At 49.0% G+C, this 226020-nt stretch overlaps 4 protein-coding genes, 1 non-coding gene and 1 pseudogene across 14 annotated transcripts; 4 read left to right on the top strand and 2 right to left on the bottom strand.

The window, feature by feature from the left end:
* Window positions 1–4118: 4118 nt before the first annotated feature.
* SETD1B (SET domain containing 1B, histone lysine methyltransferase) lies at window positions 4119–33630 on the top strand. 2 transcript variants are annotated; one of them, XM_033220332.1, is made up of 17 exons: window positions 4119–4248; window positions 5225–5412; window positions 5620–5718; window positions 6351–6621; window positions 8661–8773; window positions 10064–11296; window positions 14935–15759; window positions 17822–18083; window positions 18159–18493; window positions 18588–18693; window positions 19857–20351; window positions 22916–24175; window positions 25569–25735; window positions 28182–28313; window positions 28397–28516; window positions 28595–28732; window positions 31033–33617. In XM_033220332.1, the coding sequence occupies exons 2-17, from the start codon at window positions 5239–5241 to the stop codon at window positions 31204–31206; spliced, it is 5904 nt and encodes a 1967-aa protein (XP_033076223.1). In that variant the 5' UTR covers window positions 4119–4248; window positions 5225–5238; the 3' UTR covers window positions 31207–33617. The 2 variants fall into 2 exon arrangements, with proteins under 2 accessions (XP_033076223.1, XP_033076222.1); XM_033220331.1 differs by lacking the exon at window positions 4119–4248 and adding an exon at window positions 4488–4744 and having other exon boundaries at window positions 31033–33630.
* Window positions 33631–41762: 8132 nt separating this feature from the next.
* HPD (4-hydroxyphenylpyruvate dioxygenase) lies at window positions 41763–63664 on the bottom strand. Of its 2 annotated transcripts, XM_033220329.1 has the most exons (15): window positions 63487–63664; window positions 63353–63379; window positions 62434–62496; window positions 62032–62136; window positions 61276–61318; window positions 61024–61106; window positions 59500–59589; window positions 53915–54018; window positions 53229–53306; window positions 50960–51122; window positions 50770–50841; window positions 47040–47162; window positions 42442–42558; window positions 42245–42351; window positions 41763–41996 (listed from the first exon to the last, which is right to left on the bottom strand). In XM_033220329.1, exons 1-15 carry the CDS (start codon window positions 63487–63489, stop codon window positions 41990–41992), a joined length of 1185 nt encoding a protein of 394 aa, XP_033076220.1. In that variant the 5' UTR covers window positions 63490–63664; the 3' UTR covers window positions 41763–41989. The 2 variants fall into 2 exon arrangements, with proteins under 2 accessions (XP_033076220.1, XP_033076221.1); XM_033220330.1 differs by lacking the exon at window positions 41763–41996 and having other exon boundaries at window positions 42027–42351.
* A 33034-nt stretch (window positions 63665–96698) lies between these two features.
* On the top strand, window positions 96699–126322 carry PSMD9 (proteasome 26S subunit, non-ATPase 9). The gene is made up of 6 exons (XM_033220328.1): window positions 96699–96964; window positions 103333–103435; window positions 107945–108156; window positions 110845–110946; window positions 125529–125617; window positions 125957–126322. Exons 1-6 carry the CDS (start codon window positions 96827–96829, stop codon window positions 125982–125984), a joined length of 672 nt encoding a protein of 223 aa, XP_033076219.1. The 5' UTR covers window positions 96699–96826; the 3' UTR covers window positions 125985–126322.
* On the top strand, window positions 116795–116855 carry LOC117091210. Its single transcript, XR_004440318.1, has one exon. It is a non-coding gene; the product is annotated as a U7 small nuclear RNA (small nuclear RNA).
* Window positions 126323–127861: 1539 nt separating the features above from the next.
* On the top strand, window positions 127862–218606 carry CFAP251 (cilia and flagella associated protein 251). Of its 7 annotated transcripts, none has more exons than XM_033220322.1 (22): window positions 127869–128361; window positions 130937–131352; window positions 132991–133359; window positions 142846–142986; window positions 145309–145418; window positions 154246–154357; window positions 154602–154682; window positions 161273–161350; window positions 164406–164456; window positions 167351–167565; window positions 170375–170569; window positions 171609–171859; window positions 172209–172360; window positions 173835–174008; window positions 175514–175698; window positions 179788–179902; window positions 181469–181632; window positions 188187–188277; window positions 188489–188632; window positions 210329–210557; window positions 212080–212181; window positions 217033–217591. In XM_033220322.1, the coding sequence occupies exons 2-22, from the start codon at window positions 130957–130959 to the stop codon at window positions 217170–217172; spliced, it is 3495 nt and encodes a 1164-aa protein (XP_033076213.1). In that variant the 5' UTR covers window positions 127869–128361; window positions 130937–130956; the 3' UTR covers window positions 217173–217591. The 7 variants fall into 7 exon arrangements, with proteins under 7 accessions (XP_033076217.1, XP_033076218.1, XP_033076213.1 ...); XM_033220321.1 differs by having other exon boundaries at window positions 127869–128374; XM_033220325.1 differs by lacking the exon at window positions 217033–217591 and adding an exon at window positions 218197–218606 and having other exon boundaries at window positions 127870–128374.
* LOC117089262 lies at window positions 139797–140645 on the bottom strand (annotated as a pseudogene). Its single transcript, XR_004439529.1, has one exon. The product of XR_004439529.1 is annotated as a 40S ribosomal protein S3a-like (transcript).
* Window positions 218607–226020: the final 7414 nt, after the last annotated feature.

Here is a 226020-nt window from a genome sequence, read left to right as displayed (position 1 = left end):
GGGAGGCCACAGCACAGTCGGGCTTTCTGGCAGTGACCTGTGTCTTTTAGAAGTGGGAGGCACCCAGGGCCCTCCCCCCGCCGAAAAACACACAACTGGGAAATACTTGCAAGTGGAGCCTCTCGGATGCTGCTAAATTCGGCAAAGAATTGCACGCCCCAAATGCCTGACAACAGAAGCTGACAGGCGGGGATGGATGGCCCTGGCGGCCCAGCAGGCGGCCCTAAGCGCTCGCAGCTGCGGGGGCGGGGCTGCAGAACCAGCCCGGCGGGTTTGGGGTTCCGCCCTCCCTGGGCTGCAGGCCAGAGTCCCCCAAATCTCCCTCACGGTCTGGGCAAGGACTCACACCTACCTTAATGGGAGGACTGTCAGGGTCAAACTAGGCCTGCCCCTGCCGTCGACAGAAGGAAAAATTATCCATTCGGGGGTTGCCCGGCTGTCGCCCCTTCTCTGGCCCAGAACCTGGAGGGGAGGAAGGTGGAGGGCGGATCAGGGCGTAGGGGGAGAGAGATGTGACTGGCCGAAGGCACAGTGGACGGGGGCTCTGGGGCTGAAAGGGAGCCCCCAAGACGTCGCCCCACCCCCAGCGGCCCGGGCGGCCGGGGGCGGCTGACTCAGAAGGTTCAGCCCGGGCGGCGGCTCATCTGCATTTCCAAAGGCCCGCCCCGCCCGCACTCTCCCCGGGAAGGGCCGGAGATCTGAGGCTAAGCCCGGAGCCCCGCGCCTCGGGGGATCCGGTGGGTCCCCCTCCGTTTTCCCAGGCTTCCCCCACCTCCTGCCTGGAGACCTGGGCAGGAGGGCTGCGCCCTGGGCGACCCAACGGGGCGTCTCTGGCCACCCCGAGGGCCTCACGACCTGAGTGGGGACAAAGGGGGCGACCCCTCGCCCCACGCCGGTTCGGATCTCAAAGGGCGACTGGGAGGTCGGACCCGGGCGCCCAGAGTCGGGTGGGCAGCGGGGGGCGGCCTGGGGTCAGGGCCAGGTCGGGCCGCGGCTTCCGGAGGAGCCGGTGGGACCCGGGGCGGCCTCGAGGCCCCGCCAACCCTGTGGCCCTCGGCCGCGGCCGCCCGCGCGGGACAAAGACGAAAGGAGGAAGCGGCCCGGGGCGAGGCCTCCTGGTGCCCGCGTGGGCCTCCGGGTCGCCCAGCCCCCCTCCCCCGGCCGCTTCTCCCGCCTGGCGCGCGGCGGCCGCCACCGCCCCAGCCACGGGCAGCGCGCGAAATGGCGCCCGTCAGGCCGCCGCGCCCGGCTGAGGCGAGCGCGGGAGACGCGGCGCGCGACGCCCCCGAGGCCCACGGCCCCCGAAACGGCTCCCGAGACCGGGTCGCCACCGCTGCGCTCCGCGGGCTCTCGGGGCCCGACCTGGCCGCGGGCCCGCCTCCTGCTCCGGGCTCCCCACGACCGGGGGGACGGAGGGAAGGAGGAAGGAGGGAGAGCCGCCGCCATTAGCACCGCAGCCCTGCCCGGCCGGGCCCGCCCGCCAGTCCAGCCCAGCCCAGCCCAGCCGCGACGGGCTCGAAGCCTGTAAAGAAAACTGGTGTTTGGGAGGAGGAGCGAGCGCGGCCAGGAAGACAGGAGCGCCGGGCTGCGGGCGGAGATGCTGCGTCATGGTGCCAACATGGACGCCGGCCTTTTGTCCTCCTTCGCGTTGCCAGCGCAGGCGCACCCCCGAGCCCCGAGAAGCCGGCTTCGGGGTGCGGAATCCTCACGATCGAAAGAGAAAGAGGGCCAAAGGCTGGGCGATGAGGCTCCCTCGTCTTTTAAGCCCCCCGTCTCCAAAGCACTTCAATTTCTTCTCCCCATCCAGGCTCAGACCTGGGAAGAGCGAGGAGGGGGGAAGGCAGGCGGCTCCATGAACCCCCGAGGGTCGCTGCGGAGCCCCTCTTCTCGCCCTTGGGGCAGAAGAGGCACAGGGGCCCGAAGAGCCCTCTGTGTCCCAACCCCCCCGCCCACTGCCCGCTCCGGCTGCCAAATACAATGCTCCAGAATCCTTCTCCCCTCAGTTCCCAAACACTCGCAACCCTTGGTTGGCCTGCAAAAGGGTTTCCTCGAAGGGGCAAAAGGCACTTTTATTTCTCTTACTTACCCGCTCAGCCCGGTGCCATGGAGTCTAGAAGATCAAGCTGGGCGGTGGTTTTGGAGACGTTATTGTAAAAACATATATATTTTTTGATTTAGTTGGGAAATTTGGGAGTTATGGTGGTGTCTTTGTTCTTGTTACCTTTTTGTAAGTTACACCCTCACGTTCTGCTCCTTCCACTTCTGCAAACTTTCCAGGGTTGGGTAGGCAAAAAGGCGGCTTCGCTGAGGACTGTTTACTGCTCTGGATATAGCAATGGTGTGATCGTCATTAAGAGACAAAAGGCGAAAATACACAGTCAAATCAAACAAAAGGCAAAAGACACACCAGCCGCCCAACCACCATAGAAAATACCCCCCACTTAACGTTGGTGTTTGCTGGAACCAGCTAGGACTTGTTTTCCAGTTTTAATCTAGTTTCCTGTGACGGCTTTAGTCTCTCGACACAAAGAGAAGGTCTTCCTTTCCCTCACCCACCAGCTCCCCCCAACCCCCAACCCCAAAGACAGAAAAACAGGGCTGTTTTTCTTCAAATAGATCGATTTTCAAAGAAAGTGTACAAGCTACGGGGAAGAAAGCTGACTAGCATTTAGTGCTGTAAGCATTTTCAAAAGCATAAAGCTAGAACCTTAGCTTTATAAAAGCAAGATCGTCTCAAAGCATCTTAACTGGCTTATATTAGACAAGAGAGACAAAGACATACATGCAGATGAAGGTTCGGAAAATTAAGGACATCTCAGCAACATTAACATAAAAACTGTACTGCGTCAGGACAGAATGGATTGGGTACTTACAATGTAAAAGGTTTTTTAAAAACTAAGAGTAACAACTGCTCACAATTTTTTGTTGCTGCCATTTCGCTACTCCTAAAGCTATATACATTTAAAACATTACCTTGTTAAAAAGAGAGAAGGAGTTAATAAGATGGCCAGGTTTAAGTGTTTAATAGAGGAAACTAGATATATTTAAAAATTTATTGTTCAGTCAAGAGAATACAGATTAAGACAGCTCCAAACTCCCCCCACCCACCCAAAGAACAAAAAGAGGAAAAAAAATATGTCATTTACTTAGGTTTTTTTGGAATTCAAAACTGTTAACTGCTGACATGAATGGTGTGCTATGACCTAGTTATACAAGACAAAGATGGATTCCAAGTCATAAGGAAAAATCCAGATCTTTTTAAAAAGTCTTCTCCAGTCTTCCAACTGTGAGTCCTTGGGCCTGTTGACAAATGTTAAACACACTGAGACGTCCTGAACTGGATGGTAGAGTCAAAGGAAAAACATTCCCCATTTGCAACAAAGGAAAAACCCACTTGGCCATTTAATTCCATTGCAGAAAAATGGCTTCCCTCATCTGTTGGCCTCTCCTTCGTGTCTGATGAAGGATGTTTTGAGATCAGCGTCTAATAACTCAAGCCCTATAGAAGCCGCGCGCTGATTGGCTGCCGCGCCCTGCCGCCCTGCTCCAGCCAATTATCTACCCACGGCCAAATTACAAACCCCGAAAAGAGCCCCAATATGAGCTACACCAGCTCCGAGCCCCGGCGAGCCGGCTCCTGCGCCTCGGCCGCCAGAGAGGAGCGGCAGAGGGGGCTGCAAACGCGTCCTCGCGAAGCCCGGGAGCCTCGGAGTTGAACTCACAAAATGGAAGCCGCGCGCTGATTGGCCGCCGCCACTCCCGGACCTTTAATAAAGAAAGGGGAAGGAAAAGATAAATGCAAAAAAGGGGGACTCTCTCCTCCGCGGGTGGCTGGAGGAAGGGGGGGAAGCATGTGTTCAGGACAATTACAGGGCGATCCCCTCCAAAAATAAAAACAGAAGAAGGCTTCTATCGCCCAGGTCCAGGCGAGGGTTACATCCTCCCAGGAATGCCAATGCTAACGTGGTGAACCCTGGTCTCCCCTCCCCAGCTCAGCTCCGGGGAGGGGGTCGCGGGCCGGAGGAGGAAGCTGGAGCGCAGATACCTCGATTGCAACTCCTCTGAGTCGACGCCGGCCTCCCCGCGCGGTTCCCAGCGTCCACACACACCCTCGGCCCCCTAGACCCCAGCCCTCTCCCCGGGTCCCCGCGCGCTCGCCTCCTGCCCAGGCAGTTTGGAAACAGTTTTGCAGGCCCGGGACGCACGCCGCGGCGGCCGCGGCTCGGAGGGTAGTCCCGGCCGCGGGAGGTAGAGCCCGGGGAGACCCCCTCCCCCGCCAGCCAAGACCCCCACCCCAGTCCCAGAAGAATAAATAAATTAAAAGGCCTTCCCCCGGGGAGGGGGAGGCAGTGTGGGAGCGCGCGAGTGAGGGGTGGGGGGCCGCTGGGGCCCGGGGCTTTGGCGGCGCAGCTGCCGCCGCCGGGAGAGTGCCTGGGGAAGCGGCGAGGAAGGAGAGGGGAGGAGGAAGAGGAGGAGGAGGAGGAAGAGGAGGAGGGTGAGCGCTCGGGTCGGGCTCCTTAGCGGTGTATTGTGGGATGTGCGGCTACTGGGAGCCGAGCCTCCGCCGCCAGCCGCCTCCCGGGCAGCAGCAGCAGCAGCGGCGGCGGCAGCAGCTCCGGGCCCGGCAGCCGCGGCGGCGCCGCCCCCCCTTCCCGGCCCCCGGTCTGGCCGCCCCGGCCTCGGCTCCCGCGGGGGACACCATGTACTGGCTGGCGGCGCAGGGAGGCCGGCGCCCGGCGGGGATGTAAGCGCGGCTCGGGGAGGGAGAGGCCGCGGCCGGCAGCCGGGCGGCCCGAGCCCCCGGCCCCGGCCCTGGCCCAGGCGGGCGGCGGCGGCGGCGCCGCCGCCAGGCCCTGCCGCGAGCCCCGCGCCACAGCCGGGCCGAGCGAGCGGGCGAGCGCCACGCCGGGCGGCCGGGCGGGCACCATGGGCCGGAGCCCGCGTCCTCCGGGCGCTCCGGGCCCCGCCAGCCCGCCCCGGGGACCCCCGGGAGACCCTCGCTGCCGCCCCGAGACGGTGGCCGAGCGGGCGGGCGCGTAATTCTCCCGGAAGGGTTATTCTCTCGCTCCATTCTTGTTTTGGGGGGAGCTAGCGAGACAGCTCCTTTCGGGGCGCGCTGGCAAGGTGGGAGGGGGTGGGGGCCGGCCGATTGGATTCTTTCGCGTGTGTGTAGAAGCGGCCGCCGCCGCCGCGGCGGAGACGACAACAACTTGCTGGTTTTCAGGTTGGGTTAACGGCATGGAGAACAGTCACCCCCCCCACCACCACCACCAGCAGCCCCCGCCGCAGCCCGGCCCTTCGGGCGAGAGGAGGAACCACCATTGGAGAAGTTACAAGTTGATGATTGACCCGGCTCTGAAAAAGGGGCATCATAAACTGTACCGCTACGATGGGCAGCATTTCAGCCTGGCGGTGAGTAGCCGGCGTGCCCCCCCAGCCGTGCCCCCCGCCGCGTCCGGGGGAGACGCGCCTAGCGGCCGGGGACCCCCCGCCCGAACCCCTGGCCAACTGTCAGACGGGGCCCCAGCCCTGGAGTTTGACAAGTGCCTGGAGAAAGGGGTCTGCCCCTGGGGAGGGCGACCAGCCCTCCCATCCCGGCCCCCCAATTTCTCCCCACAGATGTCCAGCAACCGCCCGGTGGAAATTGTCGAAGATCCCCGGGTCGTCGGGATCTGGACCAAAAACAAGGAGCTGGAGCTGTCGGTGCCCAAATTCAAAGTAGGACCCCTCCCCACTGCCCCGCCGTCCCTCCCCCACCTCCCCGAGTTCGAAAATAACGCCAGTCCTGACCGAGCCCAGCCGGATTCCCAGTTCCCGCCGTCCGGGGCCAGGGAAGTTTTGGCGGGGAGGGGTAGAGCGCTGGCGAGAGGGTGTCCCCTCTCAGCTACTGTAAACAAAATAACACTGGGTGAAACTGTAATCACGGCGTAGATACAGTGTCCTGCACGCCCCGCGGGGGGCTCCAGTCCGCCCGGGGGCTTGGCCCCGAGACTCTCCCCTCTCGCCAGCACCCTAAAAGACAACTTCCTAAGCCCGAGGGGTCGCCCCGACCCGGCAGCAGGAAGAGGAGGCCAGAATGGGGGGTGGGGAAAGAGAAACTGTTTCTTTTTCCCCTTTCCTTCCGAACCCAGAGGACTTCCACGTTCCAAACGATTTAATCCTCCGCTTCCCGGGCCCGCCCGCGTGCAAAATTTTTTTTCCCCCCAAAAAATTTTTTTTTTTTTTAGTTTTTTTTTTTACCCTTTATTGTTTTCAACGGGCGGGCGAGTTGCGGGGTGCGGGGGGGAATGTTATGTTTTCTCTTAGGTTTAAACGTTCTCCAAACTCTCTTCCCCCTCGGTCCCTGCCAGATCGATGAGTTCTACGTGGGCCCGGTGCCTCCGAAGCAGGTGACATTTGCCAAGCTGAATGATAACATCCGCGAAAACTTCCTGAGGGACATGTGCAAGAAGTATGGGGAGGTGGAGGAGGTGGAGATTTTGTACAACCCCAAGACCAAGAAGCACCTGGGCATCGCCAAGGTGGTCTTTGCCACGGTCCGGGGAGCCAAGGATGCCGTTCAGCACTTGCATAGCACTTCCGTCATGGGCAACATTATCCACGTGGAGCTGGACACCAAAGGTGAGCCCGGCAGGGGAGGAGCGCGGGGAGACCTGTCAGCCCGACCCTTTCCCTCCCCGCCCCTCCTGCAGCGTGGGGAGGACCACCCCCACTCTTCCTTGGAATTCCCCCCCCACGCCCCACAACCTTATTTATTTTCTTAGCCCCCTCCTGAGGGTAGAGCGCGTGGAGCTAAATGTGTTGTCTGTTGCTAGGAGACAGTCTGTAATTTACCAACTGTGCCGGTCCTTGGCCACCGCACCCCTAGGGACCACCCAGAGGCTTCCCCACCGCTGACACCCCCGCAGGCCCCTCTCTGAGCCCTGGCGGCCTGGGTTTAGACAGTCCCCAGCGTTGCCTGTTAGGGGAAGAGGCAGAGTTTGTTTACTTGTGGGGGACTGAGAGAGTGCCACTAGGATGCCTTTAAATACATCAAAAGAAGGTCTGGAAACTAAAAAGAGAGTCCTCTAAGGATCCAGGGTGTCCCCCGCTCCCTTGCCGCCCCTTCCCCCCTGGAAGTGGCAGCCAATCTGGGGCCGGGAGTGTTGTTTCATTGATAAGGTTCCCGATAGAGCCGCCAGGGAAGAGCAGAGCCGGGAAGAGCCGGGTGGGCGGCTCTGGGTGCTCAAGGGTTGACACTGTGTCTTCCCTCCTCTCTCTTAAAGAGACCGCAGCACCTCCCCTGCTCTGGAATCAGCTGGGTGCTCTCTGGAGCTGGCTAGGGAGGCCATACCTTCCACCCTGTGGGTCTTTGGAGGCCCCTGCAGGACCAAGGGGCTTGTAGGACTGGAGGACATTCCCCGAAGTGTGCCTGAGGCCTCTTTAGGGCAGCTCCCATCAATAAAAGAAGGTGCTGAGTGCTTTGAGGGCCAACCAGCTAAGTGGGGAGATGCCATTTGGTCCCTAACCCACCCGGGTCCCCTGGGAAACCCTGCCTGGGAGGACAAAAGTGCAGCTTCCAGGAATTTTGTGAGCATGGGGTTCAGGGGCAACTGGGACACACCAAACCCAAGGCAGGAAAATCAGAACTTTTCTTTTTTTGCGTTTAATGATTAAAATGTATTGACCGAGCTGTGAGCCGGTGCCGGGGGTGGTGGTGATTATCCCACGCACACTTGCCCAGCCTGGGCCTGGTTCTGTTTCTCCTCTTTTTCTGTCCAGTCCACAGTCCCTCCCGCCTCTTTCCCTAGCTTCTCAGTCTCTGGGGGTTGGGGGGCAGTGAGGACCTTGGGTGGTTGCAGCATGGTTTCTTCCTGATAAATTGAATGTGGCACCCCCTTCCCTATCACGTGCCCACATTTTAAGGAGCAGCCAGGTCTCAACAAAATTTCATTTCTGCAAAAAAAACAAACAAAAACACAAAAGCCCTCAGAGACTGCCAACTAAGTTTGTATTTCAAGAAAGAGACCAGTAAAGTGTAGCTCCAGGAACCTGTCTTTTTTGCATATGTAAGCAGCTGCTTCTGAGGCTCTATAAATATCGATAACCCCTGGGCCCTGGTCTGTAAAAGCCTCCTTCTGCTGAGGGGTGGAGGGTTCAAGCCCAAGGTAGTCCCCAGGCCACCCTGGGGCCCTCAGCCTGGTCAGGGCCTGTGTAGTTCACAGTAATGTGCTACTAGAGTGTGTTACAAACTCTGCTGCCCACCTGGCCCCAGATATTTAACAAACTGGGCTTCCCCTCCTCTCACTGCAAACCCCTGGGTATTGAGCAGAAAGGGGAAGATGTGGCTCTTTGGGCACCATGGCCCAGGGAATGCAGGGGTTGGGGGGACTTGGTGTCGCGAGTGGCAGTTCTGGGTTTGGGTTTGGGGGAGTCTCAGCCCCAGGAGACATTAGCTTCTGGATCTCAGGATCAGAAAAATGGTGCAGCTCAGCAGCTTTCTTAAAGAAGTGGGAACCCTGAGTGAGGTGCAGAGGGGTGGGAATTCGGCCACACAGCCTCCCTAGGACTGGGGTCTGGGGCACAAGGGACCCACCGGGGTGCCACACAGGTTGGAATCCCTGTGGGGGCTGCTCTATCCTGGAACCTCACTGAGTCCCCCCTTTCCTGCTCATCCACAGGGGAAACCCGAATGCGGTTCTATGAACTGTTGGTCACTGGCCGATACACCCCCCAGACTCTCCCAGTGGGCGAGCTGGACGCTGTCTCTCCAATCGTGAATGAGACCCTGCAGGTGGGTTTATGGCCGTCAGTCTGCCCCATCGCCAGCTCTTCGATGTGCCCCCCTCCTCTGGAAAGCCTCACCGACTCTCTGATAGGACCCCTAGCCTACCCCCACCTCACTGTCTCCAGCTTTGGAGACCAAGGCCTAGGAGGGTGTGAAACCCGGCCACGCCCCCCACAATTGGGAGCAGGGCCTAGAGCCCCATTTTCCCAAGCTCTCCTGCAGTGGGGCTCTGAGGGATTGGTTCTGTTTCCTGTGGCTTCTCCCCTCCCCAGCACAGGCTGCGATTCCCACAGACCCAGAGCCTGCCCGGGCCCGCTTTTCCACGTTGATGCCAAACATTGCTGTTTCTTAGTGGGTCCTTAGTGTATGGTGTCCTGGGCATGTCACTACCCCTAAACCCAGAAACCAGAGTTCATGCCCTGCCTTCCAGAGCAAGACCGACTCCTTCCAGACCACTGCCTCCCAGGACACAGGGACGATTCTCGCATGGGGCGAGTCTCATGCCGGCTCCTCTCTGGCATCAGTCTGACTAGCTGCCACTGGCCTGTTTATGACTTTATTTTTATTTTATTTACTTTTTCGAGATGGAGTCTCGCTCTGTCCCCAGGCTGGAGTGCAGTGGCGCGATCTTGGCTCACTGCAACCTTCGCCCCCTGGGTTCAAGTGATTCTCTTGCCTCAGCCTCTTGAGTAGCTGGGATTACAGGCGCCCACCACCACACCTGTCTAATTTTTGTATTTTTGGTTAATAGAGATGGGGTTTCACCATGTTGACCCAGGCTGGTCTTGAACTCCTGACCTCAAGTGATCCACCCGCCTCAGCCTCCCAAAGTGCTGGGATTACAGGCATGAGCCACCGTGCCTGGCCTCTGTTTATCACTTTAAATCCTAAAACACTGGGTGGCTAGGAGGACAAAGCCCTTGGCCATCCTCTCGTGCACAGGATTGTAGTTCTTGGTCATAATCCTGCCTGGAAAGTCTTTGATTTCTGACAGCCTGAGGCAAAAAGAAAATCCCAGCCTAAACCAAGATGTTATGGTCTTCTCTTTTCTCTATCTCCTCTGGGATTAGGAAAAACCCTCAAGGTTCCCTGAACATATTTGGCTACCCCTAAGATTAGAGAAAAAGTTAGTACCATCATGACACTCCTTCTCAATCTCCCCTTCTTCCATTCCTTATGCTGCAGTTCTAGAGCAGTTTGGCTCTGAGCTCCCCAGCAGCCAGAGTGAGAAGGGAAAACAGCCCTGTTCCATTGCACGTTTTCCCCCAGTAGTCTCACATCTCTGTCTCTCCTTAGCTGTCAGATGCCCTGAAGCGCCTCAAGGATGGAGGCCTGTCTGCAGGCTGTGGCTCCGGCTCCTCCTCTGTCACCCCCAATAGCGGTGGGACACCCTTCTCCCAGGACACAGCTTACTCCAGCTGCCGCCTGGACACACCCAACTCCTATGGACAGGGCACCCCGCTCACACCACGCCTGGGCACCCCTTTCTCGCAGGACTCTAGCTACTCCAGCCGCCAGCCCACACCCTCATACCTCTTCAGCCAGGACCCCGCAGTGACCTTCAAGGCCCGGCGCCATGAGAGCAAGTTCACCGACGCCTACAACCGCCGCCATGAACATCATTATGTCCACAATTCTCCCGCGGTCACTGCGGTGGCTGGGGCCACAGCCGCCTTCCGGGGTTCCTCAGAACTCCCATTCGGAGCAGTCAGCGGCACTGGGGGCAGCAGTGGCCCCCCCTTCAAGGCCCAACCACAGGATTCGGCCACATTTGCCCACACTCCACCACCCGCCCAGGCAACCTCTGCTCCTGGATTCAAGTCTGCTTTCTCTCCATATCAGACCCCAGTGGCCCACTTCCCTCCACCCCCAGAAGAGCCCACAGCCACAGCCACCTTTGGGGCCCGCGACAGCGGGGAGTTCCGGAGGGCACCGGCGCCCCCACCCCTGCCACCTGCTGAGCCTCTGGCCAAGGAGAAGCCAGGCACGCCGCCCGGCCCTCCGCCCCCCGACACCAACAGCATGGAGCTGGGGGGCCGGCCCACCTTCGGCTGGAGTCCTGAGCCCTGTGACAGCCCTGGCACGCCCACGCTGGAGTCGTCCCCTGCAGGGCCAGAGAAGCCCCACGACAGCCTGGACTCGCGCATCGAGATGCTGCTGAAGGAGCAGCGCACCAAGCTGCTCTTCCTGCGGGAGCCAGACTCGGACAACGAGCTGCAGATGGAGGGCAGCCCCATCTCCTCCTCCTCCTCCCAGCTCTCCCCACTGGCCCCCTTTGGCACCAACTCCCAGCCAGGCTTCCGAGGCCCCACGCCCCCCTCCTCACGCCCCTCCAGCACCGGCCTGGAGGACATCAGCCCAACACCCCTGCCAGACTCCGATGAGGATGAGGAGCTCGACTTGGGCCTTGGGCCTCGGCCTCCACCCGAGCCAGGCCCCCCGGACCCTGCTGGGCTTCTGGGCCAGACAGCTGAGGTGGCCTTGGACCTGGTTGGAGACAGAACCCCGACCTCAGAGAAGATGGATGAGGTACCACCGTGTCTGTCCATCTGTCTGGGACTGGTTTTGTCTATCTTGTATGTCCCTTTCCCCCCTCAAGCATTTAGCATGACTAGCAATGCAGAAGCAATGGGGCTAGGAAAGCCAATATAACAGGTGGAACTTAGAGAATAAAAAGGGGATGCAAAAAGCACCAAGGGCTGTGATTGAGCAATTGGTTTGGCAGTGAGCTCCCTAGCAGCCATGGAGAGAAGGAAACCATGGCCTAGTTCTGATGCTCTCCTTGTTAGGTAAGAAGTCAGCTTCTCCTAGGGATACATTCTGGCCTGAGCCTCTTTGGTAGGAGTTTGCTGAGGTTTCAGAGAGTATGCGCTGTGGGGATGGCTCTTGGCCCCTTGTCTGTTGCATGACTTGGGAACAATCAGGGAGAGTCTTGGCAGGCAGAGGGGAGGAGAGAAATTGGCCAGAGTACTGTGCTGACCTAAGTGGGGTGAAGCCCCGCAGCACTGTCTCCTAGAGTCTGGTGCCCTCTGAGGAGGGAGAAACCATGGCAGACAGGGAGGGTGCTGAAGTTTCCCTCCTTCTCCCACTGGCTCCAGGGATGAAGGAGTTAAGAGCTAACTTGGGGTGGGGGTGGGGCGCCATTTTGCGAGAAACAGGCGAAGTTGACCATCCCCCACCCTCTCCTCAGGTCTTGGGGTCTCATTGCCTAAACCGCCAGCCTCAGGTAGTCCCGTCCAGGGATTGGGTTGGGGTGAGGGTGCCACGTGCCAGGTTCCCTTGGGAGGGTGCTGGGTCATCCTCCTTACTCCACTTCTCCTTCTCGGTCCAGTCACCTGCTTTGGAGCCGCAGCCCCGGTGGGCATGGGCAGCCAGGGGCTTAGACAGAGCTCTGTGTCCCTGTGGGCGGAGGGGAGGAGGACTGCCCCCTTCTTGGGCCCTTTGATTAGGCAGGTCTGGCTGCCTCAGGGAGGAACGAGAGGAACTTGACTTGCCTGGGAGGGTGCCGCAGGTGGCTGGGGCTCCAGGGGGCCTCCAGGCAGTTCTGGGGAAGTGGTTTCTGGCATCAAGGGGTCCAGGCAGCGGGCCTTGGCAGGGGGCGTTGACAGGTGTGCAGCTGTAGGGGGGCCGCCGGCCCTGGCACCCTCCTCCTCCGCTCCGTCCAGGCTGCCTGGGGTGAAGAGTGTTTACTATGCTGACCATGGTTCAGGGCTGAGAGGCCCGGAGTGGCTGGAGCGAAAGGCAGGCAGAGGCCCCGGGAGCGGGGGTCTGGGACTGCCCGGCGGCCAGCGCAGGGAGCCGCCGAGTCCTGGGAAGCTTCGGGCCGGCCCGCGGGCGCCCCCTGCTGGCACCGGGGACTAGTGCCTGGGCTTCCTGCGGCTGAGCGCAGTGCAGGGAGCTGGACCCTGTCCCAGCCTAGGCTGAGGTTGAGGTGGGGGAGCGGCGCAGGAGGGGCCAGCCGGGGGTGCAGGGGGAGCTTTTCTACTAAACAGTGGCTGGTCGTTAAAAGTTCAGGCTCAAGTCCTTGAGTCCCGCTAAGCCACCTACTGGTTATGTGACCCTGGGGTAGGCACTTTGCCTTTCTGAGTCTCAGTTTCGTCATCTGCCAAATGGGCCTCTGAGAATCCCTGCAGCACAGGGCCTCAGCTTAAGTGAGGTGCCGCACAGGATGCTCCAGGGATCGCCAGGCCTGCTGGGCTCCCGGTGCTCAGCAAATTCCTGCCGCTTCTCACCCCAGGACTGCTGGGCGGAGGGAGGGGCAGGGCCGGCCAGGGCTGGAGCACAGGATCCGCCTCCCTGTGATTGGCTGGCGGCGGCGGCGGCGGCGGCCTTGGTTAACCCTCTGCGTGCCGCGGCGCGCTGTGCTCGGCGCTGTCCAGGACTGATCTGAGGAGTGCTCTTTGAGGATCCACCCGAGCCCGCCTGTCTCTTCTTGATGTGCATGGGGATCCTGAGAAGCAGAATGTGCCCGTGCATATGTGTGTGTGTGTGTGTGTGTGTGTGTGCACACAGAGGGGACCTAGTAAAGTCTAGAGCTTCCTTCTGCTGCCTTAGTTTTGGTAGTCCCCCCCTCCTACTCCTGCACCTGCAGTTTCCCACTGAGGCCTTCCTCACCTGTAGTCTGACCTCTGATCCTGCAACTTGTACAGATTTCACCTCCACCCCCACTCCCCCTCAGCCTTCAAAGGTCCCCCCACCCCAATTCCAGGCCTGTCCACTCAGCTCCCTAGAGCCCCACACCCATCCTTGACACCTCCCACATTCACCCTGAGTCACCACCTCCCTGGATCCCAGCTGCAGCCCCGCACTGGGCAGGTCCTGGGCTCCAGCCCTTCTTCTGACTGGCTGTGCCGTGGGGCCACGGCTGAGGCTCTGAGTGTGTTTATTAACTGTCAAAAGGGGTCGGAGCAGAGCCCCCCATCCCCCTGCCCTGTGAGGTTATCTTTGGGGTAAGAAATGAAACAGCCATCTGCAGCGCTTAGCCCCACGCGGGCCCATACTGAGTGTGCAGTCACGAGACTAGGTGAAAGGAGTAATCAAGGAAAATAAATAACAACATACTTCCTGTTTATGGGCCTTAGTGCTGCTAAATCCCCTGCTCCAATGTCACCTTTTCTGCCTGGCCGTCTGCTGTAGAGTGAGGACAGCAGGCTCACCGAGAGCACAGGCCGCGGAACCACACTTCCTGGTTCAAATCCCGGCTCCATCTCTTCTTGGCTGTGTGGCCTTGGGCAGGTTACTTAAATTCTCTGTGCCCCAGTTTCCTCGTGGGGCAAAAATAGAGTTGAAAATAGGGCTGTTCGGCCGGGCGCGGTGGCTCAAGCCTGTAATCCCAGCACTTTGGGAGGCCGAGACGGGCGGATCACGAGGTCAGGAGATCGAGACCATCCTGGCTAACACGGTGAAACCCCCGTCTCTACTAAAAAATACAAAAAACTAGCTGGGCGAGGTGGCGGGCGCCTGTAGTCCCAGCTACTCAGGAGGCTGAAGCAGGAGAATGGCGTAAACCCGGGAGGCGGAGCTTGCAGTGAGCTGAGATCCGGCCACTGCACTCCAGCCTGGGCGACAGAGCGAGACTCCCTCTCAAAAAAAAAAAAAAAAAAGAAAAAGAAAAAAAGAAAATAGGGCTGTTCTGAGGTTTAGCTGAGTTAATAAGTGTGGAGTGTTTAGAAAGGCCCTGGCACATAAGAGATGCTGTGGAAGTGGCAAATATTTCTGCATACAAGTTGCAACAGAATCTCCGAAATTGCAACAGTCTCATCCTCTGTGCCCCACCCCTCTCCCTGCCTTCTTTCTCTCCCTCATGTTTCCCATCTTCACCCTCATCATCCTTTGCCTCTTCCTGCTGGCTCTGCTCAGTGAGAGTAAGATGTTTGTCTGCCTCTTCACTTCTGTGTCCCCAGCACCTAGACCAGTGCGTGGCACACAGGTACTGAGCAAATGTTTGTTGAATTGGAATGAATGAATGAATTCTAGTGGTAACTCCACGCGGCAGGGACTGTGATGCCCATTTTGCAAATGAAGAAGCTGAGGCTTGGAGAGACTGAATGGCTTGCACTGAGTCACACAGCTGGGAGTGCCGCTGATTGCTAGTCTTGAAGAGGGGACTCCGAGAGCCACTTGGCCTTCCAGACTCACCTTACTGTCTCTCTCTGCTCTCTCTGCAGGGCCAGCAGTCCTCAGGCGAGGACATGGAGATCTCGGATGACGAGATGCCCTCGGCCCCCATCACCAGCGCCGATTGCCCCAAGCCCATGGTGGTGACCCCAGGAGCGGCAGCTGTGGCAGCCCCTTCCGTGCTGGCCCCAACCCTGCCACTGCCCCCGCCACCCGGCTTCCCCCCGCTCCCCCCACCCCCACCCCCACCCCCACCGCAGCCTGGCTTCCCCATGCCCCCACCGCTGCCCCCACCCCCACCCCCACCCCCTCCAGCCCACCCTGCTGTGACAGTGCCCCCACCACCCCTGCCAGCGCCACCTGGAGTCCCGCCCCCTCCCATCCTGCCACCACTGCCCCCCTTTCCGCCGGGCCTGTTCCCTGTGATGCAGGTGGACATGAGCCACGTGCTGGGTGGCCAGTGGGGTGGCATGCCCATGTCCTTCCAGATGCAAACGCAGGTGCTCAGTCGGCTGATGACGGGCCAGGGTGCCTGCCCCTACCCGCCCTTCATGGCCGCTGCAGCCGCTGCTGCCTCAGCTGGGCTCCAGTTCGTCAACCTGCCGCCCTACCGGGGCCCCTTCTCCCTGAGCAACTCCGGCCCAGGCCGCGGGCAGCACTGGCCACCACTGCCCAAGTTTGACCCATCAGTGCCTCCACCAGGCTACGTGCCGCGCCAGGAGGACCCGCACAAAGCCACGGTGGACGGCGTCCTGCTGGTGGTCCTCAAAGAGCTCAAGGCCATCATGAAGCGTGACCTGAATCGCAAGATGGTGGAAGTGGTGGCTTTTCGGGCCTTCGACGAGTGGTGGGACAAGAAGGAGCGGATGGCCAAGGTGGGTGGGTGGGTGCGGATGGGGGCAGAACCCCAGCCAGGCACCTCCTGTTTCCCTGAGGCTGTTAACTGGAAACACTGCCATGGATCCCAGTATGGGAGCTGCAGCTCATGTGGCTGCTTTCAGAGTTCCGCAAACTGCTCCACTTTAGCAGCCGCTAGATGCATGTGGCTCTTTGAATTTAAATTAATGGCCAGGTATGGTGGCTTACACCTTTAATCCCAGCACTTTGGGAGGCTGAGGTGGGAGGATTGCTTGAGCCTAGGAGTTCAAGACCAGCCTAGGCAGTATAGCAAGAGCCCATCTCTAAAAATAAATGTGTAAATTAATTTAAATTAATTAATTAAAATAGAGTAAAATTAAAAACTCCTCTTTTGTCCCTGCCACATTTCAAGTGCTCAGGAGCCACAGGTGCCTAGTGGCCGCACACAGGACACCTGTGCAGGCTGTCCCCACCGTCGCAGACAGCTCACAGCTGCGACGCCCTTTGAACTTGACTTCCCTCACCTCCCCTCATGCCGCCTTTTACACGGGCCCCTGCCTTGGCTTGGATGACTTTTTTCCTTTTTTTTTTTTTTTTTGAGACGGTCTCGCTGTATCATCCAGGCCGGAGTGTAGTGGTACAATCATAGCTCACTGCACCCTCAACGTCCCTGTGCTCAAGGGATCCTCCCACCTCAGCCTCAAGTAGCTGGGACTACAGGCATGTGCACCCAGCTAATTTTTGTGTTTTTCTGTAGAGACAGACTTTCACCATGTTGCCCAGGCTGGTTTTGAACTCCTAGGCTCAAGTGATCCTCTGCCTTTTGGGCTGGGATTATATGTGTCAGCCACTGCTCTTGGCCTACTTACTATTTTCTTTTTCTTTTTGGAGACGGAGTCTCACTGTGTCACCCTGGCTGGAGTGCAATGGCGTGATCTCAGCCCTCTGCAGCCTCCACCTCCTGGGTTCGAGCGATTCTCCTGCCTCAGTGTCCTGAGTAACTGGGACTATAGGCACCCACCACCATGTCTGGCTAATTTTTGTATTTTTAGTAAAGACGGGCTTTCACCATGTTGGCCAGGCTGGTCTCGAACTCCTGACCTCAAGTTATCCACGTGCTTCAGCCTACCAAAGTGCTGGGATTACAGGTGTGAGCCACCACACCTGGCCTCTTTTTCTTTTTAACATATTATTTGCCTATTTGTAATCTTACAAATAATCTAAAATGACTTCCATTCTCCATAAGAGAGAACTTTTTCTTGAGTACTTTAAACTCCCCTTAATCACTACCCTCCACACCATTCCCCCCTGCTCACCCAAGGGGTGACCATGGTTATGAGTTTGAGTGCCCCTGGAGCCTGCTTTGGGAGATGCTTGCTCTTTGCCACATAGGTAAGCGACCCCATGTCAGAGCCTGTTTGTCATCGTATAACTGGGTAGTAAAATTAGAATGAACCATCCGAAATCACGAATACACAGCTCTTTATGGTTCAACTAATTTATACTGACCCTACAGTAACAGCTAATAGCTATTCCATTCACAATTTGAATAAAAAGAGCCACCAGACCTCATGTGCCCTGCACCTTGCAAAGCTCTTCATGTGGCTCGTTTTGTTAATTCTCACAGCATCCCTTTGAAGGCAGAGCATTTCAGCACCGCAGGGGCAACCCCGTAGGGAGCAGTGACATAAAGCCAGCAGGTCCTGTTTTGAATGCATGGGAAGAGAAGACAGAGTGGGATAGTGTGAATCTTACTTTGGGAAGGTGGTGGTGCAGCTGTGGCACAGATGTGTCCCTATGGTGTCGTTTTTGGATTGGCTGCAAAGTACAAAGGCCACTGTCGTAAGGAAGGCAGCTGCAGTAGTCCTATTTTACAGGGGAGGACATTGAGGATCTGTGAGGTAGAGCGGTGCTCTGGAGCCTCCTGGGTAACGGCATAGTATGGCCAGGCGTGTAGGGAATGAGGACGCAGTTACCTGTGGTGGCTGTTACTGCCAAGCGGAAGGTCGCCCTGGGAGGGCTCCCTGTAAGGCTTGGCGGTGCCAGAAGCAGTAACGGGCCCTCCTATCCCCACCCCAGGCCTCGCTGACCCCGGTGAAGTCGGGCGAGCACAAGGACGAGGACAGGCCGAAGCCTAAGGACCGCATCGCCTCATGCCTGTTGGAGTCATGGGGCAAGGGTGAGGGCCTGGGCTACGAGGGCCTGGGCCTGGGCATTGGGCTGCGTGGGGCCATTCGCCTGCCCTCCTTCAAGGTCAAGAGGAAGGAGCCACCAGACACCACCTCAACTGGTGACCAGAAGCGGCTGCGGCCCTCGACCTCTGTGGATGAGGAAGATGAAGGTTGGTGCTCTGGGTGTTGGGGTCCCCTTCTTCTGCATCCCCCCAGCCCAGCTCTGACTCCCTCCCTCCCTGCAGAGTCCGAGCGAGAGCGAGACCGGGACATGGCAGACACCCCCTGTGAGCTCGCCAAGCGGGACCCCAAGGGCGTGGGTGTGCGGCGGCGGCCGGCGCGGCCTCTGGAGCTGGACAGTGGCGGGGAGGAGGACGAGAAGGAGTCCTTGTCGGCGTCCTCCTCCTCATCGGCGTCATCGTCCTCGGGGTCCTCAACCACCTCACCCTCGTCCTCGGCCTCCGACAAGGAGGAGGAACAGGAGAGCACGGAGGAGGAGGAGGAGGTAGAGGAGGAGGAGGAGGAGGAAGGCCCCAGGAGCCAGCTCTCCTCCTCCTCAACCTCATCCACATCAGATAAGGTACCTAACAGGCCAGGAAGCCTCAGGGGGCTTGGCCAGGTGACGAGGGCCAGGCCGTTCGGCTCACCTGTCCCCACCCTTCCCTCTCCCCTAGGATGACGACGATGACGACAGTGATGACCGGGACGAGTCTGAGAACGATGACGAAGACACAGCCCTGTCAGAGGCGAGTGAGAAGGACGAAGGGGACTCGGATGAAGGTGAGCAGGGAGGCCGCAGCTGTCTGGCCCTCGTGGGGTCCCTCTTTCCCCAGGGCAGAGCCTGAGCAATTGTCAGAAATACTTTTGAGCCAAAATGTTGTGCTTTTGAGACATTACCTTGTTAAAACACACACGTGGGGTGGCGTACGGGTCCATCTTCAGGGAGTGTCCTGAACAGAATGGCATGTCCATAGAGACAGAAAGCAGGTCTGTGGTCCTTAGTGCTAGAGAGCCTGGCGTTCGGGGGACTTGCTCAGCCTGCGTGACTCCCTTTTCAGCTGATGAAAATACTTAGGAGCCAGATGTACTAAATGCTGCTGGAATTATCACTTTAAAACGAGCAGTTGGCCGGGTGCAGTGGCTTACACCTGTAATCCCAGCACTTTGGGAGGCCTAGGCTGGTGGATCACCTGAGGTCAGGAGTTCAAGACCAGCCTGGCCAACATGGTGAAACCCCCGTCTCTACTAAAAATACAAAAATTAGCCGGGCGTGGTGGAAGGCACCTGTAGTCCCAGCTACTGGGGAGGCTGAGGCAGGAGAATGGCGTGAACCTGGGAGGCGGAGCTTGCAGTGAGCCAAGATTGCCCCACTGCACTCCAGCCTGGGCAACAGAGCGAGACTTCGTCTCAAAAAAAACAAAAAACAACAACAACAAAAAAACGAGCAGTTTTCTGTTATGTTAATTTTACCTCAATTTTTAAAAGTGACTACTGGTGGCTGGGTGTGGTGGCTCACTCCTGTAATCCCAGCACTTTGGGAGCTGAGGCAAATGGATCATCTGTGGTCAGGAGTTTGAGACCAGCCTGGCCAACATGGTGAAACCCCATCTCTACTAAAAGTACAAAATTAGCCGGGCGTGGTGGCACATGCCTGTAATCCCAGCTACTTGGGAGGCTGAGGCAGGAGAATCGCTTGAACACAGGAAGTGGAGGTTGCAGTGAGCTGAGATCGTGCCACTGCACTCTAGCCTGGGCAACAAGAGTAAAACTCCGTCTCAAAAAGAAACAAAAACAAAAAACTACTAGTAAACACACTCCCCACACACATATCTGAGGGTCATGTTCAACCTGGGTGCCGCCAGTTTGAGGCCATTGGTGAGGGGTCTGGGTGGGGCAGGGGCACAGTGGGTCTCAGCAGCCCCTCCTCTGTGTCCCCCATCCAGAGGAGACAGTGAGCATTGTAACCTCCAAGGCTGAAGCCACGTCATCCAGTGAGAGTTCCGAGTCTTCTGAGTTTGAGTCAAGCTCCGAATCCTCACCCTCATCCTCAGAGGATGAAGAGGAGGTAGCGACCAGGGAAGAGGAAGAAGAAGAAGAGGAGGAGGAGGCGATGGTGGCAGAGGAAAGCATGGTTTCTGCAGGCCCCGAGGACTTTGAGCAGGATGGGGCGGAAGCTTCTCTGGCCCCGGGGGCACCAGCAGTGGACTCGTTGGGCATGGAAGAGGAGGTGGACATCAAGACTGAGGCTGCGGGCCCTGAGGAACGGCCCCCCACGCTGGAGGAGCCCCCCTTGCCTGTGGGTGTTGAAGAGCCAGTGGACTCCAGGGAGGCCCCCGAGGAGCCAGGCCTGAGCCATGAAGGGGCCATGTTGCTGTCTCCAGAGCCCCCTGCCAGGGAGGCGGAGGCCCGACCCCCATTGTCCCCTGAGCGAGCTCCAGGTAACACCTGCAACCCTTTGGGAGGGTGGTGGGAGGGAGGCAGGAAGTCCTCACAGTCAGAATTAGCCCAGGCTTCCTTGGGTAGATCGCTGACCGTCCCCAGCCTCAGTTTCCCCTGTAAAATGAGGTCGGTTGTGCCTCCCTTGAGCGAGATGAGGTGTTGGGTGCCAGCACGGAGCCTGGCACTGAGTAGATCAACCCAAAGGGGAACCACTGCTATTTTTCAGTCCTCACTGCCAGCGTTTCCCTGGTGGCTTGATCCTTGGACCATCATTCCCATGAGATGCTCCCCAAAAGGAGGATGGGTGTCCATGGTTACGTTAGTGACAGGTGGGTGGGGGAGGCCCTGGGGTGTTGGGCCAGGTGAGGGCTGCGGGCGTTGCCCCCTCCAGCATTGTGATGAAGCTGCACAGAGCATAGGTAAGGCTCTAACTGCATGGCCAGTAGAACTTTACACAGTGACGGCGGCATTCTCCAGCTGTGCTGTCCAGCACTGTAGCCTTCAGACACAATGTTGCTACCACACTCTTGAAACATGGCCAGTGGCACAGTGGAACTAAATTTGTAACAGTGTTCAATTTATTTTGGCTTACATAGCTGCATGTGGTTACCAACTACCTTTTTTTTTTGAGATGGAGTCTTGCTCTGTTGCCCAGGCTGGAATGCAGTGGCGCGATCTCAGCTCACTGCAAGCTCCGCTTCCCAGGTTCATGCCATTCTCCTGCCTCAGCCTCCCGAGTAGCTGGGACTAAAGGCGCCCGCCACCACGCCCGGCTAATTTTTTGTATTTTTAGTAGAGACGGGGTTTCACAGTGTTGGCCAGGATGATCTCGATCTCCTGACCTTGTGATCTGCCCGCCTCAGCCTCCCAAAATGCTGGGATTGCAGGCTTGAGCCACCGCACCTGGCCTAGCACCTACCTTTAATAAGCCCCTCAGGAAAGGATTACAGCTGCCCCTGTTGTACATTGAACACATGGCTAGGGCCCAGTGACATGCAGTTTTCAACCAAACATGGACAGGAAAGACCGGTGGGATGCTAAACCCACCTATATGGAGGGCGACCGCCTGCGTATACATGGGTTCTGCAAGACGGACTACAAGCTTTGAGTATGTGCAGATTTTGGTATACCAGGGAGTGCTGGAACCAATTCCCTGTGTGTATTGAGGGACGACTGTGTTTTGTTTTGTTTATTCTACCATTAACCACAGTCTTTGAGCATTGACTCAATATTAAGCCTCTATTGTGTCCCTGCTATTATTTTGAGTGGTAGCAATACAACAGGGGACCAAACAGACAAAAGTATCTGCTCCCACGGAGCAGGGGAACAGATGACAACAGATCAGTTAGAAAATGAAAAACAGGTGGCAGGCTCTTGTAAGCCCAGCTACTTGGGAGGCTAAGGAAGAATTGCTTGAACCTGGGTGGCAGAGGTTGCAGTGACCCGAGATCGTGCCACACTGCACTCCAGCCTGGGCTATAGAGTGAGATTCTGTCCCAAAAAAAAGAAAGAAAAAAGAAAAAGAGATGGGCCTGGCACGGTGTCTCACACCTGTAATCCCAGCACTGTGGGAAGCCAAGGTGGGCAGATCAGCTGAGGTCAGGATTTTGAGACCAGCCTGGCCAACATGACGAAACCCTGTCTGTACTAAAAATACAAAAAATTAGCAGGGCGTTGTGGCACTGCCTGTAACCCTAGTGGCTCAGGAGGCTGAGGAAGGAGAATAGCTTGAACCTGGGAGGCAGAGGTAGCTTGCAGTGAGCTGAGATTACCCTCCAGCCTGTGCAACAGAGTGAGACTCTGTCTCAAAAAAAATAAAAATAAAATAAAATGATATAAAAATATAAAATGAAAAAAATGTATTCTGTGGTCAGGTATGGTGACTCATATCTGTAATTCCAGCACTTTGGGAGGCCAAGGCTGGTGGATCACTTGAGACCAGGGGTTCAAGACCAGCCTAGGCAGCACAGTGAGAACCCATCCCCACAAAACATTTAAAAATTAGCTGGGCGTGGTGGCACATGCCTGTAGTCCCAGCTACTCAGGAGCCTTAGGCGGGAGGAGCCCTTGAGCCCTGGCAGTTTAGGCTGCAGTGGCTAAACCATCATGCCACTGCATTTCACCCGTCTCAAAAATAAAAAAAAGTAAATTAGTTAAAAAATTAAGAAATGTATCCCGTGACAGTGGAGGTAAGTGCTAGGAGAAAAATCCTTGAAGGCTCTGACAAGTCCTGCAGAAAAGAGACTTGTTTAATTTTATTCAGTCATAGAGCAGATTTTCTTGGGCCACAGGGACTTCAGACTTTGTTCTGAAGACATAGTGTGAAAGGCTGGGATACATGTCTCCTGCATCTGTGATTTAGTGTACCATCATAGATAAAGGACATACTGTGTGCCTGACACTGGGTTGGGCGCTGAGCAGTCCTTGAGAGGTTTAACTGGAGATGGACAGGTCCTGTGCTCAAACTCAGCTGTGAGACAGCCAGGTATGGAGCACAGAATAAGGCACTGAGAGACGTTTGGATTGAATGGTAACTGTCTCGTGTTTGCTCACCTCTCTGCAGAGCATGACCTGGAAGTGGAGCCAGAGCCCCCTGTGATGCTCCCCTTGCCCCTGCAACCACCATTGCCGCCCCCACGACCACCCCGGCCACCCAGCCCACCGCCGGAGCCCGAGACCACAGATGCCTCACATCCATCTGTCCCTCCGGAGCACCCTGCTGAAGACCACCCCCCACATACTCCAGGCCTCTGTGGCAGCCTGGCCAAGTCACAGAGCACAGAGACGGTGCCAGCCACACCAGGCGGGGAGCCCCCACTATCAGGGGGCAGCAGTGGCCTGTCCTTGGGCTCTCCGCAAGTGCCCGGCAGCCCCTTCTCCTACCCAGCCCCGTCCCCTGGCTTGAACAGTGGGGGCCTCCCTCGGACACCCGGCCGGGACTTCAGCTTCACACCCACCTTCTCCGAGCCTGGTGGGCCATTGCTTCTGCCCGTCTGCCCGCTCCCCACTGGCCGACGTGATGAACGCTCTGGGCCCCTGGCCTCCCCGGTGCTCCTGGAGACGGGCCTGCCCCTCCCTCTGCCCCTGCCCCTGCCCTTGCCCTTGGCATTACCCGCTGTCTTGCGGGCCCAGGCTCGTACCCCCAGCCCGCTGCCGCCCTTGCTGCCCGCCCCCCTGGCCTCTTGCCCACCCCCAATGAAGAGAAAGCCGGGCCGGCCCCGGCGATCCCCACCATCTATGCTCTCCTTGGATGGGCCCTTGGTCCGGCCACCAGCAGGGGCTGCCCTTGGAAGGGAACTCCTGCTCCTGCCGGGCCAGCCGCAGACCCCCGTCTTCCCTAGCACTCATGACCCCCGGACGGTGACCCTGGACTTCCGGAACGCGGGGATCCCAGCCCCTCCACCACCCCTTCCCCCCCAGCCACCCCCACCCCCACCTCCCCCACCTGTAGAGCCCACCAAGCTGCCCTTTAAGGAGCTAGACAACCAGTGGCCCTCCGAGGCCATCCCTCTGGGCCCCCGTGGGCGTGATGAGGTCACTGAGGAGTACATGGAGTTGGCCAAGGGTCGGGGGCCGTGGCGCCGGCCACCTAAGAAGCGTCATGAGGACCTGGTGCCACCTGCGGGCTCGCCCGAACTCTCGCCACCCCAGCCCCTCTTCCGGCCCCGCTCGGAGTTTGAGGAGATGACCATCCTGTATGACATCTGGAACGGTGGCATCGACGAGGAGGACATCCGCTTCCTATGTGTCACTTACGAGCGACTGCTGCAGCAGGACAATGGCATGGACTGGCTTAACGACACGCTCTGGGTCTACCATCCCTATATCCTGCCAGCGTGTGGGGCTCTGCACCTTCTGGGATGCAGGAAGTCCCCGCTCACCTCTCTGGGCCCCACCTCCCAGTCTATAGCAGCCCACGGTGCCCGTGAAGGTGACGGCACGCACCACCGTCACTTCCCAAGCGGGGTTTGTGTGCCAGCACCATGCCAGGCTCCGGAGTGAATCATCATTGGCACGTTTTAAGGACTCCTCTGCCAGGCCCATCTCACCCCCAGAGTTAGCAGGTCTCGGGGCCACATGTAACAGCAGTGCTGTGCAGCTTAACAGCACGCAAGGGCTGAGGGCTTCCTTGTCGCCTTCATAACCTCAGGTAATCCTCCCAGGAGCCTGGTGAGATAGGGGTATGATTCCCATTTTACTAAGGCTCAGAGAGGTTCAGTGACCTATTCAAAGTCACACAGTTACAAGTGGCAGAGTTGAGATTTGAACCCAGGCAAACCTGGCTCTAGAGTCCAAGCTTTTCACCACTAGGCTTTCATGAGGCTTGGTTGTTCCCATAGGCCTGTGAGGCTAGACCCCTCATTATCCCTGTTGTATTAGACTGATTTGTGAGCACTCAGTTTGTGTCAAGAGCTCTGCTCAGTGCCGGGCACCATGGCTCACGGCTGTAATCCCAGCACTATGGGAGGCTGAGGTGGGTGCATTACTTGAGGCCGGAAGTTTGAGACCAGCCTGGCCAACATGGCGAAACCCCATCTCTACATACAAAAATTAGCTGGGCATGGTAGTACATGCCTATAATTCCAGCTACTCTGGAGGCTGAGGCAGGAGAATTGCTTGAACCCGGGAGGCATAGGTTGCAGTGAGCCAAGATCGCACCATTGCACTCCAGCCTGGGCGACAGAGCGAGACTGTCTCAAAAAACACAAAACTGCTAAGGACCATAAGCATATTTCATCACTTACAGAGGCATCACTGTCACCCCAATTTACAGATGAGAAACAGCAGAAAATGGTTCACACACCCAGCACTTTGGGAGGCCAAGGTGGACAGATCACTTGCTCTCTGGAGGTCGAGGCCAGCCTGGGAAACGTAGCAAAACCCCATCACTACAAAAAAATCCAGAAATGAGCTGGGTGTGGTGGTGCTTGCCTGTAGTTGCAGCTGCTCAGGAGGCTGAGGCTGCAGGAAGCTGAGATTGCACCACTGCACTCGAGCCTGGGCAGCAGGAGACCATGTCTCAAAAAAAAAAAAGACACCCAGAGCCATGCAACTGGGTATTGACCGTCAGCGGGGTTGGCCAGCGGGCAGCGCGTGGAGGTGGCATGGGACCGGGCAGTAGAACTGGACATCGCTGTCTCTGGAGGGTGGTCTGAGGATGGGCGGGACCAGGAGGGACTCTCAGAATGTCCATGTGGCCCTTGACCCACACCCACCCACCAGCCTCTCTTCAGCTAAGAAAAAGAAACGGGACGATGGCATTCGCGAGCACGTGACAGGCTGTGCCCGCAGTGAGGGCTTCTACACCATCGACAAGAAAGACAAGCTCAGATACCTCAACAGCAGCCGTGCCAGCACCGATGAGCCCCCCGCAGACACCCAGGTATTGCCAGGGTTCCTGGACACATCAGAGCCGGTTGGGCCATGGGGATCCAGGGCACTCGTGGAGGGGTGCCAGGCAGAGGGAGGAGTTGTGAGGCCAGAGGAGCTGGCATACAGAGTGTGCAAGTGGAAGGGGAGAGGCGGGTGGGCAGGGCCTAGAAGGAAGGAGTCTGCCTTAGTCCCATGGGCCCTGGAGCACCTCCCAAGGGTTTAATCAGGGATGTGACAGAGCTCTGTTTCCACAAGTTCATTCGTTTTTTGTTTGTTTTTTGCTTGGCTCTTTTTGAGACAAAGCCTTGCTCTGTCACCCAGGCTAGAGTGCAGTGGCACGATCTCAGCTCACTGAAACCTCTGCCTCCTGGGTTCAAATGATTCTCCTGCCTCAGCCTCCCGAGTAACTGGGATTGCAGGTGCCCGTCACCATGCCTGGCTAAATTTTTTGTATTTTTAGTAGAGATGGAATTTCGCCATGTTGGGCAGGTTAGTCTTGAACTCCTGACCTCAAGTAATCTGCCTGCCTTGGTCTCCCAAACTGCTGGGATTATAAGCACGAGCCACATCGCCTGGCCTCATTCATTCTTTTTTAATCCAGCAAATATCTATTGAGTACATGCTGTGTACCGGGCACTGTTCTGGGTCTATAGCAGTGAACAAAACCAAATCCTTTTCCTCATGGAATTTAATCATTTATTTTTATTTTTAAATTAAAAAAAATTGGGCCGGGCGCTGTGACTCAAGCCTGTAATCCCAGCACTTTGGGAGGCCGAGACGGGCGGATCACGAGGTCAGGAGATCAAGACCATCCTGGCTAACACGGTGAAACCCCGTCTCTACTAAAAACTACAAAAAACTAGCCAGGCGAAGTGGCGGTGCCTATAGTCCCAGCTACCCGGGAGGCTGAGGCAGGAGAATGGCGTGAACCCGGGAGGCGGAGCTTGCAGTGAGCTGAGATCCGGCCACAGCACTCCAGCCTGGGTGACAGAGCGAGACTCCGTCCCAAAAATAAATAAATAAATAAATTTTAAAAAATTGAGACAGGGTCTCACTATGTAGCCCAGGCTGATCTGGAACTCCTGGGTTCAAGTGATCCTCCTGCCTCAGCCTCCCAAAGTTCTGGGATTACAGGCGTGAGCCACGGTGCCCGGCTGGAGTTTATATTTTAGTGGGGACTTGTGGGAAATAAGTGAAAAAAGAAGCACGTAATTCCAGGCAGGGAAAACGTGATGGAGAAAACAGGAGAGGGGTTGGGGATTTCCAAGTCAAAGGGGAGTCAGAGGGTCAGACCCAAGCAAAATGCGGGAAGGCGCCATGCGGATGCCAAAGAGACTACAGAAGTGAAAAAGTGACTTCCATAAGAAGTTAAAACCAGAGAGGGGCTCACTGACCCCAGCAGGCCTTCCTAGGACAGCAGCGGTGCAAAGGCCCTGAGGCAGTGGGGAGCTCCTTGGTGTGAGGAAGGGAAAGGAGAGGCCACTTGTGGTGCGAAAGACGGCTCAGGCCACTAGGGTGGGGGGGACTGTGGTGGTGAGTGACCTGTCTTCTGGGGTGACAGGCAGCAGAGGGAGGTTCTGAGAGGAGCTGGGGTGGTATTGAGCTGGTGCAGGGGTCCCGAGGGCAGACTGTGTTCGGGTGGCTGCAGTTTCCAGACTGGACGTGTGGACGTGCTGGACGTGGGGAGAGGTGGATGCCTGTGGAAGAATATGAGGAAGTGGGATGGACAGGACTGGGGCTGGCCTGGGTACAGGAGACAGGGATGGGCGGGGGGTGACAGCCCAGGGTGTGGCTGGGGTGGGGAGCGCTGGGAAGCTGGACACCGGACCTGAGATGGGGAGGCTGATATGCTGTCACCATGAGGCAACTTGAGTTCTGCGGATTCTGAAAACGCCCAGGCAGAGAGGTCTTGGTGGGCATATGGGTATGGCGGAACTTAGGATGGGGATCTCCAGCCTAGCGACCTAAGTGTGGGCATCGCCAGGAGAGAAGTGACTGAAGGTCACAACAGGGTGACCTCACCTGGGAGGGCACATGGGGCAGAGGCCTGGGATGCTCCAAAGGTTAATGGGTGGGGCAGGGGCCCAGGGAGGTCAAAAGCAGGACGTGACACGAGGGTTTCGGAAGGATCCCCAATTTCGAATGCTTGGGGTCAGAGGGGTCTGGGTGAGAGCCAAGCGGGGGGGTCACGGTAGACAAAACTTTGGGCTGAAATGGGGAAAAGACAGCGCCAGGCAAGGGTGAGTCTTGTTGTTGTGAAGATAGGAGCTTGAGCACACTCAGATACTGATGGGATGGAGGAGGCAGGGAAGCAGTGACAATTAGGGACAGGCAGGTATGGAGAAGCCCAGAGAAAGGAGCCCAGGATGCTGGGGATGACAGAGATCCAGAGCTTAGGGTGGGACAGCCGAGGACACGACCAGCCCCACTAAGCCCCTGCACACCATCCTCTGCAGGGCATGAGCATCCCAGCACAGCCCCACGCCTCCACCCGGGCAGGCTCGGAGCGGCGTTCGGAGCAGCGCCGCCTGCTGTCCTCCTTCACTGGCAGCTGTGACAGTGACCTGCTCAAGTTCAACCAGCTCAAGGTGAGGCCGGGCTTCACCCAGATCCCGGGGTGGCGGCAGGGCCTGAGACCGGGGCTCACCTCTCCCCGTCTTCCCTCCTGCAGTTCCGGAAGAAAAAGCTCAAGTTCTGCAAGAGCCACATTCACGACTGGGGCTTGTTCGCCATGGAGCCCATCGCGGCTGACGAGATGGTCATCGAGTACGTGGGCCAGAATATCCGTCAGGTAGGCACTGGCCGGCAGGGTGGGCATGGGGCCGGGCATGGGGCTGGCCCAGCCAGACTGACACCCTTCTGTGGTCAGGTGATCGCAGACATGCGGGAGAAGCGCTATGAGGACGAGGGCATCGGGAGCAGCTACATGTTCCGGGTGGACCACGACACCATCATCGACGCCACCAAATGCGGCAACTTCGCGCGCTTCATCAACCACAGCTGCAACGTGAGTGCCCAGCCGGGGGTGGCCCTGCCCCTGGCCCTGCTTCTGTGCCAGGAGGGCCTGGAAGCCCCGGCACGGCAATGCAATCAGCTTGGCCTCCTTTCCAAGCTCAGGTTGGTCAAAGGTTATAGGGAGAGGAGGACATGTGAGGTCTACCAGGAGCTCTACTCCTCTGGGCTTCAGTTTCTCATCTGTGAAATGAGCATAGTGAGGCTTCTGTGGCATGTAGAGGACACAAATAAGTGGTTGGTTCAGTTCATCGGTAATTACGAAGTTGTGTCTCCAACGTTAGCCTTTTCTCCCTGCCTTCATTGGTCGGGCTCAGCCCTGCTCGGGCCGAGCTGTCCACCAGAACTTTCTGCAGGGGGGAGGGGGAGGTGCACTACATGCATCTGTGCTGTGGGTTAGACACATGTGTGGTGTTGAGCACTGGAAATGTGCCCAGTGCATTTGGGGACCTAAGTTTTAAATTTTATTTCATTGTGATGAATTTAAACATAATTAGCTTGTGACGACCGTATCGGGTGGTGCAGGCCTAGAGGGGAGGGACACTGATAACAGGGATTTGAGTGCTGAAGGATGAGCGCAGGAAGCTCCCAGCAGGAGGCAGGCATGTTCCGGGCTGGATGCCCCTGACTTTGGGCTCGAGTCTTGGCATCGCAGCTTAGTGAGTTGCTTAATGTCTCTGTGCCTTCGTTTCCTTGTCTGTAAAACAAGGACAATAACAGTCGCTCCTTGTAGGTTGTTGGGAGGGCCACATAGATGGGTCACTGCCTGTGGGCCCTTTGCGTGCTGGCCAAGTCGGTCCTCAGCGCCTGCTGGCTCTCTCTGTTGTGACTTGATCCTTGCCTGGGTGGTAGGGACTTTCCTGTGAATATCCAAGGAGATCTGAGGGGTGAGAGGGAATTGCCCAGGGGGAAGCGGTGCTGGGGCAAGGGGAACTGTGTGTTCAAAGGCCCTGGGGCAGTGGGAAGAATACCTGTTTGAGAGACAGCAAGGGAGGCAGTGGGCATGGGGTAGGGTAAGAGGACAGGGTGGGCAGGGCTGTGGGTGGCCAAGCTGAGGAACTGTTTCTCTGAGAGCCAAGGTCGCTGGAAGGTTGGCGCCATCGGGTGACAGGTTCTGCTGTCCCTTTGGAAGCATCTCTGGCTGCTGGGGCAGGAGTGGGTTTTTTCAGGGGTGAGAGTGGCCGAGGGGGCTGTAGCAGGTGGGCGAGCAGTAATAAGGGTCTGAGTGTGGCTGGTGAGCCCAGAAGTGGAGAGCAGTAGACACAAGCAAGAGGCCCTTCTGGGACTGAACTCACCAGCCCTGGTGGGGGCCAGATCTGGACTGAAGAAGGCAGGGAGGCAGATGCTCTGGGGCCGGGGTGCGTGGTGCAGCAGCTCCCCAGAGCAGGAGCAGATCGTGCTTTAGGTGTGAGCTCTCTAAGTCAAAGATGGTCCCGGGACTGCCACCAGCAGACAGCAGGTAGTTGCATTTATGGGCTTGGAGCCCTTTACCTTTTCTGTGAAGGGCCAAATAATAAATATTTTTGGCTTGATGGCTCAGATGCTCTCTATGGCAACTACTGAACTTGGCAATTTTTTTTTTTTTTTGAGACGGAGTCTCACTGTGTGGCCCAGGCTGGAGTGCAGTGGCCGGATCTCAGCTCACTACAAGCTCCGCCTCCCGGGTTCACGCCATTCTCCTGCCTCAGCCTCCGGAGTAGCTGGGACTACAGGCGCCCACCACCTTGCCCGGCTAGTGTTTTGTATTTTTTAGTAGAGACGGGGTTTCACCGCGTTAGCCAGGATGGTCTCGATCTCCTGACCTCATGATCCGCCCGTCTGGGCCTCCCAAAGTGCTGGGATTACAGGCTTGAGCCACTGCGCCCGGCCTGAACTTGGCTATTTTAACAAAAGCAGCCACAGATTATATGCAAATGAATGGGAGAATGGATATGGCTATGTGCCAGTAAAACTTTATTTACAAAAACAGGCAGCTAGGGGCAATAGTTTGCTGACCCTTTGTCTAGAGTTCAGAAGTGAGACATGAGCTAAACGTGGACATACATTTGGGAGCACTTGCACTATGAATGGAAATGAAAGGCCTGGGAAATAATTTTTATCGTCATGATTTAATATCAGAGGCAAGGGGTCATCCCTGGGGGTCGGGGGGAGCCAAGGTCCAGAGTAGAGCAGTGGGTTGGGGAATCACATGGCAATGTCAGACCTTAAGCACAGGCCTGGTTGGGTTTGAGGGGTCTGCAGTGGTGGGGGACCCTAGGGGGCCTGGGGCTCACTCTCCCCCAACCTTGCCTGCAGCCCAACTGCTATGCCAAGGTGATCACAGTGGAGTCGCAGAAGAAGATCGTCATCTACTCGAAGCAGCACATCAACGTCAACGAGGAGATCACCTACGACTACAAGTTCCCCATCGAGGACGTCAAGATCCCCTGCCTCTGCGGCTCTGAGAACTGCCGGGGCACCCTCAACTAGGCTCCCGCGCCAGACTCGAAGGATGTCGCCGCAACCCTGGGACTCCCGAGCGTGGAGCCCCCTGGCCCCGGGGCCCGGCCCCCCTGCCCGCCCCCATTTCAGGTGCTGTCCTCTACCCAGCGGCCATTCAGGGCCTGGCGCCCCACACTACCCCCTGGAGCCCCTGGCTCCGGCCCCTCCGCGGGAAAGGGCTTCTCTGTCGTTCAACCCACGTCTCTCTCATTTTTACAAACGCCCCTTTCAGGATTTCTGTTTAACTCCAGCATCAGCTTCTCTCTCTCCGTCTCTCCTCCCCTCTCTCTGTTCTCTGTCTCTTCTCCCTCCCACCGTCACCCTCGGCCTCTTCCTGTGAATGCTGCTATGTTGTTTTGTCTTCTCTATTTTTTTTCCTCCTCGTGAGAAAAGACATTTTAACCGTTGAAATGTGAAGGTGGAATCAGAGGGGCCCCGTGGGGGGTCTGCAGAGGCCTCAGTGTGACTGTGCGTGGCCCGTGTGTGTCCTGGAAGCCACCTGGGCCTGGACACAGGGCCAGGTGCTGTGGGAAGGACAGAGGCCCCCACGGCCTTGACCTCAGAACACTAAGCCCTGAAAGTCCCCCTCACTGCCCGTGGGCACCGTGAGGAGACCCCAACACCTTTCCCAACCCGAGCCCCAGCCTGTTCCTTCCCCAGAGGCCTGGGGCACCGCTCACCCGGCGGACCCTGGTGGAGCTAAGCTCGTCCCCGGCAGGGGTCTCCACCTGGCTCTCCCTGCCACCTCACACCCCAGCACCCCCTAAACCTTGGGTTCAATGTTTACTTTCTCATTCGGATGCCAGCAACGAGGGAGCCTCTCGGAGGCCCCAGTGCAGGTGAGGGGCGCTGAGAAGGCGGGCGGCCACTCTCTTCTGCCCTTGCCTTCACCCTGGGTGGGAGGGGGCTCCCAAGGGCGGGCGGGTCCCCCAGTCCCGCCATTACGGGTTGTCAGACAGTCTGCGTGTGGCATTTTTTTGGCTTATAAGCTTCACCCAGTCACCCCCAACCCACACCTCACGTTCCCCTGCCGGCAGCCCCTCCCCCCAAGAAGGCCAGAGGATATTTATTTTCGGAGGGAGCAGATTCCTTCTCCTAGAGAAAGGAAAAATCTTGGAAAAGATTTTAAAACTCAGATCTAAGTCTTTGACATTTTTTTTTTCCCTTTTGACCCCCTTCCTATCCTCTTCAGTTTATTCCTATGCATTTTTTTTTCTTGTGCGTGTATAAAATCAAAACGAAGGGGAAGAAGGTTTTTGAAGTTCAGAACCAACTTCTGTATATAGAGGCTGCCACAAAGGACTTTCTCTTGGGAACATTGTTTCTTGTAGAAACATGCGGGAAGACATTTTTTGCTCATTTCTTTGTACTTCCAAAAAAAAAAAAAAAGACAAAAGCAAGTCCCCCCGTACCCCAGAAAGCAGAGAAGGCGTGTAAATAATTTCTGGAAAGTGACTATTGTGACCCGGAGTCCTCATCAAGACGAGCGCGCTCCATGTGGGAGCTGCTCCCACCCTGCAGACGCGGGCGGCTGGAGCCTCTGGTATCTCAGCTTGTGTCAAGCTTGTTATCATGTAAATTCTGTACAAAGAATTGTTATTTTTCTCTTTTTTGTCGTTGGTGGTTTTGTTGTGTGTGTTTTTTTTTTTTTTAATTCCTTTCCCCCAGGCCCTCTCTATTTGAGACTGTGCCCGCCGGTTTCAAGATCAAGGAAATTGGTGGCATTAAGACACAGATGGGGTACCTGGGCACAGCGGCGAACTTCTCTTCCGTTTGCGGTTTTCTGCCTAATTGTGCAACTGAGGAAATAATTTATTTTTCACATGAGGAGATGCGTAGCTTGTAGAGATGGCTGATTCAAGTTACATGTACAGCCCCCGAGGGGCTGTCTCCATTCTGTCCCCTTCTCATAAAAGAAGTGGGGCGATGCGAGAAGACCAGGGAAGGGACCCTTGCCTCGCCCCTCCCCCTGGCCTCACCTTGCCCCCAGCCATCGTGCCCAGTGTAAACCTTGGCTGGCCTTCACTAAGGGGACTAGACCTCCCTCTCCCAGGAACCCCCGCCCCAGCCCCAGAGTGGTTTGCAATAATCAAGGTATGTGTGGAGTCATTCTTCTTTCAACTCCCTCATTTTTCATTGAACAAATCTCTGCTTTTCAAGAGTTGGGGGTTTCTGCTATTTTTTGTTCTCTCTCCCTCACCCTGCAAAGAAGAGAACCAATAAGTTTTAGGGATGTTTCTGTGTATAGACTCCATCATCCATATGTAACTTGTTTTGAAGAGAAGTGTTTCCGTTGTGAGTGTGTCTTGCTGTAAATATTTGTTCATATTTTTGTGAATTCAATACTATGTACCATTGTATTATAGTAACTTTTATAAAGCAAACCATAAATATACTGACTTTTCTTACAGATACGCCATCTCTCTTGCTCTCCTCTCTCCCTCTCTTTATTCTTTCTTTCTGTTGGGAGCACATCCTGCTTCCGTGGAGGGTGGAGTGGTCCACTCAGACACTCAAATCGGCAGGGTTTTTTTGTTTGTTTGTTTTTGAGACAGGGTCTCGCTCTGTCACCCCAAGCTGGAGTGCAGTGGTGCAATAATGGCTCACTGCAGCCTTGACTTCCTGGGCTCAGGTGATCCTCCCATCTCAACCTCCTGAGTAGCTGGCACTACAGGCGCACACCATCACGCCCAGCTAATTTTTAAGAAATTTTTTGTAGAGACGGGGTCTCCCTATGTTGCCCAGACCGGTCTCAAACTCCTGGGCTCAATCTATCCTCCCACCTCAGCCTCCCAAAGTAGTGGGATTACAGATGTGAGCCACCGTGCCCAGCCTGAACTTGTAGGTGGGTTTTGTGAACTGGGCCAAATTATAGTCACCACCAGACCTTCCACAGCTTTTAAGTTTGATTTCTAGATGTTTTCTTAAAACCTCAGGTTTTTGCCGGGCGCGGTGGCTCAAGCCTGTAATCCCAGCACTTTGGGAGGCCGAGACGGGCGGATCACGAGGTCAGGAGATCGAGACCATCCTGGCTAACATGGTGAAACCCCGTCTCTACTAAAAATACAAAAAACTAGCTGGGCGATGTGGCGGGCGCCTGTAGTCCCAGCTACTCGGGAGGCTGAGGCAGGAGAATGGCATAAACCGGGAGGCGGAGCTTGCAGTGAGCTGAGATCCGGCCACTGCACTCCAGCCTGGGCGGCAGAGCGAGACTCCGTCTCAAAAAAAAAAAAAAAAACCTCAGGTTTTTGACTCATGAGGTCTGCAATGAAGGAAATAAGATCAGGTATCCTTTTACTATCACTAGAAGAACATAGGTGGTTCCTCAGAAATGTTTAACACTTAAGGAGAGCCCCCCCCCGCCCTCAGTCTGCATTTGAGGGAGGAAAAAGGGCTGATAAAATGTTACAAGTTGAGAAGAATTAAATCTATCCTGTGCTCACGGCATTTCAGAGATGCTGTGCCCCAGTCTCAGCTCTGCCTGACCCCGTAGAGGGGCGACAAAGGGCTTGTAGTTGGCATCCATAGTAAATGTCTCCAAGAAGGAAAGATGTAAAACCTTAGCAAAAAGCAATATGCCTGAAAAGACGCTGTACCTCACTTTTTACTGGAGAAATGTGAATTATCCCATGATACCATTTCCCCCTGTCAGTTTGGCAAATATTAGAAGGTGGAGGAAACCCAGTTTGGGGGAGCAGTAGGCAGGGGAACTCTCATGCATCGTTAGTGGAAGCCAAAAATCGCTGCAACTTTCCGGAGGGAAAGTACCTATTAGCAATCATTGTTTAAAATGCACAGGACCAGCATGGTGGCTCACACCTGTGATCACAACACTTTGGGAGGCCTAGGCGGCAGATCACCTGAGGTCAGGAGTTCGAGCCAGCCTAACCAGCATGATAAAACCCCATCTCCACTAAAAATACAAAAATTAGCCAGGTGTGGTGGTGCACGCCTGTAATCCCAGCTATTTGGGAGGCTGAGGTGGGAGGATCGCTTGAACCCAGGAGGCGGAGTTTGCAGTGAGCCGAGATCATGCCACTGCACTCCAGCTTGGGTGACAGAGTGAGACCCCATCTCAAAATGATCAAGTGCACCCAAAGTCTTGGCTTCAGTGTTCCACTGTGAGGAACTGAGCCTGACAGATACAGTGGGCAACAACATGAACAAGAGTGTTCTTTGCAGCCTCATTTGTGGTATCAACGAAAGGAAGGGAGGGTAAATTGTCCATTCATGGTGGGCTGCTTTTAGGAATTGTGCATCCAGACAGGTGGACACTCCCGTAAGTTGATTCATGGGAATAGAGGGCTGAGGTCTGGGCTGAGCCAGCAAAGATAAGGAAGCGTCTGGCCATTAATTCAATCAACCAATATTTATTGAGTACCTTGTATGTGCCAGGCACTCCTCTAGGCTTGGGGATAGGAATGAAGGAAACACTGTTCTTGAGGGCAAGCCAGACAAATGTGAAAAGTAAATGCTATAGTAAGGAGAAAAAAGCTAAGAGAAGGGGTGGGATGTAGTTGGAGGAATATACAATTTTATTATTTATTTTAGAGACAAGGTCTAGTTCTGTCACCCAGTCTGGAGTGCGGTGGCATGATCATAGTTTACTGCAGCCTCGATCTGCTGAGTTCAAGTGATCCCCCCACTTCAACCTCCTAAGTATCAGGGAAGATAGGCACATTTTACCATGCCAGCTAATTTTAAAAATTTCTTGGCCGGGCGCAGTGGCTCAAGCCTGTAATCCCAGCACTTTGGGAGCCGAGATGGGCAGATCACGAGGTCAGGAGATCCAGACCATCCTGACTAACACGGTGAAACCCTGTCTCTACTAAAAAATACAAAAAAAAACAAAAAACAAAAAACTAGCTGGGCGAGGTGGCAGGCGCCTGTAGTCCCAGCTACTCAGGAGGCTGAGACAGGAGAATGGCGTAAACCCGGGAGGCGGAGCTTGCAGTGAGCTGAGATCCGGCCACTGCACTCCAGCCTGGGCAACAGAGTAAGACTCCATCACAAAAAAAAAAAAAAAATTATTTTCTTTTCTTTTTTTTCTTGATACAGAGTTTTGCTCTTGTTGCCCAGGCTGGAGTGCAATGGCACGATCTTGGCTCACTGCAACCTCCGCCTACCGGGTTCAAGCGATTCTCCTGCCTCAGCCTCCCGAGTAGGGATTACTGGGATTACAGGCATGTGCCACCACGCCAGGCTAATTTTGTATTTTTAGTAGAGATGGGATTTCTCCATGTTGATCATGCTGGTCTTGAACTCCTGACCTCAGGGGATCTGCCCGCCTCTGCTTCCCAAAGTGCTGGGATTACAGGCATGAGCCACTGCGCCTGGTCTTTTTCTTTTTTCTTTCTTTTTTTTTTTTTGAGACAGTCTTGCTGTGTCGCCCAGGCTGGAGTGCAGTGGTGCAATCTTGGCTCACTGCAACCTCTGCCTCCTGGGTTCAAGCCATTCTCCCACCTCAGCCTCCCAGGTAGCTGGGACTATAGACATGCACCACCACGCCCGGCTAATTTTTTTTGTATTTTTAGTAGAGATGGGGTTTCACCATGCTGGCCAGGCTGGTCTCCAACTCCTGACCTCAAGTGATCTGCCCGCCTCGGCCTCCCAAAGTGCTGGGATTCTAGACATGAGCCACCACGCCTGGCCTTTTTAAATTTTTTTTGAGACAGAGTCTCTCTCTGTTGCCCAGGCTGGAATGCAATGGCATGGTTTCGGCTCACTGCAACCTCTGCTTCCCAGGTTCAAGGGATTCTCATGCCTCAGCCTTGTGAGTAGCTGGGACTACAGCTGTGTGCCACCACACCCGGCTAGTTTTTTATTATTAGAAGAGATGAAACCCTATCTTTTATTTTATTTATTTTATTTTAATTATTTTATTTTATGAGACAGAGTCTCGCTCTGTCGCCCAGGCTGGAGTGCAGTGGTGGGTTCTCGGTTACAGCAACCTCTGCCTCCTGGGTTCAAGCTATTCTCTTGCCTCAGCCTCCTGAGTAGCTGGGATTACAGGCAAATGCCACCACACCCGGCTAATGTTTGTATTTTTAGTAGAGATGGGGTTTCACCATGTCAGCCAGGCTGGTCTCAAACTCCTAACCTCAAGTGATCTGCCCGCCTCGGCCTTTCAAAGTGCTGGGATTACAGGCGTGAGCCACCTGTATCCGGCCAATTTTTAAATTTTTATAGAAATGGGGTCTCACTATGTTTCCCAAGCTGGTCTTGAACTCCTGGGCTCAAGCAATCCTCTGGCCGTGGCCTCCCAAAGTGCCAGGATTATAGGTGTGAGCCACTGCACCTGTCTTCATCTTCTCTCTTGAACTTGCTCTCCTGTCATATTTTCTTTTTTTTTTTTTTTGAGACGGAGTTTCACTCTCGCCCAGGCTGGAGTGCAGTGGCCGGATCTCAGCTCACTGCAAGCTCCGCCTCCCGGGTTTACGCCATTCTCCTGCCTCAGCCTCCTGAGTAGCTGGGACTACAGGCGCCCGCCACCTCGCTTGGCTAATTTTTTGTATTTTTTTTTAGTAGAGACGAGGTTTCACCGTGTTAGCCGGGATGGTCTCGATCTCCTGACCTTGTGATCCGCCCGTCTCGGCCTCCCAAAGTGCTGGGATTACAGGCTTGAGCCACCGCGCCCGGCCTCCTGTCATATTTTCTACCTTGGTCAACGACACTTCTGTTCTCTGCCTCCACCCACCGCTGCCTGCCACTGATCACCTAAGCTCAAAGGCCAGGGATCCTGGATTTAAACCTTTCCTTTCCCTCCCTTACCTACCAAATCTGATGCTTCTTCCCTATTCCTCAAATCCATCCACCTCTTCCTCTGCTCCTCAATACCAAGAGATAAGTCCTTTCTTCATTGGCTCTATTGTTGGGGCCAAAATGGGAGCCCCTCTCCAGCTTCTCAGGAGGCTGAGGCAGGAGAAAGGATCACTTGTGGCCAGGAGTTTGAGGCCAGCCTGGGAAACATGGAGAAACCCTGTCTCTACTAAAAATACAAAAATTAGCCAGGCATGGTGGCATATGCCTATGGTCCCAGCTATTAGGGAGGCTGAGGTAGGAGGATCGCTGAAGCTGGCGAGGTCAAGGCTGCAGTGAGCTGTGATCATGCCACTGCTCTCCAGCCTCAGTGACAGAGACCTCAGACAGAGCGAGGTCCCAGACAGACTTGGGTTCCCTTGTGGGCAAGAACCACTCCCCCCAAAAATATGAATATTCACATAGCATTGACTTTGTGCCAGCCTCTGTTTTAAACATCTTTGAGGCCGGGCACGGTGGCTCAAGCCTGTAATCCCAGCACTTTGGGAGGCCGAGACGGGCGGATCACGAGGTCAGGAGATCGAGACCATCCTGGCTAACACGGTGAAACCCCGTCTCTACTAAAAAAATACAAAAAATTAGCCGGGCGAGATGGCGGGCGCCTGTAGTCCCAGCGACTCGGGAGGCTGAGGCGAGAGAATGGCGTAAACCTGGGAGGCGGAGCTTGCAGTGAGCTGAGATCCGGCCACTGCACTCCAGCCTGGGCGACAGAGCGAGACTCCGTCTCAAAAAAAAAAAAAAAAAAAAAAAAAATCTTTGATACTAAACTCACAACCGGGCTGGAAGGAGGGTATTATTATAATTCCCACTTAACATAGGAAACTGAAGCACTGAGAGGTCAAGTAGCTTGCCATAGGTCACACAGCTATCAAGTGGCTATCTGAGAGGTTAACTCAGGCAGTCGGGCTCTCTAGTATGTGCTCAGCTAATGGGTGTCTGCTCTGCATGCTTTATTTATTTATTTATTTATGAGATAGAGTTTTGCTGTTTTTGCCCAGACTGGAGTGCAGTGGTGCGATCTCACTGCAACCTCTGCCTCCTGGGTTCAAGTGATTCTCTTGCCTCAGCCCCCCGAGTTGCTGGGATTACAGGTGCACACCAACAGGTCCAGCTAATTTTGTATTTTTACAAATTACAAAAGAGACAGTGTTTCACCATGTTGACCAGGCTGGTCTCGAACTCCCAACCTCAGGTGATCCGCCCACCTCGACCTCCCAATATTTTTTTTTTTTGAGATGGAGTCTCACTCTGCCACCCAGGCTAGAGTGCAGAGGCGTGATCTCGGCTCACTGCTAGCTCCACCTCCCAGGTTCAAGGGATTCTCCTGCCTCAGCCTCCTGAGTAGCTGGGATTACAGGCAACTGCCTCCATGGCCGGATAATTTTTGTATTTTTAGTAGAGGCGAGGTTTCACCCTGTTGGGCAGGCGGGTCTCTAACTCCTGACCTCAAGTGATCCACCTGCCTTAGCCTCCCAAAGTGCTGGGATTACAGGCGTGAGCCACCGCACCTGGCCACATGTGCCCAACTTTCTAAAATGTTGACTCAAATTTGTTTGAAACCATGCAGGCAAAATGAAGTAGGTCTATGAGCCACATTTGGTCTGTAAGCCACTAGTTTGCATCCTTCTGGGTTATACAATTTCCCTTCTTCACATAAGTCACGGGAGAATAGAGGGGGAGTATTTTTTTGCACAGAATCCTTTGGATTCTCTCTGATCTCTTTATTTCTGAAGTTCATGATCCCAGAAGTCCTGATTTCTTCTATAATCTGAAAAAAATTCCCAACTCCCACCATTATACCAACTCAGAGTATTTTTTTTCTTCTTTTGAGCTCTGCTGCCTCCTAGTTCTGAGTTGACTTATCCTCACGGAGGGTTCTCAAGCTTTAGAATCAGAAAGAGGCCAGGCACAGTGGCTCACGCCTATAATCCCAGCACTTTGGGAGACTGAGATGGGCGGATCACCTGAGATCAGGAGTTCAAGACCAGCCTGGCCAACATAGTGAGATCCCATCTCCTGAAAAATAGAAACAAAATTAGCTGGGCATGGTGGTGCATTCCTGTAGTCCCAGCTACTTGGGAAGCTGAGGTAGGAGGATCACCTGAGCCCAGGAGGTGGAGGTTGCAGTGAGCCGAGATCACACCACTGCACTCCAGCCTGAGCACCGGAGTGAGACTCTGTCTCAAAAAAAAAAAAAAAGAAAAAGAAAAAGAAAAAAAGGTCCAAATTTGCCCCCTACCAACTCTTTCCTGGTTTTGAAGAAAGAATTTCCTTCCTAGGGTTTTAGGACCCACCTACCTCATTCTTTTGCAAGGATCACTCACACTTGTGTGAGTATGAACAAGCCCCTTTTAAAAAAAAAGTCCTCACTGTGGGCAAGGCTGGGGCAGTGCAGCTGCATGGGTGGGCCATGGGCACTGCCCTGCTGAGGGGAGGGACTGGGATCCCAGACCCCTTCTACCTGCTTTATCTCTGAGACCAGGAACCAAGGGACCATGTCCTACAGTTGCTGAGCAGGGATGCTGCCCCTAGAGTCCCTTGTCCAACACTCTCCCCTTTCCTGTGTTCAGAGGTTTGGGCTCTGGGTAGCAAAACTGAAGACAGCTCATCTTTAGAGATATCGGCCCGGCGCGGTGGCTCACGCCTGTAATCCCAGCACTTTGAGAGGCCGAGACAGGCAGATCACGAGGTCAGGAGATGGAGACCATTCTGGCTAACGAGGTGAAACCCCATCTCTACTAAAAATACAAAAAATTAGCTGGGTGTGGTGGCGGGCGCCTGTAGCTCCAGCTACTCAGGAGGCTGAGGCAGGAGAATGGCGTGAATGCTGGAGGCGGAGCTTGCAGTGAGCTGAGATCGGGCCACTGCACTCCAGCCTGGGGGACAGAGCAAGACTCTCCGTCTCAAAAAAAAAAAAAAAAAAGTTGAAAAACTCTGACCCCACCTCAGGGCCTTTCCCCGTTTACTCTTCCTGGAATTCTCTTCCCCAGCATGGTCCCATGGCTGGCTCCCAAATGTCACCTTCTAGGAGAGGTCTTCCCTTGATCAAAATTACCTCCCCTGCGATCTTCACCTCCATATAATCTCATCAACTGCCTTTTTTTTGAGACAGGGTCTCACTCTTGTCCAGGCTGGAGTGCAGTGTCACGATCAGGGCTCACTGCAGCCTCGACCTCTGTCCATCAATCGATCCTCCCACCTCAGCCTCCTGAGTAGCTGGGACCACAGATGCGCGCCACCACGTCCAGCTAATTTTTATTTTTTATTCGTGTACACGGCGGGGGGGGGAGGGGCGGGGTCTTGCTATGTTACCGGGCTGGGCTCGAACTCCTGGCCTCAAGCGATCCTCCCACTATGGCCTCCCAAAGCGCTGAAATTGGCCGGGCGCGGTGGCTCAAGCCTGTAATCCCAGCACTTTGGGAGGCCGAGACGGGCGGATCACGAGGTCAGGAGATCGAGACCATCCTGGCTAACACGGTGAAACCCCGTCTCTACTAAAAATACAAAAACTAGCTGGGCGAGGTGGCGGGCGCCTGTAGTCCCAGCTACTCGGGAGGCTGAGGCAGGAGAATGGCGTAAACCCGGGGGGCGGAGCTTGCAGTGAGCTGAGATCTGGCCACTGCACTCCAGTCCGGGCGACAGAGCGAGACTCTGCCTCAAAAAAAAAAAAAAAAAAAAAAAAAAAAAAAAAAAAAAAAAAACCAAAGCGCTGAAATTATAGGTGTGAGCCACCACGCCCCGCTCATCGCTTACTTTATTTTATGAATTGCATTTACCTCTCTACAAAAGCAATGTCATCCGTCTTTCCCTCCAGGGTGCAAGTCCCCTTCCTTCCCTGGTTCCGGAATTCCCCTCTCAGTGCGATACCTCTTGGCAAAGCGCTGGCACCCGCGGCTCCTCGGTCCCGCTGCGCTGGCGGCCGCCCTGGCCTTCCCTGGGCTGCCATGAGGCACTACTGCCTTACGCGCAACATAAACACAGACACCGCATTGGACCGGGGCATGCTTTAATCTGGAGGGCTGGAGTAGAGGACTGCCCGCCGAGGGGTGTGGTCATGGTGGGCGGAGCCTTGGGGGCCAGTCTACTGGTGGGCGGGACCCAAGGGGAGCAGCCAGTAGGGAAGTTGGGCGAGTTCCAGAATCAGAGGGCGTGGCCGTGTCTGCGGGTGGGCGGGGACTCCGTGGGGAGGGCGGTGGGCGGGGCTTACATGCCGGGCACCACCCCATTGGTCTCCAAGTCGGTGAGGTTACCCCGCAGGTTCTGCTCCTCTTCGAAAGCCTTGAAAAGTGAGTTGAAGTTGCCGGCTCCAAAACCCTGGGGCGGGAAAGAGAAATGAGCCCGGGACCCAGAAAACCGAGTGTGCTAGCTGCCTGTCCCCTCGGGCCTGCCGGAGACAAGCGGTACCTGGTGGTTGTGGCGCTGGATGACTTCCAGGAAGAGCGTGGGCCGGTCCTGCACCGGTTTGGTGAAGATCTGCAGGAGGTAGCCTTTCTCGTCGTAGTCCACCAGGATTTTCAGCTCCTAGGCGGGAGACAGAGGTCTCTGCTAGGGGAGGCAGGTCTCTGTCCTGGCACGGTGAGATCCTTGGAAAGTCCTCAGGGGCTCCTGTACCCCAAAAGTCTGGAAATGACCTCTTTTTTTTTTTTTTTTTTTTATTGCGACGGAGTCTCGCTCTGTCACCCAGGCTGGAGTGCAGTGGCCGGATCTCAGCTCACTGCAAGCTCCGCCTCCCGGGTTTACGCCATTCTCCTGCCTCAGCCTCCCGAGTAGCTGGGACTACAGGCGCCCGCCACCTCGCCCGGCTAGGTTTTTTTGTATTTTTTTTTTTTTTTTTTTGAGGCGGAGTCTCGCTCTGTCGCCCGGACTGGAGTGCAGTGGCCGGATCTCAGCTCACTGCAAGCTCCGCCTCCCGGGTTTTTACGCCATTCTCCTGCCTCAGCCTCCCGAGTAGCTGGGACTACAGACGCCCGCCACCTCGCCCGGCTAGTTTTTGTATTTTTTAGTAGAGACGGGGTTTCACCATATTAGCCAGGATGGTCTCGATCTCCTGACCTCGTGATCCGCCCGTCTCGGCCTCCCAAAGTGCTGGGATTACAGGCTTGAGCCACCGCGCCCGGCCGAAATGACCTCTTTTTCTGGCAGTTCCAGCCACCTCCAAATATATCCCCAAACTGTCCTATTACCATTCCCTTACTACAGTTCCTGTCTAAGGCACCATTCAAGACTGCTGCCTGCTTCTAATCTTGTATCCTTACAATCCATCCTCCCCGCAGACATTATCGGGACCCCCCCCTTTTTTTTTCATACGGAGCCTTGCTCTGTTACCCAGGCTGGAGTGCAGTGGCGCCATCTCAGCTCACTGAAACCTCCACCTCCCTGGTTCAAGCGATTCGCCTGTCTCAGCCTCAGCTGGGACTACAGGCGCAGGCTACCATGGCCGGCTAATTTTTGTATTTTTTGTAAGACGGGGTTTCACCATATTGGTCAGGTTGGTCTCAAACTCCTGACCTCAGGTGATCCACCCACCTTGGCCTCCCAAAGTGTTGGGACTACAAGCGTGAGCCACCATGACCGGCTGAGGGGTCTTTTAAAAATCGGATCATGTCATTCCCCTGTTTAAAATCCTCCAGTGGAAATCGGAACCCTCATGTACTGCGGTGGGACTGTAAAATGGTGCAACCACTTTGGAAAACAGTCTGGTAACTTCTCAGAAAGTTAAAAATACAGTGTTGCTTCCTTAAAATACAGATTAAAAAAAAAAAAAGGGTGGCCGGGCATGGTGGCTCATGCCTGTAATCACAGCACTTTGGGAGGCTGAGGCAGGTGGATCACCTGAGCTCAGTTTGAGACCAGTCTGGCCAACATGGGGAAACCCAGTCTCTACAAAAAAAAAAAAAAAAAAAAAAATACAAAAATTAGCCTGGGCAAGGTGGCTCACGCCTGTAATCTCAGCACTATGGGAGGCTGAGGTGAGTGAATCACCCGAGGTCAGGAGTTCGAGACCAGCCTGGTTAACATGATGAAACCCTGTCTCTACTAAAAATACAAAAAAAAATTAGCTGGGCATGGTGGCACATGTCTGTGATCTCAGTTACTTAGGAGGTTGAGGCAGGAGAATCGCTTGAACCCGGGAGGTGGAGGTTACAGTGAGCCAAGATCAGCCACTGCACTCCAGCCTGGGAAACAGAGCAAGATTCTCTCAAAAAAAAAAAAAAAAATTAGCTGGGCATGGTGGCGGGCGCCTATAATCCCAGCTACTAGGGAGGCTGAGGCAGGAGAATTGCTTGAACCCAGGAGGCTGGAGATTACAGTGAGCCAAGATTGCGCCACTGCACCCCAGCCTGGGAAACAAAGCAAGACTCTGTCTCTAAACAAACAAAAGGGAACAAGGAATTACCATGTGACCTAGCTACTTCTAGGTATATACCAAAGTGCATTGAAAACATGTCCATACAGAGCCTTGTTCACAGATGTTCACAGTAGCATTATGTATAACACCCCAAAAGTGGAAACAACCCAAATATCTATCGACGAGGAATACATAAACAATGTGTGGTCTATCTATACAATGGGATATTTTTCAGCCACAAAAAGGAACGAAGCACCGACACACAGCCCAATGCAGATGAACCTTGAACACATGCTATGGGAAAGAAGCTGTTCACAACAGGCCTATTTTGTGATTCCTTTTTTTATTTTTTTATTTTTATTTTTTGATACGGAGTCTCGCTCTGCCACCCAGGCTGGAGTGCAGTGGCCGGATCTCAGCTCACTGCAAGCTCCGCCTCCCGGGTTTTACGCTATTCTCCTGCCTTAGCCTCCCGAGTAGCTGGGACTACAGGCGCCCGCCACCTCGCCCGGCTAGTTTTTTTGTATTTTTTAGTAGAGACGGGGTTTCACCATGTTAGCCAGGATGGTCTCGATCTCCTGACCTCGTGATCCGCCCGTCTCGGCCTCCCAAAGTGCTGGGATTACAGGCTTGAGCCACTGCGCCCGGCCTTTTTTTTTTTTTTTTGAGACGGAATTTCGCTCTGTCGCCCAGGCTGCAGTGCAATGGCGTGATCTTGGCTCACTGCAACCTCTCCCTCCCTGGGTTCAAGCAATTCTCCTGCCTCAGGCTCCCCAGTAGCTGGGATTACAGGTGCCTGCTACCACTCCCGGCTCATTTTCGTATTTTTAGTAGAGACAGAGTTTCACCGTGTTGGCCAGGCTGGTCTTGAACTCCTGACCTCATGATCTGCCCGCCTCGGCCTCCCAAAGTGCTGGGATTACAGGTGTGAGCCATCACACCCAACCTTTGTGATTTCTTTTAATGAAATGTCCAGAATAGGCAAATCTATAGAGACTGAAGGTAGATTAATGATGCCTAGGGCTAGGGTGGGAGAGGGGAAGGGAACAGAAGGGTTGGGAGGTGCTGGCTGAGAGGCTCAAGGTTTCTTCTGGGGTGACAAAAATGTTCTAAAATTGATTTTTTGCCCAGGCTGGAAAGCAGTAGCCTGATCATGGCTCACTGCAGCTTTGACCTCCTGGCCTCAAGTGATTCTTTCACCCCAGCCTCCTGAGTAGCTGGGACTACAGGCACGAACCACCATGCCTAGCTAATTTTTTAAAACTGTTTTTTTGTAGAGACAGGGTCTCCCTATGTTGCTCAGGCTGGTCTTAAACTCCTAGCCTCAAGCAATCCTCTCACCTCAACCTCTGAAAATGCTGGGATTATAGATGTGAGCCACTGTGTCTGGCCTGTTTTTGTTTTTCTTTTAGACAGGGTATCGCCCAGGCTGGAGTGCAATGGCCTGATCATGGCTCACTGTAGCCTTTACCTCCTGGGTTGAAGTGATTCTCCCACTTCAGCCTCCCCTGTAGCTGGGACCACAGACACAGATCACCACGCCCAGCTAATTTTTTTTTCTTTTTGTAGACACCTGGGTTTCGCCATATTGACCAGGCTGGTCTCAAACTCCTGACCTCAAGTGATCCACCTGCCTTGGCCTCCCAAAGTGCTGGGATTACAGGCATGAATGACCACACCCAGTCCTATAATGGATATTTTTTTCTTTTTTTTCTTTGCGATGGAGTCTCGCTCTGTCACCCAGACTGGAGTGCAGTGGCATGATCTCAGCTCACTGCAACCTCCACCTCCCGGGTTCAAGCAACTCTCCTGCCTCAGCCTCCTGAGAAGCTGGGATTACAGGTGCGTGCCACCATGCCTGGCTAATTTTTGCATTTTTAATAGAGACAGGGTTTCACCATGTTGGTCAGGCTGGTCTTGAACTCCTGACCTCGTGATCCGCCCGCCTCGGCCTCCCAAAGTACTGGGATTACAAGCATGAACCGCCACACCCAGTCCTAAAATGGATTTTGATGATAGTTGCACAACATAGCAAATAGCTAAAATTCATAGAATTGTACACCTTAAAAATATGACATGTAACGTGACATATGTCAATAACACTACTAAAACCAAACCAAAAAACCCTCCAGTGGTTTCTGGCCTCAAAAGAACAAAATCCAGACTCCTGAATAACAGCTCACATGAGGAACTTGCTCTTGCTTACCTGTCTGACCTAAGTCACCACTCAAAACAACCTCATCCACTCTAGCCTGTTCTTTCTGTTCCTCAGACGCTCGGGGCTTGCTCCTACCTCGGCCCTTGCTGATGCCTCAGCCAGGAATGAATGTCCTTCTTCCCGCTGTTTACATGGTCAGCTCCCGCTCGTGATCTAGACTTCACTCAAATGTCACCTTCTCAGAGAGGCCCTCCCTGACTACTCTCTGTAAAGTAGCCCCAGGCCGTCTGTTTGAACTTCCTGCACTGGCTATCTCTGACAGTGCTTTTATTGTTTGTTTGTCATCTGTCTCCTTCCACATAGGCCCCAGAATAAATGTCCCTTGCCCGCAGGGACTTGGTCTGGGTTCCCCTCTGGGCTGAGACGATATTTCTGAAAAGATGGAGCGCAGGGGTCGTACTCCCCATAAGGCTGCGGATCCTGCCTGGGCCTCACCTCCAGGACATCAATGTTCTCCTTCACCTTGATCTTGGCCGTCTTCAGCTTCTCCCGCAGTTGTTTGTAGTACGTGGAGGGAACAGATAAGAACTCCATGCCTCTCTCTCTCAAGTGGCGAATCTGTTTCGGAGCAAAGTTGAGGTCAGCCTTTGGCCTCCAAGTTCAACTCCCTTAGCCAGGTGGAGGTGCTGGGTCATCAGAAGGCGGGTCCCTATCCTTATCTCCCCTCAACTGCCAGGATGCCGTGTGGCCTCTTCCCCTTTCTTCTGTCATGGGCCCCATTAGAACAACTGCTAGATTTATAGAACACTCACCATGTGCCTGCCTCAAGCACTTTTTTTTTTTTTTGAGATGGAGTCTCTGTTGCCCAGGCTGGAGTGCAGTGGCATGATCTTAGTGCACTGCAACCTCTGCCTCCCGAGTTCCAGCGATTCTCCTGCCCTTGCCTCCCGAGTAGCTGGGATTACAGGTGCCTGCCATCACTCTCAGCTATGTGTTTTTAGTAGAGATGGGGTTTCACCATGTTGGCCAGGTGTGTCTCGAACTCCTGACCTCACGTGATCCACCCACCTCGGCCTCCCAAAGTGGTGGGATTATAGGTGTGAGCCACTGCGCCCAGCCTGAGCACTTTCTACATATTCCCTCATTATGTCCATGCAGCAATCTTTTGAGGCAGCTGGAGTACTATTCTCTCATTTCATAGCTGGGGAAACTGAGGCATCAAAAGATTAAGGATCTATTAGGCCAGGTGTGGTGGCTCATGCCTGTAAGCCCAGCATTTTCGGAAGCCGAGGTGGGCAGTTTACTTGAGGTCAGGAGTTGGAGACCACCCTGACCAACATAGTAAAACCCTGTCTCTACTAAAAATACAAAAAAGAAGGCCAGACGTGCTGGCTCACGCCTGTAAACCCAGCACTTTGGGAGGCCAAGATGGGCAATTCATGAGGTTAGGAGATCGAGACCATCGGGCTAACACAGTGAAACCCCATCTCTACTAAAAATACAAAAAAAAAAAAAAAAAAAATTAGTCCGGCGTGGTGGCGGGCACCTGTAGTCCCAGCTACTCAGGAGGCTGAGGCAGGAGAATGGCGTGAACACAGGAGGCAGAGCTTGCGGTGAGCCGAGATCGCGCCACTGCACTCCAGCCTGGGCAACAGAGTGAGACTCTGTCTCAAAAAATAAATCAATAAATAGAATAAAAAATACAAATACAAATACAAAAAAAAGTTATCCAGGCGTGGTGTCATGCACCTGTAGTCCCAGCTACTCAGGAGGCTGAGGGAGGAGAATTGCTTGAACCCAGAAGGCGGAGCTTGCAGTGAGCCAAAATCACGCCACTGCACTCCAGCCTGGAAGATAGAGCAAGATTCCATCTCAAAAAAAAAAAAAAAAGATATATATATATATGTGTATGTGTGTGTGTATATATATATATATGTATATGTATATATACTTGAGAGACAGGATCTTGTTCTGTCACCCAGGCTGGAGGGCAGTGGCATGATCATAGCTCACTGCAACCTCAACCTCCCCAGGCTCAGGTGATCCTCTTACTTCAGCCTTCTGAGTAACTAGAACCACAGGTGTGCACCACCACACCTGGCTAATTTTTTGTTTTTTTGTAAAGATGAGGTCTTACTGTGTTGCCCAGGTTGGTCTCGAACTTCTGAGCTCAAGCAGTCCTCCCACCTTGGCCTCCCAAAGTGCCTGACCCCCCCAATTTAAATGTGCTATGCCCTTCACCCTTGCTGCCCAATTCCCTGCTTTACTTTCTTCCTGGGTGCTCTCTACCATCTAGCATTTATATTTTACTTATTTTGTTTATTGCTCCACAAAGGCAGAAACTGTTATTCGCGGATGTATCCTAAGTACCTAAGACAGTGCCTGGCATATAGTAGATGCTCAATAAACATCTGTTGAGTGAATGAACGAATGAAGTTGCTAAGGTCATGCAGTGAACTCAGCTGGCACAGTCCAGGCTCTTGTCCACTCTGCCATAGTGTCACTTAAGGAAGGGGTAGGACCCAGCCTCCCCATGCTCCATCTGTCTGGATCTACAGATGCGGAACATTTAATCTGGCTGAAAGGACAAAATCAATCTTGTAGCCTAATTTCCTCCTTTTTTTTTTTTTTTTTTTTTTTTTTGAGGAGTCTCTCTGAGTTGCCTAGCTGGAGTGCAATGGTACGACCTTGGCTCACTGCAACCTCCACCTCCTGGGTTCAAGTGATTTTCCCACCTCAGCCTCCCGAGTAGCTGGGATTACAGGCATGCACCACCACAACCAGCTAATTCTTGTATTTTTAGTAGAGATGGGGTTTCACGCCGGGCGCGGTGGCTCAAGCCTGTAATCCCAGCACTTTGGGAGGCCGAGACGGGCAGATCACGAGGTCAGGAGATCGAGACCATCCTGGCTAACACGGTGAAACCCCGTCTCTACTAAAAATACAAAAAAACTAGCCGGGCGAGGTGGCGGGCGCCTGTAGTCCCAGCTACTTGGAGGCTGAGGCAGGAGAATGGCGTAAACCGGGAGGCGGAGCTTGCAGTGAGCTGAGATCCGGCCACTGCACTCCAGTCCAGGCGACAGAGCGAGACTCTGCCTAAAAAAAAAAAAAAAAAAAAAAGAGATGGGGTTTCACCCCGTTGGCCAGGCTGGTCTTGAACTCCTGACCTCAAGTGATCTGCCTGCCTTGGCTTCCCAAAGTGCTGGGATTACAGGCATGAGCCACCATGCCCAACCCCCTAATTTCCTCTTTAAAAAAAAAAAATTCTTTTTTTGGGGTTGGGGGAAGATAGGGCCTCACTCTGTCACCTAGGCTGCAGTAAAGTGACTCGATCATAGCTCTCTGCAGCCTTGAAATCCTTGGCTAAATGGATCCTCCTGCTTCAGCCTCCCAAGTAGCTAGGACTACAGGCATGAGCCACAAGCCTGGTTAATTTTGTTTACTTTTTGCGGAGACAGGGTCCCATTATTTTGCCAGGCTGATCTCTAACTTCTGGGCTCAAACAATCCTTCTGCTTTGGCCTCCTGTGTAGTTGGGACTACAGGCATGAGCCACTGTGCCCGGTCCTAATTTCCTGTATTTATTATTATTTTTCTTTCTGAAGTGGAGTTTCACTCTTGTCATCCAGGCTGGGGTGCAGTGGTGCGACCTTGGCTCACTGCAACCTCTACTTCCTAAGTTCAAGCAATTCTCCTGCCTCAGCCTCCCGAGAAGCTGAGATTACAGGCGCCCGCCACCACGCCCACATAATTTATATATTTTTAGTAGAGACGGGGTTTCACCATGTTGGCCAGGCTGGTCTCAAACTCCTGACCTCAGGTGATCCCCCTGCCTTGGCCTCCCAAAGTGCTGGGATTACAGGCATGAGCCACTGTACCCAGCCCTGATTTCCTCATTTTTAAGGTAAGGCAACTAAAGTCCATAGACAGCACTGAATCTCCCAGAGACACAGAGCAAGCCACTGGCAGAACTGGGACCATCACCCAGGCTTCCTGATACCCTGGCACCTGCCACCTCCAAAGCCCAGGGGTTCTGTGGAGACTGAACTCTCTGGGGTGGGTGGGGCTGTGCCTGCCGATGAGTTGCAGGAAGCAGTGAGGGGATCTGTCAGTCTCCCAGCCAGGAGAAGTGGGCCCAGGACTGCCGCCACTCCTCTCTCGATTTTGCAGAGACCGTCCCTGGCTCTGAATAAGAGAGGAATTCGGACGGGGAAGGGGGTTCTAACCGCTGTGATGATGTCTTGGGTGTTGAGGGCGATGTGCTGGACCCCAGCACCCCCGTTGTAGTCCACATATTCCTGGGGGAGGGAAACAAGGAGACCACTGTCATTTGCCCCGTCACCTACATCCCTGACCCTGCAAGAGCCCCCAGACCTCTTCCCTGCTCCCCTTTCCCCCAGCCAGGGGCAGCCTCACCTGGATCTGGGACTTCTTCTTGCCAGGCGCTGGCTCATTGATGGGCATCTTGATGGACTCTTCATAGTTGGCCACCACAATGGATCGCAGAGAGCTATATTCTGTGTGCACCTGCGTGTCATCCACAGACCAGAAGCGGTGGAACTGCAGGTTTTTCAGGTACCTGTAGGGTGGGCGGTGGGACACATCTGCTCTGAGTGCCTCCAGGGACGGCCTCCATCACCCCATTTCCACCTTCCAGAATCTGTCCCTGAGCAGGCTCCAGAAAGGAGATGCCATTGCCACCATACCCATCAGAGATTTAGATCTTTCTGTTGTTGTTGCTTGAGACAAAGTCTTACTCTGTTGCCCAGGCTGGAGTGCAGTGGTGAAATCACGGCTCACTACAGCCTCAACCTCCAGGCTCAATCGCTCCTCCCACCTCAGCTTCCCAAGTAGCTGGGACTACAGGCATGTGCCACCACACCTGGATAATTTTTGGGTATTTTTATTTTTTGTTTTTTTTTTTTTTTTTTTTTTTTTTTTTTTTTTGAGACGGAGTCTCGCTCTGTCGCCCAGGCTGGAGTGCCGTGGCCGGATCTCAGCTCACTGCAAGCTCCGCCTCCCGGTTTACGCCATTCTCTCGCCTCAGCCTCCCGAGTAGCTGGGACTACAGGCGCCCGCCATCTCGCCCGGCTAATTTTTTGTATATTTTAGTAGAGACGGGGTTTCACCGTGTTAGCCAGGATGGTCTCGATCTCCTGACCTCGTGATCCGCCCGTCTCGGCCTCCCAAAGTGCTGGGATTACAGGCTTGAGCCACCGCGCCCGGCCTATTTTTTGTTTTTTAAGACAGAGTTTCGCTCTTGTCACCCAGGCTGGAATGCAGTGACGCAATCTTGGCTCGCTACAACTGCCACCTCTTGGTTCCAAGCGATTCTCCTGCCTCAGCCTCCCAAGTAGCTGAGATTACAGGCATGCACCACCATGCCCAACTAATTCTTTGTATTTAGTAGAGACAGGGTTTCACTGTGTTGGTCAGGCTGCTCTCGAACTCCTAACCTCAGGTGATCCACCTGCCTCAGCCTCGCAAAGTGCTGGGATTACAGGTATGAGCCACTGTGCCCAGCTGTATTTTTTGTAGAGATGGGGTCTCACTATGTTGCCCAGGCTAGTCTTGAACTCCTGGGTTCAAGCCATCGCCTGCCTGGGCCTCCAAAATGCTATGATTCCAAATATGGGCCACCACACCCAGCCTAGATTTGTGCCTTTATGATGACATTTTTCTTTCAAGTGGAAGTGTCTTGGAACGAAATACATACAGGATGACGAGGCTCCCACAGATGGAAGCAAAGTGTTTTGAGAAAAAGGCCCTTGCTTTTTCCTCTGGGTTGTGGCAGTCTTCCTCCAAGCCTCCATGGACTGTGATGCCCCCAGGGTTCCTCAAAGGGAGGGCCTGTGGGTTGCTTTGGGCCTCAAGTCCACTGGTCTCCGTGTTGACAGTTTTATAGTGAATAAATGCATCAGTGGCCTCAGGCTAACTCCCATCATTTTGTGCTGTATTTTCCACTTTCATTTTATTTTACTTTATTTTATTATTAGTATTATTATTTATGTTTAGATAAAGTCTCGCTCTCTCACCCAGGCTGGAGTGCAGTGGTGTAATCTCAGCTCACTGCAACCTCCACCTCCCTGGTTCAAGCAATTCTCCTGTCTCAGCTTCCCAAGTAGCTGGGACTACAGGCACATACCGCCACATCCAGCTAATTTTTGTATTTTTAGTAGAGATGGGGTTTCGCCATGTTGGTCAGGCTGGTCTTGAACTCCTGACCTCAGGTGATCCACCTGCCTCTGCCTCCCAAAGTGCTGGGATTACAGGCATGAGCCACTGTGCCCGGTCTATTTTATTTTATTCATTTATTTTTTGGAGACAGAGTCTTTCTCTGTTGCCCAGGGTGGAGTTTCGCTTTGTTGCCCAACCTCCACCTCCAGGGTTCAAGTGATTCTCCTGCCTCAGCCTCTTGAGTAACTGGAATTACAGGCGCCCACCACCTAGCCCACCGAGTTTTTGTATTTTTAGTAGAGACGGGGTTTCTCCATATTGGTCAGGCTGGTGTTGAACTCCTGACCTCAAGTGCTCCTCCCACCTCGGCTTCCTAGAATACTGGGATTACAGTTGTGAGCCACTGCGTCCAGTTGTATTTTCCACTTTACTGCAAGGACCAGGGAGTGGGCCAGTCCACCATGGGGACCCGTCATCTTCACGCAGAGGGAGAGGGCCAGGGTCTCACCATTCGGAGGCGGACACCATCTCTTGATCAGGCTGGTTTCCCACAATGTGGTCAATAATCTCGAGACTGCATTTGGGCCTGGGAAGGGAAGAAAATGGGGGTGAGAAGGTGGCTACCCCCCAGATTGCTCCCTTCTCCATGACCCCTCAATAATAATAATAGCTCACACTTCTGTTTTCGGAGTTTTATTTTTTGGTAGAGATGGAGTCTCTACACAAAGACAGACACTTTTGTTGCCCAGGTTGGTCTAAAACTCTGGAGCTCAAGTGAACCTCCCGCTTCAAACTCCCAAAGTGCTGGGATTATACGTGTGAGCCACCGCGCCTGGTCTCACACTTATGTAGCATTTACTATGGGCTGGACATTTTATTTTGTCAACTCATATACTATTACGGTCCCCATTTTACAGATGAAGAAACTGAGGTCTAGAGAGATGAAGCGACTTGCCCAGGGTGAAATGGCTATGAAGTAACAGAGCTGGGATTTGAACCCGGGAAAGTTTGGTTGCAGAGGCCATGGTCTCAGCCTCTATGCCACCTCTTCAAGCACCCCCAAGGACTTCCAGGAATTTCCTAGCCGGCTCCCTTCTGCCCCAACACACATGCACAGTGGACATGGAGGAAGGGGCATTACTTTTCACAGTACCTCAGGGCTTTCCACCCACCTCTGCCCCGAGAGACACTCACAGTTTAGGAAGTAGGGGGTCCATGAACGCTGGGGCCTCATATCCAGGCAAGAATTGGCCGGTGTAGTTCATCTTCTCCACCAGGGTGTGTGTGGTGTCCCCATACTACGAGTGGAAAACAGCCTGGCTCGGCCCCTGGGAACCCATCCCCGCCGAGGACAGAGCACATTTCTTTTTTTTTTTTTTTTTTTGAGATGGAGTCTCGCTCTGTCGCCCAGGCTGGAGTGCAGTGGCCAGATCTCAGCTCACTGCAAGCTCTGCCTCCCAGGTTTACGCCATTCTCCTGCCTCAGCCTCCCGAGTAGCTGGGACTACAGGCGCCCACCACCTCGCCCGGCTAGTTTTTTGTTTTTTGTTTTTTTTTTTAAGTAGAGACAGGGTTTCACCGTGTTAGCCAGGATGGTCTCGATCTCCTGACCTTGTGATCCGCCTGTCTCGGCCTCCCAAAGTGCTGGGATTACAGGCTTGAGCCACCGCGCCCGGCCGACAGAGCACATTTCATAGCGCTAACGTAGCCCTGGGTTCCAACCCGTATCTGACCCTAACCAGATGCGTGATCTTGGGCAAGTCACTTCTCCTTTCTGAAATAAACTGCAATCTGTCACTTGTTTGAGCGTTTCTTTGAGGGCAGGGACACTATTTTGCTCATCGTGGTGTACCCAGCACCAAGTTCAGTGCCTGGCACAGGGGAGGTGCTCAATGAAGCACCTACTTAATTTATTTCAGTAGGTCAACTACATGAAGAACGCAGGAGGGCACTGGATTAAATTATACTGAAGAGTGGCCGGGCATGGTGGCTCGCGCCTGTAATCCCAGCACTTTGGGAGGTGGAGGCCGGCGGATCACGATGTCAGGAGATTGAGATCATCCTGGTAAACATGATGAAACCCCATCTCTACTAAAAATACAAAAAATTAGCCGGACGTGGTGGCAGGTGCCTGTAGTCCCAGTTACTCAGGAGGCTGAGATAGGAGAATGGTGTGAACCTGGGAGGCAGAGCTTGCAGTGAGCCGAGATCGTGCCACTGCACTCCAGCCTGGGCGACAGAGTGAGACTCTGTCTCGAAAAACAAAAAAAAACAAAAATATTATACTGAAGAGCTCTGTCAGCCACTTTAGCCATCTTTTTTTTTTTTTTTTTTAAGGCAGAGTCTCGCTCTGTCACTCAGGCTGGAGTGCCTTGGCATGATCTCGGCTCACTGCAACCTCCATCTCCCAGGTTCAAGCGATACTCCTGCCTCAGCCTCCTGAGTAGCTGGGATTATAGGCGTGCACCACCATGCCGGGCCCACCTCAACCTCCCAAAGTGCTGGGATTACAGGCGTGAGCCACTGCACCTAGCCTTTTTTTTGAGACAGAGTCTTGCTTGTTGCCCAGGCTGGAGTGCAGTGGCATGATCTTGGCTCACTGCAGCCTCCTCCTCCTGGGTTCAAGAGATTCTCCTGCCTCAGCCTTCCAAATAGCTGGGACTACAAGCATGCGCCACCACACCTGGCTAATTTTTTTTTTTTTTTAGACTGAGTTCTGCTCTTGTTGCCCAGGCTAGAGTGCAATGGCGCGATCTTGGCTTACCGCAACCTCCACCTCCTGGGTTCAAGCAATTATCCTGCCTCAGCCTCCTGAGTAGCTGGGATTACAGGCATGCGCCACCACGTCCAGCTAACTTTGTATTTTTAGTAGAGATGAGGTTTCTCCATGTTGGTCAGGCTGGTCTCGAACTCCCAACCTCAGGTGATCTGCCCACGTCGGCCTCCCAAAGTGCTGGGATTACAGGCGTGAGCCACTGCACCCAGCCCCACACCTGGCTACTTTTAGTGTTGTTTTACTAAAGACGGGGTTTTATCATGTTGGCCAGGCTGTTCTTGAACTCCTGACCTCAAGTGATCCACTCACCTTGGCCTCCCAAAGTGCTGGGATTACAGGCACACTCTAACCATTTTTATGTTTAATTTTTTAACTTCTTTGTTTTTATTTACTTATTTATTTGAGACGGAGTCTTGCTCTGTCACCTAGGCAGGAGTACAGTGGCACAACCTTGGCTCACTGCAACCTCTGTCTCCTGGCTTCAAGTGATTCTTCTGCCTCAGCCTCCCAAGTAGCTGGGATTACAGGCACCTGCCATGCCCAGCTAAGTAGAAACAGGGTTTTGACACATTGGCCAGGATGGTCTCGAACTCCTGACCTCAGGTGATCCACCTGCCTCAGCCTCACAAAGTGCTGGGATTACAGGTATACTTTAACCATTTTTATGTTTAATTTAATTTTTAACTTTTTAAAAAATTTTTATTTATTTTGAGACAGAGTCTCACTGTCAACCAGGCTGGAGTGCAGTGGTGTGATCATGGCTCACTGCAGCCTGCATCTCCTGGACTCAAGCAATCCTCCCACCTCAGCCTCCCATGTAGCTGGGACCACAGGCATGCTCCATCATGCCTGGCCAATTTTTAATTTTTTCGTAGAGATGGGGTCTCACTTTGTTGTCCAGGCTGGTCTCAAATTCCTGGGCTCAAGCAGTCCTCCTGCCTTGGCCTCCCAAATTGCTGAGATTACAGGTGTGAGCCACTGCACCTGGCCTATTTATTTTTTATTTGTATTTTTAATTTTTGTAGAGATAGGTCTCCCTATCTTGCCCAGGCTGGTCTCGAACTCCTGGCCTCAAGTGATCCTCCTGCCTCAGCCTCCCAAACTGCTGGGATTATAGGTGTGAGCCACTGTGCCCAGCCCTTTATGTTGAATTTAATCTGGAGGAGGTAAGAGCTATGATTGTCTCTGTATTACAGTAACACAGGTGCTGGCCAGGCGTGGTGGCTCACGCCTGTAATCCCAGCACTTTGGGAGGCCGAGGCAGGCAGATCACGAGGTCAGGAGATCGAGACCATCCTGGCCAACACGGTGAAACCCCGTCTCTACTACAAATACAAAAATTATCCGGGCATGGTGGCGGCGCCTGTAGTCTCAGCTGCTTGGGAGGCTGAGGCAGGAGAATGGCATGCACCCGGGAGGTGGAGCTTGCAGTAAGCCGAGATGGCACCACTGCACTCTAGCCTGGGCAACAGAGCGAGAGTCCGTCTCAAAAAAAAAAAAAAAAAGGAAACACAGGTGCTAAACAGAATTGGTCGTCTTTGCTGAGTGTCTAATGTGCTAGGCACTATTCTAAGTGCTATACACAAATGACCTCATTGGATCCTTTTTTTTTTTTTTTAAGACAGGGTGTTATTCTGTTACCCAGGCTGGAGTGCAGCAGTGCAATCTCGGCTCACTGCAACCTCTGCCTCCTGGGTTCAAGCGATTCTCCCACCTCAGCCTCGCAAGTGACTGGGACTACAGGTGCACACCACCACGGCTGGCTAATTTTTGTATTTTTTTTTTAGTAGAGGTGGAGTTTCACCATGTTGGCCAGGCTAACTCCTGACCTCAAGAGATTCGCCCGCCTCAGCCTCCTACAGTGCTGGGATTATGGGCATGAGCCACTGCGCACAAAAAAAAAAAAAAAAAAAAAATTGACGAAAACAGCCTGGCATGGTGGCTCCTTGGATCCTTACGATGACCCTATAAGGAGTCATAGCTGAAGATACTGAGGTTTGCAGCCATGAAAAGGAACGAGATCATGTCCTTTGCAGGGACATGGATGGAGCTGGAAACCGTTATCCTCAGCAAACTAACACAGGAACAGAAAACCAAACACTGCATGTTCTCACTTAGAAGTGGGAGCTAAGCAATGAGAAAACATGGACACATCATGGCAACAACAGACACTAGGGCCTGTCAGAGGCAGGAGGTCGGGGAGGGAGCACACCAAGAAGAGTAGCTAATGGATACTGGGCTTAATACCTAGGTGATGGGATGATCTGTGTAGCAAACCACCATGCACACATTTACCTATGTAACAAACCTGAACATCCAGCACATGTACCCCAGAACCTATAATAAAAGTTGAAGAGGCCGGGCGCGGTGGCTTACACCTATAATCCCAGCACTTTGGGAGGCCAAGGCGGGCGGATCACGAGGTCAGGAGATGGAGACCATCCTGGCTAACACACTGAAACCTCTACTAAAAATACAAAAGATTAGCCGGGCATGGTGGTGGGCACCTGGAGTCCCAGCTACTCAGGAGGCAGATGCAGGAGAATGGCGTGAACCCTGAAGGCAGTGGGTGCTTGCAGTGAGCCAAGATCGTGACACTGCACTCCCGACAGAGTGAGACTCTGTCTCAAAAAAAAAAAAAAAAAAGGCCGGGCGCGGTGGCTCAAGCCTGTAATCCCAGCACTTTGGGAGGCCAAGATGGGCGGATCACGAGGTCAGGAGATCGAGACCATCCTGGCGAACACGGTGAAACTCCGTCTCTACTAAAAGATACAAAAAACTAGCCGGGCGAGGTGGCGGGCGCCTGTAGTCCCAGCTACTCGGGAGGCTGAGGTAGGAGAATGGCGTGAACCTGGGAGGCGGAGCTTGCAGTGAGCTGAGATCCGGCCACTGCACTCCAGCCTGGGCGACAGAGTGAGACTCCGTCTCAAAAAAAAAAAAAAATTGAAGAAAACAGCCTGGCATGGTGGCTCATGCCTGTAATCCCAGCACTTTGGGAGGCTGAGGCAGGAGGATCACTTGAAGTCAAGAGTTTGAGACCAGTCTGGACAACATGGCGAAACCCTGTGTTTACTAAAATCACAAAAATTAGCCTGGTGTGGTGGCAGACACCTGTAATCCCCAGGAGGCTGAGACAGGAGAATCACTTGAGCCCAAGAGGCAGAGGGTACAGTGAGCTGAGATCATGCGACTGCACTCCAGCCTAGGCAACAGAGTGAGACTCCGTCTGAAAAAAGAGAGAGAGAGAGAAAAAAAAAAAGGCCGGGCGCAGTGGTTCATGCCTGTAATCCCAGCACTTTGGGAGGCTGAGGTGGGCGGATCACCAGGTCAGGAGATTGAGACCATCCTGGCTAACACGGTGAAACCCCGTCTCTACTAAAAATACAAAAAAGAAAAAATTAACTGGGCACCGTGGCATGCACCTGTGGTCCCAGCTACTTGGGAGGCTGAGGCAGGAGAATGGCTTGAACCTGGGAGACAGAGGTTGCAGTGAGCCGAGATCACGCCACTGCACTCCAGCCTGGGTGACAGAGCGAGGCTCCATCTTTAAAAAAAAAAAAAAAAATTTTTTTTGAGGAAAACAAAAAAAGATCCTGCGGAGGCACGGGAAAGTTGAGTGCATGTCCCAGATCACATAGGTGTTCCACTTCCAGTCCTTGCTCATTTAAAGAGTCATAGAGAGGTACAGTAATATGCCCAACGTCACACAGCTCATGTGGGAACGCATGTCCTCAGACCCCATCCTTTTCCCTTCTTTAGAGCCCCTGCCTTCACCCTCTTGCTGTCATCCTCCCGCCCTGGGAGGAAGGGAAGCCTGGGAGGAGTGGCTGGTGGCTCCTGCAGTCCCTGTACACTGGGCCAGGCATTATGCGGGACACACTTGAGGGACAATGTCTGTGCTCCAAGGCCCATGGGTGGGATGGTTTGATGGAGTCAGCTGTGGGGCTCCTGGCATCTCAGTGGTGCCAACAGCAGGAGAGGCGGGGGCACCAAAGGGAACGCACCGTCTGCAGCACAGCAAACTTCACCTTCCCAAACTTGTCTTGCTCTACCCAGGGCTCCCGCACGATTTTGGCGCCCCGTTCCCGTGCTTTCTGCAGAGAAGATGGGATTGGGGAAGTGGTGAGGGTAGGAGACTTCCAGAACCCTCGCCTGCTGCCCCTGCCAGGAGGCCTCTGTGTGGTCCTGCAGGCCCCTCCAGTTTCTCCAGCCCCAGGTAGGAACCCCAGCCAGCTTCACTCATTACCCCCAATACTCATGCTCATTTGGCAAGTAGGGAAACTGAGGCCCAGGCCCAGAGTTGGGGCTATGGGAGACAAACTAGGTAGGGATGGGTGTCTGTCCTGCCTCTGCTAACTCCCCCTGTGATCATTCCCCCTCTCTAGTCCTCAGTTTCACCATCTGTAAAAGAATGGTTGGATGAGAATAAGAAGATGATTCATACATTTACTTAGCAAAACTGTACTGCCTGACAGTGCTTATATCATGCACCAGGCTCTGTTCTAGATTCTAACCTTGTTCATCCTCACAGCAACGTTATGCAAAAGTAGTATTATCATCTCCATTCTTTAGGTGAGGACGTTGAAGCACAGAGACATTAAGTCACTTGCCTGAAGTCACACAGCTAAGATTCAGACCTGGACAGCCTGGCTCTGGAATGCACACTCTGAATCTCTAGGCTGCCTCTTGGCTACAGTGTTTGGTTTAGAGTTGTGCTCGAGAAATGGTAATTCTGAGGCCAGGCAAAATGGCTCAAGCCTGTAATCCTAGCACTTTAGGAGGCCAAGGTGGGCAGATCACTTGAGGTCAGGAGTTCAAAACCAGCCTGGCCAATATGGCGAAACTCCATCTGTACTAAAAATACAAAAATTAGCTGGGCGTGGAGGCACACGCCTGTAATCCCAGCTACTGGGGAGGCTGAGGCAGGAAAATCATTTGAATCCAGGAGGTGGAGGTTGCAGTGAGCCAAGATCGCACCACTGCTCTCCAGCCTGGGTGACAGAGCAAGACTCTGATGCAAAAAAAGAAAAAGAAAAAAAAAAGGAAATGACCAGCCTGACCAACATGGAGAAATCCTGTCTCTACTAAAAACACAAAATTAGCTGGGTGTGGTGGCGCATGCCTGTAATCCCAGCTACTCAGGAGGCTGAGGCAGGAGAATTGCCTGAATCCGGGAGGTGGAGGTTGCGATGAACCGAGATCACGCCATTGCACTCCAGCCTGGGCAACAAGAGCAAAACTCCATCTCATAAAAAAAAAAAAAAAAAAAAGGAAATGGTAATTCTGATAGAATTTCCTCCTTTGACAACCCAGCTGTGGTTAGCCCCATCTGGCAGCTGTGGAAACTGAGGCTCAGAGAGAGAGAGGACACACAGGAGAGGACAGGGCACCCTCCGAGCCCAGGTGTGTGTCACACCAGTGTCTAGGCTTGTCACTGTGATGCAGCAGTGTCCTTCCAGCCCTGACCGAGGGGGTCCCCGTGGCAGACGGAGGCCTTCGTCTCCCAGTGTGTCCAGGTGCGTGCTCACCTGCACGATGTAGTCACAATCTTCCACCTCAAACGTGAGGTCCTTCACTCCATCACCATGCTTCACCAGGTGATCGCCCATCTCTATGGCCGGCAGGGAGGGGACGGCACTGGAGTCTAGGTCCCTTCACCTGGCTTTCAGTCTCCATCCAGGCCCGGAACCCAGAGCCCACCCATGGAGCCATGCGTCTACCCTCCCCGAACCCGGACCCCACCCACAGAGCCACGCGTCCACCCTCCCCGGGCACCTCACCTTTGTTCCAGGGGTTGAGCGCTGAGGAGAGGACAAACACAATCTAAGACACAAGGAGAAGGGGGTGTGGCTAGTGGTTCAGGGGGGCATGGGGAGGTGCATCCATCAGCCCCTCCCTGCCGACCCAAGACACCCCGATGGAGCAAAAGGACTCCTGGACCTGGGTTCTAGCTCCTTCTCTGCCTTAGTTTCCCACGCCGGTCCTGAGGGATGGGGCTTACAGCCATGCCAGACCCCCTCTGGATCCTCAGAGGAGCTGCTAGCTCAGGTCTCTCTTGGGGAGAGAACTCCAGGGACCCCATCGGTCAGGGCACTACTTAAAATTCCTCCTCTGATATCCCAGGTTTTCTGAGCACCTGTGGGGTCAGTCTCGGGCCAGGCTGAGGAGGAAATGAAACTAGGAAGGACCCTGTTGCATGGCTGTACAAAGGTGCCAGCAGAGGGGTCGGTGGGAGCTGAATTATATGTTTTTTGCTGTTGTTGTTGGGGTTTTTTGTTTGTTTGTTTTTGGTATTGGTTTTGTTTTTGAGATGGAGTCTCGCTCTGTCGCCCAGGCTGGAGTGCAGTGGCATGATGTTGGCTCACTGCAGCTCTGCCTCCCGGGTTCAAGCGATTTGCCTGCCTCAGCCTCCCGAGTAGCTGGGATTACAGGCGGCCACCATCATGCCCAGCTAATTTTTGTATTTTTAGTAGAGATGGAGTTTCACCATGTTGGCCAGGCAGGGGTTGGGGGCTGTCCTGGGGGTGGCAACTCACCTTCCCTTGTTTGATTACATGGCTGACCACCTCCCGGGAACCGGTCTCCAGGCCCCTGTAGGCTAGAGGTTCAAAGCCCATCTTGCTGCAGTAGAATGACGCGGCCTGAATCACAGGGTTGCAGCAGGGTTCATGAGGGTCAAGGGGCCAGCCTGGGGGACTTCCGGAAGAGAGTCCCTGGCTCAGGTGCAGAGACTCTCCTGGGAAGAAAGACTGCTGCCTGCACATTTTGCTGACAGATAACTTTCAAGCCGGTGTAATTAGGATTCAGAGCATCTGGCCCACCCTTGGCCTGATCCTCCCTCCCAAGGGCCAATCACAGACCCTGCTGGAGGCCTGCCCTTGTCAGGTGGCCCTCTGCCCTCCTCTCTGCTCACTCCAGTACCTTGCCCCGGCTTCTACCTGCTTGGCGTTGCCAACCCAGAAGGTCACAGAGTGGAAGTGGAGGAATCGGCCTCTCTCTGGCTGCAGAAGGAGAGAAGAGGTGAGGTTGAGTCCCTGAAAGTGAGTCTAGAAAATTGACGGTGGAGTAATGTTCCCTAGCCACCCTCCTTATCCCAGCCTCAACCACAGAACTCAGGAGCAGCGGAACCTCATGCAGCCTTGCCAAGCCTCAAAAGAGGTTTCTCATGTGGAAGTTGAGCTCCTGGGGGTCTTGGATGGGGAAGCCCCCTCAGGAGGCCTGCCATGGTTTCACACAGGGAAATAGCCTTATGTTGCAGCAATATGGATTTAAGTTAGACCTTAGAAAGAACTTCCAGATGGGATTAAGAGATTGGCAGGCATTTAAGAAGGGGTACAAGTTTTGTTTTTGTTTTTGAGATGAAGTTTTGCTCTGTTGCCCAGGCTGGACTGGAGTGCCATGGTGCAATCTCGGCTCACTGCAACCTCCGCTTCCTGGGTTCAAGCGATCCTCAGGTTCAAGTGATCCCCCCACCTCAGTCTCCCGAGTAGCTGGGATTACAGGGTTGCGCTACCACGCCCGGCTATATTATTGTATTTTTAGTAGAGACGGGGTTTCCTCATGTTGACCAGGCTGGTCTCAAACTCCTGACCTCAAATATTCGCCTGCCTTGGCTTCCCAAAGCACTGGGATGATAGGCGTGAGCCACCGTGCCTGGCCAGGACACAAGTTTGTTAGGAGGGTGAGGTTGAGTCCAGCTTAGTCTGGGGGAGCCCCGGGGTAAAGCTGAGTGTGCAGTCATGCATGTCACATATCCACTCCAGTCCTTCCTCTTCTGTTGATAAAACCCCAGTCTCTCTGCACTCCAACCCCCTTCTAGACCCAGGCCCCTACATTTCCCACATTTCCCCTGCTTACCTTTGCCCCTTTGTCACTGTAAGTCGTCTAAGGAGAAAGAGAAGGACAGTGAGACTTGTAGGCTCCAACACAAGGTGCTTCTGGAGATGTTACTGAAGATGTCCCACACAAGGGGAGACAGTCATGGCACTTACCATGATTGATCTTAGTCAAACCTCCTGCTGCGAAGACTGGGACTAGTGGCCTGGGAAGTGCTGGACTGGAGTATTTAACCCCAAGCAGGTCCCGCCCAGGCCTCCTAGTGTACCTGGGGGATGGGGTAGGGAGCTGAGCCTAGCCCTGGAAGGTTCCAGGCCTGGGGGACTCTGATCCAGCCGCAGCCTCATTGAACAGGATGGTGTTGCCAGGCCCAGAAAGGGGGAGTGACGTCCACTAGTCAGTGGGAGGCAGAGTCAGGGCCAGAAGCCAAGGTCAAGCTTTTCCAGGACGCTGGGACCGTGACCATTACCGCCCAGAATCCAAAGCTCAGAAGCCAAGGCCAGCTGGAGTGCAGTGGTGGCTCCAGAACTCTTGCCTAGAGGAAATTTGAGGGGGAATTTGGAGACTGGCTCTGAAGTCCTGTTTGCAAAGCAAGTATGTGGTTTCTATTCAGGATGAAAGCGCTGTATTCCATAGCTGTTAGAGGCACGGTAGGTGAAGGTTTGCATCCTCGCTCTGCTACATATGGTGTGACTTGGGAAAATCACCATATCCCTCCGAGCCTCATTTGTAAAACAGGAGCAAGAATAGTGTGGTGGGGATTAAAGGAGATAAGCTTGCTCTTTGGAATAGGACCTGGCACACAGGACACTCTCCCTCAGTGTTGGTTATAATTCATCCTGACAGCTGAGAACATTCCTGGGCCATGTGGTTAGCAAACGGCAGGGAAGAACTGGACCGTGAACCAAGCTATGCTAACTCCAGCACCCACATTTTAAATTGCTAGATTGCCCTCTATACAAATGGGAGATATTGATATCTCCATCAGATGGAGAAACTGAGGCCTGGAGAGGTGAACACATGTCTCCTAGGTCATGGAACTGGTAAGAGCAGAGCCCCAAACTCTGGCCTATTTGATTCTGAAGTTGGATCTCATTGCACCAGTGCAGAGCACTTCTCCCTCCTTTTCTCTATTTTCTGGGCCATTCAGAAGGCAGGCGAGGTGTTCCCATCTCCTTATTCTGCCTGTCCTGGGCCTGCCCAGTGTGCCCCAGTGTCCACCTCAGCTCCTTGAGTCTAAATTTCCAATTGGGGCCAGGCGCGGTGGCTCACACCTGTAATCCCAGTACTTTGGGAGGCTAAGGTGGGAGGATCACTTGAGGCCAGGAGTTTGAGATCAGCCTGGCAACATGGTAAAACCTCATCTCTACTAAAAATACAAAAATTAGCTGGACGTGGTGGTGCACATCTGTAGTCCCAGCTACTCAGGGGGCTGAGGCAGGAGGATCACTTGAACCCAGGAGGCAGAGATTGCAGTGAGCGGGCATCACCCCACTGCCCTCCAGCCTGGGTGACAGAGTGAGACTCCATCTCAAATAGTAGTAATGATAAATAAATTTCCAACTGGAAAAACTTGAGTAGAGGTGGCCCAGGGTGGAGCTCACAGGCCCAGAAGGTTCCCATGGAGGAGAAGAGCTCTGTGTAGCCCGCCTACCCTCTCCAGGCCAGCAGGAACATCTTGTCCCTTTGATTGCTGTGGCCAACTCAAACCCCCACTCCTGGACCCTGCCCTGGCTTATATCCTAAGCACAAAGGCCAATGTTTACTGACTCAAGGAAGTGTGCCATCAACAGCAGTGGGGTGCAAAGGCTGGCAGGCATCTGGCTCAGCTGGGCAGAGGTAGGAACTCTGTCCCCAACACTGTGGGTCTCAGTCCCATGCTGGGTGCACCCCTAGATGCCATTCCCATGTGTGGACAGAGAGCAAGGAGGGGAGCCTGCAGAGCCCCGTATCTGGAGTCCCCTCCCCGATGCTCCCTGTTCAGGCTGGGCTCCACCAGATAACAGATCAGCAGTGACAGGGTGTGACTGTCTTTGTTCTTTATGCCCAGCCATGCAGAGGTGGATTCCAGAGGCCTTGCTCAAGAAGCTCACTGATCAGATGGGTTCATAGGACCCGTCCCTGACAATATCCTAGTGTGCAGAAAAGCATTCACCGAGCTGGGCCTGGTGGTGAGCACCTGTAGCCCCCAGCCACTCAGGAGGCTGAGGTGGGAGGATCACTTGAGTCCAGGAGTTCAAGGCTGCAGTGAGCTATGATCATGCCACTGCACTTCAGCCTGGGGAAGAGGGTGAGAACTTGTATCAAAAATAAGTAAGGCAGGGCCCAGTGGCTCACACCTGTAATCCCAGTACTTTGGGAGGCCAAGGCGGGAGGATCACTTGAGATTAAGTGTTCAAGACCAGCCTGGCCAATATGGTGAAACCCCGTCTCTACTAAAAATACAAAAATTAGGCTGGGTGCCGTGGTTCACGCCTGTAATCCTAGCACTTTAGGAGGCTGAGGCGGGCAGATCACCCGAGGTCAGGAGTTCGAGACCAGCCTGACCATTATGGTGAAACACCATCTCTACTAAAAATACAAAAATGAGCTGGGCATGGTGGCAGGCACCTGTAGTCCCAGCTACTTGGGAGGCTGAGACAGGAGAATTGCTTGAACTCGGGAGGTGGAGGTTGCAGTGCGAGATTGTGCTACTGCACTCCAGCCTGGGCGACAGAGTGAGACCCTGTCTCTAAATAAATAAACAAGTAAAATGGAACAAGTCTCAGTAACTGATGGTTCTTACTATAGTGTTTGCTAATATTAGAGCTTCTGGAAAAAAAAACATGAAAAAGAGGCAATCTCTAAATGGAGACACACTTTCAGGGTTTTAAAAAGCAGTTTTTAGTTGCTAATGAGCACTTGTGAAACCACACAGCTGACCCTTAGAGTCATGATTTTCTAGCTGATGGGGATCTTTTTACAGGAATCCACCTGGGCTCTGAAACTGACAGACTTAAAGGGCTTAAGAAAGCCTCGCGGCTCATGCCTGTAATCCCAGCACTTTGGGAGGCCGAGACAGGCGGATCACAAGGTCAGGAGATCGAGACCATGGTGAAACCCCGTCTCTACTAAAAATACAAAAAATTAGCCGGGCGCGGTGGCGGGCGCCTGTAGTCCCAGCTACTCAGGAGGCTGAGGCAGGAGAATGGCGTGAACCCGGGAGGCAGAGCTTGCAGTGAGCCGAGATCACGCCACTGCACTCCAGCCTGGGCGACAGAGCAAGACTCCGTCTCAAAAAAAAAAAAAAGAAAGAAAGCCTCGCTTCGCTCTTAGCCTCGAGACACACAGCCTCTTGGCTTCTTAGCTACCGCAGAAGAAAATCCTGAAATCACAAATTCTAGTTGCCCAAACCTGACCCCAAACTGAAAGCTCTGCAATGGGACAGTTGCTTGAGTCCAAGAGGTCGAGGCTGCAGTGAGTTATGATGGCATACTGCACTCCAGCTTGGGTGACAGAGCGAGACTGTCTTAAAAAAAGGAAAAAAAAAAAAAAAAAAGGCTGAAACCTGATGCTGTCTGCTGTGAGCTGTTTTAGTCTCAGCATGAACTCAGCCAAACTAAAAAACTGGGTAAAATTGCTCCACTCAGCAGACAGGACTTTAACTCTAGGACCCTGGCAGGTTAGAGACATCCCTCCCTGGGGCCATACATTCGCTGTGCAAACATCGTGGATGCTGCTGGACAGTCTGGATCACTTGCAGATGTCCATGATGAGAGAGTTCCTCTCTGATGGGACCATTTACATTGGACTGCTCTTCAGCTCTGCATTTCTTTTTCTTTTTCTTTTTTTTGAGACGGAGTCTTGTTCTTGTTGCCCAGGCTGGAGTGCAATGGCGCGATTTTGGCTCACTGCAAACTCCACCTCCCAGGTTCAATCGATTCTCCTATCTCAGCCTCCCAAGTAGCAGGGATTACAGGCATGCGCCACCACACCTGGCTAATTTTGTATTTTTAGTAGAGATGGGGTTTCACCATGTTGGTCAGGCTAGTCTCGAACTCCTGACCTCAGGTGATCCTCCCGCTTCGGCCTCACAAAGTGCTGGGATTATAGGTGTGAGCCACCAGACCTGGCTTTTTTTGTTTTTTTTTTTTTAGACAGTCTTGCAATGTTGCCCAGGCCACTGCAACCTCTGCCTCCCAGGTTCAAGTGATTCTCCCACCTCAGATTCCCAAGTAGTTAAGACTACAGGCGTGTGCCACCACACCAAGCTAATTTTTATATTTTTTAGTGGAGACAGGGATTTGCCATGTTGGCGAGGCTGGTCTCGAACTCTTGGCCTCAGGTGATCCTCCCACCTTGGCCTCCCAAAGTGTTGGGATTACAGGCGTGAGCTACTGAGCCCGGCTAGTTCTGCATTTCTGGTGCTGATTCTTTCCTAACTTGTGATTCCTGCCCAAAGCAACAAGCCGAGAGAGGATACATAAGAGGGACTGTGATCCTTCCACCCACTCCTGCAGATTGGACTCTCAAAATCACCCACCAAATGTTTCACTGCAGTTGATCAGTGTCTGACTTTCTCGATTTGTTGCAATTTGCAACAACAGACTAATAGCCTGATTGTCCTTCCTGCATCTTTGTCCTGATGTACTCGCCTTAGTAAGGCTGTCTATTAAATGCAACTGTCCCTCAAAAGGCATTATTTCTTCTACGCAGCTCACTAGAGAAATGATCAGAATGAAAAGGGTTGGTGGCAAACCAAGAGCAATGGCAGACACCTGTAATCCCAGCACTTTAAGAGGCCAAGATGGGAGGGTCCCTTGAGCCCAGGAGTTCAAGGTTACAGTGAGCTATAATTGCACCACTGCACTTCAGCCTGAGCAACAGAGTGAGACCCTGTCTCTAAAAGAAAAAGAAAAGAAAAGGGTGGAGAGTTATATAAGCCCATTTTGGAAATTTGTGAAAATCCAGGGTTTTGCCCCTTCCACTTCCTGAACCTGAAATGAAGCTTTCTGGTTAAGTTGTATAAAAATGTTTTTCTGCTAAAAGGTTTTTGTCCCTTGGCTGGGCGTGGTGGCTCATGCCTATAATCCCAGCACTTTGGGAGAGCAAGGCAGATCATTTGAGGTCAGGAGTTCGAGACCAGCCTGGCCAACATAGTGAAATCCTGTTTCTACTAAAAATACAAGAAAAAAAAAAGATAGAGAAAGAAAGAAAGAAAGGAAGGAAGGAAGGAAGGAAGGAAGGAAGGAAGGAAGGAAGGAAGGAAGGAAGGAAGGAAGAAGGAAGGAAGGAAGAAGGAAAGAAAGAAAGAAAGAAAAGAAAGAAAGAAAGAAAATCTTATTAAAGCCAGATACATTGGCTCATACCTGTAATCCCAGCACTTTAGGGAGGCAGAGGCAGGAGGATCACTTGAGGCCAGGGGTTCGAGACCAACCTGGGCAACCTAGTGAGACCCTGTCTCTACAAAAAATTTAAAAAGTAGCCGGCTATAGTGGTGCATGCCTGTAGTCCCAGGTACTCAGGAGGCTAAGTCGGGAAGATCTCTTGAGCCCAGGAGCTTGAGACTGAAGTGAGCTATGATTGCACCATTGTACTCTAGCCTGGGCAACAGAGGGAGGCCCTGATTATTAAAAAAAAAAAAAAACTCCTGTTGTAGATAAAATCCACATGAATTCCCATCCTCAATTATAAGGCTATTATCACTTCCACTGGTTCATCTACCATGGCTTAGGGTAGAAAATACTATAAACGTCCAGGCATATTGGCTCACGCCTGTAATCCCAGCACTTTGGGAGGCTGAGGCGGGTGGATCACTTGAGGTCAGGAGTTCGAGACCGGCCTGGTCAACGTGATGAAACCCTGTCTCTACTAAAAATACAAAAATTAGGCCGGGCACGGTGGCTCAAGCCTGTAATCCCAGCACTTTGGGAGGCTGAGACGGGCGGATCACGAGGTCAGGAGATTGAGACCATCCTGGCTAACACGGTGAAACCCCATCTCTACTAAAAAAAAATGCAAAAAAACTAGCCAGGTGAGGTGGCGGGCGCCTGTAGTCCCAGCTACTCAGGAGGCTGAGGCAGGAGAATGGCGTAAACCCGGGAGGCAGAGCTTGCAGTGAGCCGAGATCCGGCCACTGCACTCCAGCCTGGGCAACAGAGCAAGACTCCGTCTCTAAAAAAAAAAATATAAATACAAAAATTAGCTGGGCATGATGGCGGGCACCCATAGTTTCAGCTACTCGGGAGGCTGAGGCACAAGAATCGCTTGAACATGGGAGGCGGAGGCTGCAGTGAGCCGAGATCATGCCAGTGCACTCTAACCTGGGCGACACAGTGACACTCTTTCTTTCTTTCTTTCAGCCGGAGTTTCACTTTTGTCGCCCAGGCTGGAGTGCAATGGCGCAATCTCGGCTCACTGTGCAACCTCCGCCGCCTGGGTTCAACTGATTCTCCTGCCTCAGCCTCCCAAGTAACTGGGATTACAGGCGCCCGCCACCACACCCGGCTATTTGTATTTTTAGTAGAGACGGGGTTTCGTTATGTTGTTATGTTCTCACACCCTGACCTCATGTGATCTGTCTGCCTTGGCCTCCCAAACTGCTGGGATTACAAGCGTGAGCCACCGTGCCCAGCCATGACAATCTTTTTCAAAAAAAAAAAAAAAAGAAGAAATAAATAAATAAATTACTATAAACAAACTAAGTATCCATCAACAGGAGATTGGCTTAATACAATAAAACATTAACTATCAAAAAGAATAAAGAGGCTGGGTGTGATGGCTCATGTCTGTAATCCTAGCACTTTGGGTGGCCAAAGCGGGAGGATCACCTGAGGTCAGGAGTTCAAGGCCAGCCTGGGCAACATGGTGAAACCCTGTCTCTACTAAAAAAATAAATAGCCGGGCGTGGTGATGGGCACGGTGTCAGGTGCTTGTATTCCCAGCTACTCAAGAGGCTGAGGCACGAATTGCTTGAACCCCAGAAGTGGAGGTTGCAGTGAGCCTAGATCGAGCCACTGCATTCCAGCCTGGGCAACAGAGCGAGACTCTGTTTAAAAAAAAGGCCAGGGGGCCGGGCGTGGTGGCTCAAGCCTGTAATCCCAGCACTTTGGGAGGCCGAGACGGGCGGATCACGAGGTCAGGAGATCGAGACCATCCTGGCTAATACGGTGAAACCCTGTCTCTACTTAAAAATACAAAAAACTAGCCGGGCGACGAGGCGGGCGCCTGTAGTCCCAGCTACTCGGGAGGCTGAGGCAGGAGAATGGTATAAACCCGGGAGGCGGAGCTTGCAGTGAGCTGAGATCCGGCCACTGCACTCCAGCCTGGGTGGCAGAGCAAGACTCCGTCTCAAAAAAAAAAAAAAAAAAAGGCCAGGTACGGTGGCTCACACCTCTAATCCTAGCACTTTGAGAGGCTGAGGCGGGCAGATCACGAGGTCAGGAGATCAAGACCATCCTGGTCAACATGGTGAACCCCTGCCTTTATTAAAAATACAAAACCAAAATTAGTCATGCATGCTGCTACCACCATGGTGGCAGGTGTCTGTAGTCCCAGCTACTCAGGAGGCTGAGGCAGGAGAATCACTTGAACCTGGGAGGCGGAGGTTGCAGTGAGCCGAGATCGCACCACTGCACTCCAGCCTAGGTAACAGAGCAAGACTGTCTCAAAAAAATAAAAAATAAAAATAAATAAACTTTCTAGATGTTCTAGATGGTGATGGGAAAAAGCTCCAAGATACGTTACATTAAAAAAAAAAAAAAAAAAGGTACGGAGCAGTGTATATAAGTTACCATTTGTGTAAAACAAAAACAAACAAACAAAAAACTCCACAGTTTACAGATGGTTTTAATTTTGTTCTTACAGTTTATTTGAATTTTCCACAGTACAAAACATGCCAACAGTTCTCAGCCATTTGACGGAGTTTAAATAAAGAGAACCAATGCAACCTTGCCATTTGGAATCTTCTGATTTTGGGAGCACCCCAAGTTTAGTGACTTCAGGGTTTATTTCATGCTTCTCTGCACATCTAGTTGGCCTTTCTGGTTCTGCAGCAAAGTCTATTTACATGTTTTACATCATAATTTAAACGATTTAAAATTTTGTAAATATGGCTTCTATTTGTCGAGCTATAACTTACACAGAGTGAAATTCATAGAACTCTACACTGAAAAGAGTATTTTAGTGTACAGTTCTATGAATTTTGAAAACATACAGTTGCATAACTATGACCTCAATCAAGACAGAGGACAATTCCATTACCCCAAAATGTAACCATCACGATTTCACCCTCATTGTGCACCTTTGTCCTCAATTCCCCTGCATCCCAACCCCTGGCAACCACTGATCTATTTTCTTTCCCTAGAGCTTTGCCTTTTCTAGAACGTCATATAAATGAATCAAGCAGGCTGGGTGCGGTGGTTTCCACCTGTAATCCCAGCACTTTGGGAGGCTGAGGCGAGCAGATCACGAGGTCAGGAGATGGAGACCATCCTGGCTAACACAGTGAAACCTCATCTCTACTAAAAATACAAAAAAAAAAAAAAAAAAAAAAAAAAAAAAAAAAAAAAAAAAAAAGGCCGGGCGCAGTGGCTCAAGCCTGTAATCCCAGCACTTTGGGAGGCCGAGACGGGCGGATCACGAGGTCAGGAGATCGAGACCATCCTGGCTAACACGGTGAAACCCCATCTCTACTAAAAATACAAAAAAAAAAAAAAAACTAGCCAGGCGAGGTGGCGGGCGCCTGTAGTCCCAGCTACTCGGGAGGCTGAGGCAGGAGAATGGCGTGAACCCAGGAGGCGGAGCTTGCAGTGGGCTGAGATCCGGCCACTGCACTCCAGCCTGGGCGACAAAGCGAGACTCCGTCTCAAAAAAAAACAAAATAAACAAAAAAAACAAAAATTAGCCGGGCGTGGTGGTGTGGTCCCAGTAACTCGGGAGGCTGACGCATGAGAATCGCTGAAACCCGGGATGCGGAGGCTACAGTGAGCCAAGATTGTGTCACTGCACTCCAGCCTGGGAGACAGAGCGAGACCCTGTCTCAAAAAAAAAAAAAAAAAAAAAGATTTGAGATTCATCCACGTTGGCGCTTGCATCCAGACTTTATTTCTTGTTTTTCTTTTCTTCTATTTTTAGACAAGGTCTCACTCATTCTGTCACCTAGGCTGGAGTGCAGTGGGACTATAGGCACACACCAACATGACTGGCTAAATTTTGTTTTTTTCAGACGGAGTCTCACTCTGTCACCCAGGCTAGAGTGCAGTGGCACAATCTCGGCTCACTGCAACCTCCGCCTCCCATGTTCAAGTGATTCTCCTGCCTCAGCTTCCCAAGTAACTGGGATTACAGGTGCCCACACCATGCCTGGCTAATTTTTGTATTTTTAGTAGAGACAGGGTTTTGCTGTGTTGGCTGGGCTGGTCTTGAGCTCCTGACCTCAAGTGGTTCTCCTGCCTCAGCCTCCCAAAGAGAGGGACCCCTGGGATTACAGGTGTCAGCCGCCGCGCTCGACCCCAGTGGCTACATTTTTGTTTTTTTGTTTGTTTGTAGAGTCAAGGTTTTGCTATGTTGGTCAGGCTGCTCTTGAACTCCTGGCCTCAAGAAATTCTCCCACTTTGGCCTCCCAATATGTTGGCATTATGGGTGTGAGCCACAGTGTCCCGCTCAAACTTTGTTTCTCTCTACTGCTGAGCAGTGTCTCACTGTATGCTTGTGCCAGAGTTTAATACTGCTCATTGGCCAGGCACGGTGGCTCATGCCTGTAATTCCAGCACTTTGAGAGGCTGAGGCAGGAGGATTACTTGAGCTCAGGAGATTAAGGCTACAATGATCACTTCACTGCACTCCAGCCTGGATGACACAGCGAGACCCTGTTCCCAAAAAAATGAAAACCCAAACAAACAACACTGCTTATTTGCTTTCTGTAATCAGTCTATTAATAAATCAAGGGAGAATGAGTCTTGGTTACAAGACGGATACAAATGTGAAGGGTTAGAAAACAGAAGCTGGGCAATACACTTCCTCATCTTTCTTTGGTTTTGTTTTTTGAGATGGAGTCTTGCACTGTTGCCCAGGTTGGAGTGTAGTGGCACGATCTCGGCTCACTGACCTCAAGTGATCCTCCCATCCCAGCCTCCCAAAGCGCTGGGGTTACAGGTGTGAGTCAACACACCCAGCCCTTTGCCTGTCTATTTCTTTTTCTTTTCTTTTCTTTTCTTTCTTTCTTTTTTTTTTTTTTTTTGAGATGGAGTCTTGCTTTGTCCCCCAAGCTGGAGTACAGTGGCACAATCTTGGCTCACTGCAGCCTCTGCCTCCCAGGTTCAAGCGATTCTCCTGCCTCAACCTCCTGAGTAGGCTGGGATTACAGGCGTGTACCCCCATGCCCAGCTAATTTTTATATTTTTATTAGACATAGAGTTTCACCATGTTAGCCAGACTGGTCTCAAACTCCTGGCCTCAAGTGATCCACCCGCCTCAGCCTCCTGAAGTCTGGGATGACAGGCGTGAGTCACTATGCCCAGCCCTTTTGCCTATTTCTTAATAGAATTACAGTCTTTTTATTCTTGGGCTACGAGAGTTCTGTTTGTTTGTTTTCTTCCTTTTGAGGCAGGCTCTCGCCCTATCATGCCGGCTGGGGTGCGAGTGCAGTGGCATGATCATATTTCACTGCAACCTCAACCTCCCCGGCTCCAGCAATCCTCCCAGCTCAGCCTCCCGAGTAGTTGGGACTCCAAGCATGTGCCACTATGCCCAGTCAATTAAGAACATTTTTTTGGTGGGTGTGGTGGCTCAGGCCTGTAATCCTAGCACTTTGGGAGGCCGAGGCGGGTGGATCACTTAGGATCAGGAGTTCGAGACCAGCCTGGCCAACATGGCGAAACCCTGCCTCTACTAAAAATACAAAAATTAGCCGGACATGGTGGCAGACACCTATAATTCCAGTTGCTCAGGAGACTGAGGCAGGAGAATCAGTTGAACCTGGGAGGCAGAGGTTGCAGTGAGCCGAGATCGCGCCACTGCACTCCAGCCTGGGTGACAAGAGGGAAACTCCATCTCAAAAATTATTGGTAGACATGGGATCTCACTGTTACTCAGGCTTGTCTTGAACTCCTGGGCTCAGGGGATCCTCCCGCCAAAGTGCTGGGATTACAGTCATGAGCCACTGGCGTGGAAAGAGTTCTTAATATATTGTAGATATAAATCCCTTATGAAATACATATTTGGAAGTTTTTTTTTCCATTTTGTAGGTTTTCACTTTTTTTTTTTTTTTTTTTAGTACAGTGGCTCTAGGCTCACTACAACCTCCACCTCCTGGGTTCAAGCGATTCTCCTGCCTCAGCCTCCTGAGTAGCTGGGATTACAGGCACCTGCCAACACGCCCAGCTAATTTGTGTGTTTTTAGTAGAGACAGGGTTTCACCATGTTGCCCAGGCTGGTCTCGAACTCCTGACCTCAAGTGATCCACCCACCTACGCCTCCCAAAGTGCTGGGACTGCCGGCGTGAGCCACCATGCCTGGCCTTCACTTTCTTAATTGTATTATTTGTAGTGCGATAGCTTTTAATTTTGATGAAGTCCAACGTATCTACCTGTTCTTTAGTCACTTTTGCTTTAGTGTCTTAAGAAGTGGACTGATTTTTGTTGTTGTTGTTGCTTTTTTGTAGAGATGGGGTCTACAAAAAACCGGGATGTGGAGGTTGCGGTGAGCCAAGATCGTGCCACCGCACTCCAGCCTGAGTGACACAGTGAGACTCTGTCTCAAAAAAAAAAAAAGAAGGCAAGGGTGGGTGGCCTCATTGTCAGGGGGTTTAGATTTTATCTTTGAGACAATAGGGAGCAATTGAAGGTTTTTTTTTTTTTTTTTTTTTTAGACAGAGTTTCGCTCTTGTTGCCCAGGCTGGAGTGCAGTGGTGCAATCTCAGCTCACCACAACCTCCGCCTCCCAGGTTCAAGCGATTCTCCTGCCTCAGCCTCCCGAGCAGCTGGGATTACAGGCATGTGCCACCACACCCAGCTAATTTTGTATTTTTAGTAGAGATGGGGTTTCTCCATATATTGGTTAGGCTGGTCGTGAACTCCTGACCTCAGGTGATTCACCCGCCTCAGTCTCCCAAAGTGCTGGGATTACAGGTGCGAGCCACCACGCCCGGCCTATTGAAGGTTTTATAGCAGAGATGCAACATGATCAGAATATGAAAGCCTGCTCTGCTCTAGGTGAGCATAGGGAAGAGAGCTGGGCTGGAAACCCAGCTGCCCAGAGCTGCTGTGCCATTGCCCAGTGGCCTATTTGTGATTCCCCATGAGGTTTGGGGAAGAGAAATAAACCAAGAAGCTTTACATTTAAAAATTGGATCTACACTGTAATCCCCTCACTTTGGGACGCTAAGGCAGGCAGATCGCTTGAGCCTAGGAATTCGACATGACCCTGGGCAACATGGCAAAACCCCATTTCTACAAAAAAACCCCAAAAATCAGCCAGGTGTGGTGGTACACACCGGTAGTCCCAGCTGCTCAGGAGGCTGAGGCCGGTGAATCGATTGAACCCAGGAGGTTGAGGCTACAGTGAGCTGTGATTATGCCACTGTACTCCAGCCTGGGTGACAGAGTGAGACCCTGTCTCAATTAAAAAAAAAAAAAGCATCTAAAAGCAGTAAAATAGCCTTGTGCTCTGCTTCCTGGAATCTACAACTGGAGACTCCCATACAGGCAGAACCAGTGAGGATTCAGAGGCAGAAGTCCATGGACAGACCCTCACCCCTCCCCTGCCAGGCTCCACAGCTCTCCTAAGCACGGGCAGCTGGGACCACAGCAGGTGAAGGCTGGCCCGGGTGCCCAGCTGATCTTGTTATCAGGGCTGGTGCTCCTGGGCAGGGCCACTTAGGTGGGGCTGGTCTTTATCTCTTGAGGTACAGAGCCCATGTGTCTGAGCTTTGAGGTGACAGAAAGCTGTATCACCAGGCACCAGTGATGGCTGGGAGGGACCAGAGAGTTGGTGGCACGGGACATAGGACCCCTGGGCTCTGAAGACCGTGTAATCTTGGACCACTCCTGGCATCCTCTGAGTCTTAGTGTCCTAACTGTGCAAGCCAGGGAGCACTGGGTCTGGTGTGGACTGTAGGATGTCCTCTGTGCCTGGCACTGGGGGCACTGAGGAGTGTCCTGGAGATTTCTTTTCTTTTCTCTCTTTTTTGGTTTTCGAGATGGAGTCTCGCTCTGTCGCCCAGGCTGGAGTGCAATGGTGCAATCTCAGGCCACTGCAATCTCCGCCTCCCAGGTTCAAGTGATTCTCCTGCCTCAGCCTCCTGAGTAGCCGGGACTAACAGGAGCCCGCCCCCACGCCCAGCTGGTTTCTTTTGTATTTTTAGTAGAGACAGGGTTTCACCATGTTGGCCAGTCTTGTCTTGAACTACTGACCTCAAGTGATCCAACTGCCTCAGCCTCCCAAAGCATTGGGATTACAGGCGTGAGCCACCAAGCCTGGCCTAAAATTTATTGTCTCTCCAGCATCCACCCCTGCACTCCTAACAGCATCTCCCTTCTCCATCCTTTCCCTGCTCTGTCCATGTGGTTTGGGTGGGGAATGTGAGCCAGGACTGGGCAGTGAGAATCCCTGTGATTGGTTCAGGGCTGGGCACCTGGCCAGAACCGGCCATGTGGATTTGCTCCGGGACTTCTGCTTGAGAAAAGAGGCTCGCTCTGAGCTCTGCGTTTGCTGCACTGATCCAGTGATGCTGCAGGGGCCAGCCCTGAGTCAACTGAAGGAAAACATGCTGAAGGAAATATAAAGCCAGGACAGAGAAACCACAGCTGAGAGAAGATAGGCTGATTCCTGACGTCTGAGCAACTTGTTCCAGGCAGGAACAAGCTCCTGGATGAGCCAAACCTTTTCCCTTTTGCTTAAGCTAGTTCGAGTAGGGTTTCTGGCATTTACAGCCACTGGTGCTGACAAACACAAACAGAAAAACAGTAACACCACCACCATCTATGAGCATGTATTCACTGTCAGGCACCGAGGCAGGGACCACGCGGGTTGCCTGTTCCACAGGGATGGAGTACTTGATCATTTTGTTTAGATTTGCTGGCACACATAAAATAAAGTTGACAGATTTTAGCAGTTTTTATTATTATTTTAAAGCTCCCTGCAGACATGGCATCCCTGTGGTAGATTCTACTGTACATAACCCTTCAAGGAAGGACTCACTGCCCAGCTGTAGGGAGACTGGCCAGCTATCACCTCCTATCAGATCTGCCTCAGCTGTGGAGACTCAGCCACAGCCTTCCCAGAGCAGCCCACATTTTGTGATTGAGCACAGGAGTAGAGAGGCCTTTCAGCCCAATGGGGGTGACTCTGACCAGTGAGTCTGTCTCCAGGGCCCCAGTAGGGCTAGCCAAGGCCTTGTGGAGTCTCCACTACTAAGTTATCCTTCTCCCCAGTCCAGCCTCCCCTGCTTCCTTTCACTGATGTGGATCCTTAAAATCATTTTTTTTTTTTTTTTTGAGACGGAGTCTCGCTCTGTCGCCCAGGCTGGAGTGCAGCGGCCGGATCTCAGCTCACTGCAAGCTCCGCCTCCTGGGTTTATGCCATTCTCCTGCCTCAGCCTCCCGAGTAGCTGGGACTACAGGTGCCCGCCACCTCGCCCAGCTAGTTTTTTGTATTTTTTAGTAGAGGCGGGATTTCACAGTGTTAGCCAGGATGGTCTCGATCTCCTGACCTCGTGATCCGCCTGTCTCGGCCTCCCAAAGTGCTGGGATTATAGGCTTGAGCCACCGCGCCCGGCCTCCTTAAAATCATTTTATGGCCAGGCATGGCGGTTCACTCCTGTAATCCCAGTGCTTTGGGAGGCCAAGGCAGAGGATTGCTTCTGTCCAGGAGTTCAAGGCTGCAGTGAGCTATGATTTTGCCACTGCACTCCAGCCTAGGTGACAGAGCAAGACCCTGTCTCAAACAAAACAACAGCAACAAAAAAAAATCTTGCACCCTAAGTTCTGTCTCAGCCTCTGCTCCTAGAAAACCCAATGTTGCTGGGCGCGGTGGCTCAAGCCTGTAATCCCAGCACTTTGGGAGGCCAAGACGGGCGGATCACGAGGTCAGGAGATCGAGACCATCCTGGCTAACATGGTGAAACCCCGTCTCTACTAAAAATTACAAAAAACTAGCTGGGCGAGGTGGCGGGCGCCTGTAGTCCCAGCTACTCGGGAGGCTGAGGCAGGAGAATGGCGTAAACCCGGGAGGCGGAGCTTGCAGTGAGCTGAGATCCGGCCACTGCACTCCAGCCTGGGTGACAGAGCGAGACTCTGTCTCCAAAAAAAAAAAAAAGAAAACCCAATGCATGACAGCTCCCTTATGACTTGTACCTGATGGGGTGGGAAAGAGGTGATGGAGGCAGCACACCCCCTGGTATGCCATGGCTAAGCACTGTGCCCATTCTATCATCTCAGCTTTCTATTTTTCTCCTCTAATTTTGCAGATTAGGAACTTGAGATTCAAGAAGAGGAAGAATTGCCCAAATAACTTGTTCTTTGTGGCTAGAAAATGCTTAAATGGAACTCAGGTCCAGGCCACATTCATATTACTATGTTTGTGATCATCCAAACATAAAACCAGTTCCTAGGCCGGGCTCGGTGGCTCACACCTGTAATCTCAGCATTTTGGGAGGCCGAGGCGGTGGATCACTTGAGATCAGGAGTTTGAGACCAGCCTGGCCAACATGGTGAAACCCCCATCTCTACTAAAAATATAAAAATTATGGCCGGGCGCGGTGGCTCAAGCCTGTAATCCCAGCACTTTGGGAGGCCGAGACGGGCGGATCACAAGGTCAGGAGATCGAGACCATCCTGGCTAACACGGTGAAACCCCGTCTCTACTAAAAATATATAAAAAAAAAAACTAGCCAGGCGAGGTGGAGGGTGCCTGTAGTCCCAGCTACTCGGGAGGCTGAGGCAGGAGAATGGCATAAACCCGGGAGGCGGAGCTTGCAGTGAGCTGAGATCCGGCCACTGCACTCCAGTCCGGGCGACAGAGCCAGACTCCGCCTCAAAAAAAAAAAAAAAAAAAAATTAGCTGGGCATGGTGGTGGGTATCTGTAATCCCAGATACTTGGGAGGCTGAGGCAGGAGAACCACTTAAATCTGGGAGGCAGAGGTTGGAGTGAGCAGAGGTCACGCCATTGCACTCCAGCCTGGGCAATAAGAGCAAAACTCAGTCTCAAAACAAACAAACAAGCAAACAAACAAACAAAACCAAAAACAGTTCCTGCTTCCGAGATTTTAAGGCACTTAACATCCATTTGGGAGATGTATGTGTGTGAAACATCCATTTGGGAGACGCCTGAAACATCTGAACTTTCTTTGTCATTTTCTTTTTTTTTTTGAGATGGAGTTTCACTCTTGTTACCCAGGCTGGAGTGCAATGGCACAATCTCTGCTCACCACAACCTCTGCCTCCCGGGTTCAAGGGATTCTCTTGCCTTAGCCTCCCGAGTAGCTGGGATTACAGGCATGTGCCACCACGCCCTACTAGTTTTGTATTTTTAGTACAGACAGGGTTTCTCCATGCTGGTCAGACTGGTCTCGAACTCCCGACCTCACATGATCCGTCTGCCTTGGCCTCCCAAAGTGCTGGGATTATAGGCATGAGCCACCACGCCCGGACTTCTTTGTCACTTTCTTGAGTCTAAAACAAGGCCTGGCAAACATTTTCCATAAAAAGCCATATAGTAAATATTTATGGCTTTGTGGGCTCTGAGGACTCTGCTGAAACTACTGTAGCCTGCAAACAGCCACAGACAACAGGTGAACAAATTGTTGTGACTATGTGCCAATAAAAACTTATTTACAAAAACAGTCAATGAGGGAAAAAACAGACAGTGATCCAGATTTAGACCATGAGTCATGGTTTACCCACCCCTGCCTAGGCAATCAACAAAACAATAAGTCGAACCTTGGTTTGTAGCATTTCCTGAATTCTGTGGTATAGATACTCTGTGTGGTCAATTTCTTTTCTTTTTTTCTCCCATTTTCTTTCTTTCTTTTTTGTTTTGTTTTTTTTTTTTGAGACATGGTCTCACTGTGTCACCTAGACTGAAGTGCAGTGGCTCAGTCTCGGCTCACTGCAACCTTCACCTGCCAGGCTCAAGCAATCCTCCTACCTCAGCTTCCCAAATAGCTGGAACTATAGGTATGTGCCACCAAGCCCAGCTATTTTTTGAATTTTTTATATAGACAGAGTTTCACCATGTTGCCCAGGCTGGTGGCAAACTCTTGGGCTCAAGCGAACTGCCCACTTTGGTGTCCCAAAGTGTTGGGATTACAGGCATGAGCCACTGCACCTGGCCAGTATGGTCAATTTCGAGTATCAACATGAAGTCAATGAACTCGGGGTTGAGCTAAGTATAGTACCTACCAAACAGATACAAACAGAAGTAAATAACCCCAAAAGCACAGGTGAGGCTGGGTGCATTGGCTCACATCTATAATCCCAGCATTTTGCGAGGCTGAGGCTGGAGGATCATTTGAGTCCTGGAGTTCAAGACCAGCCTGGGCAACAAAGCAAAACCCCGTCCCAAAAAGAACAGAACAGAGAAGAAGAAGAGAAGAGAAGAGGACAGCATTGGTGATACTAAAACTTGGTAAAAATGATTTGGAAGTCGAGGCCAGGCATGGTGGCTCACTCCTGTAATCCAGCACTTGGGAAGGCCGAGGTGGGAGGATCACCTGAGGTCAGGAGTTTGAGACCAGCTTGGTCAAAATGGCGAAACCCCACCTCTACTAATATACAAAAATTAGCCGGGCATGGTGGTGGGTGCCTGTAATCCCAGCTACTTGGGAGGCTGAGGCAGGAGAATTGCTGGAACCCAGGAAGTGGAAGCTGCAGAAGCCGAGATTGCACCACTGCACTCCAGCCTGGGCAACAACGAGACTCTGTCTCAAAAAATAAAATAAAATAAAATAAAATAAAATAAAACAAAATAAAATAAAATAAAATAAAAACTGGCCCACAAACTTCCTGGAGAATTGACCGTGGGCTCTCCTGAGTGAATAGGAGTTGCTTCCCTGCTTTGGTTGCCTGAGCTTTAGACGTGGGAGTCCCCCATGATCAGGGAAAATAGCCGCCAGGGAGGCTGAACAGCTGATACAGGATCAAGGCCTGGTGTACATCAAAGGACTCTTCTTTCCTCTCAGGCTAAACTACCATCACGTCAGTAGCTCCATCTCTTGCATAAGCGGAGGGTGAGGTTACTCAAGACCAGTCATCGATCCCTTTCGGGCTGAACCTGTGTCCTCATCATCTGAAGTCCCCATGCTTTCGAACATCTCCCACCCTTCAGTTTGGAGCACTGACTTTCATTGTTGGCAAGAGCAATGGGGAGTTCGCTTTGGCCTCTAATTTGCTGAATTGGCTTCAATGCATGGCTTAATCTCTCTGAACTCCCTTTCCCCATTTCTGAGTATTAGGAAGAACTGTGGCCGGGGGCAGTGGCTCACGCCTGTAATCCCAGATCTTTGGAAGGCCGAAGTGGGCGGATCACTTGAGGTCAGGAGTTGGAGACCAGCCCCTGGCCAACATGGTGAAACCCCGTCCCTACTAAAAATACAAAAATTGGTCGGGCGCGGTGGCTCACGCCTGTAATCCCAGCACTTTGGGAGGTCAAGGCGGGCGGATCACCAGGTCAGGAGATCAAGAACATCCTGGCTAACACGGTGAAACCCCGTCTCTACTAAAAAATACAAAAAAATAGCCGGGCGTGGTGGTGGGCGCCTGTATTCCCAGCTACTCGGGAGGCTGAGGCAGGAGAATGGCGTGAACCCGAGAGGCGGAGGTTGCAGTGAGCCGGGTTTGTGCCACTGCACTCCAGCCTGGGTGACAGAGCAAGACTCCGTCTCAAAAAAAAAAAAGGCCGGGCGCGGTGGCTCAAGCCTGTAATCCCAGCACTTTGGGAGGCCGAGACGGGCGGATCACAAGGTCAGGAGATCGAGACCATCCTGGCTAACACAGTGAAACCCCGTCTCTACTAAAAAATACAAAAATCTAGCCGGGCGAGGTGGCGGGCGCCTGTAGTCCCAGCTACTCGGGAGGCTGAGGCAGGAGAATGGCGTAAACCCGGGAGGTGGAGCTTGCAGTGAGCTGAGATCGGGCCACTGCACTCCAGCCTGGGCGACAGAGCAAGACTCTGTCTCAAAAAAAAAAAAAAAAAAAAAAATTAGCTGAGCATGGTGGTGCATGCCTGTAATCCCAGCTACTAGGAGGCTGAGGCAGAATTGCTTGAACCTGGGAGACGGAGGTTGCAGTGAGCCAAGATTGCGCCACTGCACTCTAGCCTGGGTGACAGAGCAAGACTCCATCTTCAAAAAAAAAGAAAAAAAAAAACAGGGTTATGAGTCTCTGTTACCTACAGGGATAGAAGTGAGTGACTACGTGTCCAGCGCTTTGCAAGCAACACAACCACCCTGTGAGAAAGGTATTATTCTACCCATTGTACAGTTGAAGAAACTGAGACTCAGAGAAGCTAACTGGGTCATACTAGTAGGTAGAGTTGGGATTCATCTCTTCTTACCCCAAATCCTAGTTTTTCATCTTTTCTAGTGTGCCTTACTGCCTTTAGAGCCCCTCCATATTTTTACAAATGAGAGGGGTGTGAGAGGCTGCTGGCCAGGGCCTTGAAACCTAAATGTGCCAGGAGCCAGGAGAGTGACAGAGAAGAGGTGGGTGAGGCTGGGCGCGATGGTTCATGCCTGTAATCCCAGTACTTTGGGAGGCAGAGGCGGGTGGATCACTTGAGACTAGGAGTTCGAGACAGCCTGGCCAACATGGTAAGACTCCCGTCTCTACTAAAAATACAAAAATGAGCCGGGAGTGGTGGCACATGCCTGTAATCCCAGCTACTCGGGTGGCTGAGGCGCCAGAATTGCTTGAACTCGGGAGGTGGAGGTTGCAGTGAGCTGAGATCGTGCCACTGCACTCCAGCCTGGGTGATGGATTGAAACTGTGTTCTCAAAATAATAATAATAATAATAAAAAGAAGAGCTGTGTGGGATTGTGGGAAGCTGCATTCCGCCCCCACACTCGGCCAATGAGGGCAGTAACTTAGCTTCAGACAGTTGTTGCCTGTGGGGACATGGACCTGATGTGGCCAGATTTTGTTCAAAAGAAGTTTGCAATGTGAATTTTTATGTGAAATCCTTTGATTTGAAGATTGTCTTGTTTTGAATTCTATTTGTATGAAATATCCAGAATAGGTAAATCCATAGACACACAGTGCAGACTGGTGGCTGCCGGGCTCTGCGGGGAGGGAGGAAGGGAGAGTTACTGCTTAAGGAGAATGGGTATCCTTTTGGGATGATGGAAAGAAGTGTTCTGGAACCAGATAGAGATGGTGGTTGCACAACATTGTGAATTACTAAATGATGCTGAATTTTTTCACTGTTTTGAGACTCTCATCTCAATAAATTGAATTGGTTTTAAATTTTTATTTATGATTTTGTGCATTTTTAGATATTAGGAAATAGCATTTTTATTGAAGATGAATATACATAGAGAAGTGCATAAGTGTATAGCTCTGAATTGTCACAAACAGAACATACCTGTTCAACCAGCTCAGCTCTGTGGTTTTTTTTTTTATTGAGATAGAGTCTCACTCTGTCGCTCAGGCTGAGGTGAAGTGGTATGATCTTGGCTCACTGCAACCTCTGCCTCCTGGGTTCAAGCAATTCTCCTGCCTCAGCCTCCCAAGTAGCTGGGATTACAGGCATGTCCCACCATGCCTGGCTAATTTTTTTTTTTTTTTTTTTTTTTTAAGTAGAGATGGGGTTTCACTGTGTTAGCCAGGATGGTCTCTATCACCTGGCCTCATGATCTGCCCGCCTCGGCCTCCCAAAGTGCTGGGATTACAGGCATGAGCCACCACGCCCGGCCTGTAAACACTTTTGTCATAGCAATAAATACACATGTTCACCTATGTGTGTATATGTGTGTGTTTCATTGAAAGGCTATCTGGGTGGGGCCAGGTGCAGTGGCTCATGTCTATAATCCTAGCACTTTGGAAGGCAGAGGTGGGTGGATTATTTGAGCCCAGGAATTTGAGACCAGCTTGAACAATATGGCAAGAACAGATCTCCACAAAAATTTAAAAATTAGCTGGGTGTGGTAGTGTGCATCTATGGTCCCAGCTATTGGGAAGGCTGAGGTGGGGGGATTGCTTGAGCCTGGGAGGTTAAGGCTGCAGTGAGCCATGACTGCACCACTACACTCAAGCCTGGGTGACAGACCGAGACCCTGTAACAAAATGAAAAAAAGAAAAAAAAAAAGTCTGTACCATGATTTCTTTTCCTTTTTTTTCTTTCTTTTTTTTTTTTTTCAGACGGAGTCTTGCTCTGTCGCCCAGACTGGGGTACAGTGGCATGATCTCGGCTCATTGTAACCTCCGCCTCCCAGGTTCAAGAGATTTTCCTGCCTCAGCTTCCCTGGGATTACATGCGCCCGCTACCACACCCGGCTAATTTTTGTATATTTAGTAGAGATGGAGGTTCACCATCTTGGCCAGGCTGGTCTTGAACTCCTGACCTGCTGATCCACCTGCCTTGGCCTTCCAAAGTGCTGGGATTATAGGCGTGAGCCACCGTGCCCAGCCTGTACCCTGATGTCTTTAACCAGCTCCTAGAATCAAGCACTACCAAGGTCTTCCCATTAGAAACAGCATGGATGGTGATCTAGCTCATTTGAATGCAGAGTTTCATGCTCTTTAACAATTGCTTTATTAAATGACTCTGAATTGATATTAATAAGTATCTTATTACTATTTTATGTTTTGTAGAGACAGAGTCTTGTCATGTTGCTCAGGCTGGTCTCAAACTTCTGGCCTCAAGCGATTCTCCTGCATTGGCCTCCCAATGAGCTAGGATTACAGACCATGGCAACAATTATTATTATTATTTTTGAGACAGGGTGTCAATCTGTCACCCAGGCTGGAGTGCAGTGGTGTGATCTCAACTCACTGCAACCACTGCCTCCCTGGCTCAAGCAATCCCCCCACCTCAGCCTCCCAAGTTGCTAGGACTAAAAGTGTGTGCCACCATGCCTGGCTAATTTTTTGTATTTTTAGTTGAGACAGGATTTCACCGTGTTGGCCAGGCTGGTCTTGAACTCCTGACCTCAGGCGATCCGCCCACCTTGGCCTCCCAGTGTTGAGATTACAGGTGTGAGCCACCGCGCACAACCCAGTATCTTATTTTTAAAAACTACTTTCTGCTCTGCCCCACGCTGTGCCCAGGTACTAAATATTAACCGCCTCAGAGGTATAACTGCTTCCCTTTTTCCTTTCTATGGGGGAGTTGACTTTATTGAATAAAAATAGGATGATTAGGCCGGGCGCGGTGGCTCAAGCCTGTAATCCCAGCACTTTGGGAGGCCGAGACGGGTGGATCACGAGGTCAGGAGATCGAGACCATCCTGGCTAACACGGTGAAACCCCGTCTCTACTTAAAAATACAAAAAACTAGCCGGCGAGGTGGCGGGCGCCTGTAGTCCCAGCTACTCCGGGGGCTGAGGCAGGAGAATGGCGTAAACCCGGAGGCGGAGCTTGCAGTGAGATGAGATCTGGCCACTGCACTCCAGCCTGGGCGACAGAGCCAGACACCGTCTCAAAAAAAAAAAAAAAAAAATAGGATGATTTACTATGTGGATCTCTGCATCTTACTTTTCCAAATGCTTAATTACTGGCAACTGTGGTGGACATTCCTTTAGCCCCTCCAAATCTGTTCCCTCCCTGCCTTTCTCGGTGCCCCAAGCCTTATCACCTTCAGCCAACCTGAGACTCTGGCAGGAGAGGAGAGGAGAGACAAGTGGGGGTTTCTTGGCTTCCTCCCCGCCAGACGTTGTTTTAGCAGCTGTTTTAGCAGCAGCTGTGTCCCTGTACTGAAGGCCACAGTCCTGTTGGGTGGCTACAACGCTCTCTAGGTTTCCAAACCCTCCCTTCTCTTGCTGCTTTAGGCTTAAGGGGTGGGGTAAGAGACCCCACGCTCGCCAGTCCCAGGTGGCTTCATCATCCTTATCTGCTCCCACGACTTTGTAAGTAGCCCCTTTAGTAAACGCCCCTCAAACATCCTTCTGAGTGGACCAGCTGTTCTGTGATGGGCCCCTGGACAACTGATTCAGCAACTAACTTAAAATTCTTTTTTTTCTTCTTTTTTTTTGAGACAGAGTCTTGCCCTGTTGCCCAGGCTGGAGTGCAGTGGTCTGATCTTGGCTCACTGTAACCTCTGCCTCCCAGGTTCAAGCAATTCTCATACCTCAGCCTCCCAAGTAGCTGGGATTATAGCCACGCCACCACCATACCCAGCTTATTGGTTTATTTGTTTGTTTGTTTATTTATTTTTTGAGACGGAGTCTTGCTCTGTCGCCAGTCTGGAGTGCAGTGGTGCGATCTTGGCTCACTGCAAACTCTGCCTCCCAGGTTCAAGCGATTCTCCTGCCTCAGCCTTCCGAGTAGCTGGGATTACAGGCACGTGCCACCACACTCAGCTAATTTTTTGTATTTTTAATAGAGACAGGGTTTCACCATGTTGGCCAGGATGGTCTTGATCTCCTGACCTCGTGATCCGCCTGCCTTGGCCTCCCAAAGTATTGGGATTACAGGCGTGAGCCCCCACACCCAGCCTAATTTTGGTATTTTCATTAGAGATGGGGTTTCACCATGTTGGCCAGGCTGGTCTTGAACTCCTGACCTCAGGTGATCCTCCCGCCTAGGCCTCTCAAAGTGCTGGGATTACAGGCGTGAGTCACTGTGCTGATTCAGCAACTAATTTACAATTCTTAAAAACTTTTAGGGGGCCAACTCATGTGTGAGCCTGCCACCTTTATGGCTGTCAGAGTCCAGACCCTTGTTTTACAGATGCAGGAAATGAGGGGAGGATTTGTTGCTTTTGGGATTCCTGGGCCAGAGTGAGGTGAAATATTGAAAGTGTGGTGGTCCTCAAGTCAGGCAGTGTGAATTCTGACCAACCAGGTCTTGCCAGGGAGCTCTAGTTCCCTGGCTCTGTTTCCCATGTGTTTGTGTTTTGGCCTACCCCTCGTTCTGAAATGAAGATGAGCAAGATGTGAAAGTTTGAGAGAGGCAACTGAAGTTCTCCTAGATCTTGGCAGCTTTCTAAAATAAAGGTTTTGCTGGGCTCTCTGTGGCCACTGCAAGGAAGATGAAACAGAACAACTGGAAAGGCGAAAGGCTGTTCTCTCAGCCTGTTTCCTTGCGATCCTCAAACAGTCCAACATTTGAAGATAAACAAGCCTCAGTCCACATTCTCTAAGAGTCCCCAGCGCATGGGACAGACAGGTAAATATGCACTTACAATACCAAGTGAAAAGTGCAGAAAACAGCCCAGCTGTGGGGTGGGAACAGATAATGATTTCCAGGGAGGTAATACTTCTTTTCCTTTTTTTTTTTTTTTTGAGAGGGAGTCTCCCTCTGTCACCCAGGCTGGAGTGCAGTGGCGTGATCTCAGATCACTGCAAGCTCCGCCTCCCGGGTTTCCGCCATTCTCCTGCCTCAGCCTCCCGAGCAGCTGGAACTACAGGCGCCCGCCACCTCACCCGGCTAGTTTTTTGTATTTTTTAGTAGAGACGGGATTTCACCGTGTTAGCCAGGATGGTCTCAATCTCCTGACCTCGTGATCCGCCCGTCTCGGCCTCCCAAAGTGCTGGGATTACAGGCTTGAGCCACCGTGCCCGGCCGTTCTTTTTGTTTTTGAGAGGGATCTTTTTCTTTTTGTTTTTGAGAGGGAGTCTTGCTCTGTTGCCCAGGCTGGAGTGCAGTGGTGTAATCTCAGCTCACTGCAATCTCTGCCTCCTGGGTTCTTCTGCCTCAGCCTCCTGAGTAGCTGGGATTACAGGCACCAGCCACCAAGCCCAACTAATCTATTTTAGTAGAGATGGGGTTTCACCATGTTGGCCAGGCTGGTCTTGAACTCATGACTTCAAGTGATCCACCCGCCTTGGCCTCCCAAAGTTCTGGGATTACGGGTGTGAGCCACCGCGCCCAGCCTTCAGCTGGATCTTGAAGGAGAGGTTCAAGTCTGCCTGGCCTGAGATGGTGTTCCAGGACGGGAAGAGCAGGTGCTAAGACCCAGTGCTAAGAGAGACTGAGCAAAACACGTGCCAGAAACTGCTAGAAGCTCAGCATGGCTGGAGCATAAGGGGTGTGTGTGTGTGTGTGGTGGGGTACAGGGATGGGAGGTGGTCTAAAGGCAAGCAGAGATCAGAAGAGTCTTAAAGGCCAAGAGAAGGGCACTGAAGCCATTAAGCAGTAGAGTGCCAATGTCACCCTTTGGAAGGTTATTCTGGCTGCTTCGGAGACTGAGTTAAAGTGGACAACCTGAGACAGTTCAAAGACTGCCACAATCAGGAGAAAGAGGTGGCAGGGCAGGAGTAGAGGTGGAGGTGATGGGTGGATTTGGGAGCTATGAAGGCAGTCAAAAGATAGAGGTTTATTATAATGACAGCAATATTGACAAGCTTATAATATAGTAATCTAACAGCAGCTCTCTTTTCAGGCCACATGGGTAAGAATCTTCTCACTCTTTTTATTTGGAAAAATTTCAGACCTCAGCAGAACTGCAAGATAGTTCCCCCACACCACCAACTTTTCCTTTTCTTTCTTTTTTTTTTTTTTGATAGAGACTGGGTCTTGCCATGTTGCTCAGGCTGGTCTCAAATTCCTAAGATCAGGGGATCCTCCCACTTCTGCCTCCCAAAGTCCTGGATTATAGGAATGAGCTGCCTACAAAACAGTTTCCTTGAACATGCATATACTCTTCATGTGGATTTGCTAATTGTTACATTTTGCCTCTTTCTCCCCTTGTATCATTTTCTTTGAACCACTTGCAAGTTAGTAGCTGAAATCATGACACTACACATCTAAATATCTGAGCATTTATCTCCTTCCAATAAAAAGATATTCTCTCATATAATTGCAACATCATTATCTGACTGAGGAAATTTAACACTGATATACTATAATTTAATATAAAGTTCACGTTTAGATTTCACCAATTGGCCCAATAAGTCTTTTAAAGCTGCTGTTTCTCATTAAATAATTCAAGTAAGGATCATGTATTGCATGTAGTCATTGTTTCTCTCTCCTCTCTGTTTTTTTTTTTTTTTTTTTTTTTTTTTTTTGAGACGGAGTTTCCCTCTGTGGCCCAGGCTGGAGTGCAGTGGCATGATCGTGGTTCACTGCAATCTCTGCCTCCTGGGTTCAAGCAATTCTCCAGCCTCAGACTCCCAAGTAGCTGGGATTACAGGTGTGTGCCGCTGTGCCCGGCTAATTTTTGTAGTTTTACTAGAGATGGGGTTTTACCATGTTGGCCAGGCTGGTCTCAAACTCCTGATCTCAAGTGATCCACCCACTTCAGCCTCCCAAAATGCTGGGATTACAGGCGTGAACCATCACGCCTGGTCCTCTGCTAATTAATTTTTATTTCATTTTATTTTTATTTATTTATTTTTCATAGAGACGTAAGTCTTGCTATATTGCCCAGGCTGGTCTTAAACTCCTGGACTCAAGGGATCCTCCTGCCTTGATCTCCCAGAGATATGGGACTGCAGGCATAAGCCACTGCACCTGTATACCTGTATCTCTCTCTCTCTCTCTCTTTTGACAATGTTAGATGTTAGTTTATTTTGGCAGGGCGCAGTGGCTCGCTCCTGTAATTCCAGCACTTTGGGAGGCTGAGGGGGGTGGATCACCTGAGGTCAGGAGTTGGAGACTAGCCTGGCTAACATGTAAAACCCCGTCTCTACTAAAAATACAAAAATTAGTTGGGCGTGGTGGCGGGCTCCTGTAATCCCAGCTACTCGGGAGGCTGAGGCACGAGAATTGCTTGAACCTAGGAATAGGAGGTTGCAGTGAGCCAAGATCACGCCATTGCATTCCAGCCCCAGGCAACAAGAGCGAAACCCCGTCTCAAAAAAAAAAAAAAAAAAAGAGATAATATCAAACAGATTATATGAAGCCTAATGTAATCAGTTCTACTTTTTCTCTTTTCTTCTTCTTTCTGTTTAAAGATTGCGTTAAAATTTTATTTTGAAGTGATTTTAAACTCACAGAAAAGTTCCAAAAATATTATAAAGAACATTTATATATGTTTACCAATTATTTACATTTTGTACATGTAAATAATTTACATTTACAAATAATTTACAGTCACCCATTATTTACATTTTGCCATATTTACTTTATCTATCTCTTGTCTACAAATATATATCTATCTCTTTCTTTTTTTTGAGACAGAGTCTCACTATATGGTCCAGGCTGGAGTGCAGTGGCACGATCTTGGTTCACTACAACCTCCACCTCCCAGGTTCAAGTGATTCTCTCCTGCCTCAGCCTCCCGAGTAGCTGGGATTACAGGTGCCCGCCATCACGCCCAGCTGATTTTTGTATTTTTAGTAGAGATGGGGTTTCACCATGTTCGCCAGGCTAATCTCCAACTCCTGACCTCAAGTGATCCACTCCGCTCGGCCTCCCAAAGTGCTGAGATTACAGGTGTGAGCCATCATGCCCGGCCTTACATACATTTTTTTTTTTTTTTTAGACAAAGTCTTGCTCTGTCACCAGGCTGTAGTGCAGTGGCACCATCTCGGCTCATTGTAACATCTGCCTCCTAGATTCAACTGATTCTCCTGACTCAGCCTCCTGAGTAGCTGTGACTACAGGCACGAGCCACCACGTCCAGCTAATTTTTGAATGTTTAGGGGAGACAGGGTTTCACCATGTTGGCCAGGCTAGTCTCCATCTGTTGACCTTGTGATCCACCCACCTCAGTGTCCCAAAGTGCTGGGATTACAGGTGTGAGCCACCGTGCCCGGCCTATACTTATATTTTTTTCCTGAACCATTTGAAAGTAAGTTGCCTCTCTTGACCCTAAATAATACAGGGTACTTTTTCTAAGGGCATTGTCTTACAAAACCACAGTGAAAGTATCAAAATCAGGAAATTTTCATGAAGGGTGGGAGGATATTATAATTTTTTAAAAAGTTAGGAAATTTGGCCGGGTGCGGTGGCTCATGCCTGTAATCCCAGCACTTTGGGAGGCTAAGGTGGGTGGATTGCCTGAGGTCAGGAGTTCGAGACCAGTCTGGCCAACATGGTAAAATCCTGACTCTATTAAAAATACAAAAAAAAACCCCGTCTCTACTAAAAAAAATACAAAAACTAGCCGGGCGAGGTGGCGGGCGCCTGTAGTCCCAGCTACTCGGGAGGCTGAGGCAGGAGAATGGCGTAAACCCGGGAGGCGGAGCTTGCAGTGAGCTGAGATCCGGCCACTGCACTCCAGCCTGGGCGACAGAGCGAGACTCCGCCTCAAAAAAAAAAAAAAAAAAAAAAACAAAAAAATTAGCCAGGCATGGTGGCATATGCCTGTAATCTCAGCTATTCAGGAGGCAGGGGAATTGCTTGAACCAGGGATGTGGAGGTTGCAGTGAGCCGAGATCTCGCCACTACACTCCAGCCTGGGCAACAGAACCACCATGCCCAGCTAATTTTTGTATTTTTAGTATAGACGAGGTTTCAGCATGTTGGCCAGGCTAGTCTCAAACTCCTGACCTCAGGTGATCCAGCCGCCTTGGTCTCCCAAAATGCTGAGATTACAGGCGTGAGCCACTGCATCTGGCCACAGATTGTATTTAGTTTTTTTTTTTTTTTTTTTTTTGTGGGGGGGGAGGGATGGAGTCTCGCTCTCTTGCCCAGGCTGGAGTACAGTGGCGCGATCTCTGCTCACTGCAAGCTCTGCTTCCCAGGTTCACGCCATTCTGCTGCCTCAGCTTCCCAAGTAGCTGGGACTACAGGCACGAGCCACCACGCCTGGCTAATTTTTTGTATTTTTAGTAGAGATATGTTTTCACCGTGTTAGCCAGGATGGTCTCGATCTCCTGACCTCGTGATCTGCCCGCCTCGGTCTCCCAAAGTGCCGGGATTGCGCTAGTTTTTTTTTTTTTTTTTTTGAGACGGAGTCTTGCTCTGTCACCCAGGCAGTGACCCACCTGCCTTGACCTCCCAAAATGCTAGGATTATGGCCATGAGCAGCCTACAAAACAGTTTCCTTGAATATGCATATACTCTCATGTGGATTTGTTAATTGTTACCTTTTGCCTCTTTCTCCCCTTGTATCACTTTCTTTGGGCCACCTGCAAGTTAGTAGCAGAAATCATGACACTACACATCTAAATATTTGAGCATTTATCTCCTTCCAATAAAGAGAAAAGTGATTCTCTCATATAACTGCAACACCATTATCTGACTGAGGAAATTTAACACTGATATACTATAATTTTTTTTTTTTTTTTTTTTTTGAGACGGAGTCTTGCTGTGTCGCCCAGGCTGAAGTGCAGTGGCCGGATCTCAGCTCACTGCAAGCTCTGCCTCCCGGGTTTATGCCATTCTCCTGACTCAGCCTCCCGAGTAGCTGGGGCTACAGGCACCCGCCACCTCGCCCAGCTAGTTTTTTGTATTTTTTAGTAGAGACGGGGTTTCACCGTGTTAGCCAGGATGGTCTCGATCTCCTGACCTCGTGATCCGCCTGTCTCGGCCTCCCAAAGTGCTGGGATTACAGGCTTGAGCCACCGCGCTCGGCCAATTTTTTTTTTTTTTTTTGAGAAGGAGTCTCACTCTGTCGCCCAGGCTGGAGTGCAGTGGCATGACTTTGGCTCACTGCAAGCTCCACCTCCTGGGTTCACATTATTCTCTTGTCTCAGCCTCCCGAGTAGCTGGGACTACAGGCACCCGCCACCACGCCCAGCTAATTTTTTTTTTGTTTGTATTTTTAGTAGAGATGGGGTTTCACTGTGTTAGCCAGGATGGTCTCGATCTCCTGACCTTGTGATCTGCCTGCCTCGGCCTCCCAAAGTGCTGGGATTACAGGCGTGAGCCACCGTGCCCAGCCAATATACTATAATTTAATGTAAAGTTCATATTTAGATTTCACCAATTTGCCCAATAAGTCTTTTAAAGCTGCTGTTTCTCATTAAATAATTCAAGTAAGGATCATGTATTGCATTTAGTTATTATTTCTCTCTTCCTCCCTTTTTTATTCTTATTTATTTATTTATTTGAGATGGGTTCTCTGTTGCTCAGGCTGGAGTGCAGTGACATGATCTTGGCTCACTGCAACCTCTGCCTCTCAGGTTCAAGCGATTATCCTGCGTCAACCTCCCAGGCAGCTGGGATTACAAGTGTGTGGCACTGTGCCTTGGTAATTTTTGTGTTTTTAGTAGAGACAGTGTTTCACCATGTTGGCCAGGCTGGTCTTGAACTCCTGACCTCAAGTGATCCGCCCACTTCAGCCTCCCAAAGTGCTGGATTACAGGTGTGAACCACCACACCTGGGCATCTCCTAATTAATTTTTTTTTTTTTTTGTAGAGACGGAGGTCTTGCTATGTTGCTCAGGCTGGTCTCAAACTCCTGGACCTAAGGGATCCTCCTGCTTTGATCTCCCAGAGTAATGGGACTACAAGGCATGAGCCATGCACCTGTATCTCTCTCTCTCGACAACGTTAGAAATGTTAGTTTATTTTTGAGGGGTGTGGTGGCTCACTCCTGTAATCCCGGCACTTTGGAAGGCCGAGCTGGGCTGGGTCACTTGAGGCCAGGGGTTCGAGACCTTCTCAGTCTCCTGAATGCCTGGGATTACAGCTGTGTGCCACCACACCCGGCTAGTTTTTTATATTTTTGGTAGAGACAGGGTTTCACCATGTTGGTGAGGCTGGTCTTGAACTCCCACCTCCCAAAGTGCTGGGATTACAGGCATGAGCCACCATACTAGCCCATTGCATTTAGTTGATGCACATCTTTTTTTTTTTTTTTTTTTTTTTTTTTGAGACGGAGTCTGGCTCTGCCGCCCAGGCTGGAGTGCAGTGGCCGGATCTCAGCTCACGGCAAGCTCCGCCTCCCGGTTCACGCCATTCTCCTGCCTCAGCCTCCCGAGTAGCTGGGACTACAGGCGCCCGCCACCTCGCCCGGCTAATTTTTTTGTATTTTTAGTAGAGATGGGGTTTCACTGTGTTAGCCAGGATGGTCTCGATCTCCTGACCTTGTGATCTGCCTGCCTCGGCCTCCCAAAGTGCTGGGATTACAGGCGTGAGCCACCGTGCCCAGCCAATATACTATAATTTAATGTAAAGTTCATATTTAGATTTCACCAATTTGCCCAATAAGTCTTTTAAAGCTGCTGTTTCTCATTAAATAATTCAAGTAAGGATCATGTATTGCATTTAGTTATTATTTCTCTCTTCCTCCCTTTTTTATTCTTATTTATTATTTATTTGAGATGGTTCTCTGTTGCTCAGGCTGGAGTGCAGTGACATGATCTTGGCTCACTGCAACCTCTGCCTCTCAGGTTCAAGCGATTATCCTGCGTCAACCTCCCAGGCAGCTGGGATTACAAGTGTGTGGCACTGTGCCTTGGTAATTTTTGTGTTTTTAGTAGAGACAGTGTTTCACCATGTTGGCCAGGCTGGTCTTGAACTCCTGACCTCAAGTGATCCGCCCACTTCAGCCTCCCAAAGTGCTGGGATTACAGGTGTGAACCACCACACCTGGGCATCTCCTAATTAATTTTTTTTTTTTTTGTAGAGACGGAGGTCTTGCTATGTTGCTCAGGCTGGTCTCAAACTCCTGGACCTAAGGGATCCTCCTGCTTTGATCTCCCAGAGTAATGGGACTACAAGGCATGAGCCATGCACCTGTATCTCTCTCTCTCGACAACGTTAGAAATGTTAGTTTATTTTTGAGGGGTGTGGTGGCTCACTCCTGTAATCCCGGCACTTTGGAAGGCCGAGCTGGGCTGGGTCACTTGAGGCCAGGGGTTCGAGACCTTCTCAGTCTCCTGAATGCCGGGATTACAGCTGTGTGCCACCACACCCGGCTAGTTTTTTATATTTTTGGTAGAGACAGGGTTTCACCATGTTGGTGAGGCTGGTCTTGAACTCCCACCTCCCAAAGTGCTGGGATTACAGGCATGAGCCCCACCATACCTAGCCCATTGCATTAGTTGATGCACATCTTTTTTTTTTTTTTTTTTTTTTTTTTTGAGACGGAGTCTGGCTCTGCCGCCCAGGCTGGAGTGCAGTGGCCGGATCTCAGCTCACGGCAAGCTCCGCCTCCCGGGTTCACGCCATTCTCCTGCCTCAGCCTCCCGAGTAGCTGGGACTACAGGCGCCCGCCACCTCGCCCGGCTAATTTTTTTGTATTTTTTAGTAGAGACGGGGTTTCACCGTGTTAGCCAGGATGGTCTCGATCTCCTGACCTCGTGATCCGCCCGTCTCGGCCTCCCAAAGTGCTGGGATTACAGGCTTGAGCCACCGCGCCCGGCCAATGCACATCTTTAGTTTTCTTAAACCTTGGTAATTGCATATCCGCCTCCTTTCCCTTCCCCCACCCCTCATCCCCCATGTGTATTTCACAACATTAACTTTTTTTGAAGTTTTCAAGCCAGTTGTTTTGAAGCATGTCCCTTCTTTTGGATATGTCTGTTTTCCAATGATTAGATTCAGGGCAAACATGTTTGAATACTACACAGATGACCGTTAAGCCCTTTTCAAGACAGAATATTAGAGGCACATGGTTAGATATCAAAGTTGATCGTTTAGTTAAGCTGGGTTGGAATTTTGGCCTCACATTTTGCTAGTTGGGTAAATCGGTTATTGAGACGGTTTTCTCAGCTGTCACACTGGGAGGTAATAATCTAGCTTCATGATGTTGTTGAATTAATATATGTAAGGCACTTAGAACAGCGTCTGGCACATTATAAGTATCAATAAATAAACACTGTTACCGTTATTATCATCACTGCAATTTATAGAGGCCTTAACAGGAACATCCAGCACTTTCAACAGTATATGGCTTATAGGAAGCATTCCACGAATATTTGTTAGCAGAAGGACAGCTCTATGCGAGCTGCTATCAATTACTGCCCATTTTACAGATGAGGAAACTGAAGCTTAGAGAAGCAAAGTAGTGACCTAGGATCACACAGATTGCCGTTAAGTGGCAAGATACGGGGTTTGTACTCAGGCATATCGGATATGTAAAGTGAGGGATAAGGAACCTTAATGTATTTTGTAAATCCTCCACGGCTGTGTGGATGTGAAAAACTGAATTGGAGCGCCACGCAGCGGTTCTCTGGCGTACAGTATCCATCCATACAGTAGGCGCTCAATAAATGTCTGTTGCACGAGTGAGGAAAGAAAATGAGTCAGCTGACGCGAGATCATCCCCTAGCGTTGGTGTGCACCTACGTGGGGATCCATTGCTGCCGACGCTACTCCTGCCGGGTCACCACAGGCGCACGTGTTCCGGCAGGGCGCGGCTTCCGGTGACCCAGCTCCGTCCCCAAGCCCCACCCCTTGCCTGTTGTCGCGCTCGCGGACGGCTGTGGTGTTTTGGCCCATGGGCGGAGCCGTAGTTACAGTCTACTGGGGCGTCGTCCGTAGCCGGGGAGCCTGGTGTGTGGAATCGCGGCCCGAGGTTCGCTATGTCTGACGAGGAAGCGCGGCAGAGCGGAGCCTCCTCGCAGGCCGGCGCCGTGACTGTCAGCGATGTCCAGGAGCTGATGCGGCGCAAGGAGGAGATAGAGGCGCAGATCAAGGCCAACTATGACGTGCTAGAAAGCGTGAGTGTGGGTTCGGGGCGCCCCAGGTCGCCTAACCCGGCCCCCCGTCTCTGGAGGACTGGTAAGCCAGGGCCGCCTCAACTTGAGCGCTCCGCAATGGATCTTCTCCCTGGGAGGCCCAAGTCGCCGCAAGTGCGGCCTCTGTCGGCACAAGGCAGGCAAAGAACCTTAGTAACTTAACAGTTAGCTATATTGATATCCAGCAAGCGTTTATGGAGCCCTACTGTGTGCTAGGCGCTGGTTTAAGTGCTGTGCATTGTTGAGTTCATTTAATCCTCGCAAGAACCCTTTGAGATGGATGCTGTTACTTTCTCCATTTTAGGGAGGGGGAAACAGGTGTTACTTGGTGATTGAACAGCTGTCATGTGCTTCGCTGACTGCCTTATCTTAATTTTGTATTTTTTGTAAAGACAGAGTCTCGCTCTGTTGCCCAGGTTGGTATCGAACTCTTGGCCTCAAGCGATCCTTGAGGCGGGAGCCTCGGCCTTTCAAAGTGCTGGGATTACAGGCGTGAGCTACTGCACCTGGCATTTGCTGATTGCATCATAACTTCTTAAACTTAAGTGTGTATGTGAATTACCTAGGGATCTTATTAAAATGAAGATTTTGTTTGAGGCAAGGGATCAGATTCTGCATTTGTAGTCAACTTCCAGCAATGCTGATGCTAGAGGTCTAAGGACCGGACTTGGAGTGACAAATAAGGCTCATCCTTATTGCATAAGGAGGAAACTGAGGCCCAGAGTGGGGCAAACGCCTATCTAAGGTCATACAGGTTGGAATTCGCAGCGATGGGTCTGGCTCAAAAGCTGATGCAGATTTTCTTATGCCACCTAGTATAAAATCACAAATCAGTTCGCAGAGGAAGATTCAATTAATTATGCCCACGTAGGGTGGGATGGAATGCATTTTAGGTGATGTAAAGGAAGTTTTTTTTTTTTTTTTGGTTTGAGACGGAGCCCCTCTTTGTCACCCAGGCTGGAGTGCAGTGGCTTAATCTCGGCTCACTGCAGCCTCCGCCTCCCAGGTTCATATGATTCTCCTGCCTCAGCCTCCTGAGTAGTAGGGATTACAGGCGCCGGCTAGTACGCCAGGCTAATTTTGTATTTTTTTTTTTTTTTTTTTGTTGAGACGGAGTCTCGCTCTGTCGCCCAGGCTGGAGTGCAGTGGCCGGATCTCAGCTCACTGCAAGCTCCGCCTCCCGGGTTTACGCCATTCTCCTGCCTCAGCCTCCCGAGTAGCTGGGACTACAGGCGCCCGCCACCTCGCCCGGCTAGTTTTTGTATTTTTAGTAGAGACGGGGTTTCACCGTGTTAGCCAGGATGGTCTCGATCTCTTGACCTCGTGATCTGCCCGTCTCGGCCTCCCAAAGTGCTGGGATTACAGGCTTGAGCCACCGCGCCCGGCCGCTAATTTTGTATTTTAAGTAGAGACGGGGTTTCACCATGTTGGTCATGCCGGTGTTGAACTCCTGACCTCAGGTGATCCGCCCACCTCGGCCTTCCCAAGTGCTGGGATTACAGGTGTGAGCCACTGCCTCTGGCCATAAGATGAAGTTTCATACGTAGGGCCGGAGAATCATTTCACTGGGTACTGACTATATGCTCAAAGTGGGATTCAGACCTCAGGTCTGTTACATTCAGAACCTGTGCTTTCAAGCAAATTACCAGCAATTTCTCAAACTTTAGTTTATTTTCTACCACATGCAGGATACTATATGCATATACCACTTGTACTGTTATTCCTTTTATATTTTTATTTAAATAGATTACTTTTAATCTTATATAAATGTATTATTATTATTATTATTGAGACAGGGTCTTGCTCTGTTGCCCAGGCTGGAGTTCAGTGGCACCATCTTGGCTCACTGCAGCCTCAACCTCCTGGGCTCAAGCGATCCTCCTACCTCAGCCTCCCAAGTAGCTGAGACTGCAGGTACATGCCACCATGCCCAGCTAATTTTTGTATTTTTTGTAGCTACGGGGTCTTGCTCTGTTGCTCAGACCCATCTCAAACTCCTGGGCTCAAGCAGTCCTCCTGCCTCTGCCTCCCAAAGTGTTGGGGTTATAGGCATGAGCCACAGTGCCTTGCCCATAAATGTATTTTGAAAGAAAATTTCAAAACTCGGCTACATATGGAAAATGAGAATCTTTTCTCTTAAATATAAGGTCAGATGCTTTGCAGGTTGATATGGCACGTTAGTTGCTTCTGGCTGACTGCTGTTGCTTGCTGAAGGCTTTCAGCCTGAAACCCTGCTCTGTTTGTTTTTAAAAAGTGGGTTTGGGCTGGGTGTGGTGCCTCACACCTGTAATCCCAATACTTTGGGAGACTGAGGCAGGCGGATCACCTGAGGTCAGGAGTTTGAGACCAGCCTTGCCAACATGGTGAAATCCCGACTCTACTAAAAATACAAAAATTAGCCAGGTGTGATGGCGCATGCCTGTAGTCCCAGCTACTTGGGAGGCTGAGGCAGGAGAATCACTCGAACCCGGGAGGTGGAGGTTGCAGTGAGCTGAGATCCTGCCACTGCACTCCAGCCTGGGCGACAGAGCGAGACTCTGTCTCAAAAAAAGAAAAAGAAAAAAAGAAAAAAAGTGGGTTTGGGTACAGTGGCTCATTATTTGAGTGGCCAAGGTGGAAGGATCACTTGAGGCCAGAAGTTCAATACCAGCCTTGGTAGCATAGAGAGACTGTGCCTCTACAAATAAAAGATGTTTTTAAATTAGTTGTGCATGGTGGTGCATGCCTGTAGTCCCAGCTACTTGGGCGGCTGAGGCAGGAGGATTGCTTGAGTCCTGGATGTTGATTTGAGGCTGCAGTGAGCTATAATTGTACCACTGCACTCCCTTTTGGGTGACAGAGTGAGATGCTGTCTCTTAAAAAAAAAAAAAAAAAAGGCCGGGCATGGTGGCTCACGACTTTAATCTCAGCACTTTGGAAGGCCGAGGCATGCAGGTCATTTGAGGTCAGTGGTTCGAGACCAGCCTGGCCAATGTGGTGAAACCCCGTCTCTACTAAAAATACAAAAATGAGCCAGGCATGGTGGTACACACCTGTAATCCCAGCTACTTGGGAAGCTGATGCAGGAGAATCGCTTGAACCTGGGAGGTGGAGGTTACAGTGAATCAAGACTGCACCATGACACTCCAGCCTGGGTGACAGACTCCATCTCAGAAAAAAAAAAAAGTGGGCAGCCAAAACTATAAACTATAAATCTAAACTATAAAATAAAACATAAGAGTAAATCTTCGTGACCTTGGATTAGGCAAAGCCTTTTTAGATATGGCACCAAAAACACAAGCTACAAAAGAAAAAATGGTAAGTTGAACTTCAACATTTAAAACTGTGTTTCAAAGGTCTTAGTAAAGAAAGTGAAAAGATAAGCTCCAGAATAGGAGAAAATATTTGCATTATCATTTGTCTGATAAAAGGATAGTATCTAGGCTATAGTAAGAGCTCTTATAACTCAATAATAAAAAAGGAACCAATTAGAAGACAGGGAAAGGATCTGAATAAACATTTCTCCAAAGAAAATATGATTAATAAAAATGATCAGTGGCCAGGCGTGGTGGCTTATGCCTGTAATCCCAGGACTTTGGGAGTCTGAGGCAGGAGGATCACTTGAGGCCAGGGGTTTGAGACTAGCCTGGGCAACACAGTGAGAACCTATCTTTACAAAATTAAAAATTAAAGGCTTGGTGCGGTGGCTCACGCCTGTAATCCCAGCACTTTGGGAGGCCGAGGCGGGCGGATCATGAGGTTAGGAGATCGAGACCATCCTGGCTAACACGGTGAAACCCCGTCTCTACTAAAAATACAAAAAAATTAGCTGGGCGTGGTGGCGGGCACTTGTAGTCCCAGCTACTCCCGGGAGACTGAGGCAGGAGAATGGCGTGAACCTGGGAGGCAGAGCTTGCAGTGAGTCGAGATCGCACCACTGTACTCCAGCCTGGGCGACAGAACAAGACTCTGTCTTAAAACAAAAAAATTAAAAATTAGCCAGGTGTGGTGACATGTACCTGTGGTCCTAGCTACTTAGGAGGCTGAGGCGGATCGCTTGAACCCAGGAGTTCAAGGCTGCAGTGAGCTATGAATACACCACTGTACCCCAGCCTGGTCAACAGAAGGAGATCTTGTCTCAAAACAAACAAACACACACAAAAGCCGTTAACTTTTACAGTTTACATGGGTCAGTTATATGGTATCTGAATTATATCTCAATAAAACTTATAAAAATGGAGGGTCCTAGAGATAGCAAGTAACTGGGGTGTTGCAAAGACCAGCACCAAATGGACACTTTTGCCTTGACAATTGAAGGATTGAAGAGAATTGGGAAAGGAATATGTATTTTTGATTCAGGGTTATTTAATGCCCTGTGTGTGAGCTGCCAGTGTTATGGATCCCACCCTTTGAGAAGCATTATCCAATGTGACATTGATTCTCAAAGGCTGGTTAACTCTTAATCACTGTGGGAAGGCAGGAGCAGATATAGGTTTTTAGCCCCTGGAGCATTTCTGCAGTGTCATGGTGAATCCTGTGTTAGGGGAGTATGGAGAACTATCTCCTTGCACAGTGGACAGTAGGTTTGGGTGTAACCCGGAGGCTTCCAGAGAGAAAGGGAGCAAAGTGAACGGAATCCCTCTTCTCAGTGCCTGTGTACACTGGCAACTTGTCCCTGGACTGACTAATCCTTATAGCCACTGTTTATGACTATGACTGTGCATAGTCGTTTTCTGGGGCCACCATAACACCACAGAGTTGGTGACTTAAAACAGGAATTTACTCTGTCCCAGCTCTGGAGGCCAGAAGTCTGAAATCAAGATGTCAGCAGGGTTGGCTCCTTCTATAGGCTCTGAAAGAGAAGCTTCTAGGCCTTTCTCCCAGCCTCTGGTGGCTATCGGCAGTCCTTGGCTTACAGCTGTGTCACTTGAACCTCTGCCTGCATCTTCACATGGCCTTTCTCCTGTTTCTCTGTCCCACACCTACCTCTGCCTTTCTTTTATGAGGACACCAGCCACCAGATGAGCTTATCTCGAGATCTTTAACATAATTACATCTATAAAGACTCTTTTTCAAATAAAGTCATATTTACAGGTTTTGGAGGTTAGCATGTGGTTATCTGTTTTTGGGGACCATCTTGAACCCACTATGCTGTGTATGCATGTGCACTGTGCTGAGTACTCTGCGGGTCAGCTCATTAGTTCTTGCAGCAGGTGGGGAGGGAGGCGAGTGCTCTTATTCCCATTTTATAATTGAGGAAGCTGAGGCTTAGAGAGAAGGTCTCAGCTAAGGATGTCCAGCTTGTATGTGGCAGAATTGAGATTCAAATTAAAGTCTAACCAACTGCAGAGCCCCTCCCCTGAACCATGCCACTAGTTTCACTGCTTTTGTGTACTCTCCTCTAACTCATGTCTTTAAAATGTTAAAAAAAAAAAAAAAAAGGGCGGGGGGGGTTGTTTTGAATAGAGATACATTCCCATAGGCAAAATTCAAAACCTACAGAGGGATGTAAAGTGGAGCTTCTCTCTCCCTGCCCTGTCACCCAGCCACCCAGTTCCTCTCCCCGGAGGCAGCTGATGCTACCACTGTTTCCTTCTTGGAAAGGCCTTTTAGATCTTTTTATTTTCAGAAGACTCAAATCCCTGCCACAGCTGGATGCTGTTTGGAATTCTCACTCCCCTCTAGCCTCCAGGGCCAGCAGCCAGGTGTCAGCCACCTGTGGGAAGGAGGGTCTGAAAGAGGGGAGGAAGAGGCTGGCCTTGGGGATGATGCTCAAAGGAGTCTTTGGTTTTATCGGCACTGTTTTAACTTCAAAAAAGAATGGATTCATGCATTACTTGCATTAAAAACAAAAAATGAGGCCGGGCCCTGTGGCTCAAGCCTGTAATCCCAGCACTTTGGGAGGCCGAGATGGGCGGATCACAAGGTCAGGAGATCGAGACCATCCTGGCTAACACGGTGAAGCCCCGTCTCTACTAAAAAATACAAAAAACTAGCTGGGCAAGGTGGCGGGTGCCTGTAGTCCCAGCTACTCGGGAGGCTGAGGCAGGAGAATGGCGAAAACCCAGGAGGCGGAGCTTGCAGTGAGCCGAGATCCAGCCACTGCACTGCCTGGGCGACAGAGCGAGACTCCATCTCAAAAAAAATAAAAAATAAAAAATAAAAATAAATAAAAAATGAAAGACGCAGTGCCCACCCCAGGGTAGTTGTGAGGACATGAATAGAGTCTAAGGACATGAATAGGGTCTAAGTGATCGGTATGTGGCACTGATACTGTCACCTTTATTATGACTTCAGAGAAGGGTCTGGGGAAAGACATCCTGGGGACATTACACCCATGAGCACCTTTTAACCACATTTCTTTCCTCCAGCAAAAAGGCATTGGGATGAACGAGCCGCTGGTGGACTGTGAGGGCTACCCCCGGTCAGACGTGGACCTGTACCAAGTCCGCACCGCCCGGCACAACATCATATGTGAGTGGCCCTCTTAGAGGACTTTCCCCACCTTGTGGTGGGAGGTGTTAAAGGCATACAAATAAAACCAAGTATCTGTATTATCCACTGCCTTCTCTTCTGCCTTGATGGGATTATCTTATTCCCCTCCAAGGACTGAGAACTAAGGGAATGGGCTAGACTCTAAGCTTCTATATTTCTGGTTTCATTTTCTCTCTCTCTCTTTTTTTTTTTTTTATGAGCCAGGGTCTTGCTCTGTCTTCCACGCTGGAGTGCAGTGGCGCTAACATGACTCACTACAGTCTCAACTCCCCAGGCTCCAAGTGATCCTCCTGCCTCAGCCTCCCATGTAGCTGGGACTATAGGCGTGTGTCACTGTGCCTGGCTAATTTTTTTTTAGTAGAGACAAGTCTTGCTAAGTGGCCCAGGTGAGTCTTGAACTCCTGGACTCAAGTGGTCCTCCTGCCTCGGCCTTCCAAGGTGCTGGGATTACAGGCATAATTTGTTTTTAATTAAAGAGCTAGGAGAGAGTACAGATTGGATAGTATATTTGTTTTCTGTTTCTGCCATAACAAATGACCACAGACTTAGTAACTGGAGATAAGAAGTCCAGATGGGTCTCACTGACTAAAATCAAGGTGTTGGCAGGGCTGGCTCCTTCTGGAGGATCTAGGGGAGAACCTGTTTCCTGGTCTTTTCTGGTTTCCAAAGGCTGCCCACTGTCCTTGGCTCATGGCTTTGTCCATCTACAAAGCTGGCAATCGCATTTCCCTCACTCTGATTCTGTCATCACATCTCTGTCTCTCATTCTCCTGCCTCCCTCTTGCACCTATAAAGACCTCTGTGATGACACCAGGTCTACCTGGATAATCCAGGATCATGTCCTTATCTTAAGGTCCTTAATCACATCTTCAGAGCCCCATTTGCCATGTAAGATGGCATATTCCCAGGTTCTAGGGGCTAGGATGTGGATGTGTTGGAGGCCGTTATCCACTCAGCCATAGGTAGGCAACTGTCTCCACCACAGAGTCCTATTAGCATTTATCCTCCACATTTTTCACTTACTAACTCCTCTTTAATCTATTTGAATCTTGATTCCATCTGCCTCACATCTTATTTATTTATTTATTTTTTGAGACAGAGTCTCACTGTGTCACCCAGATTGGAGTGCAGTGGCACGATCTTGGCTCACTGCAACCTCCACCTCCCGGGTGACAGAGCAAGAGACCATCTCAAAAAAAAAAAATCTGAGCAATTCCTTATTGGTCTTTTTTTGAAAAATCTGTTCTTGGCCAGGTGCGGTGGCTCATGCCTGTTATCCCAGCACTTTGGGAGGCCAAGGCGGGCAGATCACCTGAGGTCAGGAGTTTGAGACTAGCCTGACCAACATGGTGAAATACTGCCTCTACTAAAAATACAAAAATTAGCTGGATGTGGTGGCACATGCCTGTAATTCCAGCTACTCGGGAGGCTGAGACAGGAGAATCGCTTGAACCCAGTAGGCGGAGGTTGCAGTGAGCCGAGAGAGCACCACTGCACTCCACCCTGGGTGACACAGCAAACAAAACTCTGTCTCAAAAAAAAAAAAAAAGAATATCTATTCTCACAAGTTTATTTTATTGTACAAAATAACTTTTTTTTTTTTTTTTTTTTGAGACAGAGTCTCGCTCTGTCACCCAGGCTGGAGTGCAGTGGCCGGATCTCAGCTCACTGCAAGCTCCACCTCCCGGGTTCACGCCATTCTCCTGCCTCAGCCTCCCGAGTAGCTGGGACTACAGGCGCCGCCACCTCACCCGGCTAGTTTTTTGTAGTTTTTTTTAGTAGAGACGGGGTTTCACCGTGTTAGCCAGGATGGTCTCGATCTCCTGACCTCGTGATCCGCCCGTCTCGGCCTCCTAAAGTGCTGGGATTACAGGCTTGAGCCACCACGCCCGGCCCAAAATAACTTTTTTTAAGAACAGTTATAGATTTACATACAAATTGGAAAATAATGGCCTGGCACAGTGACTCACGCCTGTAATCCCAGCACTTTGGGAGGCCGACGTGGGCAGATCACCTGAGGTCGGGAGTTCGAGACTAACCTGGCCAACATGGAAAAACACCGTCTCTACTGAAAGTACAGAATTAGCTGGGCATGGTGGTGCGAACCTGTAATCCCAGCTACTCAAGAGGCTGAGGCAGGAGAATCGCTTGAATCCAGGAGGTGGAGGTTGCGGTGAGCTGAGATTGTGCCATTGCACTCCAGCCTGGGCAACAAGAGCGAAACTCTGTCTCAAAAAAAAAAAAAAAATTGGAAAATAATGCGGAGGTCCTTTGGCTTCTGTATGTAGTCTCCTGTGTTGTTAACAGCATATATACATATATATAATATATACACATATATGTGTTTATATATAAAATACATGTGTGTATGTAAAATACATATATGTGTATATATGTAAAATATACATATGTGTATATATAATGTACATATGTGTATATATAATATATACATGTTAACATATATACATGTTATATATACATAATACATACATATGCGTTATACATATATACATATATATTTTATACACATGCATGTGTGTATATATACATATGTGTGTGTATATATTTATGTATACACACACATATGTATATATGCAAAATATGCTCACTGCAACCTCCACCTCCCAGGTTCAAGTGATTCTCTGGCCTCAGCCTCCCGAGTAGCTGGGATTATAGGCGCCTACCACCACACCTGACTAATTTTTCTTTTTTTTTGAGATGGAATCTCACTTAGCTGCCTAGGCTGGAGTGCAGTGGCACGATCTCGACTCACTCAATGCACCCACCGTCTCCCGGGTTCAAATGATTCTCCCGTCTCAGCCTCCCAAGTAGCTAGAATTACAAGCATCCATCATCAAGCCCGGCTAATTTTTATATTTTAGTAGAGACAGGATTTCACCATGTTGGCCAGGCTGGTTTTGAACTCTTGACCTCAGGTGATCTGCCTGCCTCAGCTTCACAAAATGCTGGGATTATAGCCGTGAGCCATCGCGCCCGGCCAACAGCTTATATTAATATGGTATGTTTGTAATTGCAAATTTGTGTTTTGAAATACACTGCAGAAACATTTTGTACTGAAAAAAACCCTTTCAGTAACATTTTGATTAGAATTGTAATATGTTGTAAATAGTCATTTGCTCCATTCCCCAGTAGCTGTGTATTGAGCAATTCCTGTGTGCCAGGCATTGCAGATTCCAGGGATGCTGTGGACCTCTCATCAGGGCAGGGCTTTTCTAGTGAAAGTGCGCGTGTGTTATGTAAGTCTGCCTCCCAGGTACGTGTCTCCACTTGTTCAGATCTGGGTTCTTTTCCCACATCTGCTCCTCTGGGTTGAGAACTTGAATCCCTTAATGACTGAGGGTCTCACCTTTGCTCCAAAGTGACAGTGGCAGAGGAGGCATGTCAGGTAGTATGGCAAGCCCACTGACAGGCACAGGGTATCAAAATACCAGCTGCTGTGCTGGCGTGGCCTGCAGATTACCATGGTGGTTCACAACATTTTGAATTAGCTGTCTGTACTGAAAAATCAGAGAATTTCACTTCAGACATCCCAATTTTCAGCTTTTCTGGAAAAATCAAAGATTTCATGGCATGGGCTCTTCCTCCCAAACCCCACCAATTGGCAAGAGCCCTGCAGCAGGGGTGCCCTTTGGCCACCTCCCTGTGGGCTCCCTCTCCTGGATTGAGTGTCTCCAGGATTACTAGGCTTACACAGCATTTTTTTTTTTTTTTTGAGACTAAGTGTCGCTTTGTTGCCAGGCTGGAGGGCAGTGGCACCATCTCGGCTCACTGCAACCTCTGCCTCCCGAGTTCAAGCAATTCTCCTGCTTCAGCCTCCCAAGTGGCTGGGATTACGGGCACATACCACCACATCCAGCTCATTTTTGTATTTTTTAGTAGAGATGGGGTTTCACCATGTTGGCTAGGTCATCTCTATCTCTTAACCTTGCGATCCTCTTGCCTCGGCCTCCCAAAGTGCTGAGATTACAGGCGTGAGCCACTGTGCCTGGCTTATGCCGCATTTTTCCTTCTAGAGGATTTCAGAGAAAAGTGAAATCTTGATTACACCCAGCCTGAGTCATTCATTCATATGACCACAGTGCCAGCCCCTCATATGCCTTTGAGTTCATGCCTATGGATTCAGCTGGACGTTACCTTCCTTCTGCTTACCTCTCAGGGCTCACCCGAGACAGCACTGCCTTCAGGAAGCCTTCCCTCATCTCCTAGATTAGCAAGGGCAGACTTTCCTGCTGGCCAGGCCTCCCTGCAGTCATCAGATGTTACTGTAATTACTTATTCTGGAGCTGCTCCTTGCAGGACTGAATACTCCAAGAGGGAATGTCCTCTGTCTTGGTCAGAGACTCCTCTTCGCCTCTAGCTCCATGTATGGCATGTAGTAAGCACTTGTTAACTCTTAAGTGAATGAATGTAGGAGTCTTGTGTCCTCCGCTGTCTTCCTTGGCCCCTGATGTGTGGTTCTCATCCCAGGCCTGCAGAATGATCACAAGGCGGTGATGAAGCAGGTGGAGGAGGCCCTGCACCAGCTGCACGCTCGTGACAAGGAGAAGCAGGCCCGGGACATGGCTGAGGCCCACAAAGAGGCCATGAATCGCAAACTGGACCAGAGTGAGAGCCAGGGCCCTCCACAAGCCTTCGCCAAAGTGAACAGCATCAGCCCTGGCTCCCCAGCCAGCATCGCGGTAATCCAGGGGTTGGCCACTCAAGTCCATGCCCAGGGGACACTGTGGGTCAGGTAGCCTTCAGGGGTGTGGAAAGACAGACCAGTTGTCTCCATGCTGCGGTGCTGAGTTCAGTTACTCATTTAATAAACACTGAGTGAGGCCTGCTGTGTATCCAGCCCGGTGCTGGGGGCAGAGTTTTAGAGAGAGGTCAGCCCTGGCTGCCCACTACATTGGTGGGGGAGTGACCTGTTCCCAGTGACAGAAGATGATAAATGTCCCAAGAGAGGGAGAGGATCTCCTCTTGGGGCTCATTTTAGCTGGGCACTGAATGATGAAAATGAGAATGGCATCCTGCCAAATGAGTTATGCATGTTATGTGGTGTGTTAAAAAAAAATTAGGCTGGGCACAGTGGCTCATGCCTGTAATCCCAACATTTGAGAAGGCTGAGGCTACTTGGAAAGCTGAGGTGGGAGGATCACTTGAGCTCAGGAAGTCGAGGTTGCAGTGAGCTATGACTGTGCCACTGCACTCCAGCCTGGGTGACAGAGTGAGACCTTGTCTTAAAAAAAATTACAGGCTCACGCCTGTAATCCTAGCACATTGGGAGGCCAAGGCCGGTGGATCACTTGAGGTCAGGAGTTCGAGACCAACCTGGCCAACATGATGAAACCCCGTCTCTACTAAAAATATGAAAATCATGCCACTGCACTCCAGCCTGGGCAACAGAGTGAGACTGTCTCAAAAAAAAAAATTACCCATTTAAAGTGTGTATATAGTTTAGTGTTTTTTGATATATCACAGAGCTATGCATCACCACAATCAATTTTATTTCTATTTAAAAAATTTTCAGCTGGGTGTGGTGGCTCACGTCTGTAATCCCAGCACTTTGGGAAGCTTAGGTGGATGATCATCTGACGTCAGGAGTTCAAGACCAGCCTGGCCAACATGGCGAAACCCCATCTCTACTAAAAATGCCGGGTGTGGTGGCATGTGCCTGTAATCCCAGCTACTCGGGAGGCTGAGGCAGGAGAATCTCATGAACCTGGGAGGTGGAGGTTGCAGTGGGCGGAGATCGTGTCACTACACTCCAGCCTGGTGACAGAGCGAGACTCTGTCTAAAAAAAAAAAAAGGGGGGGTTTCACTGTGTTGTGTAGGTTGGTCTCTACCTCCTGGGCTCAAGTGATTCTATCATCTTAGCCTCCCAAAATGCTGGGATTATAGGCATGAGCCACTATGCCCAGCCATAATCAATTTCAGAACATTGTTCCTGTAAAGAAACTCTATAGTGATTTGCCATCACTTTCCAATCCCCCAGCTCCCTGCACCCAGTTATCTACTTTCTGTCTCTCTGGATTTGTCTATTCTGGGCATTTCCTCTAAGTGGAATCATATAATATGTGACCTTTTATGACTGGCTTCTTTCACTTAGCATATTTTCAAGTCATCCATATTGCATCATGGATCAGTGCTTCATTTGTTTACAGACAGGGTCTCACTCTGTCACCCAGACTTGAGTGCCATGGTGCCATCATAGCTCACTGCAATCTCAAACTCGCAGAGTCAAGTGATCCTCCTGCTTCCGCCTCCCAAGCAGCTAGGACTGTAGGCACATTGCCACCATGCCTGGTTAATTTTTTATTTCCTTTTTTTTTTTAGAGATGAGTTCTCACTATGTTGCCCAGGCTGGTCTTGAACTCCCGGCTTCAAGCGATCCTCCTGCCTCGGCCTCCCAAAGTGCTGGAATTACAGGCATGAGCTGCCATGCCTGGCCCTTCATTCCTTTTTACGGCCAAATAATAGTCCACTACCTGGATATCTCATATTTTATTTATCCATTTGTCAGTTAATGGGCATTTGGATTGTTACCACTTTTTGGCTATTATGAAGAGTGTTGCTGTGAACATTCTTATACGTTTTTTTTTTGTGGAGATGTAGTTAAATATAATTCCACAGCCACTTCTGGGGTAGGTCCTAATCTTTACTCATTTCATCCTCGAGGAAAAGCCTCACAGACCTGAAGTAACTTGTGTCAGGACACATAGTTCCTGACAGGTGGAATGGGGTCCTAAACCCTGGTCCTACCAGTCTTCTTTAATGATCACAAGTCTGTAAGTTACACAGAAGTTCCGTCTCATTCACTACCCCGTCTACAGCATCTACCCCAGTGCCATTTGGCCCACAACAAATATTTGTTAAAGGGGTGGATGAGTGGTCATCTGTGTTCTTAGGACCTAGAACAAGAGTGTCACTCTAGTCTTGGGTCCACCCTGTGCCTGCGGCTGCTTGTCTGAGGGCTTGTAGGGCAAATGTCTTGTCTAAATGTTGACCACTGAATAAAATGGGCCCAGCCTGGCTTGCCTTCTCTTGCCGTTGAACCTGGGTTAGGACCCCAGAGAGCAGCATTTGGTCTTTCCCATGCTCCTCAAGGCCTTCACAGTGTCTGGTAATTGCCAGCTCTCAGACATTGGGCAGACCTGGTCATCTTTACTAGAGCTGCCCTCACAGGAACCCAAGGAGGAGGTGGCCCCATTAGCCACTGCCCCTTCCTGCATGAGGTGTCTACATCCCTGACCTCTTTGTTCTGAGCCTACCCTGTAGAAAACAAACCTGTGACCTTGACATGAAATTGGGTATTGAAGGTTAGAGAACACCAGGAGCACACTGAACCTCTAGCCTGATTTTCCATTTTTCCTTCCCTTTCCAGGGTCTGCAAGTGGATGATGAGATTGTGGAGTTCGGCTCTGTGAACACCCAGAATTTCCAGTCACTTCATAACATTGGCAGTGTGGTGCAGCACAGTGAGGGGGTGAGTGGGGCTACCTGGTATCTTGGTCTGTTTGGGCTTCTCTAACAGCATGACATAGGCTAGGTGGTTTACACACAACAGAAGTTCATTTTTCACAGCTCTGGAGGCAGGGAAGTCCAAGATCAAGGCACCAGCCAATTTGGTGTCTGAGGAGGGCTTGCTTCCCAGCTCCTAGGTGGTGCCTTCTTGTTGTGTCCTCACAGGAACCCTGGGAGCTCTTGTATAGGGGCACTAATCCCAGTTGGGGCTTCACCTCTCATGACCTGATCACCTCGCAGAGGCCCCACCCCTAATACCATCACATTGATGGTTAGGATTTCAACATATGAATTTCAGGGGGCCACAGACATTCAGGTCATAGCACACGGCCTCTGGTCTATAGTCCTGGAGTTGCTGGAAGTGTTGCTGAGGCCCTGGACTGCTGCCTTCATGGTGTTGCTCAGCATAGCCCCATTCAAGGCCTTTACACTTGCTATTCCTTCTGCCTGGAATGCTCTTCCTCTTCATCCTCCTTCTGTTTTACACTGGTGACATGCTCTCCGGGGGCCTTTCCTGGCTACCCTAACCCAAATTCCCCTCTCCTCTATCCTGTCTCTGTTTTCATTTAACAAGGTTTCTTAGAGCTCTTTTCTTTTCTTTTTTTTAAAGACAGGGCCATGCTCTGTCACCCAGGCTGGAGTGTGGTGGTGCCATCATAGCTACGTCACTGGCTAATTTTTTTATATTTTGTAGAGGTGGGGTCTTGCTATGTTGTCCAGGCTGGAATTGTTGTTGTTGTTTTGTAGCAGAGATCCACACTTTTCAGGAATGACATTGTGGCAAAGCCCAGGAAAATTATTAACTAAAGTTTTTGGTTCCCAAATGAAGTCTCCAGTTAACCCAACAGTTCTGGATTTTTTGACTCCTGCTCAGCTGCATGGTTCATCTACTTGTAACACAGCAGTGCAGGCCAGGCCAGGTCAGGTCAGGAGGTGGCTCGCAGTTGCCTGTGCCCCTGCTAGTGGTCAGGCCATCGTTTCTGCACCGATACTGTCCTCAAATCTGTAACTTGTATGGATGTTTAAAATGATTTTGTGAAATTTATCAGTTTTTTTGCTTATGGCTCTTGCGTTTTGTGTCTGCTTAAATGAATTTTTTTTTTTTTTTTAAATAAATTCTTAGCCAGGCACGGTGGCTCACGCCTGTAATCCCAGAGCTTTGGGAGGCCGAGGTGGGCAGATCACGAGGTCAGGTGATTGAGACCATCCTAGCTAACATGGTGAAATCCCGTCTCTACTAAAAAACCAAAAAATTAGCCGGGCGTGATGGCACACGCCTGTAGTCCCAGCTACTTGGGAGGCTGAGGAAGGAGAATCCCTTGAACCCGGGAGGCGGAGCTTGCAGTGAGCCAAAATCACGCCATTGCACTCCAGCCTGGGCGATAGAGCAAGACTCCATCTCAAAAAAAAAAAAAAAAAAAGCTTTTAATTCTTTTATTGTTTCATTTTTGTTTTTCCTTTAGTCTATCTGAAATTTATTATTATTATTATTTATTTTTATTTTTATTTTTATTTGAGATGGAGTCTCACTCTGTCACCCAGGCTGGAGTGCAGTGGTGCGATCTTGCCTCACTGCAACCTCTGCCTCCCACGTTCAAGTGATTCTCCTGCCTCAGCCTCCTGGGTAGCTGGGATTATAGGCACACTCCACCACGCCTGGCTAATTTTTGTATTTTTAGTAGAGATGAGGTTTCACCATGTTGGCCAGGCTGGTCTCGAACTGGCCTCCCAAAGTGCTGGGACTACAGATGTGAGCCACTGTGCCCTGCCTATTTTTATTATTTTTACAACAGTTTTATTGAGATTTAATTCACATACTACATAGTTCACCCATTTAAAGTGGTTTTTAGTGTAGTCACAGAATTGTGCAGCCATCACAATTGTACATTTTCATCACCTCTCCTCCTGAGGCAGCCACTTTCCAGCCACGTATCCTTCAGAAAGACTACAAGTACACAGAGCTGCCAGTTGATTTTAATATTATTAAGGTGTAATTTACCTGCACCAAGATCCACCTTTTTCAGTGTACAGTCCCGTGAGTTTTCTTTTTTTTTTAGATGGAGTCTTGCTCTGTCGCCCAGGCTGGAGTGCAATGGTGCAATCTTGGCTTACTGCAAGCTCTGCCTCCTGGGTTCACGCCATTCTCCTGCCTCTGCCTCCCGAGTAGCTGGGACTACAGGTGTGTGCCACCATGCCCAGCTAATTTTTTGTTTTTTTTAGTAGAGACAGGGTTTCACCATGTTAGCCAGGATGGTCTCAATCACCTGACCTCGTGATCTGTCCACCTCGGCCTCCCAAAGCTCTGGGATTATACGCACCCGCCACCACGCCCAGCTAATTTTTTTGTATTTTTAGTAGAGACGGGGTTTCACCGTGTTAGCCAGGATGGTCTCAATCTCCTGACCTTGTGATCCACCCGCCTCGGCCTCCCAAAGTGCTGGCTGGGATTACAGGTGTGAGCCACCGCACCCAGCTGAGTTTTCTTTTCTTTTTTTTTTTTTTGAGATTGAGTTTTGCTCTTTTGCCCAGTCTGGAGTGCAGTGGCATGATCTCGGCTCACTGCAACCTCTGCCTCCCGGATTTAAGTGATTCTCCAGCCTCAGTCTCCTAAGTAGCGGGGATTATAGGCGCCCACCACCACACCCAGCTAATTTTTTAAAATTTTTAGTAGAGACAGGGTTTCACCATGTTGGCCAGGCTGGTCTTGAACTCCTAACCTCAGGTGATTCACCCACCTCCCTCCCAAAGTGTTGGGATTACAGGAGTGAGCCACTGTACCTGGCCATTCCCGTGAGTTTTCACAAATGTATGTAATATGTCATTGCCACCACCATGAAGGTGGAGAGCATTCCATCACCCTGTAAAAATTGCCTCAGGCTTCTTTGTAGTTAATCCCTCCCCGTCAACTTCCAGAATGTCAAAGAGAAAAAAAACACACAATATATTGCCTTTTGAGTCTGATGTTCTTCACTCAGCACAGTGGATTCTGAGACTTCTGTCTCTTGTGTGGATCTGTAATTCATTTCTCTTTTTTTTTTTTTTTTTTTGGAGATAGAGTCTCACTCTGTTACCCAGACTGGAGTGCAGTGGCACAATCTCAGCTTACTGCATCCTCTGCTTCCCGGGTTCAAGCAATTCTCCTGCCTCAGCCTCCCTAGTAGCTGGGATTATAGGTGCCTGCCACTATGCCTGGCTAATTTTGTATTTTTAGTAGAAATGGGGGTTTCACCATGTTGGCCAGTCTGGTCTTGAACTCCTGACCTCAGGTCATCCACCTGCCTTGGCCTCCCAAAGTGTATCTCTACTAAAAATACAAAATTACAGGTGTGAGCCACCATCCCTGGCCTAATTTGTTCCTTTTGATTACTAAGTAATACTCCAAGGAGTAGCTAGACCACAGATTATTTTTCCACTTACTAGTGAGGGATGTTTAGGTTGTTTCCAGTTTTTTGTCCTTACTGAGAAGAGATGCTGGTTTTTAATCTGTCTTTTCCAGTTAAATGTATTCTCAGCTTCCTTGTAGGCCTATAAATCCTTCTTTATAAAAGCAGTTATTCAATTTTAAGCAAAACGAATTTTTTCTTCATGTGAAATTTCTCGGGGAATTCCAAGATGTCATTGGATAAAAGCTGAGCTGTCTTGGTGGGCTGGAGGATGGAGAAGGTCGCGTGTTGTGAGTAGGGCCTGCCTGGCTTCAGCCTCATCCCCTTAGGGCTGAGTTCAGCTGGAGAATCAAGAATCTGTTTTGTGAGTCAAGAAAAAAAAAAACCTTGCTGGCTGGGCGCGGTGGCTCAAGCCTGTAATCCCAGCACTTTGGGAGGCCGAGGCGGGCGGATCACGAGGTCAGGAGATCGAGACCATCCTGGCGAACACGGTGAAACCCCGTCTCTACTAAAAAGTACAAAAAACTAGCCGGGCGAGGTGGCGGGCGCCTGTAGTCCCAGCTACTCGGGAGGCTGAGGCAGGAGAATGGCGTGAACCCGGGAGGCAGAACTTGCAGTGAGCTGAGATCCGGCCACTGCACTCCAGCTTGAGCGACAGAGCGAGACTCCGTCTCAAAAAAAAAACCTTGCCTAGCGCGGTGGCTCATGCCTGTAATCCCAGCACTTTGGGAGGCCGAGGCAAGTGGATCACCTGACCTGAGGTCAGGAGTTTGAGACCAGCCTGGTCAACATGGTGAAACCCCATCTCTACTAAAAATAAAAAATTAGGCCAGGCATGGTGGCTCACACCTGTAATCCCAGCACTTTAAGAGGCCAAAGTGGGCAGATCACAAGGTCAAGAGATCGAGACCATCCTGCCCAACATGGTGAAGCCCCATCTCTACTAAAAATACAAAAAAAAAAAAAAAAATTAGCCAGGTGTGGTGGTACGTGCCTGTAGTCCCAGCTACTTGGGCTGCCGAGGCAGGAGAAGCACTTGAACCTGGGAGGCGGAGGTTGTAGTGAGCTGAGATCACGTCACTGCACTCTGGCCTGGGCCACAGAGCGAGACTCCATCTCAAAAAAAAAAAAATTAGCCAAGTGTGTTGGCACTCCTCAGCTACTTGGGAGGCTGAGGCAGGAGAATCGCTTAAACCCAGGAGGCAGAGGTTGCAGTGAGCTGAGATCACGCCACTGCACCCCAGCCTGGGTGACAGAGTGAAGCTCTGTGTCAAAAAAAAAAACACAAAAAAAACACAAAAAACAACCTCACAGTGTTCTGTTGTGAGACATTTAGATAGTTTGCAGTTTTGTGAAGATTAACACTCTTGCAGATCCATTTCTATTTCTTTTTTTATTTTTTTGAGACAGTTTTTCTCTTGTTGCCTAGGCTGAAATGCAATGGCATGATCTCAGCTCACTGCAACCTCCGCCTCCCAGGTTCAAGCGATTCTCCTGCCTCAGCCTTCCGTAGTAACTGGGATTATAGGCGCCCATCACCACGCCCAGCTAATTTTTTGTATTTTTAGCAGAGATGGGGTTTCACCATGTTGGCCAGGCTGGTCTTGAACTCCTGACCTCAGATGATCCACCTGCCTTGACCTCCCAAAGTGCTGGGATTACAGGCATGAGCCACTGTGCCCAGCACCCCCCACCTTTTTTTTTTTCCCCGGAGATGGAGTCTTGCTCTGTCACCCAGGATGGAGTGCAGTGGTGCTATCTCAGCTCACTGCAACCTCTGCCTCCCGACACCCAGCCTTCTTTAACGAACTTTCTGCAGATGGTATTTCTAGATCAAATGCATACAGTTTCAAGAGGAAAAAAATCTTTAAAAAAATGTAAGTGACTGTTGATGGATAAGAGATTTCTTTTGGGTGGTGAAAATGATCCAGAATTAGATAGTGGTGGTTGTTTATACTAAATACATTGAATATAGTGAACTCTGAATATACTAAAACTAACTTAATTGTATATTTTAAAATGGTGAATTTTATTGTATGCAAATGATGTCTCAGTGATAAAAATAGGCTGGTTGCAGTGGCTCCTGCCTGTATTCCCAACACTTTGGGAGGCCAAGGCGGGAGGATCACTTGAGGCCAGGAGTTTGAGACAATATTGGGCAATATTGCGAGACTGTCTCTCCCCAAAATATTTAAAAAATATTTTTAAAAAATTAGTCAAGCATGGTAGCATGTGCCTGTAACCCCAGCTGCTCTGGAGGCTGAGACAGGAGGAACACTTGACCCCAGGAGTTCAAGGGTACAGTAAGCCAAGGTCACCCCACTACACTGCAGCCTAGATGACAGAGTGAGACCCTGTCTCAAATAAATAAAATACACATTTATCCTTAAAATCACATAGTGCAGTTGTATTTACAAATAAAAGTCCTAGTGTTATAGCTCTAAGAATTTGTCTACCAGGTTTTCTGCTCATCACTGGAAATGCCCCCTCCTCCCAAAATAATTTTTTATTTTTTATTTTTTATTTTTGAGACAGAGTTTCCACCACTCTTGCTGCCCACACTGGAGTGCAATGGCGATCTTGGCTCACTGCAACCTCTGCCTGCTGGGTTCAAGCGATTCTCCTGCCTCAGCCTCCCGAGTAGCAGGGATTACAGGCATGCACCACCAAGCCTGGCTAATTTTGTATTTTTAGTAGAGATGGAGTTTCTCCGTGTGGGTCAGGCTGGTCTCTAACTCCTGACCTCAGGTGATCCACCTGCTTCGGCCTCTCAAAGTGCTGGGATTATAGGCATGAGCCACTGTGCCTGACCCCAAAATAATTTTTTAAAAAGTCCTGTGTCTCTCCCTTCCTTAGTGCCTTCCACTGCACATGCTGGGTCCTGGGCAAGGTACTGGAGCTGTAATGGGGAATGAAACAAATAGCGTCCTTGCCTTGGGAGTGCTTTGGTGGGGGAGCCAGGCCTTAATCAAATAATCACAGCTGTATAATGATGAACACTGAGAAGTGTTAGGAAGGAAGAGTGTTACGAAGCTCAGAGAGTCAATCATGGGGCCCTGATTTGGTTTGGGATTGAAGGAGTGTTCCTCAGGAAGTGACCTTCAGACGTGTATAGAAGTTTCTCTGGTTGGGGGAAAGCTGGCAGGGAGAAAATCCTTCTTAGGCCCTGGGGTGGGAGGATCAAAGAACTCAGACGAGGGTGGAGCCCCGAGCAGAATGGAGAGAAGGGAGGAGGCGAGGCGGGGAGGTGTTAAGGTCAGGCCTGTGGTCCTTAGTAAAGATTGTTCTGTATTTTTCCTGAGGTGCGGAAGGGAGCCACCGCATAGTTCCAGGTTGGGGTGTGACAGGGGTAAGAAGCCTTCTCTGGATGTTAAGTAGAGAACAGATTGGAGGGTAACAGAGCTGTAGCAGTCAGTCAAGAGAGGATGGTGGCTGTGACAAATGGGGTGGAGGAAGGGGCCAATCAGAGAGACATTTAGGATGTAAAATCCATGGGCCTTAACCTGATGGAGTGTGTCAAGGAGGGCTCCAGGTTTTCAGCCTGCCCAGGGGTGTCATTGACAGAACTGGAAGAACATGAGTATGTCCCTCACAGTTTCCACACGTGGGTGCGTGTGTCTACAGCCACTGCTTTTTTTTTTTTTTTTTTTAAGGACAGGATCTCTCTCTCTGCTGTCCAGGCTGGAGTGCAGTGGTGCAATGATAACTCACTGCAGCCTCAAACTCCAGGGCTTGAGCAATCCTCCTGCCTTGGCTTCCCAGGTAGCTGGGACTACAAGTGTGCACCACCATGCCCGGCTAATTTTTTTTTTCATTTTTTGTAGAGACAGGGTCTTGCTATGTTGCCCAGGCCGGTCTAGAACTCCTGGGCTCAAATGAGCCTCCGGCCTCAGCCCCTCAAAACACTGGGATTATTAAGCATGAGCCGCCACGCCTAGCTGTGATTGCTTTTTGACAAAGATGACACAGAAAAGGCCTAGTGTACATGTTGCTCTGCATGTCTGCCCACTTTGAAGGGAATTCTGTGTCAGCACATGTGTATCTTCATTCCTTTGAATGATCCCACCATATCGCATTGGTCGGCTCACCATCTTTTACTTAGCCAACCTCCCATATTCAACATTTAGGTTGTTTCCAGTGTTTGGCCATAACAAACAGTGGTGTAGTGAGTGTCCTTGCCTGTGGGAGAATTTCTGCCGTGTTGCTAGACGTGTCATTACTGAGTTAAAGGCAGTGCACATTTACCCTTCATAGATCTTGTCAAGGTGTCCTCCAAGAAGTTTGTGCCAGTGCACGTTCTCTCAAGTAGCACCCATGAGTGCATCTGTTTCTAGCCCTCCCAACTACATTATAGTCTTCGGCAATGACATAGGTATTCTTTGACAATCTGGTAGGAAATGACTTTTTTTTTTTTTGAGATGGTGTCTCGCTCTGTCACCAGGCTGGAGTGCAGTAGCGTGATCTCAGCTCACTGCAACCTCCACCTCCTGGATTCAAGCGATTCTCCTGCCTCAGCCTCCTGAGTAGCTGGGACTACAGATGCCTGCCACCACGCCCAGCTAATTTTTGTATTTTTAGTAGAGACGGGGTTTCACCATGTTGGCCAGGACAGTCTCGATCTCTTGACCTCATGATCCGCCTGCCTTGGCCTCCCAAAGTGCTGGGATTACAGGCGTGAGCTACTATGCCTGGCCTATGCTGTATTTTCTTAGATTTAGAGATTCCACTGATAAGCCTGACATATTTTTTTTTGTGGTAAATATATATATAATAAAAAAATTACCATTTTAGGCTGGGAGCAGTGGCTGACGCCTGTAATCCCAGCAGTTTGGGAGGCCAAGGTGGGCGGATCACCTGAGGTCAGGAGCTGGAGACCAGCCTGGCCAGCGTGGTGAAACCCCATCTCTACTATAAATACAAAATTAGCTGGGCGTCGTGGCGGGCACCAGTAATCCCAGTTACTCTGAAGGCTGAGGCAGGAGAATTGCTTGAACCCGGGAGGCAGAGGTTGCAGTGAGCCGAGATCGGGCCACTGCACTCTGGCCTGGGTGACAAGAGCGAAACTTTGTCTCAAAAAAAAAAAAAAGTTACCATTTTAACCATTCAAAAATCTACACTTTAGTGGCATTAAGAATGTTCACATTGTTTTACAAACATCACCCCTACCCATCTCCCATCTCCAGAACTTTTTCACCCTCCTAAACTGAAACCCAATCTCCATTAAACACTAACTCTCCATTCCCACTTTCCGCAGCCCCTTGCACCCACCATCCTACTTTCTGTCTCTATGAACTTGACTACTCCAGGGACCTCATCTAGGTGAAATCTTTACATTCTGTATAGTTTTTTTTGTGTTGTTTTGTTTTGTTTTTGAGATGGTGTCTCGCTCTGTTGCCCAGGCTGGAGTGCAGTGGTACAATCTCCACTCACTGCACCCTCCACTTCCCAGGTTTGAGCCATTCTTCTGTCTTAGCCTCCCTGAGTAGCTGGGACTACAGGCGTGTGCCACCAGGCACAGCTATTTTTTTTTTTTTTTTTTTTTGAGACAGAGTCTCGTTTTGTCGCCCAGGCTGGAGTGCAGCGGCGCCATCTCGGCTCACTGCGAACTCCGCCTACCGGGTTCATGCCATTCTCCTGCCTCAGCCTCCCAAGTAGCTGGGACTACAGGTGCCTGCCACCAGGCACGGCTGATTTTTGTATTTTTAGTAGAGATGAGGTTTTGCCATGTTGGCCAGGCTGGACTTAAACTCTGCCTGCCAAAGTGCTGGGATTACAGGATACTGTATAGGTTTTGTCTGGCTTATTTCACTTAGCATAATGTCTTCAAGGTTCATCTGTGTTACAGCATATGTCAGAATTTCCTTCCTTTTAAAGGCTGTATAATATTCTACTGTATGTATGCACCATATTATTTTTATCCATTCATTAGTCAGTGGACACTGGGATTGCTTATACCTTTTTGTTGTGAACAGTGCTGCTGTGAACATGGTTGTACCAATATCTGTTCAAATCCCTGCTTTCATTTCATTGTATATATGCCCAGAAATTTAATTGCTGCATCATGTGGTCATTCTATGTTTAAGGTTTCTTTTTTTTTTTTTTTTTTTGAGACGGAGTCTCGCTCTGTCGCCCGGGCTGGAGTGCAGTGGCCGGATCTCAGCTCACTGCAAGCTCCGCCTCCCGGGTTTACGCCATTCTCCTGCCTCAGCCTCCCGAGTAGCTGGGACTACAGGCGCCGCCACCTCGCCCGGCTAGTTTTTTGTATTTTTTAGTAGAGACGGGGTTTCACCATGTTAGCCAGGATGGTCTCGATCTCCTGACCTCGTGATCCGCCCGTCTCGGCCTCCCAAAGTGCTGGGATTACAGGCTTGAGCCACCGCGCCCGGCCTATGTTTAAGGTTTCTAAAATTTTTTTTAACTTTAATATATGAACTTTTTTTTGTTTATATTTTGAGATGCAGTCTTGCTCTGTCACCCAGGCTGGAGTACAGTGGCATGATCTTGGCTCACTGCAACCTCCGCCTCCCAGGTTGAAGTGATTCTCCTGTCTTAGCCTCCCTGAGTAGCTGGGATTACAAGCACCCGCCACCACGCCCAGCTAATTTTTTTTTTTTTTTTTTTTTTTTTGAGACGGAGTCTCGCTCTGCCGCCCAGGCTGGAGTGCTGTGGCCAGATCTCAGCTCACTGCAAGCTCCGCCTCCCGGGTTCACGCCATTCTCCTGCCTCAGCCTCCCGAGTAGCTGGGACTACAGGCGCCGCCACCTCGCCCGGCTAATTTTTTTGTATTTTTAGTAGAGACGGGGTTTCACCGTGTTAGCCAGGATGGTCTCGATCTCCTGACCTCGTGATCCGCCCGTCTCGGCCTCCCAAAGTGCTGGGATTACAGGCTTCCGCCACCTCGCCCGGCTAATTTTTTTGTATTTTTAGTAGAGACAGGGTTTCACCATGTTGGCCAGGCTGGTCTCGAACTCCTGACTTCAAGTGATCTGCCTGCCTTGGCCTCCCAAAGTGCTGGGATTACAGGTGTGAACCACCACACCTGGCCTATGAACATTTTAAAATGTCAAAGATGACTCAGGTTTCTGGAATGAGCTTATTTATTTATTTGTTTATTTTGAGACAGGTTCTCACTCTGTTGCCACGGCTGGAGTGCACTGGTGTGATCTTGGCTCACTGCAGTCTGGACTTCCCAGGCTCAAGCAGTCCTCCCACCTCAGCCTTGCGAGTAGCTGGGACTATAGGCACATGCCATCATGCCCAGCTAATTTTTGCATTTTGTGATTTTGCCATGTTGCCCAGGCTGGTCTTGAATTCCTGGGCGCAAGCGATCCACCCATCTTGGCCTCCCAAAGTGCTGCTATTATAGGCATGAGACACCGCGCCCGGCTCTATGTTTAGGTTTTGGAGGACCCTCCATACTGTTTTCCACTGCCGTGCACTGTTTCACATTCCCACCAGCAGTGCACAGGGCTCCAGTTTCCCCACTTCCTCGCCAGCACTTGTTTTCTCTTTCATAATCAGTGTGTGGTAGAATCTCGTTGTAGTTTTGATTTTCATTTCTCTAATGATTAGTGACATGGAGTGTCTTTTCCTGTGCTTTTTGATCATTTGTATATCTTTGAAGAAATGTCTATTAGGCTGGACTCAGGAGACTGAGGCAGGAGAAGCGCTTGAGCCTGGGAGGTGGAGGTTGCAGTGAGCTAAGATTGTGTCACTACACTCCAGCCTGGGCAACAGGAGTGAAACCCTGTCTCAAAAAAGAAAAAGAAAAGAAAGAAAGAAATGTCTATTCAAGTCCTTTGCTCATTTTCTTTCTTTTTTTTTTGAGACGGAGTCTTGCTCTGTCGCCCAGGCTGGAGTGCAGTGGCATGATCTTGACTCACTGCAAGCTCCGCCTCCTGGGTTGATGCCATTCTCCTGCCTCAGCCTCCCGAGTAGCTGGAACTACAGGTGTCCACCACCATGTCCGGCTAATTTTTTTTTTTTTTTTTTTAGTAGAGACGGGGTTTCACCATGTTAACCATGATGGTCTCCATCTCCTGATCTTTTGATCCACCCGCCTTGGCCTCCCAAAGTGCTGGGATTACAGGCGTGAGCCACCGTGCCCAGCCCTTTGCTCATATTCTTTTTTTTTTTTTTTTGAGATGGAGTCTCGCTCTGTCACCCAGGCTGGAGTGCAGTGGTGCGATCTCAGCTCACTGCAAGCTCCACCTCCCAGGTTCACGCCATTCTCCTGCCTCAGCCTCCCGAGTAGCTGGGACTACAGGTGCCCACCACTACGCCCGGCTCATTTTGTGTATTTTCGGTAGAGACGAGGTTTCACCATGTTAGCCAGGATGGTCTTGATCTTCTGACCTCGTGATCCACCTGCCTCGGCCTCCCAAAGTGCTGGGATTACAGGCGTGAGCCACCGCGCCTGGCCTACTCATATTCTAATCAGATTTTTTGTTGATGTTGAGGTATAGGAGTTCTTCATATGTTCTGGATATTAAATCCTTATTAGATATATGATTTGCATGTATTTTCTTTTTTCTTTCTTTCTTTCTTTTTTTTTTTTTTTAAGACAGAATCTCGCTCTGTCACCTAGGCTGGAGTGCAGTGGTACATTCATGGCTCACTGCAGCCTTAAGCTTCTGGGCTCAAGTGATCCTCCCACCTCAACCTCCCAAGTAGCTGGGACTACAGATGTGTGCCATCAAACCTGACTGATTAAAAAAATATATATACTTTTTGTAAAGACGAGATCTCCCTCTGTTGCCTGGCTAGTCTTGAACTTTTGAGCTGAAGCAATCCTCCTGCCTGAGCCCCTGAAGTATTGGGATTACAGGCGTGAGCCACCGTACCCAGCATGCATGTATATTCTCCTGTCATGTGGGTTGCCTTTTCACTCTGTTCGTAGCGTCATTTGATACATAGAAGTTTTAGATTTCAATGGCATCTTGTTTTGATTATTTTTATTTTTTTGAGACAGGGTCTCACTACGTTGCCCAGGCTGGAGTGCAGTGGTGCAGTCCCAGCTCACTGCAGCCTCGACCTCCCAGACTTGAGCAATCCTCCTGCCTCAGCCCCCCAAGTAACTGGGACTATAGGTGCACACCACCATACCTCGCTAATCTTTATACTTTTTGTAGAGTCAGGGTTTCACCATGCCCAGCCTGGTCTTCAACTCCTAGGCACAAGTGATCTTCCTGCCTCCCAAAATGCTGGGATTACTGGCATAAGCCACCATGCCTGGATATCGTATTTTAATTTGTAATTTTCTTTGGTATGTACTCCCCCCGCTTTAATTTTAATTTTTTTTTTTTTTTTTTTGGAGACGGAGTCTTGCTCTGTCGCCCAGGCTGGAGTGCAGTGGCCGGATCTCAGCTCACTGCAAGCTCCACCTCCCGGGTTTACACCATTCTCCTGCCTCAGCCTCCCGAGTAGCTGGGACTACAGGCGCCCCCCACCTCGCCCGGCTAGTGTTTTTTGTATTTCTTTTAGTAGAGACGGGGTTTCACTGTGTTAGCCAGGACGGTCTCGATCTCCTGACCTCGTGATCCGCCCGTCTCGGCCTCCCAAAGTGCTGGGATTACAGGCTTGAGCCACCGCGCCCGGCCTTAATTTTTTAAATTAAAGTACTGTATACAGGCTGGGTGCGGTGGCTCATGCCTGTAATCCCAGCACTTTGGGAGGCCAAGGTGGGTGGATCACCTGAGATCAGGAGTTGAAGACCAGCCTGGACAACATGGTGAAACCCCATCTCTACTAAAAATACAAAAATTATCCGGGTGTGGTGGCGTGTGCCTGTAATCCCAGTTACTCAGGAGGCTGAGGCAGGAGAATCGCTTGAACCCGGGAGGCAGAGGTTGCAGTGAGCCAAGATTGTGCCACTGCACTCCAGCCTGCGCGACAGAGAACCCATCTCAAAAAAAAAAAAAAAAAAAGTAATACATGCTAGGTATGGTGGCACACGCCCAAAATCCCAGCACTTTGGCATGCTGAAGTGGGCAGACTACTTGAGCCCAGGAGTTTGAGACCAGGCTGGCCAATATGGCAAAACCCTGTCTCTACTAAATATACATAAAAAATTAGCTGAGCATGATGCTGCATGCCTGTAGTCCCAGCTACTCAGGAGGCTGAGGCATGAGAATCGCTTGAACCTGGGAGGCTGAGGTTGTGGTGAGCTGAGATTGCACCACTACTCTCCAGCCTGGGCAACAGAGCAAGACTCTATCTCAGAAAAATAAAGCAATACATACTCATGGTTAAAAAATTAATGATATAGAAATATATAAAAGTAAACATCTTCCTCTTATTCCAAAGGACTAATCCTTTCTGGATGTAACCACTCTTAAGAAGTTTTTCCATGTTCTTCCAGAAAACTTCGCATGCTAGAGCAACACAGGTGTCCTTTTAGAAAATATTGGCTGGGCGCGGTGGCTCACGCCTGTAATCCCAGCACTTTGGGAGGCTGAGGCGGGCGGATCACCTGAGATCAGGAGTTCTGAGACCATCCTGGCCAAACATAGTGAAACCTTGTCTCTACTAAAAATATAAAAATTAGCCAGGTGTGGTGGCGGGTGCCTGTAGTCCCAGCTACTTGGGAGGCTGAGGCACGAGAATTGCTAGAACCTGGGAAGCAGAGGTTGCAGTGAGCCAAGATTGCGCCACTGCACTCCAACCTGGGTGACAGAGTGAGACTCTGTCTCAAAAAAGAAAGAAAGAAAGAAAGAAAATAAAATGCTATCAAATAGGTTCATACTTTGGTGGGGTTTTTGTTTTGTTTTGACTAAAACCCTTCATTCTCTGTACTGTATTTGAACAATACCTATTGCTGGACATTTCTGATGTTCTCAGTTTTTGGATTTCTACACAGCCCTGGAATGAACACTTCATTTGTATGTCATCTTGTAATTGTGTACTATGTGCCTTGGACGTACCTTTTAAAAATTGTTGGTAGGGGGACACGTATTTTCTGAGGCAGATGGTACTAAGGTCAGCACCCTGGCTGCCCTGAGAGTGCAGTGCCATGTTTCCCACCTTCTTGCCAACCACAGGATTATGCTGAAAATGAAAATCTTTACCAATTTAATAGGCAAAAAATGGGATCTCAGCATTTTAGCCTGTAACTCTGAGTACTAACAAGGCTGAACACAAAACGAGCTTATTTTCTTTTCAGAAGCCCCTGAATGTGACGGTGATCCGCAGCGGGGAGAAACACCAGCTTAGACTTGTTCCAACACGCTGGGCAGGAAAAGGACTGCTGGGGTAAAGTATCTGTTTCTGTTCATTCTCACTGGGGCATCATTTGAGTGTTTGTTAAACATGAAGCTGGAGGGGAAGGCTGGGGAGACATTGGGGAATAATGGGAATCCCCAGTTTGCTTGGAAACTGCAGATAAATCCTCATGGTAGGAACGAGACTACAGCTCTAGAAGCAGAGGGAGCCCCAGTGTCTCTCCTGGGAGTCTCTCCAGTTCATTCATGCACTGGGCATTTGATTTAAAAGAATGAAAGAACATTGGTGAAAAGGTCAGAAGGGCTCGGCCTCTGACCTTCCTGAAGGGAGCCTCCAAACTTACGCCATTCCGTTCCTTCTTTCTTCCAGGTGCAACATTATACCTCTGCAAAGATGATTGTCCCTGGGGAACAGTAACAGGAAAGCATCTTCCCTTGCTCTGGACTTGGGTCTAGGGATTTCCTCCTTGTCTTCTCTCCCTGAAGCATAAGGATCTGGAAGAGGCTTGTAGCCTGAACTTCTGGGTGGTGGCAGTGCTGTGGCCCCTAGTGTAATCTCCCTGGATTAAGGCATCCTTAAAAACTTATGCTTGGCCTCTTTCGCAAATTAGGCCACGGCCGTGAATAGGAATTCCCTAAATAGGAACTGTGGGCAAGTGGGCGGAAGTTATTCCGGCAGGTACTGGTGTGATGATGATGATGATTTTTAATAAAGAGTTTTACAGTGCTGATATGACCCTGTTGTCACCCCAACTGAATTTCTTATGACCCTCTCAAACCAAAGCTCAGAAGGGGTCAGAAGAGCTTCATAGAAAGTTGGGCAAAACAAGCTAGCAACTGTGAAGTCCGGCTTTGACCAACATATTTGTTTGCACTGAGGCCTTGCTGCTGTGGATACGGAAATTGCTAAGTAGTTCCATGCTTCCTCAGCAGCTGGGCCGCTAGGGCCATAGTAGCTCCCTTTGGAGAACAGGAAAAGCCTGGAGGTTCCCCAGGTGGCCCAGTGTGGTGTCGTGTCAGCTTCCTCTTTAGGAACCCACCCGAGGGCAGCAAGCTCCTTTCAATTCGGTAATAAGAACCCCTCCATTTTTGTTTTTTGGAGAAAAGGTCTTGCTTTGTCACCTAGACTGGAGTGCAGTGTTGTGATAAAGGTTCACTGAAGCCTTGACCCTCTGGGCACTGCCTCGGCCACCCAAGTATCTGGGACCACAGGCGTGCACCACCATGCATAGCTAATTTATTTTTTGTAGAGAGAGGGTCTCCCTGTGTTGACTAGGTTGGTCTCGAACTCCTGGGCTCAAGCAGTCCTCCTGCCTTGGCCTCCTAAAGTGCTGGGATCACAGGCATGAGCCACTGCGCCCAGCCCACTGCTAGTTCGACTTTTTATAATTGAGCCTCCTGGCTGTGCCTTGAGATCAGCGGTATTTTGTAAACTGCTGAGGTGTGGATAGGAATGAGCAGATCAGACCTCTTGAAAATGCTTATTCTTCCTCCCTTTTATTTTTTGTCTCTTTTAAGATGGTAAATTGGGTCTCAGCGATTCCTGCCGATGCTCTGAATTATTTTCTCCTCTCCATGGTATCAGCGTTCATTTCCCCAGCTCTTGCACACCACTTTCTTGTTTTGGCAGTTCTGCCAAGCAAGCCCTGTATTCCTTGGGACTGGTTTTGCTGTGGTTGGATACAGACACCAGCTCGCCTTGATGGGATCAGTATTGCTGTGTGCTTACAGCCACAGGTTCTCACACTCAATTCCAAAGCCCTCCCATTGGGCGAATTCCCTCAAACTCTATTTGACCCAACAGCCACGCGTATTCCCCTCTAGTAGCCACAGACATGCTATGTTTACCAGTGTTTGCTGTTTAAATTGCATGTTCTAATTCCAAGTATTTTCCAGTCTCTATTTTATAAAGTTTCTGACTATAATAAAAACAGCTTGCCTCAGTTTATCCTTTTTTATTTTGAGATGTATGCCTATTAATCAAATTACCATCACTGGGGCGTGGCATTGTGGGCGGGGAGAATTATTCACATTCTCCTAAAATGACCGCAGCAGACAGCCTTTTGCCTCAGTGGCTCTGGCTGGTTTCCCGCAGGGCTCCCAGTGGAAACCCATGTCGCCACCTGTTGCCGTCTTCCATGAGATGTTAGTGGGGAGCCACTTTGACGTGGAATGATCCTAATAGGTTTAGCCAGACTGGTTTTGCAGAAACGCCTTATGCTGAGAACTGCAAGCTGGTGCACCCTGTGTCATATCTGCCCTCCGCCAGCTGGAATTGTCTGCTACACATGGCGCCCGGTGAGGAGGTGGGCAGGACAGTTGTGTGCTGCATCCATGAGACCTGGAAATTCAGTTTGCTTTTGGAAAAGAGAATTGTATCCGAGTTCATACTTCTCCACTCCATCTTGCCAAGGTTGTGGAAAGTAAAAATTGGCAGTATTGCCTGCTGCAGCTTCTCAGGGGACGGGACCATGTGAAAAGGTGGGGATCGCGCGAGCGCAGGAAGGAGAGAAAAGCGAGGAAAGCCTATGCCGTCAGTGACCGGCAGGGGGCGCCTCTTGGCCACGCTCGTCACCGCTTCCTGGGCACGTGACCACCGCCCCGCCTGTCCTTAGGGCCTGTGGCTTCCGGCGGCGGCGGTTGCCATGGGGACGGAGCTTGGGTGGCAACCAGAACTAGGGAGCTGGTGGAGAAGGTGGCTGCCGCTGGAAAGACGCCTGGGAGGTGGCTGAGGGGTCCAGGCGGTGGGACGACTCCGGCCTTTTGAAGACCGGGGTGGGTGCTCTCTGTAAGTCCGGGACGGAGGCCACACGGCCCTGGCGAGGGGGCCCCGGCCTGGCGGGCTCTGGCGCCCCTTGTGGGGCACTCACCGGACCTGCCCTTGTGGGGCCTGGGGCGGCCCCAGGGAGACCTGAGTTGGAGGCAGAAGCCGCACCTGGGCTTTAATTCCCCTGCAGAGCCACGCACCTGGCACCTCTGCCCCAAACCCCTGCGGCTCCAACCCGGCCGTCCAGATGCTCTGGCGAAGTTGGGCTCAGTCAGAAGAGGCTCGGTGGTCAGAGCCCTAGACAGGAATCAGAGCAGTAATTTTTCAGCTGGAGAAACTAAGTGCCAGAGAGATCTCTTTCTTACTAGCGGTGTCATCTTGAATAAGTCACTTCACCTCTCAGAGCCTCAGACTCATTTATTCGTTCATTATTTATTTTATTTATTTATTTATTTTACCAGAGATGAATTTGAGGAGCTGATACATTTAGTGCCGAGAAAGAAATTAAGAAATAGAAATACCTTTACTACCCTGTGCTCCTTGGGACTTTATTTTCAAAGAGTTGAGCTCTCTTATTCTAATGTCACCGAAAATGTGGGGATTTTTTTTTGTTCTGGGTCCAACTCTTTACGGATAAAGTATCCATCCTTATTGTTTTCCTAGTTCGAACTCTTGTTTGTTGTAAGGAATAAATAAGAGAATATGTCAGAAGGCTTTCAAACTGTTCATTTCTTTGCATGTTAGGGTCGTTAGGGTTGCTTTTCTCTCGAATAATAACAGTTGCTACCACTTTTTCAAGCTGTATGTGCCAGAATTGTGTTCAGCATTTTATATGTTATCTGTTCTCTACCACAACCCTAGAATTTAGGATTATTCTTTTTATTTTGCCCATGAGAAAATGTAGACTCTGAGGGATAAAGTGACTTGCCCAAGGTCACAGAACAAGTACATGGGGGAAATGGGATTCAATGCTAGGACAAGCTGACAGCAAGGCCCTTGCTTTTAACCACTAGGCTACCCTGCTTCTTCTCCTATTCCTGTTTCTAGAATTGTTGCTAATATGTGGGTTATGCATTTCGCTGCCTGTGGGAATATGAATATATTTTAAATGGGTAAAAAGACTACAAGGTGTTTATTCCTAGAAAGTTTACAGGCCCTGGATCAATATTTTTAAGATCTGGGCCACAAATACATATACTTTAAGATTTCCGGCCGGGCGCGGTGGCTCAAGCCTGTAATCCCAGCACTTTGGGAGGCCGAGACGGGCGGATCACAAGGTCAGGAGATCGAGACAATCCTGGCTAACAAGGTGAAACCCCGTCTCTACTAAAAGATACAAAAAACTAGCCGGGCGAGGTGGCGGGTGCCTGTAGTCCCAGCTACTCCGGAGGCTGAGGCAGGAGAATGGTGTAAACCCGGGAGGCGGAGCTTGCAGTGAGCTGAGATCCGGCCACTGCACTCCAGCCTGGGAGACAAAGCCAGACTCTGTCTCAAAAAAAAAAAAAAAAAAAAAAAGATTTCCCAGCCGCGTGTGGTGGCTCACGCCTGTAATCCCAGCACTTTGGGAAGCCGAGGCGGGCGGATCACTTGAGGTCAGGAGTTTAAGACCAGCCTGGCCAACATGGTGAAACCCCGTCTCTACTGAAAAAATACAAAAATTAGCCGGGTGTGGTGGCAGATGCCTGTAATCCCAGCTACTCAGGAGGCTGAGGCAGGAGAATCACTTGAACCCTGGAGGCGGAAGTTGCAGTGAGCCAAAATCATGCCACTGCACTCTAGCCTGGGCAATAAGAGCAAAACTCTCTCTCTCAAAAAAAAAAGATTTCCCATAAATGTGACTTTTTTTTTTTTTGAGAGAGGGTCTCACTCTGTTGCCCAGGCTGGAGTGCAGTGGCATGATCTTGGCTCACTGCAACCTCCACCTCCCGGGTTAAAGCAATTCTCCTGCCTCAGCCTTCTGAGTAGCACGGATTACAGGCACCTGCCACCACACCTGGCTAACTTTTTGTATTTTTAGTAGAGATGGGATTTCACTCTGTTGGCCAGGCTGGTCTCATCTCTTGACCTCAAGTGATCCTCCTGCCTCAGCCTCCCAAAGTGTTGGGATTACAGGTGTGAGCCACTGCGCCTGGCCAGAAATATGACATTTTTTTTTATTTTTATTTTTGAGATAGAAGTTTGCTCTTGTCACCCAGGCTGGAGTGCAGTGGCGTGATCTTGGCTCACGGCAACCTCCACCTCCTAGGTTCAAGCAATTCTCCTGTCTCAGCCTCCCGAGTAGCTATTACAGACAGTCACCACCACACCCAGCTAATTTTTGTGTTTTTAGTAGAAACAGCGTTTCATCATGTTGGCCAGGCTGGTCTCAAACTCATGACCTCAGGTGATCCATCTGCCTTGGCCTCCCAAAGTGCTGGGATTACAGTCGTGAGCCCCCGTGCCTGGTGAGAAACATGACATTCTTTTTATCCTGTGGAAAGGAACCAGAGCCATTTGTTCACATTTCATCAATAGGCTAGTGCACTAGGAGATGGAAATGGGAAGCCGAGGGCTGACTGGTTATTATGGTCAAAATCTCTCTAGAGGAAACTCTACAGAGAAGAATGTCAGATGCAGAAGAAGCTCCCCGAGAAGCAACAGGAGAAAATGGAGAAACAGAAATGAAAGAAGAGGAGGAACCTAATCCAAATTATAAAGAAGTAGAAAATCTACAACAGGAATCAAAAGATAACACATTAGTATGGAGAGAGTCTCAGGAGGAGGAGAGGAAAACGGGTGAGGAGGAAGGGGAAAAGGAGGAGGAGAAGGAGGAGGAGGGGAAGGAGGACAAAAAGATTGTCATGGAAGAAACTGAGGAAGTGGCTGGAGAAGCCCAGGAGAAGGAGGCTTCAGGAATACAGGAAGAAACCACAGTGGAGACCCAAGAAGTCACAGAGTCCATGAGCCGTTTGGAGACACAGATTACCGATTCCCAGTCAATCACATCAGGAATTTTCCCAGTAAGTAGTCATCTTCATTCAATCATCAATTCATTCAGAATCATTAATTGAATGCTTAGTATAGGCCAGACTATGGGAACACAAAACCAAGTAAGATACAATCCATTCCTTTTTATTTTTTTTTGAGACGGAGCCTCACTCTGTTGCCCATTCTGGAGTACAGTGGCACAATCTCGGCTCACTGCAACCTCTGCCTCCTGGGTTGAAGCTATTCTCCTGCCTCAGTCTCCTGAGTAGCTAAGATTACAGGCATCCGCCACCATGCCCAGCTAATTTTTTGTATTTTCAGTAGAGATGGGATTTCGGTCTTACCATGTTGGCCAGACTGGTCTCAAACATGTGACCTCAAATGATCTGCCCACCTTGGCCTCCCAAAGTGCTAGGATTACAGGCACACGCCACCACGCCCGGCCACAATCCATTCCTTTTTTTTTTTTTGAGACAGAGTTTCACTCTTGTTGCCCAGGCTGGAGTGCAATGGTGCGATCTCGGCTCACCGCAACCTCTGCCTCCTGGGTTCAAGTGATTCTCCTGCCTTAGTCTCTTGCATAGCTGAGATTACAGGCGTCTGCCACCATGCCTGGCAGATTTTTTATATATTTAGTAGAGACAGAGTTTCACTCATGTCAGCCAGGCTGGTCTCAAACTCCTGACCTCAGGTGATCCACCAGCTTCGGCCTCCCAAAGTGCTAGGAGCCCCCGTGCCCAGCCACAATCCATTTTTTAAGGAGCTCTAAGGTGTGTAGGGAGGCAGACCCATGAGTGCAGTGACCGAAAGATGCACAGGAGATGAAACAGGGCCTCTTAACCCAGTTTGGAAGATGGCCAGGGAAAGTTTCCTGGAGAAGGTGTGTGCCACAGCTGAGGTGCTCGCCTTAGAATGGAGTCGGTGTGATAATAAGAGTGTAGGCTTCCCACAGACTGCTCCCAGTAGGAGAACTTAGCTGTGGCCTAAGAATAGGTCACTCTCTGTAACTAGTCAGCCTTTTGGAGACCACTAGTGCCACTTAGAAGAATGCTTTTGCCATTGTGGGTCTGCTGGTAGGCCAAGAATAAACTGGAACACACTGTGTTTGTCCTGTTCTGTTCTATTCTTTTCTTTTTTCTTTTTATTTTTTCTCTTTTCTTTTCCTTTTCTCCCTCCCCTCCCCTTCCTCCCCCTTCTCTCCTCTTGTCCCTCCTTCCTTCCTGGGGTCTCACTTTGTCACCTAGGCTGGAGTATAGTGGCATGATCTTTCACAAGCAGCCTCGACCTCCCAGGCTCAAGCGATCCTCCTACCTCAGCCTCCCAGGTAGCTGGGACTACAGGCATGCACCACCACATGCAGCTAATTTTGTTCATTTTGGGTAGAGATAAGATATCACTATGTTGCCCAGGCTGGTCTTGAACTCCTGGGCTCAAGTGATCCTCCCCTCTTGGCCTCCCAAAGTGTTGGGATTACAGGCATGAGCCATTGCACCCCATCTTGTTTTGTTTTTTAAGTACAAAATGTTCCAGCCTCTTTTCAAAAACATTTCATAATTCCTAGCTGAGGCTAACACTGAGACTGGCTGACTGGGAATAGAAAAGGAGAATAAATGGTGAGTGTAGCAGCACATACTGCATGTGGAATCATGATCTTGTATTTCTTTTTAAAGAAAACCCAAAGAGGTAGCAAGTCAAAGCCTTCCTTACAATTGGAGGATGCAGAAACAGATGAGCTTTTAAGAGGCCTGAGCACACAACTTGAATTTCTTGATTTGGATCAAATCAGTCCTGAGGAACAACAGATTAGTTCCCCTGAAAGGCAGCCCTCAGGAGAGCTTGAGGAGAAAACCGACCGGATGCTCCAAGATGAACTGGGACGAGAAAGAAGGGACTTGGAGCCAGAAAACAGAGAGGAGGGACAAGAAAGTAGAGTATCCGACATCCAGTCTGAAGCAGGGATCTCCAGGGAGTCACTGGTGTCCAGCACCACAGAGGACATTCTGTTCGAAAGGGATGAAAGTGCGCCGGTGCATCCCTTGGTAAGTGGAATGCTTTTGAATCTCCCCCAGCGCTTTGAGAGTGTTGCACAATAGGGGAATTTTATGCATGTGGGGGGAAAAGAATACCACCAGAAGGATACTTTTTAAACTAATAATAGACTTGTGTCTTTTTTTTTTTTAGACAGAGTCTTGCTCTGTCGCCCAGGCAGGAGTGCAGTGGCACTATCTTGGCTCACTGCAGCCTCCACCTCCCAGGTTCAAGTGATTCTTGTGCCTCAGCCTCCCAAGTAGCTGGGATTACAGGCATGAGCCACCAAGCCTGGCTAATTTTGTATTTTTAGTAGAGATGGGGTCTCGTCATGTTGGCCAGACTGGTCTTGAACTCCTAACCTCAGGTGATCCACTGCTTCGGCCTCTCAAAAGTGCTGGGATTACAGGCATGAGCCACCGCGCCTGGCCTAGACTTGTGTCTTTTAAAGTTCCGTTAAGAGCTCCGACTGGAACATGTGTGACTGGACGTGAGCTTGAGAGCTGCATCTGGGTTCAATGGTGTTGCTCAGCAGGCAGGAAATTCCAGACATAGTTTGTCTGTTGCATAGGGTGCTATTTCACGTGGGAGATTCAAACTCCATTCCGGCCCTCTCCCCAGCTTCCTCCTCCCCCTTTCCTTCTCGTTTCCTCTCCCTCTTCTTCCCCTCCCCTCTCCTTTCCCTTTTCTCTCCTCCCCTCCTGTCTCCTCTCCTTTTTCTCTCTCACATTGTAAAATTCCTCCTTCATGCCACAAGTTCCACCCCTTCCCCTTTCTGCCTCACCTCTTCTGCCTTGATAACTTTCCATGCCCCCAAAACTATCCATTCCAAGAGGGTCCCAGAGGGGAAGGTAATGGAGGAGTGAAAGCTGCGTGAAAAGGCTCAGGCAGTCCAGAGGAATCTGCCTTTGCCACTGCTGAAGATATTCCAGGGAGGCACCATCTGCGAGGAGTAAAAATATTATCATTTACCAAGAGAAGGAAAAGGAGGAGTTTTTTCCTTCTTCCTCCATCTGCTACTTTCTGAAAATTGTTTCCTAGGATTCATCCTTCCTGTAGATTCATGCCTTTGGAAGATGTGGAAGTGATTGAATGGATATCAAATACTTAATGTAGTTCCTAAGACATAGTGAGTATTCAGTAAGTGTCCGCAACTGTGTGGCAATGACGATGATGGTGGCAAGATGTCTGAAGGGAAATGCAGACAACTGAAAACCTCCTTTTTGCAGATTGGCTTCATTTGAGCCTAGTGTGACAGCCTCTCTCCCATAGCTTGCAACTGTTCAGTCTGAGAGGAAGAATAATTGAGCTTTAGGGCCCACAAAGACTTTTGTCTTGTTTAGCCAGCAAACATCAACCAGGTAATATCTCTAAGGAGAAGGTGTATTCTTTGTGTCAGGGGCCCAGCTATCTGGACCTGGCAAGAGCCACTCCCCAAGTTTTGGGTCTTGCTTAGCCTTGGTCTCACTGCAGAACCAAAATTTTTCTAGACGGTCTCCCTTTGCAAATTATTTTAGCTTTTTAGTTATTTATTTATTTTATTTATTTTTTTTGGAAACAGAGTCTCGCTCTGTCACCCAGGCTGGAGTGCAGTGGCGTGATCTCGGATCACTGCAACCTCTGCCTCCAGGGTTCAAGTGATTCTCCTGCGTCAGCCTCCCGAGTAGCTGGGACTACAAGCATGTGCCACCACACCCCGTTAATTTTTTTTTTTTTTTTTTTAGTGGAGATGGGGTTTCACTGTGTTAGTCAGGATGGTCTCGATCTGACCATGTGATCCGCCCGCCTTGGCCTCCCAAAGTGCTGGGATTACAGGCATGAGCCACCACGCCCGGCCTTTTTTAAGAGACAGAGCCCTGCTGTGTTGCCCAGGCTGGGCTAGAACTCAATCCTCCCACTTCAGCCTCCTGAAATTTCTTTAGCTTATTGCAAGTATCTTCTTTCTTCTTTTTCCTTCACTTTCCTTTTCTTTCTCTCTTTCTCCTTTATTGTTTTTGTTTTTCTTTATTTTGAGACAGGCTCTCACTCTGTCACCCAGACTGGAGTGCAATGGTATGATCATGGTTCACTGCAGCCTCCACCTCCTGGGTTCACTGGATCTTACCATCTCAGCCTCCCGAGTATCTGGGACTACAGGCGTGTATTACCACACCCAGCTAATTTTTTTTTTTTTTTTTTTTTGAGACGAAGTCTTGCCCTGTTGCCCAGGCTGGAGTGCAGTGGCATGATCTCGGCTCACTGCAAACTCCACCTCCCGGATTCACGCCATTCTCCTGCCTCAGCCTCCCGAGTAGCTGGGACTACAGGTGCCTGCCACCACGCCTGGCTAATTTTTTGTTGTTGTTGTATTTTTAGTAGAGATGAGATGGGGTTTTACTGTGTTAGCCAGGATGGTCTCGACCTCCTGTCCTTGTGATCCACCCGCCTTGGCCTCCCAAAGTGCTGGGATTACAGGCATGAGCCACTGTGCCCGGCCCACACCCAGCTAATTTTAGAAATATTTTTTAGAGATGGAGTCTCACTATGTCTCTCAGCTTGGTCTTGAACTCCTAAGCTCAAGCAATCCTCCCGCCTCGGCCTCCCAAAGTGTTGAGATTATAGGTGTGAGCTACCATACCTGGCCTCTATTTTTTCTATTTGTTAAAACTATTCAGTGTTGGCTGGGTGTGGAGGCTTACACGTGTAATCCAGCACTTTGGGAGGCTGAGGTGGGTGGATCACCTGAGGTCAGGAGTTCAAGACCAACCTGACCAACATGGTGAAACCCCATCTCTACTAAAAATACAAAATTAGCCAGGCGTGGTGGCGCATGTCTGTAATCCCAGCTACTTGGGAGGCTGAGCCAGGAGAATCGCTTGAACCTAGGAAGGCAGAAGTTGAAGTGAGCCAAGATTGCTCCATTGCACTCCAACGTGGGTAATAGAGTGAGATTCTGTCTCAAACAAACAAACAAAAACTATTTATAAAAAATTCAGACAACTTATATATGTTTGAAGGCAAAGATTCTTCTTCCTACACACACCCCCACCCCAATCTCATTTCCTTATGTAACTCCTGCCACAGTTGGCTGTGACTGCTCCTCTCCTGACCTTTTAATGGGCACGTACAACGTGTTATCTGTGTGCCCATGCCTGTGCACATGCTCACATGGCTCACATTTAGTTTTTGTGTTGTTGTTGTTGTTATTGTTGTTGTTGTTGTTTTTAACCAGTGAGATAATCTTGCATTTCTACAAAACGTTTTTCCACTTAATATATCTTAGAAGGTTTCTGGTATCAGTGCATGTATCTTTACTTCCTCTTTTTGTTTTTCTTTTTTTGAGATGGAGTCTTGCTCTGTCTGCCAGGCTGGAGTGCAGTGGTGCTATCTTGGATCACTGCATCCTTTGCCTCCCTGGGTTCAAGTGATTCTCCTGCCTCAGTCTCTCGTGTAGCTGGGATTACAGGCACGCACTACCATGTCCAGCTAACTTTGGTATTTTTGTAGACACGGGGTTTCGCCATGTAGGCCAGGCTGGTCTCGAGTTCCTGACCTCAGGTGATCCACCCACCTCAGCCTCCCAAAGTGTTGGAATTACAGGCGTGAGCCACCATGCCCAGCCCACTTCCTCTCTTTAAATGTAACTGTTCCCCTCTCTGTGGCCACTTACGTTGCTTCTGATTTCTTGCTGTCACACAAGGTCCTGTAGTGAACATGCTCCTCCATCTCTCCTATGTCCGCAGCATTCTCCTTTTCCTTTGGGGTCCCCTCCTTAGTCCTAAGGCCTGTACTAGCTCCCAGTGTTCATGGTAAATAGACATGACTGTGGATCCCACCTCCAGCCAGGAAACAAGGCAATCATGTTTTTGTGAGCAGGAATCTTATGAATATCAAATACAGTGAAATCTGGTTTTGACAGCAAAGTTTTGTTTTCCAGATTAATATGTTTTAGAAAAAGATTGATGTAAGTGGTGGCTATCTCCATAATCGTCTGTCATGCATGTTAAAACTGCTGCAAAACACGATGATTAATACTATTTGATTTCTGTAATTGTGAACGCTGCTTGAGTGGGGTTGTTCTGTTACCATTAAGTGAAGTCAGCCTCGTGGTGACCCGGGAAGGGCTGTTGTGGCTGAAGACAGGAGTCCTTTTAGGAATGTTTTCTTTTTGTAACTAATTTGTTAAATGGCAAAATAAATTTCCAGAAAGATGATCCTTTTAGGATTAGCAAGTTTCCAAAAGAACAATTTCATTTGAATAAATCAGCTTTTAAGAAACAGCCAAATATTAAATAATTCTGTTCCTAGAAGTTGCAGCTTGAGACAATTATGATTCCATAATTCTACCACTCACACCCACACAATAAGAGATCTAAATATAAATATATGCTGGGCGCGGTGGCTCAAGCCTGTAATCCCAGCACTTTGGGAGGCCGAGACGGGCGGATCACGAGGTCAGGAGATCGAGACCATCCTGGCTAACACTGTGAAACCCTGTCTCTACTAAAAAATACAAAAAACTAGCTGGGCGAGGTGGCGGGCACCTGTAGTCCCAGCTACTCGGGAGGCTGAGGCAGGAGAATGGCGTAAACCCGGGAGGCGGAGCTTGCAGTGAGCTGAGATCCGGCCACTGCACTCCAGCCCGGGCGACAGAGCGAGACTCCGTCTCAAAATAAATAAATAAATAAAATAAATAAATAAATAAATATAAATATAAATTATAGGGAATGAGCAGATGGAAACAGAAGGGGATGGGGAATTAAGAATGTAGGAGAGAGAAATTGGTCACATTACCTGCTATGTCTGTCTTGGGGAGAAACAATTTAATTTTATAAGTATTGTTCAAAGATAAGAAAGGAAACTTACCAGATTTTGTTTCTATATTCCGATTTAATTCACTGATTCTTAGCAACGCATCACTTTCAGCACTCTACTGCATTTGATTATTTGGCCCTAGTTAATTTTTTTAAATAGATTTTTTTTTTTTTGAGACAGGGACTTGCTCTGTTGCTCAGGCTGGAGCGCAGCATTATGATCTCAGCTCACAGCAACCTCCACCTCCTAGGCTCAGTCAGTCCTCCTGCTTCAGCCTCCTGAGTAGATGGGATTACAGATGCACATCACCGTGCCTGGTTAATTTTTGTATTTTTTTTAGAGATGGGGTTTCAGTATGTTGCCCAGGCTGGTCTTGAACTCCTGGGATCAAGCAGTCCACTCACCTCGACCTCGCAAAGTTCTGGGATTACAGACATGAGCCACTGCACCCTGCCTGGATTTTATTTTTAAGCAGTTTTAGGTTTATAGAAAATTGAAGGCCGGAAGCAGTGGCTCACGCCTGTAATCCCAGCACTTTGGGAGACTAAGGCAGGCAGATCATGAGATCAAGAGATCGAGACCATCCTGGCCAACATGGTGAAACCCCGTCTCCACTAAAAATATAAAATTTAACTGGACATGGTGGTGAGCGCCTGTAGTCCCAGCTACTCAGGAGGCTGAGGCAGGAGAATCGCTTGAACCCAGGAGGTGGAGGTTGCAGTGAGCCGAGATTGTGCCACTGTCCTCCAGCCTGGTGAAAGAGTGAGACTCCATCTCAAAAAAAAAAAAAAAAAAGAACAAAGAAAAAAATTGAGCTGAATGTACACAGGGCGCCCACATATTCCTCTCACATCCTTCCTCTCCCAGTTTTCCCTTTTATTCACATCCTGCATGAGTGTAGTTCATCCATTAGCACTGATGAGCCAATACTGCTACCTTATTATTAACCTAAGTCCATAGTGTACATTGGGAGTCACTCTGTGTGTCATGCTTATTATGGGCCTGGACAAATGTATCCTGACATGTACCCACCATTCTAGTATCATACAAATCGATTTATGCCCTAAACCCCCCTGTCCTCCACCTATCCATCCTTCTCTTCCTCCCCTGAGCCCTGGCAACCACTGATCTTTTAATTTTTTTTGAAACAGGGTCTTGCTGTGTTGCCCAGGCTGGAGTGCAGTGGCGTGATCTCAGCTCGCTATAACCTCCGCTTCCTGGGTTCAAGCAATTCTCCCGCCTTAGCCTCTCAAGTAGCTGAGATTACAGGCACGTACCACCATACCTGGTTAATTTTTTGTATTTTTAGTAGAGATGGGGTTTCACCATGTTGGCCAGACTGGCCTCCTGACTGCAGATGATCCACCCATCTCGGTCTCCCAAAGTGCTGGGGTTACAGGCATGAGCCACTGTGCCGGGCTGCACTGATTTTTTTATTGTCTCCATAGTTTTGCCTTTTCTAGAACGTCGTATAGTTGGAATCATGTAATATGCAGCCTTTTCAGATTGGCTTCATTTACTTACCAACATGCATGTAACTTTCCTCCATACCTCTTTGTGGCTTGTTAGCCTTTTTTTTTTTTTTCTTGTTGAATAATATTGCATTGTCTGGATGTGCCACAGTTGGTTTATTCTTTTTTTTTTTTTTTTTTCCCACAAATAGCACTTTTTATTTGACACTAATTGAAGTCTGAACTTTAAACAGATTCTTGGACTGGAGGTTCATATCTATCAGCTCGTTCCACTTTAGCACCTGTCTCATCCCCGGTGGCTTTTCCAGAACTCCTGCCTTCACCATGAAGCTCCATGAGCTTTCCCAACTCAAACTTGGGCTTCTTCGGCATTTTTACTTTCCTAACGAAGACATCATGGAGAGGATAACTAGATTGGCAAGCCTTTTCTATGTCTTTTGCAATCCTGTCTGGAATCAATTTATTGACCACTTCTTTCAAGTCATTTGTCTGCACCTCTCGGGTCATGATTTCCATCATCTTCTTCCGGATTTGGCGGACCTGTTGGTGCTGAGCATAAGAGGTCTTCCGCATCTGATTGTTGCATTTTTTAGTAAAACCAACACATAACAGATGAAGCAAGTAACCATCGGTAGTCTTGACATCAACATGAGCTTCAATCATTGTCTGCCACTTTTTGACCATGGAACACATTTTGTCAGGGGTAAGATCCATGCCATGGAGGTTAGGCAGTTTTTGCCCTGAACATCTTCAATAATCAGCTTGAATTTTCTAAATGCAACTTCATCATTCTGCAAATCAGCAAGACTCACTTCAAACACACGACCCTTGAGACCATCAGATGCAATTTTGGTTCCTTGGGTCCTGGTGACGAGCGTCTTTCCAATATTTCTTACATTGAACGTAGCAGGTGCTTTCACATCATACCAATCTTTCTTAGAAAATGGATCAACCACTTTCTTCTTGGCTCCCTTTTTGCCGCCTTTCGTAAGGCACTTGTTCTTGCCAACCGCCATGGTGCTCGTCAGAGAGCTGAAAGGGGTTTATTCTTTTTTTTTTTTTTTTGAGATGGAGTCTTGCTCTGTCGCCCAGGCTGGAGTGCAGTGGCCGAATCGCAGCTCACTGCAAGCTCCGCCTCCTGGGTTTACGCCATTCTCCTGCCTCAGCCTCCCTAGTAGCTGGGACTACAGGCGCCCGCCACCTCGCCCCGCTAGTTTTTTGTATTTTTTTTTTTTAGTAGAGACGGGGTTTCAACCGTGTTAGCCAGGATGGTCTTGATCTCCTGACCTCGTGATCCGCCCGTCTCAGCCTCCCAAAGTGCTGGGATTACAGGCTTAAGCCACTGTGCCCGGCCCTATTCTTAATTTTTAAAAAATACTTTGAGCTGAGCGCCGTTGCCCACACCTGTAATCCCAGCATTTTGGGAGGCTGAGGCAGGTGGATCATGAGGTCAAGAGATCAAGACCATTCTGGCCAACATGGTGAAATCACGTCTCTACTAGAAACACAAAAAGTAGCTGGGTGTGGTGGTGCATGCCTGTTCTCCAAGATACTTGGGAGACTGAGGCAGGAGAGTCACTTGAACCCAGGAGGTGGAGTAAACAGTGAGCTAAGATCGTGCCACTGCACTCCAGTCTGGCAACAGAGTGAGACTCCGTGTCCCCTGCCAAAAAAAAAAAAGACCCAAAAAACTTTGAACACAAAACTAGTATGTAGTATGTAAATAAACTAGTATTGAAGTAAAAGCAGTAGTCAGATTTATTGTACTTATAATTTTTCATTTCATAAAATTTTAATTTGGGATTTATTCCAGGCAATACAGAATTTTTAATTTTTCTAAAGAGATTTTGTCACTTCATCCTTTATCCTTCCAGTAGAAATAGTACATAGGGACCAAATACCCAGGCTGAATAATTAATTGCCTTTCTTTTTTTTTTTTTTTTCTTTGAAATGGAGTATCGCTCTGTCACCCAGGCTGGAGCACAGTGGTGCGATCTTAGCTCACTGCAACCTCCGCCTCCCAGGTTCAAGTGATTCTCCAGCCTCAGCCTCCTCCGTAGCCAGGAGTAAGGGTGCCTGCCACCACGCCCGGTTAATTTTTGTATTTTTAGTAGAGATGAGGTTTCACCATTTTGACCAGGCTGGTCAAGAAGCCTCAACCTCAGGTGATTCACCCACCTCAGCCTCCCAAAGTGCTGGGATTACAGGCATGAGACAGGGCTCCCAGCCTATTTGCCTTTCTTATAACGTTACATAATGACTTCATTGTAACTTGTCTACCCTACATGCTTTTAGAAAGTAAATGGAATTTCACAACATTAGGTGCTCACTGTGTGTCTGGTACTGAACAAAGTCTTGGTCCTGAGGAGTGGAAGAAAAGGAAGTTATTTCTGTATATTGTTGAAGACTTTCTTTTCTAATGGAGATATAATTAACATGCCATAAAATTCACCAATTTTTTTTTTAATTGTGGTAAAATACACAGAACATTAAAGTTGCCATCTTAACCTTTTTTTCTCACACTGTTGCCCAGGATGGAGTGCGATGGAAGGATCTCAGCTCATTGCAACCTCCCGCCTCCTAGTTTCAAGCGATTCTCCTGCCTCAGCCTCCAAGTAGCTGGGATTACAGGCACATGCCACCACGCCCAGCTAATTTGTGTATTTCTAGTAGAGATGGGGTTTCACCATGTTGGCCAGGCTGGTCTTGAACTCCTGACTTCAGGTGATCCTCCCGCCTCAGCCTCCCAAAGTCCTGGGATTACAGGTATGAGACACCGCACCTGGCTGAGGACTTTTTTTTTTTTTTTTTTTTGAGATGGAGTCTCGCTCTATCGCCCAGGCTGGAGTGCAGTGGCCAGATCTCAGCTCACTGCAAGCTCCGCCTCCCGGGTTTACGCCATTCTCCTGCCTCAGCCTCCCGAGTAGCTGGGACTACAGGCGCCTGCCACCTCGCCCGGCTAGTTTTTTGTATTTTTTAGTAGAGACGGGGTTTCACGGTGTTCGCCAGGATGGTCTCGATCTCCTGACCTCGTGATCCACCCGTCTCGGCCTCCCAAAGTGCTGGGATTACAGGCTTGAGCCACCGCGCCCGGCCAGGACTTTAATCTTAAAGTGGTTCCTCTTTGCTGGACTGTTGATGTGAAATCCTTCCCCTCCAGCGAGTTCCTGGAGCCATAGCTCTGGGCTGAACACGCTGTAATGTCTTGCTGGTTTTGCCCTTGTCTTCCAGACCATGACCTGGTCGTTTGGATGGAACAGTTCTCTTCCTGTTTACTATATTCGAGAGGAAAAGCAGAGAGTTCTTCTGTATGTTTGTGCTCACACTGCGATCATCTACAACGTGTTCAGGAATGATCAACACCACCTTCAGGTATGCAGGGATCTCCTTCCTACAGGTAGGGGAGTTGTCTTTAACGTGTGTGTGGTATTTTGTTTTGTATCTCAAGGACTGACTTCGTTCTATCACTGTCATATTTTCCCACTCTCCTTGGAACTGAAAGCAATCCTGTCTTTAGAAATAAAGAGTATTGCTTATTGTCTCTCTGTTTCTAATCAGAATCAACTTACAAAACAGCAGTTGACATTAATTTTATAGTTAGAATTTAAAACATCTGTATTTTTTACACTTCTGCAAAAATGTGGACAGCGTAGATCATGTCTCCACAGATACAGCACAAAGGGCAGCCATTCAGCAGGGTGCCGACCTCACGGACCTTACACACCTCTCTAGTTTCAAAGGGCTTTCATCTTGTAACTGTACCGAGAAGTGGGTATTCATATACCCGTTTTACAGAAGAAGAAACTGAGGCTCGGAGTGATTTAAGTGACTTGCCCAAGACCGTACTAGTAAACGATGTCTCCTGTCTTGAAAGTGTTAAGTAGGTCAGTTGTCCTTTTATTCCTCCCTCCTTTCAACAGCTTTGCTCATTTTCACCCCTCTCTGAGCCTCCCCGATTTGTCCTTCGTGCCTGCCCTCCTCACAGCACTCCGCTTCGTTCGTTCCTGATATTTAGGACCCATTTCATTTTCATCATTTACCTTTCCAAGCGTCCTATTCCTTGGTGTTGACCTGGTAAACTGTTCCATATCACCCTTTCAGTTGACGTGGGTTGTTACAGGAGTGTCCTTAGCTGATGCCTAGATCAAAAACACCATGAGGTATTTACCAAGGACCCAGTCAATACTCAGTGTTGTGCCAGGGATTCAAGATGTCTGGGTGCAACTTAAGGAATTCAGTCTCTAGAAGTCCAGAAATATGCAAGCAGAAATCAGCAGGCAGCTCCCCTTGGAGCTTCATTGAATGCATGGCAGTGAGCACAGTGGTGATGGCAGAGAGAGAAGGAAGAGATCGCTGTGGGCAGGCTCAGATAGTCAGGGCGAGCAGGATGCACAGATGTGCTGGGGTGGAAGGAGGCAGGAGTCCAGCCTCACTAGGGCCAGAGGGCTGGGAGTGGCCTTGACCATCCATTCGTTTCACAAATAGTTTATAGCTGCTATGTTTCAGAGTATAGGTCTGTAGCAATGAACAAAATAGATGTATTCCCTGCTCTCATGGAGCTTACAGTCTAGTACAGAGACAGACATTAAACAAGTGAACACATAAATGATTACAAATTGTAACCAATGATTAAAAGGATATATGAAAACGCTCTGAGAGAGACAAATTAGGGTAAGAGAAGACTTAACTTTAGATTGAGTGGGCAGGGATTGAAGAGGTGCTGTTTCTGCTGAGACTTGGAGGATGAGAATGAGCCAGTCAAAGACAGTCTGGGAGAGAACATTCCAGAGGGAGCAACAAGTGTTCAGGCCTGTGTGTGGGGCCCGGAAAGAAGGCTGGCATGGCTGATGCACCGTGAAGGTGAGAGAGAAGGGAGGAGGAAAGAGGGGCCATTTCCCAGCAGGGAGTGCTGCCATTTGTGTTTCCAGAAGATTCCTCTCTTGTATACACAAAAGGATTATAAGAAGATAAGAGTGGAAGCAGAGGCTGAGCATGGTGGCTCATGCCTGTAATTTCAGCACCGGCTGTGGCCGAGGAGGCTGAGGTGGGTGGATCACTTGAGCCCAGGAGTTTGAGGCCAGCCTGGGCAACATAGCAAGACCCTTGTCTCTACAAAAAATTTAAAAATTAGCTGGGCATGGTGGCATGTGCCTGTAGTCCCAGCTACTTGGTAGGCTGAGGTGGGAGGATTGCTTGAGCCCAGGAGATCAAGGCTGCAGTGAACCAAGATTGTGTTAATGCACTTTAGTCTGGGTGACAGAGTGAGACCCTGTCTCAAACAAACAAAAAGAGTGGAAGTAGAGAGACCAGTGAGGAACTTTTTGCTGCTCAGAGCCCTGAAGTGAGCAGTGTTCTAGAGAGAAGAGGCTGGTAGCGTGACTCAGAGTGGCTGGGGGAGGGGAGGGCCCAGATACTTATCCTCCACTTGGGTTGGGAGTTGCCACGTGCCTTGACCTCTAGGAGCCATTGTTCATGTGGGGAGTTATCTTTCAGGTGTTTGGAGGGAGAGAAAGTTTGAAAATCACCCACTAGGAAGTGGAGAAACCCCCAGGAAGGCCAGCAGGAACAGAATTTCCAGCCAGATGAGCATTGAAAGGAGCTCAGATCTCTCTGTGGGGCCCGGCCTTTGCTGATGGTGGCCAAGGCTGGGCCACATCTTGGATATTTCAAAGCATTTTCTCTCCATTTCCACAGGGCCATGCCAATATTATCTCCTGCCTCTGTGTCAGTGAAGACAGGCGGTGGATCGCCACAGCAGACAAAGGGCCAGACTGCCTGGTGATTATATGGGACTCCTTCACAGGGTAGGCTTTGTGTAGCCACTTCTTTTTTCCCCAAATTTGTGTAGAGTATCTGCCACTGTGTGACAATGACAGAATGAGTAATGCCAATGCCTAGAAATTTGATTTGTTGGCGTTCCACAGTAGACTGGCTTATGCTGACTCACACTAACCTAGCTCACACAAGCTCAAAGCATAACCCAGATGGCAAATCTGTCATTTACAACGAGAAACATTACTTCTACAAGGACAGATTTTCTAGTGGCTGGTCAGGCTGCCTCTTCTGGGCTGTTCTTAATGGTTACTACCAAGTGTTCCTGTCTATCCCTGCTCCCTGTTCCATACATTTCTTGTTGGATATGTTCAATTTCGATCTGTTTGCCTGCCATGGTTTTAGGTATAGTAATGATGGGAGACTTTCCAAAGCTGCTGTTTCTCTGCAGTCTCTCTCTAATTCTAACAACCCACCATTGCCTCCTTTCTTTTATAGTACAGACAGGGTCTCACTCCATTGCCCATGCTGGAGTGTGGTGGTGCAGTCATAGCTCATTGCAGCCATGAACTCCCAGGATCAAGTGATTCTCCTGCCTTGGCCTCCTGAGTAGCTGGGACCACAGGCGCATGCAACCACACCTGGCTAATTTTTTTTTGTAGAGACGAGGCCTTGCTATGTTGTTGCCCCGGCTGGTCTTGAACTCCTGGCTTCAAGAGATCCTCCCTTCTTGGCCTCTCAAAGCACTGGGATTGTAGGTGTGAGTCACCGTGCCTGGCCTCTTCTTAAATATTTTAATTTATTGTATTATATTTTCATAGAGATGAGGTCTTGCTTTGTTTCCCATGCTGGTCTTGAACTCCTGGGCTCAAGCCATCCTCCTGCCTCGGCCTCCCAAAGTGCTGGGATTATAGGCATGAGCCACCACACCTGGCCTCTCTTTCTCTCTTTTTAAAATTAACAGACTTTTATTTTTAGAACAGTTTTAGATTTACAGAAGAATTGGGAAGATAGTACTGAGGATTCCCACATACCCCACACCCAGATTCCCACATTAGTTACATCTTACATTAGTAGGATCAATTTGCTATAATTCATGAACCAATATTGACACATGATTATTAACAAACATTCAGGATCCCACCCAGGAGACCACATTCAACTTAGCTGTGATGGCTCCTTAGGCTCTGTTTGGCTATGGCAATTTCTTAGACTTCCCTTGTTTTTTTTTTTTTTTGGAGACGGAGTCTTGCTCTGTCCCCCAGGCTGGAGTACAGTGGACGGATCTCAGCTCACTGCAAGCTCCGCCTCCCGGGTTTACGCCATTCTCCTGCCTCAGCCTCCGGAGTAGCTGGGACTACAGGCGCCCGCCACCTCGCCTGGCTAGTTTTTTTGTATTTTTTAGTAGAGACAGGGTTTCACCATGTTAGCCAGGATGGTCTCGATCTCCTGACCTCGTGATCCACCCATCTCGGCCTCCCAAAGTGCTGGGATTACAGGCTTGAGCCACCGCGCCCGGCCGACTTCCCTTGTTTTTGATGACTGACAGTTTTGAGGAGTACAGGTCAGGGATTTGGTAGGGTCTCCATCTACTGGACTGTTCTGATGATTTTCTTGTGATAAGCCTACTGGCTTTCTGAAACTCTCTGGTGTCTAAGAGATGAGTTACAGTGGCCTTCTTAACCTGGGGGTAAAAGGCATGCTCACTTCAATCAAACGTCAGATAAACCAGTCCAGGTGGTGAGGGGAGGTTGACAGCCCATAGACTTTCTACTGGAGCTGGATCCGGAAGGCTGGGGTTCTGTACTCTCCTTGTATCTGCTTCTGTAACTCACTCTCCTCCCTCCCCGGCTGGAGGCAGACTGAACGGAGAGCCTCTCTGGTATCAAGGTTGTCATCCTGTATTGCCTTTCTTCCTAACTCATAAAACTCACCTTTTCTGGTTCCTTTTCTGATAGTGCATCAGACAAGGAATGGTGGAATTTCCGTGGGCTTGAGCAGTCCTGCTCAAAGTGTGGTCTGCAGGCTGAGCTGATCTGTCAGCCGGTCCTGGGCTATGTTGAACAGAAAGTACAGAAAATGAGAGGGGGCCTTTGGGAACTTTTATAGCAATTTGTTCTTGCTATGGTATTTTTATTTTGTGAAAGTATTTGATCTGGGCTGGGTGCAGTGACTCATGCACTTTGGGAGCCTCCCAGCACTTTGGGAGGCTGAGGCAGGAGGATAACTTGAGGCCAGGAGTCTGAGACCAGCCTGGGCAACATAGTGAGACTGTCTCTACAAAAAATTAAAAGTTAGCCACATGTGGTGGTGCACGCCTGTAGTCCCAGCTACTCGGGAGGCTGAGGCGGGAAGATGGCTTGAGCTTAGGTGTTTGAGGCTGCAGTGATTCATGATCATGCCATTACACTCCTGCCAGGGTGACAGAGTAAAACCCTGTCTCAAGAAAAAAAAATGCATTGGTCTGCAATGGAATAAAAGTTTTTAAAAAATACCTTTCACCACAGATAGTTTGCAAAGTGCTGGACAAGAAGATGTCTAGGCAGTTGGGGGATCCTGTGGGACTGAGCACGCCACCTTGTGTGACAGCTCTCAAGCAGGAGGGCGTCTTGTCTGCCAAGGACATTGGGAATGGGGCTGGTAGTTTGGGCTGTGGGATATGACATTGTGTAATCAATGAGAATGCAGTAGAGGTCCACCAAATGAAGGGAAGGAGCTGTAGGGTTTCAGGGAGGGCCTGGTTGGGGACAAAAAGCATGAGCCTACAGTAGATGGTGGGTGGGGGAACGTGGTGATGCTTGTCCAGCCGTGCTGGGCAGGAGGGGAATAAGAACAGGGAATGTGACTGGTGGTGGCTTGCCTGGGTAGGAGAATTGGAAGGGAAGAAGGGAAGGGGCCCAGGGGACTTGAGAGGGACATGAAAGAGCAGGTGGCAGGAGGCAAGTGTGAGTGTGGGCTCTGGCATCCACCTGGGCTTCCATGCCCACTCGGCCATGGTCTGCTGTGTGACTTGGAGGCCCAGAGAAGAAAGTAACTTTCCCATTTGTGAAAAAAGAATAATGATGTCTACTGTTTTTTACTTTCCTTGGGCTGCTGTAACAAATTACCTCAAATGATATACTCTCTTGCAATTCTGGAGGCCAGAAGTCTGAAACCAAGGTGTCGGCAGGGTTGGCTGCTTCTGGGGGCTGTGAGGGAGAATCTGTCCCAGGCCTCTCCCCTTGCTTCTGCTGGCTGCAGGTGACCCTTGGTGTCCCTGGCTTGTGGACACATCCCTCCGATCTCTGCCTCCATCTTCCCATGGCATTCCTACCATGCATCCATCTGTGTCTTCTTGAGGACCCTGGGCATTGGATTTGGGGCCCACCCTAGTCCAGCACAACCTCATCTTAACTAACTACATCCACAAAGGCCCTGTGTCCAAATAAAGTCATATTCTGAGGTTCTGGGTGGGCCTGAGTTTGGAGGGGCCACTTAGCCCATTAAATCCAGTGCACAGGATGTTGTGAGGATCACTGGAGCGCAGCACCAGGCCATGATAGAGGATCCTAGATGGGTTTTCTTTCTTAACCCCTGGCCTGAGGCAGAGAGCAGTCAGATTCACTGACAAGACTGTTAGGGCTTAGTTGGGTAGATGGGTGGAAGGGAAGAGTTCAACAAGTGAGTCCAGATGCACGAGGAGGTTAGGAAGAAGTCCTGTTGAATGCTCTATAGTGGGGGTCACAGGAACTGCTCTCCCGCAGGTGACCAGTGACCTCCAGGGGATCGCATTACCCAACCCTGAACCTCATGTGACTTGACATCTCTGTGGCATCTAACACTTCATTTCCTGTGGCTGCTCTGATCTCACATCCCTACAACACATGGCCTTCATGTCTGGCTTCTTTCACTTAGCATCATGCTTGAAGGTTCATCTGTGGTATGGCACATGTCCTTTCTATGGCGGAATCACATGACATTGTATGGACAGACCAAACAATGTATGCTCTTTCATCTGGTTTTTTGTTTTGTTTTTATGTTTTTGAGACAGGTTCTCACTCTGTCACCCAGGCTGGAGTGCAGTGGTGTGATCGTGGCTCACTGCAGCCTTGGCCTCCAGGGCTCAAGTAATCCTCCCACCTCAGCCTCCTGAGTAGTTGGGACCACGGGTACATGCCACTGAGCCTGGCTAATTTTTTTTTTTTTTTTTCTGGTAGAGACAGGGTCCTCCTATGTTGCCCAAGCTGGTCTCAAACTCCTAGGCACAAGTGATCCCCTGCCTTGGCCTCCCAATGTGCTGGGATTACAACTGTGAGCCACTGTACCCAGCCTCATCTGTTGTTGTTATTGTTATTATTATTATTATTACTGAGACAGGGTCTCACTCTGTTATCCAGGCTGGAGTGCAGTAGCACAATCTCAGCTCACTGCAACTTCTACCTCCTGGGCTTAGATGATCTTCCCATCTCAGCCTCCCAAGTAGCTGGGACCACAGGTGCACACCACCACACCCAGCTAACTTTTTGTATTTTTTAAATAGAGATGGGGTTTCACCATGTTACTCAGGCTGGTCTCGAATTCCCGCGCTCAAGTGATCTGCCTGACTCAGCCTCCCAAAGTGCTGGGATTACAGGCGTGAGCCACCATGCCCGGCTCATCTGCTTAATTTGTTAAAAAATGATTTTAGTACATTTTAATAGAAAACTGTTAAATTTAATGGTGGCCCACGCCTATAATCCCAGTACTTTGGGAGGCCGAAGAGGGTGGATCACTTGAGGTCAGCCATTCGAGACCAGCCTGGCCAACATGGGGAAACAAAAATACAGAATACAAAATACAAAAAAAAATTAGTTGGGCATAATGGTGCCCGTAATCCCACCTTCTCGGGAGGCTGAGACAGAATCGCTTGAACCCAGGAGGCAGAGGTTGCAGTGAGCCAAGATCGTGCCATTGCACTCCAGCCTGGGCGACAGAGCGAGAATTCATCTCAAAAAAAAAAAAATTAATGAAAACCGATACATTTTCATGGAAAGCACTGGCTGCCATCTCTGATCCTAGTCTTCTTTCTAGAGGTAATCAATTTGATGTGTTTCCTTTCAAAACATTTGCTTTTGTTTTAAACACATGTATATGGATATCTTCATATAGTTTTTCTCCCCAACATGGTTGGTGTGATCTTTTCCGAAACGTAAATCTGATTGTGTTGCCACCCTGATTAAAACCCTTTAGAAACTGCCCATTGTCAGATCAGCTTATGCTACAGGGAACACGCACCCTGCATTAGGGCTGTGCAGACACTTCCCCCAGAAAGTGAAATGCCTGCTGCCTGCACACGTAGCCATCTGCAGCGGCTAACACGCTCTCAGCTGCAAGTAATGGCACATCCAACTTAACCACAAGGAAAAGGTATTATCTCATGCAGTAGAAGCCTGAAGTCGGCTGGCAGAAGAGTCGGAGTCCTTCAGGTGTGTCTTGTCTCTGAAGCCTTTGCTGACCGACACCTTCACCACACAGAGCTGCTCCGTTATGATGTTGAGCTGCTGTTTTTTCCTTATTTGTGAAACTGTGTCTCTACTAGACACGAAGCCACTTGGGGGCAGTGATTTTTTAAAAAATTACACAGTAAAGCATATCTGTGGTTAATAATGCAAATGCTATGTTAATATGAATTTTATGATATCCCAAGTGATTACTTTGGGACCCAGAAAAGATTATTCAGAGGCTGTTTTGGTTTTAGGATTAGTCTTCATTTTATTAGTGATAAATTAAAAACCGTAGTTCTTCCTCCAGTTTTTCAACTTAAAAATCTTACTCTGTTTATAAATCTAGCATATTTTTGCAATCACCTTTGAGGAGGCTTTGATTAATGTTTGGCCCCACTTACACATTTGGTTATTAACTCCTTTTAAACATTTAAAACTGCATTTCGATATTTAAGATATTCAGTTTCATTAAGTTTTTTAGTAGTCTGATTAACAAACAAATCCTTCATAGTACTTAATTACTGCAAATCTAGTAAATTAGACATAAGTTTCCTTAAGTGTTCTAATATTGCTTATAAACCTATTACGATTTTAATTTAAAATCACAAATCTAAATCTACATATTTTATTTTATTTTATTTTATTTTTTTTTATTTTTTATTTTTTATTTTTTTTTGAGACGGAGTCTTGCTCTTTCGCTCGGGCTGGAGTGCAGTGGCCGGATCTCAGCTCACTGCAAGCTCCGCCTCCCGGGTTTTACGCCATTCTCCTGCCTCAGCCTCCGGAGTAGCTGGGACTATAGGCGCCCGCCACCTCGCCCGGCTAGTTTTTTGTATTTTTAGTAGAGACGGGGTTTCACCCTGTTAGCCAGGATGGTCTCGATCTCCTGACCTCGTGATCCGCCCGTCTCGGCCTCCCAAAGTGCTGGGATTACAGGCTTGAGCCACCGCGCCCGGCCAATCTACATATTTTAAATTAGCATCACAAATCTAATCTGTTAGCAACTCTGGGGTATGTCAAATTCACTTAAACATTACAAATTCCTAAAAAATGAACAAATTCTCTTATCACAACTATGTTAATAATGCAGGTCTGACTGACTTCATCTTCTCTATATTCAATTCCAAGTATCTCCAAGGATAAGATACATTTTCTCACTAAGGACTTCACTGTGTTATTTCCAATCACTTTGGGATTGCCTTCCCAGGTGAATTTTTGGGGCTACTTCTCAGTGGGATGAAGTTTCTCAAGTGACAGAGAACCAGAGAAGTCCTCAGCTGGGACACAGACTTGATGCCAGCCAGTTGGGACCCTGGTGTGACATACGGACGTACTGAGGCCTATTTATCTTCACTGTATCTAGGACTCCATAACCAAAAAAAAAAAAAGAACCATGCGGCCTGCATTCCTGGTTTAAGTCTTGCTACCACCCTCTCTTCATTCCAGTGGGAATCAGTGGACCTCCCCCAACCCAAACATTACAACTTCCATCTTCATTTCCACTGCTTCTGTGCTTTGGTTGTCTTAGATACTTACATGTCATCTAATTCTGGGTATTTCAAGGCTGTGTCGGAATCATACAGTTCTAAGGTCTTGTCAGTAACACAGTATGGAAGTGTAAGAGCAAAAAATAAAAGTTCCTCCTCACCCAAACCCCATCTCCAGAGGAACCATTGCTTACAGTTTGCAGTCTATTCCTCCAGAGTTTTTTCAATATACACACACACACTCACACACATACACACGATTAGGATGATGCAATTGTTTTGCAATTTGCTTTTTTCACAAATTTTGGTCACTTTCCCAGTCTACCTCATTCTTTTTGAAGGCAGCAAAGTTTTTATTTTTATTTCTATTTTTTATTTTTATTTTTATTTTTTGAGGTGGAGTTTCGCTTTTGTTGCCCAGGCTGGAGTGCAATGGTGTAATCTCAGCTCACTGCAACCTCCACCTCCCAGGTTCAAGTGATTCTCTTACCTCAGCTTCCTGAGTAGCTGGGATTACAGACTCCTGCCACCATACCAGGCTAATTTTTGTATTTTTAGTAGAGACGGGGTTTCACCGTGTTGGCCAGGCTGGTCTCAAACTCCTCACCTCAGGTGATCCACCTGCCTTGGCCTCCCAAAGTGCTGGGATTGCAGGTGTGAGCCACCACGCTGGCCTTATTATTTATTTATTTATTTATTTAATTTTATTTATTTATTTATTTTTGAGGCAAGGTCTTGCTCTGTCACCCAGGCTGGAGTGCAGTGGCATGATCTTGGCTCACTGCAGCCTGCACCTCCCGGACTCAAGTGATCCTCTCACCTCAGCCTCCCATGTAGTTGGGCCCACGGGCGCATGCCACCACGCCCAGCTAATTTTTCTATTTTTGGTAGAGACAGGGTTGTGCCATGTTGCCCAGGCTGATCTCGAACTCCTTAGCTCAAGCGATCCACCCTCCTCAGCCTCTCAAAGTGCTGGGATTACCAGTGTGCAACACTGTGCCCAACCTAGTTACTTATCATGTGGTTATACTATAATGTCTTTTTAAACAATTCATGTGTGGTATATTAAGGGACATTTGTGTTGTTTGATTTTTGCTATTAGAGTAGTACCACGATGACTATGAATTTTCATTGACCTTTGTTTACCTTTTCCATGGTTTCCCTAGGAAAAAGTCCTAAGAGTGGAGTGACTGGGCGGTAGGGTGTATGCATTGAAGGTTTTGATAGATCCAGCCAAACTGCTTCTAGAAAGGTGCTGCTCCTTTGCATTCCCACCTACGTAGGAGAGTGCCCGATTCCCTGCGAGCTGGGACGTTGTCCTAGTTATCTTTTCATATTTACATCCTTCCTGCCAGGCACAACCTGGCACAAAATCAGTGCCTGGTACCTAGTGAATGAGAAACTAGAGCTTGTGAAGAGGGCAAACAGCAGGCCCATTGCCTTGAGTTAGGCTTGACTGCTGTTGTTGTTGAGGTGAAATTCGCATGACATAAAACTGACCATTTTAAAGCTTGCAGTTTGGTGACATTTAATACATTTATACTGTTATGCAACCATTATCTCTATCTAGTTCCAAAACATTTTCACCACCCCAGAAGGACACCCTGCACCCATTATCTGTCTCTATGGGTTTGCCTATTCTGGCCATTTCATGTGAGTGGACTCGTACACTCTGCACCTTTCGAACCTGGCTTCTTTGACTTAGCGTCGTTTTCGAGGCTCATCCGTGTCATATCATAGCATGTGTCAGTGCTTCATGCCCTTCTATGGCTCAAAAAGATTCCATTGTATGGATAGATCACATTTTGTTCTGTTTTGGAGAGGTTTGGGCTGAGCTCACACCTGCCCTGGGCCTCTCTGGGAAGCCAGGGAGACCTCAGCAAGTGTCACCCCCTTGTCCTGTTTTGCAGTATTCCTGTGCACACGATATTTGACAGCTGCCCCGAAGGGAACGGCATCAGGGCCATGGCCATGACCCATGACGCCAAGTATCTGGCAACCATCTCAGATGCTGAAGTCCAGGTAAAGGCCCTGGCCCTTTGGGTCAGCTTCAGCGAGCTGGCTGGCCTGTCCAGCGTGTCCCCGTGGGCAGCTCTGTTCAGGCTGCATGATGTTTGTGATGTTCTCAAAAGACCAGACTCCACAGCACAGAGTCCGGGCCTCTGTCCTTAGTTACTTGAAGTTTTGGGGTCACCACAAGAGGTGTAAGTTACTTTAGCAGACTTCAAAGAATTTCTCATGCCCCTCTCTCTGCTGTCACCTACAGAAGGTGTGCATCTGGAAGTGGACTTTGGCAGTGGAAACACCAGCATGCACTCTCGAACTCCCCAAACGGTACGGTGTTCAGGTGAGTTCAATTGGAGCCTGTAAATATCAACTAAAGTTATATGGGTGCCAGGCCAGCCTGGGCGTGGTGACTCACACCTGTAATCCCAGAACTTTGGGAGGCTGAGGTGGGTTATCACTTGAGGTCAGGAGTTCAAGGCCAGCCTGGTCAACATGGTGAAGCCCGTCTCTACTAAAAATACAAAAATTCCCTGGGCGTGGTGGCACATGCCTATAGTCCCAGCTACTTGGAAGGCTGAGGCATAAGAATTGCTTGAACCTGGGAGGCAGAGGTTGCAGTGAGCCAAGATTGTGCCACTGCACTCCAGCCTGGGTGACAAAGTAAGACTCCATCTCAAAAAAACAAAAACAAAGTTCTACTGATGCTGGGCCAAAACCTGCTTTTTGTTTCAGGGGAGTTGTGTTATGCTGCAGTAGAGTGGGTTTTTTTTTTTTTGAGACAGAGTTTCGCTCTTGGTGCCCAGGCTGGAGTCTGGAGTGCAGTGGCACGATCTCGGCTCAACACAAATCCTGCCTCCCCGGTTCAAGTGATTCTCCTGCCTCAGCCTTCCGAGTAGCTGGGATTACAGACGTGCACCACCACGCCTGGCTAATTTTGTATTTTTTTAGTAGAGATGGGTTTTCTCCATGTTGGTCAAGCTGGTCTTGAACTCTCAACCTCAGGTGATCCGCCCACCTCGGCCTCCCAAAGTGTTGGGATTACAGGTGTGAGCCACCGTGCCTGGCGTCAGTAGAGTTTTTAAAACCTTTTCATTTACTGATTCATTTTACTTGACTATAATAGCTATAATAGCTAATATTTTTCCAGTTCCAGAGTCTGCTTTCTTTACTTACATTATCTCACATAATCCATGCAAACATGCTAGCAAAATAGATATTAATATCTGTGGAATACTACCATTAATTATTAAATACTTTGTCTAAAATCACCCACCCGGCAGTCTTTCTTATTCTATAAGTGTGCTTTTAACTGCCTTGTAAAACTAACTCTGAGGAGTATAAGGAAGTTATTATTATTGCTCCCAACTTACATGAGGTGACTTGCCACGGACACCCAGCAAGTTTCCATCAGGTCTCCTTTTTTCCTGGGTCGCTGCTCCCTGCTGTTGTGACTTGTCTCATTCATCCTTGCATGCTTCATTTGTCATACATTTATCGAGTACCTGTTCTGTGCCAGGCACTGTGATAAGTACATGCCTGACTTGCAGGATCTAAATCCCAGAGGGTTTGGGTGACTAGACTCAGCCAGGGAAATATGGTTATGCAGCCATATGTCCATCTTCTTTCCTTTCCCCCCAACATTCCTCTTGCCCCTAAAAAAATATTTCTTACTCCTTAAGGTTGTGCTAACTAACACAGTAGCCACCAACCATATGTGGCTATTTAGGATGGGTTTTTCTATTGCTGCAAAAAACGCCATTGGGGTTTTGATAGCGATTTTGCATTGAATCTGTAGATCACTTTGGGTGGTGTCATTGTTTTCACAGCATCGTCTTCTAATCCATAAGCATGGGATGCCTTGCCATTTATTTATGTCTTCTTTAATTTCTTTCAGGAATGTTTTGTAATTTCCAGAGCTCAAGTCTTCACCTCCTGGTTAAATTTATTCCTAAGGATTTTGTGTTTTTTTGATGCTATTTTAAATGGATTTGTTTTCTTAATATCCTTTTTAGATTGTTCATTGCTAGTGTATAAAAAGACAGCTGATTTTTGTGTGTTGATTTTGTACCTTGCAACCTTGCTGAGTACACATGGTGATTTAAATTTAAAAAAATTTTTTTTTTTTTTTGAGACGGAGTCTCGTTCTGTCGCTCAGGCTGGAGTGCTGTGGCCAGATCTCAGCTCACTGCAAGCTCCGCCTCCCAGGTTTACACCCTTCTCCTGCCTCAGCCTCCCGAGTAGCTGGGACTACAGGCACCCGCCACCTCGCCCAGCTAGTTTTTTTGTATTTTTTAGTAGAGTTGGGGTTTCACCGTGTTGGCCAGGATGGTCTTGATCTCCTGACCTCGTGATCCGCCCGTCTCAGCCTCCCAAAGTGCTGGGATTACAGGCTTGAGCCACCGCGCCCGGCCTAAATTTAAAATTATTAAAACGCAAAAAAATCTTTTTTGAGACAGGGTCTCCCTGTTGTCCAGGCTGGAGTATAGTGGCGCAATCCCAGCTCACTGCAGCCTCTGCCTCTTGAGCTCAAGCAGTCCTCCTACCTCAGCCTCCTGAGTAGCTGGAACTACAGGTGCACACTATCATGCCCAGCTAATTTTTAAATTTTTTACAGAGACAGAGTTTTGCCATGTTGACCAGTGTGGTCTCCAACTCCTACGCTCAAGCCATCCACCTACCTCAGCCTCCCAAAGTGTTGGGATTACAGGTGTGAGCCACCACACCCAGCCCCCTTCTTGCTATGCTTTCTTCTTGGGTATTATCATCTATTCCCAAGGCTATTTACTTCCAAGACATATCCTGAAATCTTCCCTCTCCTCTCCACCTCTGTTGCCACCATCCTAGTCCAGGCCACATTCACCTCTACCTGCACCATCTGGCCCACTGGTCTCTCTGCTTTCACTCTCTCTTCCCTCTCTAACAATCTTCCCACAGCAGTCAGACTGTTTTTTGTTTTGTTTTATTTTCTTTATTTTCTTATTTTTTTTTTGAGATTGAATCTCACTCTGTCACCCAGGCTGGAGTGCAGTGGTGCAATCTCGGTTCCTACAACCTCCGCCTCCCGGATTCAAGCGATTCTCCTGCCTCAGCCTCTCGGGTAGCTGGGACTACAGGCACGTGCCACCATGCCCAGCTAATTTTTTGTATTTTTAGTACAGACGGGGTTTCACCATGTTAGCCATGATGGTCTCGATCTCTTGACCTTGTGATCCGCCTGCCTTGGCCTCCCAAAGTGCTGGGATTCTAGGCGTGAGCCACCGTGCCCGGCCAGAGAGTTATTTTTAAATAATTAAAATATTACATCACTCCTGTACTTAAAATCCTTCAGTAACTTCTCGTCCTCAGATTAACATTAAAATTCCATGACATGGCCGGGCGCGGTGGCTCAAGCCTGTAATCCCAGCACTTTGGGAGGCCGAGACGGGCGGATCACGAGGTCAGGAGATCGAGACCATCCTGGCTAACACAGTGAAACCCCGTCTCTACTCAAAAAATACAAAAAACTAGCTGGGCGAGGTGGCGGGCGCCTGTAGTCCCAGCTACTCGGGAGGCTGAGGCAGGAGAATGGCGTAAACCCGGGAGGCGGAGCTTGCAGTGAGCCGAGATCCGGCCACTGCACTCCAGCCTGGGCGACAGAGCGAGACTCCGTCTCAAAAAAAAAAAAAAAAAAATTCCATGACATGTGGCCTTCAAGGTGTGATCTGATTCCTCCATCCATCTCCTAATGTCTACCATCCTGATTATTGTTCATCAGTTTGCTTTTTCTAGAATTTCATGTATAATAAATAGACTCCATTTACAGAGAGCTTTGGTTTCTTTCACTCAGTTTTGTTGTTGCACGTATCAGTAGTTTTTTATTGTTGAATAGTAGCGCGTTGAATAGGTATGTAACCTTATTAATTCACTGTTAATGGACATTGGGTTGTTTCCTGGTTGTGGCTATTAAAAATAAAGCTGTTGTGAATGTTCATGGACAAGTCTTTATTTTTGAAGGAGATTTTCCTTTGGTATAGAATTCTAGAGTGGTAGTATTTTCTTTTAGCACTTCATATCTTCAAGGATGTGATTCTGTTGTCTTCTGGTTTCTACTGTTTCTGTTGAAAAGTCAGCTGTCAATCCCTGTATTGAATGTTGTGTATCTCTCTCTTTGGCCCCCAGCTGTTTTTACAGATTTTTCCCTTGATTTTCAGCAGGATTTCTTTGTTCTTGTTGTTATGTTCTGTTTTTGAGACAGGGTCTCACTCCATCACCTAGGCTGAAGTGCAGTGGCACCGTCACCACTCATTGCAGCCTGGATCTCTTAGGCTCAAGTGATTCTCCCACCTCAGTCTCCCAGGTAGCACCACTACACCTGGCTCATTTTTTTTCTTTTTTTGTAGAGATAGGGTCTCGCTGTGTTGCCCAGGCTGGTCCCAAACTCCTGGGCTCAAGTGATCTTCCCACCTCAGTCTCCCAAGGTGCAGGGATTATAGGCATGAGCCACTGCTGCACCAACCCCAGCAGCTTTTCAGTGATGTGTCTATGTGGATGTGGGGATGTTGTTGGTTTTTGTAAAGTTTATCCTTTAGGATTTCTTGAACCTGGGATGTTATATCTCTTCTCAGTTTTGGAAAATTCTCAACCATTACCTCTTTACACATTTCTTCTGCCACATTCTTTCTTTATTCTCCTTCTGGGGCTCCAATTACATATATGTTAGACCTTTTCTGGTCTTGTCCCACTGGTCTTTTATTTTCTTTTCTGTATTTTCTGTCCTTTCATCTGTTTCTGCTTCAGTCTGGATGTTTTCTACTATAATTTGTCTTCCTTTCCTGCTGACTGTTCTTTCTTTGGCTATATCTAAATTTTTGTTAAACTGTCTATTGAGCATTTTAAATCATTTTTTCAGGTCTAGAGCTTCCATTTGATTCCTTTTTTAAGTAGAGCTATCTGCTGAGATTCCCCATCTTGTCCTCTACTTTCCTGCATGTTAATCCAGTGATTGTCATGTCTGTGTCTAACCATCTCAATACTCGGATCTCCTGTGGCTTCTTTCTGCTGATTGCTTTTTCCCCTTGGTTTTCAGTCATTTGGATGGGTCTTTTTTCTTTTCTTTTCTTTTCCTTTTTGAGATGGGGTCTTGCTCTGTTGCCCAGGCTGGTCTTGAACTCCTGGCCTCAAGTGATCCTCCTGCCTCAGCCTTGCAAAGTGCTGGGATTCCAGGCATATACCACAGTGCCTGACCTGGAGGTATCTCTTTAATATGCCTTGCTATTTTTTACTGAATGCCTGATGTTGTGTTTTTTAAAGTGTAGAAATAAATTTGAGGCTCGAGATGACTTCCTCCAAAGAAGACTGACTTTTGCTTCTTAAAGGCACTTAGCAGAGTGCTTCAGCTTAATCAGAGCTTGAGGTGATTTGAGGCTGATTTTCAGGCTTTGTGAAGTCTGCTTCATGCACTTGCTTTTGCCAATTCCTTACCCTGCACGGGCTTTTGTGCTCTTCTGATATGAATTCTCAAACACTGGCATTGGTAGTTTACACTCCTGTGGTATGTAACATTCATAAAATGTTTGGAAAATGATAGGTAAGGAATAGGCGTGGAGACGGGGTGGAAATGGTAGAAATGGAACTTAAAAAGCTTTTCTCCAGCCTGTCCCTCAGTGCTGTCTCCTGCAGCCCTTCACCCCAGGCTGTAGCCACCCACCTCCCATGCACATTTCAAACACATACCCCGTGGCTCCCCCGGAAGAGCTTGCTTTGTTGTTCTTGCTGTGACTGTTTCGTTTGAGTGTTTAAAGTTTCCCTCACTTCCATAGTTTCTGCAGGGTTGATTTTTGGGAAGGGAGCCAGCAGCCCATGCTATTCACCATCTTGGCAGGAATTAGAATCCCCTTCCAATATCTTGCATTCATTCCAAGATACTGTGTGGCCCTGTCAAATTTAGAAAAGTATATGCAGCAGTCTTTAAAAGGATACAGAATAAAGGTTATTGGTGAATACCGGTTTACTTTTGCTTGTTTCAATTAATTTTATTATTATTATTGTTATTATTTTAAATTGATCACTGTCAGAAAAGCTTGTTACAGCCAGGTGCAGTGGCCCACACCTGTAATCCCAGCACTTTGGGAGGCTTAGGTGGGTGGATCGCTTGAGGTAGGGTTCGAGACCAACCTGGGCAACATGGTGAAACCCCGTCTCTACTAAAAATATAAAAATTAGCTGGGCATGGTGGCACATGCCTGTAGTCTCAACTACTCGGGAGGCTGAGGCAGGAGAATTACTTGAACCCAGGAGACGGAGTCTGCAGTGAGCTGAGATGGCGCCACTACACTCCAATCTAGGTGACAGAGCAAGACTCTGGCTCAAAAAAAAAAAAAAAAAGAAAAGCTTATTCCAATTTATGGATGATGAAATTTAATAGATCAGACTGGAAGGGGAACACATTTGACACTATTTATTTTAATCACCAGTATTTAAATGATATTCCTATTTTTTACCAAATGCTGTATCTTTTCTGTTTTATATTCCTAGTGTGTGTGTGTGCGTGTGTGTGTGTGTGTTTTGAGATGGAGTTTCGCTCTTGTTGCTCAGGCTAGAGTGCAATGGCGCGACCTCTGCTCACCACAACCTCCACCTCGTGGGTTCAAGCAATTCTCCTGCCTCAGCCTCCCGAGTAGCTGGGATTACAGGCATGCGCCACCATGCCTGGCTAATTTTGTGTTTTCGGTAGAGATGGGGTTTCTCCATGTTGGTCAGGCTGGTCACAAACTCCCAACCTCAGGTGATCTGCCCACCTCGACCTCCCAAACTGTTGGGATTACAGGAGTGAGCCACCGCGCCTGGCCCCTACTCATCTGTTTTAATTAAAATTATTATTTAATTTTAACATTCAGCTTAACCAGAAACAGAAAATTTATCATTAATGTATTCTCATACTTTATATTTCAGAACTACCTTACTTTTAACCCAACAAATAATAAAGAATTGGTGAGCAATAGTAAAACACAGGCAATATATTATGCATGGGTAAGTAGAAATATTTTGATTTGTCTTAAATGTGGGTAGAAGTATGTGTTCATTCTTTGAGTACAAATGTTTCAGTAATGTAACAATATCGTATCTCTACTTAGGAAGCAATGAATATATATTAAAATGTTTTTATTTAATTATAGTGTTTAGTCCCATTTGAAATTAGCATATTAAATCAGAAGCAAATAATTCAATTTTATTTATTAAATTTTATTAAAGCAATGAGGCAAATGTTTATTTGAATTTATTTAACAAGACTAAAATACAAGTTTTGTGGGTTTTGGAGACAAGATCTCACTATGTTGCCCAGGCTGCCTCAGACTCCTGGGCTCAAGTGATCTTCCCATTTTATCTTCTCAAATAACTGGGATTAGAGGGGTGAGCCGGCCATACCTGGCTCTAAAATACAGATTTTTTTGAGACCTTGGTCTTTTTTCCCTTTTAGAAAGGAATTAGCAAACAGATTAGTGATACATATACTGACACAGGGCGAAATCATGAGAATAAAAAACATTGAGGCTGAGTACAATGGCTTGTGACTGTATTTCCAGCACCATGGGAGGCCAAGGCAGGAGGATCACTTGAGGCCAGGAGTTTAAGACTAGCCTGGGCAACATAACAAGACCTCATCCCTACAAAAAATTATTTAAAAAAAATTAACAGCACATGGTGATGCATGCCTGTAGTCCCAGCTGCTCAAGAGGCTGAGGCTGAAGGATTGCTTGAGCCCTGGAGTTTGAGGCTGCAGTGAGCTGTGATGGTGATGGTGCCACTGCACTCCAGCCTGGGCAACAGAGTGAGACTCTGTGTCAACAAAACAAAACACAACAAAACAAAAAACGTTCCAAGGTAAACATGGAATAGCTATGTAACTCAGCAATTCCAAGGTAAGATGTACAAGAATTGAAAAGAAGCATTCGAACAAATTCTTCTACACAAATGTTCACAGCAGCAGCAGCACTATATGGTTATTTGTAATAACCAAAAGGTAGAAACAAGCCAAATGTTCATCTACTGATGATTAGGTAAACTAAATGCGGCCTGTCCATACAATGGAATGTTATTGTATGAAGTACTGATACATGCTGTGACATGGATCAGCCTTGAAGGCATGATGCTAAATGAAAGACCCCAGACATGAAAGTCACATGTTGTATGATGCCATTTCTATGGAATGTCCAGCATAGGCAAGTCCACAGATACAGAGGAAACTGGTGGTTTTCAAGTCCTGGGGAGCGACGGAGTGGCTGCTTGATGGGTAGGAGATTTCCTTTTGGGGTTATGAAAATGTCTTGGCCGGGCGCGGTGGCTCAAGCCTGTAATCCCAGCACTTTGGGAGGCCGAGACGGGCGGATCACGAGGTCAGGAGATCGAGACCATCCTGGCTAACACGGTGAAACCCCGTCTCTACTAAAAATACAAAAAAACTAGCCGGGCGAGGTGGCGGGCGCCTGTGGTCCCAGCTACTCGGGAGGCTGAGGCAGGAGAATGGCGTAAAACCCTGGAGGCGGAGCTTGCAGTGAGCTGAGATCCGGCCACTGCACTCCAGTCCGGGCAACAGAGCGAGACTCTGCCTCAAAAAAAAAAAAAAAAAAAAAAAAAAAGAAAATGTCTTGGATCTAGATGGTTGCTCAGCATTGTGAATGTATGAAACACTACTGAATTGTACACTTTATGATTAATTGTACACATTATGATTAATTTTATGTTAAGTGACACTTTAACGTGGTTATGATTAATTTTATGTTAAGTGAATTTTACCTCAATAAAAAATTGTAAAGCAAAACCAAAACACATTGAACACTGATTGTCAGTGATAGTCATTATTTAAGGTATTTATTATATCTTTATTTTATTTTATTTTTGAGATGGGGTCTCACTCTGTCACCCAGGCTGCAGTGCAGTGGTGCGATCTCAGCTCACTGCAACCTCGGCCTCTCAGGTTCAAGCAATTCTCCTATCTCAGCCTCCCGAGTAGCTGAGATTACAGGAACCTGCCACCACACCTGGCTAATTTTTGTATTTTTAGTAGAGATGGGGTTTCTCCGTGTTGGCCAGGCTGGTATCAAACTCCTGACCTCAAGTGATCTGCCCACCTTGGCCTCAAAGTCCTGGGATTATAGGCGTGAGCCACCATGCCCAGCGAGTTGTGACTTTACTTAGTACTTACTACAAATTTGAATTATCTGTTAATAAGGCTTTAAAACTTTAATAAACACCTTAAGGTCTGCTGCGGTGGCTCACGCCTGTAATCTCAACACTTTGGGAGGCCGAGGAGGGCGGATCACCTGAGGTCAGGAGTTCGAGACCAGCCTGGCCAACATGGCAAAACCCCATCTCTACTTAAAAAAAAAAAAAAAAAATTGGCCGGGTGCGGTGGCTCACGCCTGTAATCCCAGCACTTTGGGAGGCCGAGGTGGGCGGATCACAAGGTCAGGAGATCGAGACCACAGTGAAACCCCGTCTCTACTAAAAATACAAAAAATTAGCCGGGCGCGGTGGCGGGCGCCTGTAGTCCCAGCTACTCAGGAGGCTGAGGCAGGAGAATGGCGTGAACCCAGGAGGCGGAGTTTGCAGTGAGCTGAGATCCGGCCACTGCACTCCAGCCTGGGCAACAGAGCGAGACTCTGTCTCAAAAAAAAAAAAAAAAATTATCTGGGCATGGTAGTGCGCTCCTGTAACCTCAGCTACTCAGGAGGCTGAGGCAGGAGAATTGCTTGAACCTGGGAGGCGGAGTTTGCAGTGAGCTGAGATCGCGCCACCGCATCCAGGCTGGGCGATAGATGTGTTTTTGTTTAAAGACACCTTATTTAATATATAACTCCATCTCAAAAAAAAGTCATAATCATTTGTGGTATTTTTTATATTTTTTATGTATTTGCTTTTCTTTCAGAATGTTTTTAGATATTTCCCAAGGCGGCAAGTTCTCTCACCTGTAGAAAATGCACATTTCTGACCTTGTTTAGATGTATTTGTTTTGGTTTTATTATTAATATAGTTTCCTTTGGAAACTGAGTCTCTTTGAGTAGTGATTATTTTTTCCTCTTATCAGTATGAAGAGAGGGATACACTGGCTCACAGTGCCCCACTTTTAACAGAAAAAGTGAGTATGCCTGTTGCATTTTTATCCTTCAGATTTTGTGGGGAATAAATATTTATGTGCAAGCTTAGCTGCTTCGGGCTACTCTTTGTACATCTTGACATTAAGCTACTGGGAAATAATTGGAAAAATTTTACTTGGGTCCCGTATACATGTTGAATTGTTGGTTGAAAATAATGGAAGTATTGTTAAAAATAAAATGTTATAAAAAGAGTTACTGCCGTGAGAAAATATAAAAAAGTGATGGCTTTTAGAATGTGTATGTGCATATTGACAAGGAAGGAAAGTTGCGGGGTAAAGTGGCTCTCATCTGTAATCCCAGCACTTTGGGAGACTCAGGTGGGAGGATCATTTGAGCTCAGGAGTTTGAGACCAGCCTGGGCAACACAGGCTAGACTTTGTTTCTACTAAAAAAAAAATTAAAAAAAATAAAAAATTACCAGCCAGGGTGGTATGAGCCTGTAGTCCCAGCTACTCGGAAGACTGAGGTGGGAGGATCACTTGAGCCCTTGAGCCCAGGTGATCGAGGCTGCAGTGAGCTGTGTTTGTGCCACCGCATTCCAGCCTGGGCAACAGAGTGAGACCCTGTATTTAAAAAAAAAAAAAAAGAATAAGCAGAGTTTTTGAACGTGAGTGGATCCCTTATAAAGCTGCTCAGTTTCAGAATAATATATGATATTAGGTATTTAGATGTTTAAGAGCCAATAAGAGGGAGGTGAACCAGATGTTGAGAAAACTTTTTTTTTTTTTTTTGAGACAAAGTCTAGCTCTGTCCCCCTGGCTGGAGTGCAGTGGCGCGATCTTGGCTCACTGCAAGCTCCGCCTCCCGGGTTCACGCCATTCTCCTGCCTCAGCCTCCCAAGTAGCTGGGACTACAGGCGTCCGCCACTGCGCGGCTAGTTTTTTGTATTTTTAGTAGAGACGGGGTTTCACCGTGGTCTCGATCTCCTGACCTTGTGATTCGCCCGCCTCGGCCTCCCAAAGTGCTGGGATTACAAGTGTGAGCCACCACGCCCCGTGGAGAAAACGTTTTATCTTGCTTGCTTACCGCAAGCTCTTGTGTCTGAGGGGGAACTTGAATCATCTCCTGTAGCATATTCTGCATTTGCTGCCCATGTAACCTGCGCTCAGGGAGCACCTGATGATGAGTTTCCTGCATACTTGCTTCTCTCTTAGTATGATTTGTAGAAATTTATTTATTTATTTATTTATTAATTTTTTTTTTTGAGACGGAGTCTCGCTCTGTGGCCCGGGCTGGAGTGCAGTGGCCGGATCTCAGCTCACTGCCAGCTCCACCTCCCGGGTTCACGCCATTCTCCTGCCTCAGTCTCCCGAGTAGCTGGGACTACAGGCGTCCGCCACCTCCCCCAGCTAGTTTTTTGTATTTTTTAGTAGAGACGGGGTTTCACCATGTTAGTCAGGATGGTCTCGATCTCCTGACCTCGTGATCCGCCCGCCTCGACCTCCCAAAGTGCTGGGATTACAGGCTTGAGCCACCGCGCCGGGCCTAGAAATTTATTTCTTAAGAGGGCATGCCAAAAGACAAAAACAGAAAATAAAAAGTTCAGACAAATGGGCACAAGGAGATTATTCTGTCTGCAGACTTGTTTTTCATAAATGAAAGTACTAAAAAATACTGTCAATTCTCATTGTTGGTAGTTATGTTCTATAAAGTCTCTGCAAACACCAAATTAGCAGATACTAAATTATTGCTCTTAAGGGAAATATGGGGTAGGTTTCTTTGAGCCTCTGGTCACATTTTCACCAGCTAACTGATCAATACATAACCTTGTTTTATGTGTATTCATGTTTAAAGACATTTTATTTAATATATAACATTGATTCGTTAACATTGAGCTCATGGCCAACAGCACTATAACTCATGACTTGAACAAAACTCATCTAACCCACGTATTTTCTCCATAAGGCACATAATAGCATTCTTTTGCTTAGGAACACTAGATAGCACTTTAGCACTATGTTTGGGGGTCAATTTAAATACTAAAATCACCAAGAAAAAGCACCCAAAAATGCAAACAACATGGCACTAAATAGACCATGAAAAGGACACTTGTTTATAGTCAGAGCTCAGACAAGAAGGCAGAGCATTGCCCTGCTTGCCCTCAACTGGAAATGTGCATGTTGAATGAGTAAAATTATTTGTCACACTGCACATGCACTTTGGCAAATGACTGTGAGAGTGCTGCAAGTATTGATTTTTGGATTACAAATCAATTCTTACAGGTAGGTGAATTTGCAAATACAGAATCCACAAATAATGAGCCATTTGAATTGATAAAAATGTGTTGAAACAGTGCTGCTCTTAGAAAGAACTTGGTACTCTTGTTTGACTAATTATTATTTTACTATTCCTCTTGTGTTCAAATCAGAAGAGGTAAACCTTCGGATCTTCTCTGTATTATTAGAGAATTGGACAGCATAGAGAATAGGGCATTTCTATGTACAGTGCTTAAGTATTTTCTACTGATGGGAAAATACCTTATGATCAAAGGAGACTGGGAGAATTATTTTATGCTATTTTATAACCAGAGCATGCTTTGACTCACAACAGGCATTAGCTTCTTCACCAGTCTCTGAAACCTCCATAAGAGAAGTTTAACAGGTATAAACAGTGAATAACCACTCTCTCATTTGCTTTAAACAAACAATGTAATTGAATAGAGTACATAACCCTTCACTTGCTCTTAGCAAACCTCCAGAGGTTCAGAACTGCCTGGACCATGGCAATCCACGGGAGACGGTTTTAGTGATTATTTTCTTTTTCTTTCTCTTTTTCTCACTATATTTCAGCATAACATTATAAAATATCGTGTTGATAAATGCTTTGTTTTATATTTATTGCCAACAGTAACTATAACCTTTCTTTTGAAACACAGACCTTCAACAAGCTTGTGGGAAAGTTTAGCCAGTCCATCTTTCACTTGAATTTAACACAAATACTCTCAGCAACAATGGAAGGGAAGCTGGTTGTCTGGGACATACACCGCCCACCCTCATCTGCCTCTACCTTTTTGGGCTTTCCCTATATCAAGCCTTGTAAATTGGTTCATTTGCAGAAAGAGGGCATCACTGTGCTTACTACAATTGATAGGTAATTTTAACTTAATTAAAAGGTAGCTATGGATGATTATAAAAATATTTAAAAATTGTTATGGGAGGTTGGGCATAGTGGCTTACACCTCTAATTTCAGTTCTTTGGGAGGCAAAGGTGGAAGGATCACATGAGGCCAGAAGTTCGAGACCAGCCTGGGCAATACAGTGAGACCCTATCTCTACCAAAAAACAAAAAAGAGAGAGAGATGGGAGGATTGCTTGAGCCCGGGAGTTTGAGGCTGCAATGAGCTGTCATTGCCACTGTACTCCAAACTGGGTGTCAGAGTGAGACTCTCCTGTCTTGAAAAACAAAACAAAACAAAACCTCTTTTGGATGTATATGCATATTTTGTATATGCATAGAGTATTCTGGGGAGAGTCATAATGAACTGGGAAGATTGGTTGCCTCTGAGAAAAAGAACTGAGAACTAAGATCAGGGATCGGGGGTGGATTTACTTCTTTTTATAGTTCCATTTATACTAATTGGATTTTTTAAAAAATCATGAGCATGCGTTATGTTAAAAAAAATCCCTTTGTGTTGATGAAACAAAAAGGAACTAGATTTTTTCTTCTGTGCTAATTGGATGGATTTTGCATGCAACATTTTACATGCATTAAATGTAAGAAAATAATTTGAATAGCTATATTGTTTTTGTCTGATTACAAAATAACATTTACAGTTTGGAGCGGTGGCTCGTGCCTGTAATCCCAGCACTTTGGGAGGCCGAGGCAGGTGGTCTCAGGAGTTTGAGACCAGCCTAGCCAACATGGTGAAACCCTGTCTCTACTAAAAATATAAAAATTAACCAGGTGTAGCGGCGTGCGACTCTAGTCCCAGCTTCTCAGGAAGCTGAGGCATGAGAATCACTTGAACCCAGAAGGCAGAGGTTGCAGTGAGCCAAGATTTCACCACTGCACTCCAGTCTGGGTGACAGAGCGAGACTCAGTCTCAAAACAAAACAAAAATAATATTTACCCATTGTGAGAAGATCAAATGCATCAGAACTTAATAAAATTCACTAACTCTGATTTTGAGTGGCTGTGGGGACTCACAGATGGTCATTAAGTCCTCAATTAGGACAGGGTTCTCATTTCAGCTGGATCCCTTCCTTACTGAGTGACCTTGAGAAAGGAACTTAACCTTGCTGAGCCTCTATTTCTTCATCTGTAAAATGGGCATGATGGTACTATTTCTCTCAGAGTGGTTTTATGAGGATTTCACGAGATAGGGATGTAAAACTCTTTGCACATGCTTGGCGCAGGGGAACCCTAGGTAAATGGCAGCCATCATCAGTGTGTGAGAGAAGTTCCCGAAGGTGTGGAGAAAATTGCCTAGTGACGGGGACCCTGCCCATATGGTTAGAGTCACTGGGCCATCTGCTTTCAAAATGCCCATTTGCTTCCATTCGCCTTTTGATGCAGGGGAACAGTGAGGTCTTGACATGGTTTTACAAAGAGAAATGCAAATTGTCACCCTCACTCAGTGGGGTGAGAAGATAGTAGAGCTGCAGTTGGCCATGATGCAATCAACCTTTACTCGGTTGGGGGTTAGGATCCAGTGAAGACCAGGCCTGAGTTCTCCAAGTTAATAAAACCCGGTCAGGATCTGTGAGTCCAAGAAGGAAAAGGTCTCTGAAAATACTTGGTCAGTATTGCTGCTTCTGTCCAGCAGAGGGCAGTGGCAGATGTTCAAGCCAATTACTCGGCCCACCTGCCTTGCTTATTAATCAGAAACCTCATTTAACCACTCTACATATGTAAGAGAAAATCCTCCTCGTCTGCCCCCCCGTGATTAGAATTATGTCAAAGTCTTTTTTAAAAAGCCCATTTGGGATGGATCTGAGGACTGGAAATGAAAGCCATTTTGTCACGTGGCACTGCCTTCTGCCGTGATGACTGGATAGGGTTTTAATGATCACACTAACAGTAGTGCCTTCCTGTAAAGTGCTAGTGTCCCATTGCCAGCTTGCATGACTTTGGAGGACTGGTGGAGCAATTCTCTCCATTGTCATCTGTAGTTATATGGGGAGTGTAAATCCTTGTCCACCGCCGTTGTGTATGGCTGATCTTGGAGGGCAGGGAAGAACCTAGCAGAGAGCATGGACTTTGCTTTAGATATACCTGGGTTCCCTGCATAGTCAAGCCACATGGCCCTGATAAAATTGCCAGGTGTAAATATGCCCCATGCAATATTTGGGATATACTTATGCTAAATTTTTTGTTTGTTTGTCTGTTTTGTTTTTTGTGACGGAGTTTTGCTCTTGTCACCCAGGCTGGAGTGCAGTGATGCAATCTTGGCTCACTGCAACCTCTGCCTTCTGTGTTCAAGCGATTCTCCTGCCTCAGCCTCCCGAGTAGCTGGGATTATAGGTGCGCACCACCACACCTGACTAATTTCTGTATTTTTAGTAGAGGCGGGGTTTCACCATGTTGGCCAGACTGGTCTCAAACTCCTGACCTCAGGTGATGCGCCCAATTCGGCCTCCCAAAGTGCTGGGATTACAGACATGAGCCACCATGTCCAGCTACCCTAAATTTTTTTATACAAATATTCAACTGTAACTGGGTATCTGTATTGTTATCTGCTAAATCTGGCAACACAATGCCCTGAGCAAATTTCTTAACTCTCTGAGTGTTAGTTTCCTAGATGTAAATTGGGATAACAGTAAAATCATTCTCATCGGGCAGTATTAAATTAAGTTTTTGCAATGCCCCAGAATCCAGAGTCTGACATATAATTAGGTATTATATAGATACTACTTGTTATTATTGCTATTTGCAAAACTGATGTTATTCTCCGTTTCAGCTACATTGTCACAGGTGACATTAAGGGTAACATTAAGTTCTATGATCACACCCTGTCTATTGTTAACTGGTACAGTCACTTGAAACTGGGCGCCATAAGAACTCTGTCCTTTTCAAAGACCCCAGCAACTCCTCCTACCGAAAAATCAAACTATCCTCCTGACTGCACTTTAAAAGGTGACCTTTTTGTCTTAAGGTAAGTTGTTAATGAATCTAGTCATTAGAATGGTTGAAAAATGATCGCTGTCTTCTTTAGTTTGCATGCAGTGGGAGGTTCGTGTTGTTCCTGGGATATCTCCCTGGCTGATTGTGATAACTATTGGATCATTTAAAAAATTAATGAAACATGACTTTAATATTAAGACTCTTTAGTAACTGGAAGCTGGAAGGTCCTGATCCCTGAGCTGTCACCTCTGTTGAGTCTGGAGTCTTTGGCTGCAGGTTGGTCTCTTTTCTCTTTTTTTTTTTTTTTTTTTTTTTTTTTTTTTTTGAGACGGAGTCTCGCTCTGTCGCCCAGGCTGGAGTGCAGTGGCCGGATCTCAGCTCACTGCAAGCTCCGCCTCCCGGGTTTACGCCATTCTCTCGCCTCAGCCTCCCGAGTAGCTGGGACTACAGGCGCCCGCCATCTCGCCCGGCTAATTTTTTTGTATTTTTTTAGTAGAGACGGGGTTTCACCGTGTTAGCCAGGATGGTCTCGATCTCCTGACCTCGTGATCCGCCCGTCTCGGCCTCCCAAAGTGCTGGGATTACAGGCTTGAGCCACCGCGCCCGGCCCTGAGCCACCGCGCCCGGCCCGGTCTCTTTTCTCTAAGCTGAGCTTGTCCTAGCCACTGCAGTTAAAGGCACTGGATAATTAATAGCCATAACATTTCAAGACCGAATTATCTGTGAGTCTGCTTAATTACCCTTGCAGTATTTACAGGCACATCTGTATGTGTGCACCAAACTCCATATTTGCATACACAAATGAATATTTGCATGTGCAGATTAGCTAATTGTACAACTGACTGTCCATCTGCATACTTAATGACTCAATTTACATGGAGAAAAGTGGGCTTTTTCACTTGCAAATGGAGGCTGTTGGGTATTGGTGGTATATTTTTGGAAATGTTGGGTTAATAATGTCACTAAATTACAGACGACAGAGGCGTTTTATGTGCAATTAGAAGCAGAATAGCTGGCGTGCTCCATTCCCTGCAAACACTGATATTGTTTGGTCTCTCCTTGGCAAACAGGAATTTTATCATTGGAACATCTGATGCCACAGTGTACCACTTAACAACAGATGGGACCAAACTTGAGAAGTTATTTGTAGAGCCCAAGGATGCCATTTGTGCCATCTCCTGCCACCCCTATCAACCCCTCATTGCCATCGGGAGCATCTGTGGGATGATCAAAGTGTGGAATTATGAAAACAAACAATATCTTTTCAGCAGGGTTTTTGAGAAGGGGCTTGGAGTCCAGAGTCTGACCTACAACCCGGAAGGTATTTTCATCTTATCAGCCTACCATTGGTTCCACATGGACAGCCCCGAAAGGGATGGATGCACCTGGGCTGGCGTAACTCCAGGAAGTCTCCCCAACTCCAACCCCCAGCAGACTGGATGAGTCGCCTTCTCTCTGGGGCTCCCATGGTGTTCTGGGCCTAGTGCTCTCTGCGCGTCTCCGTGCGCTAACCCCAGGAGACCATGCGTTTCGGTTCATTTCTCTGCACAGGAGCTTTGTTGTGTTAGTTGCTGTCTTCTCCGCACCCAGAACAAAGCCTGGCACAGTCTCAATATCTCTTGAATGAATGTAATCCTTTTCCATCGTTGTTCTCTGGCTTGTCATTTCAGGAGCCCTTCTTGGAGCTGGTTTTATAGAGGGGACAGTTTACATTCTTGATGCAATGTCTTTAGAAAATGAAAGCCCAGAGCCTTTCAAATATTCCAGAACCAGTGTGACTCATATAAGCTTTTCCCATGACTCCCAGTATATGGCAACTGCTGTAAGTATTTTCACGGACCACCCATCCAGTGGCTTAGCAATTTTATTTGAAACCAAAGGAGGCCAGACATAGTGGCTCACACCTGTAATCCCAATGGTTTGGGAGGCTGAAGTGGGAGGATCATTGGAGGACAGGAGTTCACAACCAGCCTAGGAAACACAGCAGGACCCCATTGCTACAAAAACATTTTTAAAAAATTAGCCAGGCCTTGTGGCATACATCTGTAGCCCCAGTTATCCAGGAGGCTGAGGTGGGAGGACCCCTGGGGGCCAGGAGTTTGAGGTTACAGTGAGCTATAAGGCAGTTATGCTGGTCTGTCTTTATGTTGGGAGGGGAAAAGCAGTGGTCTTCACTAAACTCCTGTCCCTTCCAGCGCTCTCTGTCTCCACGCTGGTGCGGCCACTCCTCTGGTTTGTGTACACAATGCTTCTGAAGACAAAGCGATCTCAGCACACTGTGGGCACACACAGTCCAGCCTCTGTGTCCCCTCAGGCCAGGCTCCCACTCTGACCTGGTTCACTCGCAGCCTTCATACCTTTCAAAAACACATGGCTCTTTTATTGTATGTAGCTAGACAAAGAAAAGGGAGGACAAAGGCACAAAGAATCAGGCTTTTGACTTTCCACAGACAGCGAGGGAAGGGTGTAAGACCATAGTGTCACCTTCATACTTTCTCCCTCACTACCTTTTCAGTTTTCTGCTTTTAACTTTAATTTTCTTATCTGTAAAATGGGCATTAGGCCATGTGTAGCTCACACCTGTAATCCCAGCACTTTGGGAGGTCGAGGCAGTCAGATTGCTTGAGGCAGGAGTTCGAGACCAGCCTGGGCAACATGGTGAGACCCCATCTCTACAAAAAATAATGAAAAAAAAAAAAAACTAGCCAGGTATGGTGGTGTGTGCCTGTAGTCCTAGCTACTTAGAAGGCTGAGGCTAGAGGATCTTTTGAGCCCAGGAGACTGAGACTGCAGTGAGCCGTGATCAGGCCACTGCACTCCAGCCTGGGCAACAGATCAAGACTCTTGTCTAAAAAAAAAAAAAAAAAAAAAAACTAAAATGGAAATTGCTTTACTATTTGCTTGAATAGACTAAGATTTTTTTTGAAGAAAATATTCTTAGTATTTGTTCTTGATAGGGTCTTGCTCTGTTGCCCAGGCTGAAGTGCAGTGTTACGATCTTGGCTCGCTGCAACCTCCTCCTCCCAGGTTCAAGCAATTCTTGTGTCAGCCTCCCAAGTAGCTGGAATTACAGGTGTGTGCCATCATGCCCAGCTAATTTTTGTATTTTTAGTAGAGATGGGGTTTTGCCATACTGGCCAGGCTGGTCTTGAACTCCTGACCTCAGGTGATCCACCTGCCTCAGCTCCCAAAGTGCTGGAATTACAGGCACGAGCCACCACGCCCGGCCCATAATGATGATTCTTAATTTACTAAACGTAAAACGGGATAACTCCTTCTCTTTTGCTCATCTTCAGGATAGAAGTTTTACTGTGGCTGTTTACATGCTGGTGGTCAGAAACGGACAGAGGGTCTGGGAGTACTTAGCAAGACTTCGTTCTCATCGCAAAAGCATTCGAAGTCTCCTGTTTGGGGTTTACCTGGACAGCAATGAACCTAGACTGCTGAGCCTTGGGACAGACAGGCTCTTGGTGAGCTATTTACTTTTCATTGACCTGGTCACCAAGACTATGTCTCACTCTTGTGACATCCCTGGCATATTGCATAGAGCCAGGCGCACAGTATGTGTGTTTGTTGGAGAAAATGAGTGCACAGTGAAGGATCACAAACCTCTCCAGGTTGGCATTTTGCCTTAACGTGCCTGGAACACCACCTGGGGATTCCTGTTCTGGACGAGGAGGCTTCTGGGCAGCAACAAGTCAGAAGGCAGGGAGCGGGGAGTTCCCCACGGTGTGGCAAGCAGCTGGCCTCGCCTCCCAGTGTGCACGGGGAGGGCCGACACTCACTAACACTGTCTTCATGTCCAGCAGTTGGGGCCAGGCTGCTACCTAAATATGAAAACTAGGAGACGTTGTGAGATAAGAGGAAAAGGTAGGGACAGTGGCAAATGCGATATTACAGGGTCAGGTGAAATGGATTCAAAATCAACCAGTCAGTGTATCTGTCTGTTTTTCCTTCCTTCTTCCCTCCCTCCTTTCCTCTCCCCATCTCTCCCTCCCTCCCTTCCTTCCTTCCTTCCCTTTCTTCTTCCCTCCCTCCCCCGCCCCTCCCTTCTTTCTCTTGCCTTCCTTCCTTTATTCAGTTTATCCATTCATTCATCCATCTGTCCATCCATCCATCTATCCATCCGTCTGTCCGTCCATCCATCTATCCAGCCGTCCGTCCATCCATCCATCCATCCATCCATCCATCCATCCATCTATCCATCCATCCATCCATCCATCCATCTATCCATCCGTCTGTCCATCCATCCATCTATCCATCCGTCTGTCCGTCCATCCATCTATCCAGCCGTCCGTCCATCCATCCATCCATCCATCCATCTATCCATCCGTCTGTCCATCCATCCATCTATCCATCCGTCTGTCCGTCCATCCATCTATCCAGCCGTCCATCCATCCATCCATCCATCCATCCTGCCCTGCCCATGAAAACATACCTGTATGGACCCAGTTCAGCGGCTGCTGATTTGCGACTGCCAAGTGCTGGGCTGAGATTTAGATATGAATTAGTTCCTAAGATAATAGGAACTAATTATCTAACTAACACAGTATAACAGAACTGTAAGATGTCAGGTGTGGGAGTCAGCTGGATCTAAATTTGAGTTTTTGAATTTTTACTCTGCCACTTTTTAGCTATGTGACCTTGGATAAGCCACTCTGACCATCCTTGAACATCTCTTTTCTCATCTGTAAAATGGGCACAACAGTACTCCTTTGCAGGGAAGTTCTGAGGATGACATGACAGACGTTTTTAGAGCACTCAGTTCATTGTCTTCTGGATAGTGAATTCTCAGTATTGATGACTTAGTGTCGGTTCTAGGCAAGTCTTCTGTTAGGAGACCTGATACCATATCCCGGAGAACAGCACTGTTGGCTGATAATTATAAAGGCTGTCACCCAAGAGCTTGGGGCTCCTTAGCTGAGCCTTTAATTTGGCTCAGTCCTCACGTGTGTCCATCTGGACTCTTCTGCAGATAGAGTATGATCTTCTCAGGAGCTACAAAGACTGCCTGGAAGTCCTGGACATTCACCGCACAGACCAGGGCTGCTATCCCACCTGCATGGTCTGGTACCCACCACTCACCAGGGAACTCTTCCTGCTTATTTGCAACAGTGGCTACAAAGTGAAGCTTTTTAATGCTACCACCAAAATGTGCAGGTAAGCACCCGGAGCTTCCCATTGCAGGGGGTGTGGATCGAGTTCTCTGCCCCCAGCCTGTTTCAAGTCTCCACGCAGGGACCTGCAAGCAGCTTGGCTACTATCATCATCCTCTTTGCTTTGCAGAGGAGGAAACTGAGGCACAGATAACGTAAGTAATTCTCACCAAGGTCATGTGGCCCTGTGTGGAGGTGAGATGTGCAGAATCCAGGAAGGACACAGACCTGGGGCCTTGGGAAAGTTGCTGATGCTGTCTCCTGTTCTCCTCTCATTAGGAAAAACATAGTTTTACCCGGCTACTAACAATTGTTTGATTTTTTCTTACTCTTGGGTCTCAAAGGAGTTGTAACTTTAATTACTAGCACTCCTTTGTTTACACCCTGTGTGACAGGTACTGTTTTAGGTGCTGAAGACAAGGATGAAAACAAAACAGTTTCCATCACTGTGTAGTTTACATGTTGGTGGGGGGCAGGTGATGCAATAGCGTGAACAAGTAGCCAGGTAGTAGGTAGGTGGTAATCAGGTCTGTGCAAAGAAAAAAAAAAAAAAAGGAAAAGGCAGGATAAAAAGATGGGGAGGCAGGGAAGGCCTTGGAGAGTGGGGACATCTGAGCATCTGAACAGAGACTTGAAGAAAGCGAGGGGCTGCCGCCCGGTTGGAGGAAAAACAGTGGGTCAGCAAGGGCCAATGAGTGAAGATGGGGGGCGTCTAGGGTTTGGGAAATGCTGCGAAGGCTGGCGAGGCCAGAGTGGAATGGGCAAGGAGAGGGTGTGGAGAGTGGGTCAGAGGTGCGGGCTGGTGCTTGGCACACGGCACCCTGGAGACTCCGGCTCTTTCCCAAGTAAGACGAGAGCTAGTGGAGGGTTTTGAGCAAAGGAATGACATGTTCTGATTGATTCTTTACAATGATGTCTGGTTTCTGTACAGAGAGCAGACTCTGGGGCACAAAGGTAGAAGCAAGATTGGGGAAACTGGTGTAAGAGCTGATGGCGGCTTGGCCCTGAGGGCAGAAGGGAGGGGTCAGATTCTGGATGTGTCCTGCTGGCAAAGCGAAATGGAGGGAAAAGGAGGTGTAAGAGAAGACACCTCTTGAAGCCATTAGAATGGACTGGGCCTTTAAAGAGATGAGGGGGCAACGGAAGGAGAGCTTCGAGATACACCAGGGCTCAGACTGCACAAGGCAAGCTTCACATGCCTGCTTGGCATTCGGGTCGGAATCCACGAATCAGGCTTTGGAGTGTGGAGGTCCTGGGAGAGGCTGGGCTGGAGTCAGGAGCACAGGATGGTTGAAGGCATGAAACAGGGAAGACACTAGCGGGGGAGCGGGGCATCCGCAGCCGGAGAGCAGGGCGTCCGCATCCGGGGAGCAGGGCATCCACCGCCCAGCATCCTAGAGCGGCGTCTCCTCCCTCCTGACACCATCCTGCACATGCACGTGGGCCCCGTGCTTCGGCCCCTGTGAGCCCTCACAACAAACACTGTCATCCCGTTCCCTCGTCCCCAGCCCTGCTAAGTATTCTCCCACTGAAGAAGTTGGAAGGGAGAATGTTTCCGTGATCCACCACAGCCATCACCACTGCCACTGCCACTGCCACCACCACCGGAAGAAGGAAGTCAGGGACTGGCCGCAGCTGGCTCAGGCTTGAGGACTATCATGGTTTTGAAATGTATCTCAGATAAGACAGGTCTTCAAAAGGCCAGGACCACCCGGGATGTTTTGTTGTCGTTGTTGTTGTTTTAAACAGTTCTTTCCCAGAAGGCACAAGAAAAAATGACTAAGAAATGCCATGTTTTATGGTAGAGAGAGAAATCCAGGACAATTTTCTTAAGCGATGAAAACACTCGAAAGCATGTGTAAAGAGGAGCTTTAGAAAGGCTTCAGAGTCATTGTGCATAGTTTTTAATGAACACATACTTTTTGGACAAAGAATATCTCTCGGATATGCGCAGTCCTAAGACTGAAATGGCAGAGCTGGAGAATGAGGGCTGGCAGCGCTCGGGCCTGAAGTTCCTGCTAATGGTCATTCACTGGAGGAAAGAGGCAGGAGGGACTTTTAGACACAAAGTTGGGAGCTTCTGCCTATTGATGATCAATCTGAAATTAGCATAAAGCATCTTAAAACATTTTATCAAGGTGATACTCCTGTAACATAAAATGAACCATTTGAAAGTGAACAGTTCAGCCGGGCACGGTGGCTCACGTCTGTAATCCCAGCACTTTGGGAGGGGCTGAGGCAGATGGATCACCTGAGGTCAGGAGTTCGAGACCAGCCTGGCCAACATGGTGAAACCTCATCTCTACTAAAAATACAAAATTAGCCAGGTATGGTGACGGGCACCTGTAATCCCAGCTACTCTGGAGACTGATGCAGGAGAATCGCTTGAACCCGGGAGGTGGAGGTTGCAGTGAGGCGGGATTGCACCAACCACTTTACTCCAGCCTGGGTGACAGAGCAAGACTCTTGTCTTAAAAAAAAAAAAAAGAAATAAAGAAACAGTTCCATGACATTTAGTACTCACAGTGCTGTATAACCCCCACTCTAGCTTTAGAGCATTTCCATCATTCCAGAATAAAAGCCCTTGAATAAAGCATCTTTTAAGCTGTAGGAATAAGGAAGCCTTATAACCGTGGCTTAATTGGGAAGGAATTGTCTTTTCATGATAAATCCAAAGGAATTTAAAAATTCATTTAAAAAATATTTGAAAGAACATGAAAAGGCAGTTCACAGGAAAAGGCCAATAAACCTATGAGCAGATGCTCACTAGCATGTCAAAGATGCAAATGAAAACAAGATATCATTTTTTCACCAATCAGATTAGCAAAGATAAAAATGACTGATAGTGCTTAGCGTTGGCAAGAGGCTAGGGAAACGGGCACTCTCATCCGCTGCTGGGGGCGGGTGTGAATCAGTGTAACCTTTTGGGAAAGCAATTTGTCACCCTCTATTAAATTTTATCATATCTTCTGACTTCTAGGAATGTAGCCCACAGAAGTACTCACACAGTATGCCAAGACATAAGTAAAAGGATGTCTTGTTTGAAAATATTTTTAAAAATGGAAACAATCCAAATGCCCATTAATAGGGGATTAGTTAAACGATGGCTTGTCAGTACACTGGAACACGATGCTGCTTTTAGAAAAGAAAAAAGGAGGAAGAGTAAGACAGCTCTCTGTGTAATGACATGGAAATATCTCAAAGATATAATATGAGATAAAGCAAATTACCAATGAAACATGAATAGCATAATTCTATTTTTATATAAAATTATAATTACAAAAGAAATTCTTGAGTCATATACACCAAACTATTACTCATGGTTATCTTGGGATAGGGTGCAGCAATGTGGATATACAGATTTTCTCCTTCTTCTTTTTTTTTTTTGAGACAGGGTCTCACTCTGTTGCCCAGGCTGGAGTGCAGTGGCATGATCTCGGCTCACTGGCTCACTGCAGCCTCGACCTCCCAGGCTCAAACGATGCTCCCACCTTAGCCTCAGGCCACCAAACCAGGCTAATTTTTCGTAGAGACAGGAAACTACTGTATTGCCCAGGCTGAACTCGAACTCCTAACCCCAAGCAATCCTCCCACCTTAGCCTCCCACAGTGCTGGGATTATGGGCATCAGCCACTGTGTTCTGCCCACGACCAGAGTCTTAAAACCTATGTTGAGATTTATGGAATTTTAAAAACTCAACTATTCTCTTCTCTTTGCTTCACTTTTCTCTTTTCCTTCTTCCTTTCGATGCAGTCCTGCTCTGTCGCCCCGAATGAAGTGCAGTAGCATGATTTCACCTCACTACAACCTCCACCTCCCAGGTTCAAGCGATTCTCCTGCCTCAGCCTCCTGAGTAGCTGGGATTGCAGGCGCCCGCCACCACGTCTAGCTAATTTTTGTATTTTTAGTAGAGACGGAGTTTCACCATATTGGCCAGGCTGGTCTCAAACTCCTGATCTTGTGATCTGCCTGCCTCAGCCTCCCAAAGGGCTGGGATTACAGGCATGAGGCACTGCGCCCAGCCCGGCCAAAGAATCTTAAAACCTATGTTGAGATTTGTGGAATTTAAAAAACTTTCTCTTTTTGCCTTCAGAAAGACGCTTATGGGGCCAGCTTATGGTTCCCCTATTGAGCAAACACAAGTTCTCCCAGTGAGAAGCACGGCAGAGCTACAGAAACGCTACTTGGTGTTTATTAACAGAGACAAGGTAACAGCACTCTCTTCTCCAGCTCTGGGAGTTGACTCTGTGTGTCATGAGCAGCAGTCATTACCGAAGATCACGAGACTCAGAGAGTTCTGGGTTTACAGCCAAGCCCAACTGCTTCCACCCTGGTCAGCTGTGATACTGAAAATTGCCCTTGATGAGTTAGGAAGACTCTTGGGAGACATTTCTGAGCAGAGTTACTGCATTTTCTATATTCCCAGTGAAGATACCTGGGCCACCAAAGGATTTTCCTTCTTATTTATTTACGTGGAAAAACTCTTTTTTTTTTTTTTTTTTTTTTTTTTTTGAGACGGAGTCTCACTCTGTCACCCAAGCTGGAGTGCACTGGCCAGATCTCAGCTCACTGCAAGCTCCGCCTCCCGGGTTCACGCCATTCTCCTGCCTCAGCCTCCCGAGTAGCTGGGACTATAGGCGCCCGCCACCTCGCCCGGCTAGTTTTTTGTATTTTTTAGTAGAGACGGGGTTTCACCGTGTTAGCCAGGATGGTCTCTATCTCCTGACCTTGTGATCCGCCCGCCTCGGCCTCCCAAAGTGCTGGGATTACAGGCTTGAGCCACCGCGCCCGGCCATTTACGTGGAAAAACTCTTATAAAAATATGCAAATTGGCTAGGCGCAGTGGCTCACACCTGTAATCCCAGCACGTTGGGAGGCCGCGGCGGGCGGATCACGAGGTCAGGAAATCAAGACCATCCTGGCTAACACGGTGAAACCCCGTCTCTACTAAAAATACAAAAAAAATTAGCCGGGCGAGGTGGCACACGCCTGTAGTCCCAGCTACTCAGGAGGCTGAGGCGGGAGAATGATGTGAACCCGGGAGGCAGAGCTTGCAGTGAGCCGAGATCGCGCCACTGTACTCCAGCCTGGGCGACAGAGCAAGACTCCGTCTAAAAAAAAAAAAAAAAAGCAAATTAATTGCACTTCATTGTACGTTTAATGAATAATCTACACTGAAAAGTGTAAAGTGGGGCTAGGCGCAGTGGCTCATGCCTGTAATCCCAGCACTTCGGGAGGCCAAGGCAGGTGGATCATGAGGTCAGGAGATCGAGACCATCCTGGCTAACACGGTGAAACCCCGTCTCTACTAAAAATACAAAAAATTAGCCAGGTGTGGTGGCGGTCACCTGTAGTCCCAGCTACTCAGGAGGCTGAGGCAGGAGAATGGAGTGAACCTGGGAGGCGGAGCTTGCAGTGAGCCGAGATTGCACCACTGCACTCCAGCCTGGGCGACAGAGCCAGACTCTGTCTCAAAAAAAAGAAGTGTAAAGTCATAGGTTGTGAGATTTATTCTGGAAAACCCGGGACAACTGACCACGAAGGCAGGGAGGAAAGCTTCCCTTCTGTGTATCTGTTAGAGCTGTGCGAGGGCCCCCTACCAGAGCTGGTGTGTGTGGATGCCCAGCTACATTATATGTGGCTCTCACCCTCAGAGATGGGTCCAGACACACAGGTTCTTCTGGCACACAGATCTGGAGGTGACATGTGAATGTGCCAGGCCTCTCGGGCCCAGCTACCTGAGTCTGAATATCCAATTATATGTTTCTTTCTAGGTTGGACTTCAGATCTTACCAGTTGATGGCAATCCACATAAGACATCTGCTATTGTTTGTCACCCAAACGGGGTGGCTGGCATAGCCGTTTCCTATGATGGCCGCTACGCCTTCACCGCAGGAGGGCACGATCACTCTGTGGTGCAGTGGAAAATCACCTTAAGGTACACGATGGGGAGAGAAGGAAGGTATCAAGTGTAAACTCCGTTTCACTCAGCAACAGTGATAGACACTGAACCCTACTGTGTGCCAGGTACTGTGCTAGGATGTCACAGGGCCTGGCCCTCAGGTTGTTCCCCGGTGGCATCGCTTGCATTACTCTGCAGACGGGAGTTACTGTCCTGTTCATGGACCGATGGTGTCTGCAGTTCAGGCAATGTGACAGCACCTTGGGGTCACCCCTGCTCCCTCCAATGCTCCTCCCTCTGCTCTGCATATCCACACCTGCTAGAAAGATCTAGGCTGACCCTCCAAAGCATGCACTACGGAAATAGTAAGAGGATCATTTGACGTGGGTATTTTCGGCTCCTCCTCTCACCCTCCCTGCTCCTCTGCCTGAGGTGAGGCTGGAGAATTCTAGAGTTGAACATTGGAGAGTATGTGGACTTTGAGGTGAAAGGGGTGATATGAGTTTGAATATGGGGCTACCCTCTACTGGTTAGGGGGCCTAGGGCAAGCTTCTTCACATCCCTGGTCTTTAGAGCCCTTGCCTGTGACGTGGTGTGATAATAGGGGCTTCTGTAGGGTCCCTGGAAAGGTCATGGCGCTTTCATATGGGAAAAGCGCCTAGCACAGAGCGAAGGACTCAGCAAGTGAATGATTTCCTTTCTTCTCTTCTTCCTGTAAGGGCATTTGCTTATGAGCTCAGGAGCTTCCCTAATAAAGAGGGGACAAGCACCCACGCTGTCCTCTCATCTACCCAAATTCAGTGTGCTGCCGCAGGGCAGAGTCAACCACGTGGCAGCCAGTTCCTGTTCCTGACCACTTCTCCAAGCCCCTGCACTGCCTGTGGCTCGCCTGGGCCTCTCTCCTGGCAGTGTGACGTTGAGGAGCAAAAACAGCTCAGAGGCACCTTCCTTCCTCACAGAACAAACCTGATTCCTGGCTGCCAGCACAGTGTACCCCCTGCCATCTGCCAAGTGCACATCTTTCTTTTTATGGCGGATATTGAAGCTTCTACTCTTAACCTGAATATGAGCAAAAATAGCCAGTTAAATCTGCTTTGGAACCACGGTGTTTGAGATTGCACTTGCAGCTCTGACTTCCACCCCGCCTTCACCTGAGAGAGCAGATCATGGGAACTTGGGGATTTAGGAGCTGGAGGTGAACTCTCCCATTGAAAAGGGATCATGGCCTTAGAATGGCTGCCTGGTTCCTTGCTCCCTGGCTTGTTGCCTGGAACCATAGGGACAAGGCACACCTTGTGGGGACAAGCAGAACCTTCCTTTCTATTTGTTGTTGAGACAGGGTCTGACTCGGTCGCTCAGGCTCTAGTACAGAGGAGTGATCATGGCTCACTGCAGCCTTGAACTCCTGGGCTCAAACGATTCTCCTGCCTCAGCCTCCTGAGTAGCTGGGACCACAGGCACATGCCACCGTGGCTGGCTAACTTTTAAAAAATTATTTTTTTGTTGATAGAGAGTCTCACCAAGCCTAGGCTGGTCTTGAACTCATGGGCTCAAGCCTTGGCCACCCAAAGTGTTGGGATTACAGATGTGAGCCACTGTACCCGGCTAGAACATTTTAAAATGTTTGTTTTCTTCTCAGTCGTCTTGGGATCTGGAATGGTAGAAATTTAAGAAAAAGAAAAAAAGGTCTCTGCTTTCCAATAGCTTTCGCCTGGCCAGAGTCCAGGCTTCTGAGAATTTCAGTTTAATCTGTGGTGGGGACAAAGGATCATTATAAACTAATTAGCACTTCATTGCTGCTTCTGGTGACTTAATATGATCAGCACTTCACTAACGGAAAGAAATGTAAAAACCTAAACAAGTAACCAACAAAATTTCCTACTAGAGTTACCGACGATGAGTTGTAGGGGAGATAAAGATGATAAATCCCCTCACGTTCGATCATTTCAGTCAGTGCCCCCCTTGGCCCCAACTGCTACCATCACAGTCCATGGCACTTGTGCCCCAGGAGAGCCCCTTCCATCCCCTCTCTCAGGGTTCATTCCGCACACCCCTTCTTCTCCCCCTCCATGCTAGCATGCCACCCTTTCTCCTCTCCTTGTCTGGCATCTGTTTCAAAATCCCGCATTACTTTTTTGTGCTCAGCCTCCCTGCCTCCTGTCATCCTGCTGCCCTGCTCAGCCAAGAGCAGAGAGACCCTGATTTGAATCCTCGCTAGTCACTACCTGCTTGCTGGATGACGCCAGCCAAGTCCCTTCACTTCTCGGAGCCTCAGTTCCTCTAGCTGTTAAATGGGACTCCTCCCACCAAGCTGAGACCATTCCTCCTCCGCCTCCTGCAGGGAGCGTTGACAGAGCACCTACTGTGTGCTTGCCACAGGGCTCAGAACTCTAGCTCCTTCGCAGAAGTACTGTGTGGATTGCTGGGCACAGAGCAGGTTTTCAGTCAGTGTCATTTCCCTTTTCTGCCCTAATGACCTCTTTTCTGTTGCAAGTGTTAGAAACACAATTTAGGCAAAAGGGAACATAGGAGAAGGTCATTGGGATCGCATGTAGCTACACCGCAGGAAGGTCATGGACAGCGGCACACTTGTGCCCGCAGCACTTGCTGTCCTCTCGGCCCTGCTGTTGGCTTCATTCTCTGCAGAACTGGGTTTCCTTACTCAGCAGGAAGATGGCCGCCCACAGTTCCCAGATTTCACACATCAGAGCTCTCACCACAGACAGAGCGTCTCTTTCCCAGCTTGGGTTGGAGAAATCCCAGTGCAGCCCCCAGTCCCCTCTGGGGTCAGTTGATGGTGGCCAGGAGGCAGGGGATATAGTGGAACTCTGAACACTGGGGCCGGGAGCCGCAGGCTGTTCCCAGAGGACCAGGTGCTCTTGCCAGCCTTTCCCCTCAGGGGCTCCTGGTGGGGACAGGCTCCTCTCTGTCACTTCCGGTCTTTACCTGGCCCTGCTCCAGAGTCACATGGCAAAAGTGGCCTTGCCACTCATGGAGCTTGTCGGGATCGGGCCTGGGCCTGGCCTGGAGGCCACAGAGAGGGAGCCCTCTCAGCTGGACACTTGCCTCCATGGCCTGATATTTGAGCTGAGAAGTGGGGAAGACACAGCCCTTCTGGAGGGGCCCTCAGGCACCCCTGGAGAATACCCAGATTCTTCAGACCTTAAGCCAACCCGTGGGTTTATGCATGCCTCGGTGAGAGGACCCAGGACAGTGCATAGCAGACTCTTCCTAAGAAAGGTGTAGGTGCGGCTGGTACCCATTTCCACAGCTGCAATAATCCCAACCACTTGTGCTGAGTTTTCTCAGGGCCGGGGCCTGCACTGCATGAGTTCCACGCATCATCTGATTTCATCCTCAGCCATCCTGGGAGAGGGCACCACTCTTATCCCCATCGAACATATCAAGAAGCTAACTCCAAGGGGTCCGATGACTGCCCAACAATGGAGGAGGCAGTGGGGCTGGGATTCACAGCCAGGGCTTTCTAAGTCCACCCCACACCTTAACAAACATTCATTACAGGAGGAAAATAAAGAACTTTGTCTCCAGTCCTTGTGATATGGTTTGGCTCTGTGTTCCTACCCAGATCTCATCTTGAATTGTACTCTGATAATTCCCGTGTGTTGTGGGAGGGACCTGGTGGGAGATGGTTGGCCTGGTTGGGGGGTGGTTTCCCCCATGCTGTTCTCGTGGTAGTGAATAAGTCTCACGAGATCTGATGGTTCGATAAGGGGAAATCTGTTTCACTTGGCTCTCATTCCCTCTCGCCACCACCATGTGAGACGTGCCTTTCACCTTCTGCCATGATTGTGAGGCCTCCCCAGCTATGTGAAACTGTGAGCCAAATAAACCTCTTTCTTTTGTAAACTGTGCAGTCTCAGGTATGTCTTTATCAGCAGCGTGAAAATGGACTAATACAGCACACCGGTACCAGTAAAATGGGGTACTGCTGAAAAGATACCTGAAAATGTGGAAGTGACCTTGGAACTGGGTAACAGGCAGAGGTTGGAACAGTTTGGAGGACTCAGAAGAAGACAGGAAGATGTGGGAACGTTTGGAACTTCCTAGAGACTTGTTGAATGGCTTTAGCCAAAAGCCTGATAGTGATATGGACTAAGGTCCAGGTTGAGGTGGTCTCAGATGGAGATGAGGAACTTGTTGGGAACTAGAGCAAAAGTGACTCTGTCACGTTTTAGCAAAGAGACTGGTGGCATTTTGCCCCGTCCTAGAGATTTGTGGAACTTTGACCTTGAGAGAGATGATTTAAGGTATCTGGTGGGTGAAATTTTTTTTTTTTTTAGATGGAGTCTCGCTCTGTCACCCAGGCTGGAGTGCAATGGCACAGTTTTGGCTCACTGCAACCTCTGCCTCCTGGGTTCAAGCGATTCTCCTGCCTCAGCCTCCTGAGTAGCTGGGACCACAGGTGTGTGCCACCACACTTGGCTAATTTTTTGTATTTTTAGTAGAGAAAGGGTTTCACCGTGTTAGCCAGGGTGGTCTCAATCTCCCGACCTCGTGATCCACCTGCCTCGGCCTCCCAAAGTGCTGGGAATACAGGCATGAGCCACCACTCCCGGCCTCTGGCGGAGGAAATTTCTAAGCAGCAAAGCATTCGGGAGGTAACTTGGGTGCTATTAAAGGCATTCAGTTTTTATAAAGAAAGCAGAGCATAAAAATTAGGAAAATTTGCAGCCTGACTGTGACAGAAAAGAAAAACCCATTTTCTGAGGAGAAATTCAAACTGGCTGCAGAAATTTGCATATGTAACCACTAGCCAAATGTTAATCCCCAAGACAATGGGGAAAATGACTCCAGGGCATGTCAGACATCTTCATGGCAGCCCCTCCCATCGCAGTCCTGGAGGCCTTTGTTTTGACCAGGTTTATTGGGACAAGCCCAGGGTCCCCATGCTGTGTGCTGCTTAGGGACTTGGTGCCCTGCATCCCAGCTACTCCAGTCATGGCTGAAAGGGGCCAATGTAGAGCTCGAGCTGTCGCTTCAGAGAGTGCAAGCTCCAAGCCTTGGCAGCTTTCATGTGGTGCTGAACCTGCAAGTCCACAGAAGTCAAGAACTGGGGTTTGGGAACCTCTGCCTAGATTTCAGAAGATGTATGGAAACACCTTGATGCCCAGGCAGAAGTTTGCTGCAGGGGTGGGGCCCTCATGGAGAACCTCTGCTAGGGCAGTGTGGAAGGGAAATGGGGGGTCAGAGGTCCAAAGTCTCATCTGAGACAGGCAAGTCCCTTTCACCTGTAAAATCAAAAGCAAGTTAACTTTGGGGGACTGTTGGGAAGTCATGATTGGTTTTGAAATATGAGGACATGAGATTTGGGAGGGGTCAGGGTGGAATGATATGGTTTGACTCTGTGCCTCCACCCAAATCTCATCTTGAATTGCACTACCATAATTCCTGCATGTTGTGGGAGGGACCTGGTGGGAGATGGTTGGATCATGGGGGCAGTTTCCCCTATGCTGTTCTCATGGTAGTGAATAAGTCTCATGAGATCTGATGGTTTGATAAGGGGAAACCCGATTCACTTGGGCTCTCATTCTCTCTCTTGCCACCGCCATGTGAGACATGCCTTTCACCTTCTGCCATTATTGTGAGGCCTCCCCGGCCATATGAAACTGTAAGTCCAATAAACCTCTTTCTTTTGGAAATTGCCCAGTCTCAGTTATGTTTTTATTAGCAGCATGAAAACAGACTAGTCTACCGGGTATGCATTTATTAATTCTTACAACAGTGCTGCGAGGCAGAATCTTCTCATTTTATAATGGAGGACACTGATGCCAGGGAGGTTAAGTCACCTCCCCAGAGTCACACAGCTTGCCAGGGGCAGAGCCGGGACTTGCACACATGTCTGTGTGACTCCACACTCTGGACACTTCCCCACTTCCCCACTGTGGTCTACATGAGGTATGTTTGATGTCACAGCAAAGAGGCTAATCGCCCGATTAGCAGTAATCCAGTTAGTGGATTATTAGAATGATTTCTGGTAATTAGCTTTGTAGGAGGCAAAGTTGGTCTCATACAAAAGTAGGTTTTCTTACCATTGAAAGGGCCTATTTTTGGAAAATCTGACCTTGTGTTAGAGAGCAGAGGGTTATTTTTATCTGACTGGCATGGGTCCCTGTGGTCTCCTGAGTTTTTATGGAAGCAATTAGTGTTGGCAGTCCACTTGTACAATATCCCATTCTTTTGACTCTGATAGTTTGTGGATCTAAAGTTGCGGGTAAGGCTCCTCTGTCTGGGAGGATTGTGGTTTCAGGACACAGATGCCTCCCCCACCCCCAGGAGACACGTGTTCCCCAAAGATTGCAGACAAATTGCCAAGCACCTGCCCTGTCATCACCGAGAGAATATCACCATAATTAAGGTGGGTGCCCCCTACCTCCGAGTTCCACGCTTGAAATGGAATTTTCTGGTTTTGGTTTCATTTTAAAGGACCTTTTCTTAACAAGTGTGTAGAGACCCTCACTGTATCTGCGCCGTGATACCCTTCAGAGGGCCGCAGTGCTGTGCTGACCCCCTTCTGAGCCATGCTCACGCTTGAGCGCTTTCTAATAGGGACATTTCTGTTGTTGTTCCAGTGTCCTGGAGGCAGCGGTTTCTCTTGGGGGTGAAGACTTGACCCCATTCTATGGTCTGCTGTCTGGTGGCCGGGAAGGAAAATTCTACAGGGTAATTGTCCCTAGAGTAAACACTTCCTGGTAACATCTAGTTAAGTTTGTAAAGCAAATGTGCCCGGGGTTAACCTTCTTGCTTTACTCCGAAGCTTTGTTCCCCCATTGAGCTTAAAATGTACTTTCTAGAAAATGTCCTTGAAGTGTTCATGGATGCCTTCAGACTTAAGCCTAAACGTGTGTTGTGTTTCCGTTCTATTCCTACGTAGGAGCTAGAAGACTACTTCTACTATTCTCAGCTCCGCAGTCAAGGCATCGACACGATGGAGACCAGAAAGGTGTCAGAATACATTTGCCTGTCAGAGCTTCCTTTTGTCATGAGAGCAATTGGCTTTTACCCGTCTGAAGAGAAGGTAGGGAGAATGAAAACAAGAGCAGCAACGGGATGTGCTATTTATAAAAAACAACCTCTGGGAACAAACATTATAGGTCAAAGCAAAAATTGCACATTTTTCTTGCATAAATGGATCAGAAAGACGGTTCTGGGCATTTCAGATGCACTCCTGAGTAACTGCCTTATGGTAGAGATATGCTATTTTGTTGTTGTTGTTGTTGTTGTTTTTTGAGATGGAGTCTCACTCTGTCACTCAGGCTGGAGTGCAGTGGCCGGATCTCAGCTCACTGCAAGCTCCGCCTCCCGGGTTTACGCCATTCTCCTGCCTCAGCCTCCCAAGTAGCTGGGACTACAGGCGCCCGCCACCTCGCCCGGCTAGTTTTTTGTATTTTTTAGTAGAGATGGGGTTTCACAGTGTTAGCCAGGATGGTCTCGATCTCCTGACCTCGTGATGCGCCCGTCTCGGCCTCCCAAAGTGCTGGGATTACAAGCTTGAGCCACCGCGCCCGGCCTATTTTTTTTTTTTTTAGATGGAGTCTTGCTCTGTCACCCAGGCTGGAGTGCAGTGGTACGATCTCGGCTCACTGCAAGCTCCACCTCCCGGGTTCACGCCATTCTCCTGCCTCAACCTCCTGAGTAGCTGGGACTACAGGCACCCGCCACCACGCCCGGCTAATTTTTTTGTATTTTTAGTAGAGACTGGGTTCACTGTGTTAACCAGGATGGTCTCGATCTCCTGACCTCATGATCTGCCTGCCTTGGCCCCCCAAAGTGCTGGGATTACAGGCGTGAGTCACTGCGCCCGGCCAAGATATGCTGTTTCTAAAAAGCATGCTCCTCATGGAAGTTCAATGTTGGTTAGAGCATGGGTCTTGCAACCATGGTGTTGAACTGGACGGACTAGGGCTGCCGTCTCAGCCCTGCCCCTTGCTGAGTGAGGACCAGCCTCATAGGATTTTTTTCTCTTTTTTTGAGGTGGAGTCTTCCTTTGTCGCCCAGGTTGGACTACAGTGGCACAATCTTGGCTCACTGCAACCTCCACCTCCTAGGTTCAAGCTATTCTCCTGGCTCAGACTTCTGAGTAGCTGGGATTACAGGCTCCCACCACCACGCCTGGCTAATTTTTGTATTTTTAGTAGAGACGGGGTTTCACCATGTTGGTCAGACTGGTCTCAAACTCCTGACCTGAAGTGATCCCCCCGCCTCAACCTCCCAAAGTGCTGGGATTACAGGCATGAGCGACCGCGCCCGGCCAGCCTCATGGGATTTGAGGAGGGGATTGATGCCTATGCAGCCCTGGGCATGGTGCTGGGTGCACAGGAAGAGCTCAGGGAAGGGAGGCAGTTATTGTCATCATTGTTATTCTCACTGTCTAGTTGCTCTTAACCTAGCAGATGTTAATGGGGCACCTTTGGGAAGTGGGTGCTTGTCTGGGCTGTGGAGCACGGAGGGTGCAGCCATCCCTCATGACCGTGCCGCAAAAGCACCCCTAGATGCAAGGAGCCCCAAGCAGGGTCAAGAAGCATCTCAGGGAAATGTTCCTCATGTAAACTATTGTTTAAAGTGCAGTTAAGCCAGGTGTGGCAGCTCACGCCTGTAATCCAAACACTTTGGGATACCAAGGCGGGAGGATCACTTGAGCCCAGGAGTTTGAGAGCAGCCAGGGTAACATAGGGAGATCCCATCTCTATCCCCATCCCCCTCAAAAAAATTGCCCGGTGTGGTGGCCCGTGCCTGTGGTCCCAGCTACTCAGGAGGCCATGGCAGGAGGCTCACTTGAGCCCTGGAGGTGGAGGCTTCAGTGCCCATGATTGTGTCACTGCACTCCAGCCTGGGAGACAGAGCAAGACCCTGTCTCAAAAAAATTAATAATTAAATAAAGTACAATTGATTGTGTTTCTTCTGACTTGAAATGTAGGCTGGGCGCAGTGGCTCACGCCTGTAATCCCAGCACTTTGGGAGGCTGAGGCAGGTGGATCACAAGGTCAGGAGATCGAGATCATCCTGGCTAACACGGTGAAACCCCATCTCTACTAAAAATGCAAAAAATTAGCCGGGCGTGGCGGCGGGCGCCTGTAGCCCCAGCTACTCGGGAGGCTGAGGCAGGAGAATGGCCTAAACCCGAGAGGCGGAGCTTGCAGTGAGCTGAGATCCGGCCACTGCACTCCAGCCTGGGCGGCAGAGCGAGACTCCGTCTCAAAAAAAAAAAAAAAAAAAAAAGATTTTCCTGGGTGTTTTGTGTATATATTTATATAATCATACATATAATTATGCATCACTTAATGTTGGGGAGATGTTCTAAGAACTGTGTTGTTAAGCGACATCGTTATTGTGTGAACATCATAGAGTGTCCTTACACAAACACAGATGGCAGAGCCTACTACATGCCTGGGTGGTATGGTAGAGCCTGTGGCTCCCAGGCTCCAGACCTGAACAGCATGCGACTGTACTGAATACTGTAGGCAACTGTAACACAGTGGTATGTATTTGTGTATCTAAGCCTATGTAAACGAAGAAAAGGTACAGTAAAAATATAGTATTATGACCTTATGGAACCACCATCCTATATGTGATCTGTCACTGAAACGTTGTTAAGTGCAATGTGACTGTATAGATGTATATAGTTTTTTTGTTTGTTTGTTTTGTTTTGTTTTGAGATGGAGTCTTGCTCTGTCGCCCGGGATGGAGTACAGTGGCGTGATCTCGGCTCACTGCAAGCTCCGCCTCCTGGGTTCACACCATTCTCCTGCCTCAACCTCCCCAGCAGCTGGGAATACAGGCGCCTGCCGCCACACTGGGCTGATTTTTTTGTATTTTTAGTAGAGACAGGGTTTCACTGTGTTAGCCAGGATGGTCTCGATCTCCTGACCTCGTGATCCGCCTGCCTCGGCCTCCCAAAGTGCTGGGATTACAGGCTTGAGCCACCGTACCCGGCCAGATATATGTAGTTTTAAAAAACTAATTGGGCTTGGTGCAAAAAAGTAACATGGTGAAGCCCTGTCTCTACTAAAAAATATGAAACTTAGCTGGGCATGGTAGCACACACCTGTAGTCCTAGCACTTGGGGGGCTGAGGCAAGATAATCACTTGAACCCAGGAGGCGGAGGTTGCAGTGAGCTGAGATCGCACCACAGCACTCCAGCCTCGGCAACAGAGCAAAACTCTTTCTCAAAAAATAAAAAACAAACAAACAAAAAACTAATTGATACCACATTGAATATGTGTTTGTACCCTATATTTTCCCTTAATTTTATATCATAAGCTTTTTCCTTTATATTAAAAATTGTCCAAAAACTTGCTTTTTAAAGGATATATTTTAATTTTTTAACTTTTTCTAATTTAGAAAATAGAATTATAAAGAAGAAAATAGAAATTACTCAGAGATCATCACTGTTATTATTTTGGTAGACATCCTATCATTTTATATATGGACATAGATATAGCTATATTTTTAAGAAAGGATTGAGATTCTATGGTATATATATGTATATACCTGCATATATCAACATTATACAGAGGATGCGTGTGCATATAGATATGTATCAACATTATACAGAGGATGCGTGTGCATATAGATATGTATCAACATTATACAGAGGATGCGTGTGCATATAGATATGTATCAACATTATACAGAGGATGCGTGTGCATATAGATATGTATCAACATTATACAGAGGATGCGTGTGCTATAGATATGTATCAACATTATACAGAGGATGCTATGTGTGCATATAGATATGTATACATATACAGAGGATGCGTGTGCATATAGATATGTATCAACATTATACAGGATGCGTGCATATAGATATGTATCAACATTATACAGAGGATGTGTGCATATAGATATGTATCAACATATACAGAGGATGCGTGTGCATATAGATATGTATCAACATTATACAGAGGATGCGTGTGCATATAGATATGTATCAACATTATACAGAGGATGCGTGTGCATATAGATATGTATCAACATTATACAGAGGATGCGTGTGCATATAGAGTATATGTTATACAGAGGATGCGTGTGCATATAGATATGTATCAACATTAACAGAGGATGCGTGTGCATATAGATATGTATCAACATTATACAGAGGATGCGTGTGCATATAGATATGTATCAACATTATACAGAGGATGCGTGTGCATATAGATATGTATCAACATTATACGAGGATGCGTGTGCATATAGATATGTATCAACATTATACAGAGGATGCGTGTGCATATAGATATGTATCAACATTATACAGAGGATGCGTGTGCATATAGATATGTATCAACATTATACAGAGGATGCGTGTGCATATAGATATGTATCAACATTATACAGAGGATGCGTGTGCATATAGATATGTATCAACATTATACAGAGGATGCGTGTGCATAGATATGTATCAACATTATACAGAGGATGCGTGTGCATATAGATATGTATCAACATTATACAGAGGATGCGTGTGCATATAGATATGTATCAACATTATACAGAGGATGCGTGTGCATATAGATATGTATCAACATTATACAGAGGATGCGTGTGCATATAGATATGTATCAACATTATACAGAGATGCGTGTGCATATAGATATGTATCAACATTATACAGAGGATGCGTGTGCATATAGATATGTATCAACATTATACAGAGGGCGTGTGCATATAGATATGTATCAACATTATACAGAGGATGCGTGTGCATATAGATATGTATCAACATTATACAGAGGATGCGTGTGCATATAGATATGTATCAACATTATACAGAGGATGCGTGTGCATATAGATATGTATCAACATTATACAGAGGATGCGTGTGCATATAGATATGTATCAACATTATACAGAGGATGCGTGTGCATATAGATATGTATCAACATTATACAGAGGATGCGTGTGCATATAGATATGTATCAACATTATACAGAGGATGCGTGTGCATATAGATATGTATCAACATTATACAGAGGATGCGTGTGCATATAGATATGTATCAACATTATACAGAGGATGCGTGTGCATATAGATATGTATCAACATTATACAGAGGATGCGTGTGCATATAGATATGTATCAACATTATACAGAGGATGCGTGTGCATATAGATATGTATCAACATTATACAGAGGATGCGTGTGTATAGATATGTATCAACATTATACAGAGGATGCGTGTGCATATAGATATGTATCAACATTATACAGAGGATGCGTGTGCATATAGATATGTATCAACATTATACAGAGGATGCGTGTGCATATAGATATGTATCAACATTATACAGAGGATGCGTGTGCATATAGATATGTATCAACATTATACAGAGGATGCGTGTGCATAGATATGTATCAACATTATACAGAGGATGCGTGTGCATATAGATATGTATCAACATTATACAGAGGATGCGTGTGCATATAGATATGTATCAACATTATACAGAGGATGCGTGTGCATATAGATATGTATCAACATTATACAGAGGATGCGTGTGCATATAGATATGTATCAACATTATACAGAGGATGCGTGTGCATATAGATATGTATCAACATTATACAGAGGATGCGTGTGCATATAGATATGTATCAACATTATACAGAGGATGCGTGTGCATATAGATATGTATCAACATTATACAGAGGATGCGTGTGCATATAGATATGTATCAACATTATACAGAGGATGCGTGTGCATATAGATATGTATCAACATTATACAGAGGATGCGTGTGCATATAGATATGTATCAACATTCTCAGTAACTTGTTTCGTGAGCAAGGTGGTAAAAATTCCTTGGCAACATGCTTTGAAAGGCTGCAAACTTAATTGGACCATTCCCCAGTTGACAGGCATGTAAGTTGTCTGAAGTAGTTGGTGTCAGAGACACAACTGTGTTGAGCATCTCTGTGCATGGTTTTTGCACACTTCTCTAATTATTTTCCTGGGTCATAGTGCAAGAAGTAGTATTACTGGGTCAGAGAGTATGAAATTGCAGGCCCTACTGCTAACCTACTTTCCACAAATGTAGCATTTTACGTGCCCATCTTCAGGAATCCACAAGTCCTGAAACCCAACTAAGACTCGATGTTCATGTTGGCTGAGAACACTTGAGCAGTATAAGCTGTGGTCCCAGTCCCTTCTCTCGGCTTCGGTGGCCTACTCAGAATCACCTGTTTTGTGTGCTCCAGGTACACAAAACTCATTTCTGGAGAAATTAGTTATCAGAGCCCCTTAACCCCTGCTGAGTCTTGAATGAATGAGGACCGTAAAATCACCAGGTACTGTTTGTTGTAAGCTCCTCTAAAGGTCTTTGGCTGGTGTGCCTTTTGTAATAGCACATTGCTAGAAACATAAGCAACTCTGAGGAAGTTCATACAGCCCACATAAAAGTGTTCCTGAGAGTGGCATTTTCCAAAGAGTGTTCCCTAGAACGTGGCTTCCCAAACTGGGAAGCTGCATCGGAGCATTTACTGAATATTCAGCTCCTCGGCCCTGCCCAGGTTCAGCCAATTGGAATCTCCAAGCCCAGGCCTCGGAGTCTGTACATCTCCTGGGGGTGCTCACTGCAGAGCTGCCCACATTTGAAGATAGGGGCTCAACACACTGAGCGGGATCATTAGTCAGCTTTCTTCTTTTTTTCTCTCTCTATTTTTTTTTCTGAGGCAGCATCTTGGTCTGTCACCTAGGCTGGAGTGCAGTGGTGTGATCTCAGTTTACTACAACCTCAGCCTCCCAGGTTCAAGCGATTCTCCTGCCTCAGCCTCCCGAGTCACTGGGATTACAAGCATGCACCACCACGCCTGGCTAATTTTTGTATTTTTTAGTAGAGACAGGATTTCACCATGTTGGCCAGGCTGATCTCGAACTCCTGACCTCAAGTGATCCACCTGCCTCAGCCTCTCAAAGTGCTGGGATACAGGCATGAGCCACTATGCCCAGCCTCAGCCTTGTTCTTTGGTTACAAGTTACAGAAACCTAAGTCACCCATTTTCTGGTTTACAGAATTCCAGGTCCAGAGGGAGTGGTGATGTGTAGCGTAACCTAAGCCAGGCCCTCATCCATGTCGCTGGGAAGGGTCTCTCTCTTTAGGCCTGGCTTTCTGCTGTGCTGTCTCCCTCTGGGTCCAGCCTCCAGCCCACATCCAGTGGGGTTCAACACCACAGGCAGGAGCCTGTCTCCTTCCCAGAGCTGCAGACATTGTCACTGTCATCACTGCCATCAGAGCATGTGCCACTCAGGTTGGCCAGGCCTGGGCACTCTCCTTCCTGGAGTGTGGAGTGGGCTCAGTCTCCTTTAACCATGAGGACTATGACCAAGTGACAGCTAAGACATGGGCAGGTGTCTCAGCCTGTTCATGCTTCAGCTTCCTCATCTACAAAATGAGTGCAACAGTTGCACCCAGGACCACTCTGGGCAGGTGGCATGGCTTCCACGGAATTCTGAGCAGGGCAAAAAGTGGGCCCCTCTTCATTCTCACTTCCTTCTTTTTTTTTTGGAGACAAGGTCTCACTGTGTCACCTGGTCCTCCAGCCTCAGCCCTCCAAGTAGCTGGGACTACAGGCGTGTGCCACCATGCTTGGCTAATTTTTAAATTTTGGTAGAGACTGGGTTTCTCCATGTTGGCCAGGCTGGTCTCGAACTCCTGAGCTCAAGCCATCCACCCTCCTTAGCCTCCCATAGTGCGGGATTCTAGGCATGAGCCACCGCTCCCGGACCTCCTTTCCCTCTCATTTTACATTAGAAAGGTTGCCTCAGATGTCTCCCTGTTCCCACGGCCACTGCACTTCATCTGCATGGCTCTGTGGTTCTGCTTCTTCTGTTTTTAGCCCAACATTTAACCAAATACCCACCTCCTCTGGGTGACTGGTTGGCCTAACACCTGGTACTTCAAGATGAAGAAAGGGAAGAAGCACATGTTGGTGAAAACTAGCTGGCCTGGCTGCAGTACCCAGCCTCCTTGGCGAGCCATCCCAGCAGTCGTCTGAATGCCAGAGTCCTCTCTGTAGATGAGGCTGGAGCGGGCTGCGCTCTCACAGGGGTGTCGTGAGGACTAACAAGTGAGGGGCTGTGTGGTGCCCAGCACACAGAGGTGCTTACTCTGTGGGGTGCTCTTCCCTCAGTATTTCCTGTTAAATCAGCGTGTTCCTCTTTTTTTTTTTTTTTTTTTTTTTGAGACTGAGTCTCGCTCTGTCACCCAGGCTGGAGTGCAGTGGCCGGATCTCAGCTCACTGCAAGCTCCGCCTCCTGGGTTCCCACCATTCTCCCGCCTCCGCCTCCCGAGTAGCTGGGACTACAGGCGCCCGCCACCTCGCCCGGCTAATTTTTTGTATTTTTTAGTAGAGACGGGGTTTCACCGTGTTAGCCAGGATGGTCTCGATCTCCTGACCTCGTGATCCACCCGTCTTGGCCTCCCAAAGTGCTGGGATTAGCGTGTTCCTCTTAAGAGGCTGATGGGATCACCCCCATCTTCTTATTTTAAATTTTATTTTGTAAAATTCCAAGCAAACACAAAAACACAGAAAAGAATAAAATGAACTCTTGGCCAGTCATGGTGGCTCACACCTGTCATCCTAGCCCTTTGGGAGACTGAGGCAGGAGGATTGTTTTAGTAAGCCCAGGAGTTCGAGACCAACCTAGGCAATATAGGGAGACCCTGTCTCTACAAAAAAATATTTTAAAAAATTAACCACATGTAGTGGCATGCGCCTATGGTCCCAGCTACTCGGGAGACTGAGGTGGGAGGATTGCTTGGGCCTGTGAGGCCAAGGATGCAGTGAGCTGTGATCATGCCACTGCACTCCAGCCTGGGCAACAGAGTGAAACCCTGTCACACACACACACACACACACACACACACACACACACACCCCACTCCTGCATACTCATCAGTCAACTTCAGCTTCAGCAGTTCTCAGCTCCTGTTTGGTCCAGACCCACTGACCTGCTCCCGCCCCATGGGTTATTCTGAAGCAAGTCCCAGACACCCTCGCCTCACAAGGAGGCCTTTCAAACCCAGGCGCCCCTCCTCAGCCAGGGAGAGGGCTCCTTCACACGGCCTGCGGGCGCCTGAGGTTCACACTTCTATGAAATTCACCAAAATGCCATCGTGGGCCATGCCTCTGGCCGTTCCTGTGGGTGAGGAGTATTCTGGTGGCTCTCTGATGCCTGCAGGTCAGTGCTAACCATGGAAGCCATGTTGTGGAGGCTCCCAGGTCAGGCAGCTCTGGGTTTGAATCCTGACTGTGGCCACGTGCCAGTTACGACTTGGTCGAGTTTCGGAACCTCTCCATGCCTCAGTTTCCTCATCTACAAAATAAACATAATAGTAGTACCCACCTCCAGAATTACTGTGAAGATTAACTGAGTGTCCGTTTCGTACAGTACATGGCACACGTTAAATGTTTTAAAATGTCATCCAATGTTTTTGTCTTTGTCATGGCATCCCCGTCTATGGATCCATGATTCTAGAAGCCCTTTATGGGAATGTTTCTCTGACCTCGTGCTTCTTTGTGCACAATACCCTTTCCAAAATCTAAAAGTTTATATTTTCTTTATTTTTCTGATAAAGATACTTTACATAAATGTCCAAATGTCATCAGATTGATGACAATCTTCTCGCTTGTTCGGGATTTTTTTTTTTTAAGAGGCAGGGTCTCACTCTGTCGCCCAGGCTGGAGTGCAGTGGTGCAATCACAGCTCCCTGCAGCCTCAACTTCCTGGGCTCAAGTGATTCCTCTGCCCCAGCCTCTCTAGTAGCTCATACTATAGGCGCACATCACCACATCATTCAGGATTCTTGATTTTTTTTTTTCTTTTTTGATACGGAGTTTCACTCTTGTTGCCCAGGCTGGGGTGCAATGGCACCATCTCAGCTCACCACACTTCCGCCTCTCAGGTTCAAGCAATTCTTCTGCCTCAGCCTCCTGAGTAGCTAGGATGACAGGCACGTGCCGTCACACCTGGCTAATTTTGTATTTTCAGTAGAGATGGGGTTTCTCCATGTTGGTCAGGCTGGTCTCGAACTCTCGACTTCAGGTGATCCACCTGTCTCGGTGTCCCAAAGTGCTGGGATTATAGGTGTGAGCCACTGTGCCCCGCCAGGATTCTTGATTTTAATCCTTGGGCTGTCCTGCTTTGTTGGTGAGGTGTTTAGCCCTGGCGACCCGTGCCCACCTGTCACACAAAGTGCTTGAGAAAGGGGGTAGGCAGGGAGCAACCCACTTGTCTCTGCTTCCTATAGAAATAAGGAAGTCCTGCATATGCCTGGAGTCCCAGCTGCTTGAGAGGCTGAGGCAGGAGGATCACTTGAGGCCAAGAGTTCCAGACCAGCCTAGGCAACATAGTGAGATCTCTATCTCTTAAAAACCTAGAAAAAGTGGGCTAGGCATGGTGGCTCACAATCCCAGCATTTTGGGAGGCCAAGGCAAAAGGACCGCTTGAGCCTAGGAGTTCAAGACCAGCCTGGGCAACATAAGGAGACCCATCTCTGCTAATAAACAATTAGCTGGGTGTGGTGGTGTGCACCTGTAGTCCCAGCTGCTTGGAGGACTGAGGTGGGAAGGATCGAAGGATCGCTTGAGCACAGGAGGTCAAGGCTGTAGTGAACCATGATTGTGCCATGCACTCCAGACAGGACAGCAGAGTGAGGCCCTGTCTCAAAAAAAAAAGAAAGAAAATTAGTTGGGGATGGTGGTGGGCAACTGGAGTTGCAGCTACCGTGGAGGCTGAGGCAGGAGGATTGCTTGATCCCAGGAGCTGGAGGCTGCAGCGTGCTATGATCATGCCTGTGAATAGTGACTGTCCTCCAGCCTGGGCACCATAGCTCTCCAAAAAAAAAAAAAAAAAAAGGCAAGGAAGTCTAATTATTAAAGATGTACTCATTTATTCTATCACTGGCAAAAAATAATAAAGCTTAAACAACTTATCAAAATCTTGCTGATGAAGAAAAGGTATCCAGAAAAAAATGTTAGTTGGTAACAAATGTTATAAAGTAACAGACATTGACAATTACTTAAAGACAGAAATAAAAATGGTGATTATAAGGTTTGCACTGGATGTTGTATATGTTCTCCTGCCTGACCCCACCACTTCCCAAAAGGAGAGTTTCGGTGCCGCACTCAGTGAGGGCCCCACTCACCCTTGGACTCCAGGGTTTTTAATCTACTTTAAAAAAAAAAGTTTCCTCTTTGTAGATGTTTTCTGAAGGCCCCAGATGTGCCCCACGTCAGTGTGCAGACTTGATTAGCTGATGAGTTAGTTTATGTCTGAAGGTGCACCGGGAGAAGTTTCTGATCTTTTGTTTTCAAGTCAGATTTATAGTGATTAAAAAAAAATCTTTTCAGGGCTTTGAAACTAACCCAGGCTTTACTGTGGTTAATGAAACATTTCCTATTGAGATGTAGCCGCTCCCTCTCCTTCAGAAAGTTGCACGGAGTTTACGCCTTACTATTGGAGTGTGTTCACACTTGGTTACAGAAAAGACCCAGATGCAGGGTTTAGACCAGCACCCCAAAGACTATACATTGTTGATATTTTGCTTACGTCATTACAACTGTCTTGGGATTTGAAGCTAGTCAGTGTGGTACACTGAAGCCAAATTATACAAGAATACAACCCTCCCCAAATAATTCCTAGCCATTCCCTTCTTTCGCAGAAAGCTGTGCTCGGGAGCAAAACACAGCCAAAGTGGTCAGGGTGGGCTACTCCTAGAAACCATTATGTATTTATTTATTTTATTTTATTTAGTTATTTTTTTTTTTGAGACCAAGTCTGTCACCCAGGTTGGAGTGCAGTGGCTCAATCTCAGCTCACTGCAGTCACTGCAACCTCTGCCTCCCGGGTTCAAGCGATTCTCCTGCCTCAGCCTCCCGAGTAGCTGAGACTACAAGTTCATGCCACACGCCCATCTAATTTTTTTGTATTTTCAGTAGAAACGGGGTTTCACTGTGTTAGCCAGGATGGTCTCGAGCTCCTGACCTCTTGATCCGCCTGCCTCGGCCTCCCAAAGTGCTGGGATTACAAGGTGTGAGCCGCCGTGCCCAGCCTAGAAATCATTTTTAAATGAAAGATCTGCAGCATGTATAATGTTATCAAAGGAACCATAGCTTAGGTGTCATCGTTTCTACAGATGATGTCCCGTGCAAGGCAGTTCCATCCTCTGTCTTTGTCAATGTGTCTTTTCTTCCAGGATGCTGGACTGTCGCATTGGGAGAGGGCCCAGCTTATCATTTGTTTCCTGCTTACTTGCAGCTTCACTTCTCTTTAGCTTGCAGAGTGTTGTATAATCTTGACAGGTTTGGGCAAGGAATAAACATTGGTGCAAACACCTAGTTCTGTAAACTGAAGGCTAATCCTGTAGAGACGTATGTGCCCAGCAAGTGCCTGCATGGTGGATGCTTGGCAAATGTTGATGGAATGAGTGAAAGAATCAATGATGCTCATTGGTCGTATTCGACAGCAGAGTCGGTGAGGACGACAGAATCCCTGACATTATTATTTGATCTCAGCGTAATTCTCAGTAACCCTAATGTGTTTGATATATTCAGGAGCTTTGGCATAGCTTAGGAGCATCTAGAAAGGAATTAAACAGTCACTTAACTTTTTATTTTATTTGCTATTTATCTTTTGCTTAACTTTAAAAATGTATGTATCTTTTGACTCAACAAATGTACTTTTAAGAGTGTATTCTGGCTGGGTGTGGAGACTCAAGCCTGTAATCCCAGCACTTTGGGAGACTGAGGTGGGAGGATCACCTGAGGTCAGGAGTTTGAGACCAGCCTGGCCAACATGGCCAAACCCCATCTCTACTAAAAATACAAAAATTAGCTGGGCGTGGTGGCGTGAGCCTGTAATCCCAGCAACTCCGGAGGCTGAGGCAGGAGAATTGTTTGAACCCAGGAGGCGGAGGTTGCAGTGAGCTGAAATGGTGCCACCATACTCTCCAGTGTGGGTGACAGAGCAAGACTCCATCTCAAAAAAAAAAAAAAAAGGGAGTGTATCCTACAGAAAAACTCACCCAAGTTTATAATGATGTATGTATGGAAGGGATAATTTTAAATATATAATATATATAAATATTGAGATGGGGTCTGACTACATTGCCCAGGCTGGTCTCAAACTCCTGGGCTTAGGCAAGCCTCCTGCTTTAGCCTTCCTAGTTGCTGGGACCACAGGCCCTCCACACCCGTACCTGACCTGAAGGGACAATTGTTGCCACATAGTCTATTGTGTTGAAAATCAAAACAATACTGATATCCATTGATAGGAGATGAGACTGATAAAATAAGGCACACCTACACTAAGTAGCCATTAGGAAGTGAGATTGGCCTGGTGCTGTGGCTCTTCACCTGTATTCCCAGCACTTTGGGAGGCCAAAGTGGGAGGATTGCTTGTCCTTGGGAGTTCAATACGATCCTGAGCAACATAGTGAGACCCTGTCTCTACAATTTTTTTTTTTTTTTTGAGACAGAGTCTTGCTGTGTTGCCCAGGCTGCTGGGCAATGGCACGATCTCGGCTCCCTGCAACCTTCGCCTCCTGGATTCAAGCAATTCTCCTGTCTCAGCCTCCCGAGTACCTGGGACTACAGGTGCCCACCCCCATGCCTGGCTAATTTTTGTATTTTTAGTGGAGATGGGGTTTCACCATGTTGGCCAAGATGGTCTTGAACTCCTGACTTCAAATGATCCACCTGCCTTGGCTTCCCAAAGTGCTGGGATCCCAGGTGTGAGCCACAGTGCCCGGCCCAGATCACTTCTTCACTTGAGCTAGGATCCATCTGGGGCTTTAGGGTGCATGAGGCAGGATCAGGATTTTGGAAAGCTGTGGACACAGAACTAGCAAATCCTTGATTGTGGGTTTGGTACAAGGTGCAAGGCTTGTCATTCAGCTAGGACTGTCTCTTTCAGACCTTTAAAAACATTAACTGGGAAGGCAAGAGTCCCTGGGGGTGTTTGAGGCCTGGGCTCTGATGTGGGGCAGGGTGACAGTCGCTTTAAGGGCCCTGTGGATGGGTGTTGTTCACATGGAGTAGAAGATAGTGGGCAAGAGCACCAGGCCAGGCCTTGGCTGCTGTGACCTGAGACTGCATCCAGAGGGCAGAACTGCGTGCGTGCCCTACTCCTGGAAAAAGAGGCAGTTGCCATCCAGATCTAGTTCCTGGAGGGAGGTATGGAGCAGTTGGGGTCACAGTGTTGCATGAATCGCAGAGGGGGCTCACAGGGGTCTCCAGATGTGGCCATGCAGTGACGCTGCCCAGCCCTGACGCCCCCTCCTCAGCCCACTACTCCCTGCCCCGGGTTAGCGACGAGATGCAGGGGGTGACCAGGACAGGGTGTGAGTAAGGATGATGAGCGGGGACAAGACCCTGTGCCCCATAGGTTGCGGATGTTCTAGAGGGTATTGTGTGTTGGGAGGAGGGCGTGGGGAAGACGGTGAGTGCTCCCAACCCTATACCGGTCCATGAAACCATTACAGAAGCAAACCTGTCCCCACCAGGAGCCTGCATATAAAAACAAGGAATGGCTCCAGTTCAAATGTATCGTGTTCCTCTCTGCTTAATAGGGAGGTTATAAAACTTAATTATAGAACATAATTCTAAGGACATCAATGGCTTCCTGAAGCTAACAGCAGGGATCACAGACCCAAAGACAGGCGTCATCAATGACAGAGGCAGAAATAAGATGCTCTCGGGTGAGGGAACTCCAGCCCACCACCAAGAGGCCACTCTCATGTCTTGGGGCCTGGAGCAGTCGGGGCAACAGAGGCCCAGATGCTGTATGTCTAAATGTTTAAAAGTTACCAATCAAGCAACAAGCTGCTAAATAAATATCCCCCCTTGACAGTTCAACCTTCAACATGAGCTGATTCAAAGTTCACACCCGAATGGGCAGCATGCAGGGCCAGGCTGGGCCTGCCCCACGTGTCCTCCCAGCCCTGGCTCCATCGCTGGCCACTGTGCGCATGGCATTCAGGAGGTAGACCTTTCTCTATACCCTCCAAACAGCAGCCCCAGGTCACCCTTCAGACCTATGGGTGGGCAACACCAGGGGCACAGGTTGCCCTCAGGAGGGTGAGATCCCCATAGGCCCCAGAAGTGGGCTTAGGTTATGTGGGGGAGAGAAGCCTCAGATTCAGGTACCCAGAGTGTGGTCTAGAATTGGATGCATGGGCTCGAGGTGGGCACCTCGTCTGCACCCTCCTCCTCAAGCTTGTTTCGCAGCATAGAGTGCCTTCCTCTGACCTCCTCCTGGCCAAACCCTTCGTGGCTCTGCAGTAGGCTCACCTCTTTCAGGAAGCCCTCCCAGGCCCACCTGGCTGAGAGCTCCCGCAGCCTTTGATGATGTTCTCCTGCATCTTGGCACAGAATCTTTTACAGCCACCGTAGCCAATCTTTTAAAATCACTTGAGGGCACTCAAAAAAATACATCAGTATTTTTACACCTGATTTTTACACCTGGAGCCCAGTCTTGTGCAACAGAACCTAGGAGTGGAGCCTAAGCATGGACAGTTTTTAAAGCCCCAGGCAGCCAGGGCTGAGGACCTCGGCAATGGATCCTGTTTGTTAGTTCGCTTTCCTTGTGTATATCGTCTCTTGAGCGTCTCTTCTCGTGGCCCAGACCTCAATAGACGCTGAATAAATATTTGCTGACCCCAACAACTGAGATCGAAAACCAGAATGCAGAACTGTTCTAGTAATAATTGAGTGACTTGCATTTCACTGGCTTTGCACTAAACCAAATGCTCAGTAACTACTAGTAAATCGAGTGAAATTAACTAGGGCACTAAATGATTATTCTAAGCCTCTTGTGAGTTTCAAGAGAATTCTTTTTGTAGCCTCACTTGTGTCCATGTTATTTACTTTATCATTCATTCATTCATCCATCTATCCATTCAGTAAACATTTCTCTGAGCCTCTATAATGTGCCAGGCTCTGAACTAAGCTGCCGGGGAAATAGAGATGAAAGCTCTGGCTACAGCTTAATGGGGAAAACAGATGTGAACCCAAAGAATTAGAGCGTGCACCGCAGCTGCCACCCATTATTACTCTCTACTGAAAGTCACAAGCCTAGGGCTGATTCATTTTGGCACCAGTATCACCTCCATGAACCCCTGTGGTCTAAGAGCAGCAGTACTCAAAGTGAGGCCCCCAGACCAACAGGATTGACGTCACGTGACCTAGAGACTTACAAGAAATGCAAATGGTCAGACCCTACCCCAGACTCAGAAACCCCGCAGGTGGGACCAGCAGTCTGGTGGAACAAGACCTCCTGATCATTGTGATGCCTGATGATGTTTGCCAGCCTTTGCCTTCCAGCCATTTTTCTCAAGCTTGGCTACACATTCAAATCATTCAAATCATTCAAATGAGGAGCTTCCAAAAATTTGGTCCCCAGACCAATTAAATCAGGCTCTCAGCTAGTTGTGGTGGCTCATTCCTGTAATCCCAGTACTTTGGGAGGCCGAGGCAGGCAGATCACTTGAAATCAGGAGTTCGAGATCAGCCTGGCCAACAGTAGCAACCCTGTTGCTACTAAAAATACAAAAATTAGCCAGGTGTGGTGGTGCGTGCCTGTAGTCCCAGTTACTTGGGAGGCGGAGGCAGGAGAATTAGTTGGACTTAGGGGGTGGAGGTTGCAGTGATCCGAGATCACGCCACTGCACTCTAACCTGGGTGACAGAGTAAGACTCCCATCTAAAAAAAAAAAAAAAAAAAAAAAAAAAATCAGGTTCTCAGGGAATAGGATCTGGGCCTCAGAAGTGTTGAAGCTCTCCAGGTGAATGGCATGAAGCCGCGCCTTAGCAGGCGTGAGAATGCCTATCAAAGGCCAGGCCGACTGACGACCACCAGAGTGTCTGGGCCGCTCAGCCAGGACTCCTGCTTCTCTCAAGTCATCTTCACACGGGGGTGTTCAGAACGAGCTCCGCGTTCTATTTCCGGCTCCGAGGTTCCTCTCCCAAGCATGAACTTCGTTCAGACATGTAGCAGAACCTGCCTTTTCAACGAACACTAGCGAAGTCGGCTCAGGAAGGAAATGTCAGTGATGCCGAAGCTGCCAACTCTGTGCTTGTTGAGTAGTGATTCTTGATCCGTCATACGGGAAGAGAGAGTAAGAGGTGAATCACATGCTGAGTGGCTGGTGCTGTGAATGTTTGCTGAGCTCTTTGGAACTCTCTGGGTGTGAGTAACTCAGGCCCTTGTGAATCCTTTTGTCATCTTAGTCTCCTATTTCTGAACTGAGTTAAATCATATATTACATCAGTAATTTATATATATTATTTCTTTTTTTTTTTCTTTTTGAGACGGGGTCTTACTCCTCACTCCTGTTGCCCAGGCTGGAGTGCAGTGGCACAATCACGGCTCACTGCAGCCTCCACCTCTCGGGCTCAGGTGATCCTCCCATCTCAGCCTCCCAAGTAGCTGGGACTACAAACACATGCGCCACCACGCCAAGCTAATTTGTTGTCTTTTTTGTAGAGACAGGGTTTCACCATGTTGCCCAGGCTGTCTGAAACTCCTAAAGCGATCTACCCACCCCAGCCTCCTAAAGTGCTGGGATTACAGGTGTGAGCCACCCCACCCAGCCAAATTATAATTTATCTTATGTTATGATTACATGTATTCTAATTAGCAAGTGCATAGAAAAAAATATAATAATCACAAGAATAATTACTGTCTGTTGAATGCTTGCTATGTGTTAGGCATTATGTTAAGCACTTTACATACATAGTCTCAGTAAGCTTCAAAAAAGCCCAATGCATACATATTACTGTATTCCCTGTTTTCTCAAGATGAGGAAACTGAGGAGAAGGAATGTGAGTAACTCACTCGAGGTCATATAGACAGAAAATGGCAGAGCCAGAGTTTGAACCTAGGTCTATCATCAAAGATTGCTCTTTTAGCGCCCCGCCTCTACTGCCTCATGGTAAATAGTGGTATTAGCATATAGTAATACTGTCAAAGTTATATAGTGCAATATGCAAATAATTGCTACTGGATAGTGTTTTCTTCCTACATAAAATTATACATGATTTAACAGGCAATTGTACATAGTATAAACTCAGTAAAATGCTGTATATGAAACAGTATTACCATTTACAGCTACTTTTATAATATCAATTATATATCAATTATAGTTAATTTATATCTGTAACCAATAATGTTATTTCAAAAGGCCATTCCTGGAATGTTGCCTTTTTTTTGAGACAGGGTCTCACTCTGTGGCCCAGGCTGGAGTGCAGTGGCACAATCAGGGCTCACTGCAGCCTTGGCTTTCTGGGCTCAAGCCATCCTCCTGCACGAGCCCCCAGTAGCTAGGACTGCCACCACACCTGTTTAATTTTTTAGATTTTTAATAGAGATGAGGTCTCATCATGTTGCCCAGGCTGGTCTCAAACTCCTGAGCTCAAGCCATCCTCCCACCCTGGCCTCCCAAAGTGCTCGGATTACAGGCATGAGCCACCACAACCGACCTGGAATGTTGCATTGAGAATATGTTATATCTCTGAAAATACCAGGTGATTACTTAGATACAGGGTTAAAGGAAAAAAGCAGGATGTAAAATTATACATATGATACCAGTTTTGTTAAAAATATGCGCATGTATTTTATATGCATAAAAAAATAGGAAGGAAGTGCCCCAGATCTTTCACAGAAATTGTGATTGGATGGTTGGATTACAAGAGATTTTTATTTTTTCCTTGATACTTGAGGCCAGACCAAGATGTGAGAGTGAAGGGTACTTGAGACAGGTTGGGAGCTTGGCAGTGCTGCAAACTGGTGTCCTCTGAATTTTTGTTCCACATTTTTTAAGTGGGACAGGGAGAAATTGGTTACCCATTGATAAGTAATGTGTACAAATATAGATGAACTTCCTGGTTCATTCCCACAGACCAAAGTAGAATACCTGCTCTTTGGCAGGAACAGTGGGGAGAGGAAGCAAATTATTTCCCACTTCTCTATTGCTCTTATTCTTTCTTTGTAAAATTCCAAATCCCACAGTTTATTGAGAAACGTCTTAGTTTAAAATGTAAATGCTAAAATAAGTTACTAATTCCTAGCCCTTTCACTGGTATAATTGGGGTTTTTGCATTTCAGCTGACTGCTACATTCACGGTACAAAAATACTGCACAGGGAGAGGCTGATGGCAGTGAGGAACAGTTTTGTTTGTTTCTTTAATTATTACATTTCTCTCTTCCTCATGTTTTGCCATTGACATAAGGCGTCCTGTGAGGAGTCCTGTGTTAACTGGCCCCGCGTTTCCACTTAAACCTAGGCATGTCAGCACCCTTTTCTCATTCCAGAAAAATTAGAAAATACACAAAGAACGACTTTCCAAATGACAAGGGGAAAATGTTTTAAATTATTATTTTTTAAAGCTGCAAGGAATGAACATCTGAAAAATCTCATGGGCCTGGGTTCTCTAGGAGTTGGCAGTAATAACACAATCACCCAGTCATCTGCTGGTGGCCAAAAGGAAAGCCCTTATCAAAAAGGTGTTTAGGAGCCTGGAGTCACAGCTCTTATCTCTGATGAGAAGCTACGCGCGCTCTAAGGTGAGGTGGCCTGGTGCAGCCCCCTGGAGAGTGTTTGTAAGTTCTTGCAGTGATAAGTTGTCACATTTTCTTTTTGCTTCATCCAGATGCATGAATCGAAGCAACTAAAGTCTGAAAGGGAATGAAATGCCCTGAGCCAGTATCTGTAACCTGCGGGTGACAACTTGAGAGCAACAAGTGACTGGGTTTAAGATGATCTCCTTTTAAAGGCGTCTTTAAAGCAAAAGGAAGCATGTGTGTTAGGGAGCCACGCGCATGTGATGAACCACATAGAGCAGTGAGGTGGTGCAAATGGAAAAATCAGTAGCGGGTACATGGGGTGAGGAGGTAGTGAGATGGCACAAGGCTACAGCACATGCGTGAATGCAAAGGTGCATGCCACAACACCCGGCTCATTTTCGTATTTTTTGTAGAGAGAGTTTCACCAGGTTGCCCAGGCTGGTCTCTAGTTCCTAGGTTCAAGCCATTATCCTGCCTCAGCCTCCCAAAGTGCTGAGATGGCAAGGTGTGAGCCATTGCTCCTGGCCACCATCTCTCAAAAAAAAAAAAAAAAGGTATGATGGCTCATTCCTGCATCCCTACACTTTGGGAGGCAGCTGTGCTGCAGCCTGGGTGACAGAGCAAGATTCTGTCTCTTAAAGAAAAAAAATTTAAGTCTTCCAACCCCTGAATATGGAACGTCTTTCCATTTACTTATGTTTTCTTTAGTTTTTTTTTTTTTTTTTTTTTTTAATAAGATTGTGTTATCTGCAAATAGAGATAGTTTTGCTTCTCCCATTCAATTCTGGGTGCCTTTTGTCTTCTTTTCCTTCCTAGTTTCCCTGGCTAGAACCTCCAGTACAGTGTGGAATGGAAATGGTGCCGGGTGGCTTATGCCTGTAATACCAGCACGTTGAGAGACCAAGATGGGCAGATTGCTTGAGCCCAGGAGTTTGAGACCAGTCTGGGCAACATGGTGAAACCTCGTCTCTGAAAAAAAAAAAAAAAAAAAAAAATTAGCCAGGCATGGTCAAGCATGCCTGTAGTCCCAGGTACTCTGGAGGCTGAGGTGAGAGGATCGCCTGAGCCTGAGAGGTCAAGGCTACAGTGAGCTGAGATTGCCTCACTGCACTCCAGCCTGGGTGATAGAGTGAGACCCTGTATCAAAAAAAAAAAGGGGAGGGGGAGTGGTAAGAGTAGACATTCTTGTCTTTTTTTTCTGATCTTAGAAGGAGAAAGCATTTAGTCCTTCATCATTAAGTATGATGTTAGCTGTGGGTTTTTCACACATGCCGTTATTGGGTCAAGGAAGCTTCCTTCTATTCCTAGTTTGTTGAGTGTTTTTATCATGTAAAGTTGTTAGATTTTGTCAAATGCTTTAGTTCTGTGTCTGTTTAGATGATCATGTGGTTTCTGTCCTTTATTCTGTTAATAATATTGTATTATATTAATTGAGGTTCACATGTTAAACCAACCTTGCATTCTTGGGATAAATCCCACTTGATCATGGTGCACAATCCTTTTGTATGCTCTTGGATTCAATTTCTTGTATTTTCTGGAGGATTTTTACATCTAAAATAATAAGAGATCTCAGTCTGTAGTGTCCTTTTCTTGTGATATCTTTGTCTGATTTTGGTCTCAAGATGATACTGGCCTTGTGGAATGAATTAGAAAGTATTCCTTTTTCCTCTATTTTTGTGCAGTTTATGGAAAATTAGTATTCTTCTTTTTTTTTTTCCCCCCGAGACAGAGTCTCACTCTGTTGCCCAGGCTGGAGTGCAGTGGCATGTTCTTGGCTCACTGTAACCTCAACCTCCAGGGTTCAAGTGATTCTCATACCGTGCCAGGCTAATTTTTGTATTTTTAGTAGAGATGGGGTTTCACCATGTTGGCCAGGCTGGTCTCGAACTCCTGACCACAAGTGATCCACCACACCCAGCTAATTTTTGTATTTATAGTAGAGATGGGGTTTCACCATGTTGACCAGGCTGGTCTCGAACTCCTGGCCTCAAGTAATCCTTCGGCCATGGCCTCCCAAAGTGCTAGGATTATAGGCATGAGCCACCGCACCAGCCCTACTTTCCAATTTTCAGAAATCTATCCTGGTGCCTTTTCTATTTATCATGGTTTTTTTTTTTTTTTTTTTTTTTTTTTAACCATCTTTCCCCTAGATTGATGATATTTTTAACGAAATCAAATTTGGTGAATATGTGGACACTGGAAAGCTAATCGACAAGATCAACTTGCCGGATTTCCTCAAAGTGTACCTTAACCACAAGCCACCTTTTGGTAACACCATGAGTGGCATCCACAAAAGTTTTGAGGTGCTCGGTTATACCAACTCCAAAGGGAAAAAGGCCATTCGAAGAGAGGACTTCCTGAGACTGCTCGTTACTAAAGGTAAGCACATGGATCAGGATGTCTGGTCACATATTGGGGCCATTCCCAGTGTGGAGAACTGAGTTTGGGGAGCCGGCCCCTGTGAGAGCTCCATCTTTCACGAAAGAGGTGATTTGACCGGATTGGAGCCATGAGGGGTCTGGCTGACCCACCTGCATCCCTGGCAAGTACGAGGTAATGGGAGGGACCTGGAGTTAGAAAGCAGAAGAATGTGATTTGTGATGCAGCTACCTGAGCCTCAGCAAGACTTGTCATCCTCACTTGTAAAATGGGAATAAAAATGCCAGCTGATCCATCTCCCTGGGCTGTCATAAGATTTGGGTTGGGGCCGGGCGCAGTGGCTCATGCCTATAATCCCAGAACTTTGGGAGGCCGAGGAGGGCGGATCGCTTGAGGTCAGAAGTTCAAGACCAGTCTGGCCAATGTGGTGAAACCCCGTCTCTACTAAAAATACAAAAATTAGCCGGATATGGTGGCATGTGCCTGTAATTCCAGCTATTTGGGAGGCTGAGGCAGGAGAATTGCTTGAACCCGGGAGGTGGAGGTTGCAGTGAGCCGAGATTGTGCCACTGCAGTTCAGCCTGGGTGACAGAGGGAGACTGTCAAAAAAAAAAAAAAAAAAGAAAAAAAAATTTCGGATTGCATTTGTGAAATGCAACCACACCAAAGTAAACTTTTTAATTTTTACCTACTATGTTTATCATTCTTGTACATGAGGATGTCAAGTAAACTCTCGGGATGACAGTTTCGTCTTAGTCCAAGTGGGTGGTTCTGAGAAGAGGGAATTTGAAATGAAGCAGAGCCTGGTCCCTGCAGTATGCTGCCCTGTTTCTCTATGCCCGCCCCACGTATGTTCCCTGCCTGGAGGACCCTGTTTAACACCATTAGGACACATATGTGACAGTATCATGGAACTCTAGATCATTTTTGTGTCTAAAGAAAAGGGGCTGGGCGCAGTGGCTCACACCTGTAATCCCAGCAGTTTCAGAGGCTGAGGCGGGAAGATCAGTTGAGCCCAGGAGTTCAAGACCAGCCTGGCCCAATGTAGCAAGACTTTATCTCCACCAGAAAAGTTTTTGTTGGTTTTTTTTTTTTTTTGAGACAGAGTCGTGCTTTGTCGCCCAGGCTGAACTGCAGTGGTGCAATCTCAGCTCACTGTGACCTCTACCTCCAGGGTTCAAGCAATTCTCCTGTCTCAACCTCCCGAGTAGCTGGGATTACAGGCATGCACTACCACACCCGGCTAATTTTTGTATTTTTAGTAGCGATGGGGTTTCACCATGTTGGCCAGGTTGGTCTCAAACTCCTGACCTCAAGTGATCCGCCCATCTTGGCCTCTGCAAGTGCTGGGATTACAGGCATCAGCCACCATACCCAGCCTAAACTTTTTTTTTTAATTGAGTAAAAGAAAAAAAAATAGTGGGATAATTCTCTCTAAGACCTCTGAATAATCACACTAAGCCCTGACAATATGCTTAGCCTCAAGAGCTCAACAACCACCTTCTTACTCTTTGACACACAGGTGAACACATGACGGAGGAGGAAATGTTGGATTGCTTTGCTTCGCTGTTTGGCCTGAATCCCGAGGGATGGAAATCCGAGCCTGCAACCTCCTCTGTCAAAGGTACCCTGACTGGCTTTGTCTGGGCATGTAGCTGTGGCTCACTAATTTGTTGTAGACTTAAGTACATTTATTTCTCCTGATTGGTGCAAGCCACTCTCCCTAAGACTGCACATAACAAAGTAAGTCTGTCGGGAATCCCACATGAATAAGTTATGAAAAGAACAGTGAGTGGTGGCTTTTGTCCCTGCACTCTGTCTGTCCTTTTGTTTCTTCTGGGCTTATTTTCCCTTTGTTCCACTGACCTGTCATCTTGCCAGCTTGGGTGGGTGAATATTGGCCACCAGTAGAGGATCCAGTTTGACAGCTGTTTCAGAAGAAGAGGTATGTCAAGAGAGACTTGGGGGCCAGGCACCATGGCTCATGCCTGTTATCCCAGCACTTTGGGAGGCCAAGGCAGGAGAATCGCTTGAGGTCCAGAATTTGAGACTGGCCTGGGCAACATAGCAAGATCCCATGTCTATAAAATATAAAACAGGCTGCGTGTAGTGGCTCACACCTGTAATCCCAACACTTTGGGAGGCTGAGGAGGGTGGATCACTTGAGGTCAGGAATTTGAGACCAGCCTGACGAACATGGTGAAACTCCGTCTCTTCTAAAAATACAAAAATTAGCCAGGTGTGGTGGCACACACTTGTAATCCCAGCTACTTGGGAGGCTGAGGCAGGAGAATCGCTTGAATCCAGGAAGTAGAGGTTGCAGTGAGCCGAGACCACACCACTGCACTCTAGCCTGGGTGACAGGAGCAAAACTCTGTCTCTAAATTAATTAATTAATTAATTAAAGCAAAACAAAACAATTAGCTGGCCATAGTGGTGCGTGCTTTTTGTCCCAGCTACTCAGGAGGCTTAAGTGGGAGGATGACGGGCCCAGGTGTTCACGGCTGCGGTGAGTTAGGATCGTGCCACTGTACTCCAGCCTGGGCAACAGAGTGACAGCCTGTCTCAATTAAAAAAGAGAGAGAGAGAGAGAAAGATTTGGAGAAGGAGAGAGCATCAACTTGGGCAGCACAAGCCTAGCTGCAAGCTGCCAAAACTTTCAAGTTTTTAAAGATCATCCTCATGTCCCTTCCTGCTATAGCCTAAGTATTTTTCACCTTCTTTTCGTGCACTGGACCTGAAGTTAGGGCTGTGACCTTCAGCTCAGGAGGAACCAATCTAAACAGCTCTTCTAGGCTCACTGGTGCAGGAGCAACTCTGCTGACAAGCCCGGGGGTGGTCAGATCCCACCACCATTACCAAGACTGAGGAGGGTACAAAGACCCCTCACCCATTCCCCTTTTCCCTCTCCTCTTACTGTCCATTCCCCATGTCAAATTAAAGTCCCTGAACTCAGATAATTCCAGAATCTAGTAGCTAACAGGTCATTCCCAACCTGCAAGCTCTCCCTACCCCATTCCTTTATGTACTTCGGATCTCAGAATGTACCTTTCCCGATTGTTACATATTTCTGCTGTGTTTAATCAATCATACCATGTGGTTAAGGCTTTCCAGTAAGGTTTGCAGAGATTTGGTTAACAGTGTTCTGTTCTGTAAAGGAGAGATTTTTAAGCAATTTCCACCCAGAGTTTTTCAAGGAATCAAAGCCAAATCACAGCACAAAGCCCCTCTTGTTTTTGTTTAGTAGCATTTCCTTGTGTTTTTGGAAAATCCTTCTGAGTTAGAAACATAATCATTGAGGCCGGGTGCGGTTGCTATAATCCCAGCGCTTTGGGAGTCTGAGGTGGGAGGATCACTTGAAGCCAGCAGTTTGAGACCAGCCTGGGCAACAAAGTGAGACCCCGTCTCTAGGAAAAATTTTTTTTAATGAGCTGGGCATGGTGGCGTGTGCCTGTGGTCCCAGCTACTCGGGAGGCTGAGGTGGGAGGATCGCTTGACCCCAGGAGTTCAAGGCTCCAGTGAGCTATGATCGTGTCACTGCTCTCCAGCCTGGGCAACACAGCAAGGCCCTGTCTCAAACCCTCCCCCCACCCAAAAAAAGAAAGAAACATAATCATCGTGAAGGCATTTGGTGTTCTGTTCTTGTTTTGGCTAGGCTCAGAAATTTGCCTTGAAGAAGAACTTCCAGACGAAATCACTGCAGAAATATTCGCGACTGAAGTTCTTGGCTTAACCATTTCAGAATATTCTGGCCAGGATGGTCAGTGAAGTTACCAGGAATGTTTAAATCACAAAGGACTTTGGGTGTGTGTGCACACACGTGCGTGTGTTTTCCATGAGGCACTGCTTTTTATGCATTTCCCTCCCCCCATCATCTTTAGAACATTTAGACATTAAAGCAAATTTCTGGTGAGCAATGGAATTCACAAAGTTGGACATTCCACTGTTTCTGAAATAGAAAAGTAGGCGGAGGCGAGAAAAACCCTGGCAGCTGGATGTACATGGTGGCTGGATCTCTGGGTCTCTGGCAATGCTGCCTGGCTGGGGTTTGCACGAGATACAGAGGGGGCGTGGTCTTGGGGAGCAGAGAGGTCCTCAGCCAGCAGCAGGCCTTCCTCGAGACACGTATGGTCCAGGGAAATGATGGTCCATGGCCTCATCCCCTTTCCCTGCAGGGCCGCCTGGACCCTCCGCCCAGTGTGGCCCAGTGTGGATCACCTCTGCCTGTTGTAGGGCTGGGGTTGGGGTGCCGGGTGCGCCAGGCTTCTGAGAGTCCCAGATTGTGGCTTCTTATCAGCAAAACACCCAAGTGGTGGTGTGTGGCCGTTACAAAGAGCATCATTGACCATGCTTAACCCTGGTGACAGCTGCCAGGAGAATGAAGAAGCCCCTCTGAGCCCCCCCGAGCCCGTTCACACTGCACCTGGGCCAGAAACCACAGAGCAGCCCCGCCCAGCAGAGGCCGGGGCCTCCCTCGCACCCACACTCACCAGCTCAGTGGCTTGGCTGCCTCACACTACGCTGGGCCGCAAAACATATAGTAGGCAAAAATAGGAGCCGGTTCCCCAGTTCTGGGACGTTTAGGGGACGCTACTAAGTTCATAGCAGTATTTTGGCCTTGAAAATAGCATAGCATTGTAGTGTGAACAGATGAGAGTTAGTCTGACTTTAGAGTTTTGTCATCCATTCTGAGGCCTCATTCAGGCAAAGGTGCCAGATGTCATTCTCCAACACACTCTGTCCAACACACCCCCCAGACCAGCTTCTTCCCCAGAGAAACTAGCATCTGAGATAACATTTCTGATCCACTTAAAGTGCCTTTATCTGAAGGAACATTCTGTGGCAGAGAAACAGAATAACAACCACATCCTTACTCAAGCACGAAGCCCCTCCACTCCATGGGACCCAGCTGGAAATCTGGCACGGTGAGAGTCTCTGGAACGCCCTGAAACATGGAAGGGAACTGGCTACCCCAAACCAGGCTGTGTCACTGTAACCTTGGGGCAGACAGCATGGGCCAAGGTTCTGCCGGCGCCAGCTTGTCAGATCATGTCACCAGGGCTTTGCAACCTAATTTACATTTTGTTCTTTTTAAAAAACATGAAAAGAAAAACAAGCTTTATGAATCAATTTTGCAGCTGCCGAGGGCTTAGGAGATCTAGTATCAAGCCAGTTAAAAAGTTCCTGGGGATATTTGAGGGAACAAGAAACTCTGAAATGACTTGTTCTCTTCAAAAAATAACTCAGAATTGGATGCAGTCTCACACCGACCAGGGGCTTCGTTCATTGAACCTGGCGCCCTCTGATTTGGTTCTGATTTGGTTCTGATTGATGGCATGTATTGGAATTGTCCTGAGCAGAACCGACCTGTGGTTAGTTGGACCCACTATGGCGGGTTCATTAAACTGGGACACTGCCTAGCGCAGGCAGATGCTCTCTTTCTCTGTCCATCCGGCCTCAGCATCTCCTTTGGAGTCAGAGAGCGGGGAGGTGGAGGTCCTGGTTATGGATCGTGGTTATGGTTGTGTTCACTGAGGAGGCCAAGATCACCATGGACAGCAGGATTGGCATGAATGGCATTCCCACCCCACACCCAGCCCAGCCTGACCGGGGGACCCTTCTTACCTGGGGACCTCTTTCTGCAGGTGTTTGTGGGTTTTTTGGTTTTTTGTTTTTGAGATGGAGTCTCACTCTGTCACCCAGGCTGGAGAGCGGTGGTGCGATCTTGGCTCACTGCAACCTCCGCCTCCTGGGCTCAAGTGATTCTTGTGCCTCAACCTCCCGAGTAGTTGGGATTACAGGCATGTGCCACCAGCCACCACACCCGGCTATTTTTTTTCTTTTCCTTTTTTTTTTTTGAGACAGAGTCTCGCTGTGTTGCCCAGGCTGGAGTGCAGTGGTGCAATCTCGGCTCCACTGCAACCTCCACCTCCTGGATTCAAGTGATTCTCCTGCCTCAGCCTCTCGGGATACAGCTGGGATTACAGGCATGCACCACCATGCCCAGCTAATTTTTGTATTTTTAGTAGAGATGGGATTTCACCATGTTGGTCAAGCTGGTCTCAAACTCCTGACCTCAGGTGATCCACCTGCCTCAGCCTCCCAAAGTGCTGGGATTACAGGTGTCAGCCACCACTGTGGCGAAGGTGCTTGCATTTTGTTGTCTCCTGACTTCCTTGACAGAGGCAGGGCACAGTCAAGTGCCCCTTTCAGCTCCAGGAGGGCCTCTTCACCTCCCATCAGGGCAGGCCCAGCCTGGTGGCCGCACAGATGAGAAAAGGGAGGCCCCAGCGGCCCAGTTCCATCAGCAGGAAAGGGGGCGCAGTGCAGAGAACTCAGGCTCCTGGCAGTAGGGGTGGCAAGGCAGCGACAACAGGAAGGGAGAGCAAAGAAGACAGCATCATGGAGCTCGCTCGTGCTTCACACTTAGGGACTAAACGCTGAACACCAAAAACACTGTGATGCCCCTTTGCAGAAAGATTCCTGTGCGTTTCACGTGGGGCCTGTGGCCGGCTGACTCTCACATCGTGGTTTGTGAGTTCTGAATCAGGAACCACCAAGAGCCTCCCCAGTGCCAGCTCTCTGCTCCAGACCCCCGGTCCCACCTGCAGGTGAGGGCCTCGCCCGCACAGCGTCTGCGCTGGGAGCCCATGGACTTGCCACTCTCCTGTTTGGCTTCTGCAACTTTCTAGCCACCTGTGCGCCTTGGGTGTGGCTAAGCTCCTAGACCTCAGTTTCCTCCCGGAGCAACTCCCGCGGTGGTCGTGCGGATGAGAAGAGATGGTGCAAGTAAAGTGTTACTGGCACAGGGTAGAGCTCCAAATATGACAGCAGCTATTATTATCATAGCAGAAACTGTGCCTGAGAATCAGGAAGACATTTGGTGCGAATTAACCTCTCCCAAACCCAGAGTTGGAGCAAGAGTTAGTGTTTGCTCAAATAAGGGTCTCTCCTAGTTCTGACGATGAGCTCTCAACAAGTATTTGTGGAATGATGGAAAGAATGAACTTGAAGCCTCCGTGCTCTTTTCTTTCTTTCTTTCTTTTTTTTTGTCGCTCTGTCACCCAGGCTGCAGTGCAGTGGCATGATCGTGGCTCATTGCAACATCCGCCTCCCAAGTTCAAGTGATTCTCCTGCCTCAGCCCCTCCCAAGTGGCTGGGATTACAGGCCTGCACCATCACACCTGGCTAATTTTTGTATTTTTAGTAGAGATGGGGTTTCACCATGTTGGCCAGGCTGGTCTCCAACTCCTGACCTCAGGTGATCCACCCACCTTGGCCTCCCAAAGTGTTGAGATTACAGGCATGAGTCACTGTGCCCAGCAGCTCCGTGCTCTTTTCATAGCTGACTTAGCTTTGGAATGAAGACCAATGGCAGGTCCTCACAGGGCCCTCATCAGGGTGGGCAAACCTCCCCTGTCAAAGGCCAGGGAGTAAATATTGAGGCTCTTGGGGCCAAAGGGCCTTGGTAGTGACTTCCCAATCCTGCCACTGTAGTGCAAAAGCCCCGAGGGTCAACATGGAAAAGAATGCCTGTGGCTGCCTCCCAGCCCCGCTTTCCCTAAGGACATTGACATTTGGATTTCATGATAATTTCCACATATCACGGAATATTATTCGTCTTTTGTTTTTCTTTCAGCCATTTAAAAATGTGAAACCCATTCTTAGCTCGGAGACCTGCACACACAGGCGCCAGCCTCGATTTGTCCCGCAGGGCGTAGCTCACCACCCCCAACTCTGCCTCGTAGGCCAAGGGCACTCATTCCAACAGATTTCCACAGATACTACAAATCTGGACCAAACACCCGACCAGCACGCCTCAGAAAAATGTCAAGGTCATGACAGACAAGGAAAGAGGGAGAAACTCTCACAGACCAGAAGAGACGGAATCATGACAACTAAATGCAATGTGGACACCTGGATCCGTTCCTGAAACAGAAAGGACATCAGTGGAAAAACTGGTGAAATCCAACTAAAGTCTATGGTTTAGTTGCCGGTGTTGCACTAATATTAATTTCTGAGTTTTGGGCAGGGTGCAGTGGCTCCCACCTGTAATCCCAGCACTTTGGGCAGCCAAGCTGGGAGGATAACTTGAGCCCAGGAGTTCAAAACCTGCCTGGACAACATAGGGAGAACCCCCATGTCTACAAAACATTTTTTAAAAATTAGGTGGGCATGGTGGAGCATGCCTGTGGTCTCAGCTACTCAGGAGGCTGAGGCCGGAGGATCGCTTGAGCCTGGAAGCTTAAGGCTGTAGTGAGCCGTGATCGCGCCGCTGCACTCCAGCCTGGATAACAGAGTGAGATCCTATCTCAAAACAAAATTTCTGAGTTTTGCTCAGTGTATCACGGTTGTGTGAGATGTTCACATTAGGGAAACTGGGTGAGGGGTCTAGGGAACATGGCACTATCTTGGCAAGCCTAAAATCATTTCAACATAAAGTTTTTTAAAAATGAAATCTGTACTACCTTTCTGACTCAGTCACCCCTGAATTATTTCCACTATCTGCCCTGTGCCTTTCAATTATTGAGCAAACGCTCCTACCGGCACCATAGCACCTGGGTGCCCTCACTCACTGCCTGGCCTGTGCAGACCCAGCCTTCTGCTGTGCTTCGAGGTGATGCAAACAAAAAGGTCTTTTTTTAAACATCTGTGTCCTCAAGCTGTGGCTGCCTGAGACACTGGTGTTTTCGGCTTGAGCGTGTTCTTTCGGGATTTGGCCAGCAGTTCCCCTGCGGGTAGCTATTTCCAAATTGACTGTAATAAATAGATGCCAGGCGCTGGGAGTTGACGGCAGTTGCCACCCTGCTCATATGTCATGTAACAGCCCTCTGCTAGCTTAGCTGGAAGGAATATTAAAAAAAAAAAAAAAAAAAAGAAAAGAAAAGCCGGTTGATGCAACACTGTTCAGCGGCAGTGCGATGCTGACTGGTGGGACAGTGAGGTCTCGGCGCCCCGAAGCTTGTGTTCTCCAGAGTGCACTGATGCCAAGGTGGACTCGCGTTTGTCAGTGCCCAGGCAAGAGGCATCAGCTCCAGGAAGGTCGTCCAGCGCTGGCGTTCCCGCCCTCCCTGGGAGTGTGAAATCGCAAGTGGTGCCATGAGGCAAGGGTGGGGCATCAGTACCGAAGCTGCCCCTACTCAAAAGCGCTCGGACCATGGCCGGGTGCAGCGGCTCACACCTGTAATCCCAGCACTTTGGGAGGCCATGGCGGGCGGATCACCAGGTCAGGAGATCAACACCATCCTAGCTAACATGGTGAAACCCCGTCTCTACTAAAAAAAAAATACAAAATATTAGCGGGGTGTAGTGGCGGGCACCTGTAGTCCCAGCTACTCGGGAGGCTGAGGCAGGAGAATGGCATCAACCTGGGAGGCGGAGCTTGCAGTGAGCCGAGATCACGCCACTGCACTCCAGCCTGGGCGACAGAGCGAGACTCCGTCTCAAAAAAACAAAACAAACAAACAAAAAACCAAAAGGGCTCGGACCATCATCTGAGGCCCCCTCCCCATGTCCTCTTGTTGTTTTGATTGGAAGTCATAAAACACATCAGTGTAAACATAGAATTTATTTTTGCATATCTTTTTAAAGCTGCGTATCTTTAAAGCTGGTGAAGTTTTTTGAGGGGGAGCAAGTTTCATGACCACAGCCAGGGCAGGCTCCGGTGAGCACTTCATGCCACCTGGATGTGCTGCAGACTGCACCACCCCCAGCCCACCAGCCAGACTGACTGCCCTGGAGAAGGGACAGTGGGTAGTCCCCTGGGCCTGGACCACAACTGTCCCTGCACCCGCGAGGGGATGGGGGAGTGGGGCATATGCCTCCTAGATGCGCGGGTGGCCGCCGTCCCCCTCCCCTGGAAGCATCTCATTTCTTCCTTTATAATCTGAGCGAGATGGGGCTGGAAGAAGTGGCTGTAATCCCAGCTCTTTAGGATGCCAAAGTGGGCAGATTACCTGAAGTCAGAAGTTTGAGACCAGCCTGGCCAACATGGCAAAATCCCATCTCTACTAAAAATATAAAAATTAGCTGGGTGTGGTGGCGGGCGCCTGTAATCCCAGCTACTTGGGAGGCTGAGGCAGGTTAATTGCTTGAACCTGGGAAGCAAAGGTTGCAGTGAGCCAAGATGGCACCACTGCACTCCAGCCTGGGTGACAGAGCCAGTCTTCATCTTAAAATAGAAAAAAAACCTGTGAGAGATGGACTTCATTTATTTACCCACTCATGAATTCAACAAATGCTGACTGTGTGCTGGGCACTGTGTGAGGGCTGCCTATCTGGGGTGAACAAGAGAGTGGCTGTTGTTTTTAGGGGGCTCATGTGAAACAAACACATTAACGTAAACTTGCAAACGGAGGTCAGAGCCACGAGGGGAAAGCCTGGCCCCTGTGAGAGGGATTCCCTAGAGAGGAGAATGTTCCAGAGGGGGCCAAGTGAGCCAAAGCTGGGAGCTGCGGAAGAGCCAGATGCATTCAGTGAACCAAAGGCTTGTATCGTCAACCCTGGGGAATACTGCAAGCTCCAGACAAGGCATCTAGAATGACCGCCAGTGTTCCTTTACCATTGCCATTGTGTGGTTCTTCCTCGTGAGTCTTAGTAGGAATGTTTCATTTGGAAAGTGGGTAAGTGGCCAGGTGCAGTGGCTCACACCTGTAATCCCAGCACTTTGGGAGGCTGAGGTGGGAGGATTGCTTGAAGTCAGGAGTTCGAGACCAGCCTGGGCAACACAGCAAGACCCCCGACTCTATTAAATTTAAAAAGAAAAAAATAAAGGAAGTGGGTAGGAAGAATGGAGGCTGGCCAAGTGTTCCAAGTGGAAGACCTGGCCACTTCTCATTTCTTCATATCCCAGGGCCCTGATGTGGGATAGGCGGCCACTCAGAGGGTCCTAGGAAAGACCAGCCCCAAAGTCAGCATGTTCCTGCCCGAGACACCAGCCACAGATTGAATGGCTCACAGTGGGTTTCAGCCCCACAGACTTTAAGTCCTTGAGTTGGCACTTTTTCATGCTTTTGAGTTTTCCAGGGATTTCAAGTTTTTAAAAATGAAATCAGCTGGGCACCATTGCTCATGCCTGTAATCCCAACACTTTAGGAGGCCAAGGCAGGAGGATCGTTTGGGCCTAGGAGTTCAAGACCAGCCTAGGCAACATGGTGAAATCCCGTTTTTATAAAAAATACAAAATTGAGGCTGGGCACGGTGGCTCACACCTGTAATCCCAGCACTTTGGGAGGTCGAGGTGGGCGGATCACCTGAGGTCAGGAGTTCGAGACCAGCCTAGGCAACATGGTGAAATCCTGTCTTTACTAAAAATCCAAAAATGAGCTGGACGTAGTGGCATGCACCTGTAATCCCAGCTACTCAAGTGGCTGAGGCAGGAGAATCGCTTGAACTTGGGAGGTGGAGGTTGCAGTAAGCCAAGATTGTGCCACTGCACTCCAGCCTGGGTGACAGAGCAAGATTCCATCTCAAAAAAAATAAATACAAAATTTAGCTGGGCATGGTGGCACGAGGCTGTGGTCCTAGCTACTCAGGAGGCTGAGATGGGAGGATCTCTTGAGCCTGGAGAAGTTGAGGTGCAGTGAGCTGTTTTGCACCACTGCACTTCAGCCTGGGCAGCAGAGTGAGACCCTGTCTCAAAGAAGGAGAAGGAGAGAGGGACAGTTTCAATTTGGTGTCAATCATGATCTTTGGTTTGCAGTAATAGAAATTGACTCCGCTTAGCTTAAGTGGAAAAGGACCTGATTTCAAAGCTACCAGGCAACTCACAGAATCAATAGAGATACTGGAGAAGCAAGCCCTGGAGATGAATGGGAACAAAAGGATGCCAGGACACCCCAGTGGTGCTGCCACCCCTGAGCACTTGATCCTCCAATCCTGTTAAGCTTTCCAATGGCCACGTCTGCTGTGAGTCATTTCTCCATTGTCCCTACCTTCCTCAAACCTCAAAGTCAAAATCAATCCCACAATGAGATCCCGCTTGACCTCCACTAGGATAGCTAAAAATTTTAAAAGACAATAATAAGTGTTGACGAGGATGTGGAGCAGTTGCCACATTACCGGTGGAAGTCTAAAAGGGTGCCGTTGCTTTGGAAAGCAGCTTGGCAGTTCCTCAAAATGTTAAATATAGAATTACCATATGACCCAGCAATTCCCTTCCTAGGTATGTAGCCAAGATAAGGGAAAATATACATCCACACATAAAGACCATTATGTATATTAGTGTTCATAGCAACATTAATCATAGTAGCCAAAAGGTAAGGTAAGACCAGGCACAATTGTTCATACCACAGATCACAGATCCCAGCACTTTGGGAGGCCAAGGTGGGAGAATTGCTTGAATCCAGTAGTTCGAAACTTCAAGACCAGCCTGGGCAAGTGAGACCTCATCTCTTAAAAAAACAAACAAAAAAAAAAACAAGGCCGAACATGGTGGCTCACACCCGTAATCCCAGCACTTTGGGAAGCAGAGGCAGGTGGAGCACCTGAGGTCAGGAGTTTGAGACCAGCCCAGCCAACATGGTGAAACCCCATCTCTACTAAAAATGCAAAAATTAGCTGGGCATGGTGGCTTGAGCATGTCATCCCAGATATTGGAAGGCTGAGGCATGAGAATGGCTTGAACTTGGTAGGCAGAGATTTCAGTGAGTTGAGATCACGCCATGGCACTCCAGCCTGGGTGACAGAGCGAGACTCCGTCTCAAAAAAAAAAAAAAAAGGAAAGAAAAACAAAAAGTAGAAACAACCCAATAACCATCAATGAAAGAATGGAAAAATCAATTGTGGTATATCTATACAATGCAATATTATTTAGCTATAAGAAGAAATGATGTATTAATACATGCTACAAGATAGATGATCTTTGAAAACATGCTAAGGGAAAGAAGCCAGACCTAAAAGGCCACATATTGTATGACTCAATTTATGTGAAACCATAGAGACCAGTGGTTGCCAGGGGCTGTGGGGAGGGGAGACGGAGAGTGACTGTTGAATGGGTACAGGGTTTCTTTTATGGATGATGAAATGTTCTAAAATTGATTGTGGTGACAGTTGCACAACTCTGTGAATATGCTAAAAACCACTGAATTATATACTTTAAGGGGTGAATTTTATGCTGCATGAATTATATCTTAATAAAACCATTATTTTTAAAAAATCAACTGACTAGACCATCCACCATCCATGCCTAAGGTTGGAACCCATGCCCAAGACTTAACTGGGCCCCCAGTTAAGAGAGAGACAGACCCCCTTTAGCTCCTGTAGCGGGGTGGGGAGGGGCTGCCTCCACCCACAAAGGCTCACCCGGAACTGGGAGGGTGTTCAGATGCTGAACAGGCGGAATCACTCCACGTGTGGAGATTACAGGGGAAGAAATCTGGGCAGCCTTCTAGATCCCTGGCCTAAGAATGTACCAAGCCTGTGTGTAGAAGGATTCCAACTGTTAACTCCAAGTCACTGTGTCATCCAGACTTTCTGCATTTAGAAAATGCTAATAATTTGGGACCTCACTGAGCTCCACCAGCTGCATGCTGCTAGATGCTTATCAGCTCTGGGTGGGAAAGAGGGGAGGGGCCTGACATACAGCACTTGCCAATTTCCATAGTGTAAATATTCCCATTACAGCTGATTTCAAACTATCAGCATTATGACATGTGTGGAGTCCAGAAGCCCAGGTTCCCCAATCGGGAGAACTGAGTTCTGGCCACAACTCTGCTAAGTGGCTGGGCAGCTATTGAATTGTAGCTTTCTTTTCTGTAGAAGGAGGGAGGCGGCCTTGATGGTCTTTTTTGTGCTTTGCTTCATAGCCTTTCTGTTCCTGTGTCAGAGGAAAGGAGTATATTTCATTCTGTGGTTGGAGCTTTCTCCTTAAAGCTTTGCCTCTTTGCTAGGCCTGGCTAATGACCTGCTCCCTAAACACCAGAGCACCTCTGTTTATGAAACCACAGGCTGCTGCTGCCACTGCAAGTTGCTAGGCTGCAGAGACTCACTGAGGCTGGGCCTGCACACGCCTCACAATTACACATCTCTGTTCCAGAGATGGAAACCTCCTCCACCCAGTAGTGGTGAACCAGCCTCCAACCCAGAGAACAGCAGCAGGAGTGGATGGAGACTTGAATTTAGAAAGCCAGGAAAGGGGAATAGTTTGACTTTAGTCCCTAGCAAGGATTATTACATAGTAATGATGTTTAATCATTATGATGATTATAATGATGACGTGAGCAATCGTACAAGTCCTTTAACAAATTTAGTCGTGTGTCACTTAACGACGAGGATATGTCCTAAGAAATGCATTGTTGGGGCCGGGTGCGGTGGCTCACACCTGTAATCCCAGCACTTTGGGAGGCCGAGGCGGCTGGATCATGAGGTCAGGAGATTGAGACCATCCTGGCTAACACGGTGAAACCCTGTCTCTACTAAAAATATAAAAAATTAGCTGGGCGTGGTGGCGGGCACCTGTAGTCCCAGCTACTCGGGAGGCTGAGGCAGGAGAATGGCGTGAACCCGGGAGGAGGAGCTTGCAGTGAGCCGAGATGCACCACTGCACTCCCACCTGGGCGACAGAGTGAGACTCCATCTCAAAAAAAAAAAAAAGAAATGTATTGTTGGGGCAATTTTTTTCATTTTTTTTAAGAGACAGAGTCTCATTCTGTCACTCAGGCTGGAGTGCAGTAGCACAATCACAGCTCACTGCTGCCTTGAACTCCTGGGCTCAAGCGATCCTTCCACCTCAGCTGGCCGAGTAACTGGGATTACAGGGGTGCACCACCACACCTGGCTGATTTTTTTTTTTTTTTCATTTTTTTGTAAAGACTAAGTCTGGCTATGTTGCCCAGACTGGGCTTGAACTCCTGGCCTCAAGTGGTCCTCCTACTTTGGCCTCCAAAGTGCTGGGAGTACAGGTGTGAGCCATGATGCCCAGCCCAGGCAATTTTATCAGTGTGCAAACAGCATGGAGTGTGATTACACAAACCCAGATGGTGTCACCGCCTGTATACCTAGGCTAGATGGTAGAGCCTACTGCTCCTACGCTACAAACCTGTGCAGCCTGGGAATCCTGTACTGTACTGCACTGAATTCTGTAGGCAATTGTAACACAGCAGTAAGGGTCTGTGTAGCTAAACATTTCTAAGCATAGAAAAGGTAGAGTAAAACTACAGTGTAAAACATAGAAAATGGTCCCTCTGCAAAGACACTTCCCGTGAATGGATCTTGCAGGCTAGAAGTTTCTCTGGGTGAGTCAGTGAGTGGTGAGGGAATGTGAAGGCCCAGGACATTACTATCCACTACAATAGGCTTTACAAACATGGTACAGGTACGCTGCATTAGATTTATTTTAAAAATAGAGTTAGAGCCAGGCGTGGTGGCTCATGCCTGTAATCCCAGCACTTTGGGAGGCTGAGGCGGGTGGATCACCTGAGGTCAGGAGTTCCAGACCAGCCTGACCAACATGGTGAAACCCCGT

This window comes from Trachypithecus francoisi, unplaced genomic scaffold, assembly GCF_009764315.1.
Source record: "Trachypithecus francoisi isolate TF-2019V2 unplaced genomic scaffold, Tfra_2.0 Lachesis_group11, whole genome shotgun sequence".
Taxonomy (NCBI): domain Eukaryota; kingdom Metazoa; phylum Chordata; class Mammalia; order Primates; family Cercopithecidae; genus Trachypithecus; species Trachypithecus francoisi.
The sequence above is the reverse complement of the archived record's forward strand: the minus strand, read 5'-3'. Positions and strand labels throughout refer to the sequence as shown.

What these genes read in the sequence shown, in the direction of transcription:
- SETD1B (XM_033220331.1), top strand. Translation starts at nt 5,239, where the DNA reads ATGGAGAACAGTCACCCCCCCCACCACCACCACCAGCAGCCCCCGCCG. An exon ending in TGTCGGTGCCCAAATTCAAA is followed by an intron (nt 5,719 to 6,350) that starts GTAGGACCCCTC and finishes GGTCCCTGCCAG; the next exon opens with ATCGATGAGTTCTACGTGGG. An exon ending in CGTGGAGCTGGACACCAAAG is followed by an intron (nt 6,622 to 8,660) that starts GTGAGCCCGGCA and finishes GCTCATCCACAG; the next exon opens with GGGAAACCCGAATGCGGTTC.
- HPD (XM_033220329.1), bottom strand. An exon ending in ACAGTGACAAAGGGGCAAAG is followed by an intron (nt 62,497 to 63,352) that starts GTAAGCAGGGGA and finishes CTCCTTCTGCAG; the next exon opens with CCAGAGAGAGGCCGATTCCT. An exon ending in GCTCAACCCCTGGAACAAAG is followed by an intron (nt 61,107 to 61,275) that starts GTGAGGTGCCCG and finishes TGCCGGCCATAG; the next exon opens with AGATGGGCGATCACCTGGTG.
- PSMD9 (XM_033220328.1), top strand. Translation starts at nt 96,827, where the DNA reads ATGTCTGACGAGGAAGCGCGGCAGAGCGGAGCCTCCTCGCAGGCCGGC. An exon ending in CGCCCGGCACAACATCATAT is followed by an intron (nt 103,436 to 107,944) that starts GTGAGTGGCCCT and finishes TTCTCATCCCAG; the next exon opens with GCCTGCAGAATGATCACAAG. An exon ending in TGGTGCAGCACAGTGAGGGG is followed by an intron (nt 110,947 to 125,528) that starts GTGAGTGGGGCT and finishes TTTTCTTTTCAG; the next exon opens with AAGCCCCTGAATGTGACGGT.
- CFAP251 (XM_033220322.1), top strand. Translation starts at nt 130,957, where the DNA reads ATGTCAGATGCAGAAGAAGCTCCCCGAGAAGCAACAGGAGAAAATGGA. An exon ending in TCACATCAGGAATTTTCCCA is followed by an intron (nt 131,353 to 132,990) that starts GTAAGTAGTCAT and finishes TTCTTTTTAAAG; the next exon opens with AAAACCCAAAGAGGTAGCAA. An exon ending in TTGGGACAGACAGGCTCTTG is followed by an intron (nt 174,009 to 175,513) that starts GTGAGCTATTTA and finishes ACTCTTCTGCAG; the next exon opens with ATAGAGTATGATCTTCTCAG.